At 44.0% G+C, this 242608-nt stretch overlaps 5 protein-coding genes and 2 pseudogenes across 17 annotated transcripts in view; 2 read left to right on the plus strand and 5 right to left on the minus strand.

Moving 5' to 3' along the window:
* IPO13 (importin 13) overlaps positions 1–1781 on the minus strand; it is a gene marked incomplete at its 3' end in the record, with an annotated part of 20043 nt that extends 18262 nt beyond the window's left edge. For 2 of the 3 annotated variants that reach the window (XR_013993901.1, XM_081057904.1), the window contains exon 1: positions 901–1623. Coding sequence is in view for 2 of the 3 variants with exons in the window: in XM_081057904.1 (XP_080914030.1) it covers positions 901–984 (84 nt within the window). Of the gene's footprint in view, positions 1–900 lie in introns of all 3 variants that reach the window. The other variant, XM_081057903.1, reaches the window with a different exon arrangement.
* A 6894-nt stretch (positions 1782–8675) lies between these two features.
* ARTN (artemin) lies at positions 8676–12175 on the minus strand. Its single transcript, XM_081055593.1, has 3 exons — positions 12081–12175; positions 11590–11728; positions 8676–11514 (listed from the first exon to the last, which is right to left on the minus strand). The coding sequence occupies exons 1-3, from the start codon at positions 12138–12140 to the stop codon at positions 11051–11053; spliced, it is 663 nt and encodes a 220-aa protein (XP_080911719.1). The 5' UTR covers positions 12141–12175; the 3' UTR covers positions 8676–11050.
* Positions 12176–16530: 4355 nt separating this feature from the next.
* Positions 16531–187279, minus strand: ST3GAL3 (ST3 beta-galactoside alpha-2,3-sialyltransferase 3). 6 transcript variants are annotated; one of them, XM_081055712.1, is made up of 12 exons: positions 187017–187279; positions 170753–170897; positions 129753–129800; positions 112579–112621; positions 89210–89302; positions 44646–44740; positions 41425–41488; positions 40467–40562; positions 39980–40166; positions 22082–22228; positions 21738–21884; positions 16531–17585 (listed from the first exon to the last, which is right to left on the minus strand). In XM_081055712.1, exons 2-12 carry the CDS (start codon positions 170865–170867, stop codon positions 17496–17498), a joined length of 1125 nt encoding a protein of 374 aa, XP_080911838.1. In that variant the 5' UTR covers positions 170868–170897; positions 187017–187279; the 3' UTR covers positions 16531–17495. The 6 variants fall into 6 exon arrangements, with proteins under 6 accessions (XP_080911838.1, XP_080911839.1, XP_080911841.1 ...); XM_081055713.1 differs by lacking the exon at positions 187017–187279 and adding an exon at positions 174302–174365; XM_081055714.1 differs by lacking the exon at positions 16531–17585 and adding an exon at positions 20943–21144.
* Positions 117466–117901, plus strand: LOC308500926 (small ribosomal subunit protein eS25-like; annotated as a pseudogene). Its single transcript has one exon. The product of its transcript is annotated as a small ribosomal subunit protein eS25-like (transcript).
* On the plus strand, positions 152944–153354 carry LOC308500570 (histone H3.3A-like; the record flags this gene model as incomplete). The annotated part of the gene is made up of 1 exon (XM_081055718.1): positions 152944–153354. The coding sequence occupies one exon, from the start codon at positions 152944–152946 to the stop codon at positions 153352–153354; it is 411 nt and encodes a 136-aa protein (XP_080911844.1).
* Positions 165456–166022, minus strand: LOC308500927 (large ribosomal subunit protein uL22-like; annotated as a pseudogene). Its single transcript has one exon. The product of its transcript is annotated as a large ribosomal subunit protein uL22-like (transcript).
* A 1721-nt stretch (positions 187280–189000) lies between the features above and the next one.
* On the minus strand, positions 189001–229674 carry KDM4A (lysine demethylase 4A). Of its 4 annotated transcripts, none has more exons than XM_081055708.1 (22): positions 229539–229674; positions 226951–227127; positions 226136–226311; positions 222598–222712; positions 221155–221348; positions 219059–219108; positions 218177–218280; positions 217630–217767; positions 216687–216931; positions 215759–215958; positions 214290–214666; positions 205194–205314; positions 200640–200821; positions 198927–199131; positions 198396–198472; positions 197630–197685; positions 195873–195981; positions 195370–195555; positions 193095–193265; positions 191070–191189; positions 190698–190790; positions 189001–190588 (listed from the first exon to the last, which is right to left on the minus strand). In XM_081055708.1, the coding sequence occupies exons 2-22, from the start codon at positions 227086–227088 to the stop codon at positions 190448–190450; spliced, it is 3198 nt and encodes a 1065-aa protein (XP_080911834.1). In that variant the 5' UTR covers positions 227089–227127; positions 229539–229674; the 3' UTR covers positions 189001–190447. The 4 variants fall into 4 exon arrangements, with proteins under 4 accessions (XP_080911834.1, XP_080911837.1, XP_080911835.1 ...); XM_081055711.1 differs by having other exon boundaries at positions 214290–214516; positions 229539–229655; XM_081055709.1 differs by lacking the exon at positions 229539–229674 and adding an exon at positions 229241–229342.
* Between the last annotated feature and the right edge of the window lie 12934 nt (positions 229675–242608).

Raw genomic sequence — 242608 nt, forward strand, 5'->3', positions numbered from 1 at the left:
GCCCCTCAGGGATGCAGAGGCAGGCAGAGAACAGAAGCAGAAGGGACGCATCCTCACCATTTGGTATGGCAAACAGGGCTCAAGAATAACAAATGAATATCTGCAACCATTGCCTATTTGGCAGCAAGGCAGCCCCATCTCCCCATTCATGAGTAGGGGGGTTGGTTGGGGGGGGGATGCATTTCTACATTCCAGGCCTCTGCAGGTAAAACGCAGAAGAGAACCACCAGAAAAGCAGTTTTCAAAAACGATGGCGGTGAAGGAGTCTGGGGGTTCCATGGCAGGAAGCCACGTGGGCAGGTGAGTAGGAAAGAACCCCGAGACTGCCAGCAGGACCAGGCCCCTTGGGCCCAGCACAAAACAAAGGGGGCCAGCCCTCCTCTTGCCTGCCCGGGGCTGGTCTGGCCTCCATCCAATAAAGGAAGGACCTTTCTCCAAGAAAGAGTGAAAACATAATCCAGATTGTTTGAGTCCCAGACTATTTTCTGAGACCCTTGGCTCTACAAAACACGTCCAGGATGGTTCAGCATCAGTCTGGTTCCTGGGGACTGAGCTGCAGGTCTCCCGGGCTCCTGGGTTCTTACTGCACTGCTCATGCAGTTCTCCCGGAGCTGGAGAACAGCCAGTCTGGCTGGAGGTCTAAGCCCTCAGCACTCTGGAGAGGCCATCCCAAGACCCTAGAGTATCTATCCACGGAGGACCCATGTCTCGGGAAAGCCATAAATAGCCCATTAGAAATTGTAACACCGCTTTCCTGCCTGCCCAGAGAGACAGCAAATGCCAGGTGTCCTGGGGGCACCAGCCCAGCGGGCACTCAGCCCAGGCCTGGGCCTTGGCATTAGTGTCGGTGCCCAGAACTTCTGCTCTGTCACAGGAGTGCCCACCCCAGGGCCCTCGTACCTTCTCCACGTTCTCCACAGTGAAGTCCAAGGCTGGCGCTTCTCCAGCCCCAGCAGCCCCCCGCGGCTCCTCCCGCCGCTCCATCTTTGCTTCTTCCCCAGCAGGGAGGTGGACCCCGACCTGTTTCCTGCCCCAGCCCCTTGGCTGCTGGCCGCCTGCTAGACCCCGGCTTGGGTGCCCAGGGAGAGGTGGGGTGACAGGGGACCCAGGGCGGGCATGGCTGCCGAGGTCTCCCCACCTCGGTCGGGACTGGGGGACTTGCCAGAAGGCAAAAGGGGTGCTCTTAGGAGGAGACCAACGAGGGGGACTCTGCGGAGGAAGCCGTCAGCGAGTTCCCAGGGGGGTCTCCTAGTGGTAGGTCACGGCTCCGTCCGCAGAATCTGTGAGGAGGCAGTCATAAGGGAGGGAGGCCTATGGGGGGAAACCGAGCCCCTGGCCCGTGAGGGGTCACAGGGTCGATGGCCTGCACCCACAACACCCTCGTCTGAGTGAGCTCCTGGGTCCTATGAGGAGGTCACGGGGGTGGGGGGTCACGGGGGAGAGAGCCCTTCGCGGGTTGCGGAGGCGTTCCAACGAAGCGCGGGGGCGCAGCTGCGACAGTCTGGGGCGAAGAGTCCGTAATGTTGAAGGGCTGTGGCAGGTCCCCTCCGCTCGGCCTGGCCCGCGCTCTTCTCACCGCCCGGCTCTGGCCCCGCTACAGCCTCTGCCTCCGCCCCAGTGACTGACAGGCGAGCCGGCCCGGCGGGGCTGGGGAGGGGACCTCAGCAAGGCGCGGGCTGCCCCGAGCGCCTGTCCCCGGCAAAGCCGACTCAGGCGCCGTCCCTCCCCTACGCCTACCCTGGCCCGGCCCGGCACAGCCCGGCACTGCCCAGCGGAACTGCGCGGAAACTCATTCCGGGTCTTCGGTCCTGTCCTCGCGCCAGCCGGCGCGACCCCGAGCAGGCGATGGAGCGGCGAGCCGCTCGAGGCCTTTGCCGAGCCAAGGTCCCGCCGCTGCGCACCCTGGGAAATGTAGTCCGTATTGCGCCTAGCGGGGGTGGGGGGCGGCGCCTTGCGACTAAGACCGGAGCACGTGGGCTGGTGACCCGCGGAGCCCCGCAAGTCCCAGGCTTACTGAGACATTCCCAGTCAAACCGTCGGGAGGAGCTGCAGAGCAGCTCCCTAAGAGTGTGTGACTCTCAAGGGGCGGGTGGATGGAGGTGGGAGTCCAGACTGGAAGATAAGGGGTGTGTGTGTTGGGGGAGTGAAGTAAGTGTGTGTGGGGAGGGGGGTATCACTCTAGTGCTCCGCTGCGGGTACATCCTGGGGGCCCTCTGGGGAGGAGGCGTCAGCACCAGTGAGAAGAAAGGGGGCTTGGCGCGCCTCCGGAATAAAAAAGGACGGCTCAGAATCACCCACTGAGCAACCAGGAAACCACATACCATGGACAGTGCTCGGAGAATTCCATAAGTTTCCTGGAAGCAACTTCTCTTTACGAGTAATTAGAATAAGAATAGTTCACACTTAAGTGCTAGGAACAATACTTTGCATATCTTAGGTTCAGTTCTCTCAACAATTCTCAGGTGGGTATTTTTCCACCATTTTCAGAGAGGAAACTGAGGTTGGGGAAAGCTGACCTTATCTTGTCCCTGGACACTCAACTAGGACCTCTGTACTTGTGCTCGGTGGAGGAAGCCGGCATTGGCGATAGCTGCTGAGGCCTGAGAAGGTGGATACAGGCTTCCCTGAGGAGGAGAAACTTGATCTGAGCTTGAAGAATGGAGAAACTGGGGCGGACGGGGACTCGATTAGCTTATAAGCAAAGTCCAGTGGGAATTCAGTCACCCAAGAAATCTTTATCAAGAAAGTGCATTACAGCTAGTAATTTGTGTTCGGGCTAAGGGGATAGAATATATGTGGGGTGAGGAAGGGGGAGGGGATGAGTAACAGGTGAGGTTGGAAAAACAAGTTGGGAGCAGTACACTCTTGAAGGAGTTCAGACTTTATCCTAAGTGCAATATGAGACCATGATGGGGATTCATGTGGGCACTGATGACTGGATCTGCACTTTAGAAAAGTCTACTTGTAGTACATAGGATAAATTGAAGGAGGAAAGAGTGGAAGCAGGGGAGATTTGGAAGGAGGAAACAAGAAGCCGAACAAAAGTAACTGATTCCAAGCCCGTGCTTACAGCTGTGAAATGACCTGGTCCTGATAATTACCAGGAGATTTTACTGTGGAAGGTGGGAGAAGAGGGGGAGGGTTAAGATTCTTAGGCCATGTTCAAACCTGTCTGTACTTCTTTCTGGCCATAATACCTTGACTTCTTCTGAAACTCACTTTAAAAATAAAATGACATGAAGCCCAACAACAAAAAGACAAACAACCCAATTGAAAAATGGGCAGAGGACCTGAAGAGACATTTCTCCAAAGAGGACATACAAATGGCAAATAGACATATGAAAAAATGCTCAACATCGCTAATCATCAAAGAAATGCAAATAAAAACCACAATGACATATCACCTCACCCCAGTTAGAATGGCTTTCATCAAGACAAATAGTAACAAGTGTTGGAGAGGCTGTGGAGAAAAAGGAACCCTCATACACTGTTGGTGGGAATGCAGACTGGTGCAGCCGCTATGGATGGCAGTGTGGAGGTTCCTCAAGAAATTATGAATAGAATTACCATATGACCCAGCAATCCCTCTCCTGGGTATCCCCCCCCAAAATCTGAAAACATTTATACATAAAGACACGTGTGCTCCAATGTTCATTGCAGCTTTGTTTACGGTGGCTAAGACATGGAAACAACCAAAATGTCCTTCGATAGATGAATGGATAAAGAAGTTGTGGTATATATACACAATGGAATACTATTCGGCGGTAAGAAAAGACGATATAGGAACATTTGTGACAACATGGATGGATCTTGAGAGTATAATGCTAAGCGAAATAAGTCAGACAGAAAAAGCAGAGAACCCTATGATTTCACTGATATATGAATCAAAAACAACAAAAGAACAAGACAAACAAATGAGAAACAAAAACTCATAGACACAGACAATAGTTGAGTGATTACCAGAGGGTAAGGGTGCTGGGGGCTAGGAGATGAAGGTAAGGGGGATCAAATATATGGTGATGGAAGGAGAACTGACTCTGGGTGGTGAACACACAATGGGATTTATAGATGTTGTAATACAGAATTGTACACCTGAAATCTATGTAATTTCACTATCAATTGTCACCCCAATAAAAATAAATAAATAAAAATAAATAAAAAAATAAATAAAATGAGAACAGTAATTTCTCCAATGAAGGACATGAAATGGTGTATGAATAGGGCTGGGCCCGGAGACCACCACTTGGTGAATGCATTTTCTTTCTGCTCCCAATCCAAGGCTTCTTCTTGCCCCTGGGGGTTCCCCTGGCAGAGAAAGAAGCCAAGTTTCACCAACAATGGCTCCTGAGCATGCTTCACAAACATCACCTAGGACAGATGGATTGAAATAGGCCTGGGGAGGGTTAGGGCATTTCTGGGTACCAGATCAAAGGGGACTTCAGGAGATGTGGATAGCAATCCACGATAACTTAGAGCCAAGTCGGGAATGAATCTTTGGGAGCTAGTTACAAATGGGTTTTTCCGTCCTCTGAGTGACAAGAGTAGGGTAGATAGGGGCCAGAACCTGTGACAACTCTAGGAGGGGGTTCCCCATTCAGGATAGAACATTCCAGAGCTCCGGAGAGGAGGAGAGGGAGATTCTGTTGGTCACCTGGAACCACTAGCAATCCATAACTATGACTAATTAACTTCTTTGAAGGTTTGAAGATTTGAAGATTTTCAGCCTTCCAAAATAGTGTGGATTTAGTTTGCAAAATCAAATAAGCGCTGCTTGTAGGTAAGTATTTTGGGGAGTTTTTCCCCACTTCCACTGTACCAACGTGAAATGTGAGCAATTTTCTCTGTAGTCCCCTGGTTTGAGGGAGAGAGGTTAGGATTATTTCTAGTTCATCCTTAAGTGTGATAGTAGCCTTTGGGGTCCTGGTCTTATGGAGAAGTTTCTGGGTAGGATTCCACCATAAACTCAGGAGCCCTCACAAACCAATGCTCGGGTTCATCAGGTAAGGCAAATGCCCTCAAGGTGAAAGCCAACTAGCTTCGCTTACCTTTGTAGCTTCCTGCTTTCACTTATTTTTTTGGCCTGAATATTTCTTATGTTTACCAGCTCATGGATGCATTTGATTTTTTAAAATATGTGTTTTGTCTAGTACTTCTAGTTGTTTTTAGCAAGAAGGTTAGCCTGAGTCCCTAGGTTACCATGGCTTGATTTACTGCTGCATTTGGCCCTGTTGACCACTCCTTCCCCCGTTCTGTTTTGGTTTTCTCTACTATTCTGACCACTCCCATTTGGGCCCCTTCACAGGCTTGCCCCTCTTCCTCTCTCTGTTCCTTAAATGTTGGTTCTCCAGGCCTTAGCCTCTGCTTCTCTTCTTATTCCTCAACATCTCACCACTTCTTTGGCTTGGAGCTGTGACTCCCAGATCTCTCTAGTCCAGACTGTTCTGAGTTACAGCTGCCGGAGAGTCCTTGTCCTCTGAAGGTGTCACAGGCACCTCAAGTTAAACATGTACAAAAACAAACTCATGACCTCCCCCAACCTTACCCCCATCACACACTAAAAATTTTACATCCTCTATGTTCCTTACCAGCCACCTAAGCCAGAGCCCTGGAAACCCTCCCTTTCATCAAGCGCTCACAACCAGTTCGTCCCCAAGTCCTGTTTATTGTGCCTCACGTCTGGTCTGTCCTTCCACGCTGCTTCTGCTCTAGATCAAGGCCAGCATTTATTGCCTGAATGGCTCTGGCTGCAGCAGCTGTAACTGGCGCCCGCGGCCTTGGCCCTTCTAGTCCATATTAGATACAACATCCAGTGATCCATCTGAAACGTCTCTTCAGCCAGTGTCACGTAAAACCCTTCAGTGGCTCCACTCAGGATAAAGTCCAAGCTCCTTGGTATAGCATTCAAGGATCTTTACGATCTCTCTAGCCTAGATGAGGGCCTCCCCGTAATTCTACATGACATTGCCGGGTATCCTGGGACACACCAGGCTGTTCCACACTTCCCTGCCTTTGTTCATGCTACTGCCTCTGCTTAGAAGGTTGTGTCAGGCTGGGGCCACTCAGGAGAAACCACAAGGTAAGCACACAGAGACAGTTTAATATAAGAATTTTGAACTGTAATGGGATTGAAGTGAAGAGTGATTGGCTAGTAAGAAGTGAAGAGAAACCTAAATAATTTAGGAGTAGCAGAGTTCTAGGGATGAGATAGAGAGCCCAGGAAGAGGCCCTCACCCCCAACCCCTGCCCAAGGCTGAGACCCAGACCTCGATGGACAGGGCATGGTGAGTGAAAAGGGTGAATTTCAAGCTGAGAGATAAGGAAGGCGATAAACGATAATTAATACAGGCCCAATGCCCCTCATTCACATTTGGCAAATATTTCACTTGTCAAGCCTCAGTTCAAGTGCTGCCTCCCCCATGAAGGCTTTTCTGGCTCTTATTCCCCTTCCATCCAGGTAGAACTGAGTCCTCTCTCTTTGTGAGTGTAGAAAGTCTTCTCCCTCTCTGACACACATAACTGTACCCTAGTCATACTTCTATTGGGGGACTTATGATGGTGGGTTGCATTTTTTGTTTACTTGTTTACTCCCATTTAGGGTTGCCAGAAAAAAATACAGGACACCAAGTTAAATTTGAATACCAGCCATTATTGCATGAGACATAAAAATAAAGTATTTATTGTTTATCTGAAATTCAAGTTGAACTGGATGCCCTGTATTTTTATTTGCTAAACCAGGCATCCTTCCCCCACCTCCACCTCCACCTCTGGTCTTCTTAACAGCAGAACATGTTTCTGGCTGACCTCTGAATTCCCATAACTAGCCCAGTGCATGACAGTTAGTGTTCAATTAATGATGAGAGAATATTGGTTTCTCTGGCTGTAGGGTTGAGAATGACTGGAGGCAGTTGAGACCTCAGAGACCAGTTAGGAGGATGACCAGTTTTGGGAATAAACCATTCCCCAAATCATGAAGGCTTCCACAGGATAACATTGGGAATAGAGAAAAGGGGATGCACTTGGAAGATTTAAAGATTTGAGGACCAACGGGTAAGGGAAGTGACTGAGCTTATGGAGACTAGAATGTTGCTCACGTGTCTGGCTTGTGTCACTGGATGGAGGTTGGTGCTGGAGAGCAGGCAAGCTCGTTGATGTGTAGCTTAGAGCAGGGTAGAGAAGCATGGAGAATGCATCTGAAGGAGCGAACAGTACATTTACAGGACAAATATGTTAAGTTTGAAGTTTCAGAGGATGTGCAGATAGAGGTATGGGAAATACGGACTTGGAGCTCAGAAGGAAGGGCCAGGCTGGAGGCACAATGTGTGTACCATCAGCATGGAAGTGACAACTGAAACCACGGGAGTAGATAATGCTGCTCAAGAAGAGTGGCAAGAGATGAAGGCCTATATCGGAGCCCTGAGGAACACTTAAGAGGCAGTGAGAGATAAAGGAGCCCCCAAAGAGTCTGAGAATGAGCAGCTGGACGGGTGGAAGAAAAAGCAGGAGAGTATGGGATCAAGAGAGTGGCGGGAAAATAGGGTTTCAAGGAGGGTTGATAAAGTTGAATGCTTCTGAGAGTTCAAAGGACTAAAGGCTAAGAAATGGCCTTTGGGTTTAGTAATCATGAGGCCACTGGTGACCTTAGCAAGAGCTCAGATTATATATATATATCACAGTGTATCACAGTGTCAGTTTTTTTTAACTCTGTGATATAGTCGAGCAAGTTTAAGTGCAGAAGGAAAGGAGAGATTCAATAGAAAAAGGTTGAAGAATGGGGAGTCTTGTAAATAACTGAGACCAAGAGCCCTGATATGGAATCCTGAGTGCAGATGGAGGAATAAATCTAGCTACAGGAGGACATTAATAATAGTATCTAGAACAGAGCATGATACCTCGAGGGCCATGGACTTCTAAGGAATCTCTGAATGAGCTTCATCGTCTGTGAACTCCCTAAAATTGTTTGCCGGGTTTACACATCAGTGTTTTTCCCCCCAGCATTTTTTTGGGGTGGGGGCAGGGGAGAATCATTGGCTTTTATGATTCTCTAAGGACTCCACAACTCCAAAACAGGTTAAGATGCACTCCTGTGAAGAAGAAAGGTAATCTCACATGGCGCACATTCCAGATCTTTGATTTCGCAGTTTTCTACCCATCCTCTCCTTTTCAAGATGAGACATCATCTAATCAGCCAGTCCACATGTACTCTGTCATAGGGATCTCTAGCCAGGGGAAATATGGCAATCCCTGGACAAGAGAGGAGGCAAGCCATTGGCAGGGGCAGGGGGAGCATATGGAACTCCCAACCTTGATTCCTGGATGAAAGAAATCTAGAGGGAAGTTTTGGGTGCTCCTTGAAGCTGGAAAAACCATCATTTCAAAGACACCTAAGTTTTCCATCTTACAGGAGGTGGTGACTTGATGCCCCTTGGAGACCATGCTATTATTCTGGGAAGACCACTCAAATGGGCCATGTAATTTTGCAAATGTGAAACAAAGACTACAGTAAAAAAAATGGAGATACGAGAGCCACCTGTGGCCCCTAGGTGTGAAGGTGCTCTGCCTGGTGAGGTCATGTGCCGGGTGACCTCAGCTAAGTTGTAGGCAGAGATGTGCAGCTCTGCAGCTCTTTTCCTTTGGGAAAAATAGCTTTATTATTACTTTTTTTTTTTTTTTAAGAGGGATTTGGGCTGTTGTGAGCTGCAAACTGATACGAGTTCTTGTGGGAATGTTCCTCCTGAAGTTGCTGTTTCATCTGGGGCTTTGTGAGATGTTGGGCACAATCTTTCCAGGGTCCAGAATACAGCCTTGAATTGGGGGGATCCTACTCCCTTGAGGACTAGCAGTTTTGGGGAGAGCCAGCCTCCTTGGCTTGGGTTCTGACCTGCCTCCCTTGCTGTGAGCATTGTCAGAAATGGCTTCTATTCATCTCCTTTAAATGGCTGAGAGTGAAGATGTCCACTGAGAGGGAGGGGCTGGAGAGTTTGGGGACTCCGCCAGGCTTCCAAGTCTTTCCAGCAGGAGCTCCCTAGCCCCAATCACCCGGGAACTGACAGGAGGTCCCTCTTCACTCTCAATCAAGGCCAGGGCCAGGCCTTTCTGAGGTGTGTGCAAATGGTATGGCAGTGGTACCATTTTCTTTGGGGGGAGGGTGTGCGGAGACTGAGGATCTTGAATCACTTTGGAGGCAGAGAGAGTGGGCAAGGGTGTGTTTGAGGGCGGCAAGAGAGCGCCAAAGTTTTGGGAGCACTTAGGACTCTTCTGAACACAGAAGAGTGGAAGCAGAGGTTTGTTTCTCCTTTTGACCCCGAATGCGCACAGCCCTGAGAACTCTTGCCAGCTCCTCACTCTAGCCTGGGTGAAAGGGGCACATGTGCCAAAGCAGGTAGGCACTTCTGCCATTTGGAAGAACTTTTGGTCAGCAGCGTCAAATGCCTGAGGTACCCCACCCTTACCCTGCCTCACTCATGCATCCTGGCTGCGGCCACTGCCTCTGCTCATAGCTGCCAAACGGACCGCTAGCCTAGACCTCCCTCCTCCACTCCAGACTAGCTTATCTCAAGGCCTCCCGACGGCCCCTCCGGATGTGCCCCCATTCCTCAGACTCTGCATGCTTTCCAAACACAAGTCCCCATCTTATTTCCAAAGAAGAAAATCATAGGGGACAGAGTCATAGGACCCAGGAAACAAGGTTTCACAGGACATGCAGAAGAGCTCGGAACGATGGCATTGACTTCTCGGAGATGACTCCGGGACAGTGTGGAAGGCCAGGGTCAACACTAGCCTCTTCCTCCTTCCAGATGAAGGTGTGTACCTCTTAGCTCCCTGTCCTTTTTCATACTACTTGCCAAATTGAATTTAAATAATTATTCATGTAATTATTTATTGTCTGTCTCTAGGTTAAGCTTAAGGGCAGAGATCATGTCCCTTTCACTCCTGTATCCCTCGTGTCTAGGAAGCATTTGACATATAAAATGTACTTAATAAATACTTCTTGAATGAATAAATGAATATCCTTGTTCATCACGCAAGATGTAGGGCCCTCTTGGGGCCCTCCGTCCTTTCTTGCATTCTTAACCCTTTGATGCTCTGTCCTTCATCCCCCTAAGCCAGCCTCCCAATGGCCTCTCCAGACGCTCTCTTGCCCTGGGCTGCTTCATGCAACGTGGGTAGTGAGCTCCCCATGCTGGACCATCTGCAAGTGGAGGCAGTGAATGCACCTGTTAGGGTGACCTGGAGGGTAAGGACACCGATCTGAGAGGGGAGTGGAGCAATGTGTGATTCTCTGTGCCTTTACCCATTAAGCAAGGTCCCCAGGATGCCTGAGGTTACAAGGGTAGGGCTTTCCTTACCGGTAACCCAAGTCCCAAGTGCTGGGGAAGGTGCAAGGGGCTGTGAGCTGGCCTGCCAGGCCTGGTGCACGCACCTTTGCCACCCACTCTGTGGTCCATGCCCCCTCGTGTCCCGGAGCTGCTGGCTGGAACAAGTAGTTGGAGATCTGGGTCAGGTCTGCTGTGATTGCTGAGTCAGCCTGCAGTTGGGATGGTCAGGGAGTGATCTCGACACCTGCTTCTACACATACAGCCCCCACTGCCCAGGAAAGGATCCGACAAACCACAGAAGTAAATAAATAACTTAGAAATAATAAATAGGGGTCCAGCTCCCAGGAGTGAGTACCAGGCCCCCTCCAGCACAGGCACTTCAGCAATGCGACTGCAATGTATCTCCTCCAATTCTGTCTCCCTGGGACCTGGGCTGAGGCTGCCACCTCAGACACTGCTGGGCTCTTCAGAGGAGGCGTCCTGGGTCTGTGGTCTGGTCAGTGCCAGAGTCTGTGAGAAGTGGGTCCTAAGGTCTCCATAGTTGAGGTCTCTGGTGTCTGTAGGGCTGGGACTTGCAGGGTGAGGACCGTGGGCTGCTTGCCTGGCAGTCGTCCCTCTGTCTGTCCAGGGCTGATGCCCATCACTTGCCCCCATTTCTGGCTGAGGCCCCTGGCCCCTTCCAGGTGGTAAATGCCCAGGTAAGGGTACCATCTGCAAATTCTTGGAGAGAGCCGTCAGCCCAGGCAGCCGCAGGCAGTAGCTGAGAGCCTGTCCACGGTCCTCCAGGTGCTGTTGACGTCCATGAAGGTGACGGGCTCATAGTGCGTGGGTCGGCAGCAGGGCTGGCTGACCAGCCGGGAGCCCGGAGGCTGCCGCAGGGCCCTAGCGCCCAGCAGGCTGGCCAGGCTGAGGTCGTGTGGGGAGCGAGCCCGGCGGCAGGAGCCGCTGCAGAAGCCGAAAGACACCAGTTCTTCCGAGCTGTGGCCCAGGCCAAGCAAGCGCACCGGCACCATCTGCGAGCTCAGGCGGCAGTCCCGCGTCCTCGGGACCCGCGCGCGTCCGCCCCGGCCCCCGGCACGCGCCGCGCGGCCCCCGCGGGAGGGCGAGGGCCAGGGCGACGGCGGTGGGGGCGCGGGCCGGGGCGGCTGGGGCGGCGGCCGCCGGGCTCTTCCGCCGCACCCACGGGCCGCGCGGCTCCCTGGAATGAGACCGAGTCAAGGGCGGGTCCCGGGACAGCCCCGCCCCCACCCAAACCCCTCACCCTCTCACCTACCCGGCAAGTGGCCGGCGGGGGACGCCGGGGCAGGCGCGGGGCCTTCGCGGGTGGCGGGGAGGCGGGGCAAAGGGCCCAGGGAGGCTTCGGAGACGCTGCTCAGCAACGCCAGAGCGGCTAGGGTTGGCCACAAGGCAGGCTGCACACAGAGACGAAGTGGAGCCTCAGGGAGGAAGACGGCACCCCGGTGGGCGCAAGGCACCCCGGTGGGCGCAAGGCGGAGGGGGCCCAGGGAGGGGCTGGGGCAGTGGAGATCAGAGAGGGTGATGGGCTCCTAGTTGGGTGTGGGGAGCTTAGGAAGGGCTTAGGTTGGAGGATGACGGGTCTGCTGCCTAAGGGAGCCCAGGGGAGAAATCAGCTCAGGGCAGTGGGCAGTCACCTTCCTCCATACTCCTGGTCCCTCCCTGACCGGTTCCCTTTCACTGCTCTCCCTCCCCAATCAAACCACCTTTCCTCAATACCAGGTGGGAGTCATTGGGAGAGCCACTCACCTGCCGCCTAGGCGGGGGCCAGCAGGGCAGCACAGAAGGGCCTCTATGTCCAGGCTCCATCTCTGTCAATACCAGGAGCTCCCATCAGCCTAGTTGACCTGTCCCCCACCCTCCTCTTGAGGCAGCTTGGAACATTGAGAAATGAGTTATCCTTTGATTAGGTCATCCCTCCACTTCAGTGTCTCTCCAGGTGAGGAACAAGGAGGGGCTTAGGTAGCTGGACTCAACCCAGGAGAAACAGCTGCATCAGGAACTGTTACCTCTCTCAGTTCTTACAACTCCACGAAGTAAATGGTAAATTTTCCAAATGAGCAAACAAGGCTCAGAGAATCTCAGCCATTGTCTAAGGTCACAAGGCTAGACCCACACAGCGGTGGGGGGAGGAGGGAGGAGTGTGTGAAAGGGATTTTTCCCCCCAGGACCTTCCTGGTCTCTGCTGCACGGATGGTGATGCCAGGACTAGCTGGAGAAAGGAGTAGCTGGACCTCGTTGGTCCCACAGAGAGCTTTCTCTCCATGGCATAGGAGAGGAAGCTGTGGCCTGAAGAATTAGAGTGCTGGCTGGTTGACCTGAGTCAGGGATGACAGGAGGCCCGGCCCCAGCCTGTGTTGCCTCTCCAGCGCTGCTGCACCTTGAGCCTCTGTGATCTTTGTCTGGACCCAGAGCCGCCTGAGTTCTCTCTTTTGACCATAGATTGTCGGTCAAGAGCGAGCGGATGGTGGGGGTTGATGGACCCTCTAAGAACATGTGGCCTGGGCTCCCTATGGCCAGCAGGGGGCAGTGTCTGCCAAGCTTGCAGACTCAAAGTGGGGTGGGCTTTTCCTTACCCTCAGCCAGACTGAGGCCTGAGCAACTTCCAGGATGGCCAGCCAGGCCTGCACACCAGCCTGGTCTCTAAGAGCTGAGCCACTCTGAGAACAGGTCCAGATCTGTCTCCCAGCTGCCTGTGAATCTGACGGCCTGGCCCTGCTCCTAGAAGTTTCCCCCATGAGCCTTCCTTCTTGAGCCCAGCCAGCCTTTCTGAGCCCCACCAGCTTTTGTGAGCCCACAATGTTTGGCACTCTCAAACACCCCTTGGGGCCCCAGAGCCCTCATGAATCCCCACTAGCTGGCCTGCTCTTGGATCCCAGCTGTCACCTGCACCTCTACCCCCTAGCACACAGAATATCTGCATACTTGTGGGTCAGACCTCCTCAGGTCTCTGCCAGCAGCAGGTCCATCCCACTGAGACAGTATGGTCCATTTCAGGTGTGCTCGTCTAACTGAATAGGGCCCCTGAGGGGCCAGGCCAGTGACTATTCTCACTGAGGGAAAGCGGGGCAAGGAGGATTTCTGGGCCCCCTGCGCTTAGAGGGAGCCCGGGAGCAGGTCTCTGGAGGGCAGCGAGGCCCTAGCTCTCTCTCCTGGTGGTCAGGGGCCACTTGGTCCTCCCCATCTGCCAGCCATATACTCACCACTGGGGTCCTGCGCCGTGTTCTTTTAGGCACCTTTCCTGGGACCAGAGCTGGACTTTCCCCCGCAGCTCACGAGGCTCATGCCCAGGGCTGTGCACCTGGCAGTGCCTCTTTTAGCCAAAAGCGTGGCCTTGGCTGCCAGTCTGTGCCCTGTAGCAGCAGCAGGAGTCTCCCATTACAGTGGGCCGGCAGGGCTAGAACGGTCTGACTAGCGACTAGAGGGATGAGGGGGCTGGGAGGGGCGGAGAGCTGCGCAGCGGGCCCAAGAGAGGGAGGATGTGAGAAAGGAGTAGTGGGGACTCTCCTGCCCGCTCCCGTGGAGCTGGGACGAGGGGTGGGCCAACAGCTTGGCTTACCGTGGGTCTGGGACGCAGCAAGGGCTGGGGACCGAGGGACCTGCTGCTGGCGGAGCCCGTGGGCTGTGTCTGGGGGCCGGGCCCAACTCCATCTCTCAGCAGCCTCATGCCCGCCGCCGTCCGGTGTCAAATTCCAGCCCCGGCGTCACCGGATCCTGGGGTGGGGCCCAGAGTGCCCCCACCCCGCCCCACCTTTCAGGGCTCACCTGGTCGCTCCACCCGCCAGGATCCGGTCCCCACCCCCCCGGCTCAGCTAAGTCCCCCAAGTTGAAGGGGAGGACGCTGGGAGTGGAGAACGCAGGACGGAGTGGAGATTTCAGGCGGCGGAGGCTCGGAAAGTGGGCGTTCAGAGTTTGTAGACAAGCGGAGTAGGGAGTTGGGAGGCTGGGCTGAGGGCGGGAGAGGGAGGGGACAGGCTGGTCCCTGCCTTGGGCTACTGGCCCTCTGGTTTGCGTCGTCGCTGGGGTTCTGGCTGGCTGCCCCGCAGTGACTGCTCTTGTCTCGCTTGTCCACCCCTGGTTTCTCTCAACAGACCCATCACAATCTTTGGGTGGGCCAGGCACTGCCCTGGGGGGTTCACATCTACCCCTGCTCTAGCCACCTCACCACTCCCCTCCTGCCCCGCCTGGGGCTTGGAGTAGAGACACTCCTGCAAACCCTGCTGCACACCCACACTGCAAGGACAGTGCTTATAGCAGTGGGTGCCCAGGGCTGGAGTAGCGGAGGGTCACAGAGGAGGAACATTTGCGTTCAGGCTTGACGTAGGAGCTGAAGGGTAGTGTTTCAGAAGCCTGATTATGGCAATATGGCAGGTGGGGTGGAGGTTGGGTAACATGGATAAAGGTAAGGAAAAGCCAGATGCTGTGTCAAACCAAGGACTCTGGACTTTATCCTAATGACACTGGGGACCACCAAAGGGTTTCAGGCAGGTGTGTGGTATATCAGACATGCATTTCAGGGACTGGCTGTAGGGGGGAGCATGGTTTGGAGATGAGAGGTGGAGATATGTCAGGAGGATGCTGGGAGAGTGGAGTCGGAAGCAGAATGGTGGAGAGAGTAAGAGGTTTCATGGGCTCTTTGAGAACTCAGGGGTGCCTGCCTGGGTGGGGTGAGGGCTGGGGCAGACAACAGAATGCCTCTGGCCTGGGTGACCAAGTGGAGGGGATGCATCCTGGCGTGGGAGCTCCCTGGAAGAGGGGCAGCAGCTCGTGCTCAGTGTTGGACATGTCAAATGGGAAGGACCTGTGGATTATCCTAGTGTGTTTGGGGTACAGCTGAATTTGTAGCATGGAGCAAAGTGGAGAGAGCTGGGCTGGAGATGGCAATTTGGAAATAGTTGACCAACTGATGATTGGAAACCGTGGGTGGGGATGAAAGTGCTCAGGGAACGTGTGCGGCCCAGCTAGATCTTGACTACGCATCAGAACCACCTGTGGACCTTTCAAAACTATCCACGTATGGGCCCCACCCCAGACCTGAATCAGAATTTTGGTGTGGGCATGTGCAACGTCTCACATCTGCACAGGTGATCCTGGTGCACAGCCATGGCTGAGAACCACAGCTTCTGTGAGATCACTTTCTGTGCACGGGAGGGGGCTACCAGCTAGACTGCAGAGGCCTGCTGGTGGTGGGGCTGTCTGCAGGCTTGCAGGACCGCGGGGGGACAGGGGGCTCAGAGGTGAGCAGCTCCACTCTGCCGCTGCCCTGGGGCTTTATCAGCGATGGCTATGGCTTGCAGTCTATGCCCCGTACAACTCAAGGGGGCGCCATTCACGCAGAATAGGACCAACACTGGAGTTGTGTATCATAGCGGCCCAGTTTAATCTGAAGGGTTTCTGGGTTTGCCTGTCCCACAGTCAAGGCCTTGCTTTCCCCTCAACTGAGGAGGCTTCTGTCTGAGGACAAACCACAGCAGTAAGGGGACACATGGGAAGTCGGTGGTCCTTGGTATGGCCAGGACTCTTGGATGGGGATGGCAGGTGAGGGGCGAGTTGCCCCTTACTGTCAAGGTGGCAAATATGGCTGGAAGCTCGTGCCACAACCTCAGGTGCAGGCCTGCATGGGGACGCTGAGGGAAGGGGGACCAGATCCCAGACCTCTAAGGGGTAAGATGAGAAGAGACATCCTTTCTAGTATTTGCCAGAGGGTGCCTAGAGCTGGGCTCTGCCTTCAAGTTGTGGTGGAAGAGGGAGGCTGAGGGGAGAGGGTGTGCATGTTCTTTTCAGGGCTCAACCAGGGCTGAGAGGAGTGGGTGAGGTGTGTGCACCTCTCTGTGTTGGGGGCTCAGCAGCCTATCTTTCCTGTGCTTACAGAAACCTCTGTCCCTGCAGTGCTGGGGCTGAGGTGACTCCGAGGTACTATCCTAGGACTGTGCGCTTCAATCCCCTGCTTCTGGCTCCTTTAGGAGGCACAGGGTAGACTCTGGGGCAGGCCTGGTACCCCTGGTCTACCTGTTGTAAGGCAAAGAGGGTGGAGGGCTGTGGGATGGGAGAGGCACCAGCAGGCCCTCAGGGGGCTACCCAGGTCCTGCAGTTGACATGAGAAGTGAAAGGGACCCAGGAACCTGTGGGTTGGAGAGATGGCCCTTGTGTTTAGCATAGTTGCTGAGGCTCCAGGAGTCAGAGAAAGCAAGAGGCCAGGTTCAGGGAAGAGCTTTATTGCTTCCATGATGGCTGCTCAGAATGGCTGCCACAGCCTGGGTAAGGTCCTTGAGCCTCAGTACCCTCTGGTCCAGGCTAAAGGCAGAACCCAAAGACCTGGCAGTCTCACTGCTGAAACGAAGAACAGCTGCCAAGTTGTTAAGTCCAGGCCTGGGGCACTGTCCTGTGGGTCAGCAGCAGCTGGGGAGGGGCCATTCCCATCAGGCTGGGCCAGGCCTTGCCTCCTGAGCTCTGAAGTTCTCTGCTCTAGCCCAGGGGCTGTCTTGTTGGCTTCAAGGATGGCTCCAGAGTTTCCCTGTGGGACAGCTAGGGCTGGTGTGTGGGAATACCCCATTTCTCCCCAAGAAAGGCCAAACAGTGTCATGAGCTGGAGGGGCCTGGCAGGAGATCCTGCCCACCTCTCTGTTGCCTTGGAACATCGTACAGTCTAGTCATGGCACTCCCACTCTACAGGGAGCCCACTGGTACCACTGCCTGATGGGCCCTCTAGTGGGCCTCTTTCTGCATGGCAAGTGGACCAAACTTGACATCTTCAACCTTATTTAAAAATAAATTATCCCTCCCCACCCCCCCATTCACAAAATAATACACGAAACACTGATTAGAGAAATAATTCCAGCAGCAGCCTTGCTGCCTGTGTCCACCTCCTGCATGCTGGGCCTGCTGGGTATGGCCAGTGGCCTCCTGGCCCTCTGGCTTCAAGGGCCCAGGCTGAGTGAGGCTAAGTGCTGGTCTTTGAGGCTGGCCACTGAGCAGACATAGCTCTGGCTGCCCTACCGAGGCCCTGCCACGCCTGGGGCCTCTTGGCACTGTCCTCTGGGTCTAAAGACTCCTGCGCCTCTCAGGCAGGGCCAGACCAAGGCCAGTGAAGTGTGCGGGTGGCGGGGGCGGCGGCTCGCTCCTGTGGTGCTGAGAGCTCCATGGCATGTGCCCTCTGGGCCCAGCTCAGATGCCACTGGTTAGGTCAGTGATGACACGTGCTTTCACTAGCTTCCGCAGAAACTCTTTCTCTCGTTGAATATTGTGTGTCCAGGACTGGAAGGAAAGAGATGGAGTAGAGGTCAATTGGGCAGCCCAGGTGACTGCTGGGACACAGCCACGCTAAAATGCACCATTCCAGGGCTTGGTGCCCTCTTCTGACCACTACCTTCCGATGCTGTGACTGTGGGACATCTGCTCCAGAAGTGCCACAGCTCACCCTTCCCAGGACTCAGAGAATGTAAGCTTCTAACCCCTTTTCCCATCCCGGAAGAACTATGCTTCTTAACTTCTTCCAAGTCTTAGGAGATATAGGCTTTTCATCCGTGTTCCCACAGACTTGAAGCCCTCCTTGTCAGGCAGCATGTCCGGGGCACCCAGGTCCTAGGCACCCTATGGTCAGGCAATGTGAGTCACTTAGGTCCGGCCCAGGCCTGGGGGTGGGCCCTGCTGGAAAGAGCTGCGTGGGGTGGCTTAGTCATTCTCTGGCTTGATGCAATCCACTCTCCAGGCCTGGGGGCGGTTGATGAAATCCTGCCTCTCAGATCGGAGACAGGGGGCAGAGGACAAGAGGCTCATCTTACTGTTAATATGGAAATTACAGGGAAGAAGTTGCCTTCTCCTAGGGAAAGGCTGCGCCCAGGCTCAGGTTCTTTCCCTTTCTCATCCCCAGTATTTTTACCAGGAAGCTTTGATGACTAAGTCTCTTAAAGAATGAAAAAGGATTGAATGATTAAATGAATGAACGAAAAAAATGCCAATAGCCAAAGGTCTTATCGTCGTGTGTACCCAGACTGCCCTGTTGTATCTGTCAGCAGTGACACTCACTGTAGTGATATTAAGAGCCATGACTTCCTGGTACCCAGAATTTAACTCTCTCCGGTCCTTAGTCTGATCCAGTTAACCCTGTCTAACCTTTCAAATCTTTTCAATTTGAGACTCAGGTAAAATTCCCTATATTCCTCTTCTCTGAACATACCCTTCAACTATTTGTACTAACCACAAAGCTGGCTGCCACTAAGGACAGCGTTCCCCGGACACATGCTCAGTGGTGACTCTTCCCACACGTCCACACTCCACAGTGCCTAGAGGTGGGCAGGTCTTCTTTATTCTTTATTGCTGTGTCTACACAGTTGTCCCTTGTCCCTCCATACTCCCTCAAACCTCTGGCCCCTTTGAGGCTCCTGTCATACTCTGCCAGCTCCGAGTTGGCCCTCCTTGGCACCGCTGGGTGGTTTGCCCTCACACCTTGAAAACTCAAGCATCTATCTCACTGTCTCTCTTTGGAGACAAGGATTATTTGGCACAGAGTAGGTGCTCAGTAAATATGTATTGAATGAAATTAGATTTTATAGGTAAGAAAATGGTGGCTTGGAGGAATGACAGGGCAAGAATCCAAGCAAACAGAGAAATTCATATAGGTCTCTACTTACCCCACCCCTCCCTCACTCCCCAAGAAGAAGTCTGATAGGTCAGCTTCAAGAGTGCCCCCTGGGGTCACTGAGGGGTGAAAGGGCAGCAGAGGACTGGATGTTTGATGATATTAAGGAATTATTGTTAATTTTTCTAGTATGATAATGGTATTATGATAATAAAAGTAGCCCTGATCTTTTTGAGAAACTTACTGAATTATTTATGTTTGGAATGATGTGATATCTGAGACCTGTTCCCAAGTAATAAGTGGGGAGGGGAAGGATGAGAGGAAGAACAGATGAAACAACAATGGCTGTGTACGGTAACTGTGGGAGGCAGGTGACAGCTACACAGGCGCTCATTATATTATTCTCTGCATTTGTGAATATGTTTGGCAATGTTCATAATAAAAGAGTATAAACAAAAAAGTCTGCCTGGAGTGTAGCTCTTAGCGCAGGCAGTGCCACCTCTTCGGCGCTCTCTTTTCCTGAGTCCTCCTTCCGTGCGGGCAGCTGGGAACGTTGCCCACATAGTCTATGGGCTGGGGCGAGATCCTGGTCATCCCAGGACCCCAGCCTCACTAGGACCCCTGGATGCAGCTGTCCGCCCCACTCAGCCCACACTCTGAGGAGGGCCTTCCTCTGATAGCTCTCTTCCTGTCTTCATCGCTGACCCCCCTTCCCTCACCCAGCCATTCAATATTGGTGCTCCTAGGGTGCTGCCCTAACTGTCTACACTTTTTACTCTATCATCTCCCTAAGAAATCTCATCCCTGTCTGCCTTGAACATGCAGTCTGCTCATAAGTCACAAACCTACATTTCTAGCCCGGATTTCTCTGCCGTGTTCCACTTTAGGGGTGTTCATCTCTTGCTTAGACTGCTGGGATAGCCTTCTAACGACTTGCTATTCCTGTCCTGCACACCCCTATATTTCATGCTGCAGCCACAGTGACCCAAAAGCTTCTGCTTTTATGGATTCCTCCAGCCTTCAGAGCAAAATCCAAACTCTTCACTGTGGCAGAGAAAGCACTTCATGATTTAGCCACTGCCTATGTCTACGGTTTCTCACCCTCTTTCACATCAAGTTTATGTAAAAGAAATTTGTAAGAGACCAAATATACAAGTAAACAGACGCCAGGAGGCAGGTAAAAGCTGTGACAACAGTTTGGAGTGGGTGCTGGCAGGGAACAAAGAAACAAGAAGATACATCAAGAAAGACAGATGGAAAGACTAACAGGGTCAGGTAATAAGGCAGGGTGGGAGCCACTACTGAGGGGATAAGACAGTTCTGGAGCTCCTGGGCCCAGGAGGGGCTTCCCACTCCCGAACCCCATTCCAGGCAACAGGAAGCCCAGCTGGAAGGCTGTTTCTGGTTCCCTGTGAGATTCCCAAATCTCTCTTATTCCCTTGAAACAACTTCCAATAACTTGAGGTAATCTGAATGAACCAGAAAGCCTAAAACAGTATAAATGGTAACTGAAGCCACGGCCGGGGACATCAACCTCCTGGAGCACATGTGGTGTGAGGAGAGAAGATCTTCCAGGAGGGAGCCCTGGCTAGTGCTGATTTTAGGGGCAGACTGAAATCAAGGACACTGAGAAAGAGAACGAGAGACTGGCAAGTGAAATCAGAGGAACACCAGAAATTACTGACTTGAAAGTCTAAGCAGGAGAGAGTTTCAAAGACGAAGGAGTGGTCAACATAAAAAAAGTGTTTGCGAGATCAGGAAAGATGAGACTTACATGTGTCCATTGGATTCGGCAGCCTTGAGAAAAGTCCCTGGTGACTCTGGTGGGAGTCATGCCAGGTAAGGGGGAAGCAGGGTGTGAGGGCCGAAGGGCCAACGGGGAGTGAGGCGGGCCAAGGAGGACGCAGCAGGAGCCGTCACTGGAGGAGGGTAGCGTGGGGGGAGCTTTTGGGGAGTGCACAGCTCTGGCACAGTGTAGTGGGGACCGGAGAAGGGAATGAAAGGCTGGTGAGCAGGAAGGAGGGCAAGCTGAGATGAGAATGCCTGCATTTCTAGAACTGTGATCTGCACAGATGGGAGATTTCCTCCAAAAACCCCCACCCAGATGCAGGAGTAGAGAAGCTGCTCAGGCGCTAGCCCAAGATGTCCAGGTTCCAGGCTGGGATCAGTGGAAGGTTAGTGGTAGAAGCGAAGGCGGTTGTTCAGTGGGGTCCAGATTTTCCACATGGGCTCTCGCTGTGAGGGGAGACATGCAGGAGAGGCTGACTGAAGGCTGGGAGAACTGTAATGCTTCTTGAACTTTAAGGTACTTGAATATACGGTTACCTGGGAAGCAATTCTGGGTGCTTGGCCATAGGGCAGGGTAGAGGGGGTACCAGGGGTGTCCTGAGACCGGAGGCAAAGTCTATGGGTTGTTTGAGGGGGCAAGGAAGTCGTCTGGGGAGAAGACAGGACTTGAGGTAGAGAGGATGGCTCCGAACTGGTGCCGAGATGAGCGTATGATGGCCGGGGAAGAGCAAGGAGGCAGGTGCGGGACCAGGGCGGGCAGAGGGCCAGGAGGGCCAGTTCAGGAAGGAGGCTGGGGAAAGGGGTTTGGGTTCAGGGGCAGGCTGGGCATTGGGGCACAGAGGATGCTTGGTGGTCAGAGGCCCGCAGGCAGGGATGGACCTCCAGTGTCTCGACTTAGCTGAGGGGGGGTGCCTTCCTGGGAGCTGCCGCCTCATCCCCTTACCATTTACTTGTATACATAGTCAGAGCCTGTCTTTTGTGCTGGAAGTGCCCCCGCCCTCAGCCCTGCCCAGGGGCTATGCCCCCACCCTGCCTCAAACCTCTTTGATGGCTGCCATGCGCACGGTTTCATAGTAGTGCAGGGGTGCATTGGGGGTGCTCATGTCGTAGCCAAAGCCTGCGACTGCCACCTCATCACAGCCGTGTAGTGCCATGGTCACTGCCACACTGCCAAGGGTCGGGATGTTCTAGAGGAGGGAAGGGAGGAGGCGCAGAGTTCAGATGGAGGGCTGAGTGAGGCTGAGACCCTCCGCGAAGCAACTCAGAGCTGAGCTCCATTCCCGAGGACTGAGCCCTCTGTCCCCACCCTGCTGCCTGTCGTTCCTTCCCAAGGCCACTCTGACCCAGTTCCCGTCCTTCCTCTCCTAGGGCCCAGCTATCTCACCCCGCGGCCCATGAGGCCGTTGTTGAAGGGCAGTCCAATGAGGGTGAAGGCAGCTTCCTGGATGAAATATGGGTTCAGGATGCGAATCTCAGGGGGCTCCTTGGGCACTCGAGTGGCCACAGATTTCCAGAAGCCGTCCGATGCACTCTGTGGACACAGCATAAGTGGCATGAGCTGGGCACATAGCTTGTGACGGGACTGTGTGAGTGGCAGGGACCCAAAGCGTGTACAGGCAAATGAGAAACAGGGTGGGGGGCATGAGGTCATACTGGGGAGGCTGGGACATGTGGGATAAACACAGCTGGTAGAGGGAGGACTTGGCGTGTGCTGGGGACACGGGATGTGTGACACAGATGAGGGTATATCGTGGGAACAGTGAGCATATGGTGGGGCCAGTGCGTAATGGAGGATCCAGTGTGAGCTGCATGGTGGGGGCACAGGGTGTGGCACACTGGGGCGTGCTGCTGTGGCCTGAAGACTTTCTTGGGTCAACTGGAAGACCCAATGGCCCAGCTGTCCCCCACCCCTTCACAGCTACCGAGGGGCCCAGGAGGAGCCTGCCCTTGCTCTCCTATCTGCTCTGCTGGGCTCGCCTCCTTTCCCTTCTGCTGACTCTCCTTGCTTTCTCAGTCAACTGTTCTAAAGTGAACCTGGAAAATAAAGACAGAATGTAAGCGCTGTGGAACAACCCTCAAATCCCAGTTCGGCCACTGACTAGAGTTGGGTGACTTTGGGCAAGTGACAAGCTCTCTGAGCTTCAGTTTAACTGCAAAATGGGGTCATTCTTCCCTTAGGGATCTTAGTACCAAACTGTGAAAGGCATGAGCTCTGCAACTTGACGTCCCAGTGTCCATTCCAGGGCTGCAACTTCCTTTCTAACTCTCTCCCTTCCTCTCGTCTCCAGCCCTGCCTTTCTGTTCAAGTCCCTGAAGCATATCACTTTGCTACTCTCTCTGAGCTTCCTCGGCTCCCCAGCCCTTGCCCTTCTATTGCCTCAGCCCAGGGAAACCCTGAACTTGGGATCAACCCATTCATTCACCCTCACCACCCCAAAAACTGGGGTCCTGAATGCTGCTGAAGAAAGTCACAAACCAACTCAGAAGACTGGAGGCATTACCAAGCCATGGACTCCAACTTGTTATTTTCAGGGAGTTTGTCATTTGCCTAGAAAACCTAAAACAATGAACTAAACTTAGAATGGATAAAATATTTAGTAATAGGACCTGTACTCCAATAGGAAAGTCACCACATGTAATACGAAAGAGATCCCCTTTGCAATCCTAACAAAAAATAATCAAATACTGATCAATAAACTTAAATATGTGGGACATAGAGTAAAAAAAAATAAAAGCTAAAACCCTTTATTGAGAGATCTAAAAAAAATGACTTGGGGGAAAAAATGGGACAAACCACATCTTGGATGAGAAGGCTGAGTATTAACATAATACCAATCTTCCATCCCACCCCCCTCCCAGATGAATGTAGGCTTAATATAATTCTAAGAAAAATTCCAATAGGATTTTTTTTTCAAACTTAACAAAAGGATTCCAAAAACCCATCCAAATATTTAACAGATAAAAATAGCCCCCAAAATTTAAAAACTAAATAGTATATTATGAATTTACAATTACATAAACATTGATAGGCATGTAAGAATCAACACAAAGATCACTGAAAGAAGAGATAGCCCAGAAGGAGATCAAACACACACTTAGGTTATGATAAAGGAAGCTTCACCATTAGTGAGAACAAGATGATCTTCTCAGCAAGTGACGTTTGAAAATTTACTATTTAGAAAAAAAAAAGTCCACCTACTGCCTGTCTTCACACTATACATAAAACAACTAGATGCTAAAAAAGTAAAACTGAAAAAAAATTTAGATGTATATTTTATCATTGAACTTCCTAAATGTTAATGCAATGTTAGAAATAAAGAAAAAAGTAAACAGATTTTGATTTTGTAAACATTTTTAGTGCTTTGGTACATCAAAATGTAAGCAAAATTAAGAGGGAAACAAAAAAGTGGGAAACATTTTGTCACAAATACTAGATATTTAAAAAATTCATTGAAAAATCAACGAGACTCCATAAAAATGGGAAAAGAATATAAAATAAGGTTAGTAAGCATGAAAAAGTCAACTCAATAGTGACAAAAAATGCAAATTAAAATAGCCAGAAACTATTTTTTACCCTCTGAAATGTGTCTATGTGTATCTATGTATTTATCTTAGTGCTTATGGTGGTCTTCTGAGGTGAAACTCCCCTACACTTTAGGAGTAAGTGTAAAGGGGCTGGCCCGGTGGCTCCTAACTCTGAAGGCTGCTGGTTCGATTCCCACATGGGCCAGTAGGCTCTCCACCACAAGGTTGCCAGTTCAATTCCTCGAGTCCCACAAGGGATGGTGGGCTCTGCCCCCTGCAACTAAGATTGAACACGGCACCTTGAGCTGAGCTCCCGGATGGCTCAGTTGGTTGGAGCATGTCCTCTCAACCACAAGGTTGCCCGTTCAACTCCTCGACTCCCGCAAGGGATGGTGGGCTGCAACCCCTGCAACTAACAAGGGCAACTGGACCTGGAGCTGAGCTGCGCCCTCCACAACTAAGACTGAAAGGACAACTTGACTTGGAAAACAGTCCTGGAAGTACACACTGTTCCCCAATAAAGTCCTGTTCCCCTTCCCCAATAAAATCTTTAAAAAAAAAAGTTTGGTGTAGCCTTTGAAGAAGCATTCTGAATACAAATCAATAGCCTCAAAGCTGTTTATACCTGATGACAGTAACATTTCTCTCCTAAAAGTAATCAGAATGGTGAAGACCTTTGTAAAAAGCTGCTTATTGCAATGTTATTTATAATGTGAAAGTGAAAAACCAGAAGGAAAAAAATCCAACTTTACAATCGAGATTTGGTTAAACGATACACCTCTAAAACCGAAGGTTACAGAAGTCGAAATTGTCCTCTATGAATTCTGTCATAGGGAGGTACATACGTATTTGATCAGTCGTCTGTTGTTGGACATCTAAATTGTTTCTAGTTTCCGCAGGTCTGCTCCTGCTCCTCTATTCCCTATTCTCTCATATCCTCCAAAAAACTGGAAACCTAGGAATCCACTTTAGATTCTTCTTCACTCTGCAGCCCATCCTGCCCGACTGGTCATTTAGTTCTTTGGATTCTATCTTCTTAGAACCCCACAGACCCACCCGTTCTTCCCCAACCCACTGCTACCACCAGAAGTCCAGGTCTCATCACCTTTCAAGCGGACTATCCTAGAGACTGGCCCTTTACAGCATCTGTCTTGTTGACTAATCAGAGCCCAGAGCCCAGGAGAGCGACTGGAACAATAAATGTTAAATTCCATCCATTTATTCAACATGTAATGAATGCTTAGGATGGGCTGCCTCTGCCTTCCAAATCACTACTCTCTACCAGAATGATCTTTCTATATACAAGCAGATCACATCACCATTGCCCATAGAAGATCCAAGTTTGTTTAGCCAGTAAGCCCGGTCTGCCCCTTCCGTTTCCATTTCAGGCCATCTGAAGTTCCCACCTGCTAATTCATGCCTCCATGCTTTCGCTGAGGCTGCTCCTTGCGTCTCTGACGGCCTTCCCACGTCTCTCCACCTGATCCATCCTGCTCATTTTTTCAGACTCAGCCTATTTTTCTTTCTTTTCCTCTTTCCTGACCCTCTTCCTCCCAAGGCAGAAATGACCTCTAACCTTTGGGAGGTGACAATATGAACACCTAATGCCCAATGTGATTTATTAGGATGTGGAGCCTTTGGGAACTGATTAATTCATGAGGGTGGAGCCCTCATGAGTGGGATTAATTAATTAATACCTTTAGAAAGAGGCCCCAGGGAGATCCCTTGCCCTTCTGCCAAGTGAGGACATAGCGAAAAGAAGGCCATCTGTGAAGCAGGAAGCCCTCCCCAAACACCAAGCCTGCTGGTGCCATGGTCCTGGACTCTCAGCCTCCAGAACGGTGACAAATAAAGTTCTGTCGTTTACGAGCCATCCAGTCTGTGCTATTTTGTTACAGCAACCTGAAGGGACTGGATTCAACTTCAGCTCTGGTCACTTACTGTGTGGAGAGCCTGGGCAAGGAACTCACCATTTCCTTATGGAGAAATCAGGATACTAACAGTTTTTATCTTATGAGCTGTTGTGAGAATGAGATAATTCAGGCCGAGTGCCCAGCTAGCTCACGGTTCCCTGGTCATCACTAAGGAGCACTGTGACCCTCCACCCCGCAGGGCATTTCTGTGGCCTAGCACAGCACCCGGCAGGCAGCATGTTAAAGGAGACATGAAGTCCACCCAAGGCTCCCCCACTGCCCTCAGCGGCAGCAAAGAGCTCCCCACTGGTCAGTACCTCCTCAGGCTCACCTGCTGCCTTCAATGGACTGTTTCTGCTCCAGCCATGCTCTCCTCACGTCGCCCCACCTCTGTGGCAACATCTTTTTCTGGCAAAGTCTATCTCTCCTGCAAGGGTCAGCTAAAAGGATAGGCCCTTGGGGCCAATTTCTCTGTGTCTCAGTACTAGTGAGACTGAGAGCAGACCCAGTCTGTCTTCCTCCTGTTGTCTCCCTCTCTGCATCCAGGAGAAGTGTAGGTGCAAGGGAGGTAAAGGTAGGGATAACAGGACCCAGCTGGAAAGGGAAGGGAGGAGAAATGGCCAAGATTTTATGCAGAACTGAGGAGAAGCCCCTCCTGGGAGGGCCAGATGTGGACTGAAAGGAATGGCAAGTGCCAGCAGGTGCCAGGAGAGGCACAGCCCGTCCCCCAATAGTTCCCCACCCGGGGTTCCTGCCCGTGCCTGCCCCACACATACCTAATGGGGGGGGGAGTGCAGGGGCTGCTTGGGAGGGGTAGGGAAAACCAGGAATGGGCACAGCTTGGGGGGGGTGCCAGGCTCCAGGCTAGTTTTCATAAACTTGACTTTATTTACATGTCTTCAACTTTCACCCACTTCACAGGTAGGGACCCAAGATGAAGCAACATGATCAAGGTCATGCAAGTAGCTGTGCCAAGATTCAAACCCAAGTGTTGTAACTCCAAGATGGGTGTTCTTTCTGCCTCACCATTTATCATCATCATTGTTGTTCCCACCTCCGGAAGTCTGGGGTCGAGGATGAGAGCTCCCTTCTGACCTCCAGGAGCTCTAACGTAAATTAGGGTCCCGCATCCCATTTCACAGAGAGACTGAGAATCAGAGAGGTGGTGGGACTTGTCCAAGGTGTACACACAGCTGGGAGAATCTGAGCTGGATCCAACTTCAGAACCTAGTTATTTCTGTGACATGAGATACCCTCTCTGAAACCACGTCTCTCAGTTTTTTCCATGTGCTAAAAGTCCCATATGTAACCACTATGTGAAACAGTAGGAAGTTAGCTTATTGTGTCAAATGCTCTTTGAGACTCTGACAAAAGCTTCAGTGGGGAGGGTAAAGCTTCTGCCTTTCTTTCCACCTTTACTCTTTCTTGGGAGGAGAAACGACTGATACAACTGATCTGACTGCTTAGATTTGAGGATTCTCTCTCTCTCTCTCTCTCTCTCTCTCTCACACACACACACACACACACACACACACACACACACACACACACACAGCTCCCTGCTCCTACACAGCAGCGCGTACGTGCAGGCAGAACGTGCCTCCTGCAGCAGCCTCCCAGGCTGTCTCAGCTTACTGGGTGCTGGGATCCCTGCAGCTCTTGCTGCCTTAGGGCTCGATGCCAGCAGCAGCGCAGAGCAATGGGACGACTGGAGGGAAAGGAGGCCTGAGCTTGGGTCTCAGGGCCCAGAGAGCCCTGTGTTTGAGCACTGAGAACCGGCACAGAGAACAATTCAGGGCTTCTATTTTATCCCTCCCCCCCATTGTCATTGTCTCGAGGCATAGCACCCTCAAGAAGTTCAGGAAAAGGAGGCACATTAAGACCAAGATATGATTTGGGCATTTCAGTGCTTCCCCTAGCCATAAAAATATCAAGGACCAATAAAACCATAGCCTGTTTCCTGAAATAAAAGCTACGACTTTTCTTCTCAGAAAAACGTACACAGGCACATACACATTACATTTTGCATACCACTGCCGAAGGACACAGAATCCCGTAAGTTAAGGGGATTTGTTGACTTCAGGTTAGGGATCTCTGGCATAGGGTGAGAAGAGACAGGAACCTGGAACAGAATCCTGTCAACAGCGATATTTAAGGGGTAGGTGGAAACAGAGGGGCCTGAGGACACTGAGAACAAACAGGAAGAGGGGTCAGAGGCACTAGGGAGAGTGTGGTACAGTGGGAGACCACGGGCCCTGGAATCTGGGAAGCCTGGGTCACATTTGGATCCCACATCTGTGTGACCTGGGCATGTCCTGTAATCTCTTTAAGCCTCAAGTTCCTCCATGCATAACAAGAATGACAAGACCTACTTCCCAGGTATTTGTGAGGATTACATACGATGTTTGGCATAGAGCAAAAGCTCCATAAATCTTATCTATTATGATTATGAGTGAGTGTCACAGGAGCCAAGAGAGGGAAGCAGAGGGTGTGGTTGGCGATGCCAGATGGCAGTGGGGGCCAGTACACAGACAGACATGTATTCAAATGAGGCGCCAGATTTTCCCTCCGGTTCCCTGCAGGAGGGCAGTGAGCACCGGAGGCCTTCCTGCTCGCCGGTGACACTGCCAAGCCTGCCACCAGAACACAGCCAGGTCCCAGAAGGCCTAATCAAATTTGGCCCAAGGCCTCTCACATCTCATTTTCCTGAGCCAGAGGATACAACACTTTATAGAGGCCTATAAAGCCAGCCAATGACGCTGGCCCTGAATGGTCAAACCTCTCTTCAAGGTCAGCTGAGGGCTGCATTCTTTGTTGAATCCCTCCTCCTCCAGGAATGTCCCTGCCTCAGTCAAGTCGAGACCCAGCTCATCTGTGTGGAGCTGCCAGTCTCCTGCTGATGCAACTTGTTCTGCTCGTGTCAGAACAGCCAAGAGCAATGGGGGAAAACATCTGGGGAGAAAGTACCTTCCCAACCAGGCCCTGAAGTGTGGCCTGCGCCCTGGCAGGGTTCTTCTGCAGCCTCTTCCTTCCTGTTAGGAGAGAACCAGTCTACGTGCCAAGATGAGAGGTCTGGGGGCACAGAGACTGACCGTGGCCTTGCTTTCTGCAGCCAGGAGTAGGGAAGATGTGTTCCCTCCTGCTCCCTCCTGAGGACAGATCACCAGCTCTCCGTGGGGTCACTCCAACAGCCCCCATCTTGCTTTCCTTCGGTTCCTTCACTTCCCGATACAGATCTGATCTGGACGCTCTCAGGGCTAAAATCTTCCATGGCTTTCCACTGCCCACTGAGACAGCTTGTCTGGTAATTCAGAGTGTAGGTCTGGTTTTTGTTTTTGTTTTCCTTACCCCAAAGGAGTTTGTAATACAGTGGAAAAGACAGGGTTGTGTACAAATGTCTCAGCACATGGTATGCTTATTATAATGTGAGAAAGAAACCAGAGAGGTTTAAAATATTAATATCTGCTATACTTATTTACTAAAATATGTACATATAAGACGTATCCAAAGAATGTTCACATGCACAGTACACGAAATGGCAGGAAGAGCCAGGTGACATACTAAGAGAACTACAAGTAAAAAGAAGAGCTCGAAAAGAAGGTACCTACAGATGCAAATATTTCAGAGCTAAGGATTAACCTGGATCAACCAATCAACAGATACAGGAGTGCCTGTTATATAGAAGCCATTTACTTTCTGTACAAATATATCCTATAATATTTCAGACAATGAACAACCCTCAAAACATGGATTACAATCACACAAAAAGACCTTTAAGAATATCTTGTCCAGTCTCCTCCTAAAGAAACCAAGGCCCAAGAGGTTTCTTATTCTATTTCCCCTGAGGGATCTAGCCATCGCCATTCTTTCCTCACAACTCAGACTGGAATCCTATCTCCCTTGCCTTTTCCCTCTCCCTTGTCCCCAGGAACCAAGCAACTACCCAACCTGTATTCTTCTCCTCATGCTCTCTGCGAGCCCACTGTTTGCAGATTGGGCTGCCTAGTCAATCTGTTTGTGAACCCTGACACCCTAACTACTAACTCCACGTCCCTAGGCAAGTCTTGACCCTTTCTAAGTCTCATTACCTTTATCTATAAAACCAGGGCACTCAGACTAGCTTGAACTGTGTAGTGTGCTTGTGCTATGACAATTGAAAGTGACGCACATAATACATTCGGCACCAAGTTAGCTCTTTAGCTGTTATTGTTAATCCTCAGGACGAAGCCCCAGCTCCTTGATATGCCTTTGGCTCATAAGACTCTTCACCATTTGTCCCCCGCCTGCCCAGCCTCATCTCTAACCCTGGCTCCCATATCCATGTGGGCTCATCCCTAACATTTCTGGGGCCGGGGACAAAATTACAAGTGGAAGTCCATGTACCATATGTTTAAATTTTAGAATCTATGTATTCGAAAGTTATAAATCAAACTGTTAAATAAACCATATTCTGTGCTCCCTTGAAAAGTGATCCGGTAGGCCAGCTTTGGATTTAGAATTCTGACTGCGAGAGACCTGTGCTGGATCATGGTGGTACTGGGAGACCGGACCAGCCTGCCTGCTGCTCTTCCACTCCTGGTCCCATCCCACACGAGCAGTATGGATTCCCCAGCCCGCACGTCCAAGTCTAAGTTCTGCTCCCAGCCTCTGCGAACCTCCCTCCCTGGGCTTAGGGGAATGCACAGCGAGGTGTGTTCTACCTTCAGGGGGATGGAAGTGGACTTGGCGCCGACTGCTGGGGCAAGACATTCTGAGGTCTCCAGTCAGTACCTGGCAACGGCCTAGCAAGAGAGGAGGGGCCTGGGGTGGGCATTTCCCTCTCGACCCTGCATGTTCCTTTACACTCCATGGCAAAGAATGTGGCTGGAGGAGAGCCAGGCACCCCTTTCCCAGGTCTAAGGGCAGTACTGCACCCATGCCACACACCAGGTATATTCAATTATTTTTACTTCACTAAATATACCACACTTGTTGCCAGTGCTGTTCTCTGTGCCTGAAACTTCATCATCATCTGGCCAACATCTACAAGAGGTCGGGGCAAGCAGCTCAGTCAGGGTCCAGGGCTTACGTAAGTGTCCTGGAGGCCAAGAAGTGGGGTGCAGACCATCTTGGCCAGGGTGGTGTTGTCCTGTGCCCAGGCCGTCGCTCGGACGCTCATTCCTGGGCCCTGTGGCAGGGCATCCTCCCCTGCAGGCAGGCAGTGCTCACCTCTCTGAATTTCACCTCTCAGCAGGTGACCACCACTCGCACGGCACGTGCCCTGCCTCACTCACTCCTTAGAGGTATAACAGGGAGCCACTCGGGGAAGCTTTTACTCTCCCCACTGTACAGAAGGAGAACGTGAAACTCCAAGAGGTGGGCTGAGGCAGAGGAAGAGACTGGTTTCCGTCGCCAATACCAAGTCCAGTAAGGTTTCACTGCCTTTACCGGCACCGAAGGAGCAAGGGTGAGAGTGGCTGTGATGGCTGGTCCAAGTGCCCGGACCCTCTGCAGGTTGCTGGACTTGCTGCTTTATGGTCTGTTAGGTAGTTGAACCATAATTTGCATAACAAACGCTTTAGGTTATGTATGGGTTGGGCCATTATAAGTTTAACATTATAATAAAAATCTTTGTGTAGTTTTTTTCCTTCCTGTGGGGGATGGCTACTGGTGCCAAGTGTCATCTCCTTTCCAAAAAGCTTGTCCCCATTTACACTGACCAGTAGTGGCCTTTGAGAGCATCTGCCACTGCATTCTTGCCAAAATCATGTATTACAATTTAAACACATTCTTTAAAGATGTGGTAGGTGATAAATGGCATCCTGTTGCCTTCACATGAATGTCTCTGTCTCTGGTTACTAGGAAAGTTAAACATATTTTTGTTGTTTACCAGTTAAATGTCCTTCTGTGTCATATGTTCAGTCTCCTGCCTGTTATCTGCTGGGGTCCTGATGGTTTTCTTGTCAACTTTCCTGATAATATCTATTTATTGTCCTATTTCCTAAACATACTTTTCCGAGTTTGGTAGCATTCAGTCTTTTGTTTTTGTTAATTTAAATTTTCATGTATTATCACATCTGATTTTTCTTAGCACTGCTGTCCTTTAAAAGTTCTTTTGCCTCCAGGGATTTGATTTCTATTCTACTTTCTTCAAAATTTCCTTTGGTTGTATTTTTATGTTTTACTTTTTAGTCCATTTGGAATTTATTTTGATGTATGCTACGAGGAGTGGGTCAAAAACCTTTTTGAAAGCTATATTTGGAAACCGCAATGAACAAAAAGAAAAGTCGGCTTGGGGCCGACTTTGTGATGCTGACAGACAAGTGAACGAGGCAGAGCGCCAGAGACTGTTTGGTTTTCATTTCTTTATCAAGGAGAATGATCTTGGAACTGCAGAAAGAAGATCAAACATGGCTAAGAGGAAAGAGGTGCCCGAAAGAGGCAAGCGGAGAGCAAAAGGACGCAAGGGTCTGAATCTAAAATAATGCTCTCCCAGGGCAATGAGAGAGAAAGAGCCCTGATGAGAGGCAGATTTGGGTTGGAATCCTGACTTTGCTGGAAATTACTGCCTTACTCTGGGCCTTATTTTCCACATTTATTTATTCATTGATATATGCCAGCTATGTTTTAAACACTGCTAGAGGTGATGGACTTACAGAGATAAACAGGACAGTTTCTGCCCTCTAGGGGCTTATAAAAGATGACAGATAAGTCAATTCTCAGCTATAATAGAGTGATGAGTATTACGGAGGCATTAAGCATACTTCCCAGGATTTTGGCCATGAGCTTGTAAGAATCAGGGACTATCCGTAGACCTTAGCACTGTGTGGGGTACACAGTAAATGCTCACTGAATACTTGCTGACAAGTTGTTCCTTTAAAGGGAGGAACAACTTGAATCCACTGGATTTAGAATCAGAAGGTCACTACCAGTAGAGAGAGGTTTGGAAGCTAGGCTGGAGAGGGTTGAAAAATAGAAAGAGAAAACACAGAGATACATGATGGACAGGTGATGACTCTCTCCAAAAACTTGAAAAAGAAGGAAAGGAGAGGGTGAACACAAGTTAAGGAGAGGGCTTTTATTTTTAAGGTGAGAGAAGCCTGAACAAATTTACAGATGTGAGAGGAGGATCCAGTAAAGAGGTGACAAAAGAGATCAACAAAAGCAGACAGTTCCTGAGAAGGTGGGAGGAGATGGCATCCAGAGCATAGGAGACAAATGACCTTGAACGGGAGAGGCACAGAAAGGATGGTGGAGAGGGACGTGGGGGTGGAGAGGGATGCAGGTAATTTTTATAAACTGGAGGCTGGGAAGTTGAGACTTCTTGACTGGTGATGACCTTGATTTTCTCTGCAGAGCTGGATATGGGATGCCTGCTTAGAATAGGGATGCAGGTATAGCAGAATTAAAGAAGATGGTGGCCTCCACCAGCTCCCCCGTTCAGGAGAAAGCCGCCTCTCCAGCCCCCCTTCCAAAGCTGGACAATCCAATTCCCCACCGTTTGTCCCTGCCACCTGTCCAGCTGCTGCCCCAGCACTGGAGCTCAGAGCGAGTGATTCTGTTGGTGGGTAAGTCTGAGCGCGGTCCCTTTAAGAGGAGCACCTGGGAGTGCCGCCGCACTCTCACTCAGTCACATCTCCACTGGTTTTCACAACCTGAAATTATGGGGACTTCTCTCCCCAGTACTGGAACCCTGGGCTGGGGTGGGGCTGAGATCTGTCACTCCTCTGGGGGATGAGGGGAATCCCCATAGGTGAAGTACCCCTCCTGATCTTTAATGGTCACATGTGGGTGTGGGACCAGCGTTTTCCACGTCCCTATCCCTCCTACCAGTCTGGAGGGGGCTTCTCCTGCATGTCCTTAATTGAAAGGCTTTAGTTCAGCTTGATTTTAGGCGATTCTCAAAAATGGCTGTTTGGTAGATTAGTTGTAATTTTGATGTGGTTGTGAGCGAAGGTAAGCACAGCGTTTACCTATTGCGCCATCTTGGTTGTCCCAGTAGGACTTATTTCTTGAGCACTTTCTTTTACCTTCTGGCTCTGGACTCAATAGGATGAGAAGTCAGAGTTGGACAGAGTGCAAGGGACACTTAGAGATGATGCAGGCTAAATGCCATCCTTTCAGATGAGCAAGCAGAGGCCTGCAGAGGGTGGAAATAACTTGCCCAGGGTCACACAACTGGTGTGTGCCATACACAGCTTGCCCTCCTGTCGTAAGGACCAACGAGGTACTCAGGCGAAGCACCTTAGCCAGGTGGCTATAGGTTGAGTGCAGTTTCCCCTATTATGTGGAATAAAAATGCCTCTTTTGTAATTAAAAAAAAAAAAGAAGATGGTGATGGTAGGTTCTGAGAAGAACAATGACCGGGGACAGGACACAAGAATGGCAAGTAGCAGCAAGATGCTAGAAGGTAACACCACCAAGTGTTGCCATCTCCGTTGTAGTTTCTCTCTCCACAGATGACTCCCGGGTACTGGACTGGCTGGACGGGGGAGTCACGGGGAGAGGAAGTTATCAAGTGAGAAAGACAGTATTTGAAGCATGGGCTCCACGTGATTTCGGTGATTGACTTGGATTTGCTGAATGACTGAACCAGTGAATAAATGAGAGGTGTGATAGTGCGATGAGATGAGTTTGGTCCAAAACGCTGCTCTACCATTTACTCAGAAGATCAGCCTCAGGGTTGTTGAAATGACTCGCTGAGAGAGACACTGTATATAAGCCAGGTAGCCCGGGGCCTGGCATGTGAAGAGCTCAGTAAATGGTGGTTCTTCTCATTCTCACAGGCCATGGCAGGTAGGAGACAATCAATGGAGGCTTCCAAGTAGGAGGGTGATGTGGTCAGATTTATTTCTTAGGAAGAACCCTGGGGCGGTCAGAGCTGCGTTGAATTCAGTTCTCCCACTTAACTAGTTGTGTGACCTTGAGCAAGTAACTCTTCCTCTCTGTGCCTCAGTGTCCAAATCCCACAAATGGGGTTAAAAGTTCCCATCTGACAGGATCATTATGAGAAGTGAATGAAGGAATACAGAGAAGGCTAGAAAACCGAAGAGCTTAATAAATGACAGCTGTGATGAGGATGATGGCAAGAGGAGGAGGAGGACAAGGAGGAGGAAGAGAGGCAGGAAGAGGAGCAGTAGGAGGGAGGACAGGAGACGACGATGGTAATGACTATGAGATGCATAACTAAGAGGTCACAGACGAGCGTGATGAAGAGGAGCAGAGGGTGGTGGTGTCGTGAGCCCCAGCTCCTGAGCACATTCTACCTGAGGGTGGAGGAGCAACAGATGGGGGTGGTTGGTAAAGGGGAATGAGCACGGAGTCTTCCCGGCCCTCACAGGGATAAGAGGTACGTGTGAAAGGGTGGTGTCCACTGGAGACAGCTGCAAAGGAAATGGCATCCCAGGAGAGCTTGTCTCAGGGTTGGAAAGGAGACGGTGGAGTGGGGACCCTGATGCTGGCTCAGCAGAACCCTCACCATGGTGTGTCCCCACCTAACCCCATTTGGATGCTCTGCACTGAGTCCCCCTGAGGTGAGGTGGTGTCCACACTGAGCTCCTTCTGGACAGAGCCTGTCCCAAGGCTCTGCATCCCTCTCAGGCCTGGAACAGAACATACATTTAGGTGCAGATGGACATTGTTGGGCCTGGCCCAGTGAGACCTCCTACAGGGACCTGGTGGCCGTAGATTTCCCAGACTGTGAGCTGCCTTTCCCAGGAGCCCTGAGTCTCTCCCTCCTCTAGTCTTGGCCTCTGACCTCGGTCACCTCCTAGGTCAGGCCCTATGGCCTAGACAGACAAATGCTTCACTCCCTAGTGCAACTGGGCTTTTCTAACGGCACTACCACCGACAATAAAATAATAAATAGCATTAATAATTGCCATTGACAGCACTTACTGTCAAGCACTATGCGAGGTGCTTCTATATTTCTTCTCGTTTAATTTTTAAAACAATCCAGAAAGATGAGTCGTACCACTTCAATTTCATAGATGAGACTAATCTAAGGGGCCTAGGTAACTAGCCTAAGGTAATCCAGCTAATAAGTGACAGCACCTAAATTTAAGTCGACATAACCTAAGTCGACATAACTCGAAGGCCTAAACTGCCTTCCCCTCTTAAACCATGTTGTCTTTCCCAAACTCAGGGGCCCAGTCCTCCTGTGCATGAATGTGGGGGCCTGGTGGGCCTCTTAGAGCCCTCCCTCCTTCCCCAAGGACTGAACTACAACTGGAAGGTCAAGCCTGTGTCAAGGCCGTCCAGGAGCCACTTCCCAGAACTTGTCCTCTCCCCTCCCCCCGTTGGGCTGGAACCAGGCCTCTGAGCCTGTTCACTGAACTGACCACCAATCAGAGGTCTCTCAGCAGTGAGGCCAGCTTTCCAGTTTCTGGAGTGAGGATGGCAGTTTGGAGGAGGAGGGGAGGCAGCCAAGGGGACTGGGAAGGCAACTCCCCGGGGCCTCTGAAGACCTGGGCTAGGCGTCTTAGGGAAGGAGGTGGGAAGGCTGGCAGAGGAATGGGAAGCTGTGCCTCTCACCTGTCCTGTCCTCTCCAGGCCCCAGGGCTCCTTCCTCAGGACAATGGATGGGGAGTCTCCAGCCTTCATCAAAGGCCGGAGGAGGGTGCTCAGGCCACAGCACCTCCCGTACTGGATTACAACTCTAATTTCACGACTGTCTCTCCAGACTGTGAGAGACTTTGGGTCAGAGATGGCACTGAACTCATCGTTGTACTCCCAGGGAGCAGCCCGGTGCCAGCACAGAGAACACCACAATGATGCCTGGCCATCAAGTGAGTACATGAAGGATGGAGCCCGGGGTGCCTCTGAGAAGAGTTGGAGGCTGCCCCCTCCCCCCATGACTTACATACCCCTCCTCCTCCATGTCCCAGGTTCCACCCTCCCTCCCAACCTCAGCTTTCCTACTGAACAGCTGCCCCGAGCACACATGGCCTGCAGAGAATCCTTCTACCTACTTGCTGGCTTGGTCAGGGCTCCTGGGATCTGGGAGCTATAAGGCCTTTTGGTAACTTATTTGGAGTTGTCTGTGCTACTGTCCAGTGAATGAGGGAGCCACAAATGGTGATGAGAGGTCCTGTGTGCATGAAGTACAGCCAGCCCTAGCAGTCTTCCTTTCCCATTATCTTTCCATATCCCGTGAGGACTCCTGGTACCAGAAAGTTACACACTGTGAACAACTGCTCACATAGCGATCGGCAGGCAGCAGCCATGACTGAGGCCTAATACCTGTTCCAGCCCTGCCCAGCCAGGCCTTGGCACCTGAACATAGAGCTGCCTCCTGCCAGAATTCTGCAGGTGAGGCTCCAGACAGGTGCACAGAGCTATCCAGTGTCCCAGAGGCTTCACAGTTAGAAATGTCACTGCAGGAGCAGGACAAGCCTATGGCTGGGCACCAGACGGGAGGGAAAGGGGCCTAGAGAAGCAGCTTCTCTCACATGTACCTGGGTCTTAGAGGCCAGAGAAATGCAGTAGAGCATGGAGAGGTCCTGTGAAGGCGTTAGCCTAGGCTTGGGGTGGAGAAGGGTACTAAGAAGAGGCTTCCTGGGTAGCCAGGAAGGCCTGGGCAGGCCTGCTCTGAGCGCTAGGAGAGATGGGCAGGCCTTCTCTCAGTGCTGGGATTGGTGAAGCCATGGGCATCACTGGCTTTCCTCTGGCAGCTCATTCTGAAGCCCTAAATTATCTTTGATGTTGGAGCCAGGGGAGGCTCACGGAACTTCAGAGCACTCCTCCCTGTCTCCTCTCTCTCCTTCCCACTCACCCCACCAACCCTGCGAAGGAGTTCTCACCAACACAAGGCTGGTCCTAGATCCCTGGGCGTGGCCTGGACAAGACAGGAACAGACATCAGTACAGGTGAGTGTGTGCCTGAGCACAGCCCACACTTCCTCATCCCAACTGCTCTAGTACCTTCGATCAGCCTGTCACCAAGGCCACGCTAGGCGGTGAGCTCCTCAGAGTCTTCCTAGGAAAAGTGAGGCCTTACTGTCTGCTCCCTGAGTGGCCAGAGTACAGTGAATCTCACATCTCTAGTTAGCTTCCTTCCTTTTCTTCTTTCTTTCCTTACTCCCTTGGAGGAATTGTAAGAGCCTTGAATTAACTGACGTTGGTGTTCTCGGAAGGCATATGTGATAACCCCCAGCTGGCTGGCCCTGACCCACCCCTTGGCCTCCTGATTTGGGCTGCCTGTCCTATCCCAGTCTGCCCAGCAGGACGCAGGACCTGGTGTTTGAGCCAATTCCAGATCATTTATGGAGGCTGGGCACTGAGGGGTTAAACAAAAAATGGGACCAGGGTCCTGCCGTCCAGGTGCTCCTTTGACAGGTGTCCATGGGCAGAGGAAAGGAGCGGGTGGACAGATGGTCAGGCCAGGGTGAGAAAGCAACCCCAAGGCTACCTGGGGTTCATCAAGGCAGACCCAATTTCCTCCCATTTCTCGCTTAAAAGTGCCTACCTGTGATCCTTATTCCACTGCCTTCAAGGCAAAGAGAAGGGCTCCCTCAGCTCTCTATTCTCTGCCTGGTTTGCGTGTTGGTGGGCCTGCCTGTAGCTGGGGCTGGCTGAAGCCAAACTCTTTCCTCCCCTTTGGGGAGCCCTGCTGGACCCAGTGGAGCCTGGCTGCCTCATTCAGCCTGGCTCTGACGCGGGGTCCCCTTCCCCACTGTCCCACCTACCTGAATCTCGGGACCTGACTTCTGTCTTCTCTCTCACTTGCTACCTACTTGACACTGCCTGCACTTGGCCTTGCTTGGGAAAGGGCTGTGGAGTTAAACCAAATTACACTGAGATCTCCACAGGCAGGGTAAGCTATTCCCGCCCCGCCCTTTTCCCCCAACACTCCTCTAAACCTCCAGAAAAGAACAACTAGCTTCTTACTGTAGGCGGAGAGTTGTCTGTCACCATTCTCTGGTAGGAGGCTTGGGTATTGGAAGATAAATGGCCTGACCTCTGCAGTGCCCCTCTCCTGGGGTGGCCGGTGACAGCTGGTTGAGGAGAGAGGGGGAACGGGCCTGGACAAGTTGGCAGGTGTCCCTGTACGCCCAGAGCTGAGAAATAGAGGACTCAGGAGGGGACTCAGTGGGTGGTCCACTAAGGAACAGTCTGACCCTACTTGGTCACATAAACCCCCTAAAGAAATGGGCCCTGACTCTTGCCTGCCTAGAACATCTGATCATTTGCAGAGTGGAACCAGACCAATGGCAGGTTGGGAGCCCAAACGCAGGTCAGTGGTAAAAGTACACAGTAGGGAAAGGCTGGGACTTATGTATGAGTTTGGGAACTGGTACCCTCAAGTTGAGGGGTCTGTGGTCCCCGCAGGATATCCCCAGGGTCCAAAACGACCTTCCTTCCTTGGCTGGAAATGACGGTGGACCCACACGATCAGAGTCAGAGAGCCTTCACAGCGGGTAAGAGGGATTTGAGGAGGCAACTAAGGTCAGGGCAGGAAAGGATGAAGATGAGCAGTAATGCTAGGGCTAGCCACATCAGAGCTTTCCTTACCAGGGCATCTAAGGCCAGGGCAGGGCCTGCAGCGGCTGTTGGGCAGGGACTTGGGGTCTGGGTTGGGGGGTGTCTAGAGAAGACTGAGAAAGGACCTGTAGTCCGGATCTCTGGAGGCAGGTAGCAGATATCAGGCATATCAGCTCCAGGAGTCGGGGCCAGTTACCCTTGGCATCCATAGGCCTCTATGTCCCTTGGTTGCAACTAATGCATTAGGTCTTTCAGCTTCGGGTCATTAATGCTTCTTTTGAAAGTTTCCTCCTTGTTCTTTGCTGGGTTCAGAGGAAGGGGCTGACCTGGAAGCTAGGCAAGGCGAGGGCAAGAGGGGAAGGAGCTGGTACACAGGGGGCTCACCACTCTCTCCTTGTAGACGATGTACTTCAGCCACTTGAAGTCCTGCCACTTGAAGCCAGCGAGGACAAAGAGAGAATCGCGCTCGTATTGCTCGGGCCGCTGCATGGCGCCCTCGGGGTAGGTGATGCGCAGTGTGGTCTTGCTGCCCACATCCTTCTCAAAGCCTTTCACTGGTGCTGAGTTCAGTCTACGGAGAGCAGGCCCAGTCAGAGCCTGCCTGGGGCTCCCTGCATGTGGTCTGTGGGTCTGTGTTTGGGGAAGCACTCTAGTTGACCCCAGAACACCCCAGGTGCGGAGAATGAAAGCTCAGGTCACCTGGTCACCATCTAGCTTTTAGTTCCCAAACCCTCCAACCCAGGGTTCTTCTTGAAGCTTCTGCTCACCTCGTACCCAATTGGCCAGATGGACAGACAGTTCTCACTGGGCTCAGAGACCAGGTTTGGGCTGGGACATGCAGGTGCCCCAGGCACTGCTTTGGGGAACTCACCTGACCACAATGTCATAGTCATCAATTCGTGACCCCAGGGACTTGTTGGCAAGGACCCCTCCATTGCCCACGATGATGCAGCGGCGGCAGCTGAGGCTGAGGGAAGAGAGGCAGAGCCCTCTGAGTGCGGTCCACCACGCCTCCTTCTCCCCGACCCCTTTGGCCCGGCCCCATGCCCTCGGCCATGTGCAGGCTGGGATAAGGAAGAAGACCGATGGGCTTCCGGCAGCCCATCTGAGAGGAGGCCAGAACCATACTGTGGGTAGCGGGGCCACTTGGAACTCTCAGACATCCCTCGTCCCTGCCACTTCTCCAGGAAAATGTGGGTGTGGAAAGGGCTCGGGCACTAGCTCTGGGGAAGTTAGAAGAGGCTCCGGTTAGACGGTTTTCTGGGTTAAAAATTCCCCAAGAGTTAGTGGGGTTTAGACAGCTTTCAGGAGAGGAAAAAGTGGGTTGAGCTTGAGGGCTATGCCAGAAAAGCAAGAACAGAGGAGTGGGACTGGAGGCTCTAGGACTCAGGGCTGGGCTTATATTTGACTCAGAAGCCTCTATGTTCCCAATAGCCACCCGGGATCCCTACTCATTTTGCTCTCCTGCCCCTGCCTATAGGACTTCCCCCATCTAGGCAGTGTTGGCTTCAGAGCTGCCACAGCGTCCTAGATATAAGCCATGGCCCCTTCGGCTGCTCCTACCACCTAGCTCCTCAGTTCCAATGCTCAGCATATCCCGGCCCAGTGTCTTTAGTTCTTACCCTCAGATTCTGCTGTCTGAGGACTGAGATGTCTTGCCAAGTGCTTATAGGGCACAGGGTGCAAGCCCAGCTGGGTGGCCCCACTTTTCTGCTCACCCACCCCAGCGTGAGTACTGTGTGTGCACGCGTGGATACGCTAAATCTGTCATGTCCAAGAAAGGCCAGCTGGCAGCTGAGGGGCGGGAGGCTGGGCAGCAAGTGGCTCACCTGTCCAAGGCAGGGGTCAGGCGGTATTCTTTGGTGACTGACAAGATGGCTTTGATCAGATTGTCTGTAGATAGAGGAGGGAGGTTACTGTTAGAGGGTCACTTAAATTCCCATGCAATGTTTTGCTAATGAACCAATTTGAAGGCACAGGCTGCTGGGGCTAGGGTGGAGGTGGAAGTGGGAGAGGGAGCTCTGGGCACAGATTGGTTGGGACACTGGATGAACTTTCTCCCTGAGAAAGTAGCTGGGGGCAGGAGACTCAGCTGTGGCATGCAGTTTCTTCCCCAGCCCTTCCTTGGCAGTGTATCTGGCTTTGGGAGGCTCTGCTCAGAGACAGAGAACACGTTGTGCTCATCTCTGTGCCCCACCGAGCAGACACGAGACAGCCGAGGAGGAGACAACCAATGATGAAGACTAGACTCGTCCCAGCCAGCTACCCCAGCCTGACCATTCTGCCTCATTTCTGCCCCATACTTCCCCCTCGAACACTGCCAGTGCCTCATCCTATTCTTGCCAGGCTATGTCTACCTCCTTCCCGCCTTACTTCTTCAAGCCCTGCGGCCTGGCATCTGCCCAGCTGCACCCCACTCAGGCGGCCCTCAGCAAGGGCCCCATGACCTCCGTGCTCTCAGATCCCGTGCCCACTAGTCAGACCTCATTCCTCTTGGTCTCTCTCTGGATTCTGCAATGATGATTGGGCTCTTTTCAAACTCTGGTATAATGAGAGCACTATAGTATACAGTGTATATAATATACTGTGTAATGGTATTGGCTTTGGAGTTAAATCTGGCTCTGCTACTTAAGACCTTAGATCAATCACTTTCTTTGCATTTTAGTTTCCTCATCTTTCAATTGATGATGGTAATTCCTATGCTGCATAATTGTTAGAAATATAAAAAAGATACATAAAGATCTAAAGATAAAGTAAGTAAATTGGTACAACCACAGTGGAGATCATCTTAATAATACCAAGTAAAGATGTAGGTGTGTATAGATTGAGATCTTGCAACTCCACTCTTAGGTGGATAGCATTAAAACATTCAGACATTTGTTCAAGGAGACTTCTACAAGAATGTTCATCGCAGAACTGTTTATAACAGCAAAACGTTGGAGGCAATGGAAATGCCCACCAAAGGAAAATAGATTAAATGTGGTACATAGAATACTACACAGCTGTCAAAAACAAAACAAAACAAAACAAAACAAAACAAAACAAAACAAAACAAAACCCAGTGACCTAGAGCTCTATGTACCAACACAGAAAAATCTGAAGAACATAAACAAAAAAAATCAATTTGAAAAGTACACAACGTGGGGGAAAAAAAAAGTATACAACTATATACACGGACACACACACCTTCACACAATACCATTTGTAAAGTTTAAAAACATGCAACAGCAATGCCATTTATTTAATGGATATATACATATATCATAGAAATATATAAACAGACATTGGAATAACATCAAAACCAGGATAATGGACTCCTGGGGAAAGAAGGCCATAGAGTGGGAAGGGCCACGCAGAGCTTTAATTGTATCTCATGCTGTATTTCTTCAGCTGGGTAGTACATGGGTGCTCATAATATTAGTCTTTACACTTTTTTATAAGTCTGAAATATTTCATGTAAAGAAAGGATGCCTCCAAAATTAAAAATAACAGCCTCATAATTTTTTAAAAGACGGGATGGACAACACTGTCAGATGCAGCTGAGAGGTCAAGTTAAGGACTGAAAAGTATCCTTTGGATCTCACGGCGGCACCGAGTGGTCTCACTGTAATGGGTGGGGGGAGGAGAAGATGTTCTTCAGGCGTAAATGGTGAGAAAGAGGAGACAGTAGACACAGTGAATCTTTCTAGAAGTTGAATGAGACCAGGGTAAGGACACAACCTTTAAGGAATGTTTTATACTAAGTGCCTTGCGGTATACTTTATGGTGGGCTGCGGGGAAGGCCACAGCTCCCCTCCTTTTTCCCACCTCCAATTTAACCTCTAAGGAAGAGCACATTGCCACGAATTGGCCAATTGGGTTTTTGTTTTCTAGAAGGGGAACCTTGGCAGAAAGGGCATAAACTTTCAGATGCTCTCTTGCTGGCCCATGGGCAGCTTAACAGAATCAGAGTGTCGAATGAGGATTCATAGAAAAAAGCAGGCTGTCTGGCGACCTGTACCCAGGAAAAAGGAGTTCTTTATATGGTTCAATCCAGCCTGTTATGTCTGTCCTTGAAGGCTTGAGGTCAAAGCTCCATTTACAGAGCATCCTTTTGCCAGCCACTGTCTTCTTTTCAGGGAGAGCTGGGCTGGTCGAGTAGAGGCTTCTTGGATCCCCAGGCCAACAGTTATCTTATTTAATTCTGACTACAACCTATTACAATGGCATTATTCTCTCCTTTTAAGCAATGAAGAAACTAAAGCACAGACAGGTTAAGTGACTTGTCCAAGGTCACGGCTAGGAAAGAGGCGGTACTGGGATCTGATCCTAAAGCCCAAACTCTACCATGCCATGAAATAGTACAGGAACTTGACAAGGAAACAGAACTGTTCAACTATTAGGGATGGGACACTCTTAAATTAGGATGGAACTGCATGGGTGAGGTCCGGAAGGCAATGGAAGAGGATAGTTCTGAGACCGTAGAGGGGAAAGGTTAGCTTTGGACAGGATAGGAAAGAACTGGGGGTGGGGGAGGAACTAGGTTAAGGTGAAAAACATAAGGAGGGGATGATGGAGGAGCCTGTAGTCATTCATCGGGGACGGACTCTACTTCCCCTGGGATTTCCCTCCTCATACCTAGTCATTCATCGGGGATAGGTTCTACTTCCCCTGGGATTTCCCTCCTCATACCCAGTTGTCTAGTGCTCGTGTCTCTGGCACGCGTGTTCTATGATCTCACAGCACCGTGTTCTTCCCTCACCAGAGCCCTTGCTGTCCTGTACTCTAAATCTGTATCTCCAAGAGACTGGAGCTTTCTGAGGAGAGGGGCCATGTCTGTCTACTCCACAGCTGTACACCTAGCCCGGACAAAGTGGTGTGCTCTGAGTGAATAAAGAAGAAAAAAGACAGGAAGGGAAAGAGGGAGAGAAAGTAAGGCATTGTTGAGAGTGGGGAAGAGGGGTAGGTCCCCAGCTTGGGGATTTCTGAGGGTGCAGCCCTGTCCTGAGTGTAGGGAGATACTCTGGGCGATGAGATGTTAACGTAGAATGGGTCAGGGTTTCCAACATACCTTGACCTTTGATCCCGAAAGGCGGCACAAATTCCCGGATCCTAGCCCACTTGCGGAAGGAGTCATCCAGGAACATGGGTGCTGGCTTGGAGAACCTGGAATACAACAGGGCTGTTGAGGATCCCCAAATACAATAGGCTAGAGTAGTGGCTGGCACTTCTGGACATCTGTCGCGACTATGGCTCTGCTGGAAGCCACCTTCCACATGCCAGCACACCCTTCCCACCCCAGCCTGTTCACTGGGTAGCTGCTGTGCACGGTGGGACAGGTCTCATTCAGTGGAGCCTGGGTTTAAAGGAGCAGGCCTGGCCAGTCCTTATATGGCCAGCTGCAGGAGTGGAGAGAAAAGACCTGCTCATCAGGGATCAATATTTCTCAGCTGGCAGCTCTCGGGCCAGTTATCCAGGCAGCATCCATCAAACAGTCACTGCTGCCCACACTGTTCTTGTAATCTGGGAACAGAGATGAGATACTGTCCAGTGGAACTGAAAACCCAAAATACAGCCAGTACAGGGAGATAATTTTGGAGAGAGTCCTGGGAAGTGGACCACCCAGGGTGAGGAGGAAGGAGAATTCATGATGAGAGGGCAAAGCAGGTGAACAGCCCTAGGGGACAGATGTCTGGAAGAGAAGAGTAAAACTGCAGTATCCAGTGGCTCGGAGGCAGGGCTGAGGGGAGGTGCAGACAAGCGGCAGCCTGAGTGCATTTGCTGGCAGAGAGGAGGACAGGGGGAACGCGAAGCTCCTTAGGAGGAGAAAAGCATACGGAGCTCAAGGAGAGGGGGTAATTTTGGCCTGGAGGAAAGATGGGAGGGAAAAGGGGAGAGAAAAAAGGGTGAAGTGATGCTGCATTGAGGAGAAGGGAAAAGGCAAGCTTCATTTTTGGGGGGAAAGCCGAGGAAGAGTGGGCAGGGCAGGGGAGGACAGGACAAAGTCATGGGATGCAGAAGGAAGTGAGGCCAGAGTGAAAAGGTACAGGAGGAACCAAGCTCATCAGAGATGCTTGGACAGCACGACTTCACATGGAACCCGGCACCCTGGTTCTGAGACCTTTCGAGGGCACCTGGCAGCCTGGTACCAGGTAAGTGGTACCTGGTCATCCACTGCGTGCTGAATCTTGCTGTGGGGCCTGCGTAGTGCCCAGGAGCTAGAACTCACTCCTGCCAACATACTCTAACTCAAACATACATTTCTCATTCCCACCATCATTGACATCGTTATAATCACTCTGCTCAGGAGGGATTCCATCAATAATCACTTGGACGTCTACCATTATTAGAGATTTTGAGGGGAACTCGAAAAGGCAGAAACCTTTCAATCCTGCTCCCTTCCCATTACTCAAGCTAGGAAGAAGTTGCCAACACTTGATCGCAGGGGAAGGCCATGCCCGCAGGGCAGCTTTCCTCTGGACTTCTGAGTCAGCCCACTTCCCTGCTGAGTATAAGGGTCACGCAGGTTTCTCATACCTGGTATGTAAAGCGCAAGTGAATGAGTATATGTGACATTACTGCAGAGGCACTGAGCATGCTGGCCGCAGTCCACACGTAACAGCACAGGAAACAAGGTCCCTAGAAAAACCTGCAGCAAGAACGTCTCCTTCTGTGTCAGGACTGAGCTTATAAAAGTTTTACAAAATTTCTCAGTCAGGCTTAGACAGGATTTTATCTGTTTCCCAGTATGTACTGGATGTCATATGCTAATAAAATATCCTAAGGTCTAGCCAAACAGTTTCAACATTTTTTCCTTTTCCTCTCCCTTCCCCCTTTTTTCAGCTGATTAGATAGTTCATTATATTAATTTTGACTTTAAAAAAAAACCCTCTTATTTTTGGTGTCACTTGTAATATGTTAATTTTGGGGGAAAATACAGATAGGCATGTACACACACAATCCATAAGAAATACCCATAATCCTACAACAAAGAGACAATTAACCTTTTGGTATATATATGTACTGATTTTCCTTTTCCCATATTCTTTTTTAGACTGCTCTGTAGACGATTTTTTTCCGCTTTATAAAATCATGAAAGCATTGCTATGCCAATGGACACAACAGAGAGCGGGTCAACTAACTAAAACCATAAACTGCTGCTACCCTGACACAAATCAATTCCCTACTATCAAATATACAAGGATACACAAGTGAAAATACACAAGTGACCAAAAAAGTAGGCGTTGCAGTAGCAGTGTTACAGTCTGGGCGTTTGTGTCCCAGCAAAATCCATCTGTAGACATTTAATCCCTGATGTGAAGGGATTTGGGGATGTGAGCCTCTGGGAAGTAATTGGGTCATGAGGTTGGAGCCTGCAAAAAGGGGACTGTGCCCTTGTAGAAGAGGCCAGAGAGCTAACGAGCTCTAGCTGCCACATGGGGCTCCAAGAAGCCACCATCTACATCCCAGAAGAGGGCACCTGACCACGCTGCCACCATGATCTCAGATTTTCAGGCCCCAGAATAGTGAGAAATAAATTGCTGTTGTTGATAAGCCACCCAATTTATGGTATTTTGTTTCAGTAGCCAAAGCTAAGGCAATAAGTACGTAATGGGGGAAAAAAATTCATGGAAGAGATCATGGCAGAAAGCATTAAATAGGCCTGAGGAGGGTTTCTTAAAAATCTTTGCCTCTAGTGTATAACTTATTTATTGTTTATTCTTCTCTCTCTTCAAACATTTTTCATTTCACCTCATTCCTTTATTGGGCTTTCATATTTTAGATGCTTAATTTGTAGACCCTCTTTATATTCTGTGCAAGTTTGAGCCAGCCCTGCTCTAACATTTCTTTTTGCTAGTTGGGTGTACCTTTGTGCAAAGGCTATTCTTTTCTCCTCCTGTGGATATATTTAAAAAATTTTTTCTTATGGGAAATTTCAAATGTGTACAAAAGTCAAAAACATCAAACAAACAAACAAACAAAACAGTACAGTGAACCCCCACAGACCCATTAGCCAGATCCAGCAATTAGCAACTATGGGCAATTTTGTTCCTTTTATACCCGATCTACTTACTTTCTGTATGGTTTTGGAAAATCCCAGAAATCATGCCCATAAAATATTTCAGCATTAATTTCTAACAGATAAGGATACTTTAAAAAACATAACAAGACCTAGACAACTCCTTTTCAAACCATGATTACACGTAAAACTCTAACTCCAATTTCTTAATAGCAATAAGCATCCAATCAGTTTTCTGATCTTTCCAACTGTCTCATTATTATTGGTATTATGATTTATTTTAATAGTCGGTTTTTATAGATCAAAATGAAAGCATGGCCTACACACTGAATTTGACTGATCTCTACCTATGTCACTTTCAAGTCCATAGGTTTCCTCCTCTTTTCCCCCCCTTTGGCTTTTTCATCTTGGCTCCTGAATCCTTTTGACACACCCCAGTAATTTTAGATAATGTCCTTGCTTTCTAGTATGTAAAGATGTTCCAGGCTCATCTCGTACATTTCTTGCCTCCACCTGGAATCAGTCATTTTCCCAAGGAGCCCTGGTTCCTTTTAATTGGAAATGGTATTTCGAGACCACCATCTGGATGGCTAGGGATACTCCCGTTACTATGGGTTAGACATTGTTTCCAGGACTTTTCGCGGGGACAAAGCCAGGAAATAATTTTTTGAAAAGAAAATACATCATGCATGTATAATGGTATTTCTAATTCCAATTCAGGATTACAAGATTTGTACTTATCTTCTTTTTCATTTTTAATAGCTTTATTGAGATATAATTCACATACCATAAAAGAAATTTACTCACCGTCTTTGATTTTATATTTGTATCTCTTATCTCTTAAGCTGACATCTTTGTCTATAGTGATAGTAACACAATTACTTATTTATTTATCCTTATACATACACATACATATATATAGAAAACATGTATATAATTTTGGAATAACTTTACTGTCATCACTAAGACCAATTTAGTTTCTCTGCAGTTCTTTTTGCCTTAGGGTATACCCCACTAGAGAAGTACAAATAACTTTGCTTTTGCCACTTGAAATAATTCTGCTGAGTTTAATTCATTAACAATACATGGGTTCATTTGTTTAATTTTGCTTTTTAGGGATTGCTTATCCCTCATTTAAACTTAATTTTGTTTTATGATGATATAAAACTTTACATAGTTCCAAATATAAATTCACAAAACAAGATATATTCAGAGGAGTCTTTCATCTCTGTGTGTGACTTCTGTTATTTCTGTTCCATATAGTATTCAATTTTAATAGCTTCTATTGTATCCTTCCCGTGTTTTTGTTTTGATGTAAACAAATACGTAATACAGGTATCCCCATTTCCCTTCTTTATTCAATAAAAAGGTAACATGCCATATACACTGTTTTACCTACTGATTTTTTTCACTCTATAATATACCGTAGTGACCATTCCATAGTAGTATAAAGTTATATACCTGATAATACTCCGTGAAATTATGTACTATATATTATTTAATCAGTCCCCTAGGTTGTTCCCAGTCTTTTGTAAAGTAGGTTCCATCAGAAGTGGTTACAATGAATAACTTCATGTATATGTCTTTTCTAGTTGCCAGCATATCTTTGGAATAGATTCCTAGAAGTGGGTTTGTTGGGTCAAAGGGAAAATGCATATATGTCATGTTCCATTCTGTCCAATTCCCCTCCACAGGGACTGTGCCATTTTACAATACCCACCAGCAACATAGAAAAGTGCCATTTCACTCCCAGCCTCACAGAGTACATTGCTGAACATCTCAATTTTGCCAGTCTGTTAGGAGAAAAATAGTGTCTTAGCATTGTTTTAATTTGCATTTTTAAAAATTGTTGCTGGTGGGAATTGTTTTACATATGGAAGGACCATTTGCAGTTCTTTTTCTGTGAACTTGGTTCATCTCCTGCCCAGTTTCCTAGTTTCCTACAGTTTATTGGTTTTTTCCCTTCTTTTCCTCCCCCTAACTTTATTTTTTGTGTGAGGTGAAGATGAACAATGTGTGATTTGATGCACTTCTGTACTGCAACATGATTACCAACAGAGTATTAGCTAATAATCATCTCTTTTGAAGCTCTTTACATATTAAATATATTAAATATGTAAACCCTTTGAGATACAACTACAAATATTTCTCCTACTTTATTTGTTTGTGGATTTACTTGGCTTATGATGTTTTCTTGCTTTCTTCCTTTCCCCCCCTTTTTTGCAATAGATTTTAAAAAGTATAGTCAAATTTATCAATCTTTTCCCTTATTGTGTCTGGATTTCGAGTCTTACATAGAAAGTTTTTCTTCGTTCCCAGGATCTAGCTCTTTTCTGGCTAGAATCAACCCTTCACTCTCTCTCTAGCCAGGACCCTGTACCCCCTTGTTCCATTGTCTTTTTGTCCCAGCCATTAGACAAAACCCAATCAGAGACTAATCTAAGTCTATACTCTTGTACTTTTTATATTTGAAGTGCTGCGAGCGCACGCACACACACAGACACACGCACACCCATGCACGCACAAGGACTGATGCCACTACGAATTCATGGACTTGGACGTTAGTCGCTCCCTCAGTTTTGCTCAGTCGCTATTCCAAACTTGCTCCACTCTCCATATACATTCTCTATCCTTTCCAACTTTCTCTAAGCAGATGTCTCTTCTAGTTTCACAGACAGACCGAGACCATCAGTCAGGAATGCCTTCAGCTCCTTGCTTCCTTACCCTGTCCCTACGCCCACCAAAGCGATCTCTCCATCACACTGTGGATCCTATTTCTGTTTTTTTCCCCTTAAGCATAATCACGCTCAGATCTCTCCAATTTGAAAACAAACAAACAAACAAACAAACAAAAACAAACTTTCCTGACCATGTACCTCCTTTAGTTACCAGTCTCTCTCTCTCTCCCTTCATGAATGGGAAAACTTCTAGAAAGAGCAATGGATATTTATTCTGTCTCAGCTTCCTCGTCTACTGTTCACACCTCAGTCTAATGCGATCTAACCTGCTCCTCGGAGCCTCCTGCTACGTTCCACCAGTCGTGCACATTTATAGCTCCTGAACATGCCAGTCTTAGTGCATTTATTTACACATGCAGTCTCTCTGCCTGAAATATACCCTGCCCTCTCTATTCCCCAGCTCCTTTCCCTCTCTATTGGCCTGGAAAATCTTTCTTATTCTTTAAGTTCAAATGCTACTGCCTCTGGACAGCCTTGCCCCACTGTCCCAGGTAGACTAGAACTCTTCCTCTAATGTTTCCACTATACTTTGTGGCTAAGTGCCTGCAGAGTCTTGGAAGCTGAGCCAGGGACCATAAACAACAGGAAATAGGGTGGGTGTTGTTGGTAGAGGGGTGTGTGTGTGTGTGTGTGTGTGTGTGTGTGTGTGTGAATTCTGCAGGCGGCCTGGGCAGAGGGACTCATGCTACACCTGGAACAGAATCCAAGGGCTTCTGTCCAGAGACTAGCGTGCCAGTTTGGGGGACTCGCCAGGGCAGAGGTGGCCCCTGAAGTGCAGAATACCTGGTCAGACTAGCGGGGGTTTGGGACGCCTGACCTGCTTGCCCTGGCCTGGGGGTAATAGGGCAGGGTGGGGCAGGCTCCAACAGACAGGCCTCAGCCCGCCAGCCCTGCCAAGGGCCCCAGCACGCCAGGCAGCCTGAGGATCAGGTTTCAGTAGGGTGTGTGTGAGTGCGTGAGAAGGAACAGAGGAAGGAGGGGACCAAGATGTACTGGGAACTGCCCTTCCTTTCCCCTTAGCTCCAGGAACATCGTAGTTTGGGGATCTGAGGCCCTAAGAGGGCACATGCTGAGGGTGGGTCTGATCCCTGTGCCTCCCACTGCAAGGCTGGGACCCCAGGACCCAAGAGTCTGACCTGCCCACAGACCTATAGACTCTGACCGGCCAAGAAGGGCAAACTGGGACCCTCTGAAGGGTCATCTAGCTCATTTAATGCCCAGTGGTATAGCTGAGGTGTGGTGTAGAAGGTGATCGTTCAACTCTGGCTCATCAACCTAAACCTCTCCTAAGGCCCAGGACATCAGCCCACGCCCAGAGACCAGGAAAGCTGACTGCGTCTTTTTAGAGGGTGAGGAGTAGTTGTATGTGGGTATCAGCTGACCCAGAGTAAGGCCTTCATCCTAGTTCTTAGCAACTCAACTGAAAAAGGTACCTCCAGATGTAGGGTTGCTGAATTAGTGCAACACACAGCTTCAGCTCTCCATCTGTGCCTGTTTGGTTGGGGGGCTAGCCCTCTAGCCATTTTTCCCAATAAGTGTGAGCAGTCTGGGCAGCCCAGGAGACAAAGGGAAGGCAGAACCCAGTAGTGGATCCTGACACCAGGGATTACAGCACTGGTGTTATATATTACAGCACTGTTATATTCAGCCACTGGTCTTGGCCCCCTCAAAAGTGAGGCTGTCATCCAGTGGGGTGAAAGCCAAACCCCACAGATCCACCTTCCTAGCACCTGCTCTGGGAAGTGGTAGGGTGGAGAAAGCAGAGGGACACAGATTTTTAGAATCGACCTGGTCTTGTTTGGGATCTTGCTGTGGCAAGCCCCACCATTAATGGCCCCACATTGTACAGGTCCAAGCAAGCACTTTCTAAAGGCCTTATCAAGCTTACATCGTGCTGCCACTTCCCCTGCTGTCCACCTGAATGGGATCCCACGGGAGAGCAGGAGTCTGAGCAGAAAGGATGGCAAATCTGAGGGGCAGGTGGGCATATGTCGAGTGGGAAGCAGCCCAGAGGTAGAAAAGACAAACCAACAAGTACTACTCACGCATGAGCAGGAAGGTCCTGTCCTGTCCAACCACTACTTGCCTACTCAGTGCCAGGTCCTGCGTTGTATGCGGTAGGGACCTAAAGGTAAATTAGCCCTGGTCCTTCCCTTAAGGAACTAATGATAGGCAAAGGTAAACAAATAATCATAAAAAAATACGTCTGCACATCCTGTGTTTTGGAATAGGCAGGGGTACAAAGGTCTTAGACTAACTTAGGGGTATAGGAAAATCTTGAAGGAGATGGCAACAAAACCGAGCTGAGCCTTGAAAGACAAGTGTGAGCCCGGTGGATAATGTTGGGAAGGGTATTCAAGGACAAGGGTAGTGTAGGCAAAGGAGAGAAGAGAACCTTCCCTTTAAGACAAGGAGAGAGACTGCTGAGGCTGGACGGAGTGAAGCTGCTGCCTGGTAACCCCCTCCCAGCGAATGTTCCCTCTAGTCCCACCCAGGCAGGTGGAGCAACGTGTGAGGGAGAAATGAGTGGGCAAGTGCTTTCTGATGAGGTGTAAACCAGGCAGCTGAGATGCAAACTCTGCACAGAGGGCAAAGGCCAGGCCAGGGCGAGCATCAGCAGTGTCAGGGTTGGCCTGCTGCCCTGCGGCTGTGTCGGACCAACTGCAAGCTGGATCATCACTGCTAACTTGGGCCACTCAGTTGAAACTCTTTCTTATTGACACATCGCAGTGGATATCTGCCTTCCTCCCCACCACTCCTGTAAGCGCATCCGCCTTTTAATTCCATGTGGTCCTAGCTGCGCTGACCCCACCACTACTACTGGGATGGGCACATGTCCCAGGCTGGCCAAGCAAGATACTTTACCCCTCGGAACCCCAGTAATTGGCTCGACCATGGTAACCTGACCCAAGTGAGACAAATCAAATTCTTCTCTGAGATTTAACGTTTGACAGTGTGTGTGGGTTGGTGGGGTCTCTCATTTCCTCTGACATAATCTGCTATAAGGACCATGGAAGCTGAGAACAGGGCTTGTGCAAACTATGGCCCAGAAACCTGCTGCCTGCTTCTATAAAGTTTTATGAAAACACAGCCACGCTCATTCATTTACCTAATGTCTATGGATGCTTTAATGCTACAACGACAGAATTGAGTTGTTGTGACATGGCCCACAAAGCCGAAAATATCTCCTGTTTGGCCCTTTAAGAAAAAAATTTGCCGGGGCCGGCTTGGTGGCTCAGGCGGTTAGAGCTCCATGCTCCTAACTCCGAAGGCTGCCGGTTGGATTCCCACATGGGCCAGTGGGCTCTGAACCACTAGGTTGCCGGTTCAACTCCTCGAGTCCCGCAAGGGATGGTGGGCTCCGTCCCCTGCAACTAAGATTGAACACGGCACCTTGAGCTGAGCTGCCGCTGAGCTCCCGGATGACTCTGTTGGTTGGAGCGCATCGTTTCAACCACAAGGTTGCCAGTTCGATTCCTCGACTCCAGCAAGGGATGGTGGGCTGCACCCCCTGCAACTAGCAACGGCAACTGGACCTGGAGCTGAGCTGCGCCCTCCACAACTAAGATTTAAAGGACAACAACTTGACTGGAGAAAAGTCCTGGAAGTATACACTCTTCCCCAATAAAATCCTGTTCCACTTCCTCAATAAAATCTTAAAAAAAAAAAAAAAAGAAGAAAAAATTTGCTGAGGCTGTGCCTAGAACTGCTGGAGCCATCTTCTGTGGCTACAAAGAGAAACTGTCTGCAGAATAGTCTACAAACTCAGAAAAAAGCAGAGCCAAAGTATGTGGAAAAAAACACTGTTTGAGTCCTAGATTCAGTGGGCATGAAGATAGTTCAGCCCTGAACTTAATAGTTTTATAAACTGAGACATTTCCTTTTTGCTTGAGTTAGTTTGATATGGGTTTCTACCAATTGCAACTGCTACTAGAGGATAATGTTTCAGCTCTTCGTCTAGTTCACAAAGCCCTGACACCTCTCCCGCCTCAGACACCTCTCTCTTCACTTCCCTTTCCCTAAGCTCTAGCCATATCCAACTCCTATAGCCTCCAGAATCTGCCAGGCTCTTTAACACCTCCATGCCTTTTACACTCACTGTTCCCTTTGCTTGGAACTCTCTTGCCCTTTTCATCCACATGCTGAATTTCTGCCTATTCTTCAGAGGACTTCAGCTTCTCTACCTCTACAGGTAGGCATCTTCCTGAGCCACACAGGGCTGCCCAAGCCCTCCTCAGGTCTCCACTCTTCCTCTTGCACTCCACCCTCATAGTACAGACCACACACTGAGACAACAGCCTGTTTCCACCCTAGCACACAGCTGCGCACCGCAGGTGTTCAGTAAATGTCTGTTGGCTGGAAGAGAGAGGAACAGCTCGGGGGACAGGCTCCACAGTGTGGCCAAATTTCTGCTCACCTGTGGAGTCCAGGGCCTTGTGGTGGCTGTCTTTTGTGGCTTCTCATGTCACTTTGATCTCCCTGTTCCTAAGAGCCAGACTTCCAAAGACGTCTCTGCTGTTTCACAGCTAACCCCTCCTAGGTCGGCAATACTGCCAGCTACTGCCCTGCTGCCTGCTTAGGGACCGTGCTACATGTGTGTCCAGACAGGCTGGAGCCACAAGCATGACATGGACGACAGGCAGGAAGGCCCGTGCTGATGGAGAAGCGGACAAGCTGAACGAGAGGCCCTCGAGGGGGCACTGCCTGGGCGCCTGCTGACAGGGTGGCCACTGATTTTGCTGACAGCCTGTACCTAGTGTGAATGAAGGAAGGAGGGAAGGGGGAGGGATGCGTGGGGAGGTGGAGGAGAGAACTATGAGCTATGAGAGGCAAGTGCTCCTTCCCCAGTGAGAGCCTGGATGACAGCTGGATTGTCTGCAGAGGCCACACAGCCCAGAGCCCAAGTACATGGTCCCAAACTGTCCCCATTGCTCACCATCCATCTCTCCAATTATGCTAGGCCCCAGCTGATCCCAGGCACTGTGCTAGTCATTGGAAATAGGACAGACAGCTCAGAGGTCCTGCTTTTGCAGATAATGGGTAAGGCAGCCAAATATAGACACAGGCAATTGTGAAATACACGATAAACACAATAATAACAACAGTAATAATAATAATTTACAGTTATTGAGGTCTTATTATGTTCTAGACACGGTTCTAAGTGCCCTATATATATTATCTTATGTCATCTTCCCAATATTCCCAGGCTCAGCACAATTTGCATGCATATTTTCATCGCATTGTCTTTGGAAATACATGACAGTCACTGGATGCTTCAGGAAGTGCACTATCGGGGTGCACAGAGAGGACAGAACCAGACTACAGGGGCTTGAGGAGACCCAGAAGTGAGAAAATGTTCAAGAGAGATCAGACAATTCCTAAAGAACCTTGGTAGTGAAGGAGAGGACAAACACGCAACGGTAGCTGGGGAGTGGAATGGGAGGGGGAGGAACTGAGCATGTCTGGATTGGGGTGGGAAGGAGACAAGCAGAGAAAAGGGAGGAGGTGCAAGAGACAGAGGTAACAGTGGGCTAAGGCCCCAGAGAGGAAGGTGACAGGAGCCAGACTATGAGGGGAGGGACACAGAAGGCAGGATACCATTTCCCTGGAGAAATGGGGAGGATGTGAAGATGGCTACACTAATAGGAGCGTTTAGAGGTAGGAGCAACCTGAGAGAATGCTCACCAGATTGACTCTTTTCTCTGGGAAATCTCTGGGGTTGGGGATTGTGGGTGTGAAAGTGTGAACTGGAGTAATTTGTGAATGGTAAAGGTTTGGAAGCGTCACCGTAAAAAGTCAATCAGGGACGAGGATTGCTGAGCAGCGCTGAGCATTCGGCAGAGGCTGGAGACCACGAAGCTATGGTGGGGTCCCTGCACATGTTTGTGAGTCTCCGTTAACAGTTCAGCAGCCCAGTAGCAGAAAAGAGGGCTGGAGAGATTTCATCATTTCGGTCTTGCTCTATGAGGTTAGCTGGAGGGACAGGAGTGTGATGGAAGCTCAAAGAAATGATGAGAATACCAGTGACGCACAGGACCCTGGTGCAGGGGTTGGGGTTTTGGCTTTGATGGCGAAGAAGGCAAGGCCAGGCTAATGTGACTGACTGACCACACCTACAGTCATGCTTTTCTTTAGTCCCATTTGCCCGGGATCATCACACTCAACAAAGAGGAACACCTACTTCACAAACACACCTCTATCTTGTCAGTTGGAGTCATTCTTGACTCATCTTTTTCTTGGCTGCCTCTCATCCAAGTCATCAGCAGATCCTGTCAATCTCTAAATGCATGCACGTATCGCTGTTTCTACTGCTACCACCCAGGTCCAAATCATCACTCTTGACTACTGAAATGGTCAGTGACCGGCTTCCCCTCTTACCCCTCAATGCGTTCTTTAGAAAGGCCAGAATGATACTCCTAAATCAACCATATCGCGCCATTCCTCTGCTTAAAACCTTCCCACTGCCCCCTGCATAGAACCAAACTCTAGGTTACTAGCCTAATCTTCACCTACCTCTCACCTCATTTCAGATCCTCCTCCTTTCTCACTCTGCTATAGTATACTGGCCTTCTGTCCAGTCCGTGAATACAACAAACATTTTTCTGCATCTAGACCTTTCCAGAACATCTCTGGATGGCTCTTTGTTTTCATTCAGCTGTTTGTTCAAATGTCACCTCTTCAGAAAGGTCTTCTCTGACTCCTCTGTGGAAAGTGGGTTTCCTCCTTTTGTCACTATCACCCATCTTGTTTTATTTTCTTTAAACATTTAACACTATTTGAAATTATCGTGTTCATTTGCTTATCGTTTCTCATGTATACTAGTTTATTATAATATAGGCAATGTAAGCTCTTTGTGAGTAGGGACCTGTCTATTTAGCTCACTGCCATATCTCCCAGCACCAGAATTGTGCTGAATAAATATTTGCTAATGAGATCAGAGATCTGCCTTCCACCACATCTACAAACCACCTGCATCTGTTCCACTTCTTCCTCTTTCCCTCTTGATAAAACCGAGGAAGTGCCCATTCATTCTTCTATACAAGGATCAGTCTTTACATGCAATGTTCTTCCTATCTCAATCAGAATACAGAGTGAACTCCTTACAATGACCATCATGATCCCTGACACCCCATCCCACCCCATTTCTTCTCTAATTTCATCTCCTACTACTCTCCCCCTGCTCACGGTACCACAGCCATCCTCCTTCCTGCCTTAGGGCCTTCACTTGAGCTGCTTCCTCTGCCTAGAACATTATTCCTTCAGATATTCAGTTGGCTTACTCCCTCACCTCCGGTCTCCATTCAAATCTCATCTTTCCCATGAGGTGAACTCTGATCACCCTATATAACATGGAAAGATGCTGCTATCACCTTGCCATATGCTTTCATTTTCCCCCACAGTATTTATCTTGCTCGAATTTACTAAATAATTTACTTACTAGCTGTTCATTGTCTGTGTTTCCCTGTTAAAATATAAGCTTCATAAAGGTAGGATTTTGAGATGAGATTATCCTGAACTATTCAGTTGGGCTCTAAATGCATTCACAGTGTCCTCAGAAGAGAGATGCAGATTGAGATACTACCATATACAGAAGAAAAGGCCATGTGACCACAGGGCAGAGACTGAAGTAATGTGGCCACAAGCCAAGAAATGCCAGCAGCCACCAGAAGCTGGAAGAGGCAGGAACAGATAATCTCCCAGAACATCTGGAGAGAGCATGGCCCTGCTGACCTTGATTTTGACTCGAAGATGCTGCTTCCGGACTTCAGGCTTTCAGAACTGTGAGAGAATAAGTTATTCCAGCAGCTATAGGAAACTAATACACATACATTATTTTCTGAGCCCCATAGATAAATAGAATTCCCAGAAGAAGGGGTCAGCCATTTTTTCCCCCCTGCTCAGGAATGGGACAGCATGACAGAGAATGAGCAGATGCTGTCCTGTGAGATAAAACCCTCCGTCTTCAGCAAAGGGGCTGAAGAAGGCAGCCCAGGTGAAGGGCACAAGGGCAGCTGACCACCATCTGCTCTGCATCCTACTACCGCGTACAGTGCCAGGAAGGACTAGAGAGAAAAAACTGAAAAGTGTGACTGTTTCAGGAGGGTTCAAGTTCCAGATGCCTATGTCCAACCTGTGGCTGCTAAAGCTCCACCTCAAACTCAGATCTATGCCCTGGGCTCGAGAATTAGGCACACAACTGCATCTGGACCATCTTGCCCCAAATGTCCTACTGGCACCTGGGTCAACATATTTTTAAAAAGGAGAGTTCAATATCTTCCCCTAAACCTATTCCTCCTCTCTTCTTCTCCTTCTCCTTCGCCTATCTGGTCGTTCACTGCCTCTGGGGCCTGAGTGTGGCCTAACTGCTTCTCTATAGGGAAGTGTGAAGGGTGTGCCACCTGTGCTGGCCAAGGAAGTCTAAACCCATGTGGCTGGATTACATCACACATCTCTTCACTGCCCCAGGGTGAGCAATGCATTCATGAAGATTGCTCTTGGAATTTCCCATGCAGGTCCCTCTTGGCGCTAGCTGGGGACTCTTTCTATAGGAAATAGTCTAGCTACCTTCTTTAGGGTAGGAGCTCCAGCATTTTTGACTTTCGAAATCTTGGGTGAGGCTGCAAGAGCAGAATTCTGTCTCTCCAAACACCAGATCAATTGCCAAATAGAGCAGGTCAAGCTAGTGATAGATGGGAATCCCACCTATCACAATCCTATTGCTAAGATGCACAGGGAGAATTGTCCTACAATAAGAATTCCAGCCCCGGTACAAACACAGATGCTGCTACTCCCACCACTTCTGCCATTTCTCACCTCTACAGATATCCTGGCCCCTGTAAACCCAAGAAGTCCTATATCTGAACTCAGGACAAGCTAAGAGGTGCTCTGAGAGACAAATCGTCTTATCACCATGTCTTATCTTTACTGTCACATCCCTAGTGCTTACAGCACATAGCATACTGCAGATAATCAATGAACAAATGAGCTTCTGTACATGGACAGGGACCTGCCACAGCCACAAAGCACTGAGCTTTGGCATTCAATTTCCTCTTTCACATGCATCCATTCTGAGCCCCCTACTCCCTGCCACACTCAGCATCCCAAGGCCATCCAGCCAATCATCAGGAAGAGGACCAGAGACCTGCTATAGGTCATTCTAGGTACCTACCCAAGACATGGCACTGCCAATGCCGGGTAGTAAAGGGTCTTGGAGACAAGCAAGGCCCAGCTCATCTTGTCCCTTCCTTGGAAGATCTTCAGAAGCTCCATGTTATTGATATTATTGACTTTGTCTCAAATCCCTAGCCTCTTCCCTCAAGCTCTGCTCTATGACCTTAACTGCCTTTCTGATCTCTGCCAGCCTTGACTGGGATATAGATTCCTGTGTTTGGCGAAGTTTAGCACCACCTTCCTCAGCACGTCCCTCTCCCCACAACTGCAGGCTCAGTCAAAACCAAAGTGAAGAAGAGAAACTCTGAAGCAATTATTATCAGTCTCAATACTTTTAGTGTATTCCTTCCTCAGAAAGCAGGAAATAGGAGAGATGAGCTTCCTTCTACGCCTAGAAACTGGTAAACTCCAAGGCAGACGTGCCTTGACCTCCCTGCTCCAGTGATCTCATTCTCTACCATACGTCAGCTATTTGTGCCTAAATTATACCCTAGACTGGCTCATTACTCATCCAAACTCTCCCAATCTCAATCTCAAGCTCCCTCTCTGACTGCCTCCACCTGTCTCCACATCTGTAGCTTACCTGCTCTGGTAGCTAAGCTCCAAAAGTCCTTCAACAGACTGGGATCTTCAAGCCATCGATTCGACCTTCTTTTTACTGTCCTTCACCTACCTATGGCCTTATTGCAATTCTCACCCACCTTAAATTTCAAATCGATCATTATAATCACTTCCTCGCATTCATCCTCAACTTCTTCGCTCCTCTCTCACTTGGTTAAAACACAACTCTGGTTAAATTCAACTTCCTACCTGCTCTGGGCACACACCTGCACAGAAGAACATAGCTGGCTAGACAGAAACACATGCTGCTTCCTCTCACTTAAATTTGAATAAAAGATATGGAAACAACCTAAGTGTAAAGTGTGAATGGATAGGGGCCGGCCCGGTGGCTCAGGCGGTTGGAGCTCCATGCTCCTAACTCCGAAGGCTGCAGGTTAGATTCCCACATGGCCCAGTGGGCTCTTAACCACAAGGTTGCTGGTTCAATTCCTCGAATCCCGCAAGGGATGGTGGGCAGCGCCCCCTGCAGCTAAGATTGAACAGGGCACCTTGAGCTGAGCTGCCGCTTAGCTCCCAGATGGCTCAGTTGGTTGGAGCGCGTTCTCTCAACCACAAGGTTGCCGGTTCGACTCCCGCAAGGAAAGGTGGGCTGCACCCCCTGCAACTAGAAAAGGCAACTGGACCTAAGACTGAAAGGACAACAACTTGACTAGAAAAAGAGTCCTGGAAGTGCACACTGTTCCCCAATGAAGTCCTGTTCCCCTTCCCCAATAAAAAAAAAAAGTAAAAAAAAAAAAAAAGAAGAGTGAATGGATAAAGAACATGTGATATATATATATATACATATATATATATATATATATATATATATATATATATATATATATATATATATATAATTCAGCCATAAAAAAAGGAATTAAATATTGCCATTTGTGACAACATGGATGGACTTTGAGGGCAATATGCTAAGTGAAAAAGTCAGACAGAAAGACAAATACCATATGATCTCACTTATATGTGGAATCTTAAAACAAACACACAAACCAACAAAAACCCAAGCTCATAGATACAGAGAACAGAATGGTGGTTACCAGAGGTGGGGGCAAAGGGGTGGCAGGTGGGCAAAATGGGTAAAATAGAGTCAAAAGGTAAAAACTTCCAGTCATAAATAATTCATGGGGATGTAATGTATGGCATGTTGACTACAGTTAATAAAACTGTATCGAATATTTCAAAGTTGTTATGAGTAAATCTTAAAAGTTCTCATAAAAAATAAAATCTGTAACTGTATGATGATGGATATTAACTAGACTTATTGTAGTGATCATTTCACAACGTACACAAATACTGAATTGTTACGTTGTACACCTGAAACGAATATAATCTTATATGTCAATTATACCTCAATTTTTAAAAATCTCAATAAAGCTGGAAAAAAATTCTTTAAAAAAAAATTCATGTAAGGCCCTGATGCCGCCTGGCAATTGTACCATATGCTACTCTCTCAGTTATTCTCCCATTCTCCTGGATAACTATTCATACTTCCTCCTTTTTCTACACATTTCCCTCTCCCTCACTCTTATCTTAACAGATGACTTTGCTTACCATCTCACTGACATATCTGAAATAACCACTAGCCTGCATTTGTGCTGCATTCTCTACTTTCCTTTCAATTTGAACTACCCATACTTATAAGTAAGGCCAACTTTTGTTCCTCGAACTCTCCCTTCCCATTAGTATACAAATGTGTCATTTTTCCCACATTAAACTCTCCCTCTCCTTTTTTTTTTAAGTTTTAACACATTTACTTTTCCAACTCTGTATTTTTGAAAAAAAAATTTCAAACATACAGAGGTGTTGAAAAAATAGTACAATGATCACCTATACACCTACCATCTCGATTCAGCGACCCCACATTTATTTCTTTCTCTTTACTGAAACACACCTTGAAAGAGTAACCTACAGTTGCCGTTTCTGATCTCTCTCTTCCCACTGCTCTTGAATCCATTCTAATGACTCCTAAACTAATCATTCAAAGTCACCAATGACTTTCATGTTGCTATATCCAAATGGTCAATTCTTACTGACCTATCAGTAGAGTGACCTTACGACATTGTGATTTGCCTGGGACGATCTTGGTTTACATGTCTTATGCTGGAGTAATTTAATGATGTCAACTTTTGCTCTCAAAAGTGTCCTAGTTTGGACAATAACTTACATGATCACCCTACCTACCAGCAACATATTACACAGTTAATTACTCCTTTCGAAACACTTTCTTAATTTGGTTTCCAGAATACCAAATTTTCCCGGTTTTCTTACTATCACACTGGGCATTCCTCCTTTTCATTCTCTAGTTTCTTCCACAGCTCCTGCACTGCTAATGTTGGTATGCCCTAGGGCTCAGTCCTCGCTTCTCCTCTCCACCTACATTCTCTCCACCTTCTCCTCTTCACCTTATTTGGCAATCCCTTCCATTTTCATAGCCTGGACCTCTCCCCTGAATGCCAGACTTCTATGTATATTTCCCTCCTTTCTCAATATCTCCATTTGGATGTCTAAGAGGCGTCTCAAACTTGCATGTTTAAACTTGAGTTCCTAATATCCCCCCTAAAACCTGATCTTCTTGCAGTCATTTCTCCCTCTTGGTAAATGGCACCTTCACTCTTCCAGTTGCTCGGGCTAAACACAAGTCAGCCTACATTCTTCTCTTTCTCTTACACCCACATCTGAGCTGTCAGCAAACCTGTCAGCTCTACCTTCAGAATATATCCTGGACACAGCAATTTCTTACCACCTCCTCTACCTCCACCGTGGACTGAGTTACCATCGTCTCTCTCATAGATAATTACAATAGCCTCCTATTGGACTCCCTGCCTCACAACAGTCTATTCTCATCAAGGCAGCCAGAGTGATCCTTCAAAACCGGTTACTCTGCTCAAAATCCTCCATCCTTATAATGACCTACAATCTCCCTATGCTTCAGACTTCATATCTTATTATTTCCCTCTCCAGTAACTTAGGCCTCTTTCCTGTTTTTGGATCCCACCTCGGAGCTTTTGCACTGGCTGTTTCTTCTGTCAGGAGGGTTCTTCCCTGCCCCACCCCCACATTAGCGCGGCCCCTCCCTGACTTCCTTCAGGTTTTCACTTAAAGGTCACCTTTCCCAGTCACCCTCCCTACCTTTCTATTCCCCATTCCCACTTTATTTTTTCTCTAGCACTCCCTATCATCTAATATACATTTTATTTATATATCTGGGTTTATTTTGGCCTGTTTCCCCTTTAGAATATGAGTGCCACAAAGGCAGGGATGTTTGTTTTGCTCACAGCTGTATCTCTAGCACATAGAGCAGCGCCTGACACTTAGCAAGCACTCAATAAATACTTGTTGAATGAATTAATACAAAAACAGGGCTAATAATACCTCTACCTCACAGATTATCATGAAGATGAAACGAGATAAGGCATGCAAAATTTGTGGTACACTGTGTTGCTCAATAACTGTCAGTTCCTTCACCTCCTTCCCTCCTCTCCCAGTTCTGATATCAGCCATGCCCTCCTTCTCCTGCAGGGAGTGTCATGTCAGAAGTAGGGTTGAATGCAGGAGCTGTCCTAGCAAGAGTCACCAACAGCCCCACCAGGACTACCTCCGCTCTGGACCAGGCTTGGCCTTGCTCCTAGACATTGATTTCTCTGGTTAGACATAAGCCAGCTTGCTTTAACTCAGGAAGCTGAAGGCTCCAAAATGACTGAGTGAGGAATTCAGAGGTCCTGTCCTCACACCAGATCTTTGTATCAAGGGCCCAGGGACTGTTCATACCCCAGGCTCTTGCACAAATCCCATCAACATAGCTCCGACAGCCGTCACCCAGGGGCTAATGTCTTAGTCTCACAGGTTTATGCAGTAGCACTGTTTAACTGCTCCCCTAGCCTCCTTCTCCCGAGTTCTCTACCAGGGTTCCTCTGGGCCTTTGACATTCAGTGTCCAACCTGCCAAGGACTTTGGTCACCTCATTTCAGGGAGGCCGGAGTACTCTGTCCCCCAGAGACTACTGCTGTCTCCACATGCAGGGAGGGTCCTGGGAACTCACCATCCTTGGCCAGGGGTTCGTCTGGCAGCAATCCATTCTGACCATACTGCTCCTTCCGGAGTGGCCTGAGTTCTGTCCCTACCCCAATTCCTGGCACCTTTCTCCTGACTTTAGGAATAGAAGCTGTTTCCTATCGATGAATCCCCTAGGAAGCACAGTCAATCTGGGACCCGATTTCTGGTCCAGAATCTTGCCCCTATACTTGGACAACTGAGCCTGCTGGAGAAAAACCCACATGAGCACACAAACTGGTGCCATAACAGACGGCTGGACTGCCCTAATAAGCAACTCTTTTCCATTCTCCATAGTGGTCTTACAAACATTCTCCACTCTTCTCAAACTTCTCTCCTAGCACCCTGTCCTTCATATGCAGCACATGGTCCCACTTCCTGCTTCCTAGAGAAAATAAAAGCCATCAGAGCGAATCCCTTCACCTTTGTACTGCACTCACTAGCCTATCTATATTTCCACCACTCTCCCGTGCTGTGGAATTGTGGAATGGAAGCAGTGTCCCTCTTGAGCTCAAAGGCCAATCCCTCCCCTCATTGTATCATTTCTGCCATCATTCTTTTCCCTGTTTCCATTTTTCCTCTTTGTGCACAGAACACTTTCCCATTGGTGGTCCAGACACCCACTGCACCTTCTTGGCCACACCCACCCCAGCTTCAAGCCTGTCTTTCTTCTCTCTTCACAGGCACGCTCTCCAGGGAACAGTCCACACACTGACCACAGAGCTCGCCTCATGATTCAGCGGGATATCAGCTGGCTTCCACCTCCTCTACTCCAGAGACACAGCTCTCACCGAGGACTTCTCCATCTCTAGTTCCAACCTGTGAGGTCTCATTCCTGCCTTGTCTTCTGCAGGTTTCAAGCCTCTTATTCTCAACACAGACCAGACTAGTGAAGGCTAACCGTCCTCAACCTGTTTGCAGACTCTTCTGGGAAACCCTTATTCTGCCCTGTCTCGGGTCCCTGGGCAATAACTCCCCTGCCCCCAGGTTCTACCTCCTTTGTTCCTGGCATGGCCTGTGACAGCGATGGGCTGTGGCACAACCAAACCTCCTGATGGATCAAAATTCAACAGGGTTTGTGTGATTTCTATTTGTGTCACTCATAGCACTTATATATTGGCATGTTTTCAATAAATGTTTATGAACATCACCTTACTCTTACCTACTGTTTTTTATTATACTGTAATCCTTTCAACTCTCACAATAAGCCATCTGAAGTAAGCAGGACGGGCATTTCCCCTAATTTACAGATGAAGAAACGGAGGTTTAAAGAGTTGAAGTGATTTGTCCCATGTGAGACGGGGCTGAGCCAGGTCTGAAACCTGAGATTTCTGATTTCAAAGTCAGTGCTCCTTCTATGACACCACAGTGCTTATTTAAAGGATGAGCCCTGTGCCTGGGGCTCTCAGACACTACACGTGAATTGTGACAAGGTCCCAGAAGGGCACGTGGAAAATATCCTCACAGGTGGATTTTACAAGGTCTAAGAGATGGATAGCAATGTGGCTGGATGACAAGATGATTTGAGAGTCCTGTAGCTGGTGAACACTTTAGCTCATGCCTACCAGGTCAGCGGCAAGGTTCTGCTCTAGGCTTATCTTGGTCACTGTTTTTATGTATACTGTTTGGACAAGGACAGAATAGCTTAATCATCAAATGTATGTAAAACAGAAAGAAGAGAAACAGTTTACGTTGAAGGTCCAAGGAGGATCCGAAAAGCTCCAGATAGGCAGCTACCTGGCCAGGCCTGGTTTGGGCCCATAAATTCTACCACAGTCCTGAGGAGGAAGGGGGTGGGGACTCGGCAGCAGCATGTCAAGAACAGGCTTATGGTTCACTGTGACATGACCACTAAAGTCGTGTTCCTTGGGTACCAGTCACAATGAGGTGCATCAAAAATGGGGTGGGGATAGCTTATCTTACTCTCCTTTCTCCCTGGCAGGCCACCTCTGAGCAAGCAGGAGCTCCACTCTGAGTGCCTCCTAAAGGAACAGTAATAAAGTAGAAGTGACTTGGAGAAGAGAACCACTATGATAGGGAGGGCCCTTAAGAGCAATGACGTCGGGCTAGAGAGGATTGAGGGCACCTGATCACCAGCTCAAATCTCTGAGCATGTGATGGAGTAGACTAGACAGGTTCTGTGTGGCTCAGACAGGCCCACAGGTGGAAGCTACAAAAGGCATATTTTGGCTTTTCTTAGTTAAAACTCTCCAGGTACTGAGTCTTGAAGTAGACGGGCTGCTTCTGGAGGTTAAGAGCCTCTGGCTATTGGGAATGGGGGATGGACTAGGTAATCTCCATGATTCTGAGAAACAGGGGTTCTAGACCCACCAAGCCCAACAAAGTTGTGGGAACCATCTCCCCTTTGACTCCCCCTGGGCTGAAGTAAGGCCCGAAGTGGCAGCAGGTCCAGCCTCCAGCCCAACCTCTGTGGCTGAGGCTGCGAGTTCAGTCTCTTTAGTGTTAGTGTCGAGGGAACTTCTTGGTAGGGCTGTCTACCGTTTAGATAACTTGCTTTCTCTCTTTAAAAGGAAAAACTGTAGAATGGGAGGAGGTTGTGGGAGACTATTTCTATCTTGGGTATCTATTCCAAAGCTCTGGTGTTTTGCCAGGATATAAGCATGGTATACACAACACTGTTAAAAATAACCACTTGATTGAATAGAAGGCGTGGGAGAGAGGAGATAGCCAGGCAATTTTGCTAAAGGGCTAAGGAGAGGAAACTTGTACCCAGAGACCCTGGGAAGGGTGGGAAGGGTTTTATTCCAAAAGAGTTATGGCGACAAAGGAACTAAGGATGGGGAATACTGTCCCTAGCTGCTCCTTTCCAGAGAACTGCCCAGTAAGTGTTCTGTTTTGGGTAGGCCTCGGATACAAACAAGCTGCCAGTTTTGAAGGGTTCTGCCAGGATGGAGCCTGCCATTTCCCAGTCCTGAATGCCTTTGTCCCCTAGGGGACAAAGGTCAGGGAAAGATGACAAGGAGCAGAAGCCAAGAAAGGTTAACAATGTCAAAAGCCACAGAAAGGTCAAAGACACAGATGCCAGAGAAAGTTCTAGTAGATTTACTTACTGGGAGGTTCTTGTGATTTGTGTGTGAAGACTTCCACACATTTCCTTCTATAACTAGACATTTAACATAAATGGAATTATCTTATATGTACTGTTCCATAATTTGCTCTTGAAAAATTGTGGGGTCATGTCAGTAAATATAGTCTGACATCATCATTTTTTATGACTACATATTATTTCATCATACGGACATGCTATATTTACTTAATCATTCTCAACTAAGGCATTTATGTTGTTTCCAATTTTTTGCTATTATAAACATGCTGCAACAAGCATGATATTACAATAACTTGCGTGCACAGATATGATTATTTCCTTATGTCAGATATTTAGAAGTGGAATTGTTGCATCAAATGGAATCCACATTTTATACTTCATTACATATTACCTACATTGCTCCTATAATTCGGAAGAGAACAAAATACTCTTCTCATGATTTTCTCCAGTCTCTCTGGCTAGTCTTTCCCATTCTCCTTCTTTATTTTTCTCCTATTCATTCCTTAGGAGTTGGTTCCCCAGAGTTATGTCCTTCTGTTTTCTTCTCCATTCAAAAATTATAACCTCAAATGCCTGCAAGAACCAAGAAGGTATTATGAATATCTTAACGGGCCAGATGTAAGACAACAAGAAGTGGCAGGGTAACAGCAAGCTAGAGTGGACACACTGCCTAAAAGTATTCACATTATTTGAAAACACTGTGCCAGCCACACAAAGCATGTCTGCAGGTGGATTTAGCTTGTAAGCTGTCAGTTTGGGACCCAATATACACAGCTGCCCTGCACTCTGCTCTTCACTACCTCATCCATGGGCCCGTGGCCAAAACTTTAGCTATATGCTGATAGCTCCCACTGCCTCATCTCTAGCTCTGACTTCTGCTCCTGGACTCCAGACTCACGTGCACATGACTACTCTACATGTCGCCATCAGTGACCCACAAACATCTCAAACTCATTATGTCCACAACCAAATTCATGATCTCTGCCCTTACCTTTCCTCCCGACCAAAGCCAGAAATCTAAAACCAGAAACAACCGCCCTTCTTTTTTGGTTCCCTATCTCAATGAATGGCACCCCTATTTTTCTTATCTTTGAAGCCAGAAACCTGGGAGTCATTCCATATTCTTCCTTCTCCCTAGCCTTCCATACTCAGTGATCAAAACAATTCACTGGGCATAATAGGCACTTACTGAGCACCTAATCAGTGTCAGGTACTATTAGCTGCTAGGGTTGGCCATAAAGAGGAATGATATGCTCTCTCCTGGAGGGGGAGACATAACAATGTCATGATCAGATGTGGTGGTGGGAGAAATGCCACACACGATGTTCTGGGAGGCGAGGAGGGACACTTAGATTCTATTTCCTAAGTGTTACTAAGTCTCTATTCTCTATCCCCATAGGATTGCCTTCAGCAGTTACTGCAGCAGCCTCCTAACTGACCTTCATGTTTCCAACTTCCCGCCTCCAATCTATCTTTCATATTGGGCTAGAGCAATCTCTCCAAATAGCAAATCCAGTCACATCATTCTCTAGTCTCTTGTCCAAAACATGTCAATAATTCCCCATTTCCTTCAGATTAGAACCAAAATCCTTTCAGAATGACTTGTAAGGTCTCCCGAGACCTGGCTGGCCCTGAATGACTTCTCCAGCCTGTCTTCCAGCACTCTAGGACACAGTACTATGCCCCAACATGTCAAACCACTTGCAGTTCTCTGAATATCCTTGTGCATCTCATACTCTTAGTTTATACATTCCCCTTGTCTAGAACACCTGCTCTATCATTTTTCAACAGCCTAATTCCTATGTAATCTTTAAGACTTGGAAAAAACATCACTTCCTTCAAAAATCCTTATCTAACCACTTTACCCAAAACAGATGGCTTCTTTAGGTGTTCTCTGTTACACACATTCCCAGTGCTGCTGGCTTATAGTAAGGGAGGGAAAGAAACATCCAAGGCATTTTGCCCAGGCTGCTGAAGGGGACCATGACAATGTCCTTAACTGGATGTGTTTGAGAACAGGCAGTGTTGAGAAAATATGGGCGTGTAGGGGCAGGCAGTGAGGGATTCCAGAGGAGGTCAGGAGACCAGGAAAAGGCACAGCTCTTTGGCTCAGGTTGGACATGGCCTTGAGAGGCCCATGAACATTTCAGGTCAACAGACCACGTATTTCGAGGAGCTACTGAGATGAGCTATCTCACCCATTGACATTTGTAGCACCTACCCCTGTCGTATACAAAACAGAAGCAAAAATGGAAAGAAGTTTTCAACTGAATGACAGTGAGACCCCATTCACCAATGAACCAATGAAAGGGTCATCTCTGGTTTTTAAATGCTAGAAGCAAATCACTATAATGAAGACAAGAGGTACTGTCAATATGATGGCAGAAGAGGAGTGAATCCAGAAATCCTACTTAGGAAAACAAAAGCCTTCTCTGACCCTCTCAGTTTAATTTTTTCTGTGTATTCCTGCCATCCTATACTTTCATCTACCACAGCATCAACACTCTGTATTATAATTTTATTTCATGTCTGACTCCCCCTCGAGACCGAATTTCTAGGGTAAAAATTATGTATTACTTTGCATCTTTAGTACCCAGCATATGGAAATGCTTATAAGATAAATAATGGGGGAAGGAGTGAGAAGGAAGTTTAGGCAAACAGATTTCAAGTTGAGAAGGCTGGTGATAAAGAGGGATAAAAACAACAAATCAGTGCAATATCAAGAAAACATTTCTTCCACTCTGTCAGAGACACGAGGAAATTGTCAAGGACTGCATAAAGACTTAGTTATAGGAATAGAAATAAATTGGGGGGAAAAACACTAAAAGAGTGCCAGTGCTCTACAACTGTACAGGATAATGCTCCAGAGGAACTTCAAGGTCAGCGTTTGCCCCAGTGAACTCAACAGCTGCCCCCAATCTTGCCTTTCCCACTGTGTTCTCTAGGTTGGGAAGAGGTGTTACCATCTCCCTAGTTGCCTGAGAAAGAATTTGGAAATTGGCTTTTACTGCTCCCTCCCACTCATCCAAATGCCAGCCATCGACTGGCATTTCTCCTCCCCTGGCATCTCACCAAGCCCTCCTTGCCTTATCACTGCCTCCCAGGGTCTCCCCTCCCCAGTCTCACCTCCTCTAATCCTTTCCCCTCCATTTCAGGTAGTGACCTTTCTAAAGCACAACTGACGCTGTCCCTCCGTCCCTGCCTTGAAACCTTCTCTGACCTCATACTAAAGCGCAAACTCCTGAGCATGGCCTTCAGAGCCTCTTCCCACCCCAGGACCTGTGCTCTGGACAGCCCAAATCGCTGGCCAGTGTGTCTCCGTCCCTCAGTATGACTGTCTCTCCTAGATTCTTTGCCTGGCTGGATTCTAACTGTCCTCCAACAGTCGGCACGGGTAGCATCTCCCCGAGGAGCCTTTCCTGCCAGCTCGGGCTCAGCGAGGCGCAGATGTGCGCACGCGCAGCTCCTGGGCCGCTGTTACTGCAGTCACCACACGGTTCTGCTCGTCTCGTCCACTCAGTTCCTGGGGGCAGGAACTATTTCTTGCTTATCACCATCCCCCCAAAGCTCTGCACAAGGCTTGGCAGAGAGGGGGTGCCCAGGGGCTGGGGAAAGGGCAGAATCTACCTTGGGTGCCTGGGGGTCTGGCGTGGGGCACGCAGTCACCACAGGCAAGGGATCTATGAGGCTTGGTCCTGGCCCCCACAGAAGTGGAGGATGTGGGAGGTTTTCTCCCATGACCCGAGGGCACTCTCTGCCACTCTGGAGCCTCCACAGGGGGCTGGGGATGAAGACCACATGCTGTGCAGACATGCTCAGTTCTAGGGGCTGGATGCCGGCTTAATGATGGAGCCATGATTTCCCCAAGCCATTCCTCATTCTTTATGGCCTCTGAATTGCAGAAGCAGAAATTGTTCACCCTTCATCTGAAGCTTTTCGTGACTTGTGCAGAAGAAATGTCATCAACAGCCTTTTGTTTGGGCTTGACTTGGGGGAACATGCCAAGAAGTCTTGCTCAGAGTCTTTTCAGATGTCATTTCTGTCTCTCTATAACCCTGCTCCATGAAAGCTATTCACAAGCCAGTGTTCTGTGGCTCCAAAGCTGTCATCCTCAGTCCTGCCACAGCCCACAGAGCTACTGTGTGACACTCAGCCATGAAGCGTGCTGTTGCCACACCAGGGCCAGGTGAGGGGGGTGGGGGTGGTACAGACATGAGGGGACTCTCAGCCGTCTCTCACTTTTCAACCTGGCCTGAATGTCATAGGAACCCTGAGGTACAACTTCAACTTACGTCCCCCAGATGGTGATTTGGCACTATGCCTGCATTCTTCAAAACCATCTCCCCAGTGGCCAACACAGGCATTCAAAAAAAGAAAAAAAAATGCATTAAATGAGCTTAACAGACAGATATACAATTCCCAATTATTTGAGCTAATTGAGGGGGCCCATCGAACTAAATGTTCTGAGGGGAGAATTATTTACGATTTAACATCTTCTTAGAATCATTTTAGATTCTTCCCACTGTTAATGCTGGCAGTGTGGCTGTTGGGAGGGAAGCCCGGGGTGCTGGGTCCAGCGAGACAGTCAGCAGAACGCCACACTTTCATTTCCCTTTTCAAGCCAAAGCCGGCTGCGACAATTTGTTGACAGGACAAAGGTAAGGGAAAAGGGAGCTGTCCCCAATTCATTCTCAATAAGTGACACATGGTAAATTAAAGGTGAAAATTAGACCAGGATTCGTGAAAAACCCAGGAAGGGAACTACAATGCAATGTGTGAAGTGTTGCAGATAGAAATGCACAAAGAGCTGTGGGAGCTCCAAGTCTGACTCTGCCTGGGGACCAAGGGAAAAACTTCACAGAGGAGGTGACATCTGCGTTGGATTTGAAAGGTGGAGGCTGTGAGGAGGGACATTCCAGATAGCACAAGCATGTGGCCAGCCCCCAAAGCTGAGTGCACGCCTTGGCCAGGCCCCTTCTGAGGGAGAAGCTGCCATAAGCAGCATTTTTTTTTTTTTTATTGGGGAAGGGGAACAAGACTTTATTGGGGAACAGTGTGTACTTCCAGGACTTTTTTCCAAGTCAAGTTGTTGTCCTTTCAATCTTAGTTGTGGAGGGTGCCGTTCAGCTTCAAGTTGTTGTCCTTTCAGTCTTAGTTGTGGAGGGCGCAGCTCAGCTCCAGGTCCAGTTGCCGTTGCTAGTTGCAGGGGCGCAGTCCACCATCCCTTGCGGGAGTCAAACCGGGAACCTTGTGGTTGAGAGCCCACGCTCCAACCAACTGAGTCATCCGGGAGGCAGCTCAGTTCAACGTGCTCTGTTCAATCTTAGTTGCAGGGGGCAGAACCCACCATCCCTTGCCAGACTCGAGGAATTGAACTGGCAACCTTGTGGTTGAGAGCCCACTGGCCCATGTGGGAATCGAACCGGCAGCCTTTGGAGTTTGGAGCGTGGAGCTCTAATCACCTGAGCCACCGGGGCTGGCCCCATAAGCAGCTCTTTGATCAGAGATCGCAGTGCTTTGTGCCAGGCGACATTCGAGCTGCTTGTTGAAGTAAAAGTAGTGGTTCTAAATGCAGAGAATCGGCATGTGCACAGCACAAAGGTGTAAGAGACTATGGTTTGCAGGGCAAGGCCACTCAGGGTTAGGGCACCAGGAGGCATCAGTCCCCTGGTGCTCTGACAGCTCTGTCAGGTGGTCAGGAGCCTTCTTTACTAAATGACAAGTTATCAGTTTCATCCTGTGTGGCTGGAGTTGCCAAAAGCCATACCTCCTGATATGCGGAGGCATTCCTGTATCAACAAATGCCAATCACTGGGGTTTGTACACACAGTCTATACAAGTCCTGACGGCTCCCAGCGAAACACATACCGGAAGGTCTCGATGGAAGGGGGTGAAGACAGAACAACAACAGTCACTGCCACTGACTGAGCCCTCACTGTGGGTCAATACCGGGCCCCAGGCCTCAGGGATCAGCTCACGGAACCCTCATAACTGCCCATGACGTGGAGACGGTTACTCCCCGATGAGGAAACTGAAGCTGAGCACGACTAAGGATCATGGCCAAGGTCACTCGGTCAGCTAAATGGCTAAGCTGGGATTCAAACTCAGGTTTGCTTGACTCTAAAACCGCAGCTCTTTTCATCTGCCCACCCGGGGGAAGGGGTGCCCCCGGTCCCATTCAGTCTTTGCTAAGATAGCCTGAATGTGAACCCAGCATGGGCACTGACAAGGCCTGACCTCAAGGGATTACTTACTCAGTGGTGAAGTCAGGTGCCAAAGGTGACTCCTCCCCAATCCTCCTGAGCAACTGCACGGCAGCACCAAGTGATGACAGTCTGAGTGGGGTCGGACTACTTCTGCCCCAGCTACAAAGCTCTCTGCTTCCTGAAATCCAGGTCAACCCTCAGCAAAGGGTTGAAACGTAGCCAGTAATTTGGCCTAGTCAAGGCCTGGGAAGAAAATGAGCAGCCTCCCGCTAGAGGGAACGTGGTAGCTGTAGCCTTATACTCTGGGTCGCTGCCCTCCCCTCTGCATCCAACTCCCAAGCCCTGCCTGAAAGGGGCTCATGACTGGACAAGGATGAGACCTGCTGCTCACAGAGGTCGGCCCTGGGGATCTGGATGCAGGGCAGAGCAAGGCTGGTCCTTTCCTTGTCCCTTCAGCAAATACTGCTCCGTGCAGTCCCTGAGTGAGTACTAGAGCAGCGACAGATAGAGGTAGGCTCCATCCTGAACCTGCTCCCTATATGCTGACAGCTCTCCTTGGCCAGACTGCGGCCCCCGAACCCTGTGTTTCCTCCCAATAATTTGAGTGGCAGCAAAGGAATGCATGTCGGTGAGGGTGACTTTGTGGGAGCCCGCTGGAGACAGGGCTGGGTAAGCAGTCTTTCCCCACAGCTGCCGGCACCGAGGCCTGGTGGCTGTGCACCGCCCAGCTGCCTCGTGCACTGCTCTTCATGCGGCCTCAGGAAGACGAGGCTACCAGCAGAACTGCCTACACCAGAGGCAGCTGCTGACCATATTAAAAAAACGTCATTGCCTCTGAGGAAGGATTCTTTCCATCAGGGGAACCACATGGGCTCACAGGCCTAATCAAACCAGTGGTCATTCTCATGGCATGCTCCCTCGGGGGGAGGGGAGAAGGGGAGACAAGCCCATTATGGGGGAAGGAACGTGGATATCAGGGGCACCTGTGCATGCAACGTCCTCTGAGCAGGAGAGAGAAGCACAGAGCTGACAAAGTCCTGCCCTTCGTCCCTCTGGCTGGTCCTGGGAGTGAGCAGGAGTGTGGATGAAGCAGATGGGGAGTGAGGTGCAGACAGCCCTTTACCTGGCCAGAACCACGCTGATCACAGCCACCCGTGCACACGTGGGAGCAAGGCCAGTGGGGACAGCAGGCACAGAACCATCCCTAATTAGGCTCCACAGAACTGGTTTCTGAGCCCAGGCCCCATGTATTAGGTTGGTGCAAAAGTAATTGCGGTTTAAAAGGTTGAAAATAATTGCAAAAACCGCAATTACTTTTGCACCAACCGAATACATGCCTTGCTCTATTTGGGGGTCTTGCTCCACTGGGGGACATACTTCTTGGGGCAAGCTCTGCAGCTGGTCTCTGGCCCAGACAGACACTCTTGAGGGGTTGAGCAACAGAGTGCAAGGTGTCCTTTTGTTTTTTTCCAACCATCTATTTTTACTCTGTGTTCTCAGGTTGTCCTGGTACAGGAAACTTACCCATATTAAGCTCTTGGAACATACGGAGGGAAGATGAGTTAGTCCCAACACAAGAAGCACAGAGATGTCATGGGTCAGCTGTCAACAGGCCTGCCTTTGTAATTCTGCCAGCAGTCAGGCTTATGTTTTCCTCATCAGGGTCTCCAAAGAGCAGGGGCCATGTTGCCCATTACTCTTCGCATACCCTGGACAATCTCATCCACACCTGAGATTTCTGTATCGATCATCTGCAGTTTTTTTCTTCTAGCCCAGACATGTCTCCCTGAGAGATTCACTGAACTCAGGCTCCTTGGGCAGGCCTGTGGCTTCCCTCTGGTTCCTTTGTTTGCCTGGGGGTCATGCATAATCCCATGCATGGCATGGGGGCAGAGAGTAGAAAGCTCGCCTGACAGGAGGCGGCACAGATTGGTGTCCTTCCTACACCTGGGAGAGGGGAGGCGTCAGCCCTACTTCTCCCCTCTAGCTCTGGCTACTTATGTAGGGCGGCCAGTCACTCAGTGGTCCTCTCCACCCCACTCCCTGGGTGCATACAGAATAGGGAGAGCAAGACCAAGTCCCGAAAATGCCAGCATCCTCCTCTTTGCAGAGCTTCTGCCTCACCCTGGGACTGTGTGGGTGGAGCTCTAACTTGGGCCCTCTATCACTGAGGAACCCGTGCCGGGCGGTTCCTGGCCCGGAGCCTTATGCAGCTTGGGAGAAGGGCCAGGATTGCATTCTGTGCTTTCCTTAGCTCTTGCTCTTCCCTAGCTCCCCACGTGGGGATCTTGTACCTGAACCAAGAAAAGCAAAGCTGCTAATCTACGAGATCAATCTTTAAATACTACAGGAATGTAGCTGGCCTGCCTGCTCTCATCAGAGACTGCGCTTCTGGCTAAGCATATCGAAGGTTCCTGCTCCCCACCAGTGTGACTAACCTTGCTACTGAAGTCCCATCCTTCCTGGCATAACTCAGGCATCACCTGCACCGGGAAGGATCCCATCAAGCTCTCATCACTCCTTCCTGCGTAAGGGCCTCCTCTGTCCTTACCTCTCCCAGAGTACAGAAGCCTGGATATATGTTTGTGTCCATGTGCTTTCTCCCTTAACCCGGAGGTCAGTAGGTGCAGATGAGGAAACAGAGGTTCAGAGAGGTTAAGCCAACCCCAGCCCTATTCACTTCCAAAGCCTGTGCTTTTATCACTGTAGTCCCGTGCTTCTCAAACCATCTGTGAAGAAGGACCAGTTTGTTTTGCTTTTTCCATTTCAATTCTGTCACAGAGTGATACGTTTATAAAGTATAATAAAAATGAATCACTAGAAAAATTAAAACATATATGAACTATAAGCTCCATTTTTTAATTATTAGGTTCAACTGATATAAACTTACTCTAATTGTTAGATGTGTTTACTTCTAAAACTTTATTCACAATTTCTGAAAAATCTTGTTGTAAACCAGATCACATCACTTTTGATTCCACAGCACATGACAGGCTTCCAACTGACAGACAGCCTACTGGGGCATTTTACCAAAGACTGCCTGGCACCGACCATGAGGAGAAGTTAGAGAGAGGATGAGACACAGCTCCTTAGGTCCTGAACTGGGGCAGAAGAAAAAGCACACTCTGATGCCATCAGGAGCAGTCAGCAGACTGAGGCCTAGCACTTCATCTGCAGCAGATGAATTTATAACCAGGGAAAACCCAACAGGTGGGTCTGCAATATGCACCTATGCAAAGAAGTGTGGGTCCCTAGTCATCCAGGGAAGATTTTTTTCAAAGAAAACACAACTTCTGGCCATCTACTGCAGACCCACCTATGAGGGCTGGAACACAGAGGAAAGAAGAAGCAGATGAGGTGTACAACCATATGGTACTGGGGGGCTGAGTTCCTTGGATGGTGGGAGAGGCAGAAGGGGTAGGCTGAGACAAGAAGTAAAATTCATTGAAAAGCAGAACATGGATCAGTTCCTGAAGGAGGTCGGAACAACTAACACTGAGGAACATATGAAAAAAAAATTGATGGCAGAGAAATCAAGAGGAGACAGATTGCAATTCCTCCAGCTTTCGGCTGGAGTCCAGGTCAAAGACAGGCATTTCAACTGTCTAGTCCATGCAGGGCTGCCAACCCTTGGACACTCTGCTGAGAGGAACACTCTGCTCTTCCTGGAAGCGTCCATCACCCAAAGATTTCACTGCAAGGGGTACCTACTGAAAATATTTAAAACATTCTCTAATCAAAAGAAACCTGCATTCCCTTCTAGGCTCATGGTTCAGAGCCATGACTCAGGACATAAGGTGGGGTGGGTGGGATCGATTCCTGGCTCTGTGCTACTGTGACCTTGGGTAAGTTACAGCTTTTTCATCTGTGAAATGGGCATAACACTCCACAGGGTTGTTGTAAAGACTAAATGAGGTAATAAATATACGGTGTTTAGCACAGTGGCTGGCACATAGTTAGTGCTCTATAAAAACTGTGTGACATTTTATACACACTGTCTGTGTCTGCCAATGGAATATAAGCTCTTGGAGGGGAGAGATTTTATGTACCTTATATTTGGTTGGTGGAAAAGCAATTGCGGTTTAAAAGGTTAAAAATAATTGCAAAAACCACAATTACTTTTGCCCCAACCTAATACAATACTGAAGCACCTAGCACCTAGAAAATGTCTGGTACATGGTAGGTGCTCAATAAAGATTTGATGAATAAATGACATGGTAGCTATTTATCATTAGGTTTATAGGAGAGTAGTCAATGTGGCAACTTTCTATGATATGGGAGAAACGTGAGCATGATTAAATAGTGCTATGCAGGAGTCAGTAAAGAGAATAAAGATCTAGGTTCCTAGATCTTCAGGTCCAAGATCCAGGAGAGTTTGGGGAATCAGGGCACAGTGGAAGGGACTCACCTCAGAGAAGAGGTATTATAGAGGGTAACAGTAACAGGACTCAATGACTAATCGGATATTTGGTTAAGAAAGGAAGGAGAAAGAATAACTCCCAGATTTCTGGCTTAGGTGACAGAGTGGATAGTGGTGTCAGTCATTGAAATTGGCAATGTGGACTGATTAGATTGATTAGAAATTAGGTGAGTTAGATACACTGAGTTTTAGATGCTTGAGAGTCATCCAAGTGGAGCTGTCCAGCAGGAAGTTGGGTATTTGGGTCCAGAGATCAGGAGAGATCTGGACTCCAAACAGATTTGAGAGTCATCAGCACATTGTGTGTTAGCTGAAGCAGGGGAGTGAGAAGAGGGCCATAACTGAACCCTGGCAGACATCAACAGTTTTTAAATTTTTTTTTTGACATCAATATTTAAGGGAGGGAACAGGAAAAGTAGATTGTTTTCAAAAGAGACTGAGAAGGAACAATCAGAGAAGGAGGAGAACTCAAAGGGAGTTTGAACAAAGAATGAGTGAGAAGAGAGTTTCAAATGTTCAAAATGGAGGAAGAGATCAATACTGCCAACTGCTTCCGAGAAATCCCCTCCCCTTACAAAAGAGGTCTACCCAGTGCGTTTGTCAATTGGTCCTTTTGGGTGATCTGAATGAGAGCATTTCAGGAAGGAGGGGTGGGAGAGGAAACTAGACTACAGATTAAGAGGTAGAGGGATGTGAGGAAGTGGAGAAAGCAGCTGTAACAAACTTGACATTCATGGGGTGGGGTGGGAGACTCAATTTGCTCCCAGTCTGGAAGGACAATGGTTCTGTTAAGTGGGTGGTGTCTATTCTGCCCCTGTAATTTATGGTATGTAACAAAGCTTAGCAAGGATGTCTCTCAATCTTACGAGCCCTCCCTGGTGCAATAATGATAAAAGTCCCAGGATCCTTCTCTGGAAGGGCAGAGAGGCAGAGGCTTTGGAATATGGGGATACCCGACACCCAGCTACCCTGGCCAGGAGCCCACAAGCTCTCAAAACCCCCAGGGCAATGCAACAGGCCTCCTGTAACTTCTCACGCAACGGTCCTAAAACAGACAGCTGGGATTCCCTCAATACTCCAGACTTGCTGCTTCAGAGAGCTCAGCAAGGTTTCAAAGGCCATCCTTGCACTCTGCGGAACCCATCCGACTTGGACCATAGCAATGATTCCTTAGCAATATGAGAATCACAGACACACACAATCACAGACGCACACCGTGCACCTTGGCTTTCCTAGAGCAAAGTGCGTCTCAGGAGAAGTGAGATTTTCCTCTGTAGAGCTGGACAAGAAGGCAGTTTCTGCACTAATACCTCACTAGCCACCACCAGGCATCTGGTAGACCTCTGCACTCTGGCCACTAGCCAGCCTGTCCGTGAGACAGCAGCTGTCAGAGGAAGTAGAAGGCGGCAGTTAAGCATGTGGGCTCTGCGGTCAGGGTGCTTGGGTTCAAAACTTCCTATCTGTACGACCTCAGGCAAATCACTTGACTTCTCTACACCTTCATTTCCTCATATTTAAAACTATTTTAATAGCAATACCTATCTCATATGATTGTAGGGAGGACTGAAACAGAAAATCAAGGACCTGATACATCAGCAGTGACACATCGGTTGGTGTTAGCTATCATGGTCGCTGCTGCTGCTGCTGGTATTGCTCTGCAGCCTGGGCCACGGCCTGGGCTTGGGTTCTGTTTTCTGCTGAAGCTGTTTGCCATGGGCTTATTAGCCTGTGGCTGCCACACCTGCTCCCGATGCTGAGTGGCTTCACTGGCCACCATCTAAAAGACACAATACTCAATCGTTCACCAAAACACACAAAGCCACTCAAACGTATATAGCAAAGCATTGCTAGGAAAATGGGGTGTCAATTAGGTTTTATAAGTTATATTTTTTCTTTAAACCTACATTTTAAATGTTTATCATGACCTATTCTGGGACCTTTATTTCTTCCTGAAAATTTACATGACTAAAATGAAAGTCATTAAGAATAACAAGGAGGGGCGGCTGGATGGCTCAGTCGGTTAGAGTGCGAGCTCTGAACATCAGGGTTGATGGTTCAATTCCCAAATGGGCCAGTGAGCTGCGCCCTCCACAACTAGATTGAAGACAACGAGCTGCCGTTGAGCTTCCAGAGAGGTGGCCAGAGGGCTCAATTGGTTAGAGCGTGAGCTCTTAATAGCAAGGTTGCTGGTTCATGGAGCTGAGCTGCACCCTCCACACCTAGACTGAAGACAATGAGCCACCATTGAGCTTCCAGAGGGGCAGCCAGATGGCTCAGCTGGTTAGACTGTGAACTCTTAACAGCAAGGGTGCCGGTTCAAGTCCCGCATGGATGGTGGACTGTGCCCCCTGCAACTAAGATTGAAAAGGGCAACTGGACATGGAGCTGAGCCACGCCCTCCTCAACTAGATTGAAGGACAACGACTTGGCGCTGATGGGCCCTGGAGAAACACACTGTTCCCCAATATTCCCCAATAAAATTTTAAAAAAAGAGAAAGAAAAGAAAACCAAGAATTCACTTAGTAAGTGTCTAACATTAAAATTTTGCTAGAATGATCTAACATTTATAGCCCCAATATATAGCATCTCACTTCATTCTCTTGCCTAATAAGCTAAGTAATGCTCAGACTTTCCTAACACCACACAGCCTGTTAAATGAGAAAGCTGTGAGACCTTTCTGTCTCCAAATCTCATGTCTTTCCAATCTATCATGTACTGGTATATGTCAAGATAATTATTTTTCTTCAGTAACTCTCTCCACTGAAAGAGTGTTTACCAACATTCCTCACACATTAGGATTTTCCATCATCTGAAGGCAGATATTAATATCCATTCATAAAACATAGCCTACTGGGGCAGGCGGTTGGAACTCCGTGCTCCTAACTCCGAAGGCTGCCGGTTCAATTCCCACATGGGCCAGTGGGCTCTCAACCACAAGGTTGCCGGTTCAACTCCTCGAGTCCCGCAAGGGATGGTGGGCTCCACCCTCAGCAACTACCAACGGCAACTGGACCTGGAGCTGAGCTGAGCCTTCCACAACTAAGACTGAAAGGACAACAACTAGAAGCTGAACGGCACCCTCCACAACTAAGATTGAAAGGACAACAACTTGACTTGGAAAAAAGTCCTGGAAGTACACACTGTTCCCCAATAAAGTCCTGTTCCCCTTCTCCAATAAAAATCTTAAAAAAAAAGACCTTTTGTGTCAAAATATTGTTGCTATAAAAATCAAAATTCTGAATTTATTTAGAACTTTTTGGTCAAAATATCAAGAAACACTAGCTACACACACACACACACACACACACACACACACACACACAGATCTCAACACCAGAGATCACTCCTAACACCACAAAACAAAACAAAAACCCAGAAGGATTAACAATTCAAATATAAATAATAAAGCTTAAAAATACTGGAAGAAAACATAGAGGAAGGTACCTTTGTAAACTACCTTGTATAGATATGAATTCAAAAACTGCTGTCGTAGGTAATTTGCCAATAACTTTCAAAATTACTTTCGATTCACAAGTATCACTTTATTCTAGGTAATCTCACACGTGTGGGAAACGTTAACACAAAAAAGGTTATTCACGGAAGTAATATTTTAGTTGCAAAGACTGGTAATTACCTAAATATCCATCAATAAGGAACTGATGAACTAAACTATAATACATTTTTATGATGGAATGCTATGTAAAATAAAATAAGAAATTCTGCTTCCAGCCATGATGGAATAACAGAGATACAACAGGACTTACCCTCCTACATTAAACAACTAGAATACAGGTCAAAATATATGAAACAACAATTTTCAGACCATGGCAGGGTTGGGGAACCCAGAGAGAGCCCAGTGGTCTTTGTGAATTGAGAAAATAGATCAATTTAAGGAGGCCAAGGAGGCCAAAATTTGTGGAGAAGACTGCCACAGAGGACAGAGCTACATAGAAAGCTCCAGAGATCTGCAAAGGGGTCCCCTCAGATCTGTGGCTCAGTACTGATCTGTGCAGACCTGAGAGGAAGCTCTGAGGCTGAGGAAACACCACCAGAAAGCAGTAGACCCCACAATTCCTGGTGTTCATAAGGGCTGGGAATTGCTTGTATTCACACAAACCAGCGTGGGAATAAATCAGTCAGAGTTGAAATATGTCATAATGCATGAGGCATTGGGTTGAGTCTTCAGGAGGGTACTGCATCAGTATTGGAGATAAATTAGCCAAAAACCAGGCTGCTCAAGACTTATACTAACAATGTTAAAAGTAAGCCTCAAAAGGATACAACTGATTCCAAATAACTTAACTACATGCCCAAGGAAAACTAGCACAATTTAAAGGAATACAACAAAATCTAGCAAAGAAAAATGTAAAATTTGCATTGTCTGGAATCCGATAAAATATTACCTGGAAAGCATACAAACATTCAGAAAAATATAGACCAAAAACCAGGAGAAAAATCAATCAGCAGAAACCATCCCAGAAATGACAGATGATAGAATGAATTAGCAGACAAGGATGTTAAAACAACTATTATAAATATGTTCCATATGTTCAAGAAGGCAGAAAAACACATGAGTGTAAGGAATGAAATGGAAGATATAAAAAGACCTACGTGGAACTATGGAGATCAAAAGCACAATATCTGAAATGAAAATACACCATGGGATAAACAGCTGGTTAGAAATTACAAAAGAAAAATCAGTGAATATGAAAACGTAGCAATATCAACTATCCAAAATGAAGCACAGGGAGAAATAAGATTGGAAACAAAAACAAAAACCCAGTAACGTGTGGGACTAATGGTAAACACATGTAACTGGAATCCTGGGAAGGGAAGTGGGACAAAGAAAATATTTGAAAAAGGACAAAACAAAATCCAAATTTGACTAAAAAAAGTAAACTATGAACCCATAGAATTCAAGGAGTTAAATAAACCCACGCCAAGTAAATATAAAGAAAACCACAATAAGGTACATCATACTCAAATTGTGAAAAACCAGTGATAATCAGAAAATCTCAAAAAGCAGCCAGAGGAAAATAGAAACATTACATACGAAGTAAAAATGATAAGAATGGCAGAAGACTTTCATCAGAAACCAGGCAAGCCCCCCAAAAATGAAGTTATAGTCATGTGCTGCATAAAGACATTCTGGTCAATGAAGGGCTGTATAAACAATGGTTATCCCATAAGATTATAATGGAGCTGAAAATTCCTATTGCCTACTGATGTCATAGCACAACACATTACTCACCTATTTGTGGTGATGCTGGTGGAAATAAACCTACTGCGCTGCCAGTCATATGAAAGTATAGCAATACAATTATGTACAGTACATAATAGTTGATAATAAATGACTGTTACTGGTTTATGTATTTACTATACTATACATTTTATTGTTATTTTAGAGTGTAGTCTTTGTGCTTATATAAAAAAACAGTTTGCTATAAAACCGTATGCCATGTTACGCCAGCAGCAGCTTCATGCATCTCAAGTTTGCCACGTCTCCTGAATGTATCATTAGTTTAATCTCATGTTGTTTTGTACAGTAACATGCCTTACGGGCTTATAAACTAGGAGCAATAGGCATACTCTATGGTCTGGGTGTGTGGAAGGCTATACCACCTAGGTGTGTGTACGCATGCTCTATGATGTTCACACAATGAGGAAACTGTGTAATGAAATATTTCTCAGAAAGGATTCCCACCGTGAAGTAGTGCATGGCAGTGTGTGTGTGTGTGTGTGTGTGTGTGCCTGTAAATCTAGAATTGTATACCCTCCTTGCCCCCAAAAAACCCCTTTCAAAGCTGAAGGAAAATAAAGACTTTGTCAGACAAACCAAAGCTGAAAGACATCATTGCCATCAGATCTTTCTCATAAGAAATGTTAAAATAAGTTCTTGAGGCAGAAGAAAAAGGATAACATATAGACATATGTATCTATACAAAGGGAGAAAGACAAACAGTAAAACTAAGTTTGTGGGTAACTACAAAAGACTTTTATCCCGAATTAAAATTCTTTTAAATGTTCTTTTGTGGAAAAAGATACATAAAACTTCATACCTTAAACATTTTTAAGTGTATAATTCAGTAGTGTTAAGTACATTAATATTATTAAGCAACCAATCTCCAGAACTCTTTTCATCTTGCAAAACTCAAATTCTATATCCATTAAACAGCAACTCCCCATTTCTCCCTGCCCCCATCCCTTGGAAACCACCATTCAATTTTCAATATCTATGAATTTGACTACTCTAAGTAACCTCATATAAGTGAAATCAAACAATATTTGTCTTTCTATGACTGGCTTATTTTACTTAGCATAAATGTCCTCAAAGTTCATCCATGTTGTAGAATATGTCAGAATTTCTTTCCTGACATAAATACTGTTTGTCAGTAACAGGAAATAAATACTGTTCTGTTGTATGTATATACCACATTTTGTGCCACACTGTTTTCTGTAGTGTCTGCACCATTTTTCATTCCCCCCGATAGTGCATAAGGGTTCCAAATTTTCCACATCCTCACCAACACCTGTTATTTTCTGCTTTTTTGTGTTTTGATAGCAGCCATCCTATCAAATGCGAGGTGGTATCTCATCCTGGTTTTGATTCGCATTTCCTTAATGAATAATGATGTTGAACATCTTTACATTTACTTGTTGGCCATTTATGTATCTTCTTTGGTGAAATGTGTATTCAAGTTGTTGTTGTTGAGTTGTAGTTCTTTATATATTCTGGACATTACCATTGCCAACCACCTGAGAGCCAACTCGCTGAGGCTCATGGGTAAATACAAACATACTCCTTCCTCACCAAAAAATGTAAAAGGATAAAATTATATATATATATATATATATATATATATATATATATATATATATATCATGATGAAGCTAACTTTTAAAAGGCTGGAATGGTTATATATTAATATCAAACAAAGAAGGTTTCAGAACAAGGATTACTACCAGGGAAAAAGAGACATTTCAGAATAATGAAAGAATCTATTCTGTATTGGTAAAGAAATCCTAAATGTATATGCACTAAATGGCAGAGTTTCAGTATATATGAAGCAAAAGTTGATAAAGGGAGATTTCAACATCTCTCTGTCAGTAACTGACAGAAAATCAGTAAGGATATAGGAGAGGAGATTTGAAAAACTCTATTAACTAAGCTCATCTAGCTGTCATTACAGAATGCCCAATAACAGCAGAAATATTGTCTTTTCAAGTGAACACAGAATATTCACCAAGATATACCATATTTTATCCCATAATTCAGGTCCCTGTCAATTTAAAAACATTAAAATCATATAAAGTATTCTCTGATCATAATAAAAATAAACTGAAATCTATAACATAAAACTATCTGGAACACCTCAAATATTTGTAAATTAAGCAAAACGGTTCATAAGAACTCAGAGGGAAATTTATAGCATTAAATGCTTATTTAGAAATAAATCAAATCAATGGTCTAAACTTTTACCTTAAGAAAAAAATACAACACAAAAGAACAAATTAAACCCCAAATAAGTAGAAGATAGGAAATACTAAAGAGCAGAAATCAACAATATAGTGAAAAAAATACCAAAAGAAAAAAAAAAATAAATGAAACCAAAAGCCAGTTCTTTGAGATCAATAAAAACAATAAACCTCTAACCAGGCAGTTTATGAAAAAAAAAGAAAAAGAGGAAAAGTAAGAAGAAGAAAAATACAAATTACCCATATCAGGCATGAAAGAGGGACCTCTCTAGAGATACCAAGCAAAAACGAATAATAAAAGAATATTATGGGGAAAAAAAGAATATCGTGAACAATTTTATGCCAATAAATTCAACAACTTAAATGAAAGGCACAAATTACTTGAAAGATACAAACTACCAAAAATAGAAAAACCTGAATATAGGAAAGGCCTGGATCTATTAAAAAAATTAATTATTAATAAAAAACAGGTCCACAAAGAAAACTATAGGCCTGGATGTCTTTGGTGGTGAACTCTATCAAACACTTAACGAAAAATATTATCAATTCTCCAGAAAACTTTCAGAAAACTGAAGATAAAGGAATACTTTTATACTTATTTCTATGAGGTCAGCTTTACCCTGATACTAAAACTAACAATATTACAAAAAAATTATAGACCAATATTTTTCATGAAGAGAAAAACAAAAATCCTCAACAGAACATTAGCAAATTAAATCCAGCAATATATAATAATAATAATAATAATAATAATAATAATAATCAGGATCACATGAAATGTATCCTAGAAATGAAAGGTTGATTTACCATTCGAAAATCAATCAATGAAAAGTCAATCAATGTGATTCACCATATTAATAGACTAAAAAAGAAAAGCCATATATATCCTGATAACAATTCTCAATAATCTAGGAATAGAAGAGAGCTTTCTCTACCTGAAAAAAAGGGTATCTATGAAAAACCTACAGCTAACACCATAATGGTGAAAGACTAAAAGCTTTCCTGCTAAGACTGGGAACAGGCAAATATGTTCTCTCTCCTCTCATCTATTCAAAACTTACTGAAGAGTCTAGCCAGTGCAGTGAGAAAGAAAAAGGAGTAAGAGGCATCCAGATTGGAAAGGAAGAAATAAAACTGTCTTTATTAAAGAAGACATGACTGTCTATGTATGTATGATACTGGTGCAAGGATAGATATAGAGGTTAATGGAATAGAATACGGAATCCAGAAATATATATATATATATATAAAACAGATTTTCAACAAATATGCCAAGGTAATTCAATAGAGAAAGGACAGTCTTCAACAAATGGGACAATGAACAGCCACGTGCAAAAAATGAACCTCAACCTGTACCTTTTACGATATACAAAAATTAGCTTGAAATGGATCACAGATCTAAATGAAAGAGCTAAACCTATAAAAATTCTAGAAGAAAACAGGAAAAAAACCTTCTGACCTTGGGTTAGGGAAAGACTTCTTAGATAAAACACCAAAAGCAAAATCCATAAAAAAAAACATTGGTAAACTGGACTTCATCAAGATTAAACATTTCTGCTCTATGAAAGACATTGTTAAAGAGAATGAAAAGACAAGCTATGGACTGGAAGAAAATATTTGCAAATCACCTATCTGACAGAGCGTCTATCTAGAATGTGTAAAGTCTGCTTACAATTCTGTAAGATAAACAACTGATTAAAAAATAGCAACAGATTTGGATGGTTCCCCAAAGATAAAAGAATGGCAAAAAAGCACATGAAAATGATACTTAACATCATTAGTCATTAGTAATATGCAAATTAAAAGCACAGTGAGCTATCACTCTAAATCTATTAGAATAGCTAAAACTGAAAAGACTGAGGGCATGGATGTAGAACAACTGAAACTCACATACATTGCTGGTGGGAAAGCAAAATAGTATAGTTACTTTGGAAAACAGTTTGGCAATTTCTTATAAAGTGAAGCATACATGCTATACACAAATATTTATAGTGGCTTCATTTTTAATAGCTAAAAACTGGAATTAACCCAAATGTCTATTGACTGTTGAACAGATACACAGACTGTGTTATATCCATACAACGGAATACTATTTAGCAATAAAAAGGAACAAACTGACATACAACATGTGGATGAATCTAAAATGCACTTTACTAAATGAAACAGGCAGACTCAAAAGGCTACATACTGTATGATTCCATTTATATCATGTTCTGGAGGTGATAGAGACAGAACACTGATCAGTAGTTGTCATGGATTGGGGGTCTGGGGAGGGGTTAACTGGGGTTAACTGCAAAGGAATACGAGGAAACTTTTGGGGGTGATGATGGAAATCTTCTATTGATTGTTCTGGTTACACAAAGGTATGCATTTGTCAAAATTCATACAACTACACTATAAAGTAAATTTACTGTATACAAACTAAACTTCAATAAACCTTATTTTTAATAAATTATGATACATCCATATATAATTATATATTATGCAATCAGTTTAAAAATAAGATGGGCCCATATATGCTTGTAATAGGATAATCTCTGATACAGAACAATAAATACAGTATGTTCCCATTTACAGTATTATTGACTATCTCTGGGGAAGGGGTCTGGAGTGGGTGTATATACATTTTGTGCTATTGGAGTTATTTATTTTTTTAAACAACATGCTTGTATTACTTTCAATTATAAAAAGTAAAAGAAACCTATATATAGGTCAAGGAAAACTCACAGGTGTCTGGCCCAGGGCACGGAGTCATCTAGGTTTGAGAAAACACATGTAATATGGAACATAGTGCCAGACACTTAAGAGGCACTCAATAAATAGCGGGGGGAATCAAAATATTTGGAATCGATCCAGAGGCAAACCCTGGACAAAGAGAGCCCTATATGAACACCAGATATTCAGCCAGCAGAGCCCATGTTTTATACAAGGAGCTAAGCTTGCATTGGTCATGTTAGAAAAAGAGCATAAAACCCAAATATCCTGGATTTACATTTGGGCAAGCTGCTTTTCAGCATTCCTGTTCAAGCACATTGTGTGCTCTAACCTCAGGCTTCTAAGGGATCGGGTGAAAGCCCCTCCCCCAGTGAGCAGAGTCCCTCTCTCCCCCCAGAGTTCCTCTGGGGGTCCAAGTGCTGCACCCCGACCCCCTGAGGGTCCTGAGCAGCCCTTCCTCCAGGCCCTCCAGGTTAGATACTCCCATAACTTTCTGAAGGAACAAATAACCCCAACAGCTTCACTGCACTCGGGACTGTAGAGAAGACAGTCTCAGCACGTCAGGCCCTTATCCACACTAAGGCTCCAGGAGAAGAAAACCTGAAAGGAAAGGCAGATAAGCAAGCGAGGGTCCTCAGCAGAATCTGGCAAAAGCAACTCCCAGGGTTTTGCACAGCTTCTTTCAGCAAGTCTGATGTCAAAGAAATAGGAATCCAGAATGTACAACGGACAAAGAGGGAAGGTGCCAAACTCGTCTTTGGTGCCTGCTTTATTTGGACATGTCTCCCTGAAGCCAGGTGGTTGGTCCTAGCTTCCAAAATAGTTTGGCCACTGATATTAATGACAAGGCCACTGTGCTGGGTGACCTTGTCTGGATGCTCTGGATACCTGGCTTCCATGTGACAAGCACGGAGTTTCCATCTCCACCTTCTCCACAGAGACGAGCTACACTAGCAGGTTAATAGGGGGTGAGGTATGGCAAGGGCCGAGTGGGCCAGGGGGTACCCAATAAATGCAAAGTCCTTTCCAAGCACCCACAGACTTGAGGGTACAGGAGGGAAGTTACCACAGACACGTTTGCCCCGGAGCACATCACCTGCCATGAGGGCAGGGTTTCTGACTCCTGTGCTGGGTGAAGAAAGAGGAGCACTTACCGGGGGAAGATGGCGGTCATTAAGGCTGAAGCATAGCCAGGCTTGCAAGTTCCCTCTGAAAAGTTTGCGTACTTGGTGGCCAACTCCGCAGGCCTATGGGAAGAGAAGGAAAGTCATAGTTTGCCAGGCCCTGAGCAGTCAGTGGGTTATTAGCTTATGAAGAGCTGGAGGTGTTTAAACCTTGAATGAAGCTTCATTCCCCACAATCAGCACTTAAGCCCCTCTCCCACACCAAGGCTTCAGGGGGGAAAAGCTCTCCAAACCAAAAAAACCAAAAGGAATGGGTAGATAAATAAGCAAGGCCCTCAGATGGAATTTAGTAAAAGGAACTCACTGGGTTTACATAGCTTCTTTGCAGTAAGGCTTATCCCAAGGAAATTAGGAACTCCATCCAGGCTCCCAGACTGGGAGGGTGGGGCCTGGAGATCTAAGGAGAAAGCCACCCAGGCTTTGATAAAGACAGAGGCACTGCCCTCTCAACCTTCCTTCTACGTTCCTACACGTCCAGCCTCACCTGCCTTGATTCTCTCCACACATAGATCCAGCCAGTGGGAACCACTCACAGTACCTGGATATAGACGATATGTGTGTTGGAGCCATTACTCATTATTAGATGTTCAGTGGAAGATGCAGTCCTGCTCGTCTATGCTCTCTGCCTGGAACGTTCGTCCTTGTCCTTCTCCACTTGGTTATGCCTACTGGCCTTTCACAACTAAGCTTAGATGTCAACTTCACTGGGAGTAATTCCCTGACCCCCAGGCTGGTCTAAGTGCCTCCTCTGTGCTCCTATGGTCCACCCGCTGCCACCCACATGCTTACCCCCATCAGCACTTGCTGTGCTGTGCTATAATTGTTGGTAGTATGTATTCCTCATTATACAGTACATTCCGGAGCTCAGAGTCTTCTTACATAAGACCCCTATAATTTTCTGAAGGAACAAAATGATCCTGTCTCGCTGCACTTGGACTGCAACCAAGACAACCTCAGGAAGCCACAAGTCAGAGATTGCTTAATACTTTTCATGAGACTTGTGTGTTCTAGCCCTGGCTTTGTTGCTGTGTGACTGTAGTCAAGTCACCTCACATCTTTGGGCTTCAATGCCTTTATGTGTTCAAGGTGGGGCTGCAGTCACTGCCCTGCCAGAAACTGCCCCATGCAGTCTAGAGAAAACCACAATGGAAGAACAGGACACAGTCAGTGACGGCAGGGCTGGAGGCCCTGCATGCTGGGTACCTGACGACGTCCCGGCTGGTTGCCAGTCCCCAGGCCCAACCTCTCTGCCTCCACCCTTGGGCCAGCTGCCCAAACTCTGACCACTGATGCCCAGCTGCTCTGACGTGCTGGGGCCCGGTGACAAATCTTTCCTCGGGGCTGCCTTATGAGGTGGTTGTTGGGGGGTAGGGGGAAGGAAAGCTAGCACCTGTACTGGACAGCCAGAAACGATGCTGCCACTGCCCACCGTGTGTCACATGTCATTCACTCACGTGCCCCTGAGGGCCTAGCCCAGGGCCTTACCCAGAGTATTGCTCAGTGAATTTAGGTAAACTCATCTGTATCCATGTGCAGTTTCTTCTAGAAATCTACATGTTTTAGCCGTCCCTACTAATGAAATGTAAAGATGCAAATGCTGAGTGACAAGCCAGAACTGACTTTATTTGGTAGGCAAAAGAAAGTCAAAAGTTTAACAAGATAATTTACCTAACAATATTTCCTTATGTAAACAACTGCATTTCAGAAATGAAATATAAACTTCAGTTCAATTGCTAAACTTACTGGAAGGTTTTGGACTAGGCACAGTGATTAAAACATAGATTTTTGTTTTTCAGTTACTCCTCTCAATAGCATGTGAGTAGGTGCCATTAATTATTAGTTTACACACGAGCTCAGAAAGATGAAGAGACTTAAGCCAAGATCATATAGCTAGTAAGTGGCAGATACTGGATTTGAACCTGTTTCTAACACCAGTGCAGGAGCTCTTAACATGGCACTGCCACCAGTGTAGGTCACAGTAAGAGCCAGCACACAGGGACAGCGCATGAGCTGGCAGTGCAGTTGTAAGCGGTAGACAGGAGGGGCAAGAAGACCTCGCACAGCTCCTGGATCGTGTGCACATGGCAGTGAGGCACCACGAGTCCCTCACACCCGGTCCCCAATCCCCCGCCATCTGCTTGGCTGCCTTGTACAGTGGGTTCCTGTGGTCTTCCTGAATTCCAGAAAGTTTCACAAAGAAGATGAAAGATGGATAGCAGCTGCCTCTTTAACACAGTGCATTGCAGAAATACATGTACAAGAGACCACCTCTTTCCTCTCTGGTGTACACCATCAACTTCTGGCAAGGTACTTCAAGAATAAGGGCTATGGGGGCTGGGCCGGTGGCTCAAGAGGTTAGAGCTCCATCATGCTCCTAACTCCGAAGGTTGCCGGTCCGATTCCCACATGGGCCAGTGGGCTCTCAACCACAAGGTTGCCAGTTCAATTCCTCGAGTCTGGCAAGGGATGCTGGGCAGCGCACCCTGCAACTAAGACTGCACATGGCACCTTGAGCTGAGCTGCTGCTGAGCTCCCGGATGGCTCAGTTGGTTGGAGCGCGTCCTCTCAACCACAAGGTTACCGGTTCGACTCCTGCAAGGGACGGTGGGCTGCGCCCCCTGCAACTAGCAATGGCAACTGGACCTGGAGCTGGGCTGCGCCCTCCACAACTAAGACTGAAAGGACAACAACTTGAAGCTGAACGGCACCCTCCACAACTAAGAATGAAAGGACAACTTGGGAAAAAAAAAAGTCCTGGAAATACACACTATTCCCCAATAAAAAAAAAGTCCTGGAAGTACACACTATTCCCCAATAAAAAAAAAGTCCTGTTCCCCTTCCCTCAAAAAAATCTTAAAAAAAAGAATAAGGGCTATGGACAGCCCAGGGTCCAAGGACTCAGGTGCTCTATAAGAGAAGAGGGAGCACTACCACTGGAGCACAGCGGCGCCAGAACCCGGCAGGGAAGGCTCTTCCATAGAAGTACGAAGTAGTCACATAGCAACGATGAGTAGCTCTAAATCAACCTTGCCATTCCGAAAGCACCAGTAACTTCACAAACACACAGTGCCGGGTGCAGTGGGCCAGTCAAGTTATTACCAAATTAAAATGCCTTAGAAATGGCCTCCCGACTATCCCAGTGAGAGAATAAAAGGGGGAGTGTTGGGGATTCTGAGTCATACGGCAGGCTGGGACCTCTGGGGCAGTTAGCGGTCAAAACCACCAAGATTAACAGTCGTCAACTCCCTCAGGCTAGAATAGTTAGTTTCTCTAAGGCACTCACACTCCAAATGCCAGGAGGCCCCCACAGATGTCTGATCAAATCATTCAGCCCTTGTTCTTCTCATACTCTGCAGCTGGCCTTTCATTTTGAGAGATTTAGCATTTCAACCAGTAAGAGCATCCATTGTCCTGCAAACGTGACTTCCAAGCCCCTGGGGTGAAGAGTGTAAACCACTGCACTCTCAAGAGGAAATCCAGATGGACAAACTGGAACCCAAAGGAAGGAACCAGACGTCCACTCTCCTGCTTCACTCAGAAGCACCTAATTTAAGGCCAAACAATGGGCTGTAAAATGGGAAGAGTGTAGGATCTGGAATCAGAAACTTTCACAGAGGACACTGGCAAGCGGTGCGACCTCGGGCAAGTGATGAGAAATCTGACTCTGTTTCCTCATCTGCAAATGGGAACCACTCAATTCCCAGGGATCTTGGGAGGATGAGGTAAGGCAGCACATTTGGCTGGCTGCCCTCTAGAGCACCACACGAATGTTATGTGAAAGAGGAGGTGGCAGAGGCAGGCAGCCAGGTCAGGGAGGCTTTGAACACTTGCCTCAAGTTTGGATTCCGGCACAGGGGACAGTCACTGAATGATTTACAGTGGGATAGTGCCTTGATGGACGTGTGCATTTTAAGGATCAATATTCGGGAGGTAAAGAGTAGCACTGCAAGAGGCTGAAAGGAACAGTAAAGAAAAATAATCAGAGAGAGTGTGATGTCTCATTTGCCAAGGGAAGGAAAGTATCTTAAGGACAGAGGGACCAATTGTGTCAAACACTGCGGTAGGCCTGATAAGGTGTCGCCATAGGATTGACAGCTGAATTTGACAACATGAAGATTATTCCTGACCTGGAAGGTTGCTCCTGACCAGGGCTGTTCCACTGGAGTGGGGGAGGGAGAGAGAAATGGGGCAATAGCTGGAGGAAAGAAGCAAGGAAAGATATTATTTGAGGTCAGGAACTATTTTGGCATGTTTATAAGATGCTAGAATAAGAGAAAAAACCCACGATGCAGTAGAGATGGGACAGTTGTAGGAGAAATGTCCTTGAGTAGGTGAGAGGGGGAAAGGATCTAATACAGAAGTAGAAGGGTTGCCCTTAGCTCTGCGTCCCCTGCCCTGCCCTGGCCAGTGACTACCTATTCGTCCTGCAATATTCAGTTGAACACCACTTCCTTTATGAAGCTTTTCACGATTGCTTCCCTTCCCAAATAGAACCAACCTATCCTGCTTGTGGACCCCATCTCACCTAGAGCTGATTTTCACTGTAGCTTGCTCACTTGTTCCCACACATGCTCTCTCTCCTATCTCCTTCCCTTAGTTCACCTCATTCATTCACTCAACAAATATTTAGAGGCAACACAGTCACTCTGCTTGGATTTGTGTCCTGGCTCTATCCCATACCAGCTGTGTGACTTTGGCCATGTTATTTAATTGCTGTGCCTTGATTTCTACATCTTTAAAACTGTGATTATACTGGTACTTACCTCATAAAATTGTTGTGAGGATTATGCTGAGAATAAAGTGCTGAATACAATGCCTGGTATATAGTTATCTCTCAATACATGCTGTTAACAGTCTCGTTGTCATGTGCCAGACATAGGCCTGGTATTAGGGATGCAATGATGTCTAGGACACAAGCATGGCCCAGCATTTGTTCCACCGAAAAGCAATTGTCCATTTAAACACCATTCTCTCCTAGACCATGAAAGTTGAGCACAGTGTGTAGCACAGCGTACCAAGCATGGCAGAGTACATAAGTACCAAACAAAATGTTTGTTGAACTGAACCCAATTAGTTACCTTGACTTGGAAGGTTAAATGACAGGAAGTGTGGGGGAGAGGTGCTGATAACTGGAAAATGGAGAAGGAAGGGACTTTAAAAGTTATTCTTAGGGAGGCCAGATGGCTCAGTTGGTTAGCGAGTGAGCTCTTAATGACAGGGTTGCCGGTTCAATTCCCACATGGGCCAGTGAGCTGTGCCTGCCATAATTAGATTGAAAAAAATGGCTTGAGCTTGGACCTGAGCCGCCAGTGGGCGGCCGGTTAGCTCAGTGGTTGGAGCACATTGCTCATAACACCAAGATGGCTGGTTTGACTCCCACATGGGCCAGTCAGAAGCAATGGCTTGAGCTTGGAGCTGAGCTGCTGGTTGGCTCAGTGGTTACCGTGAAGTGCTCATACCACCAAAGTCGCTGGTTCGAGACCCACATGGGTGTGTCCTCCACAAGTAGATTAAAAACAAAAAACAAAAATGACTTGACTTGGAGCTCAGCTGTGCCCCCCCACAACTAGATTGAAAAACAACGACTTGACATTCCTGGAAAAACACAGTTCCCCAACATTCCCCAATTAAAAAAAAATCATTAAGATGGTAAATTTAAAAAAAGAAAAGTTATTCTTGAGGACTCTATAGATCAATGATGGACATCTTGTGACCAATGGTCTAATTTCTAGAACCCCCTGAAAGAAGATTAAACTCAGATCAGCCCCCTACTATGCCTCCTCCCTCATTCCACGTGCTAGTTTACTGATACAGAGGTCAAAGAACTGGTTGTGAGAATGAAATAAAACCATGTATACATGTAATAAAACTAACACACTGCCTGGAAAATAACAGTTAATAAATATCAGCTTCCTTTCAAGCAAATATAGCGACTTGAAGCTAGCCAATATTATTGTGCTGTGAGGACGGGCATGAACACACAGGTAAGAAGCCTCACCAGAGCTCCCCCCACCGCTGCTTCTTCAATCCTGTCCTCTCTCACCTTCCTGACGAAGATGTTTTTCTCTAATATTACTAAAGGGGTAATACTACTAAAGGGTTGTTTCTGGAACTATGACTTGACTTGGGAAGTGGCAGAAGCAGCTTAGGTTTGATTTAGTAATTCTATTCTGTCATTAAACATTTTTATTTTAGCTTTTTTCCTGAAATAGTCCTTATGTAAGAAAGGTTACTTAATATTGCCATAGATCCTTTCAAGCTCCAAGATGGAAACTTTTCTCCTTAAAGACAATTTTCTCTCTCCTGACTGCCCTGTCTCCTCCAACCCCATTATTACAGGTCTGCTGGCTCTTCTTGCATTATCTCTTCATTCACTCACATTTGGGGTGTTGCTAATCTATCCTGCCTTGGGTATCACTGGCCCTTTGCTCTTTGTGAACTCCAAAGCAGACTCGGGCTTCTATAACTTTTGCCTCACCTAATAGCAATCTGTGATAAACTGGGCAGCACTCTCTCATGTCTCTCCCACCACTTTAAGAGAAGAGGGACTGCTTGATCTGAGCCATCTGGAATTTGTGGTATTTCTCAGCTCTGGAGGCCCTGCCTTTCAGCTCTTGGTACTGGGCACAGTAATAAGTTTTCAATAAACAAGGCCTCTCTGCTGTTTAATCAGTGATTCTGGAGCCGACATCACTGCAGTTTATCTTTGTTTCCAGGGCTTCGTGATTCATTTGGACTGAAAGGATGCTCTCCAGTGAGCTCTTGCAAATGCTTTAACCTGAGCTGTACTGGCCACTCTCACAGCCTCTCCACCAGGGATCTGTGGGGACTGCTCAATTTCTGGGTGGTAGTGACAAGAACAAGGGAACTAACATTTATTGAGCATAAACCATGTGCCAGACAGTTGATCTAATTATCTAATTCAGCTTTACAATAATCTTGTAAGGCAATATAACCCTTAGACCCAGACATGGGGGGCTGAAACAATCTAAGAGAAGACACAGCTGGAAGAGGTGCTGTTCTGCTTATATTATGAAATTTCAAATGATACATTGTGATAGGTATTGCATTGAATCTGTAGCTTGCTTTAAGTAGTATGGACATTTTAACAATATTAATTCTTTTAATCCATGAGCATGGAATATCTTTCCATTTATTTGTGTCTTTTTCAATTTCTTTAATCAGTGTCTTATAGTTTTTAGTGTAGTGGTTTTTTGCCTCCTAAGTTAATATTCCCAGGTCTTTTATTCTTTTTGATGCCATTGTAGATGGGATTGTTAAGATTCTTAATTTCTCTTTCTGATAGTTCATTATTAATGTATAGAAACATAACTGATTTTTGTATATTGATTTTGTATCCTACAACTTTACTAAATTTAATAGTTCTAACAGTCTTTTGGTGGAGTCTTTAGGGTTTTCTATATATAATACCATGTCATCTACAAGTACAGACAGTTTTACTACTTTTTTTTCAACTTGGATGCCTTTTACTTTTTTCTTGCCCAACTGCTTTTGCCCAACTATAATGAATGAAAATGGCTAGAAAGGGCATCCTTGTCTTATTCCTGATCCTAGAGGAAAACCTTCCAGCTTTTCACCATTGAGTATGATGGTGGCTGTGGGCTTGTCACATACGGCCTTTGTTACGCTGAGGTATGTTCCCTCTATACTCACTTTGTTGGGTTTTTATTACGAATGGATATTGAATTTTGTCAAATGCTTTTTTTCCATTGATTGAAATAATCATGATTTTTATCCTTCATTTTGTTAATGGGGTTTATCATACTGATTGATTTGCAGATTTTGAACCATGCTTGCATTCCTGGAATAAATCCCAATTGATCATGGTGTATAATCCTGTTAATGTATTGTTGAACTCAGTTTGCTAAAATTTTGTTGAAATTTTGCATGTGTGTTCATCAGGGACCTTGGCCTGTAATTTTCTTGTAGTGTCTTTGTCTGGTTTTGGTATCAGGATAATGCTGGCCTTGTAAAATGAATCTGAAAGTGTTGCATCCTCTTCTGTTTTGTGGAAAAGTTTGAGAAGTATTGGTATTAATTCTTCTTTAAATGTTTGGTAGAATTCACCAATGAAGCCATCTGGTCCTGGACTTTTGTTTTGATAGGTTTTTGATTACTGATTCAATTTCCTTACTAGCAATTGATCTGTTCAGATTTTCTATTTTTTCATGAATTCAGTTTTGGTAGGTTCAAATGATAAATTTAACACAACCAGAAAACTAATTACAATTCACATTTTCCCTGCGTACTCTGGGGAAGACTTACATTTGCGGTCATCGTCGACAAAGCACAGTCACGACCTTTGAGAGTCAGTATTTATGGGCAGCATGAAAGATACGTCATGAGTAATGCTGTAATCAGCATGAAATAAAGGTACTGGAGAAATGCAGACACAGTACGATCTATGTTGTTTCTATAAAACAGGTCCCTAAGAGCCATGGCACTGTAACAGCACTATTACTACCTTTTTCTTGTGGTGGGAGATGTGAAATTAGCCAGGAATGATGCAGTTGAGAATAAAAATCATGAAGAGATGGTTTTTGAACGTAAACAGAAAGAGATGGTATCTAGATACTATGAAGAACCTTCATGTGCACTGATTGGATAATAAACTACATAGCATTTTTTCTTTGCCTACTGTTTGTTCTAAGTCCTCGTCAATAAATCATTATATCTCACTTGGACCCATCAACTTGTTTAGACCCAGAGGCTTTACAAAAAATATTTAGCCTGTGCTCTGTACACCCTTAGTGCAGCCCTACACTATGGTAAATTTTATTCTCATTTTTGACCAGAGAAACTGACACTAAAACCTATCTTCTGTGCTCATTAAAGCCCTTGCTTTCTTTGGTAGGAAGAACAATGGGCTTAAAGGTAAAAAGATTGGAGTTTAAGTAACTCTTCCACTTACTAATTGTGTACTAATTGTGTAATCTCAAGGAAGTGATTATCGGTTTCCTTAACTCTTAAATAGCCATAGTAATACACATTTTATAGGACGAATGGAAGATCAAATGATTTTCTGCAATAATGTAGGTCAGAGCATTCTTTGAAAGGTACACAAATGTCAGTTACTGTTCCTATTGTTTTAATATTTGACTTTTGCTATTAGTACTTCTAGATATCTGATTTATCATCATTTCACTAATTTAATGAGGAAAAAAACTTCCTTTTATTTTTCCTACTTGGATTATTCTCTACAACTCACTTGGCTGCCTCCAAACTTCTGCCTGATGGGTAGGGAGGGCAGGAGACTACTGAGAACAGAGGGAGAAGGCTGCTGAAAGGCGGCCAACATCTCAAATGCAGGGACTTGTCTTCAACTGGTTTGCCAGTGGCTACCTGAGCCCAATGGAAGGGCTAAATCTCATAAGATTTGTAGTGAAAATCACAGTCAAAACTGTGTCTAATTTTCTATCGACCCTCAGTGCAAGACAAAGGTCATTTTCCTGATTTCCAGATAACATTCTCCCTAAACCCCGTAAGTGCAAGCTTCTTGGCCCCATTGCCCAGGATTATATTAACAATAAAGGGCAGGGGTACTCAAAGCCACAGCACAAAGTGCATCTTCTTGGAGCATCAAATTTACTTGAAAATATGGGGAATAACATATTAAAACAACACACATGTATTATGGAGTAGAACGAAAAGTACTTTTTAAAAATAGAATTTTTTAAAAGAATGTGTATCCTTGCAGTGGGTTGCTTTGTAATATGTTCATTCTCTGCTATTTAGGGTATCAAGGGGGAAAATTGCAGAAGAGGATCTGAGTTTTCCATTTTGGTTCCTGTAGTAATTGAAGCGAGAGAGTTAATAAAAGATTACCTTCAAGTATCAGTACAACCACAGAGTTATGCACAGGGCATGGAAGTAGAGACATGAGACGATTAAAGTGGCTTAGGGGATTAAGAGGGCATCTTGAGGAGGTGATGTCAAGAAAACAGGGTGGAAGGGCATTCTCAGCACAAGATACAACACATGCAAAGGCCCAAAGAGGGCCAGACATATTTGGGGAACTGTAAATACTTGAGCACTGAGGGAACAAAGCCCGGGAAACAAGGTCATGGTCTTGCCGCTAGGACAAGGAGTATGGACTTTGTGCTGGAGGCAGTGGGGAATCATTTAAGGACTTTTATGCAGAGGAAATGACATGCACTAGCCCTGGGAGCAATGAAGAGGCCTGGCTTGAGAGGTGACAGAGGAAAGAGACTTATAAGAGATTTAGGAAGCAAAATAATAGAAAGGGGAAGAAATGTAACCAGCCATTATTGAGCAATACCAGAGTTTTTGTTTTTATTTTACTTTTGTACACTTTTGTTAATCCTCAGACAATTTAGTATGATGGGTCTTATTATCCTCATTTTATGAACAAGAAAAAAAGACTCAGCTAATACGCAGCAGAAAGAATATTTGAATACAGAGCTTTCTTTTTTCAAAGCCCTTGGTTATTGGTTGTTTTTTGCTGATGGTTAACTAATAAGACTATTTTTTAGAAGTTTTAGATTTATAGAAACACTGAGCAGATAGTATAGAGTTCCCATATACTCCTTGCCACTCCCCAGTCTCCCTATTATCAAAAGTCTGCATTAGTGTGGTGCATTTGTGACAATTAATGAACCAACATTAATACATTATTATAACTAAAGTTCATAGTTGACATTAAGATTCACTCTGTTTCACCTAAGTCCACATATACTTTTATAACAGCATGACTTTTAATAAAGGTTAATGAAAAAAAAAAAGATTCACTCTTTGTGATACAGGTACTATGGATTTTGATAAATGCACAGTGCATCTATTCATCCCTTTTCCCCTTCCTCCTTTCACCTGGCAACCACGGACTTCTTTACTGTCTCCATAGCTTTTCCTTTTCCAGAATATCACAGGCTTAAAAGCATATACCATGTAGCCTTTTCAGACTGGCGTCTTTCACTTAGCAATATATACTGAAGTTTCTTCCACATCATTTCATGGCTCGACAGCTCATTTCTTTTTTTCTTTTTTTTTTTTTAAACTTTTATTTATTTTAAGTGTGTTTTTCCAGGACCCATCAGCTCCAAGTCACGTAGTTGTTTCAATCTAGTTGTGGAGAGCGCCCTTCACAGTGACCCACGTGGGGATCGAACCAGCAACCTTTGTGTTATGAGCATCGCGCTCTAACCAACTGAGCTAACTGGCCACCCCAGCTCATTTCTTTTTAATGCTAAATATTCTACTGTCTCGATGTATCACAGTTTGTTTATCCATTCATCTAATGGACATCTTGATTACTTTCAGTTGTTGGCAATTATGAATTTTTTAAAGGTAACTAAACAAGACTGAGCAATGTGTAACATTTGTGTAATATTGCAATACTTGTGTGTAGTTTTTGTACAGACATAACTTTTCCACTCAATTGGGTAAATATCTAGAAGAGCAGTGATTGCTAAATCATAGTTAGCTTTATAAGATGCTGTCAAACTGTCTTCCAATGTGGCTGAACCATTCTGCATTCCCATCAGCAATGAGTGAGAGTTCCTGTTGCTCCACACCCTCATCAGCATTTGGTGCTGTTAGTGCTATGGATTTTAGCCATCAGAATAGATGTGTGGTGGTGTTTCACGTTTTAATTTGAATTTTCCTAATGACATATGATATGAGTATGTTTTCAAATGCTTATTTGCCATCTGTACATCTTCTTTGGTGAGGTGTCTGTTAAGGTCTTTAGCTCATTTTTAAATTGGGTTGACTGTTTTCTTATTGTTAAGTTTTAAGAGTTCTTTGTATACAAGTCCTTTATCAAACATGTGTTTTGCAAGTATTTTTTCCCCAGTTTGTTTTTTCATTCTCTTAACAGAGTCTTTCACAGGACAAAAGTTTTAAATTTTAATAAAGTCAAAGCATTGATTTTTTTCTTTCATGGACTGTACTTTTAGTTTTGTATCTAAAACCTCATTGCCAAAACCAAGGTCACATAGATTTTCTCCTATGTTACCTTCTAAAATTTTATAGTTTTGTGTTTTATACTTAGGTCTATTTAGGTTCCATGTTGAGTTAATTTTTGTGAAAAGTACAAGGTGAATGATTAAATTTCTGCACACAGATGTCCAATTGTTGCAGCACCATTTGTTGACAAGACTATTCTTCTTTCCGTTGAATTGCCTTTGCTCTTTTATCAAAGATCAGTTGGCTACAGACAGTCCCTGACTTACGATGGTTTGACTTGGGACTTTCTGAGTTTGCAATGGTGCAAAAACGATACAACTGCAGTAGAAATTGTACTTCAGATTTTGAATTTTGATCTTTCCCAGGCTACCAATATGCCTTAAGATACTCCTTCATGATGATGGGCAGAGGCAATGAGCCAAAACTCCCAGTTAGCCAGGGGATCATGAGGGTAAACAATACAGCGTACTGTGTTGCCAGCATTTTTTGGATACTGTGTTCTGAGCACGTTTAAAGTAGGCTAGGTTAAGCTATGTTTGGTAGGTTAGGTGTATTAAATGCATTTCTGACTTACACAATATTTTCAACTTAACAATGGGTTTATGGAGACATAACTCCATCGTAAGTCGAGGAGCGTCTGTATATTTGTGTTTATTTCTGTGCTCTCTATTCTGCTCCACTGGTCTGTTTGTCTATTCTTTTACCAATACTATGGTGTTCTGATTATTGTAGCACTATTGTAAGTCTGAAGTCATGTAGTGTCAGTCCTTCAACTTTGTTCCTTTTCACCAGTGTTACATAGGCTATTCTGGGTCTTTTGTCTTTCCGTATAAACTTTAAGTTTGTTGATATCCACAAAATAACATGCCGGGATTTTCACAGACATTATGTTGAATCTACAGATCAAAATTGGGAAGAACTGACATTTAAACAACACTGCATCTTCCAATCCATGAAAATGGAATATCTCTCTACTTATCTAGATTTCTTTGATTTCTTTCATAGTTTTGTAGTTTTCCGTGTGTGTGTGTGTGTGTGTGTGTGTGTTTTATTAGATTTATACCTAAGTATTTATTTTTGTGTGTGTGCTAATGTAAGTAACATTGTTTTTAACTTCAAATTCCAATTTTTCACTCGCTGGTATATAGGAAAGCAACTGACTTTTGTATAATAACCTTGTATCTTGCAACCTTGCTATAATTGCTAATTAGTTCCAGGAGATTTTGCCAATTCTCTGGGATTTTCCACATAGACAATCATGTCATTTGAGAACAAAGACAGTTTTATTTCTTCCTTCCCAATCACTATGCCTTTTCTTTTCTTTTTCTTATTGAATTGGTTAGAGCTTTCAGTATAATGTTGAATAGGAGTGGTAAAAGGGGACATTCTTGTCTAGTTTCTCATCATTAAGCATGAGGTTAACTGTAGGGTTTTTTTGTAGGTGTTCTTAATCAAATTGAGGAAATTTCTATTCCTAGTTTGCTGAGTTTTCTAAAATCATGATTGGATGTGGACTGCATCAAATGCTTTTTCTGCAACTTACAGATATTATCATATGATTTTTCTTCTTTAGCCTACTGATGTGATGTGATAGAATATAGCAGTTCATTCTCTAGTGTTGAACCAACCTTGAATACCTGGAATAAATCCCACTTGGTTGTGAGGTATGAATCTTTTTGTACGTTGTTGGATTTAATATGCTAATAATATTCTGTTGAGGATTTTTGCACTATGTATGTTCATAAGAGATAACTGGTGTATAGCTTTCCTTTCTTATAATGTCTTTATCTGGTTTTTGGTTTTAAGGTAAATGCTGGCTTCACAGAACAAGTTAGGAAGTGTTCCTTCTGCTTCTATTTTCTGGAAGACACTGCAGAGAATTGGTATCACCTTTTCCTTAAATGTTTATTAGAATTCACCAGTGAAACCATCTGAGTCTGATGTTTTCTGTTTTGGAAGGTTCTTAATTATTGATTCAATTTCTCTAGTGGATATAGGCCTATTCAGATGATCTACTTATTCTTGTGAGTTTTGGTAGTTTGTGTCTTCCGAGGAATTGGTTCATTGCATCTAAGTTATCAAATTTGTAGGCATAAAGTTGTTCATAATATTCCTGTGCTATCCTTTTAATATATCCAGGGGATCAGCAGTGATGATCCCGCTTTCATTTCTGATATTAGTAATTTGTGTCTTCTCTCTTTTTTCTTGGTTAGCTTAGCTACAAGTTTTTAATTTTATTAATATTTTCAAATTATCAGCTTTTGCTTTTGTTGATCTTCTCTTCTGATTTCTGCTTTTATTTTTATAATGGCTTCCTACGTACTATCTCCCTTCCCACTTATGCTCCTCTCCAACCTATCTACCTTCCCACAGCCAGTCATGTTCCTTGTCATTCATCTAAACTGATTGTTTTTCACCTACTTAAAACACTTCAATGGCATCTTCTGTCCTCAAGATGAAGCTCAAACTTCTTATGTATCTCTAAAACCCTGCTTAATTTGGTCTGCCCATTCCTCCAGACATATTATGTTTCATCCTCAGAACCCTTGGAGCTTTGACAACATAGAAAAGACAGATATTAAGTCTTTACACAAATATTTATTTCAATTGTAGATAAGGAAAGATATTGAAATAGGCCAATAGAATGTACAGGAAACTCTTCAATTGATTCAGATTTTAAAAGACCATGAAGAAAAAAACTAGAGAAAGGACGAGTAGCCAAAAATTAATATAAAATGGATTTTTAAAAATAGTGTTTAGAGACCTAGAGATAATAATGAGTTTGAAAAAAATTACAGGAAAGTCACATCCAAATATATTTTTTCATTATAAAGGTATATAAGTACAATACAGAAAATGCAAACTCAAAAGGAAAAAAAAGTACCCACAATCCCACTATCCTAACATAACGAATGCTACATTCTGTAGTAGTTATTGTGCAACGTTCAAATATGACTAAAGTGACAGGCTTGAAGGCTAGACCCCCATGGTTCTCAACCCTGGCATGACAGAATTACATGGGAGAACGTTTAAACATTAAGGTACCTGAGTCCTGAGTCCTGATCAACTAAATCAGAATCTCTGGGTGGTGAGGTCCTGGGTTGAGAAATATAGACATACTCCTATGTATAGGGGTCATATACATAGGAGTCATGGGGTCATACCTCAAGGTGAGTTTATTCTTGGCATCAATCGTGTGGGAAAGTGGCGAGTTCCTTAAACAGGAAACAGAATCTTTTAGAGCAGTTGTTCTTAACTTAGCTGCAAATTAGACTTACCTGGGGAGCTTTAAAAGTCCCAACGCCTGGTTACACCTCAAGCCAATAACTTCAGAATCTCTAGGGGGTGGATGCTGGCATCAGTACATTTTTAAGCTCCCTAGATGATTCCAATGTGCAGTCAAGGTTAAGAACCACTTAAGAGAGCTGAGAGCTCCAGGTGAGGTACAAAGTGGGGATTTCGCTTTTTGAGTCTTGATCACACAGGTATCAAGATGCTTAGGAGGAAATCTTTAACAGTGGGCTGTGAAGCAGGCTAGAAGTCATGAAGCAAAGAACCCAGTCAAATCCTACAATGTTGTGCTCTCCTGTTGTGAACTAAGTATGCTCCTGGCTTGAGCTACCTACAAAACAGACAGCACTCTATATTTTGCAAACCAGACTACTTCTTTGGGTTTCTTATACTCTCAGGGTTTATTTCTCTGTTGTTCTCTTTTAATCACTAGTGAAGTATTTTTAGGAACCAAGAGAAAAGATGGGTTTTTGTTGTTGTTGTTGTTTCTTGGTTTGGGTCTGTTGCTATTGTTGTTTTCTCTCTCTTTGTTAAAGCATTTAAGAGAACCTGTGCTCTCTGGAGTGAATGTGGTGGTGGCAGCAGTTCTTGAAATGAGAGCTCCTCCAGGTGATGGTGAAAGACAGGGGTCACTTGGCAGTACTCATCACTGCACTTCCTATGCCCCCAAAATCTTCCAATACTGATTCTCAGAGGATCTGGGTTTTGTTGCTAAAGATGGAGCTGTTCTTTCTTATATCCTCTTCCGCTGTCCTGAATTAGTTTAACAAGCATTTACTGAACATTCACTATGTACCACAGACACTGCACTAGGTACTGGGAACACATCTGTAAGCAGGACATCCATCGTTCCTGCCTTTACAAAGCCTACAATGTAGTTGTCCAAACTTAGGGTCAAAGTGACAGCATGAATTTGGAAAAAACAGAAAACTATGTTGAATTGTGGGATGAGTAGAAAGTTTGAAGGCAGGCAGAGAGGATTCGGATGCTGGCTTTACTACATCCTGTGAACACAGGCAAATTGCTTCTATGGTTACTTTCTCATTTATTAAAATGCACTTAAATGCATCTACTTCATAATGCATCTACTTTATGAAGCTTTCCATCAACTCATTCATTCATTCAACAAATCTTTATTGGCAATTACTAAGTCCCAGCCACTGTTTTAGATGCTAGGAAATAGTAGTGAATAAAATAGCCAACCCTCCCTGCCCTCCCTCTAGTGGGAGGAGACAATCAACAAGTAAGTAAAACATGGATATCAGTGATAAACACCCAGGAGAAAAACGACACGAGTAGTAAGGATAACAAGGAATGCCAGTGAGGGATGAGGTTATCATTTTAAATGGGAGGGGCAGGGAAGACTTCACTAAGAAGGTGACATTTGAGCTACAATCTCAAAAGGTGAGGGAGTGACACAAGCTCTGCAGGTATTCGGGGAAGAGCATCCCAAACAAAGGAATGAGCAAACACCAAGAGTCTGAAGCAGGAACAGGCCTGGAGGATTTGAGGCACACCAAGGAGCCCAGTATGGAATAAACAAGGAGAGTAGTAAGAAAACGGGTCTAGACCCTGGAGGGCCTTGGTTGGACATGGTAAAAAAGTCTGGCTCTTATTCTAAGAGAAATGGGGAGCCACTGGAACGTTCTGATCCTAGGCGTGATCAGATCCATCTCAGGTTTTAACAGGATCACGTCAGCTTCAGAATGGAAGGAGGCCGCAGGGAAGCCTGCCCTGACAGCAGGGCAAGCGGCTAGGAGGGCAGTAATGAGGTCGGAGATGACGGGTCGTCTGGACAGAGTGACAGAGGTGGAAGCAGTGAGAAGTGGCTGGATCTGGAGATAGTTAAGGTAAAGTCAATATGGTTTGCTGAGGATTAGTTTGGTGTCAAAGACATGATACTAAGTTTTTGTTGTTCTTTTGTTTCTTTTTGATACTAAGATTTTTGACTCAAGCAATTGGAAGGATGAAGTTGCCATTTACTGGCATAAGGAAGATTCTGGGAGGCAGGGGATATGAATCAGGAGTTTGGTTCTAGAGAGGTTAAGTCTGAGATACCTATTACACATCCAACTAAAGGAGGCAACTGGATAAATGAGTCTAAAATGCGGGGAAAGAGGGCTGGGCTTAAATTTGGGTGTTATCAGCATATAGATGGTATTTAAAGCCATGAGACTGGATGAGATAACTTAAACAGTTGTTGTGTGGACTAGGTAGCATAGACAGTACCTATGGCATTAGGCATACAGTAGGTGCTCAATAAACATTTTACCCTTGCAGCCATAGGGAACTTCTCAGGCAGTTCTAGAAACAGAAAAATATACCCTACGGTATAGTTTAGGTACAGTAAACTATACAGTAAACTATACAGTAAACTATACCTTAGGGTATATTTTAGACTGCCCCACGTATATAGCCCTTTCACAACTGGCTTGCTTTTCATAAGCCTTTTGGGGTTAAAAGTTGTTGGCTTGGCTTTCATATCTTAGTCTCTTCACATGGAATTCCGTATGAAATTAGAGCATGCAAGTCCCCATGCTCTTGCCCACACGGCGACTATAAAACACCACATTGTGGCAGCAAACAGGAGCTTACCTGGAACACAGCACCCAGCTGAAACAGATGAAATCACCATGGAGTTAAATCAGCTGCCAAAAGACTGACACTCAGGAAACACACCCCTGGCCATCAGGGTCTGGCTCCTTCAAGGTTCCAGATGGCTGTTCTCTCCACTCCTGGCTCATGGTGTCATATTCTTCCTCATAACTAAGACTGAGATTTCCTCAGGGTTCTGTCCAGAATGCTCTGCCTCCAGATAATGGCAGGGCTAACCCCTTCTCTTTGAGCCTTTGCTCAAATGTCACTTTCTCAATGAGGCTTACCCTGACTACCCCATTTCAACTTGCAATCCCTTCTTCAGCATTTACTTCCTTCCATAGCACTTATCACCTTCCAAGACACTGAAAATAGTAGGTTGGTGCAAAAGCAATTGCAGTTTTTGCAATTATTTTTAACCTTTTAAACTGCAATTACTTTTGTACCAACCTAATATTTCTTATTGACTACACTTTTTTGTTTATTGACCGTTTTGTTCACTGGCATATCTCAGAGCATGGAATACTGCCTGACACATAGTAGTTGCTCAAGAAATCTGTTGAATAAACAAGGAAGTGCTTATCTTAATGTTGGAGCAGCAGCCTGTAGCCCTGAGCCCCAGGTCCCCAACTTTGAACAACAGACTCCTTTCAGAGAACCCAGAGCCTCCCCAAGGACCAGCTTGAACCTCCTGGAAGTATCATTCAACCAGGCTGGAGCTGAGTGCACTGAGCAGCCTGAGTGCCCATCCCCAGGGGGAACACAAGATTAATTCTTAGGCAACCTATGGCCAGCAAGACCCAACTCACAAGCCTACATCCTGGTTATTCTCACTGCTTAGAGAATAACCTGGTTAGTCCCTCATTCAGTTATATCCTTGCCAGTTTTCTCATCCTCAAATCACTGCTCTCTGCTTCGTCTTGGCCCACTCTCCCACTTCTTTGTCCCTGCGCCACACTCTAACTTTCCACTGGGTTCTGGGAAGCCTGTTCCTTCACATCCTGAGCTTCTTCAGTGAATGTTCCTTCTACCTTCTGCTTTCACAGAAACCTGGGTCTCGCTGAAAACACCCTTTCCTCTACAGCCCTGTATCTCGGCGGCTGCTCCGTCTTCTATATCCCATGCATCTGCGGAGCCCTCATATCCTCTTTGCACTCCATTTACACTTCAGAGCCACCAGTATATCACACTGATTTAAAAACAAACAAACAAAAACCTGTTCATTGCTCATGCTATCCAGAAGTACTACCTCCTATGCTCCCGTGCTATTCTCATTTACTCCCTCCCCATTCACTAAGACCTTAGCTCACAAGACATCCTTTCCAACGAAGTTTAGAAGGCTGTTCATACGGCTTAGAATTTTTGCAGTTTTATCCCAGTTACAAAATACACAGTTGGTACTCAAGAAATAGTTGCTGAATGAGGGAAGAAATGAAATCTGGGGCACGGAACAAGGGGCAAGCTGAGATTCAAGTCTCATTTGGGGCTATACCCTTCCCAGTTTACCAGACACTGATAAGGGGATAGGACAGGTTGAATCTCATCCTTGGGTGATAACTATCATTCCCACTATAGAGTGGGAAACTGAGTCTTCGCAGTTAAATAACTCACTCGAGGTTATAGACAGTAAGATGTAGAACCAGACTTTAAAAATTCATGTCTGACTCCACAACCCACGGTTTTAACCGGCAAAAACCACTGCCCCCCTGAACAACAGTCTGCAGTTAAAAGGCAAGGTTTTGTACAGCTCACTGCATATAAGTAGTCTGAATAATTTCCATAATGCCGACAAGTGATTTTGTCATGTATATATAAGCAGCAGGGAATTCAAAGGAAACAAAACTATTTATGCTACAAAGACATAATATAGGGAAGACAAAAAATTCAAAACAACTATTTCCAGATTTTTGGAGTATCACTGGAATATAATAGAGACATTTTAAGAGCTTTTATATATAATAGATCTCAAGAATAGAAAACACCTGAGGTGGAGAAACAATTCTCATGCAGCTATATGTGTATTGCATTCTCAGTTAAGGATCAGCCAACTATGATTTGGGACCAAATCCAACTGGTTTTTTTTCATATGGCCCTTGAGTTAAAAATACCTTTTACATTTTTAATGGTTGGGAAAAAATCAGAAGAGTACTATTTCATGACACATAAAAATTATATGAAACTAAAAAAAAAAATTATATGAAACTAAAATTTCAGTGTCCATAAATAAAGTTTTATTGGAATACAGCCATACTCATTTGTCTGTATGATGTCTATGGCTGCTTTCATGTTATAGCAGCAGAGTTTAACAGTTGCGATTTAGACAATAAGGCCCCTCCAAACTCTAAAATATTGACTACCTGGCCCTTTACAGATAAAGTTGGCCAGCCCACGTTATGGATCATTTCTTCTGACTTAGTTTTGAGTTCACTAACTCTGTCTTCAGTTGTATCTAATCTGCTTCTAAATCCTCCTATTGGTTTTTAAATTTTAGTCATTGCATTTTTTTAATTCTAAAAGTTGTTTTTCAAATCTAATATTTTACCTTTTATAGTTCCCTATTCCATGTTTTAGCTTAATCTTCTGTTTTATTTCCTTAACTATAGTGTATGTGATTGCTTTATAAACTGTGTCTGGTAATTCCAATTTCAGAAGTCTTTGTAAGTCCTGCTCTGTTGTCTGTTTTCTTTCATGGTTCTCACTAATGGAGCCTTGTTGCCTTAGTTTTTTGTTTACCGTGTGCTGCTCATTTCGTTGAAAAGTTATTTGTGAGGAATTCATATGTCTTTCTCCAGGAAGGGTTTGCATTTGCTTCTGCTAGGAGCTTGGAGGCACTGCCAGTCTGGAATAACTTAAACTGAGTTCGTGGATCACCGGAGTGATGAGAACTCTGGCTGTGACTATCAAGTGTTTCTGTTTTATTAACTTATCGCCCGGATGCACTCAGCTCTGGCAACCTTTCCTACAGGCCTGGTTTGGGTGTGCGGGTTTAGTTCTAGTTTAGCCTTATGTTGAGTCCTTTGGGGTTCCAGTCTAATGTGGAAAGGATCAAAGACGGAAATGTAAAAGAGGTTAACAGACCTGGAGGCTAGCATGAGAAGGTCTAACATTTCATCAGAGTTTCAGAAGAGAAGTAGAGAGAGTGGAGCAGAGGCAAATTTAAAGAGATAATGGTTGAAAAATTTCCAGAACACACGAATTCTTATATCTAAGAAGCTAAATGAATCCAATCAAAATAAAAAATTCTTACATTTGTATACTTATTCATACTTTACAGACCCTTTATTTTATTCTTCATAAAACTTAAAAAGTGGCTATTATTATCTCCATTTTTCATAAGGGAACTCTTGAATTCAGAGATCTAAAATGCATTATTTAAGGTCCTGTCATTTGAAGCAGCAGAGGCAGAATTCAAATCCAGTTCTTCGGATCCAAGTTCAAGTCCTTTATACATATAGAACAGAACACAACGCAGCAGAGAAAGACTTTGTAAGGGGAGATCTAAACATTACGAAGGAATTACCCCAAAAAACAGAATCCTTCACTTGAAAACTTCTCCCTGGAAGCATGTAAAAACTCTCCCACATATCTGTGCTTTCTTCTGAAGACAGCATTGGATTGGAAAAACCTCTGCAGTAAGAAGCAGGAAAGTTCTATCTTGTACTTTAAATTGTGAGTTAAATCAAATGAGGCCAAGCCAGATTTCTGGGCTAGAGACCAGGATGATTCAGATGGTTCGTGGAACCAGCCTGCCACCCCAGAGAAAGCCACACTGCAGCCTACTGTGTACCACCCAACTGTCAGGACAGCAAGGCAGGAGTGTCCTCCTAGTTCTCCTTACACTCTTGAAGACAGTTTAAATACTGTAGTTAACATGTCCTATAGAACACGTCTTTTGTTCATCAATGTGATTCAACTTGGTAATTACTATATATCCCAGTCTGGTGGCATTTCACTTGCTCTTAGCTTATACTTATTTATTTATTTTTTGACCAGAGCACTAAATTAAGAATTTTCTAAAAGTGAACCCTGTGGCTTTCTAGCATAAACAATCCCCATTCTCTAAACATTAACGTGTAGCTGACATCTCTCTACTAGCTTCGTATGAAAAGCAGACCATTTTTCCCTCATGGCTACTTCCCGGATGTATACAAGCTGGGAGAATTACAACTCCTGAACTCACAATATGAGACACCAGAGCCAAGAAGCCAGATGCCAGGAAAAGGGGCTAGATGCCAGACAATTCAGTGGGGAAGCCAAAGAGCCCTGGTTTAATGGCTTATATGTAGGTGCAGCCATCACCATCAGAAGCAGCTGTGGTCAACTCCTCATGCAAGAGAGGAAAAAAGGGACACAATTCTGACTTTTTATGTCTGTCTGTCTGGTACAAGACAGAGGAGACAGGTATACAAAGGTGACTAACAACAGAAAGCAGCCACAGGCAGTTTGGCAGCCATTTATTGCACGTCAGCCACGTGAGAGGGCCTGTGCATAAACACACAGAGTGGGCAGAGGCTGAGCTCAAGGCATCCTGGTCTAGTCCTCTACCTACCATCCATCCATCCTTGTAGCCATGTGCTCAGTGTTTACTGAGCACCAAACAAACGTATGCCAGAACTGTCTAGGTGCTAGGGAGACCAAGAAGGTGAGAACAGGGATGGATTCTGGAAGAATTAGATACTATTTACTGGAAAGCCATTATGAATTAGTCATTTCAATTAAATCCTTACAACGACAGTGTGAGGCAGGTATATTATCCTCATCTTATAGAAGAAACTGAGATTCAGAGTCATGAAGTAGCATACCCCAAATCACAAGGAGAGTAAATGGCAATTTGGAATCTGAACCAAGTTTTGCCTAGCTCTGAGCCTATGCTCTTAAATTAATAATTATTACACAGTTAATTACAGTACAATGAGATAACTGGTGACAGAGGTAGAAAATTCAGAGGAAGCGATAATTAATTTTGTGTAGGAAAGAGGTAGCCTTTGAGTTTTCCCAGTGGACAAGCAAGGAAAAGAAATTCAAGGCACAGGTAACAAACATATGCAAAGGTAGCGGGAAACGGTGGTTTTACCTGTAGGACAGGAGAAAGAGGCCTGATTGCGGAAGGCTTTGCATGCCAGGCTGCAGAGCACTTTTGAGAGGCTACCACCTCCTGTGGCAACTCAACCATCCTCCACTCTGGAGCAGAAGCCTTTCCAGGGGCCTCCCTGTTCCTCACACTCCTTGCAGTGTTTCCTTCTGTAATAACCTGCCCATGCCAGCTAGCCAAATCTAACATTATGTGTGTACCCGCAATCCCACGCTCTCCAGGCACCTATAGAAGGTAACCTACTCTAGGATTCTGCTGACAGACTGAGGACAGAGGCCCCCGGGAAACCCACCCCCAACAACCACAGGGGTGATGAGAGCTGACCCTTCGAAGCTGGAGCCCAGATGTCATAGACCCCCCCCACACACACACACACCACCACCATAGAATCAAGGCACTGTCTCATTCTACTCACAGTTTAGAGTCCAGCTTCAGGAGGAATCCTAACCGATCATACTCTGAAAAAGAAAAGAAAAGCAGAAAATGTCACTGAAGGCTAGCCACTGCTGACACTAGCAGATTGTATTTCCCAGACCTGGACCATGGGGGTAGACAGCTGCTTCAAAGAACAGACCCGAACACATAAGCCACCACTTAAGTCATCAAACTCTTGCTGAACACCTGTTTTGTGAAAGACCAGGTTCAAGCCAGGTACTTCCCACACTGTCTAGGCCAAGCAGTCCTACGCTGATTTATTAATTGCCTTCCTCTTTAAATGTGGTGCTTGAAACTGAAATTTAGTAAGCCACAAAACTGGACCCCTGGAGAAGTAAGACGATCAGAAGAAATCTCTGCTTCCTCTAAGCTCGAAGCACAATTTTTGCTCAGTCAGCCATGTTAACTATGGGGTAAAGATGTGGCAGCCAACGGGTCCTCAGATCCACGGCAATGACCCTTTTCATGACAATCACAAAGAACGGATAGATCTAATTACATAAGGAATAAGAAATTTAAAACAGAATCTAAAAACAAATTGATGTTTGTAACAAATGATAAATACTAATGTTGTATTTAAGTTCTTTATATCTTGCCTCATTCTAAAATGAAGTTGAAGCAGTTTTTAAAAATTGTATGAAGTACAAGATTTTAAAAAGAAAAAATCTGGGGGCCAAAAGGGAAATAAGCATAGAAAAAAATAATAAAATGCGGTCAGGATAAGAAACCCAAAGTGGATATCCTTAAGACCTCTGTGTTTGCTGGGGAATTACAGATCTACCCCCAAGATTTCTCACAGTTAAAACTAAGTGCAAAGCACTGATATAAATGGTTGACAGTGTCCATAAAATAAACTAGGAGAATCACAGCTATTCCTGATACTAAGACTTGAGGGACATTTCCTTTGTGTCCCCAAAAATATTTGTAAAAAGAAATTATAGGAAGTATCATAGGATTGTTTCTTATAGCTGTGTTCAATGATTGTACAGTGCGTGTGTGTGTGTGTGTGTGTGTGTGTGTGTGTGTGTCTGTCTGTCTGTCTGTCTGTAGAATGGCTTCAGTAAAATAAGGTGGTCTGTGAATGCAGTCCTCAGTTGGCCTGGCTTAATCTGAGGGTAAACAGAATACTAAGACCAAACAATTGGATGGAAAAGGCCAGGCGGCAGGGCTTTCGAGGAACTCAGTCTTCAGTAAGCAACGAATGGCCAAGAGAGGGAATTACACATGCTGACAAGTACCTCAAAGGAGTCATTCTGCAGGGCCAATTAAGGCGAGATTTGCATGCTTTCATAAACCGCTGAGCTGCAGTGAGACAATAATTCCTCTTCCTAAAACTGATGTTACCAACTAGGACACATAACTCAACAGAAGGCTCGCTTCCCAAGAGAACACGCTTGGGCAAGTGAAAGCCTTTCCTCAAAATAATTCTGGTTTGGCTCTAACTCAGCTACATCGATGACAATTTGCTGAATATCAGGAACTTACAAAAACCAGTAAGAAAAACAAAAAATAAACTAAATTTCAATGTAAAAAATAAACTAAAAACAAAAATTGTAAAAAGTTAGTTTCAAAGTTTCATAGTCTTTCAACAATCCTATTTTATGGGTCCCTGAAAAAAGAAAATCCCATTAACTTGCTAAACACCTGTTGCTTCCCCCCCCCCCCCCCCCCCCCCCCCCCCCGTGAGCATAACCTTGGGGCAACTATCCTGCTATTGTTCCTCTGACCTGAGTTACGACCCCCTTGGATGTGGATGATCTCCACTTGGGCTGATGGCTTCCAGAGGCCAGAGAATGTTTATTCCCTGCTGTAGACTCCAACGTAACCCAAATGAGGGATGTGGGAGAATGGGATACCTCTCACAGCAGCTCATACCACTTACTTTAGTGGCATTAAAACCAAATTCTGTTGAAAAGTCTTTTTTTTTTAACCACATATTTTCTGTATAGGAACCATAATTATATCTGTGGTTTATTTTCCAATGGCATCTTAAGTTTTGTTTTATACACATACACACACACATACACAGCATATGAAACATGTGAGAACACTGCATTTCTAAAATTATGTCCTTTCCATGCCTCTCTTGGACTATCTGTTGTTTTCTCTCTTTGGTTAAGAGACGTGAGGACCAGAAATATGTCACTTTCTTCTTTAAGAAAAGGTAACTGTGTGGCTCAGGGATAATAAGTGGCAGCAGACACTGGCTTTAGATCACAGAACCGGGCGGGAATGGCGTCCATCTGGAGACTGCATGCCCTGTCATGGGCAGCCTGCACCAGCTCCAGCGCTCTGCCAAGCTGTGATGTGGGTCCAGCATCGCCGCATCTTCCGATGTTTTCAAAGCCAAGAATCTGGATCTTTTAAGGTAAAATTTCTCAATTTGTAAATATTGGCAATAGATGCAAGAAAAATTTAAAGCTCATGAGAGGCTCAAACGAAACATGTCCATGGGCAGGTTTCAGCCATTTGTAAAACTCTGCCCTAGACTGGCAGCTCATCAGGGCTCGAAGCATTTCTCTTTTGTGGCTGCACACAGATGTTCAGTAAATATTTGTTGACTGTTATTGTCAGGATTATCTGGTCACAAGGTTCATAAAACCAAATTAAATTAGCCTAACTGGATGCTAAAAGGAAAGTTCCAGCCAAGTCTCTAGCATGATAAATTTCCGGGACTAATTTGAGGTGCAAATTTTCAAACACTTGTTACATAATTCCAAAGGCCCTCCCTACATCAAATATAAAAGTAACTGGTTGTGAGAGGTTAAGGGAAAGAGGATTTGAAGAATTTCTTTGGAGACAGCAGTGCTATGAACTCCATCTCCCTTAAGGGTGGTACATACTTGTCTCTCACCCAATCCTGGTGAGGGAATCTTAACACCTGACCATTAAAGAATAGGGACACAATGGACTGCCAGGTGCCTGACTTTGACCTGACAAGTGTAAAGGACACAGAAGGGCTGGCTGCGAAGGAGTGAATGCACTGCAACTGGCCTGCACTCCCAGAATTTTTGCAGAGAATGCATGAATGAGAGTGTGGGGTTGTTTTAGGTCTTTTGCAAAATACCTGCCCAGCGGGTTGACAGGACCTCAGCAGATAACAGCAGGGGCAGACTTTGGGAGTCCTACGAGCTGCAGAAGGAGTGACAAGGTTTTGGCGAGTGCGTTACCCACACCAGGTGAACTGCAAGGAGAGGTCCCCAGTTGGCGGGGATCTCCAAAGTGCCTACGCGAGCACCCACAAGAGTGCCAGTGGAGAGTACCAACCCTATCTTAAGTCTTTTTTGCTCACGTTCTCTCTCTCCCTACCCCACCAATTCCAGGGAGATCAGAAACAACAAGCAGCAAGTAGGGGAGGACAGGAAGGAGAGAGACAAGCAGGGCACATCTCCTTCCCTGGGTCATGCACCTGCTGGTACTAAGCCCTGATGCGGGAAATCACTGCAGCTTTGAAAGAACTGAAAGCTATGACTAGTAAGTACATAAGGCTGGACCCTACATTTCGAATTGGTGACTCAATGTGGCCACAGGGTTTTTATAACCTCGGCGGTATTAAAATTTTTCTAGACTTCCTACACTGAAAACATTTTAAGGGGACAGAAGGAGACAAAATGAAGGTGTCTGTCCTTATCTCCCAATGTTTCCTGCATGTTCAATACACTGGTTGCACTAACTTAGGCAAATAGGACAATTTAATGGTTCACACAACCACAGTGTGAGAAAGGCCAGGGTGCAAAGGGCTTCAGGGATGACGGAAAGTGACTGGAATGCCATCACCTCTCTTTCCATTAGCTTTACTCACCCCTGCCTAGATTTCTTCCTAAGTGAGGAAACAGTTACCAGCCACTTTCAGGCCCACGTCTTTTGCTGTGCCCCTGGAAAGGGAATGAGACTGATCTCTGTGCCCCTAATGGCGCGACTCCTGGGGAAAGGCTAGGAGTGGTCTGGCTGGCATCAACTGCTTACGCCTGTCCATCACAGTGATCAAGGAGACTGGGTTTGTAAAAAGCTGATTCCCATGTGACACACATGGTTAGGAGCAGCATTTACCAGAAGATATGTGCTGTCCTGAACAAATAACGGCCTCTCAGGAACAAGAGAAAGTCTCAGGAAAATTTAGCTCAATCTCCCAGGTCTGATAGGAATAACCACTGTTAAATTGGGCCATGGACTTTTTTTTCTCTCGTCCTTATTCCACTATGGGTTTTTTCTGCCCTGACCCATGTCCTTTTAAAATCTTTCTCTTAGTGCCTTCTGGACTCTATTGTAACCAGATGGCTTACCTCCCTCTAGCACCCAGCAGACCTGGAGCCTGGCTCTGCCCTGCGAGGCCTCCCTCTTCCTGTGGCTTGTAAGGGGAGACCGACCGTTTCTTCTCTCAAATGCCAAGAACCTGTGGGTAGTGAGGAGGGCAGTGCTTATGATGTGTTGGGGTACAGTTTTCATTGTCTTTCCTGTGTTTGGGGTTCGCTGAGCTTCTTGGATCTGTCGGTTTATAGTCTTAACCAAATTTGAAAAAATTTTGGCCATTATTTCTTCAAAAAATTTTCTGCCCTCCCCTCTTTGGGGGGTCTCCTATCATATGTGTATTAGGCTGTCTGAAGTCCCACCGCTTACTGATGCTTTGTTCGTTTTGTTTTACCCCCCCCCCAGGAATTTCACTCTGTATTTAATTTTGGGTAGTTTTTAGTGATATACTGTCCAGTTCACTACTCTTTTCCTGCAGTGTCTAATTTTCTGTTTATTCATTCAGTATATTTTTCATCTCAAACACTTATTTTTTTCATCTCTAGAATTCTTTTTTTTTTTTTTTTGTCCGACATCTTAGGGAGGCTGCCGTTGTAATCGCTGCTCTTCCAGCTTCACCATGCCGCCCAAGGATGACAAGGAGAAAGATGCTGGAAAGTCGGCCGAGAAAGACAAAGACCCAGTGAACAAATCTGGAGACAAGGCCAAAAAGAAGTGATCCAAAGGCAAAGTTTGGGACAAGCTCAATAACATAGTCTTGTTTGACAAAGCAACATATGACAAACTCTGTAAGGAAGTTCCCAACTATAAGCTTATAACCCCAGCTGTTGTCTCTGAAAGACTGAAGATCGTGGTTCCTGGCCAGGGTAGCCCTTCAGGAGCTCCTTAGCAAAGGACTTATTAAAGTAGTTTCAAAGCACAGAACTCAAGTCATTTATACCAGAAACACGAAGGGTGGGGCTGCCCCAGCTGCTGGTAGAATTCTTTTTTATATCTTACATGTCTTTCCTGAATACTCCCATGCTTTCTACTACCTTCTTGAAGATATGTTTTAATGTCTTTGCCTACTAATTCTATCATTTGTGTTATCTTTAGGTCTGTTTCTATTGATTGTTTTTTTCTCCTCATTATGGGTTGTATTTTTATACGTTTCTGAATTGCCCGGTCATTCTTGATGGGATACCAGCCATGTGAATTTTACTTTGTTGTGTGCAGGATATTTGAGCATTCCTTAAGTATGAGGTGCAATTAAATTACTTGGAAATAGTTTGATTCTTTCAAGGCTTGCTTTTTAAGCTTTGTAAGGTTAGGATTAGAGGCAAAAGTGGACTTTAGGGCTAATTGTGCACTATTACTAATTTTGTCCACTACTAAGGCAATACCTTTCTGAGTACACTGTGATGCCTCATGTATTATGTATGACATTTTCCCACTATGCCCAGCCCTCTGTGAGCTGTTGCAGGGACGGTTCTGCTGTTCTTTCCAGTGGTTCTTTCCCTGGCTTCCAGTCATTTCCTCACAAACATGCACTAAACAGCTGAAGGGTCCACAGGGACCCTCAACAGATCTTTGGAGCTCTCTCTGTGTGCAGCTCTCCCCTCTCTGGTACGCTGCCTGTGACTTCTGGCTGCCTTGGTCTCTTCATATTCTCAACTGTTTCCTTTTAGAAAGACTCTTGGATTCTGTCTGGGTTGTCCTTCCATGCGATGTGGTGTGGAAACGCTGCCTAGTCCGTTAGTTTAGGGCTAACCTCATTTGTTTCCCTTCTTTCAGAGATCAGTGTCCTGTGCTACCTATTATTCAATGTCTGAAAGAATTCCTTTCATATATTTTGTCTGTTTTTTAGTTGTTTTTCCTTCTTTCTTCACCTTTTTCCTTATCCATGCTAGACATCACCTTGTTCAACTACTTTTAGCCTGCCTAGTGATATTTCAAATCTCTCATTTCCGCCCAACCCTCTCTCCTGAGCGCCAGACTTCTATATCCTGCAGTCTCTTGGATATGTCCATGTCCTACAGATGCCTAAAATTCAGGCTGCCCCACACAGAGTTCATTTTTACCACCCTCACACACACAGAACCTGGTTCTCCTCCTGGATTCCCTACCTTATGAATGGTACCACTATTCACCCAGCTGGCAAAGCTTGAAACCTGAGAAAATTCCTTGATTCCTGCTTCTCTTATTTTATTTAATTACCATGTCCTTTTATTTTCATCTTCTCAATGGATCTCAAATCCACTTACTGTTCTCCATTTCTACTATCCTTGACTAAGAAGCCAGTTTCCCCCATCACCTGGACGACTGTAACAGCCTCCCACCACGTCTCCCTGCCTCCTGTCTGTCCCTCTCTAACAGATTCTCCATGATATAACCAGAGCTAGCTTTCCACAGGCTAAAGATGCTTATGCCATAACTCTGCGTAAAACTTCTACTGTTTTAGAATGAATCCCCGTCTCTTGGTTTACAAGGTCCTTCATGTCCTGGCCTCCAGCGACCATTCCAAGTCAATTATTTGAGTCCCTGCATTGCTCCTCACCTGCCCCTGCAATGCTCTAGCCAAACAAAACTATTTTCTTTTCCTCCAAAGTATCTTTACTACCTTCACACCTTTGTACATGCTTTTCCCTTCACTTAAAACATTGTTCCCAACCCCTTTTCACATTGGTTATTTCCTAGACATTGCTCCTAAATGACTCACAGTCACCTCAAACTGAAAATCAGATTTCTTTCACCCTGTTCCCCACCTATTTTTGGTTTTGTTTTGTTTGGTAATAGCGTTACTATTCAGTTCTCCAAGAAAGAAAGTTTTTGGTGTACCATATCTCTCTCACATCTAAGTACAGATCACCCTCCCTGTACCACGTCACTGCTTTTGCTGGAGTCTTCACTATTGCTCAGATAATGCAACAACCTGCTAACCTGTCTTCCCAGCCTCCCCTCTACCACTCCTCTAGGCAGCCTTTATGTCTCACAGCGACCGCCATCTTTAATGCCCTCTCTCACCTTGCAGACTTGGAACACACTTTCTCAGCCTTCAAGATACAGCTTGAAGGCTAAATCTAATAGATATTAGATACCAAGGCTAAATCTAATAGATATTTCTGTAGTGCCACAAGGACCTTCATAGTTTGAGCTTTGCCTACCTTTCCATCTCTATTTTCTTCCCCTATGCTCTCTGCTCGAGTCATTTGGCTTTCTTTCAGTTCCATGAATAAGCTATGAGCTCTCTCAACAAGGACTTTTTCTTAGAAGCAGATTGTTTTCTGCCTGAAATGTGTCCTCATTTCTTTAGTTGGTTAATTCTTTCTTATCCTACAGACCCTCGTTCAAACATACTCTTTTAAAAGAGGACTCTCACACGTTCCTTTAACAGTATACTTGTCCTCATAGCCCTTAAATTTCAGTTTGGAATTACACATTTATCAGGCTATTTGACTACTGTCTCTCCTCCACTGGACTATAAGTTCTACTAAGGCATGATCACTAATACCGGGCTTGGCATGTTAAAAGAATGATGAATGAACACCTTCTCTGATCTAAAGCATGTCTAAGTGTCCATTTATATGTGCTCATCACCAAACGTATGGAACTGAATACATTCCTGCCATTAGTTGCTCCTGAGTCTGTAGTGCACAGCTGTTGTTGTTGTCCTTTTCTACAAATAAGCCCCTTGAATTTCTTTCCGGGAACTACTCTTCTCTCATTGCTGGCGAGTCATGAGGCTGTCTATGGGCGATGCCTATCTACAACGTAGGTTACTTGGCAAAAGCTAGGCTGGTTGGACTCCTTCTCTCTTAAGCTGAGTGACACCAGGGAGAAAAACAGTCTGATGAAGAGATGGACCATTTGTTGCAATCTAGATTCCTGGCACTGCCCTGCATGTCCTTTCTGGGGACCAGCTGTTTGGCTTTTAATTTGATTCTGTGTGTACCCATATCCTTCTGGTAAATTCCATTTTCTTTTGAGTTAGCCAGGGTCAGTTTCTGTGTCTTACAATTAAACAATCCTAACTATACGTATCTGTATCTTTAGCACCTAATATAGGGTCTGCTACAGAGTTGGTGTTCTATAAATGTGCTGAATAAATGGAGTGACCAAATAACCAAGGAAGCCTAACAAGTAGCCCTAAGCCCTGGATTCTGTTTTCCTCCATCCCTTGCTGCAAGGCGGCAGTGTTAATGATGGCAGCAATGGCAGCGGTAGTAGCTGCGTCTGAGTCACTGACCACCTCGTACATTAGTGCTTCCCTTGCTCTGGCCATTCATGGCTCCCAGCTTATACAGCTATTACCTCGCAGTCACCTGCCTATGGAGAGCCTGACCTGCCTCCCTCATTTCAGTTTCTGCCTTTTACTCTGGGGTTCCCTTTTGATGACTCCCAATTTGCCAAGGTAATCCCCTCCTGTCATTTATAAAAGCCTAAAATTTAACCTTCTCCCCAAAGACTTCCTGAGGCTCCTGAGTAACCAATGACTGTCCCATCTCCAACCGAGCTAGGGATCTTACCTGAGAAGCTCCCAACTCTCATAGGTGTGAGCTGTTACTGAATATGCCACATAGTTATAATCTGGTACTGATGGTCTAATCTGTGCACAGTTCCTCAAAGTCCCCAACTAGCAGGAAAGCTTAAACATAATCTTTAGGGAATGTAAACTAGAATAGAAAGAGATCAGGAAGGCATGAGCATAATAATTGTGAGGGCAGGAGCAGAGCTTCTTACTGTTGGGTTTGGGCAAGGTTGTAGATCCCATTGCATCTCACTGTATACAAATGTGTTCTTGAAGTTGCATGTGAATTCGGCCTATACAATGGAAATGTTATATTGAGTGTACCAACTCTTCAGGGACAATTCACCTCTGGGGAAGCTAGTGGTCAATCCTGGTTCTCCCTGGCAGTCCACTGATGCCAAGTCTATAATAGGAACAGAAAGTCTCTGGGATTCCCAAGTGAGCACAATGTATGCTGATATGCAGATACAGGTCTCCCAGCACCTGAGGGTACTCTCATCCCAGGCGTCCAAGCAGCAAGCCTGCAGCTGCGCAGTGAAGGAGAGATGTTTAGCCTGGTGGTGTAGGCTTCCTGCCTCAGCCAGGTTGGAAGGCCCAGCATTGCAAAACACCCCTGACCGAGCAGCACATGTGTGTCCTTTGCCTGGCTCCAGGGGGGAAGTGGCAAGGGTGATGCAAATCTCTGCTCTTCTGCTTCCGCACCTGCACCAAGTCAGATCTATGAATGCACAGAGTGCTTTGACACACGCCGAAAGTCTTTGAAATTAACAATTATCTCTTCCACTGCCATTTCAAAGGGATAAATTGGTATTCTAACTCATATAAACTCCTAGCAGGTTCAGAAACTGGACATAAACAAAAGGAGGGCGGGCACTAAAATGTGTATGTGCCTAGTAATGAAACTTTTTTCTATGTAAGTCAAAATTAACAGAATTACAAGGAAAAATATACAATGGGTTTCCTATCATCATAATGAAAACACACCACTGAAAAATCAGGCTCACAAAATCGGGGAGAATTGAGAAGATTTGAACAGACCAATTAATAAATGAGAATTGCTATAGAGAGTACCTTACACCCAACAAGCAAAGCAATGCATATTCTTTTCAAGCAGATACAGAGCATTTATGAAAACTGACCACCTGTGAGGCAAAATCCTGATATAAAAATTTGTGAACATTGAAACAAGCTCAATTTTTTTATTCAACACTGAACATACTCCATACTACTTTGGATTTCATTTTGCTCATCATAATTCTATAATGTAAAGAAAATTATAAATGTTTTCACAATGCCCTACTTAGATGACCTAAGTTCCCTCCCGCTTCTCTTAGCATGGTGTACAAATATTATCACTTTCTACCTACACCCTCATGTGTAAACAGCTGGGAGCACCACACTACAGTAAGACCCTACTCTAAGAGGAGGGGAGACCTCCCTGAAAGTTCACCAAACCCAATGTCCTACTCTAGGCTCACCGTCAGGACACTAGGCCCCAAAGTGGAATTTCAGGGAGTAAAGGTGCACCTCCTGAGCCAAGTGTCCTCCTGGTATTATTGCTTCCCCAGTGATCCACTTCCTTTTCTCATTCTAAAGAACCATCACAAATTCCCATCAGCTGTCACTGTGCTTTGCGTAAAACTGATGCTTGTTAAATAACTACTCCTGGTGACTACAATGAGTATTTCCCAGGAAGACCAGTTTGAGAAACATTACTGGGGTACATAAAGTTTAGGTTATGGGATAAAAATACGGACTTCATTCTATCAGAAAACTGCAGTGCTTTATATTAGCATGCATAAAAGCCGGAAAGGCAGGATAGGCTATTAGGAAAGAAAGTCCAACCACAGAAGAAACTCTGCAGCCAGATCTTCGTGAAAGGGGTCTTTGGCTCCAATCTCCGAGCTATAATTAATTTCTAAGTGCAAAGGGCAGAACGGGAAATGGAATGAGGACTTATCCTAACCAAAATTGGTCCCTCGTTTCTGAAGAAATGACACTGCACAGTCTCCAATAAAAGTCATGAGCTATATTAAACATAAGTGATATATGCCACCATTTAGGCAGAGGAGGAAGTTGGCAACAGTTCCAAATGGACGGTTAGACATGCCAGACGAAGGGACAAACTGAGGGGAGCTACTGCGTATGGAGCACCTACCGTATATTCATGCTGCTCTCGGTACTTTCACCTACACTCTCAATTTAATCCTTACAATGTTATTAAAAAATCTCCTTTTTATAGACGAGGAAACAGAAGCTTAGAGAGGGGAAACAACATGTTCAATATTCCCAACCAATAAGTGGACCACCTGGGATGTTGTTGCTACAACCCAGGTCTGACTCTGAAGCTTCTTTTCTTTCCTTTACTTTATGCCGCACTGATTCTCCGAGGAAAGGAAAAAGGAGACCTTCACATTAGGAGAGCGGCTGCCATGAGAGCAATTATCTGCTATTAACTCCCATGGTGGTCTCAAAAGGCCCTCGCCATGCCCACCCGTGAATTGCAGGAGTCCACAGAGGCCCGAGGGGGGCTGGCCAAAGTGCAAACAGCTCCCACATTATCTCAAGCCAGGGAAATAAATCATAACATAGGATCAATTAATCAAAGACAAACTAAAATAGGAAAAGCAGTTTTATAAAATAAACACAGAAAAATTCACTGACCTAGACTAAATTAACTGACCCAGCAAAATAACTTAGAAGTTCACAAACTGAAATCCAGTCTCAAACGTGCATATTGGCATGGGGGAGGAAAAAGGCCTGGCAAGAAGCTCCTGATAAGACGGGGTCTCTTGTGACTATGAACCCTCCATCTCAGCACAGCACGGCTCTTCTCCATCGTGACACTGCTGGGGACCAGTGGAGCGTGGACCCTTCCGTAGGAGGTGGAAGCCCCATCCCAGCAAAGGCAAAGAGGTTATACACCCATATCCCTTCTGCCCTGGGAAAATAGCAGATGTCTAGAGCTGGGCATGCAGTGAATTCAATTTGATTCATGATATCGAGTGTGTCCAGACCATGCCAGGGCATCCTGCAGGAGGATTATAAGGAACAGCATGTCAAAAGAGCAGCTGGAACATGAAATAGGAAAAAATGGCTCACTCTGCAGTTTGTATCTTAAACTTCATGGAGTTTACCACCTAGTAGGTAGATAAGTATAAATAATCACCAAGCAATTATTACATAAAATAAGACAGTGTCCCTCTCTCCAAATATAATTTTATTTTTCCCAGTTGTAGGAATAACACATGCTTACTGTAAAAATCCAAATGTAAAAACCTTATAAAGAATAAAGTAAGAACCGCCGGAAACTTCTACTATCTAAATAAAGTTAACTGCTATAAACATTTTGGTAAATATATTCCCAGAAATCTCTTTCCATAAATACATGTGTGAATGTGCATATATAATTTTACTTACACATGGCCTTGATATATATGCTGTTTGTTCCTGTTTTGTTCACTCAACAATATCTCTACATCTTCTGTGTTAATAAAAACAAAATTGCATCAGTATCCAGTGGATGGATGTTATCATTTATGTAATCCTTAAGTATTCATTAAGTGATGGACATTATTGTTTATATTTTTTCTCCTCTTCATTCAGCGAATATTTACTGAGTACCTATTATGTGCCAGATACTGTCCTAAGTACCAGGGACACAGTGAGGAACAAGATAAGCAGGTCCCTGGCCAGATGAAGCCTACATTCTAGTGGGGGAGACTCATAGTCTGCAAGTAGATAATTTGAAGGAAGGATGAGTGCTAAGAAGGAATAAAGACATACCTTCTTAGAGAAGGATTGGGTGTCAAGAGTAGATGACTTTAAACAAAGTGGTCTGGGAAGGCCTTCCTGTAGAAGTGTCATTTGAACAGAATCCTGAGACAGTCATGCAAAGGAGGAGGTACAAGCATTCGAGGTAGAGGAAACAGTGCGTACAAAGGCCCTGAGGCCGGAGGGACCTGTCATATTCATGGAATAGCAGGAATGCCAATGTGGTTTGCGATCAGTGAGGGATAAATAGACTAAAATGAAAGTACTGAGATAAGTAGAGAGAAATTGGAGTAGGAGCCAGCAAGTAGGGCCCTGTAGGTCACGGAGTTTGGATTTTACTTTAAGTGCACCATGAAGTCACTGGAGAGATTGCAGTGGGAAAGACATGATCTGATTTCCATTTTTCAAAGATCATTCTGGCTGCAGTGTGGAGAATGGACTGCTGGGAGGCAACAATGAGCATGGAGAGACCGGTGAGGAGATGTTTACTTGTCTAGGGAAGAGACTACGACGATACCGTGGACAGTGGTGCTAGAAAGAAGTGGCTGGACAAGCACACACTGAGAAGACAGAAAAAGTGGAAAAGGTGAGGAAGAACAATCAGGAGGTTCCCAGGTTGTGGCTTGATCAGTGGAATAAATGGGAAAGAAAACATGGGAGAGGAACAAGGAACGACATACAGATCCTACACGTTTCAAAATTTGTGTTTTACACACAAGTATTTTGGTTTGGGGGGATACTGTAAATGTTTTCTTAAATTTTCAATTGTGCATTGCTAATATACAGACTAGACTACAATACATTTTGTGTGTGTTTTGATCATATATCCTGTCATCTTGCGAAACTCAATTATTAGTTGTTGGAGTTTTCTTGTAGATTCTTTGGGATTGTCTATGTAGGCAATCATGTCATCTAATGAGGAGGGTTAGTTTTTCTTCTTCCTTTCCAATCTGTATTCTTTTTTTCTTTTCTTACTGCACTGGCTAGGCGTTTCAGCAGCAGTTCCTGATCTTAGAAGGAGAGTAGTCTTTTACCATTAAGTACGATGTTTGCTATTTCTGCAAGTTTTCTGCAGACGCCCTATAGTATCAGGTAGAAGAAGTCCCCTTCTAAGTTTGCCTAGAGGTTTTATCAGGAGTACATGTTGAATTTTGTCAGATGCTTTTTCTTCATCAATTGACATGACCATTATTTTTTCTTCTGTAGACAGTTAATATGGTAGATTACACTGATTGATTTTTTTTTTTTTAATGTTGAAGCTTCCGTTCCCAGGATAAGCCACCATTGGGCACCAAATTTTGGAGGTTTTAGTCATTATTTCATTGAATATTTCTTCTGTACTGTACTTTTTCTCTTCTTCTGGAAGTCCAATAACACAGATGATAAACCTTCTGGTATTGTCCCACAAGTCACTGAGGCTCCGTTCAACTTTTCAAATCTTTTTTCTTCTGTTGTTCAGATTGGATAGTTTCTATTGCTTTATTTTCAAGTTCACTGATTCTTTCCTCTAACATCTCCATTTGTTACTGAGCCCATTCAGTTGAGTTTTTAAAATTTTAGTTACTGTATTTTTTTCTTATACCTCCATTTCGTTCTTCTTTATATCTTTTTTTTTTTTTTTTTTTTTGCTAACACTTTCTTCCTTTCCATTCATTTCAACAGTGTTTGCCCTTACCTTTGGGAGCAGTTTTATAATAGCTATTTTAAAGTCTTTGTCAGATTATTCTAACGTCTGTGTCATCTCAGCATTGATATCTATTGATCATCATGCAAGTTGAGATTTCCCTGGTTTTTCATATGATTAATTTTGAATTGTACTACACTGGATAGTTTGAATATTATGTTAAGAAAACTTAGGTCTTATTTAAATCGAGTGGAGAATGTTGATATTTTTATTTTATCAATTAACCAGGTTGGAGTTAGGTGGCAAGTTCTGAGCAGCCTACTGTAGGTTTTGGTTTCAATGACAGTTCCATTTACAAAACCTACTCAGGTGTGTCCTCTGGCGCGTCACCCAGTGCCCAGTCTGGGACTTGGGCTGTGGTCTGGTCCTTAGTTCAGTTCTCAGAGTCTGCTGGTTAGAATCACATGCACACATGCACAGCTCAGAGGTTAGCCCGGAAGTTCATAAACAAATTTATGGAGTCATTTTCCTGAGCTCCTCCTCCTGCTTTTCCTGTACTTTCCAGCTCATTGGGCCTTCCCTTCTCAGTCCTCTGAAAACCAGGGTTTTAGTACCACAGTCTGCCACTTGTTTCCTGAACTGTACCCAAATCTGGGGCCACACAGCATGAAGGCAGAGAGAGAAAAAAGCAACCAGATTTTACATCACCCTCTTGGGATTCCAGCTCCTTTGATCCGAGAGGAAGGTTTCCCTTCCTCAGTTTTCGGTACCTGAAGGCCCCACTGTGGCCACTGGCACTGGCACCACCACTGCCGTGGGACTGCCTGGGAACTGGAGCACGAGAAAACAGAGGGGGAAGAAACAACCCTTGGGATTTCCCCATCTGTTTGTCTGAGCCTTAGAGCCTCTTTCCCACCCCACGGCCATAACGAGACGTCTTCTGGAAATCTCTGTGCCCTGGTGTCCACTGCCAGGTTTGGGGCTGCCTCGAGTCCAGGACATGGGATACCAGAAGAAAAATGAGAAATTCACTGCCAGTGTGGTAGGGCTTTAAATTCTAGTCTTTTCCCCTAATTTATCTGCTTCTATTTATATTTCAAAGTCCTCAAATAGCTGCTAAATGCATTATGTCCAGACCTTTGACTGCATTTAATGACAGATAGATTCATATATCTGTATGTTGTCCACATATCCTGGTAAGTATAAAGCATCCCTTTATGCATGGAATATACCTAGGGAAGGAAATGCCGTCATGGGGTATGTGTATATTCAAATTTAGCTGGATACTTAGTCTTTTCCAAAGTGGTCATAATCAACCTGTCCTCAGACCAGTAGAAACTCAGTTTTTACCATACCACACCCTCATGAACACTGGAATATTAAGCTTTTCAAGTTTTGCTATTTTGGTGGCTATGTACTGGTATCTCACTGTAATTCTAATTTGCCTTCCCCTAGGTACTAATGCAATCGAACACCTTTTTATAGGTTTACTGGCCATTTGGATTTCTTTTTTCATAAAGTACCTATTCGGGTCTTTTGCTTGTTTCTATACTGCGTTGTTTCTTTATTGCTCTTAATTTTTGTAGTTCTTTATTCTGGAAACAAGCCCTTCGTTGGTTATTTGTGTTATAAATATTTTTTCCCACTCTAGATTGCCTTTTCACTCTTTTAATGGTGTCTTTTGATGAACAGATGTTCTTATCTTTAATGTAACAAAACTGATCAATATTTTCCTATATGAATAGAAACTCTTTCTGTCCCCGGTATCTTCAAGTGACCTCTCCTGTCTCAGCATTTCAGTGCGGGACACCTCAACCATACAAGGTATGAAGTAGCAAGATGGAAAAAGAGACAGTATAGGCTCCAGAGCTGGACAGAGGTCAGTGGCCCTGGACAGATGACTTCACCTCTTTTAGCATTGGTTTCTTTATCCATAATTAAAGATATACTGTCCTCTCTGGAGATGTGTGTAAAGTGTTTAGCACAGTGCTGGCACATGGTAGGTCCTCAATAAGCAGTGGTGGCTGTGATCGTATGCTCTGCACTCATTCCCTTGTCCACACTGCCTGAATCTCATGGCTGCTCTGGGAAACATCAATCTATTGCATTCAAGGAATAACTGTCCTAAGTAGGCCAGCGAAGTTTCCCTGTTATTCAAAGGCAGCATTCACAGTACGAGGACCACCATATTCAACTGGAAACGCAGGCTTAATACACAAAGACGCTCTCCTCAAAAGTAAAGTCATTCTGGGGCTGTCACAGGAATGCAATGGCAGCAAGCTGAAGAATCAAAGTGACCTTACTTTCTGTGTATTGCCAGCAGCACAGTCGTGTGGAGCAGATAGACTTCCTCAGATATGTGAGCCAAGCCCCACTGAGTCTGGGTGATTTTGTGTAAAAAGGGCAGGAGTGTCGATCTGTGTGTCCTGCACTGCAGATACAGGGAAGATGGGAGTGCGTGGGCCTGCCTGAGGTTTGACACAAGCGCACAATAAAGTGCTCCTCCTGGAGGAGATGTGTACTTGAGTGTATGGGTTGTGCGTGTCAATGTGCAATGAGGAGCATGTCCTCAGGAAACTGTGATGCCATCACCAGCCTGGCATTCTGCTGGACAGCCCTGATAGTTATCTACTCCAGGGTACCCAGATCTTGGGGTCTCTCAATGTCCTCTGCCCCACCCTCTGTGACAGAAAACATATGCTGTTATAGAAACCTGGACCACTCCAAGTGAAGGAGGACCATCTACTGCAAACTCCTTAGTACACACTTTTAAAGCAACTGACAAAGTCTCCTGGGTGTTGTATCCCACCGCTACTTCCTAAACCATGAGTCCCTAAAAAGCTTCTTGATTGAGACTTTCCCACTTCTTGATTGAGACTTTCCCACAATTCTGAGAGATTCCATTGCCCATCCCGACAGACACCCCCATCTCCTTAGGCTCTATTTCAGATGTGGCCACTGTTGAGTGTTGAAAGGATGATAGAAGGGGAGGGAATGGTACCTGAGCCTAGCGTCTGTCCAGCGGAGTCAAAGGATAGAACCACTGAATCTGCAATACAAGAGGACAAGTTCATTTCTCCTTCTTACAGTAAAAAGACCAGCCCCCACTGGCTCTGCCCAAACCCTCCCCAAGGGAAAGACAACTGGAATGGAACTCAGTTGTATAGACAGCCTCCACAGGTCCATGCCCACCCGTCCACTGGGCCAGACGACCCTGCCAAACCCAGCCCCTGCCATTGGGAGGAACATCTCAGGGCAGAGACAAGTTCTTCAGAAGCATTTCCTGCCAGGTGGGGGACAAATTTACTTCTGCTTCCTTGTCATAGTGAAAATAAAATTAAAACAAAGAAAAAGAAAACTTCTCTCTTGCATCTAGTTAAAGACACTAACATTTCCCTTTGACTTCTCTTTTTTTCCTACCTATCAATATATACCCAATTGTTTATTGTTTCTTCCCCCACAAAAGGCTTAAAGTGGCCTTTAGGAATTCACACTACACATTGAAATAGAAAAATGAAGTCAAAGAAGGGAAAAATATTATGTAGTCAGGGAAAATGTTAGTACACAAAATGCATGCCATGAGGACATACACAAATGCTATAGGTAGAATCAAGGAGGCCTGAGCTCCCAAACAGCCAAAGGAAAAGAAAAAAAATGAACAGTTACAAAATTCAGTGCCCACAATGCATGCATTCATTCATTCATCTGTTCAGAAAATATTTATTGGGCTCCTACCATGTGCAAGATACTATACTTTGCAATGCAGCAGAAAACAAAAAATGCATGGTCTCTACCCTCTATCTGCCATCAATCTAGGAGAGAAGAAAAGTTACCAACAACAAATTATTCAACTAAAAACTGATTTAAGTAAAAAAGAAAACAGTTTTGTGAACGTTTCTATTAGGAACCAGACCTAGTTTGGAAAGGGAGTGGGTGTTGGTTAGGGATGGCTTCCCTAAAGAAGTGACACTTGAATTCACAGCGAAAGGAGAAGTAAGGGTTAAACCTATAAGAATGGAATGGGGCATTCCAAGCAGAGAGAACGCCACCTGTGGAGAACTGAAGCAAGAAGGAACGTGGGGCTTCAGAGCAACTAAAAGACCCAAATATAAAAGCAAATACTCTACAGTGATCAGAAGGAAATCTCCCCTGTGGGTCTTCATAAAGGGATGCTGCATGATTTGAAGATTACCTTCTACAATATTTCTATAATAAGTAATTGTGAATCTTGGATGGCTGCTTCTTACAACATGAGCCAATACAAATAATGGCATGAAGCTGGTGTATAGTTCAGTAAAAGCAATTATAAGGGACACCAAGATAATTTAAGACCCAAGGTAACCTCCGAGACCCCAGACTCAAAAGGGATCACATTCAAAGGCTCAGTTACTACAAAAGAATGCCAGTTGGATGGATATAGGACCAGTGTCTACAGCCTCACCTGCATCCCAACATTATTCTTCAGATCTCAGTTTGTACATCATTTTCTCTTATTGCACATGGAAATCCAACACAATAGTTATCATAACTGTAAATAACATGTTTCCACACAGCTAGACTTATAAGCGCCATAAAGGCAGACACTATATAATGCTTTTTCCATTGCTGTTAATAAATTACCAGCATAAGATCTGGCACTCAATAACTGTTTGCTGTGTAACAGTCCTAGAGAAATGAATGGACCACAATTCCTTCAGGCAATCTTTCACATATTTTTTTCTTTCTTTCTCATAACCAAGTGTTTACGAAGAACTAGGTGGCAGAGAACTAGAGGATACGTTTTTTTTATAAGAATCCAAAGGCAGGCATGCTGTATTGCTAGTTGAGGGCAAATCCATTTGCTTTGAAACCTACCAAGTGAAAGGTGGGGTTGACCTCTTTTTACAAAAATGTAGCAGCACAATTAGGACACTTGGCTGAACAGGTAGGTGACCATAGTGTGAGATACAATCAATGTCTAATTCTTACAAATTCTACTTCTTTATCAATGTTTCTCACATGGGTCTCCTCTCAATACTATTGTCCTCTCAGAAGAGAAGCCCTGGTTTCTGTTTCTCTTTCTAAGAGCTTAACTGAAGTATAATTTACCGACTATAAAATTCACTCATTTTAACTGTACAATTCAATGATTTTTAGAAAATTTACAGAGCTGTGCAACCATCACCACATGCAGTTTCAATGCATTTCCATTACACTAAAAAGGTCCCTCGTGCCCATTTACTCTCACGCCTTGTTTCCACCTCCAGCTTTGGGCAACCATTAATTTACTTTCCGTTTCTACAGATTTGCCTTTTCTGGACATCTGCCTATCCTTCTTTGCTGAGACTGTTCTAATAGCCACAGAACCACACCCCTACCTCCAACTTAGCCAACTTCCATCATCCTGTATTAAACTGCTGCACGATTTTTCTAAAAAGTATGCCTGACTGTGTCTATGCTCTTGATGAGAATGCTTCCGTGGCTTCCCATAACATGTAAGATACAGTCCAAGTTTTGAAATTCAAGGTCTTCACCATTTTGCTTCATTTGCTACCTCTAATATACCTCATGTTCCAGATATGCTAAACTGCTTCTGTTTCCCCAAATAGACAAGCACCTTCATGCCATCAGACATCAGACATACTGTTCTCGCTGCCTGTTTGCATGATAAAAACTCCCATTTTTCCATTCAGACCCAACTCAATCATCCCCTTTTCTTGAAACCTTCTCGATCAATTCTGTACATTCTCTTCCTTACGCCATTGCTGCACTGCTATTATGGCATTATTATACCACATTATAACCCTTGTTTACTTTTTTTTCTCTCATTGAACTGCAAGTTCCCTGAGGACAAAGATTGTCTATTCATTTTGAGGCTTTGATGCCTAGCTCAGTAACTAACACACACAGACAGTGGTCAATATGTTTATTAAACAAAGGAATAAACTAGTAAATGTTCTTGCTTTCTTTCAAAGATCTCAGTGATATTTCACAAGTTGGGGGACATCTATTATGCATATAGATTCTCATTCAATTCAAGTCAACCTTGAACTGTCCTTGTACCAGGAAGTTTCAGAGGTTCAAGCCTGGCCTCTTCCTAGGAAGATAAAAGCATTCCCACAAATCAGTGCAGGGGGGATATGAAAATGCCCACGGAGCCTTCTAGGTGAGAGAGCACATTCACTTGGAGAAGATTAGGAAAGGTTTTCTGAGGAGCTGGCTGCCCAGATGCACAACAATAAAAACAGCACCTCAAATTTTTATTGCAGTTGACAAGTATTTTTCCAATTGCAATTTACCCTCTTTGTATTCACAAGCTGCCCTAAAATAATCTCTTAAACTTTTCAATCTAAACATAAAAATAAATGTTAAACGTTAACTAAAAGACTAAAACTTAACTAAGACTAAAAGAAAAAAAACAAAATGTTAACAGTGGTTGGCTCTGGGAGAAAGAATTATAGGTGCTGTTTATTCTCTTTATTTTTGCAAAATTTCTACAGTAAACATGTATTACTTATATCATCAAGAAAAAAAGTTAAAAAAAAGAACTCTCTATTCAGCTCCAGGATTTTAACCTAACTCACTGGCATCAATGCAGAAGGGTGAAAGGTTCTTGACCACCTTCATTACTCACTGTACATGCTGCAAAACAGTTCAGCTTTTCCTCTTAGTTATTGAGATATCCTTATGTTTCATGCCACTTAAATATACCTCAGCTACAGCAATTCCTAAAAAGTCCGAGCTTTTTAAAAAATCTCTCCTTCCCACAAATATTATCAATTGCCTATTCTGTGCAAGATATGGGCATACCTCATTTTATTGTGCTTTGCTTTATTGCGCTTCACAGATGTTGCATTTTTTACAAGCTGAAGGCAAGACCCTCAACCAACAAAAAGATTACAATGTGCTTTATTGTGATACTCGCTCTACTGTGGTGGTCTGGAACTGAACTCCCAGTATCTCTGAGATCTGCCTGTACTTGAGATAGGGAACTGAGTAAGAGAAGACAGACAAATTAATAGCCACTTGAAATAAAAATAGTTTGATAAGGGTATGCAAGGGGTAAGTACCAAACAGATGTAGCCTTATTAGAAATAAAAGTCAAGAGTTTTCGCAAACATTATTTCCCATAGTAATGGCATGCTCCCAAGAGCATGTGTCTTTAAATTGCATAAGATGCAAATGAGAGGGTACAAATTTCAGGAGGAATTTAGTGACATATTCATGTTTTGTATAAATTTTGATAGCTATTGCTTTGAGCATTAAAGCCACAGACCTGAGAATCAGTTTGACTAATCATTGTTTTTGTTTATTCTGAAGGATGTAAGATCATTTTAGTTACAAACCATTTTAACAGCTAAAGGGAAAATTCAGTATTCAACAAGTTACTAAGTCTGTTTTGCAAGAAACAGCAAGAATATCCAGACTTATCCTTCTCAAGATAACACATTTGTCATTTTTATTTCAAGCAGCCCAGGCTCCAGCTGTTTCTGGCTCCTAAGCCAGGGGCAGGCATCTGGTATACTCTACAAGGGACCGAACAGAATTCCAGACCGAAGTACAACAGAGCATTGCTGCACATGTCTTTGTTCAATGAGGAAACCTAGTATTTACTGGAAATCTTTCATTATGGTCAGATGTTTCCTGTGTCTGGTTTCTGAAGTGGATAAAAGGAATATAAATGGAGTATGAAGAACGGGGCTCAGTCTTTCCAGCCATTGCAGAGGTTTCCAAAGCTCAAATTATGCAGTGAACAGTTATATTTTCAGGTACTACCTGTAATGATACACACTCAAAACATATATTCTGCTAGCCACCATGTGTAAGTACTAGAGATGTAAGAATTTTTAAAAATTGCTCCCTCAAGTAGCTAACAAGTAAAATAAAAACACATATAAAGCTAAGAATTCTGTAGTTGACAGTACTGTATTGTATACTTGAAATTTGCTAAGAAAGTAGATCTTAAATGTTCTCACTTCCTCTCACAAAAAGGTAACTGGGAGGTGATGGATGTGCCAAGTCACCTTATTGTGGTCATCATTTGACAATTTATATGTATATCAAATCATCGCATTGCTCTTTGTCAATTATATCACAGTAAAGCTGGGGGGAAAGTATAATATATAGGGATGGAAATAAGAGTAATGAGGGAGATATTTCACTGTTCATTAATTTAAGATATTTATTAAGCAACTACTACATACCAGACTTATGGAAACAACGGTAAGCAAGAGCAAGAATGTTCCTACTCTCAAGGAATTTATATTTTGGTCAGGGAGAGTCAAAAAAACAAGTAAACAAACAAAAGAACAAAATAATTTCTGACAGTGACAAACGGTATGAAGAATATTCAACAATGTACTAGTGACCAAGGGTGGAAGTGCAGGCAATACTAGATAGGGTGTTTCAGGAAGGTTTCTTCTCTGAGGAGGTGACATATGGGCTGAGACCTGAAAACAGAAGCCAGCCAAGAAAAGATCCAGGGTAAAAGAATTCCAGGCAGAAGGAAAATCAAGTCTTGGTACATTAAAGGAACAGAGAGAATGCCAGTGTTGCTGGAATACAGACCAGGGAAAAGACGAGGAGGGTGGGATATAAGGTCAGAGAGGAAGACAGGAACCAGCTCCATCGGAGACCTTATGGAGGAGACCATAAAGAGACCTGCATTGTATTTCAATAGCAGTGAAAAGCCCCTGCTTAGAACCAAGTCAGTAACATGATCTAATTTATATTTTTAAATATAAACTTTGCTATGTGGGAACTAAATTGACTATTCTGGCAACAGAGCAAAAGGTGGATTAGGGGAGGGAGACTGAAGGCAAGGAGGCTAATAAGGAGGAGAACACAACATTCTAGATGAGAAGTGGTGGTAGTCTGAGCCAAGGTACTGGTAACAGGAATAGAGGAAAAGCATAAATGCTAAAACTGTTTAAAAGGGGAAATGGACAGAACTAGTGATTGCTGAGATGTGAGAGAGAGATAATGAAGGAGCATTATATCTACATTTTGGGCTTGGGCCAACAGATGTCGACTGTTGCTTGACTGGGAGCGGCCTTCATCTAGACAGCATGACCCTGCCCCTCCTCTGGCCACTGACAAGTGGACCATGGATGAGTACCTGACCCAGTGGATGGCACTCCATACACTGATGATCCATCTATGAGGCAGATAGCTTCCACCTTTTAGAGACTTGAACTGGGAAGTACCGAGAGTTGGGGCCATTGAGAGGAGACACAAGAAGACAAAGAAAGAAGAGTAGAAACCAGGAGGCTATGGGACGGACTTGATGGTGGACCCTGAAGCCCACCTTACTGGCAGAGCGTCAGATTGAAGAGCAACAACCCTGCTGTTGAGGGCAACAAGACACCTTAGGGAGCTGCCTTAGATCCAGAACGTTCTTCCAGTGCCAGTCTCTGTGGCAGCCAGCTATATCATGGATCATCTTTCCACAAGACCTTAGGGTTTAGCTTTTCCACAGTTCCCTTGAGGCTTGACCTATAATTGCGATTCTCCTTTATGTCTCTTGCTATCTTGGAGTTGTCTGTGGTCTGAGTGGGCTCACCTCCACCACCTTCCAGTCCTCATGCTTTAATGCCCTGGAGCACTCTCTGCTTTCCTGATGACTGGGTGGTAAGGGGGACCGGACAGCAGGTTGGGCCTGCTCCAGGCAGAACTCACCCCACAGAGCCTGAATCGCAGAAGAAATATTAATAGAAGGCCCTACTTGGACCTTGGCTCTCATCTGTGTTCTCCAATCTGGCTTTATAAACGAGCTCTCATCTTTGGGGGTTTATTAGTGCCCATAGGCTACCCGTGTCTTGTTCTACTTCTTCCATTGCTTAGATCCTAGGGAGTGAGGGGTAGGGAATCTAACCTCTAGTCTTAGTTCCTCAATTTCTTCTCTCCTCACCCCAATCCCACACAAATAAAACCTGAATAATGAGATTTCTGAAGACACACAGACAAAAGTCTGAGGACACAAAAGAAAACAACACCATTAATTTAGGGGAATGTGGTATACAGAAGAAAATCAGTGAAATAATCAGAGAGGAGTAGCAGGATGGAAGAAGCCAAATGAGGTGAAAACTGGTGACAAAAAGAAACATTCAAATGTGGCAACGGGGTGGAAGAAGCCGATGGATGAAAAGACACGACAGAATTATTCACTAGGAGGGCATGTGTAACTTTAGTGTGAACAATTTTTGTACAATGATCAGATTGTGGGGACTCAGCTGTGAAAGAGTTAAGTGGATGCTATTGATATAGAAGACTTAGTTCAAGAAGTTTTTCCTTAGATTTTTTTTTTAAAGATTTTATTGGGGAAGGGATACAGGACTTTATTGGGGAACAGTGTGTACTTCCAGGCCTTTTTTCCAAGTTGTTGTCCTTTCAGTCTTAGTTGTGGAGGGCGCAGCTCAGCTACAGGTCCAGCTGCTGTTAACTAGTTGCAGGGGGCTCAGCCCACTATCCCTTGTGGGACTCAAGGAACTGAACTGGCAACCTTGTGGTTGAGAGCCCACTGGCCCATGTGGGAATCGAACCGGCAGCCTTCGGAGTTAGGAGCATGGAGCTCCAACCGCCTGAGCCACTGGGCTGGCCTCTTTTCTTACATTTATCTCATTAATTTGACTTACCAAACATATACATAGTTTTTACTAAGCTCAAGAGACTGTATGAAAAGATTAGGCATGGTCCCTGACATGAAAGAGTTCATGAACTGTTAGGAGAATAGAGAGATACGAGTAACTATATTACAAGCCTCTAGAGAAGTTGTTCTAGTTCAGATGCAAGAGGCAGACTTTTCGCTGGGAGAACTTGGGAAGACATGGAGGAGAGAGTGTATGAACTGGCATGAGATCACCTTATAGGACAGGGTGTGCTGGTAGGATGGGAACAGCTAAAGGGAGGCAATGAAGCATGTAAAGTGAGGGATGTGGGATTTCAGGAAGGTAAAATCATACGCAATTAATAGGATTTTTTTCAGAAGGTAAAAAATGTATGTGATTAAAAGGGAACTAGTCAATACAATCTGTTTAGACCTTCAAAAAAAAAGGCTTTGACACATCAAAGATTATTTTTAAAAAGTGAGTCACCATGAAATTGAGGAAGAAACTGCTATGTCATCCAGGAGACAAAAGGCACTTGGCTGAGGATCAGGGACAGGACAGCCTCTGGGGCATCAGCACCCACAGGAAGATCAGGAAGTCTGGGAGGAGCTAGAATTCTACTAGCTGCTGCCCTCTAGGAGGTGGGGGAATGGAGGACGGGAGGCACTGCTTACAAATACCTGTGTGTGCAACAGAAGCAGCTGGAAGGAAAACAGAAATAGGCATGTCAGGTGAAACTAAAAGTGAAATGGTAGGATGAGGTTTCGAACTTCAGGGGTATGAGAAAGTTTTAGTACTGGTACCCTAGAAATAGGAAAGGGCTGAATTTGATGCAGGAACCATAGTTGACTGAACACTGATTTAGGTTACACACATACTTCTGATCCTTTCCAAATCCCTTAAATGACAGAAAAGATTGTCTGTTTGTTGTAAAGCTGAAATACATTAGAACAAAGAAAACAGGAGAGGAAACATCACAACAAAAGTCTAGAAGCTAGAAAGCAAACAAGTGGAACTGCCTCAGCAAACCCAAGAAAGCTGAATCGGATACTAGTAACGGGAAAAGCTGAAATGTAACCTGAAATAGACTATAGAACTCCCTAAAGACTCAATTGCTGGCAGCACCAGCAATTGGTAGTAGGAGAGAAGACGGTACTGTAATAAAAACAAGACACCCCGCTCTTAGATATGAGCTGACAGCCAAGATCACAAGGCATTACAGGAAAGTATCTAAAGTAAAGACAGAGACCAAAACAAATAAAAAAATACATGTAATGTGGAAAAACAGAAAACATATATATGGTGGTGAAAACTTAGAAAAAAGTCATTTAAAATCCTCGGAAATAAGATATTTTATTCATGAAACAGGTAAATGATGCCATCTTTTTTAAAAAGTATATTTAATGAATAAAAATAACTCAGAAATTAAAAACGTGATAGCAGAAATAAAAAGGAATGGAAAATAAGTAGAGGAAATCTCAGAATGTAGAGCAAAAGACAAAGATGAAAATGGGAGAGAAAAATTTTTTAAATATTAGGAGTATTAGGACCATTCTAGGAGACATGATATCTAAATACAGGAGTTCTAGGAAGAGAAAATAAGAAAAAAATATTTAAAGAAATAATTCAATACAATTTCTCCATAACTAAAGGACTTGAGTTTTTTAGATTGAAATGGCCTTCCGCGTGTACCACTCAATACAAAAATAGTCCTCCACTAAGATACATCGTCATGAAATTTCAGAACGTCCAAATTTCCAGAGAGAACAATAACAGGTTTTATACAAATAGTAAAATATCAATATGGCATAAGATCCCTCAACAGGAACACTGAAAGCCTAGAATACAAGGAGGCAATATCTTCAAAATACTGAGGGAAAATAATTTCCAATCAAGAATTCTATATCTAGCCAGACTATCAATTAAGTATGAGATTATAATAAAGACATTTCATACAGGCAAGATCTCAAAAATTTACCTCTATGCATCCTTTATCAGGAAATTAGTAGAGGATGTGTTCAACTAAATGAAGAAGAGGATGAAAATATCACGGAATCCAAGAAATGAGATATAGCACAAAAGGAGGATGGTGAAGGGAGACTTCAAGATCATAGCTGGGCAACAAGGGATCGAGAACAAAAAGTCCAGAGTAGTTCATGTCAGAAGGCTCCTCGAGTGATTTATTCAAGAAAATGAAACGACAGACTACCTAATGTGTTTGAACATGGAGAAAAGATTTATACAACTGAAGATGAGACTAGGGTGGTATAGCGGTAAGTACACAGAAAACCAAGCAAAACAGAAGCAAGACTATATGGACTTCAGAAAAAGAAAATGTGCAGTGAAAAAACAGTAATCATGGTATCTATAAGTAGCATTTTCATGGTCATAATATACAGACTGACTGTTGTTCTAATTATTAGGAGAACGGAAGGATGGACTTCATATCTGCGGTGAAGGAGTCATGAGTGGGATAGAGTACTAAATCTTCATCTTCCACTGTATAAAGTCAATAGATAATACTCAAAGTAGAAATATCAAGAACTGGAAATATATGTTATTTAGAGATTTGTAGGTAAATACCAAACAAATAAGTTCAGAGATTTGAAAATGGATGCCTATTGCAGGTAGAAAATTGAGTCATGGTGATAATGGGAGAGTGCTTTTTTGTTGTTCATTTTTGTTGATAACAAGCCTTGTAGAATTGTCTCTTTGAACTATGCACATGTATAATTTAAGAAGAACAAACACAAAATTATCTTGTATAAGACTACACAGCCTACAGTGGTAGGGTCAGGGCTTCAAATCTAGTTCACCTGGTTCCCTAACCCACATATCATATATCTACCAATAGGGCCAACAAAGAGTCTATTAGAAACCTCCTAGATGTCTCACATTTGATCATATCCTACTTAATGTCTTATTAATACTGCCTTACATTATTTTGTGATTATTTTACTTATCTAAGTATGAGCTATCAAAAATAATTAGTCTAGAATAAAAGATAAATTAAAAGACTAAACAACCAAATGTGTAGACTTTATTTGGATCCAAAGTAAAAAAAAAACAACCAACTACAGAAAGGCCTATTTAAGATAATTAGGTACATTTGAATATGGAATAGGTATTAGAAAATATTAAGGTGAGACATTAAAATATTAACATTAAAATATTAATGTTAATGTGAGAAAATAACACAATGGCCACATTTTTAAAAGTTCTTATCTGTTAGAGATGCATACTGAAGTTTACAGTTAAAACGACATGTCTGGGATTTGCTTTAAATTCCAATATAATTTTTTAAATCCAAATAATAAAAAAGATATGAATCTCTATGAAAGCAAGGCCTGCATTATTCACATGTGCCTTGGACAGGATGAGACTCTTAAGTCATTTGCCATATGACATTCTTTCCTTCATCTGGGAAAAAGATGTACTTGATAGGCTATAATTAAAAGAGCATGCTATCATTCCATTCTCAAGAGATAACTTTGTTAAAACAAAGGGAGGGAACAAAATTAAAAGCTGCTCAACAAAATTTTAATATTTTGTTATGAGAAATATTACTTTGTAATATTTCTATTTTTTAAAAAAGAGGATAAACACCTCTCATTACCCACAGTGGAAAGGAAAAGTTGTAAGTGGTTGTCATCACTGTCATTCATCTTAAGAAGAAAGAGTGGAAGGCATGGGGAGAAACGGAATACATTCCTGGTAGAAATGTAAAATAGTGAAGCAGCTGGAAAACAGCCTGAAAGTTCCTCAATAGGTTAAATATAGACTTAACCATATGACTCAGCAATTCTACTGCTAGGTATATGAACTCAAGTGACATGAAAATTTTATGTCCACACAAAACATGAATGTTTATAGCGGTTTATCCTAATAGCCAAAAAATGGAAGTAACCTAAATGTCCATTAACTGATGAATGGATAAATAAAATGTGGTATATTATTTCATCACAAAAGGAATAAAGTATTGATACATGCTTCAACATGGATGAATCTTGAAACATTATGCAAAAAGAAAGAAGCCAGTCACAAAAGGCCATATATTATTAGGTTGGTGCAAAAGTAACTGTGGTTTTTTCCAATTTTTTTTTTTTATTGGGGAATGTTGGGTAACAGTGTGTTTTTCCAGGATGTCAAGTCATTTTTCAATCTAATTGAGGGGGGTGCAGCTCAGCTTCAAGTCAAGTCGCTTTTTTAAATCTAGTTGTGGAGGGTGCAGCTCACCGGACCATGTGGGAATCGAATTGGCAACCTTGTTGTTAAGAGCTTGCACTCTAACCAACTAATCCATCAGGCCACCCCAAGTTTTTGCAATTATTTCTAATATTTTAAAGCACAATTACTTTTGCACCAATCTAATATATGATTCCCTTTATATAAAATGTCCACAATAGCAAATCTATCGTGATAGAAAGATTAGTAGCTGCCTAGGGTTAGGGGAGGTTGGTGGAAAACAGAGCATGACTAAAAATGGGTACAGAGTTTCTTTTTCTTTCTTGGGTAATGAAAAGATTCTAAAATTAATCGTGGTGATGTCTACACACTGTGAATATACTAGAAATCAATGAATTGTATACTTTCAATGGGTCAATTGTACAGTATGCAAATTACATTTTAAGAAAGCTGTTACCTTCACAGAAATAGAATAATTATAAATTTGTATGGAACCACAAAAGACCCCAAATAGCCAAAGCAATCTTAAAAAAGAAGAACAAAGCTGGAGGCATCATGCTCCCTAATTTCAAACTATATTACAAAGCTTAGTAATCAAAACAGTATGGTATTAAAACACTAATTTGAAAAGATATATGCACCCCTATGTTCACTGCAGCATTATTTACAATAGCCAAGATATGGAAGCAAAAGAAGTGTCCATCAATAGACAAATGGATAAAGAAGATGTAGTACATATATACAATGGAATATTACTCAACTATAAAAAAGAATGAAATCTTATCATTTGCGACAACATGGATGGACCTGGAAGGTATTATGCTAAGTGAAATAAGTCAGATAGAGAAAGACAAACACCATATGATCTCATTTATATGTGGAATCAAAACAACAAAATAAATGAACAAACAAAAACAGACTCATAGATGCTGGGGTAACATCACTAATCATCAGGGGAATGCAAATCAAAATCACAACGAGGTATCAATTAACAACCGTTGGAATGGCTATCATCAAAAAGACAAGAAATAACAAGTGTTGGTGAGGATGTGGAAAAAAGGGACTGTGCACCGTTGATGGGAATGTAAATTGGTGCAGCCACTATGGAAAATAGTAGGCATTTTCCTCAAAAAATTTAAACTAGAACTACCAAATGATCCAGCAATTCCACTTCTGGATATTTTCCCAAAGAAAATGAAAACACTAACTTGAAAAGATATATGCAACCCCATGTTCACTGCTGCATTAGTTACAATAGCCAAGATATGAAAACAACCTAAGTGCCCATTGATGAATGAATGGATAAAAATGTGATATACATAGTGGAATATTATTCAGCCATAAAAAAAAATTAAACCTTTCCATTTGTGACAACATGGATGGACCTTGAGGGCATTATGTTATGTGACAATCCAATTTTAAAAATGGGCCAAAGACCTTAACAGACTCACCAAACAAGATATACAGATGGCAAATAGCATATAAAAAGATGCTGCATATCATAGGTCAACAGGGATAGCAAATTAAAACAACAATGCAATACTACTATACACTTATTAAAATGGCCAAAATCTGTAACACTGACAACACTAACTGCTGACAAGGATGTGGAGCAACAAGAACTCTCATTCTTTGATGGTGGGAATGCAGAATGGTTCAGCCACATTGGAAGACAGTTTGGCAGCTTCTTACAAAACTAAATATACTCTTACCACACAATCCAGCAATTGCATTCCTTGGTTGTTTACCCAAAGAAGCTGAAAATGTATGTCCACACCAAAACCCACATATGGATGTTTATAGCAGCTTTATTCATAACTGCCAAAATTTGGAAGCAACCAAGATAAGATGTCCTTTAGTAAGTGAATGAATAAATAAACTGTGGTACCTCCAGACAATGAAATATTACTCAGTGCTAAAAAAAAAAAGCTATCAAATCAGGAAAAGACATGAGGAAACTTGTATATTGCTAAGTGAAAGAAGCCAATCTGAAAATGCTACGTACTATATGATTCCAATATATGACATTCTGGAAAAGACAAAACTATGGAGATAGTAAAAAGATCAGTGGTTCCAGGGGCTAAGGGGGAAGGAACTGATGAACAGGTGGAGAACAGAAGATTTTTAGGGCAGTGAAACTATTCTGTATGATCCTATAATGGTAGATACATGTCATTACACATTTATCCAAAGCCATAGAATGTAGAATACCAAGAGTAAACCCTAATGTAATTATGGACTTTGGTTGATAATGATGGGTCAGTGCAGGCTGCTCAACTATAACAAATGTACAACTCTGGATGCTGATAATGGGGGACACTATGCATGCGTGGGGGCAGAGGGTTTATGGGACATCTCTGTACTTTCCCCTCAGTTTTGCTGTGAACCTAAAACTTCTCTAAAAAAAATAAAGTCTTAAAAATAAAAACTCGACAACTTACTTTCAAATACTACAGAAACATGTGTGTCTTTCTATCTGCTTGCCTAGATAGATGGATGGATGGATGGATGGATGGATGGATGGATGGATGGATGGATGGATGGATGGATAGATGGATGGATGGATGGATGGAAATAGATAGAATAAATGTGGCAAAATATTACAATGTTACTGGGAAATCTAGTTGAAAGAACCCTGACAGTCATTGTACCACTCTTTCAACTTTTCCACTGGTTTGTAATTTTTCCAAAGCAAAAAATTAAAGTGAAACAAATAAATAAAAAGGATTAATGGGTCAGAACTGAAGCCCTGAGACCAGAGCATGTAGCAAACCTCAGAACAACACTGAGATGCTAAGGCTTGAGTCAAAATCTCTCCATTCTTTGGGGGAAAAAGAATTAAAAAAAAAAAAAAATCACAGGTAGGATGTCAACCAGGATCCAAAAATATAGCCATTAGAGTTGGATTAGATGTGGCTCTATAAACTGAGGTAACTGAGAAGGCATTAGCCTATTGTTAGGACACTCAGACCCCTTCAATCTTCTTTTCTCACTTCCATTTTTCTACTTATGAAAGCATTCAGAACCTAATGAAAAAATTCATTAATATAGTGATTTTCAAAAAAGTTTAAAAAGCAAAGGCAGTATCAGCCAAAAGAGAAAAATTATTTCCCCATTTTTTCGATTTATTGAACAAATTGTACTAAATGAAAATAACCTTGTTTTAAAAAACCATATGGAAAAAAACACCCATGTAGGGTAGGAAAGAGCACAGAGAATGTAGAAGAAAAGAATAAGATGTGAGCAATCAGTTCATAAAGGAAAGTCAGTTCTGCCACAAGAGCGCTGGATTTCAGGAAATCTGTATAGCATTAGAAAAAGCACATGCATACAAGAGGATAAAAAAACTGGGCTGCTTCTGCGAGACCTGTTCAGTTTCAAGTCAGCAGACTTCTAATAATCCCTCTTTTCTTATTTTTCCTTTTAACTTCCATGTTACTGGAGGAGAGAAAAATGATGTCCAAATCCAGGAGCACACATCTTTGAAACTGACAATATTCTGTAAAACAAGTGTTCATTTGTTAAAGAAATTTATTTTCCTGAATTAATCGTACAATCATCAAAACTATAAGCAACATAACCTTGATGGTAAAATACTACACACATACACAAAACACACATCCATGAAAAATGGCCTGGAAAGCTACACACCAAACCTTAAGAATGAGATTATGTGACAGATAACTTTGTTATTCTGTATCCTTGTTTGTTGAAATTATTTAAATGAGCATACACTCATGTTTAAAATGTATGGCTAAAGCCCCATGTCTCATAATTTCAGACTATTAATGTTATAATATAAGTTACACAATTAAAAACTTTAAAAAATATATGATACCTATACATCAATGTGATTAATTATATACAACAAGGAAAAAGCTAGACATAGGAAAAAGTTCAGGGGAAAACAAAATGAAAATTACCTCGGATTACCTATGAACTGTAGGTGTTTATTCTAAAATGAGCTTTATCTTATAATGGCTCAAAGTTTTATTAAAAACTATAATTTCTGAGTTCTGGTCTAATTTTTAGGTCATCAAGTCAAAAGTGGTTTCCAAAAACACCACCCAACAGTCTCACTTATTTAAATATAAATCATGATTTCCAAGAATCTGTTTTGTAGAACATGGAAAAGAGGTCTCTAATTCTTGTGTCCTAAGCCAGTCAATCTATTTATTGCATACATATTCAATCACTCATTTTGGATATAAAATAAATACAGAATTTCTATGTACATGTAAATAAGTGAGCATGTTTACTGCCCAAAGGGAAAGAACAAGGAAAAAGTGGAGGATAGAAACGTCAGGGAGAGGAAGATAACTGATGGTGAGAGACAACTGATAAAGGACAAAAGAATTCCACTGAACTTGACAACTAGACATAACTGGAACAGTAAAGATCTGATTGCAGATAAGGACGTAGAGCACTGCAATGTGATGATAGCTGTCTTTGTTACTGTGGCAGATGTGGCATGAAGGGCTGTGTTACCATGAGAGGACATTTTGGACACTTCCTGCTAGAGAGCAGAGCTCAGAGCTTCCTTTTGGCTCAGATATTGAACTTCGTTTGATTTAATATCCCAGGCACTTGGCAAAGTATCTGGTATGCAGAAATAGTTGCTAAACTGAATTTCTTCACCCTTCTAAGCAATGAGAAGCAAGGCAAGATTTTGTCAGATGTTTTGTTTTTAGTATTAACAGTCAGTCAGTAACTGTCCAAGTAACTTCCATCCCTATTCCCATTTCCAGGATAGCTTTCTTTTCTCCAATAAATGTTATCTTTGAACGGGACATTGCCCTTCAGTATGTTTTTGTCATCAGTAGAAGTCATAATGCAGTTACACCTCCCTCCTTGTGTCAGTATTTTTAAATAAATCTGTTGTTTGTGTTAATCTTTGCATATAGCTAAGGACTCCACCTGTCTCTACGGAGAAAGAGGTCTCCTATCTCTCTCCTTCCCTCCCACTCCCTCCCTCTCCCTCTTTCCTTTCCTCCCCCCCCCTTATAGTCTTTTTTTTTTTTAATTTTTATTTATTTTTTAAGTGTGTTTTTCCAGGACCCATCTGCTCCAAGTCAAGTAGTTATTTCAATCTAGTGGAGGGCGCAGCTCACAGTGGCCCATGCGGGGATCCAACTGGCAACCTTGGTGTTACGAGCACCGCCACTAGAGTCTTACTCAGACTCTAACCATAGAATGAATATTCTGTGTTACCCAAACCACACTTCTAGGACCCCAACATATTTCCATTTCAAAAATCATTTGATTATGTGCTTTCAAGTCACAGTTTATGTGAAAAAGTCTTGGTCCCATATTGACACTGAGCAGCTAATCAGAGTAATCTTATATTTGCTTCTTCATCTATAAAATTAGAAAAGACCATTTGCTGGACTTTATTCTACCTCAAAGACCTGCTACATGGATAAAAATGAGTTAAAAAATATATTAGGTACAACATATTCTTAATACCTAAATACAGCCTGAACTAGTATTTAACAATGAGAATGAATTTATGCAAATGTTTCATTTTTCTCATGCATATATATATGAATCAAGTAAAATATGTGAAAGCACCTAGTCCAGAGCTTTCAGAGTAGGAACTGAATAAATGTCAGACTCTTTTTGTTTGCTTCATCTCCTTCCTACTTTCCCATTGTACATTAATCAACAAAAGAAATGAATACATGAACCCAAGTCATAGCAAGGCTTCCTAAATTTCTCAAACCCATGCATTCACCTTCATCCTATTACTTCCTCAGGTTAGATTTTCTTCATTTTTTTTCTTGCCTCACTGCATTAGGCTAGGGATCAAGCTTAATATTGAAAAAGAGTCATGTTTGGTCCTTGTCTTGTTTCTGACCTTGAAAGGCAAATTTTGAAAATTTCACTATTAAACGATGTTTTATGAATTAAAACTAATCAGATTAAAGTTCTCTACTAATCCTAGTTTGCTAAGCAGTCCTAGCATGAGTGGATGCTAAATTTTAATAAATGTTTTTTCTGTATCTACTGACATGATTTTCCTTTTTAATCTGTTAAAATATATTTAACTTAGTAATGTGAATAATTACATTGATGCATTTCTCTAATGTTAAATCAACAATGTATGTACATTCTCAGGATAAGCCCATCTAATCGTGATATATTATCTTTTTTATATATTGTGGGATTTGTTCAGAATTTTTACATCTATATTTTTAAGTAGCTTGGCCTATAATTTTCTTTCCTTGAGTTGTCTTTGTTGGGTATTGGTAATAAGGAGGCACTGGTCTCAAAAAATGAGTAAGGGGAAGAGTTTATATGAAGTTGGAATTATTTCTTTTGAACCTTTTGAAGAAATCTCCAGTAAAGCCATCTGCACTTGAAGTATTCTTTGTGGAAAGATTTTTGATTATGGATTTCACTGGTTTAATTTTTATAGGATTTTAAGGTTTTTTCATTAATTTTTGAGTCAGTTTTGGTGAGTTATGTTATTCTAGAAATTGATTCAGTTTCACAAAATTCTCAAAACTTTTGGTATGAAATTTCTCATAATATCCTTTTTTCATCTTTTTTATGTCGGTAGCTTCTCTAATTTTGTCCCTTTTTATTCCTGGCATTGCTCATTTGGCACTGGTGCTCCCACACTCTCTCCCCCAACTCCTCAATGACCAGTCTTGCCAAAAGTTTGTAAATCTTATTAGTCTTTGAAAGAACAAACCGTTGGCTTTGTTAATACTCTATATTGTAAGGGTTTTTTTCCCCCAAAACTCTGCTCTTTATTATTTTATGTGTTCCTTCTTTTTAATTTGCTGAGCATTTTCTAACTTCTTAAAACAGATATTTAGATTATGGATTTTCAGCCTTTCGTTTTTTCTTATTGTTTCTCTAATATACATGCATTTAAGTCTATAAATTTCCCTCTAAGCTTGGTTGTTAGTAGTGTTTTTTACAAGTTCTGACATGTAGTATGTTCAATATCACTTAGTGCAAAATATTTTCCAACTTCCATTATAATTTTTTTCTTTGACCCAATGATTGTTTACAAATCTGTTTCTTAATTTCTAAGTGTACAGGGATTTTCTAGTTATCTTTCTCTTATTGAGTTCTAGCTTAACTCCACTATCCTCAGAGAATTTATCCTGTATGCTACCAATCCTTAGAAACTTGTTGAGACTTCCGTTATGTATGGTCTGTGGCTTCCTCTTCATTTACTTGATAAAGTCTACAAACTCTGTAATGTGACCTGAGACATTACCTACCCACCAAGTGAGCATCATCCCCCCACTTATACCCTATCTGCCAGCCATGCTAGACTTCTCATAGTTTTCCAAACATGCCATGCTCTTGCACACTTTGTGGCCTTGTCCATTATCTTCCCTCAATAATCTGACTCTGCTCCCCCTCTCAAATCTTCTCTCTTACTACTCCTCCCTCGACCATGCATGTCACCCTCAGCAAGAACTGTTGCTTCAGAAATACAGCTAATATTCCTACTTATCTGGAGCACTTTGCCCCGGTCCCCAAATGTCCTACCTCACCTGTCAGGGTTGGTGCTGCAGGGCCATCACTTTCTCAATGGCTTCCTGAATCTCACTTTTTCCTTCCTCTCATCTCTGAAACAGTTCATCTGGCCCTGTCTTACCCTTGGTCCCCTCCGCATTCAGTTTGCAAACTTCTCAGGTCCAGGGCTTCCTTTCCCATCTGCCCCACACTGCCTACAACAAAGCCGAGTACCTAACTGTCACTCAGCAGTAATACTCGTTGACTGACAGAAAGTCACTGACATCTTTAGCTTGGCTTCTCTCCCTCCAACTCAAAGACTGCTTGGGTAGTATTCACAGGAATCAGTGCTATTTACATGAATATTTGTTTGTAATCTTATATCTCACTACTGTCTCCATGTTACCATGAGGAAGACATTCCTATTATAGCTGAGGGAACGAGAACTTGTTTTCATAGCTATATGACAGGATCAGAGGCTTTGGCTACTTTCTTCTGTGCCACTAAAAATTCTCCCTCGCCCTCTCTCTCTCCCTCTCCCTCTCCCTCTCTCTCCTGAAGTTATTTTGCCTTTTTTCCTTTCCTGAACAAGGAATCCTTAAATTTTCAACTCTTATTACTTTGTTCTATCCCTTCTTTCTGGTAAAATTTTGCTTTCCTACGCCTTTTAAAATACTCCCAGGTTAAAACAAACAAACAAAAACCAAAAACATAATATCATGATGGTGGTAATTTAAATATGTAACTCTGGGAAATTAAAAGCATACAGTTTTGAAGTGTCTGTGATTTACCAAAATGAAGAAGTCCAGCCACCACAAGGATATGAGCAATATAATACTGTAGCAGTGAGGCTTGCATGTCCTTCCTTCTCCTCCTGGGCACACGACTACTCTAGTCGGTCCTCTCGGTAGAAGGGACCGTGTGACTGGGGCCTAGTCAGTGGAATGTGGGCAGCAGAAGGCCTGGCCCACAGAGACCTTCTGTCCATTATCCAAGTTCTCACCAGTTTCTCCATCAAGAGCTGGATCAGAGGACCCAGTGGAGCGCTCCAAGGTCCTAGGAGATGGGGGTTACTAGGTGGAAGGAGTCTGTGTCCCTGAATATAGTAGGTGTCACAGAACTCCTTCCCCAGCCCCGACAGACCTGCACTAGATTGAGACAGGAGAGAAATAAACCTTCCCTGTGTTAAGCCATTGGAATTTTGAGGTAGTTTGTAACAGAGAGTCCATGCTGACTGAAATGATATTATTCTGAATTCTTAAAGTTATAAATAACAATTATTCCTATGCATTACTTACAAGCAACTCTGTCTAAAGCTATTGTTTGTTACATCATATTAGCCATATTACTATTTTTCTCTTTCAGGCGACTTGGTGGAAGCTGTGGTTTACCTCTCAGATCCCACTTCAAGGAATGAAGGACCAGTGTCCAGCTGCAGGGAAGTAGCCAGGTAGAAAGCCCCCTCTGCAGGCCCTCTTCAGGAAATGCCTTGGCTGAAGGGAGCTCTCTTGCCCAGGGTCATGCCCTTTCGGGGCAGCCTCCTCTGATGACTAGTGGCAGCCAAAGACTAGTCAAGGAGGAACTATAATGGCACAGCTCCCTCCCCCAACTCAGAAGGGCCATCCCAACTTCACAGTCCCTGTAGGGTTGGCTGAGGCCTTTCTTGGGACTGAATCACAGCCCAACTTCTCCTCTGTACAATCATGCTTCCTTCTCCTCCCTTTCCATTCTTTTCCTTCTGGGACTGTTGATCCCAAAACCACTCCCTAACAAGCTTTCCACACACGAATCTTGACCTCAGAGTCACTTCCCAGTGATCTAACCTGACACAGGCACTGTATCCTTGAGGCACCATCATGTTGCCCAACTCGGAGTTGGTATGTGGCAAATACCCAATTTTCCAATCAAAAATAAAAACACACAAAATCCCAATGGGATGGAAGCTTTAAAAGTGAGACTCTCCACAAAAACTAAGAACGTATTATACTATTAAAAGACTAATTCTTTGCAAGAAAAGAAATAAAAGAAACCACACATTTTAAGAGTCCCTCTGTGAAAAGGAGCTTTGAGATTGTCCCAAAGAAAATATTACCACCTTGCTTGTAATCAAATACTGTAATTCAGAATGTAACAAAGAGCCATATAACAAACCAATTATTGAGGATCTATCATCCATCCGTGCTGGTATCTGGTATTATTATAATTAGAGCAGTTACTTCTTGAATGCTCACTACAACACAGTGCTAAGAGCTTTACATGCATTAGCTCACTGAATCCTTAACTCTGTAGCTCTGTAGGTGATAAAAGTCAATTACCCAGTAACAGAGCTAGTACTCCAAGTCAGGTCAGGCTTACAGCAAAGCCTCAACTCTCTAGGATGCCTTGCACTGTCTTGCATATTGCACACATGTCTTGCATACTCAAGCTCTGAGACAGTTTAAGTACTATAACTAGTTCACTAAGTAATTTGCAAAGAGGGAAGGAGAGCAAAAGGCAGGTAGGTATATGAGATTCCAAAGTCTATGTTCTCTTCTCTCACCCCTGTGTTGCCTCCACTGATGACAGACATAGTCCCTGCCTTCTAAGTGCACAAAGTCTAGTGAATGAGTTAGTTAAAGAACAATTCCATGAAGGATTTTGCCAGAAGGGAGATACCCAACACAAGATTGTCCAGTGGCAATGAAAAGCTTCTTCTGCCCTCTGGTGGCTCAAGGAGACTGCTACATAGCAAAGTTCCATTAAAAAGCTAAAATACCATCATATAAAGACACTTGGCAGTCAGACACAAAACAACAGGAGGCAATTGTGATTGGCTCAAAATGGAGCAGATTTAATAACTTAAAAATCTGATTTTCCCACTCGTCCATGCCAACTATTACTTGTAATAAGAAAGCTCATAATAACAGAATATTAGAGCTCAGAAAAAAAAATCAGTATTTTGCAATGGTAACAAGGAATATGATAACTAGCTACATCCATTCAACAACGATAAAAGTTTAAAACATTCTAAGCCTGAAACAAAACTCCTGATCCTTACTTTTCGCACATCACAATATATTTTACAAATCTTTGCATATTAGCACATAGAAAGCCTCCTTGTTCTTCAGGTGTAGGGCACCCCACTGGAGGGGTGGACTTGGCCTCTCCTGGTGAACACTGAAGTTGCTTCCAAGCTTTGTTATTAAAAACAGTGATGCACACAAATAAACAAAAAAATGATGCAGTGGGGGCCGGCCCAGTGGCTCAGGCGGTTGGAGCTCTATGCTCCTAACTCCGAAGGCTGCCGGTTCCATTCCCACATGGGCCAGTGGGCTCTCAACCACAAGATTGCCTGTTTGATTCCTTGAGTCCCGCAAGGGATGGTGGGCAGCGTCCCCTGCAACTAAGATTGAACACGGCACCTTGAGCTGAGCTGCCGCTGAGCTCCCAGATGGCTCAGTTGGTTGGAGCGCATCCTCTCAACCACAAGGTTGCCAGTTCAACTCCCGCAAGGGATGGTGGGCTGCGCCCCCTGCAACTAGAAAAGGCAACTGGACCTGGAGCTGAGCTGCGCCCTCCACAGCTAAGACTGAAAAGGACAACAACTTCAAGCTGAACGGCACCCTCCACAACTAGGATTGAAAGGACAACAACTTGACTTGGAAAAAAAAAAAGAAGTCCTAAAAGTACACACTGTCCCCCAATAAAGTCCTGTTCCCCTTCCTCAATAAAATCTTTAAAAAAAATGATGCAGTAGATAATCTCGCACATACATCATTTCGCAAGTGTTCAAAAACACCTATAGATGAATTCCTAGAAGTGGAAACGCTGGGTTAAAGGGCACACACAAATTGTGTTCGCAGCCGCCGCGGCGCCGCCGTTGCTCTCTAACGCCAGCGCCGCCTCTAGCTCGCCAAGCTCCAGCTGAAGGAGAAGGGGGGTAAGTAAGGAGGTCTCTGTACCATGGCTCGTACAAAGCAGACTGCCCGCAAATCTACCGGTGGTAAAGCACCCAGGAAGCAACTGGCTACAAAAGCCGCTCGCAAGAGTGCGCCCTCTGCTGGAGGGGTGAAGAAACCTCATCGTTACAGGCTTGGTACCGTGGCACTCCGTGAAATTAGACGTTATCAGAAGTCCACTGAACTTCTGATTCGCAAACTTCCCTTCCAGCGTCTGGTGCGAGAAATTGCTCAGGACTTCAAAACAGATCTGCGCTTTCAGAGTGCAGCTATTGGTGCTTTGCAGGAGGCAAGTGAGGCCTATCTGGTTGGCCTTTTTGAAGATCCCAACCTGTGTGCTCTACATGCCAAACGTGTAACAATTATGCCAAAAGACATCCAGCTAGCACGCCGAATACGTGGAGAACGTGCTTAAGAATCCACTATGATGGGAAACATTTCATTCTTTAAAAAAAAAAAAAATTTCTCTTCTTCCTGTTATTGGTAGTTCTGATTGTTAGTTTTTTTTTTTTCCATGGGGTCAAAAGGTATCTAAGTATATGATTGCAAGTGGAAAAATAGGGGACAGAAACCAGGTATTGGCAGTTTTTCCATTTTCATTTGTGTGTGAATTTTTAATATAAATGCAGGGACAAAGCATTAACGCAAGTCAAAAGTTTCAGTGAACAAGTTTCAGCAGTTCAACTTTATAACAGTTATAAATAAACCTGTTAAAATTTTCTGGACAATGCCAGCATTTGGATTTTTTTAAAACAAGTAAATTTTTTATTGATGGCAACTAAATGGTGTTTGTAGCATTTTTATCATACAGTAGATTCCATCCATTCGCTATACTTTTCTAACTGAGTTGTCCTACATGCAAGTACATGTTTTTAATGTTGTCTGTCTTCTGTGCTGTTCCTGTAAGTTTGCTATTAAAATACATTAAACTTAAAAAAAAAAAAAGGGCACACACAGGCCTTGCACTCCTTCTTTCTATTTTTTTCATGTACCCCTTCCTTTTTGAAACTGTTCCTCTGATTTTCCTTCTTGCTCTCAATGCTGAGTCTTCTCCCCATGCTTTCTTAAAAGCTTAAGAACCACTGTTATTCAGGGTGACTTTAAAAGGGGTTGCTCACCCCTTAGTTGGTAGTTCCCTGAGGATTTGGCCATTCGTCCTTTTATCCTATATTCTCTCATCCAGCTATCAATTTTCTTCCCTAAAGACAACCACAATTATTTGGGGTTTTTTGGTTCCAGTTATGTTACGCATATATATGCAAATCTATATGTAATATATATATATATATATATATATACACACACTTGTGTACACATATGTATAAATCTGAACATACACGTACAAGACTTTTCCCCCCTTTCTACATAAATGGTATCATTTCTATCACGAGTTGAAGTGGTTTTAAAGGAACACCTCCAAGCAGCAACCATGACAGGAGATAAAACTGTACCCCAAAACATTTTTCAACCTACAGTTACCTGCCTGACAATGGGAGTGAACCCACAGGAGAAGATCAGATTAAAAGTATTGTCTTCTACTCTAAAAGCCTACTGTCTCAAAAGGTTTCACAAAGGAGCCACAAATTAATTCAAGGGCTAGAGGGAAAGAAAGAGCACTGACGTCAATGAGTAAAAAAATCAGAGTCTAATAAGATCTTTGGCAGCTGTGGTTAGTTACCTACAAAAAAATTTGTTTAATTTGTTTTTTTAATGAACGTTTTCTAACTACACAAACAGAAGAATGTAATGAACCCATCCTATATATTAAACAATTAAAACATTTTGCTACTGGCTTCCTAGTTTTGTTCCTTTCCTCATTCTTCCCTTTCTTTTTTCGTTCTATCCCTTTCCCCACCCCTTTTTTTCTCCTCTGTTTTTTGGCTGCATAATTTTAAAACAAGTTCCTGAGATTATCCTGTTTCATCGCTAAATACTTCCTCTGGACATAATTATAAAACACAAAGACACTTCTTTACATGACCACAATACCATTATCACATCTGACAAAGTTAATGACTTCTTAATATCATCAAATGCTCAATCCACATTCATATTTCACAATTATCAATAAAAAATATTTTTACAGTGGGCCTCTTAAGATTTTGATGGAACTATTTAGCCAAAGAAATTCCAAGCCCACACTGAAATAGCCTGTGACTATTAAATCTTAGAATTCCCAGTCCCAAACCCCTACCAACAGGAAATTAACTGCTAAATCTGCACAAGTCCCAGGGAAGGGCATTCCTGCCCACCCTGCTGTGGCTTTGGCAGATAATGGTTAAGGAAGACCCACTCTATACTCTTTAGCTGTCTTCCCCTATCCCACCAGTCTTAAACAACCACATAATCTATTTTTTGTCTCTACGGATTTGCCTATTTTAGATATTACATACAATATGTGGTCCTTTGCGACTGGCTCCTTTCATTTAGCATGAAGTTTTTAAGGTTCGTTCATGTTGTAGGATTTATCAGGACCTTATTCCTTTATATTGTTGAGTAATATCCCGTTGTATAGACATACCACATTTTATGTATCCATTCATCAGTTAATGGACATTTGGGTTATTTCCAAATTTTGGCTATTATGAATAATGCTGCTATGAAAGTTCACAAATGAGTTTTAATGTAAACATATGTTTTTGTTTCTCTTGAGTTTATACCCAGGAGTGGAACTGTTAGGTAAAATGGTAGCTCTATGTTTAACTTTTTAAGGAACTGACAAATTGTTTTCCAAAGTGACTACATCATTTTACATTCCCAGAAGCAGTGCATGACGGCTCCAATTTCTCCACATCCTCCCCAACACTTGTTATTATCTGTCATTTTGAATATAACCTCCCTAGTATCTCACTGTGATTTTGATTTGCATTTCCCCAGTGACTAATGACGTTGGACACCTTTTCATGAGTTTGTTGACAAGTTTTATATTTTCTTTGGAGAAATAGCTATCCAGACCCTTTGCCCATTTTAAAAATTAGATTATCTTTTTAATTATTGAGTTGTAAGAGTTGTGCCTTCTATTTTTTCCCATCTTTTCCATTGAGAATAAAAGGTTCCTAACTATCTAGGAGAGTATTGATTGTTCTTTTTCTATAATAAGCAGTAACCACCAGAACTAGTTTTAAACCCAACCAAGTCAATCAATGACAGCTTCACACCATTATACAAGCTTCTGAAAACCAGACAATTAACAACAGCTTCACTTCAATGACCATGCTTCTCATTGTCATCCAATTCAACAACCTTAGTCACGTAACTGTGAATCCATAGCTAAAGGTCAACCAATCCCTAAATTCTCTTACTTCTGAAAGTCCACCAATCCCTGAATTCCACTCTTTTGAAGACTCTAGAATAAACAGTGGTTCTTAAACTTTTGGTATCAAGATGCTTTTACACTCTTAAAACTTACTGAGGATGCCAGAGTGTTTGTGTATATGGATTAATAATTATATTAATATTTACTATACTGAAAATAAAACTAATACATTTTAAAAATATGAATTCACTTAACATTAATAATAAACCTACTAGATATTACCATAAATAATACACTTTTAAGAAAAAAATAACTATTTTCAAAAAAAATTAGTAGGGAAAGAAGGGCATTGTTTTACATTTCTGCAAATCTCTTTAATTCACAACTTAAAGAAATCTGCAACTTCATCAGTTTCTAAGTCAATCTGTTGTGAAATGTTTTGACTATGCACCCAATGTAGGGACACCTAAATATATAAAGCAAACATTGACAGACATAAAGGGAGAGATCAACAGTAATACAATAATAGCAGAGGATTTTAACACCCTATTGACATCAATGGATAGATCATCCAGACAAAAAAAATCAAAGAAACAGTGGCCTTAAATGACACATTAGACTAAGTGGACTTAATACATAGTTTTAGAACATTTCACCCAAAAGCAGCAGAGTATGCATTGTTTTCAAGTGTACATGGAACATTTTCCAGGACAGACCACATGTTAGGCCACAAAACAAGTCACAATAAATTTAAGAAGACTGAAATCATATCAATCATCTTCTCTGATAACAACAGTATGAAACTAGAAGTCAAGGACAAGAAGAAAACTGAAAAACACACAAACATGTGGAGGCTAAATAACATGCTACTAAACAATGAATGGGTTAACAATGAGATCAAGGAGGAAATCAAAACACACCTTTAGACAAATGAAACTAAAAACATCACCCAAAAGTCTATGGGACACAGCCAGAGCAGTTCTAAGAGGGAAATTCATAGCAATACAGGCTTACCTCAAGAAACAAGAGAAATCTCAAATAACGTAACCTTACATCTAAAGGAACTAGAAAAAGAAGAATAAACAAAGCCCAAAGTCGGTACAAGGAAGGAAATGAAAAGGACCAGAGAAGAAATAAATGAAACAGAGACCAAAAAATAGAAAAAAAGAAGAAAAAAAAAGATCAATGAAACCAAGAACTGGTTTTTTGAAAAGATAAACAAAATTGATAAACCTCTGGCCAGACTCATCAAGAAAAAAAAGGGAGAGGGCCCAGAAATGAACGAGGAGATGTGCCAACTGACAACACAGAAATACAAAGGAATATAGGAAAATACTACGAACAATTATATGCCAACAAATTGGACAATGTGGAAGAAATGGATATATTTCTAGAAGACATACAATCTTTTAAGACTGAATCAACAAGAAACAGAAAAATTATTTTTTCCTGTTTTTAAAAAATTAGTTTCAGGTGTACAAAACAATGTAATAGTTAAACATTTATCATTTATATCCCTCACAAAGTGATATAACCTCTTCCCCCAATCTACTACCCCTCTGATATCGCATACAATCGAAGTAACAGAAAATTTGAACAGACCAATAACTACTAACAAAATCGAATCAGTAATCAAAAACTTGCAACCCACAGAAGTCCTGAACTGGATGGCTTTACAAGTGAATTTTACCAAACATTCAAAGAAGAATTAATATCTATCCTTTTCAAACTATTCCAAAAAATTGAAGAGGAGAGAAAGCTCCCAAACTCACTTTATGAAGCCAGCATTACCCTGATAACAAAACCAGACAAAGACACTACAAAAAGAAAGAAAATTATAGGCCAATATCCCTGATGAACATAGATGCAAAAACCCTTAACAAAATATTAGCACACTCAATTCAGCAATACATTAAAAAGATCACACACCATGATCAAGTGGGAATTATTTATTCCTGGGATGCAAGATTGGTTCAATATCTACAAATCACTTGTGATACATCACATAAACAAAATGAAGGATAAAAATCATTATCAATAAATGCAGAAAAAGCTTTTGAAAAAATCTAACATCCACTTATGATTAAACTCTCAGAAAAGTGGAAATAGAGGGAACATACCTCAACATAACAGAGGCCATATATGACAAACCTATAGCTAACATCATACTCAGTTATGAAAAGCTGAAAGCATTCTCCTTAAAATTAGGAACAGGACATGGATGTCCACTTTCACCACTTTTATTCAACATAGTACTGGAAGTCCTAGCCACAGCAATAAGACAAGAAAAAGAAATAAAAGCATCCAAATTGGAAAGGAGGAAGTAAAACTGTCATTATTTGTAGATGACATGATACAATTTAAGAGAATCCTAAAAATTCCAGCAAAAACTATTAGAACTAATAAATGAATTCGGTAAAGTAGCAGGATGCAAAATTAATATTCAAAAATTGGTTGCATTTTTATACACCAATAACAAACTATCAGAAAGATAAATTAAAAAAAGAATTCCACTTACAATGCATCAAAAAGAATAAAATACACAGGAATGAACTTAACCCAGGAAGTAAAACACCTGTACTTGGAAAATTGTGAGACACTGAAGAAAGAAACTGAAGATACAAACAAATGGAAGGCGATACTGTGCTCATAGACAGGAAGAATTAACATTGTTAAAATGTTAAAATTCCTAAAGCAATCTACAGATTTAATGCAATCCCTACCAATTTACTAATGGCATTTTTCATAGAACTAGAACAAGTAACCCTAAAATTTATATAGAACCACAAAAGACCCAGAACAGCCAAAAGCAATATTGAGAAAGAAGAGCAAAGTTGAAGACATCAAATTATAGTACAAGCCTATAATAATCAAAACAGCATGGTACTGGCATAAAAACAGACACTTAGATCAATGGAACACAATAGAGAGCCCAGAAATAAACCCACATCTATCTGGTCATTAATCTATGACAAAGGAGGCAAGAATATACAATGGGGTAAAGACAGTCTCTTCAACAAATAATGTTGGGAAAACTGGACAGATATATGCAAAAAATGAAACTAGGACACTTTCTTACAACATATACAAGAATAAATTTAAAATGGATTAACGATCTTAAACCATAAAACTCCTAGAAGAAAACATAGGCAGTAAATTCTTTGACATTGCTCTTAGCAATATTATTTTTGGATATGCCTCCTTGGGCAAGGGAAACAAAAGAAAAAAATAAACAAATGGGAATACATCAAACTAAAAAGTTTTTGCACAGTGAAGGAAACCATCAACGAAACAAAAACACAGCCTAATGAATGGGAGAAGATATCCAATAATGATACATCTGATAAAGGGTTAATGTCCAAAAACATATAAGGAACTCAAACCACTTAACACCAAAAAACCTCAAACAATCTGATTTAAGAATGGGCAGAGGACCTAAAAAGACATTCTCCAAAGAGGACATATAGATGGCCAACAGACATATGAAAAGATGCTCAACATCACTAATCATTAGGGAGATACAAATCAAAACCACAATGAGGTATTACCTCACACCTGTCAGAATGGCTACCACAAATAAATCAACAAGTTCTGATTATCAAGGATGTGGAGGAAAGGTAACCCTCATGCATTGTTGGTGGAACTGTAAATTGGTGCAGCCATTGTGGAAATCAGTATATAGGTTCCTCAAAAAAAATGTAAATAGAACTACCATATGACCCAGCAATTCCACTTCTAGGTATTTATCCCCCAAAAATCAAAAATACTAATTCAAAAAGATATATGCACCCCTGTGTTCACTGAAGCATTATTTACAATAGCCAAGATATGGAAACAACCTAGGTGTCTATCAATAGACAAATGGATAGAAAAGATGTGGTACATAGCTCCTATATATAATGGAATATTACTCAGCCGTAAAAAGGAATGAAATCTTGCCATTTGCAACAATATGGATGGACCTAGAGGGCATTATGCTAAGTGAAATAAGTCGGAGAAAGAAAGACAAATACCATACGATTTTATTTATATTTGGAAAGTAAAAAATAAATGAACAAACAAAACAGAAAAAAAGCACAGACACAGAGAACAAACTGATGGTTGCCAGATGGGGGGTGAGGTTGGGAGAATGGGTGAAAAGGTGAAAGGGATGAAGAAGAACAAATTGCCAATTATAAAAATAGTCACAAGATTAAAGTACAGCATAGGGAATATAGTCAATAATATTGTAATAACTATGATTTGAGAAGGGTATTCGATTTATTGCAAGGTCTTTGCAAGGTCTAATCAGTATGTTGTACATCTGAAACTAATAGTAGTGTATGTCAATTGTAACAAAAAAAAATTTGTTTTGAATGAATAATATGAAAAAAATTTTGGCTTCTCACAGATAGCTTGAAGAGGAAGGAGTATTATAATAACATTTCAGGTGATTATGCATATTCCTCTTTGATACTACATCAAAATTCGAAAAGCAGTAGTTCCTTAAAGGTTAGTGGCAATATTGAGCCTGAAATCATATCAATGAACATTTTAATAATTACATTAAAATCCACTGGTCTTATACTTTGAAAAAATCTTTTATCCAAGCATGATTTGGTAACATAACAGTGGTCATTTGGACATTGGTGGTTAAATGAGTTATGTAGTTTCCAATGTTTTCACATTCATTATATCAAAAAATCACACTTGTTAATATGAATATCAATCTCATCAGAAAAGCATTTAAATATTGAGAAGGTGCCAGTTTCACAGCGGCAAATATAAAGGTTTACGGAATTCTAATTTTTACTCAAAAGCTCAAGTTTTATCACAGCAAAAAAAAAAAAAGTTGTTTCCCTTCAAGCAACATCTTTACTTCATTCACTTTTTTTTTTTTAAGTTTTTTTTATTGGGGGAGGGAAACAGGACTTTATTGGGGAACAGTGTGTACTTCCAGGACTTTTTTTTCTTTCCAAGTCAAGTTGTCCTTTCAATCTTAGTTGTGCAGGGTGCCGTTCAGCTTCAAGTTGTTGTCTTTTCAGTCTTAGTTGTGGAGGGCGCAGCTCAACTCCAGGTCCAATTGCCGTTGCTAGTTGCAGGGACCTGGCAACCTTGTGGTTGAGGATACGCTCCAACAGATTGAGCCATCAGGGAGCACAGCGGCAGCTCAGCTCAAGATGCCATGTTCAATCTTAGTTGCAGGGGGCACTGCCCAGCATCTTTTGCGGGAGTCGAGGAATTGAACTGGCAACCTTGTGGTTGAGAGCCCACTGGCCCATGTGGGAATCGAACCTGCAGCCTTTGGAGTTAGGAGCATAGAGCTCTAACCGCCTGAGCCACCGGGCCGGCCCCTACTTCATTCATTTTTGAGAAAAGGTCTGCCAAATACCCAAGTCTAAATAACCACAGTTTGCCTGTCAGTCATTTTTTTCAAGTAAAAATGGTGTTCCACCAAAGGAGCAGCTACTTTGGTTTGCAGTTCAATTATACAGTGCTTTTCCTTGAGACAATAATAAAATTTCACTGTGCAATAGTGGTGCTTTCATGCATACTTATGCATATTTCTCATTTCACCTTCAAGTTTGCTTTTAGTAAAATAATACATACTCAAAAGTCAAGACTTAGTGAAATTAAATGTTTCATCAAGAACATTCTTAAGCGAAACTGTTTTTTTTCTGTGTGTGGTAGTGAAAAATACAGTAACTACTAGTACAGTGTGGTGCTACTACTTTGATTTGTGCTAAGCTGTGAACTGTCTTACCTATTCATCTATTCATTTCTTTCTGTGCTGGTATGACAGCTTTAATTACTGTAGCTTTACTATAGATTTTGATACCTGGTCAAATGTGTTTTTTTTCTGCAACTATTAAGATATGTTTTTTCTTCTTTAGTCTATTAATGTTCACAGTCTATTAATGATCACATTCATTAATTTTTAAATGGTGAATCAACCTTAAAGTCCTTAGAAATATTGTATTATCCTTAATTATGTATGTTCTAAACCCCGCTTTACAGGGTTATTGCTTTTGCTTTAAGCAACTGTCTTTTAAGAAAGTTATAAGAAAGGAAAAAAGAGTATTTTATATTTGCCCATTATTTACCATTTCCAGTAATCTTCATTTTTTCCTATACATCCAAGTTTCCATCTGGTATCACTTCCCGTTGGCCTGAGGGATATGCTTTAGCATTTTTCGGTAATGCAGTTCTGCTAGCAACAAATTATCTTAACTTTTGCTTATTGGAAAATGTCTTCATTTCATCCTTATTTGTAAAAGATATTTTCATTAGATAAAGTGTTCTGGGATGACAGGTTTTGGGTATTTTTTTTTTAAAGATTTTATTGGGGAAGGGGAACAGGACTTTATTGGGGAACAGTGTGTACTTCCAGGCCTTTTTTCCAAGTCAAGTTGTCCTTTCAATCTTAGTTGTAGAGGGTGCCGTTCAGCTTCAAGTTGTTGTCTTTTCAGTCTTAGTTGTGGAGGGAGCAGCTCAGCTCCAGGTCCCGTTGCCATTTTCTAGTTGCAGGGGGCACAGCCCACCATCCCTTGCCAGAGTCAAACTGGCAACCTTGTGGTTGAGCGGATGCGCTCCAACCAGCTGAGCCATCCAGGAGCTCAGTGGCAGCTCAGCTCAAGGTGCCGCGTTCAATTTTAGGTGCAGGGGGTGGAGCCCACCATCCCTTGCGGGACTCGAGGAATTGAACTGGCAACCTTGTGGTTGAGAGCCCACTGGCCCATGTGGGAATCAAACCGGCAGCCTTCAGAGTTAGGAGCATAGAGCTCTAACCACCTAAGCCACCAGGCCGGCCCCGATTTTGGGTATTTTTCTGTCAACACTTTGAAGATCTTTCAATGTGTTCTGATCTCTATTGTTTATGGCAAAATGTCAGTGGAATTTCTTATCCCCACATGTAACGTTTCCTTTTCTCTATCTGCTTTCAAAATTTTTGCTTTTTTTAATTTCAGAAGTTTTACTATGATGTCCTAGATCCCCCACCCCTACCCCCCAATATTTATCCTTCTTTGAGTTTGCGGAGCTTCTTAGATCCCTAAGTCAATGTTTTTCACCAAATTTAGGAATTTTTTGGCCATTATTTCTTCGTGTCTTTTCTGCCCAATTCTCACATATAGTGGACAATTTTGTATTTTCCCTGAGACTCTGTTCATTTTTCTTCAATATACTTTCTTTCTGTCGTTCAGATTGGATAACTTCGAACGCACTCTCTTGAAATTCATTGACACCCAGTCTATTGTTAGGTGAGATCTTCATTTCTGTTACTATACTTTTCAGTTCTAGAATTTGCATTTGGTTCTTTTATAATTTCAATTTCTCGGCTGAGACTACATTTGTTCACTGTATTTTCCTGTAATTCTTTGTATTATTCACAACAGCTACTTCATCTGTTGAATCCAATATCTGGGCCATCTCATTTGATGAAATCATGTCTTAGTTTTTTTCCTTGCATATGGATAGTTTCCTGTTTGTTTGTATGTCTAGTAACTTCTTATTGAACACTGGACCCTGTGGATATTACATGTAGAAACTATGATACTGTTATCTTCCTCTGGAGAATGTTGATTTGTATTTTAACAGGCAGTTCAATTACTGCCTGACCACTTTAAACCTGTGTAACCAACATTTTATGTTATGTTTAGTATGTAACTGAGGAAAGTCCATGGTATTTTTTACTTCTCTAACTTGATGGGACCCAACCTTCCAAATCTGCCTTGCTGGGGCTTGGTTTTAGGCCTTGTTAGGGTGAGTCTTGAATAGGTCTTACTCTAGACTGAAATGTTTATTCCTAAGGCACAGCCTTTCTGGTATCTCAGCTGGATGCCAGGAGTGTTAAAGTGTTACTGAAATCTCTTCACTCTTGCAGGGCTGTAACTTCAAAGTTCCTGGCACTTCCTTACCCCCAACACTGCTGGACCTCCACTTTCATCCTGTAGCAACTGCTACGGTGTTTCCCCAAAAATAAGACCTAGCCAGACAATCAGCTCTAAAGTGTCTTTTGGAGCAAAAATTAATATAAGACCCAGTCTTATTTTACTATAAGACTGGATATAAAATATAATATAATATAATATAATATAATATAATACTGGGTCTTATATTAATTTTTGCTCCAAAAGAAGCATTAGAGCTGACTGTCCAGCTAGGTCTTGTTTTCGGGGAAACAGGGTATCTATATGATTAAGCCTCAGGTGGTTTTGCCCTGTGCATATATAGCCCAGTCCTCAGCTACAGACTCACAGGAATTCCCCTCCAGACTTCGGAAACGCTCTCTCAAGAATTCTCTACTCAGTGATTGCCCATTCCACAGATTCCAACCACTTCAGCTGCCCTGAACTCTGATCTCTGCCTCTTCTGCTTAGTGAAAGCACCGAAGTCTGTTTAGATCCCAGCTCTCTGAACAAGGTTGGGAAATTCTTCCCCAAAAGAGAACTGAGCAACTGTGGAGCTTACCTCATGAGTTTTCCTTCTCTTGGTGACTGAAATTTTACACTAGTTATTATCCACTGCTTGACAAGAGTTGCTTCATTTACTTTATCCAGTTTTATAGCTGTTTATAGAAGGAGGGCAAGCCTGATACCACTTACGCCATTATCATCAGAAACAGAGTGCCACCCTAAGCCACAGGCAGGAAATGCCAGCCTCCATTTAATTTTTAAGATGAAAAAGTAGGAATTAATATAATTTCCTGTGTTTATTAAGCTAAGTTAAATCTATCCTTTTCCTAATATCAGACCCAAACTCCAGCTAACTTGCCAGATAGTATTCTCCATAGCAATGAAATCTATAATGCATACTTTATAATCTCTCTGGTGACGATCGTTTGTAAATATAAGCAAGAACACAAAAGGAATAGCTATATCGATAAACGTGGTAGTGTGAATTTTTCAAGGTCCCATAATACAGGATTAATCCTACAAAATATCTACTTTAATGTATTAAATAAAATAAATAAAAATTAAAATACGTAAAGCTTCCATGACATGGACCATTGGAATCAGTTTTATTGATAAAAGGCAACTACCCAACCCTTATATAAAACACTGCCCTGAATAAAGCATCAGAGCCAAGAGAAATGTAAGTATTTTATCTCCATTTTGGAGATGAACTGAAGCACATCCAACCTTTCTAACTCCAAGACTCTGTTGATTCGTTAACTTATTTAAATACGTGTACATATATTTTTATATACTATAAATGCACATGTCTGCATATACATGCACATATACAGAGTATGATAATTCTAAATACTTTTTTAACTTTTATTAGCATATATCTGATGCTGCACTTACTCCCAGGCCGTAAGTTTGTGGGAGTACACTTATGGGGATCTTTTTCTCCTGAGCAGCCTCCTCTTCTGGCTTAGGAACACGCTGCTCTTTCTCAGTTAGGACCATCTCAGTGTGGCAGGGGGAGGTCATGTGTGGGTTACCCCGCCCGTGAGCCTTGTTAAGCTCTGAGCCGCACCCTGGGAGCTTTGTTCACCTGGCTCTGCTCAGTGACCAGAGACTCCACATCTACACCCTGAAGTTTAGCATCACTCTCTGCATTTTTAAGCATGTACAGTAAAAATTCTGCACTTTTTTTCGGCCCCTGACCCTGCGTCCAACACCAGTGTCCAGCCTGGGCCCACCTCCCAACTCCACCATTGTACCGATGGAATGGCACACGTTGCTTCTGTAAAGTGACATCCTTTAGATACTTGGTGGCTTTTCGGATAGCATGAGGGCCTGGGCAGTTTCACAAGTGTTCTGAAGATGAACACGTAGATTTGAACCTCTCGATTTACATGACTTTGTGGGGTTCTCTGGGTCAAGCAAATAACAAAGCATGTTCAGAGATCACCTCAGGCTACTTATGGGAATAACTCTAAATACTTTATTAAGACTTTTTTAGAGCAGTTTTAGGTTCACAGCAAATGGAGGAGAAAGTACAAAGTACCCATCCACCCCCTGCCCCCACACATGCATACCCTCCCCCATTAATGGTATCCCCCACCAGTACAGGTGTAAAACTGATGTACCTACATTGATACATTATTACCCAAAGTCTACAATTTACATTACATTCAGTACAGTCTGTGCTATACAGTCTGTGTTTAAACAGAAGTATAATGATATATATTCATCATTATAAAATCATACAGATTTACTGCCCTAAATTCTTTGTGCCCTGCCTATTAATCCCTCCCTCCACCCCTAACGCTAGACGACTAATCTTTTTACTGTCTCCACAGTTTTGCCTTTTCCAGAACGTCATATAATTGGAATCATACAGTACATAGCATTTTCAGATTGGCTTCTTTCACTTACCAACACGCATTAAGGTTCCTCCATGTCTTTTCAAGACTTGATAGCTCATTTCCTTTTAGCACTGAATAATATTCCACTGTCTGGATATACCACTGTTTATTCATCTATTCAACTACTGAAGGACATCCTGGTTGCTTCCAATTTTTGGCAATTGTGAATAAAGCTGCTATAAACATCCACGTGCAGGTTTTTGGTTAAACATAAGTTTTCAACTCCTTTGGGTAAATACCAAGGAATGCAATTGCTGGAATTTGAGTAAGCGTATGTTTAGTTTTGTAGGAAACTATTTTCTAAAGTAGCTGTATCATTTTGCCTTCTCACCATCAATGATTGAGAGTTCCTGATGTTCCAGATCCTCGTCAGCATTAGGTGCTGCCAGTGTTGTAGATTTTGGCCATTCTAATAGGTGTGTAATGGTATCTCACTATTGTTTTAATTTGCATTTCCCTGATGACAAACAATATCAAGCATCTTTTCATATGTTTATTTTCCACCTGTATACCTTCTTTGGTGAGGTCTTTGGCTCGGTTTTTAATTGGGTTGTCTGTGTTCTTATTGTTGAGTTTTAAGAGTTCTTTATATATTTTGGATCATAGACCTGTATCAGATATGTCTTTTACAAACGTTTTCTCCCAATATATGCCTTCTCTTTTCCTTCTCTTCACAGAACAAAAGATTTTAATTTTAATGAAGTCCAGTTTATCAGTTATTTCTTCCATGGATTGTGCCTGTGTTGTATCTAAAAAGTCATTACCAAACCCAAGGTCATCTGGGTTTTTCTCCTTTATCTTCTAAAAATATTATGTAGTTTTGTGTTTTCCATTTAATTGGTACATTTAGGTCTGCAATACATTTTGTACTAATTTTCATGAAAAGTGTCTAGAATCGGGGCCAGCCCAGTGGCTCAGGCGGTTGGAGCTCCATGTTCCTAACTCCAAAGGCTGCCGGTTTGATTCCCACATGGGCCAGTGGGCTCTCACTGTGGGCTCTCAACCACAAGATTACCAGTTCGATTCCTTGACCAAATGTGGGCTCTCAACCACAAGGTTACCAGTTCGATTCCTCGACTCCCACAAGGGATGGTGGGATGTGCCCCCTGCAACTAACAACGGCAATTGGACCTGGAGCTGAGCTGCGCCCTCCACAACTAAAATTGAACAACTAAGATTGAAAGAACAACTTGACTTGGAAAAACTCCTGGAAGTACACGCTGTTCCCCAATAAAGTCTTGTTCCCCTTCCCCAATAAAATCTTTAAAAAAAAATTTTAAAAGTGTCTGTAATCTGTTTTCCCCCCTACATTTTGGTATTCAGTTGTTCCAGCACCACTTGTTGAAAAGACTATCTTTTCCTCCATTGTATTGCCTTTGCTCCTTTGACAAAGATCAGTTGACTGTATTCACATAAGTCTATTTCTGGGCCCTTTATTCTGTTCCACTGATCTATTTTTCTATTCTTTTCCCAATACCACACTATCTAGATTACTGTAGCTTTAGAGTAAGTCTTGAAGTCAGGTAATGCTAGTCCTCCAACTTTGTTATTCTTCTACAATGTTGTGTTGGCTATTCTGGGTCTTTTGCCTCTCCATATAAACATTAGATTCAGTTTCTTGGTATCCATAAAATAACTTGCTAGGATTTTTATTGGGATTGCCTTGAATCTATAGATCAAGTTGGGAAGAACTTGACATCTTGACAATATTGAGTGTCCCTAGCCATGAACATGGAATATCTCTCCATTTCTTTAGTTCTTTGATTTTGTTATTACAGTTTTGTAGTTTTCCTCATGTGATCTTGTACATATTTTGTTAGATTTATACCTAAGTATTTCATTTTTAAGGGTGTTACATTTAGACCACTGATGTTCAAAGTGATTATTGATATAGTTGGAGTAATACTAACTATATTCATTACTGTTTCTATTTGTTGCCCTGTTCTTTTTTCCTATCTTTGTCTTCCACTTTTCATATCTTTTTGTTTTTTTAATTGAGCGTTTTATGATGCCGTGTTCTTCCTTTTCTTAGCATATTGGTTATACTTCTGCTTTTACTTTTAATAGTAGCCCTACAGTTTACAATATATATTTACAACTAATTCAAATCCACTTCCAAAGAACACTATACTACTACACAGGTAGTGTGAGTACCTTATAGTAACAAAATAATCCTAATTCTTACCTTCTATCCTTTGTATCATTGCTATCATTCATTTCACGTATATATAAGTAGGCACGCATGCACACACACACCTATATGATCTCTATATAAGCATACATAATCAAATATGTTGCTGGAATTATTATTTTGAATAAACTGTTATCTGTTAGATGAATTAAAAATAAGAAAAATAAAAGTTCCTATTTTACCTCTACTTATTCTTTCTCCAATGCTCTTCCTTTCTTTATGTAGATCTGAGTTTCTGACCAATATTATTTCCTTCTCTCTAAAGAACTTTTATTTTTTTAAAGATTTTATTGGGGAAGGGGAACAGGACTTTATTGGGGAACAGTGTGTATTTCCAAGACTTTTTTTCAAGTCAAGTTGTCCTTTCAATCTTAGTTGTGGAGGGTGCCATTCAGCTTCAAGTTGTTGTTCTTTCAGTCTTAGTTGTGGAGGGCGTAGCTCAGCTCCAGGTCCAGTTGCCGTTGTTAGTTGCAGGGGGCACAGCCCACCATCCCTTGCAGGACTCGAGGAGTTGAACTGGCAACTTTGTGGTTGTGAGCCCACTGGCCCACGCGGGAATCAAACCGACAGCCTTTGGAGTTAGGAGCACGGAGCTCCAACCACCTGAGCCACAGGGCCAGCCCTCTAAAGAACTTTTAAAAAACATTTCTTGAAAGGCAGTCCATTAGAAACAAATTCCCTCAATTTTTGTTTAAGCGTCTTTATTTCTCATTCACTTTTAAAGAATAATTTCACAGGTTATAGAATTCTAGGCTGGTGTGGATTTTCTTTTAACACTTTAAATATTTCACTCTAGTCTCTTCTTGCTTGCATGATTTCTGAGGTGAAGTAGATGTGATTCTTATTTGTGTACCTGTACGGGTAAGGTGTTTTTTTTTTCTTCTGGTGTCTTTCAGGATTTTTTTTCTTTATCTTTGATTTTCTGTAGTTTTAAAAATTATATGCCTAGGTGTAGTTTTTTTAGGCATTTTCCTAAAAATTGGCTTGAAACTGCTTCAGTTTGGGGCATGTGAGAAATAAATGAACTACTTCATAGGAATAGTTCCCATGTGAAGGTCTCAATACAAGGCCAATTGGCAGTTGCCTCTTCCAACTCATCTGAACTCATCTTAACCTCATACCTAGAGACTATTCTCAAGTGACTTCTACATTTGTTAACTGGTAGATGTTTGTAATAATAAAACTACTTTAGAGAAAACACATTCACTAGGAATCAGAACAAACTAAGCAATATTTCCTACACCAAGCTCAAGCAGCCTTCAGACAAAAGAACCAAAAAGGAAAACTACTTATGGTCACGATGTGATCCTTCAAGCTATAGCCAAGAAAAGGATGTGTAGAGCTTGGTGCCACTCAATACAAGCCCTTCACCTGCAAGCCTAAAACCACAACGCAGGCAACACTGGGTAAATCAAAACCCTGTCAGAGGGTTCAGGCAGCCATGCTGGGTTACACGAGAGCTAAGTACAAGTGGAAGAAAGGGATTAGGAGTTACTGGTTAGGGGGGGAAAGCCGTTACTCTATCCAGGTACAAGTTCAGTACCAGCAAAGGCTAAAAAGATTAAGTAAACAAAATTTTTTCAGGGAAAATAAAACAAAGGCAATATTAAATTGAAAATTGAAAAAAAATGAAAAATGAATATTTTTAGAGCAAAAGAAAACCAACTTTAAGCCTAAGGCAAGCCCTAAGCCCTAAGGCAATAAAGTGCACGTGGGAGCCCAAGCCCTAAGGCAATAAAGTGCACGTGGGAGCAGCAATACACTAGAGTAATTAGAAAAAACAACATTCAAGAACTAGAAGTACGGATAGAGTTTGAGTTTTTTATTGAATAGCACATTCTCACTGAGTTCATAAAAGGATTTGCTATGGCATGCAGTTTAAAAAATAAAGTTCTTAACCTACAGCAACAAAAGTGGTAGTCAATTTCTAAGCCTAAATTCCAGAAATGGTCAGTTTACGAACACTGCCCATCTCTGAAGAACATGAGAGCATTGCAGCCACACGAAAACCCAGTTAACTGATCTGCAACAGGCATTTCCTGGGGGTAGGCTAGAGTGACCATACTTACTGGAGTCCTCCCACTGGAGTAAATGTAGCTTCCATGCAGAATAATACAAAAATCCCAGTACCAGAAAAAGGCAGAGGGCTAGCAGCAGATTGCGCACAAATACCAAGAGTCCCATCTTCACATGATTTACGATTTCCTACATGACCTAAAAAAATAAAAAACACACACAAAAAAACCAATTTAGGTCTTAAAAGATAAAGCAATCATGTTATTGATATACTCTATCTTAAATAAGCATTTATAGGAGAATTCCAAATGAAGAACAACCTGGAACTACCAGTGAGTTCATGGCACTGCGTCCTCCCACGTGCTCATCCCCACGTCAAGAAACAGCTTTGCCAGTCACTCAGCATCCAAGCCAGAACTCAGCGGTCCTCCTGTGTCCCACCTCACCCTCATTGCCAATATCCAATCAATAATCAAATTCTGGCAATTCCAACCTCCCAAATAAGTACCAAATCATATCCCTTCCCCACCATCACTATTCTCCATCCATGCCACCATCTTCTATTCCCACAGACAAGTTTCCCTGCCTCCGAATTTGCATTCTCCCAAACCCACTTCCCACACAGCACAGGAGTAACCTGTAAATCTGACGTTGCTTCCCTGTCTAAACCCTAGTATTGGTATTCTACAGCTGCTGTAACCAAGTACCACAAACTCAGCAGCTTAAAACATCAATTTATTTTCTCAGAATTCTGTAGGCCAAAAATCCGGGTATAGTGGCTCAGCTGTGACTGCTGCACAGGGTCTCACAAGGCCAAAACCAAAGTGGTCAGTAGGGCTTTCTGGAGATGCTGGAGATGAATCCGCTTTCAGGTTCATTCAGGCTGTTGTCCGAAGTCAGCTCCTAGCAGCTGTAGGGTTGAGGTCCCCCATTTCTTGGCTGGTGTCAGTCATTGCTCCTGTATTTCCTTCTCATGTTTTACATGTTGTCCTCTTCATCCATGGTGTGCAAAATCTGTCTCACTCTGAATATCACCAACTTCCTCTTTTACCACATCCTGCTTCTTCTTCTAGCCAAAGAAACTTACTTGCTTTTCAGGTTCATGTGATTAGATTGGGCCCACGTGAATAATCCAGGACAATAGCCCCCCTATGTTAAGGTCCATAGCCTATTTCCATCTGCAAAGTCCCTTCTGCCCTGTAAAGTAACGTATTTACTGATTCCAGAGATTAGAGTATAAACGTCTTTGGGGGCCATTCAGCCTAACACACCTTTTATTACATTCTCAATTCCTTTAGAATAAAGTAATCGCTCTTAGAGTCTAGCGGCTTCTGACTAGGCTCCTATTTACTCTCCAACTCATCTCTTCCTTTCCCTAACCTCATTTGTGTCCCGTGCTCTAGCCATTCTTCTTTGTATTCACTGAACATTGCCTTATTGTTTCTCTCCTCAAGGCCTGTTTGGAATACATTCTCCCCCACCTTATTTCACCTGCTGCACATTCTTTGACACTTCCCGTAAATGTAACATCAGCCAAGAAGACTTCCCAGGATCACCTCTTCCTATCCCCACTCAAATATCTTAACCACGAAATAACATATGAAGAAATTATGTACAAATACCATAAATAAAATGATAAAAACTTATCATTTGCAGATTATGTAACTGTCCACTTAAGGAAGCCAAGAGAATCAACTGTAAAAACATTAGAACTAATAGGAAGTTCAAATAAAGTAGATGATTATAAGATGAAATCAAAAGCTTGTTAAAAACTATACACACAATAACCAATTAGAAAATGTAAGGGGTCTGAGTGGTGAACACACTATGTGATATACAGACGATGTATTACAGAATTGTATACTTGAAACCTCTGTAATTTACTGATGATTGTCACCCCAATAAATTTTAATTAAAAAATTATAAATAAATAAATACATACATACATAAAGAAAATGTCAGGGGAAAAAATTCCATTCATGATAGCAACAAAATCTATAAAATATTTATAAATAAACTTAGGAGGAAATGGGCAAGATTTTCACCAAAGGACATAAAAGATCCAAATAAATAGAGAGATATAAGTTTCTTAAGTGAGAGGATTCAATAATGAAAATGTCAGTTCTCCTGAAATGTCAGTTCTCTATAAACTCAGTCTAACTCCAGTCAAAATCCGTAATTTGTTAGTACTTAAATTTAAAGTCAATCAAAAGACTTCATGCCCAAGAGAAGCCAAGAAATCTTTTAAAATGAAAAATAATAAGATGAGGATTTGCCTTACCAGATATCAAAACCATATGCTGTGCCTGAAAATACAACAATGCTCAGAGTGAGGACCTATCAAAAGGAAAAAGCCAGCTTGAGGAGCTCCAAATGTCCAGATCTGAAGCAATTTGTAACCAATAAAGTAAAAATCTAATAAATGAGAAAAGGAGAAAACTCTCCTTCAGAGTTGAATGTCAACTGATGACTGCAGAAGGAATAATGTAATTAGAAAATCACCATTTAGCAACCATTTTAGCAATAATTCAGCTAAAAAAAAATCAAAGAATGCTAAAATTAATGAGTAAAATTTTAAGAAATGATGTATTATATAGTCTTCAAGCATCTTCCCACAATATACTTATTAATTACAGAGGCGGAAAAGAGTAACTTTACAATGGAGAGCTCTGGTACACCACCATAAACTAGCTGAAGAATATGGAAGTGCTTTGTAATATATTTGCAACGTTTTTGTAAGTCTGAAATTATTTCAAAATTAAAGGTTAAAAAAGAATTTCAAACTAAATGCTCAAATAAGTGTTCAAATAAACATCCAAAAAAAGATACCGTGTTTCCCCAAAAATAAGACTTAGCTGGACCATCAGCTCTAATGCGTCTTTTGGAGCAAAAATTAATATAAGACCCGGTTATTTTAATATAAGACCGGATCTTATCTAAGACCAGATAAAATATAATATAATATCATCTTATATTAATTTTTGCTCCAAAAGACACATTAGAGTTGATGGTCTAGCTAGGTCTTATTTTTGGGGAAACACAGTATGTAGCCATTTAAGATGCTGTTTATGAAAATATTAACATGGGAAATGCTTATGATATATATAATATTGAAAGAAATGTTAAGATACAAGTATCAAGTATCCTATACTTAATATAAAAAAAGACTAGACTAGGGCCGGCCCGGTGGCTCAGGTGGTTATAGCTCCATGCTCCTAACACCGAAGGCTGCCGGTTCGATTCCCACATGGGCCAGTGGGCTCTCAACCACAAGGTTGCCAGTTCAATTCCTCGAGTCCTGCAAGGGATGGTGGGCTGTGCCCCCTGCAACTAGCAAGGGCAACTGGACCTGGAGCTGAGCTGCGCCCTCCACAACTGAGACAGAAAGGACAACAATTTGACTTGGAAAAAAGTCCTGGAAGTGCACACTGTTCCCCAATAAAGTCCTGTTCCCCTTCCCCAATAAAATCTTAAAAAAAAAAAAAAAAAGCCTAGACTAAAAAATAAAAACGCTAACAGATTAATGCTGAAAATTTTTCTGGCTGGGGGAGGGGATAGCACTTCGTCCCTGCACAGCCACAGAAAAACATGCAGGTACAGACCTGCAGCTGCTCACAGCAAGATCTCCTCAGCATGGAGGGAATGCAGGAATCTGGACCCAATCCCTCCTCACGTACTCATCTTATCTCAGAGAAGGAGGTTTCTCTTCTGTCCAAAACTAATGCAACAAACACTTAGTGCCAGGGAGTATGTTAGGCACAGAGGACACTAAAATCAAACTTAGGCCTTGCCCTAAAGGAGTTGTTTGACTTCTCATTTCCTGTTTTTTCTCCAACCCACCATGATCTGTTCCGGCTTTCTAGCCTACCCACAACTTGACCTTCCTAGGGCATCTGAAAGTACAGCATGGTGATAAGAGCCCTTTCTCTGCCTAGCAATGCCAATTCACCTTTTAGGACTCTGTTCTAGTCTCACCTCCTTCAGGAAGCTTTCCTTAACCATAGCCCTACACTATGCCTGTCTGTACTCCCATAACATCCCATGCTTACCTCTATTATAGCATTTATAAAACATCTTGTTTATCTTTCACTCTACAAAGAATTAGCATAAATTTGAAAGCAGAATACATAATTTAGGTCTGTGACTCACCTACATTTAATAGCATAACATCTGACACATAGCAACACGCAAGAAATGTTTGTTTAAAATTAAAAAAATATATTTCTAATTATATGCCCTACTATAGACATAATTAATATAATGTGTACACATTCCAAAAAGTAACATATACTAAAGGTATAATGTGTGTGTTTGTGTGTATGAGTATATATGGCAATTTTAAATATAGAGAGATACTTGGAGTACTGTCTCAGGCTTTTTAAAATTCTCATTCTCATTCAGATATCCCCAAGGCAATCTTACTCCACTTCTGTGACTTCATGTACCATCATTATCCCAAACTTTGTGCAGTCCATCTAGGTATCATCATCTAGATGTTTCACAGATGCCTCAGATTTCCCCTGTAAGTCTCCTCTTTCTCCAGTGTTCACTGTCTCAATAAAGGGTAACACCTGCACAGGTGCTTCCGTCAGAAACCTGGAAATTATCCTCGACAGTACCCTCCTTCTCACTCTCATCTCACCCTCCAAATATAATCAATCACCAAATCCTCTGTATTTTACCTCTTAAATACTTCTTGAATCCACCCATCGGTCCATCTTCACAGCCACCATCCTATTTCGAGTCACTACAATCTTTTGCTTGGACTACCACTTTAGTCTCCTAATAAGACTCCCGCATCCATTCTTATCCTCTCCAATTCATTCTCCATATAGCAGCCAATATGAATTTATTTCACTTCGTAAATTTCCTACTATCCTTAGGGTAAAGTCCCAAAACCTTTAATAAGGCCTATAAGACTCTGCGTGATCTGAACACTGCCCACCTCTTCTCCCACATTTCTTGCCATCTCTTATCACTAACCTGAGTCTGCAACACTGAGTGTTTTGAACATCTCTTTTAACATCTGGCTAAAGCCTTCTTGACCCCACCATTTCATCTAGCCAACTCCCAGTCATCCTTTAAATCTCAGCTTAAAGGTTAATTCCCCATAGAAGTCTACCTACTTTAGGTTAGGGCTCCCTATAAATCTTCTTGCAGTACCTGTATATCCCCATCCCATTATATAACGCACTTATGATCTTATAAGGATTTGTTAAACATTTACGTTCTGGCTAATGCAGGCAGGGAATACATCTATTTTGTTTGCCACTGTATCCCTAGGTACTCAAAAACTATCTGTTTACTGACCAAATATTCAGTCAGTTATAATATGCTCCAAAAAAGGTACAAAAGGCACATAAGGTACATAAAGCTAGGTTATTTTAATTAGCCATAAAAAAATTAATTAAAATTTGAATTCACCAAAACAAACTGCACCAAACTACTGTCATTTCTAAAACATCCTATAATATAGTTATTTTCAGAATGATACCAGGCACAATTTTTTTTGTCTGAAATGTCAGAATTTTGCGAAGCTTCAAATATCAGCTATAATGGATAGGCACTCAATTATGATGAAATTACACAGAGCAAAAACCACACAGTATTTCCTGAGCATGTCTCTTGTGAATATTTTTGACGCAAGCTAATTAAAAGTTATTACGTACTATTTATTATCCAGCTCCCAAACAAGTTACTGAAAAGCTCATCAATTTTTTATAACACTTTTGCTGAATGTACATCTCCTATTCAGACTTTATGCATGACTAAGCAGATTTAAGTAGTTAATTAATATGCAATTTATTAAATTATTCTATGCAAAAGAACTGTGCATTTTCAACGGCAAATCAATGTGAGGCATAAAATAATTAATATTGATAATATTCACATATCATTTACTGTGAACCAATTACAACTCTAAGAGTTTTGTATGATTTAATTCATTGAATCTTCTCAAAAATCCTGTGGGGTTATCATTCCCATTATATAGAGAAGAAACTAAGGCACAGAAAGGTTAAATTATCTTGTCTAAGGTCATAGTGCTAGTAAGTGGCAGAGCCAGGATTCGGGGAAAAGTATATCAGGACAATAATAAAAAGGAATCGGTACAGGATCTAAACAAAAATACTGCAATGAAAGTGGAAGAAAGGAATGGGAAGGCCAAGGGGGAAACATAGTAGATGAAGACAACTCAACAGAAAAAAATTTTATCCCAGAACAGATAAAGATCATTAACAAAGATTCTCCCAGTCCTGACCCAAATGCTCTATAAAACACAAGCTAAGAGCAGAGATTAAGGGAGAGCTCAGGGAAAAAGCAGTAAAACAACATTTTTTGAAATAAAATTAAATTACCACTCAGGAAAAGTGAACAAAGAAAAATGACACCATCACCAAAACAAAAGCCTCAATGTTAGAGAACAAAGTGGACATTGCTGAATATACAAAAAGAGTCATAAAAGCTATGATGGATAAAAAACAAGAAAAATGAAAATTAAAACGTTTAAAAGGATTACCAAAACAAACCCTAAATACGAAACAAAAACATAACAGCAGTCATAGGAGACCCAGCATACGCAAAATGGGATCTGAAAAAGGGAACCAAGCAAAAATGAAACAAAAAAGATATGCAAAAATTGAGAATTAGAGCTGGGCTAAGGGCAAGAATCGCACTGTGGTTTTGCTTCGCATCGCCCTGACAGCTAAGGAGGCTGAGTATCTTTCCATGTGCTTCAGTCTTTACTTCTTACTAGCTTATCTATGTTACTCCTGTTCTCTGAAATAGTTAATGTTGCTTGCATTAAACTTTACCTGCTCAAAGGACTATGTGGTTTCTCTCTCCTGAGTGCACCCAGACTCCTGTAATATGGGCAGTGAGTGACTTTCTAAGTAGAAATTAGATATCTATTAAGGTTTCAAAAATAGAAGACATAAGAGAAAAGTTGAAAAATATTTTGTCACTGGTCAGATGCTCCCTTTAGAAGTAGCTGAGAAAAAGCCTAGGGGAGGGGGATAAATATACAAGGGAAAAAACCTTCAGTTTTTCATGTTTTAGTTTATCTTTGGTTTACCAATAAGAAAATAAAACAAAACCTTTCTGAATAGGAGCTGTTAAGGTTTGGTCTTATTGGGATTTTGCTTATTTTTTTAATGGTGTTTAGAGCACAAGGTTTTATATATATGTATGTGTGTGTGTGTGTGTATGTGTGTGTGGTTTTTTTTGAAAAGGTGACGTCTAGCTTTGCGCAGTGGCAGTATCGTAGTCAATGAGGTTTATCCGAGGAGCGATTATTGCTAATTGGAAGGGGCTAATATCCAAAATATACAAGGAACTCATGAAACTCAACAACAAAACAACAAACAACCCAATTGAAAAATGGGCAGACGACCTGAAGAGACATTTCTCCAAAGAGGACATAAAAATGGCAAATAGACATATGAAAAAATGCTCAACATCACTAATCATAAGAGAAATGCAAATAAAAACCACAATAAGATATCACCTCACCCCAGTCAGAATGGCTATCATCAACAAGACAAATAGTAACAAGTATTAGAGAGGCTGTGGAGAAAAAGGAACCCTCATACACTGTTGGTGGGAATGCAGACTGGTGCAGCCGTTATGAAAGGCAGCGTGGAGGTTCCTCAAGAAACTACGAATAGAATGATCCAGAATATGATCCAGCAATCCCTCTCCTGGGTATCCCCCCCAAAAAATCTGAAAACATTTATCCATAAAGACACGTGTGCTCCAATGTTCATTGCAGCTTTGTTTACGGTGGCCAAGACATGGAAACAACCAAAATGTCCTTCGATAGATGAATGGATAAAGAAGTTGTGGTATATATATGCACAATGGAATACTATTCGGGGGTAAAAAAAGATGATATAGGACCATTTGTGACGACATAGATGGATCTTGAGAGTATGATGCTAAGCGAAATAAGTCAGACAGAAAAAGCAGAGAACCCTATGATTTCACTGATATGTGGTATATAAACCAAAAACAACAAAAGAACAAGACAAACAAATGAGAAACAAAAACTCATAGACAAAGACAATAGTTTAGTGGTTACCAGAGGGGAAGGGGTGTGGGGGGTGGGAGATGAGGGTAAGGGGGATCAAATATATGGTGATGGAAGGAGAACTGACTCTGGGTGGTGAACACACAATGGGATTTATAGATGTTGTAATACAAAATTGTACACCTGAAATCGATGTAATTTTACTAACTGTCACCCCAATAAATTAAAAAAATAAAAAGAACCACGTAAGGGATTAAGATCACTCAAGTAGCAATATGGAAGACAGCTGGGAGAAGGCTAAGGCAAGGGCAAAAGATGCTATTTTAACAGCCCAGCCCATTCACCTTCAGAGGGGATGTACAGTCCTCCCTCAGTGTCCGTGGGGGATTCATTCTAGGACCCCTGAGGATACTCAAGTCTGGGGATGCTCAATTCCCTAACCTAAAACGGCACAGTATTTGCCTTATATAAAATGGCTTCATGTTTGCGTATAACCTATGCACACCCCCCATATACTTTAAATCATCACTAGATTACTTCTAATACCTAATACAATGTAAATGCTGTACAAATAGTTGGTATACTATGTTATTTAGGGAATAGTGACAAGAAAAAGCCTGTCCATGTTCAGTGCAGACGCAGCCATCTAGGCCGTAACTATATAATGCACACCAGCCACAACATAACACTCCACGCGCCACACCCCACCACACACATGCCGAATATTCTCGATCCTCAGTTGGTTGAATCCACAGATGCAGAACCCGCATGAGGGCCAACTGTACATCTCAAAGGGGAGTAGGCAAAATGATTCGCCAAGGTAGCAAAAGAAAATACCAGAACACTTACTTATAAACTTTTCTGGTATTTCATTTCAATTGACACTAGCCTCCTCACACAATCCCTGCGTCAGATGTCGTGTGGTACATGAGGTTCCGGAAGAATCCTCAAGAAGTATGCAAGTTCCACTGCATGGTGGGGGCAGTGGTGTCATCGCTTACTCGTTCGCTTTGTGGTGCAGTGCAGTTTATGTGACAAAATAACATCAATGTGGTCAATTTCAGAAAATATTGGATTTTTTAAATAGGATCATAAGTAAACTTGACAATGAGGTGGGGAGTAACCATGAAACTCTTTATCTCAAATTTCTCTAATTATCATCTGGCCAAGTATGTATAAGATTTCTAGAACTCAAAGAGCAGTTGTATATTTTTCTTTTACAAAAATACTGGTGCTCCAAGTTTGCTGACTTTTTCCAGGATGGCAAATATAAGAGGGTGTACCTAGTAGATATTCCAAAAATACACACATCCTTTCAAGGTAAAGAAGATGCCATAACAAAAGCTAGAAACTAGTTTTTCTTTTAAGAAACAATGTTGAGTGCATTTTGAAAACAGATATTTGGTAATGTTTCTATCCTTATGTTATTTTTCCACCAAAAAAAATGTATGTCACTTATAAAAAACTGTTACATCAGTATGCCAGCAATTCTCAAACTGTAGTCCAAGGATCCTTGAGTGTCCCCAAGACCCTTTCAGTGGATCCACAAATTTAAAATAATTTTCATAATAATGTTCAGACAATTATTTGCCTATTCACTCACATTCTCTCACAAGGGTCCGACAGAGTTTTCCAGAAGCTATATATGACATGTGACATCACTATCCTCATGGCTAGTGGAATATCTACCCATGTATTCTTGTGATATAAAACCTTCCCAGTAATTTTTAATACATTAAATATCAATAGACCAAATACACAAAAATAAAAAGTCCTTTGGGGTCTTCAATAATTTTTAAACTTATAAAGGGGTCCTGAGACCAAAAAGTATGGGAATCACTGCCATACACTTTAAAAACTTAGTAACAGAATTTTCTAACATGTTTAACATATTTCAGACAAAAGGTTGGTTTCAGTGAGTTTTCAAGTCATGTTAAAAATATATAACATGCCAGGGCGGCCGGATGGCTCAGTTGGTTAGAGTGCGAGCTTTGAACAACTGGGTTGCTCATCCGATTCCCACATGGGCCAGTGAGCTGCGCCCTCCACAACTAGATTGAAGACAATGAGCTGCCGCTGAGCTTCCGGAGGGGAGTCTGGATGGCTCAGCTGGTTAGAACGAGAGCTCTGAACAACAGAGTTGCCAGTTCAATTCCCACATGGTATGGTGGGTTGCGCCCCCTGTAACTAAAGATTGAAAACGGTGACTGGACTTGGAGCTGAGCTGTGCCCTCCACAACTAGACTAAAGGACAACTTGGAGCTGACGGGCCCTGGAGAAACACACTATTCCCCAATATTCCCCAATGAAATAAAAAAAAAAATACATAACATGCCATCTTTCCATTATTTTGTAAGAAAAAGTGACATCAAGGAAAAGGGAAATTTACTGACAAATAAACCAATAATGATAAGGCAGTAGATGACATTCAATCAGAATAACATAAATGAGGTTGTACAGGAGTTCCGAGGGGAAGAACTGTTAGCCAGGATGACCAAGGAGGAAGCTAATGGAGAATAAACCTGAACTAAAAGCACATTAAACTCTTTAAAAACATGTTCAGAAGAAGACTGAGAAGGCACAAAATTTCAGGGAGAGGCAGTCAATGACAATGACAGGCTGAGGGAGAAGTGCATACAGTTTAGCAGCCCATACAGTGAGCACAGTATGGTATCAATGGCGAGAGTATACGCACACGTGCATGTGTGGCTTCTGAGAGAGGGCTGGGAACAGCTGAATAGCCATATATAACCTGCTGGAATTTAAAGAATGTTTATGTTGGTATGATATTCATATCAATTCTTCCCTTTGTGATCTCAGAATAATTCCCTCATGCTTAACACCCACAGTGCAGCATCATCAATCATTTAAGACATATAAATAAAACCACAATGTTAGCAGTGGTTATCTCTGAGTGTGGTGGGACTGAAGGCTAATGATAACCGACCATGAACCAGGTAATATACTAAACATTAGGAATCCTAAAACTAGAACTTTTATTATAAGACGTCCCTGTGTCTAATAGCACAGAACCAGGCGTTTTACATGTTTGCTTAATCCTCAAGCAATCTTACAAGGTAGTGATTTTTAACCCCACTTTAAAAAGTTGAAAACGCGGAGGACACAAGAGGCTCTGAAGCCTGCCCCAGGTTATACTGTAGAAACTGGTGAAGCCATGACTGAAATTCTAGTCTACTGACTCTGACAGACAGTACTTTCTCCTATGCTCAGAAAGGACACGGACGGAGCCCTCATGTTACTGCTGCAGCCTAACTGTATCCTCCCCTCCAGCCTCCCATCATTCTAATCTCTCCTTATTCATATCACACATAAATAATTTATGACTCTTGTGTAGTAGGCACTGTACTATGGTTGCAAACCTCAAAACTTCCGTGTCAGAGAAACAGGATATTCACTACTCTGCTTCCTCCACAGTGATCTTCCTAAAAGACAAAGCTGATGAAGTTATTTTCTACCTTTGAATCCTTCAAATGGCTCCTACTCATATGCAAGATGAAGCTGTAACTCTTGGACTCACAAGGTCTTCACAATCTGACTTTTGCAGCCTCCACACACTCCCCAAACATACCCTGCTCTCTTGTCATTCAAGAGTCTTCAGGATGTAGACACTCTCTTGTGATTCTAAGCCACTGCACAATTGTTTCCAGTCTAAAAAGCCTTTTAAACTCACATCTACCCAGCTAATAACTAGTGATTCTTCAAGACTTAGGTTAGGTGTGAGCTTCTCCGGAAAACCATTATTTATATTCCCAGTGTGAATATAGGAGATCCCACAGGACCCATAAACAAAGCCCTTGTTACAATGTATTTTAACTGCTGGTTTACTGGCTTCTGGTCCTACCACACTGCAGGCTCTGTGAGGCCAGGGATATACCTTTCATATTAATAATGCCTAATGCCCTGACCCAGCATAGAGCCTATCACAGAGTTTGTGTTCAATAAATATTTGTGGGATGACAAGAGCACCTAGTCAAGTGGGAGACACAAACATGCACACGATTAAGTAAAATATGATAGATATGAAAATAGTAACTGTGGCGGGAATACTATCTAAGGAAGGGGAAAAAGGTCGGAGAATCTGAGGAACCCTTCTACCTGAATTCCTGGGGTTACCTTACCTGATTTCTCAAAGTTTCTTCAAATCCTGCTGCTGCTGCTGCTGCTGATGATGATGGTGATGATGATAGTGAATACTTACTCTGAACTACGTACTGTGCTAAGCGCATGACATAAACAAACTAATTTAATCCTCACAACCACCGATAAGGAAACTGCATTTCACCAATAAGGAAATTCAGGCTCAATAATAAGACACTTGCTCAGTGTCAGACAATTAATGGCAGAGCCACGATTTCAACCCAGATCCTATCTCCTGAATCAGGGCTCCAAACAGTACTCTATCCTTCTATTCTTTGTCAAAAGTGAAATCTCCTTCCCAAATACCAAAGCTTGATAGCCTCAATTAAAACCAATTACACCAAAAAGTTGAACTAAGATTCCTTTTTATTTTAACCATTCAAGTAAAAATGTACCTCAAGTTACTACATACTTCCTGGCTTCTTGAATTGAATATCTTGAATGTAATTTAATTTTTGGATGCCCTAGGACCACTCCTGTGTTCATTACTGAGGGTGCTATAAAATAGTGTATCCTTAGGAATGGATACATTCCTGGGATATAATAGTTTACCTTTATATCAACCTTGGTCTGTGAGCATTTACAGTGCTTATAACAGGGTTCTGAGATCCCAATCCACCCTCGTTCCATGCCTAGTTTGAGCTGTTATTTCTTGCTACTGTCAATGTTTGTCTCTCGTAGCGCATCTGATTTTGCTACTTTTAATTTTCTATATGCCGTGATACTCAGAGATGTAGTAGTCATTTGTGCTGTCCACAAACTATTTGATTTCTTTGCTTTCCAGGCACATGGTAAGACTGCAACCCCATTTCTCTAAGCGTGGCTATGTCACTTGCCTTAGCCAACGAAATGTGAATGAAAGTGACACATTCCACTTTGGGACAGAAACTTCCCTTGACCACTGTCTTTCACTTGATCAAAATGATCATGGAAACACCATGTTAAGATGGAGTTTCGGGCTGGCCCGGTGGCTCAGGTGGTTAGAGCTCCGTGCTCCTAACTCCGAAGGCTGCCGGTTCGATTCCCACATGGGCCAGCGGGCTCTCAACCACAAGGTTGCCAGTGCAACTCCTCGAGTCCCACAAGGGATGGTGGGCTGCGACCCCTGCAACTAAGATTGAACATGGCACCTTGAGCTGAGCTGCAGCTGAGCTGCAGCTGAGCTCCCAGGTGGCTCAGTTGGTTGGAGTGCGTCCTCTCAACCACAAGGTTGCCAGTTCGATTCCTTGACTCTGGCAAGGGATGGTGGCTGTGCCCCCGGCAACTAGAAAAACGGCAACTGGACCTGGAGCTGAGCTGCGCCCTCCACAACTAAGATTGAAAGGACAACAACTTAACTTGGAAAAAAGCCCTGGAAGTACACACTGTTCCCCAATAAAGTCCTGTTCCCCTTCCCCAATAAAATCTTAAAAAAAAAAAAAAAAGATGGAGTTTCCATCAGCCTGGGTCGCTGAGTGACAGTGAGGAGCAGAGTTCCCTGTTCACTCACGTTTGACATATGGAATGAATAAGAAGTCAACTTTTATACTGGTAAGTCACTGAAATCTCGATGGTGTTTGTTAATGCAGCCTAACCTAGGCTATCCAAACCAATACATCACATCTCTCAGTAAGGAATTCTCGCACATAAGTAATTTTATTTACAGATTTTGTGATGAAGATTTTGTTTGCACAAAGAATTTTCATTGCTGCCATCCTGGTTCAAAGCTCTGTTTAATACAAAATATATGTGCCAAGCATATACTATGTACAAAACACTGTACTAAATGATAAGAAGACAGTCCATGGTCTTGAAAAAGCTTTAGCTTTATTTTGGCAATTGTGGCCAAAAGGCAGACTCTGGTGTTATAATGGTTTCAACGAACTCTGGTGTTATAATGGTTTCAACGAGAGACAAGTCCCATTTAGATGGGGAGAAAAGTTTCACAAAGGAAATTCCTTATGAAATGGCCCTAACACAGTGGATAAAAACCAGCAATTAGAGATTGACAGGGGTCAAGATAAGAAAAAGCAACATGAGCAAAGATACACAGCACAAAGAGCAAACAGTTCCACTGACCTGAAAAATATAATAAAAACTAAGAAAATGGCAAGAAGAGCTCACCCATAGTGCCCATACCAAGCGGGTCTGTGCTTAACTCAACAACCAGTGGGGAGGCCATTAAGTTTTAGCTGAGGAAGTGAGATATCTGAAAGTGATGGTAGTAGACAAGATATATCGGAGGAGAGGAGGAAAAAAACGTTACGAGGTTTCTGCAATAATTCAAAGGAATGGGCTATCAAAGACCCCAAATCAGTGTAATGACAGTAAGAACGGAAAGAAACAGATGCCAGAAATAATGCAGAGGGAGTATCAACAAGACCTGGCAACCCAGGGGGACAACAGAAGAAAGGCACGAATGGATCTTGAGGTATGAAGCCTGGGTGGCTGAGAGGTCTGTAATTCTAAATAGCTGCGGTTAATCACAAAAGTAACGAAGCAAGTAGCGTTGCTGTACATCTTTTCTAACATGCTGGCTCCAGCTTCATCTGAAGTAAATACTACTACTTGTTTATCCTTTGCTCAACCCAGAGCCAAGGTTACTACTTCTTGATTTGATACCATCAACCTACTTTTTTTGTACAACCTTATCTCCTGCTTTTTCCAGTAAGAAACTCCCTGGAACCACCATGAGCATTTGTTTCTCTCCTGCCACCTCCACCATCCTCACTTTCTCATTTCCTCACTTCTCCCTCCCCATCAGACCTACCCATTCATGGCTCAAATCAACCCCTTTTCCTGCATTCTTATAGTACCCACCGTCTCAGAATTCTAGGAACCATACCATTAGTTACCATTTTCCTGTTCCCTTTATTCCCACAACTAACTTGTAGGCCCATTAGAATAAGTCCCACACCTCACCAGTCTTGAGTTCCCCCCACAGTCATACTGCCCAGCACACAATACGTACTCAATAGACACTACAGATGATCCAAAGTCAATTAGTCTCTAAGAATGTACACATCTTATTTACTCATGCGACATGTGAAGTGGAGAGAATCATTACTTAATACCTCAAAATGTCCTCGAGTTAAGAATCTTTAATCTTAGGAGTTGCTACTGCCTTAAGAGATGATTTGAAAACACCATCTGGTCATAAATTCTTGAGCCAGCTTCCTTTTAATCCTTTTAACTTGAAAGTATACCAGACAGTTCAGTGTTCATCACTCCAGGGTAATTCTGGTGTAGAAATAACCTAATTTTCCATGACGACTATTTTACTTTCAGGAACCTAGTAAGTGCTTTTCTTCTACTTTCATGTTCAACTAGCTATAGTATAGCTAATTCAAAGTATATCTACCAAAAGTTTTTTATTTGTTTGTGTTTTTTTTTTTTTTTTTTTACAAAACAACAACTGTCTTCTTTGGTCCCTCTCTCAACTAATTACAATGATTCAGTTCACAGTTTCACTCCTAACTCATCTGTGAGCGAAACACAAATAGAAATGAGGTTTATTAAGGGCACTGTTGTAAAAAGGAATCCAAAACACGCGTGGGGCACTATCCTAACCAAACCTGCTCTGGTCACTAAGATATTTCTCCTTGTAAGCAAGATCACCACCGAGTAAACAATAAAGAAAAGTGCCAGAACGAAAGGAAGCAAGAGGGCGTAACTTTGCCAAACTGACCCCGGTCTCCTAAACATCTGACTGCCAGTGAAGCAGTAAGCAGTGACAGCCGCCACCCGTCCAATGCGGATTCCCGCTCAGGCCGTCTCCCCATGGCGGAGGCCAGCCTGACCGTGTGCTCCTCTGCGCCAAGGCGCGCAGCGCTGCGGGGGCGCGCAGGCAGGTGACCTCAGGCCGTTCGGCCCGGGTCCACCTGTCCGCCCCGCTCAGGCCTGGCCGCCACTACCCAGCAGAGGTCGTCCAGTGGCCGGGCCCCGGCGCGAGCCCCCAGACCCAGCCGGATGTTATTATCTGAAGAGGACCAGGCCGTGCCCCAACCCTTCCTTCCCCATTAGAGAGTAAGCGAGTTCCGCACCCGGCCTAAACCCGGCGACTGCGCGCGGGCGGCGGGGGAGGGGAAGGGCGGCGCGGTGACCGTTAGCTGCGGTGGCTGCCGCGCCCCAACACGCGCAGGACCGGCCCTTACCGCAGCGGTGAGGGAGGCAGCGGGGAGGCGGCGCCTAGCCCGACGCGGGCGGGAAGACGCAGGCGACGGCGCAGGCGGCGGCGGCAGCCGCGGGGGACCCCGGCGGGCGCCCACGACGCGGTGGGCGGCATGGGCGCCGCCATAGTGGGGACGCAGCGGCGGGCGGAGCGCTCGGCCACGACCCGGGACGGCGGGACCACCAATCCCGCTCTCCGCCTTAGCGTTTTCGCGCGGGGGATCGGGCATCCGCGGCCAATCGGCGCGCGGAAGCCAGACTGACCAATGCAGAGCTGCGCTGCAGGCAGTAGGCGGGCACAAGCCCAGAGGAGCCCAATAGCACAGGAGCCTGGAGTTTCCCTACTGGGCTGTGGGAGGTGTGGGGCTGCGGGTGGTATCCGGCTGCTCGCTGGTCTAGCGGGCCCGGCCTTGCCTTTTCACCGCGCCGTCGCCTCGGCTCTCCGGAGCATGTCCAAAGCCTTGCGGAATCCTCCTCCCCCGGCTTCATGCCCCAGAGGGCGCGCGTTCGGGATGCGCGCGTTCTGATGATCATAGGGCTCGCGGTCAGCCGGGATGACCCAGCCCCTCCAGAGCCTGTTTCCTCGTCCGTGCGGGGGACGGGTAGCCTCCCAAGCGCAATGTGCAGGACGGCCACGGTCGCTCCACGGCGAGGAACGCCACCAGTTCGTTCCGAGGCCCCGGGCTTTGGATGTCTGGGCTGGGCGACCCGGCCTAATGCTGTGGGTAAGAGGGGACGGGAGTCCCAGGCTGCTCGTCTGAATTACCAATTTCAGAGCCTCGCGGAAAACTTCGTTGGGACACAGGACCACTCCTCCCCGTCCCATCCCGTCTAGCCTCAGCAGCTCGGGAGGTCCCAGCTCTCACCCACCCTCATTCCAGCAGTTTAGCCCTGGCATTCATTCACCTGGGGCACAATTGAAAACAACTCTGATGGAAGGACGAACTGTCAGGTTGCGATCCTTGGTTGCTAACCGGAAGATCCTACCTTACGAAGGGAGGGCAGTTAGCCCTAGTAAAAAGGCCTCTAGGGGGTGGCTGCCTAAGACTGGTGGGCTTTTCCCTGGAATGGATCCTCTTGAGGCCTAGGCCTGACAGTGAGGGAGAAAGGCCTGTTCTGTGCAAGAAAATCTCACTACCTCTTTAAACCTCGTTTTCCCAGGGTTATTAGGCTGACCCAAGTAAAAAGTGCAGCTTCTAGAAAAATTGTCAGTTGTTAAGAACTCTGCTGGGATCAGACCAAGCATCCCAGCTCTGCAGGTCCTCCAGGGAAGGTGGGGTCAGTGGAAGTAGGGAGTTCTGGGACCCTGCCAAGTCTGGAAGTGTACCTTCCCTCCAAAGGTATGTGTGCTCCCAGGGCTCTCCAATCCATTAAGGCATGCCCCCGCCCATCTTCCCAACTGTATCCCTTGAAAGTCATTGGGTGCTGCACAAAAAAGCCAACCTCCCTTTTCTTGGCCCCAGGAGGGAGCTGGCATAGAAAAGTATCTTTGAAACCTGCTGCTCCTCCTTTCCCCTGTGAGATACTAGGAAGCAGCCACCTCCCAAGCCCCAGGATGCAAAGAAGCACTGAGAGGTGCTGAGCCTGTGGTACACCTGGACAAGGCCATGAAACGGAGTGCCTTAGCCATCCAAGGGCCAGCTGGAGCATCTTTGTTGTGCCCAAGTCCTGCCCCAACTCACTGGCCTCTCCCTGGCTTACAGCTGCTCTATCCCTGTCCCCCTGGACCTTTGGAACACACCAAAGGGGCTGGGTCTTCTTCCAGGGAAGTTTCTCACCAATTACAGGCAGCTCATAGCTTCAGGATCCCACTGGGATACCTCTGGGGTTGAGTCCCTTGCTCTTCAAGCACCTAAAATGTACTCCCTCCCTTTCAAGTTGGTCCTACAACCTGTATGGAACAGACTCTGGCATGAACTTGACCAGCTCAATGAAGTGGGGCAGAAGTGAGAGATCAAATTCAGGTTTACAGGCTGAGTGGTGGTCTGGTCTTCCCTTTATTACCTCCTCCTTCCCATCTCTAAGGCAGGGAGAAGAAAAAGAGCCAGAGGTGCCTCTGCTCCCCATGTCCCACCATGCTTGGCCTAACAGCCACAGGACCAGAACTTGACGAGGAACCCATCTCTTTAGGATGGCTTCCTAGTGCTTTCTAGACTGACTGTTAAACTATATGGCCCTGCTCCAGAGCCTATGACTGGTGATACAACCCTGGCCTGACCCTGGGCCACTTGGGCTCCTGGGGGCTGACACAGCCAATCCTCTGCTCAACATACTTTATTGCTAAGGACAAGGTGATGCACCAGTTTTCAAAATAATTTGGTTTATAGCGTTCATATGTAACAAAAAACAGGGAAGTATTATAAATCCGACTCTTGTATACACAGGGTACAGGTGTGAAGCCCACCAATCCTGGGCCTAGGCAAACAAATTCATGAGGAGCAAAAACCTGTTTAACCCCTTCAGTGTTGCCCTCCAGTCCCGCCCCACTCCCTCCCAAATACGCTCCCTCCCACCCCTAGACCAGGGGCAAACCTGCCCCGGGGAACAAGTGGCCCCAGTTCATCTTAACCCTCCCAGCCCCTGCATGATTGCAATTTTCTGTTCACAGAATCACCAACCAGGCTCTGCCTGCTTCCATCATTAAGATCCCCCTTCAGAGTATTCCCCACCCACACCCTCTAATACTGCACCGTGGGCTCTGTGCCTTGAGATGTGGGCACACACCTATGTTACCCCTATACTTCAAGAGATGACAGAGGTGGCATTAACTCCTTACCATTTCAATACTACAGCCTTGCCAGCACTCCCTTGAGGCAGTTGCAGGGACAGATGCCACATCCATCTCCAGCCAACCCCAGGGGCCCGTACTCAGCTCAGCTGAAGGCAGAATTTCACATTTTGTTTGCCCTGGATAGGCAAGGAAGAAAGTAAAGGCCAGGGCTGGCAGAAGCTGGTCCAGACCACACACACACACACACACACACACACACACACACACACACACACATAAATACAAAAGGGGAAAGGGGACAGGGGGCAAGCACCAGCACCTCTTCCTAGTTGGTGCAGGTGATCATTAGGAAGCTATTTCCTAGGCCAGGAACAGGGCAACCAGCCCAGCCAGTATAGTCGACCCTATTAGAGACTGGAGACAATGCAGCCATAGCATTCCAGTGCCCAGCCCCTCAGCTGGGAGCTCAGCGGCTGCTGTCACATGTCCAAGAACGGCTTGTCCTTTCCCTAGAGCAGAATGCGATGAGGGTGGAGTGAGAAGATGATGGGATTGGTTATTTCATTCCTTTTCATTTTACAACTTCATTTCAGAGACGTCAGAGGTCCAGGTGTCTGCTGTGCTGTGGAACCCCCAGAGTGCTCTTGCCTTGACGGCTGGGAACCTTTTGGCCCCTGGAAGCACCTACTCCATGATGGCCCGGTATAGTGCAGGCTCGATGTAATCTTCCCGGTATCTTGAGTTGATAACTCGTTGTCGTTTCTTTTCCTGTTTCACCTCTTTCTCCGTGAAAATCTCGTTGAAACGCATGTCTGAGGCTACTGACTGCAGAATAGGCAAGCAAGATGAGCACTTAGTGGCTAGCCACCAAATAGAGAAACAAAGGAACATACCCTTGCCTGTCCCCTCCCTCCCGGACAGGAAACACACTCACCAGTCTAGACTTGACTCTCTTGGGAAGCTCTTCCTCCAACGTGTACACATCATCTCTCTTAACCACAAGCTGTGAGCCATCTTCAAACTCCACCTGCCGAGAAAAGGCCCGTGGCTAAGATATCCCTGCCTCCCTCCCTGCGCTGCCATGCACAGGGGCCATTTGCTGTGGTCAGAGGAAGGATTCAGAACACCGAAGGAGTGCTATGTTTGAAGCCACGCCTGGCAGATTGGACACAGGGCAGCCCCTCACTCTGAAAGGGTTGCTACTGACCTCTTAGCTCTCCTAAGAGCAAAGACTCGCCTCTGGTCCAAGAGGAAACACTGAAGTAATCAAGTAACCCCCAAACCCCAGCAAAAATCCTTTGGCTACCTGGTACATCTGGATGGGGTGGGAGGCCACGAACTTGGCTCCATAGATTTGGCCATCTGTCCATCGCACCTGGACCACTTCCCCTTCAGCAGGAGGACCCAACTGGAGACAGTCCTGACTCTGAGGGAACAGTAAGGGAGAAGAAGGAAAGGAAGGTCCACCTGAGCACAGTGATAACCACCATCTACCTCAGGGAAGACTGAACGAGGACAAATTCTGGTTCAGGACAAATTCTGTGTGGAAGTACTCAAAAGACACCTGTACTTGCTAAGGCATGGTGGTGGTCTTGAAGAAAAACACTGTGTGTAACGGTTTGAGTTGTGCGTTGAAGTAGCTGTTCCTTTCATGGAACGCAGCTTTATTTGAAAAAATGACTGCGTGACAAACTATGGTTATTCATACTTGGGTATTGGCCGATATCTTTCTGAAAATGAAGTGAGCCTGTCACTTCAAGGAAAACAACCGACAGTATCACCAATGATAAAAATCTAAGCTTTCAGGCAAAAATGAAAATTTCAGGAAAGTTATATCACTAATATGAGATTGAAGCTTCCCAAAATTTAAAGATTTTTCACAAATGAATGTGATTTTTGACATTATATAAGAATTTAACATCATCTGGAAAATCTGTATAGCCCACTGCACCAATACATAAAATGTTATAAAATAATACATGAGTGAAAGATCCATTCTCAGTGCAGACAGACCAATGGATTTTAATGTAACAGAGTATGCAAAGTTCAATGACCTGCTTTCAGATTCCACACTGTAGCTAACTTTGAAGAAACTACCACTTGTTGAGTTTTGGTGTAATAGCAAAGAATAACCAAAATTATCTGAAAGGCTATTTATAAAATACTCCTCCCCTGTCCAATTAGGTATCTGTGTGAGACTGAATTTTCTTCATATACTTTAACCAAACAGAATTTCACAACAGATTGAAGATGTGACATTAAAGAGATCTGTAAAATTACAGAAAAACGGCATTCTTCCTAATATTTTTTGTTTTAAAATGAAGTTACTTTTTTATTTAAAAAAATGGATTATTCCAAATCAATGTTTTAATTTCTAATAAATATTGACAGACATAATCCACAAAAACACAAGCTCTTTGGGGTCCTCAGTAACTTTTAGAAGAGAGTTCTGAGATTACTGTTCTGTAAATTAGAGATAATACCACCTACTTCTCAGAGTTTGTATGAGATGACAGAAATACTTGACATAAAGCACTTAGCACAGTGCCTGGCATACTGGAAGAGCTTAATAAGTCATAGCTACTCTACTGCCACAAATACTGTCATCATCATCTTTACTACTGTGTGAGTCTACCTTATAACTAATGAATGTGCTTTTAGCAAATGCGTTGCTAATGTGGCATAAATGTGGGGAATACCTGATTTGTTAAAGAAAGAAGTGGCTCTATCCCACCACCTTGGTGGGGGCAGGGGAAACCTGAACTAACTCCTGAGTACTGAGCCAGGAAACCTAGGATTGGGTCCAGACAGGGCCATGTGTCTCAGGTGTTGGTAAGATAAGCAGGCCAGGTGTCTCCAAGCAGTTTCTACTCAGCCCCAAAGACTTCAACTGTAAAGAATCAAAAGCCAATTCCATGTATCTCTAAGGGGGCATGGTAGAAAAGAGAGTTAGGTAATTTTCCCAAATTCACACAGCTAATAAGCAATGAAGCTCATATTGGCACATGGGCCTGACACCAAAGTCTGGACTCTGCCACTGCAGTAGAATGCTTTCAAGGGTAGTTTAGACTGAAATACAAGGACGTTTCAAAGAACTGCAAAAAATGCTGACTTCTACGAGCTTCTGGAGGAAGCAAGGTATCCTAGCAGCACGCAATTCCTTTGCATGGAAAGAACAGTACAAAGGCTTCTTTCTGTCTGGGGACTGAATGATGGGACTTGTGGCCTGGCTGAAAAAAGGCAGACAGGCCCCCAGCCAGTCTAATCTGCCCTTCAGACCTAGATACACCCCCAGTCCTAAACGGCCCAAAAAGCTCCTTGCAGACATTACCACTATGTCCTCAGGATAGAGATTGTCGCTGAAGGAGCCATCGTCAAAGTTGACTTCATAGAAGGTCTCGGTGGTGAGCCTGACCACCTCACACTGGTAGAAGCGTCCATTTTTGTGCTTGCTGATGACCTTCTGGCCCGCAGTGATGCTCTGCAAGGCCCCCTTGGCACGCTGGAAAAACAGAGGCATGGGTTACTCCCACGTTAACTCGCTAGGCCTGGCCAATGAGGCCCAGGACCAACTGGTTCCTCTTTACCAGGAAAAGCTAAACATAGGGATGAATAAAAAGGAGTAAGAGATGGGAGTTAAAACAGGTCTTTCCAGATATCCACACCCCAGCCAGGACACTGGAAGAAATTAGTTATCGTATTTTCCTGCATAAATGTAGCTTCTCCCTAACTCACAGTCCACAACTGTCCTCACACCGTACTGTCTTACCTGAACTCCCAGAACAGACTCGTGACTTTCCCGTTGTTGCCGGGAATTAACCAAATAGTACCTACTAACACAACTTAGGCTCACATCAAAGTAGACACTCAACAGGTGATCTGAAGCCCAGGGCCCCCAGACAATGCTTCACCCAGATCTTAGCACTAGCTCTACCCTCAGGGCTAAGGCACAAAGACCAAGGTTCCCTGGATGTCCTCAGCTGCACACAACAAATGGCTCCCCATTACAAGGGCACTGTCATTTCTGGGACCCTCACATCACCATTCTTCTCATTCTGAACTTCCCTTTTGATACAAATGGGATCACAGAGCATCTGTGGCCTTTTGTCCAACCACTTCTCCCCAAGCTGCTCAAACACTGCATTCCAGCCATGCTGGCCTCCCTGCTATTCTGAGCATGCGTGCCAAGCGTGTTTCCACCTCAGGGTTTCTGCACTGCTGTTCCCTCTACTGGAAATGCTATTCCCCAGTTACCTTACACGCTGGCTCCCTCACATCCAAATGTCAACACTGTTCCTCACTGCCTCCTCTTTCTTTCCCCTTGTCGTGCCTTATCTTTATCCATCGCACTTGGCCCCTATCTGATATTCTGTAACTTTCCTTGTTTCCTGACATGTAGTAGATGCCCAATAAATATGTGAAGAATGAATTAATGAAAGAAATACTCAACAGTACCCCCCATTTCCTCACAGCATCAGCGTTCTATGGCCACCAATTTAAGGATGTGGAGTGCAAATGATAATCACAAAATCACTGTCCTATTCCATAACAGAATTCCTATTTCCCTACGAAAGCCGGAACTCAATGCTACCTTAAGTTTTTACTCCCCCAGTCTCATTCTTAAATTGATTTTTTTTCCATCTTCTTAAGCCCCTAACCGATCTCTTGTACTCAGTGAAACACCTCTATGAAAGCGGTGAATCCAGTCAGCCAACAAGAACTCATCCATGACCTCAAGTAGTAGAGTGAAAAGGGTTTGATGTGACGTCAAAGCTCTGCCTATGTGTTCCCATTTCAGTCCTCACATCTCTCCTAGGCTAACTGGTCTCCCTACTCAAATTCTTATTCCTCCAATCTTTGAATTCAACAGAGACTGATAAAAACAAACAAACAAACAAAAAACGTGGCTCAAAATCATAATGTTGGAACAGTTCTCCTTATCTGATGGAAGCACAACAGTCCAGGGCCTTCACCTGTTGGAGCTACTTGCCCTTCAAGCACCATTCCCGCCATGGCCCCAGAACTAGTCTTACATGTTCATTCTTCTGAGACTTATCTGTGCTGTTCCTAAAGCCCTGAATGCCCCCCCCCAATTCCTAATTACTGTTTCAGACCTACTTCAAATGCTCCCTTCTACCCAATCCCTTCCATAACTCCTCTAGCTAAAAGTACACGTAGCTTTCTCTCAGCTTCAACATTTAGAGAAATACAAAATCTCTACTACATGGCGGTTAATGGTTCACTGTTGTTGGAGCTCTCCCCATCAGTTCACAACATTTACACAGCTGCTTCTTTGTCCCTGACATCGCATTAAGTAACAGGAACACTCAGATTAATGAAATGGACCCTCAAAGAGAATGTCTTAGAGGAGAGGCAAACAAGTAAACAGATAATCAAAAGGAATCAACCACATGCAGTTTGATGCCACTGGATTAGGAAGCACCAGGCAGGGAGTAGCGATGGACTGGGGCCATCGCTTACTCATGAGCACTCTCCATAAAGCATAATGCTTGAGGAAATCTTGGCTGACACAATAAATGAACAGCCTGCAGAGAAAACGATCCTGGAGACTGTCAAAAGGATTCTAGAATGGCACCCTCCCTCACCTCCAAATTAGGAATCTTGTGCCGAAAGCAAGTAATGAAGACGACGAAAGGCCAGTCATCTGGCTGCATCATCACTCCTGCAGCCTGGGCACAGCTCACGTGGAAGGCAGTTGGGCAACGGCCATGAGAACATTGCACACAGCAGCCAGCAGTTCTTTTCCTCCGCTTCTTACAGAAGACACATTTCTACAACATAGGGGAAGCAAGCCAATGATTCCAGGAACTAACAGTACAGTTTCCCCTATCATTCCCCAGCCCAAATGTAGAACAAAACCAGCAGGAGGCAACTTCCTTCCCAAACACGAGGGCACATACACCCTCTTTGAATCTTGTGTCTGATTATAGGTGAGAATCACAAACCCTGACCAAAACCAAGGGGTAAAGGCTGACTACGGGGTCAAAGGAGACAGCCCTTATTAGTCCATACTATGTTCTCCACCCACAGACTTGTAAACAGGGTGGCAGTGTAAACAGAGTCTGCAAGCCCATCTCATCTTCCTTACCAGCTTGAAGCGGGGCAGGGGGATTTTGCTCACATCCACTGGACTTCTTTCTGCAATGTTGACAAACCTTGCTTCCAGAATTGCAACAGCACATGAGACGTGGACCCACCTGCAAAAAGCAAAGGCTACCTCAGTCAACTCTGGCTCAAGGCCCTATGGCCTTCTCACCTCGTGGGCGCGCTGGTGGTGTTTCCTCCCTTACCCAACATGACCACTGACTCCCACCAACAAGTTCCTCGGACCCAATGAGGTAAGAACCACAATGTCTCCACACTGTGGAAACAGATCCCTACCACACTGCCCTGGGTTAGCACAGGGATGCTCTTCTTACAACACTAACTCACAATCTGTCGCAAAATAAGCAGTTGAGTGTGGCAGATTTCGGGGAGTCACAATAAATTAGAGAGCTCTGTATACAGACCTCTTTTACCACAGGACCTGGGTGCTTCCTCAAAATATCTCCAACTGGGCCCCAAACTGCCAGTAATCACACCTCTCCCCTGCAGGCCTTTGCTCAAATCTTTCCCCTGGGCTGAAATGACCTCTACCTCTGCACCCTTCACCCAGAGCAGACTCACTCTTTAAGGTCTGGCCCAAGCACTCACTTACTCTCACAGGTCTTTTCAATGGACATCCTTAAAGCATTAATGTAAGTTCTGGACATTTTGGGAAATTGTCATGCCCTAAGATGAGAACACCTGAGATGGTGAAAGCACTTGAAAACAGGCCAGGTGAAAACCCACGATGTACAGTGTTAGGGCCACACGGAAGCTATCTGCAGTATTCACAGGACTGTTATGGGAACAGATTGGTTTCGCATGGGGCCTACAGGGCAGAACAAGGATTACAAAGTAAAGGTGGGATGTTCAAGCAGAGCCATTTCCCGATTGCAACATTGCTATGTTGCAATTGTGAGGAGCAGGATGACCTCAAGTCAAGTCAGCAAGCACCTTAAAGGAGCGAGAGCAACAAACAGAACACCCATCTATCTGGAACAGCATGAAGGGATCTCTGTGAGGCAGGGCGCAGGATGGAATGTTGCTCCAACTTCCCCCAGGATTTTAGCTGGAAGCAGGATACTGACCAGTGATCTGGGGTGTGTGTACCGTACTCCAGACAGCTAGCCCTTCCAGGGCAAAAACCTTGGTCACCTTACGTTTCTACCTCAGAACAAGTAAGCCAAGACCAGGCACAAAAGACTCTCAGCTCAGTGAAAATGAGCTGTCTGACTGCTAAGAAGCCCACCTCTGGGCTAAGATGCCCAGAAACTTCTGTAGATTTGATTCAATAGTGGGTTGGCTTGGCTGAGCTCTCCTCAATGCCCACTCTCTTCCTTGAGGACACTCATCCTCATTCCAAACAGTATGTCTGAGCCAAGGACAACTTCCTGTGGAAAAGTGCATAGTAGCCCATGGCCTCGGGCACCTCTGCACCAGGCCCAACTGTAACAAGGTAACTGTCCTCACTTCCAGCCCACAAAGCCCCTGCATCATCTCCACAGGATCCTCACACCCTCGTATGAGTCCATCGTGGCTCCTCCAAAAGGAAGACGTTACTTATCTCTGCCTCAAAGGGGAAAGGTCTGGGACTTCTGGGCTCCCCCTGGCATCTCAATTTAAAGACCAGCCTTGGAGATGCTTTTCCAGCTCCAAACAATGTGCTTCCCAAATCCTCTTCAGTCATTGTGATAACAGCCACTGCCCTCTGAGTACCTGTGCATGCTGCTTCAGAAGTACGCATTCTGAGACACTGCTCACCTGTCATCATTTGCTCTCTGCAGGGCTCCTCCTCGTAATGAGCATAAACAGCAGTCCTGCCAAGAAAAGAGGGGAGGAAAGTGGTTACCACCAAGTCTTCACCCAATCTGTTCTCCCCTTGACTTCCTTTGGGCAACTGTAGCCTCCCCATAAGAAATCAGCCAAAAGGCATGTGGGTGTCACCTACGCAGCCCCCGTGAGCAAGACTCCCCTGGAGGAAGATGGCGACGCCACTCAGGGCTAACAGGCAACCAGTTTCGCTTGACTTAACATAATCGTCTTCACTGTTACTGTTAATAATAACAACTGAGAGCAAAGTCACGAAGGACACTCTGCTGAAACTGGAGGCATTGCAGGGCTCTGACTGTCTGCCCTGCGGGGTACTGCCAGGTTTGGGGGGGAGGGGCAGCGGGAGGGTGATGAAGAGAAAGCTACAAAATGAGCCATCTGAGCCCCATTCTGGTGCTCCAACCCCCATGGCTAGTTCTTTAAAGGGGGTTATGTCCTTGTAGGATTGTCTACGGGAAGACCTCCACTTGGTCCTGATACAATGGAGCAAACACAGCTTCTAAACTCCATTCATGCCCAGGTGGGCAGCAACCAGTCTCACTGTCATGCCATTTATCCTGACAATACTCACTTTCTGACATCACTGTGTACCAGGCCCTATGCAGACTGCTGGGGATAGAAAGTCCATAGGAAACAGTCTGGCCCTGAGCGAACTCAAGTCTCATAGGGAAGAGAGCAACAGTGTGGACGCACTCACCTCCTCCAGGGCATTGGCGGAACACCGAGAACACATCCAGTCTTCAGAAGCCTTCGCAGGGGGGACCCCATAGCAACCTAACAGGCACACCAAGATAAGCAAATTAAACCCAGAGGTCAGAGTCAGAATGAAGATTTGCAACTCTTTACCATATACGATGTCCCAAAGCTACAACCAATTCTTACAAAAACTCCTGAATTCTAGAGTCAGGGCCCCACAGCCTCAAAAAAACAAATCAGAAACTGCAGATTCACAGGGTACAAACACCTAGTGAACGGTGGGAACTAATGCCCTCCTGCTATATCTGCAAACAAGAAGACAGCAGAGTTGACTGTGCAAGCAGAGACCCAGAGTCGCACGAAACTCAGACTCAGTCATTACAAACTTCCTGAGAACACAGAGGCGTTCTTTGCATCGGGGGACTGGGACAGCCACGGGGAGGTTGGGGGAGGCCAGTGGGCGCAAGGACTTCCAATGAGAAGGCCCATGCCCCATGGGACAGGATGCAGAGGAAAGGCGAGAGGCACTCACTGGCATGGACCCGGACACTGCACTTCTTGCAGGAAACTAGAATGCTGGTGCCATCCTCCTCCAGGTAAGGGGTGGAAAGGTTGATGTCCGTGCTGCAGCCAGTTGAGGTGAAGCACATTTCTGGAATCAATGGCTTAGTCCTCTGCTTCTGCGGAGCTAAATCTGGAGCATTTCCACAGTTCTGACCAAGGCCTCCAAATTCAACCTAAGGAGAGAGGGCAAGGGCACACCTCAGTGAACATGCGCCTATGCCCTCGGCTTTCCACCTGCTCCGTCAGCAGGAGCTGCTGTCTTACCGACATGACGGTGGCTCCGGCTCCCGGATGCACAGCCATTATCCCCGAGCTGCTAATTGAAGTTACCTCTAATGACTCAAATTCAATTTCTCATAGCAGCATCAAGCAAATGCCCTTGGGGATGACTGAGAAAAGGGAGCGAGGTAAGAGGCAACTGGGATTTCAATCTTCCCAAACCAAGTGGTAATAAAATGCACTGAGATGTTCTCAGGCTGCTATGTGGGCTCCCTTGCATAGCACCGCATGGTGGCCCCCACCCAGGGGTGCACCCCGAGCAGGTGCTCCTATGGCCCAGCGCTGATTTCCTCTTGTGGGCCATGCCAGCAGGTCACCTGAGCTACAGCCCCCCGTGAGGCCCAGTTCAGGGCCCCTTCAGGAAGATCCTTGTGTCCACGTACGTCCCTTGGCAAACATCCTGACTACAAATATTTGCTGGCTCTGTGGCTGGATGGCATCATCACCCCCATTCCAAGAATAGCATCCAGAAACACATCAACCCTAAGCCTGTGCCATTCGTGAAACCCTGAGCACCTCTCAGTTTATCTGCTGACAGTACAGCCAGGTCTTTCACTTCCCTCACAGGCCAGGGCACACAGAGTTCTTCAGTTTTGCTTTTTGTCAATGGAAAGAAGTAGTGAGTTCAATCCAAAGTGTCTTGGTCACAGGGTCCATTCTTTGATAAGCATGAACCTGGCACGCTGCCAGGCTCAGTGGCAGCCAGGTCCCTTTTTAACTTCCACTGTGGGGACTGGTTATCTACATGCAACTCTGTGAAGGTCAAAGCTGAGACTGAGCTGGTCCCGTGGCACATGCTGCTGTGGATGCCTTCCTGGCCTCCTAGAGCTACAGCCAGTGAGACCCATGATGGTGGAGCCATCAAACGCCTTGGGAGCAGGAGGGGCAAAACTGAGCCCAGCCACAGCGCCTTCCCACCCTCTCCCTGCCATAAGCCCTCTGCTCCTATCCCTCCCAAATTCCTTTTGACGACTGCCAATACCCACTGTGGCAACAGGAAAGGAAAGAAGAAAACACTGAAGGATGTGGCTTTTCATCTGAAATTCAAACTACAGTAAAGAAACACACAGTCCTCCAGAATGACTGGCCAGGACTACAAACCACCTGGAAGGAATAATCACTGACTAGAATGATAACAAAAGAGCAGATTTCTCTGTGAACAGTGTGAGTGCCAAGGGGCACAGGGCATAGACCCTGAGCCTAAGCCGCACACTCTGCTCTTCTCCAAAGCATTCTGGGTTATCTGCCTGGAGAAGCATGACCAGCACACAGATGAAGCGAAGAACTTTAGAAAAACATGCCTTTCCCAAGACAACCAGTGATAAGCTCTGTACCCACGATTAAACTTAGCTCCCCTCTGACTGCTGGTCCTGTGCAAACAGAGAGGATGGAGTAGGCTCACCTGATAATAAGTCTGAAAGATCATACAGACGGAGCAGTGAGGGGCCTGCTGGGCCATGGTCTCATTGAATTCCTTTTCAGCCTCAAAGTTCGGGGGTCGGTTCTGCCACAGTTGGCTCAGGGGCTTGGCCCAGGCTTCTGTCTCCTCAGCCTCCTCTTCAGGGGTCAGCTGTTCAGATGTCTCTAGACGAACAAGCAGAGTGTTAGTCAGCACCAGCCCTGCACACCTGTGGCTCTGTGTGGTGAGCAGGTGAGCTCAGCCAGTACTCCTGGGTCCTAGGTCTGGACTAAACCCCAAAATCCTACAGGTGATAAAAGCAAAGGGCAGAGAGATTTTCAATAAACTGGCAATACTTGGGTGATGTGGTGGGGAGTCCTGCCTGCAGCCTCTTCTCTGGCCAGAAGACTCATGGTCTCTACTCTCTGTACCCCAGGAATTCAGCCACTCTCCTAGTTCCTAATAGCTGCCAGCATTCAACCCCTCTGCCCAAGGGCAACAGAGTGAAACACTGTCTTACTTGCTGCCTCCAATATGTCAGTATGTTGAGTCCTTACCTCTTAAGAATTTTCTCTTGAGTTGCACCAAAGAGAACCAAGGATGGGGAAAACCAAAACAAAACGGGGAAAATCAAAACAAAACAGGGAAATGGCAAGGCTTAAAAAGGTTTTACATCATTGTCCTTAATCAGAACTTCCAGCTGCCTCTGGAAATGTCAACGGGATATCTGCCTTTTCTGGACAGGGCTCACCAATCTTCTTGGCTCTGCCTCAGAGGAAGGCAGAGTGTGTCCAAGATGAAGCCTCTTTCCAACCACAGGATGTAACACCTTGAGTCTAGCCCAGGGGCTCATACAGGGACAAAATCCAGCCTGTTTAGGGGGCTAAGAATTGTTCTTGCATTTTTAAAGGGTTGGGGATTGAGGCCTGTAAAGCCTGAAATGTTTACCATCTGGTCCTCCACAGACCCCGGGTCTAGATGACCCATTTGCATCTCTTCACTGCTCTAGACAGCAGAGCATATACTTTCCGGGCCTTAGCACTGCCAGGAAAAGGAAATCCCCTCTGGGTGTTATCTTACCAAAACAAAGGGACACACTGCTGAATGGAAAACAAAAAACTGTGCTCACAAAACAAGATGGAAGCATAAAGGCACACACTTTCTAGTTCCCCCAAATCAGTGAAAAAGGAGCACAGCCCACTATCTCCCAGTAGAAACAAGGTCAGGGAGGTAAGGGAAACCCCGTAACTCTAACGTTATGATGAAGGGGGGAAATCTTTGGTAGAAGAGGCAGCAAATACCAAAATAAACTGATGTCCAGAGTGTTTCTCCAGATGTTCCCCCAAATGAGGCAAGTATAGAGCACCTGACAGAAGGCCGGCTCTATGCCAGCCTCACCACAGGAGGCACCTCATGGGATCAGTACACCTCGCCACGTGTGGGCGTCAGCAATCCCCAGCTTCAACCCCTCCAATGATCTGGGTTCTTCCCTCTCCAAGAGACCCTGGAGACCCACGCAGAGCGGCCCAAGGAACATTCCAGTCAGTATACACCTGCTGTAGGTGCCCATCTATGTGTTCACTTCTGGAAGTTCCAACTCAGGGCTCAGTGCAGAGAGTTACCTAGTCTGCCTTTATAGTCACGTTTAATCTAAAGGCATCTGGCAGCTTCCGTGTGTGACCTCAGTGGAGGGTACCCTAGAGCAACGAGACCAATGCAGACAATGAAAACCAACCCCTACAAGCCCCATCATCAGGCTCAGCCAGGAACCGGGGTGCCAAAACCAAAGCACAGATATTGTCTGCACCCTGGCCAAAACAAGAGTGACCAAAATATGACATTAGAAACAGAAACAGACAGCCTCACAATCACAAGAGAAAAATTCACACACTGACATCTGTTCTGTTTTAGAAAACCATAAATGGCCAAAGCATTCCACAGGTGAATACTGAATGATTAGAAATGTTTACTATGTTATGTAAAAATTGCAGGAATCAAGAGTCTACAGTTTACATATATAAAACTTCATTGAGATGTTATGCCTCACCTGAAAAATAAATTTAATGGGGAGAGGAACATATTACACTAAAAGAGACTAAAGGAACTTCCAAATGTGTGAGACCCTTATTTGATTTGTACTGGTTTAGAGGAAAAACCTATAAAACACATTTTTAAGCAGGGAAAAATGAATATGGATTGAAGATTGGAGGATATCATTCCTTATTTTCCTAGGTGTAATAACAGCAGTGTTTCCGCAGGAGATAATCCTTCTTAGGAGATGCCTATTGGTGTACTCTAAGTGAAGTGACTTGACTACAACTTACTTTCAACAGACACAGCGAATATGTATGTAGCATGTATATAAACAGTGCAGATGGAGACAGAAAGCAAGTAAGGCAAAATGGTAACAGCTGTTGAATGCAAAGAGCACACACTGTTTTTGTTCTTTCAACTTTCCCACATTTGAAACTTTTTCTCATAAAAAGTTGGGGGACTCTATTATGATCTCAACTATATTACCCTGTTTCTCCAAAAAGAAGACCTAGCCAGACAATCAGCTCTAATGCGTCTTTTGGAGCAAAAATTAAGACCCGGTCTTATATTATGCTATATATTATATTATATAAGATCCGGTCTTATAGTAAAATAAGACTGGGCCTTATATTAATTTTTGCTCCAAAAGACGCATTACAGATGACTGTCCGGCTAGGTCTTATTTTCGGGGAAACATGGTATTATAAAAACACATACCTGGATATAATTTAGTATCTGAGCAGAAAAGTCAGGAAGGTTAACACATTAAAATGTTCGTAGAGGTCACTTTTGCAGGGTAATTTTGTTGTCCTTTTTATAACTTTTCCTGCTTTTCCAATTTTCTACAACCTTCATTGCTCTAGAGCAGGGGTGTCCAAACTGCGGCCCGCGGGCCAACTGCAGCCCATGATCCATTGTTAATTGGCCCGCAGCAAATTCCAAAAATATATTTAGTTTACTTAAATAAACCAGGTGAGGCAATACATACTTCACCTCGAGTGAGTGGCCCGGCTGTTTGTGTATTTTACCGCATATGGCCCTTGGTGAAAAATGTTGAAAAAAGTTTGGACACCCCAGCTTTAGAGCATTGCGGGTGGGGGTAGAATATCATGAACCTAAGCTGGAGGAAGACCAGAGGACTTCCTAAGACTGGCTCAAGGTCTGACCTACTTCTGACTATAGGCTCTCAAGAGACTTTCCCCACCCAGCCTATCATGACCTTTCTACCAAGGAAAACAGTATAGATGAGTATTGACATCAGATCAGGAAAGACATGTGGGGCTTGTGGAGCAGAAGAAAGGCTGATGACACTCTGGACCTTCCCACCCAGCCAATGACCAGGAAGGATAGAACAGAGCGGGGAAGGGCCTGGCATCAGTTAGAGTAACAAGGGATGAGTGCTCATCAGCACTCATCTGACGGGCTCTCTGGGCTCCAGGCAGCACAAGAGACCAAGCTGTGCTGATGGCAACGACTCTCTGAGCTGCAGCGACACACTTCCAGGTTCCGTCCCCTTCCAGGCTCCTTTTCTTCCTCTGTCCTCCTAACCCCAGCCTCTGTTCACCCCTCTGTGCCTCTCCCCAAGTGGTCTCATTTACTCTTAATAAAGGTACCAAACCACCTCTGTGCAACCCCAAGTCTACATCCTCCATAGACACTGAAATGTAGGTTTCCAAAACTCAACCACAGCTAGAAACCAGGGAGGCACTCGACTCATGCCTCTCCATTCCCTACCACGCTCACAGCCCCACATCCAACTGCCAAATCCTGCTGACTTTATCTTCACTCCGTTCCCTTCCCCCACCTCTACCATCTTAGTTCAGATTCTCCTATCTCACAGAGACCAGGACAAAAGCCCATTTGCTCCTCTCAAAGCCATTCTCAAGACGCAATCACTATGAGCAGTGTACATTTGACTGTGTCACTCTTCTGCTTAAAACATGTCAAAGGCTCCTGAACACCGATGAAAAAAAGTTCTCACTCATTCGTCTCACAACCACCTTGTTCCTCCAACCACACCAATCACTCCCTGGCCTGGCCTCCTAACTCCAGTCACACTGAGCTGTTGCCAGTGAATATATACCTCCCTGTTTCTCTTCTTCGTGGTTACTCAGCCTGGATTACCATCTCCTTTCTTTAGATCTGTTTACCAGTCGCTACCCTGCAAGCTTCTAGAGGGCGCGGACCTATCTTAGTTGTCTTTGTAACAACACATTCGGCACAGAGTTTGGCATCAGTGACAGTTTGCTATGCCAAAAAAAATCAGCCTTGTACCTTGAAGGAGAAAAAAGGGAAGAACCAGCATGTAATGATCCCCTATTAGATACAGTCCACGATACTCAAACATATCATGAAATCTGGTAACAAATCAAATGAAATCCTGCCCTTTATTGAGTCCCTGGAGGAAACGCTAGGCCACAGGCCCACCCTTGGCCCTCAGCGTGGCCTCCCACTGACCTGTCAGAGCAAGTGCTAAAGTGGTGAGCTGCTTTCCTCCTGGTGAAGAGAGAAGTCAACACTTACCGTCATCGCTGATGCAATCCTGCAACACGAGCGGGTGGTGGCGGGGGAGCTTGCTCAAGGGCTGCCGCCGGCCCTTGGACTTCTTATTCTCCTCCAGGGAAAACACGTATTCATCCGCAACCTGGACAAACCGAAGAAGGAAATCTCATTGGTCTTGCTTCCACTTGGGGACACAGCAAAAGTTAGTCTGCCAATGAAAACCAAGGGAAACAGCAGGCACAGAGAAACACAAAGAAACAGAAAACCAAACACAAAAAACACCTGTCTGAGAAAAAGCCAAAACAATAGCGCCATGCAAATTAGTCTAACCTAGGACTAAGTAAACACTTTAGGGCAAAATTTGTGCCTAGTGTGGGTCCCCACCTTCTCAGAAGCAGCCTAAAACAAATGTACCCCAAATAAACCTACAGCTCTAAAGGAGAGTCACGCCCCCACCACTAAGCTCACTGTCATGAGACTGCGTCTGAGAGCCTCAGAGAAACACAGGTGACCCTCTCCTTGAACCAGAAGGCCAGCAGCACCTGTTACAAAGTGCCAGGCAGCTGGGTCGCAAAGACTAGATGACATTCAAAGGGGTGAGCAGCAGCTGACCCATTAAAGATAAAATAGGCCAATTTCTCCTTATGCACTGTTGAGCCCTCAGCTCTAGCTGATACCATTCATTCCTCTTCTCCAGGGGAGAACACGAGCCAGGACAGACAGTACGTCTAAAACCCTGGCCTAGCTGCAAAGGGAAAGGTTGACTTAACGCTGCATTTACAGGATGTCAGAGCAAATGCAATGAGGATGAAGATCTGTGGGACTGAATCGGCAACACTACAGAAGAGTTTCTTTCTAATCAACCCATTTAAACTTGGTTATACTGATATTAAGAGACACGGGCTTAAGCAAAACCCATTCAGCAAGAAAATGAGGCCTAGAAGAGGGTCGCTTTGCACCTGTGACAAAACCAATGCCTTCGAATGCTGTAGAAAAGTGACAGCACTGCAGCGTCACTTCGGAGAAGTTAACACTGAGCCTACAGACTCCACGAGCAACTTCACAGAACCCCAGAATTTAAGGACCACACTTGGAATGTAACCAAATACTAGGCAGGCCACGTCCAAATAGAACAGAACCTGCTCTTCCAAACACAGATTTAACCAACAAGTTTCAGTAACCATTCACTCATTCATTCAACTAGTACTTACTGAGACCCCACTGGCTGCACAGGCCTGCCTAGGACAGGAAGAGGGTGTGGCTAAATGTGGAAGAGGATGTGCTCCCTGCTACCTGAAGAGAGTGATGCAGACTCCGTGTGCAGGAATGCGGTGGAAAAGTGAGGACGTTAGGGACCTTTTACTACTGATATTCATGAGGACTCAGAGGAGCACAGACTTTTAATCAGAGCTGAACCATATCGATTAGTACCAGTGATTTCCAAATGTAGATCAAAAGGCCCCCTAGAGCCTCCATTAGAGTGAACAGGCAGGGCTTGAGGCTGCACCTCCATTTCAACCAGAACAGCCCTGCTTTTCATCTACATTTTCCCCCCTTTCTCCCCCGCATTCCACTGTTTCTCAGTCTAGTTGTGTAGGACACAGCTCTCGGGCCCACGCTGGTATCATGAGCCCTGTGCTCTTCCAGCTGAGGCTGTGGATCACCGGTCATCAGTGGGCGGCTCACAGCAGCTCACGGCAGCTCTCGCCAGTGGCTGGCCGCTCACGATGGCTACTGGCCACTCACACTGGCCGCCGGCCGTTCCTGGAAGCACTAAGCAGCCTATGGCAGCCCACGCAGCCCACAGCAGCTCACGCCGACCTCCGGCTGCTCACCGCAGCCCAACTCCAAGGAGAGCCATTGTTCACAATCTTAGCTGTAGAGGGTGCAGCTCACTGGCCCATGTGGGAATCGAACCGGCGACCTCAGTGTTAGGAGCACGGCACTCCAACCACCTGGGCCACCGGGCCGGCCCTCATGTACATTTTTTTAAATTCATATTTCACTTAAATAAAGAGTTATTTAGCTACAACAAACTAGAAAATCTATACTGACCAAATTTATTTGATAGTGCTGTCATGGCAATAATTTAGGGACATGCACCCCAACGTATGCATAGTTATTAATGAACTACACATACGAATGTACTTATGCACATTTTAAAACAAAAATCGACTGCAAAAGGATTAAGATTTTAAGTTTCATTATTTTATTCCTGTGCCCCAATAATCTTCTTGCATTCCCCACTCTGAACACCACCTGGATAACAGGCCTAAACCTGGGAAGTGGCAGAGACTAGGAAGTAAAGGAATGAGAATAAAGGAACCAGAGGTGGTGGGGATTTCTAGCCCAAGTCACCAAAGGAGAGACTTAAGAGAACTCTCGTGGATAAAGGAGGAGTAATAAGCTAAGTTAAACATGCTTCATGTGGTCACGCGGCCCCTATCTGTGGGTCCTTCATTTGCCCGAGGCCTAATATGAAATCCAGCCGGGGTTGCAGAGAAGAGGTCTGAGTAAGAACTTAGATGTGGGAATCCTCAGCATCAGGTTCAGAATTAAAATCATGGGAGTGGATGAGATTATTGGTGGAAGATAAGCTGACTGGAGACCAAGGCTTGCAAGACAGGGGGAAGAAGGAAGAAAGGAGATTTGGAAGCGGATAGGTAAGAGGAATACAGAAAGCAAGGAGGGGAGAGCTTTCAAGAGGGAAAAGCCACAGGGCCAAAGAGTACAGAATAGCTGAGCAGGAAGTGGCCAGAGGACTTGGCAAGTGGGAGGTGTCAGGACTTTGAGAGGTAGGTGCCAGCAGACAGACAGTAAGGAACTAAGGAGTAAATACATCATAGAGGCTATTTTTGAGAAGATCAAGGGAAGGAATGAGATCATAGCTTGAGAAGATTTCCTGCAATTGTATTGTAGGATAGGGGCTACTGTGAGTATGGTTTTACAGAGAGAAAAGAAGCTTGTGAAAGGAGAGCTATTAGGTAGGATAGATATGTGGCAGACAGAATAATGGTCCCCCGAAGATGGTCAGTCCTAAACCCTGTGAATATGTTAACAGGACAAAGAAATATTAACGTTGCTAATTAGATGACCTGAAAATAATGAGATTATCCTGGATTATCGGCTGAGCTCAATGTAATCAAATAGTGCTTAATAATGGAACAGGACAGAGTCAGTGTCAAAGTGACATGACGCAATAAAGACTTGGCCAGATATTGCTGCCTTTGAAGACGGAAGAGGGCCACAGGCCAGGGGACATGGGTTCCTATGGAAGCTGGAAAAGGCAAGGAAATGGACTCTCCAGGAAGGTCCACAGACCTGCAGACAACTTGACTTCAGCGCAGTGAGGTCCACTTCAGACTTCTAATCTTGAATTAGAAGATAATAAATCTGTGTTAAGATTCTAAGTTGGCGGTAACTTGTTAAAGCAGTAAGAGAAAATGAATATGGGGTAGGAGGTGGAGACAGATTATCTTATAGGTCCAAGTACTGGAGGAAGTAGAGGGGTCAAGACCAAGAATCCCAGAATGCAGCTTTGGAAAAGGAGGATGCCTTTATTCACATCTGTTTAGAGTGCCTCCTATATGCCCAGCATCCGTACCCAGTATAGACATGCTTGGTGCTATGACAATGCAGACAGGTAAGACATCATCTCTAATCTCAAGAGCTATGACCCAGCCAGAGGGAGACTTAGCATCGGAGTCTAAAGACTGTACCCTTTTTACTACCATCATGCTGCCTCTGACCAAAGTAGTCAGATCTGTTCAAATATTTGAAGATATTCCCACATTTTCTATCTGCTGGCTAAATAGTCTTCTTATTACAAGACATTAACACCCTCCTTCAGAGCTGCCTCTCCCTGCAATGTGCTCCAATCTCTAAATTCCCTCAATATATAACAGAAACCCTAGTTCAAGCAACTAGCTGTGTGAGCCCAGGCAAGAAGCAACCCACTAGTAAAATGGGTATAACAAGCGTTGCCCCACAGGGCTCTATGCGAGGACGGAGTGGGACAGCAGGTAGGGTCTCCCCAGCCCCCGCCTGCAAGAGAGCTGGAGCTCAAGGTTCCTGAGTTCTCTGTGCCTCCTTCTAACACCGGGCCCCCAGGATCAAAGCCAATGTTCCTGATGGGGCTTGTTCTGTAGAGAAAAGAACCAGTTGTTCTCTCCTTGTTTTGGGAACTCACTTTTTCAAAGCAGCCTAAACTAAGGACTTTTACAACCAACACATCTCTGTGGCTCAGTCTGCAGTTAAATGAAAACTCTTAAGGTTCTGGTGCTTCAGTAGCCTGTCAACCAAGGCGCTTTTACCAGGGCCCTTAAGACAGTGGCACATAAACTGAATACCAAGAGGCCCAAATGACACCATGGGGAATGGTTAAGTGGGGGTGGGGGATGGGGGGGACGCACAAGGGTGCTCTTAGAAACCCAGCTGTTTCCAAATACAGATACAATGCTATTAGAGCTCTCTAGGGACAGGCAAAGGGATTCAGCTTCTGCCCCAAGCCTTCACTGTTGGTCCCCATTCTACCCTACCAATCAATCCTGATGTGGGCTTCTTACTAAAACTAAATTTCTAGTCATTCCTTCCACACATACAGAAGGCTCATGGGTGAAGGCCTGGGGACCACACTGGGGCCTCAAGAAGCAAGGCTGCATGTGGCACAGGCCTGGCTCCTAAGGCTTACCTTCCTCACCAGCCTATGACAACTGCACTGAGACCAAGATGGAGGGGTCATACAAAAAAGAGCCAAGTATTACTGCAGGGATTCAAAGGAGAAAGGGGCATAGATGGGAAGCAATAAAAGGTTTCTAGGAGCAGTGGGTTTTGCGAAGGGCTGGGCTCCAATAAGCGAGGTAGATATCTGACTATTCCTGGGGGGGCTCCTTGTCTTCTCCCAACTTGACACCATCTGCAGCCTGGTGACAGCTGCACAACAAAGTGAATGCAGTTAAGGCCACTGAACTGTACACTAAAATTGGTTAAAATGACAGATTTTTATGTCATGTATCATTACCACAATTAAAAAAACAAATGAACCCATTGTAGCCACCCCCCTCCTGCCTCCAGCTGCGCTGCAGACCGCACTCCCTCCCTCCTGCTCAGACCTCCAGGATCCAGTCCCTTCCCTGGCTCCAACCTCCGGCACGGCTCTGGCTCCTCCCCTTCACCAGAGGCAAGCTTGGCCACAGCTCCCATGGTCTTCAGTCTTTCCCTTCCCCTGGCTCTGGACACACTCCTAGCTCTCTCTCCTAGTTCCCCCAAGCCCCTAGCTGCTCTCCTCATTCTTCTTCTCCTTCCTGGGCCCTCTACCTCCACCCACACTGTGAAAATTATTCCTCACGCTCCACACATGAGCTCTTCCATGCCCATCGACACCCCCCAGTGACGCCCAAACCTAAGGACCCCTCCTGAGAGAGTTTCAGGTCTGTGTATAAACATCTCCACAGCCTACCTCACAAGCAGGTCACCCTCAACATGCCCAGGCTAAACTTCCCTCCTGAGCCACACTCATACACACCTTCACTTTTCTCACAACCTCTATCTTCCTCTCATGTACCCCTATCGGTCCCACAACACAAGTGAGTCAACCCTGCACTGCCCCGGAGCCCACAGCCGCCTCCCATCCTACGCACCTGCCTTCTAAGCAGCTCTCAAGCCCCCCCTGCTCCCCATCCCTATCTCCACTATCGGTCAGGGCCTCACAACCCTCTTTCAGACTAAGGAACAGGTTCCAAATTGGTTTCCCTGTTCAAATCTTTTTTTCCCTCCTTTCCGGAAGTAGTATTTGATCATAAAAATAACATTAATCGTGAAAAACACTCAAAAACTTTATAAATGTAAGAAGCGAAAATCATCCCTAATTCCACCTTCAAGAGAACCTCTGCCGTTTCTAATTTCGCCTCCTTCTTCCCATCCAAAAACCTTTATACTTGCTTCCAAAATCATCTTCCGAAACTCAGTGCAGAGCTTTAAAAAACCCTTCACTGGACAATCTAATGAACAACTGACATGGTTTCTTAAGTCAATGGTGGGGTAAAAAAGAGGGGGACGCTGCCTCGGGTTAAGGCAGACTTAGGAGACATAACAAACAAATGTCAAGTGTGAGACTAGATTAAACCCTGACTCAAACAAACCTACCATAAAACCAATTTTATTTAGACAACTAGGGAAATGTGATTATGGACCAAGTTATTAGATGATCCTAAAGAATTTTTGTAATTCTGTTATGTATAATAATGGCAGTGATTAAGAAAATACCTGTATTTTTAAAAGATACACAACTGAAGTAGGGGGAGAAATGACACAGTATCTGTGATTTGCTTTAAAATACTTCAGCAAATTAAAAACAGATAGATGAAGCAAATGTGTGGCAAGATACTGACAACTGTTAGATCTAGGTGATGAGAATTGGTGTGTTCATTGTATTATTCTGCATGCATCTTTGTGCATTTAAAAAATGCATTATGAAGAAACAATGCATCATGGAAATCTTCAATCTCTAAAAACACATGGCGGGGAACCTCTCAGCGCTCCTCAAACCACCACTCTACAGTCAAACTGCTTCACAAGGCATGAGGCAGACCCTCGAGATCTGGGTCCTGACTCAACCTCCACCAGTACCTCCCAGAGCCCTCTCCAATCCCATATGCCTGAGGCAAATAAACCACTGTAGACCCCCCCACGTGCTTGGACCTTGCCAGGAGCTACCACCACCATGTAGATAGAACTCTCTCCTCTCCCAAACTCCCTTTCCAATCTCACTCTACCCCCCTGGCATACTCCTCCTGCCAACCTCAGGCCGAGCTAAAATGCTTCCTTCTCTGCAGTCTTCCTAAACACCTCACCCCAACCTCAGGCTGCACTGCTAACTCTTCCACTTGTGCCACAACATGGGTCACTAAGAACTAGAATTATCTGCTCACGTTCTGTCTACTCGTCTAGTCTGTGAGCTCCTTGAAGGCACACAGTTCTAGGCCAGGGTAGGCATGCCATGAACGATTAGAATCAAGTGAACAGGCAGGCCGCCAAGCCATTTTTAGATAATTTGAAGTAGGGGGGAGGGGGAAGAGATGGCTGGAGTGCAGTGGAGAAGGGTTATCACCATCACGTGACAGCTAGGAAGCCCACACAGAAATAAAAGGGAGCCAGGAAGGCACTCAATGGCTTTCGAGCGGGGGTGGAATGAGAGAAGCGTGTCAGCTGGAGAGCAGCCTCCTTCCCCCAGCCTATTTCCACGTGGAGGGATTGCTGGCTTTTCTCCCCAGCCCTTGGACATTAGTGAGCTTCACTTAGCTGGGATCTGCCTTCGGCAGAGGAGTAGTTCTGGTCTGCGTCCACAACACATGGGAGATGAGTGGAAAACACTCTGCCTCAGTGAAGGGAGCCTATGTCCTCCAGGACTGCCTGCAACTATGTAGATAACCTGTCTCATTGAGGGTAAGTGAGCAGCAAGGCCAACTGGCCATAGGTTAAAAGCCACTTTCTTCAATCATTTTAACTGATAATAAAGGGCCACTCTGAGCTCCCTGTGCCTGACTCCTGTATCTATTACTTAACTGTTTCCTAATTTGGGAGGAGAAAAGATAGATGTTACTTACTGGCTCCCCACCCAAAAAACAAAAATCCACAAAAATCTTGATTCTGCGGTTCCAGTAATTAAGCAAATACAGTCTGAACAATGCATATCAAATATGTAATACATATTAAGTCCTTGCTATCGTTAGCTGTTTTTGTGGTTGTGATTGCAAGTGCAGGCAATAAAGTCAGGAAGACACTGCAAGAGAAAGCCAGCATGACAGCAGGATGAACGAGAGAGCACGAGAGCTTTGTGAAGGAAGAATGGCTCGGATGCGGCAAAAGGGAGTATAAGGGATTCTGGTTTCCAAGCTGGAAAAAAGCCCTCCCCTGTGGGAGTTGCCATGAGAAGACAGAGAGCAGCAATCAGAGGCCATGGTGGACATCACCAGCTCATGAGCCTGCACCCATGGGGAGATGGAGGAACATTCACATGGAAAAAAGAAGTCTACAGACACTGAGCCCTGACATTCTCTCTGTCCAAAGGAGGCGGAAAGAATATTACATGGATATTATGAAATTATTTGGATATTAAAGACAAGGGGACAAACCAACCACAAAAAGTTATGAGTGGGAAGACTAGAGGAATTTTATTATGGACTATTAGTACTTCAGCCCAAGAAAAGATAGAGCCAATATGCCACGTGTTAATACAGAGAGGTGAGTATATACATGGGGTTTGACAGTACCCTAGTTGTATATAGTACTTTAGAAATGTTTCACACTAACTTCTTAAGATAAAAATGTCAAAGGTAAGGCAAGGGGCTGGGGAATAAAGGAGAGCTTCTGCACTGACTCCTACTATCCACCAGTGACCCCACGCACCCCACTCAAGGCTGCAACTTGACCCAAGTAAGCTGTAAGGCTGGGGAGTGAGAACAGGTCACGTGGGTAGGTGTGAGGCCAGATGCACCCATCACAGGTCTGTTATATCCCACTCAGACCCCCCCAAGATCCTTTTTACAAGAAACAAAATACATAGCTTTTGGTGAGTGTTCCAGAGGGAGCCGGAACAAACATTCACATTTACGGCTTTGGGAATTCATCCTGGTCTCCAAAACAATTCTGTCAACAATGTTATTCTGGGAGATGAAGAATGTATGGGGGTGGGGAGGGGGAGGGAGAATTCTCATGGGCGTCTGCAGCGCAGTCAAGGTTTGTAAGGGAAAAGACTTGAGTTTTAGGGTAAGGAAGGCCATGTCATTCCCAACACTCACACATGTGGGCGGCAAGCACTGCCGCTCTAACCTCTGTGCCTCTAAGACGAGAAGGGCCAGAGGGGCCAGAGGATGCACCAACCTGGCCTCCACTGCCGGGGCGGCCATTCTTTGGAACATCACAGTCAAGAGAAAGGGACTCCCAGCAAAGAACAAGCTGGAAGTGAGCCCATGCCCCCTGGTTTTCTGCATGACACAGCAGTGGCAGACTGGAGCCCCTCCTGAGGGTCTCTCCTGCCATCTTGGACACCCGCAGGCCCCCGTTCTCCACAGGATCCCTTCCAGGCAGCTCCCCCTCAACCACAACCCGGAGCCGTACCTCCGCCAGCTCCCGCTCGCTGATACTTCTGGTGGCGCTCCCTTTCTTCCTCGTGCATGGCTCTCCCCCGCTGACCCTGCCGTCGCCTTTGGCATAGCTGTGCACAGTGAGAACTCCTGTTTGCCCCTGGGCTTGGCAGGACAGAGGCTCACTGGTTTCTGAGTCGGAAGAGATAGAATCCTGTGACAAACTGGAGCCCAGGCTAGATGATGACTTCTTTTTGGAACCTGAGAAGACAAGGCGTCCCCCTATAGAGGCAGGATTCACAGAGAGATCCAAGGCAGCCGCTTCTTGTTCCTCCTCCTCCTCCTCCTCCTCTTCTTCTAGTTTGACGTTTTTAAGCTCTTCAAATTTGACTTCAGTGGAGTCAGAATAATCTGAAACACACACACACATTGGACAGAGCCAATATCCCCGCCGTAAGTCTGAACCTCATAAAAGGGAGTGGCAAAGCACAAAGAACATGGGCGGTGAGGGCCTGGTTTGGAATTCTGGCTCCGTCACCTAGGGTCACTGTGTGATGTGGGCCTAACTGCTTAGCCTCAGGGCCTCCAGTTTCGTCCTCTGTAATGTGAAGGTACCACCAGGGTTCTCTGTATAAGATGGAGCATAGCCCAGCACACAGCAGACACTCAGTAAGTGGCAGCTGTCATTTCCTCAGATGTCTCCTGCAGGAAATGAAGGCCTGAGCTCACGAAGGATCTATCACTCCAGGCTAGAAAACCTGAACAGAAGGCAGCTCAGCCCGAGTCCAAGTCCATCGTGCTGTCTGGCTCTCAGCAGACACACCAAGATATCGTCAACACAGAGATTCTCCAAGCCTGAGTGGAGACTGATACAGGCCTCTCCCCCAAAAATCCAGCCTCAACAGCCATCTGAGTGACTGAGTGCTCTGGCACTCCGTGACCACACCACTCCCTTCCCACAGTACAAAGGGCTTCTCAAGCTTCCAAGTGGCCAAACCTACGACGGCAGGCAGTCCCTACATCACCTCATTCTTCTTTCTCTACCCTCATCTCCTGGTAACACACTTCTTTCTCTACCCTCATCTCCTTTCCACTCCCATATTCACATTATAGGAAATCACCACCAGTTCCCCAAATAGCTCGTGTCCTTTCCCATCTCCATGCCTTCACCTGCTACTTACTCCTCTCAGAGATGCGCTTTCTACGTCCCCCACTCACTGTCTGCGTGGAAAATTACTAATGAGAATTAGTTCATCGTCACTTTAGCAAAACTTTCAGTGTTTGCGTGACCCCTCACCAGGCAAAGGGAGGGGGCCATTCCCCTCGTTCCTCGTCCCCCGTGTGTCCCTAATCAAAGTGCTTCTCCCACCGCTTCTCATACTCCAACGACACTATCTGCTCACAGACCTCTCTCCTTTTTTATATGTGACCCTGTGACTCAACATGGCATCTGACACAGACCAGAACAGTTAGGGTGGTGGGGGAAAAATACAACCAACTGACCTGGGAAGGTAAGACCATCCTCGACTTGCCGCACAGAGCTATGGGTGGGCCTCACGGGAGCAAGGGCAGCCTGGCACTCCGTCATATCATACTGGCCGGAATTCAGCTCCTCCTTGGGGAAGAGCTCACTCTGACTCACCTCCTGCGGTATTTCAAGACAAACTCGATGCCTCTTTGTCCCTATACGGTGCTTGGCTAGGCTGTAAGGAGGAGGGCAAACTTTTTTTAAGAGCCCACGTATACATCCCCTTACACAAATACATTCACATACAACCCCAAAACGAGTGGCCAGAGCCTGTCAGCCTGCTTCACACTTGAGTGCCACCTCTTATTTGCGGGCCTGAAACAAGGGACTTCACCTCTGAGCCTGTTTGTTCCATCAAACAGGAAATAGGGATATCACCACCTACCTCACAGACTTGATGCGAGGCTGAAGGAAAGGTGTACAGAGTACCTGGAAGAGTACCTGGCATAGAGCAGGTACCCCATAAATGTCTTTTCTTCCCTACATAGAGCAGGACGAGTGCTCCTCACAGGAGATTCTCTGGCTCAGACACCAAAGACACCAGCCAACTTCAAGACACCACTCCCTTGCTCGTGTCAGTCTCATTCCCACCATCACCCTCTTGTTTTTAAAAAAGCTCTCATATGATGAGCAAAAGTGACTTTTCTGGCTCAGAGGGAGCTGTGCCCTGGCATGTGTGTGACTCAGCAGAGTGCAGGCCCATGACATGTGCTATCATTCTTGGGTAAGAGCCACAAGGAGGACCTGAACCTCTCACTCTCAGGATTCTGGAGCGTTTACCAAGAAGAAAACTCCCTCAGCTGTGGCTCAAACACCCCACTTAGAAACAGCCTCTCAGCAGGTTACAGGGGGCTGCCCAGACATCCCTCCCTCCAACAGCTGGGCCCAACGGCTGCTGGGTACCTTCTCTTCAGGTCACCCTCCTCTCCATCCTCAGCCCCTTCCATGTCCTCCTCTGGGCACTCCTCGTTCGTGGCTCTTGGGGGCAGTTCACTCTCCTTAAGAAACTCGGCGGCTTCTGGCGTGGGCAGAGTATGGTCGATAACTGTGCTGTCCTTCCCAGCTTTCCAAAGTTTGTACCTTTCTGGCTGGAACTTCCTCACAAACACATCCATGGAGATCTTCACCATGTCTTTTCTACAGGAACACTGTCACAAGGAACCGGAAGAGCTCCAGCTGAGCACATTTTAACTGCTTCCACCTAACCCCCCTATCCCCTCTCCTCCCTTCAGGTGGAAAAATGCACAAGACAGTTTAAAACCAAACTGTTTGGGTTCACAGGCTGAAGGCATACTGTCTTTGCAGAGACTTCAAACATGGCAGAAAGCAGGGAAGAAAGGGCGGAAAAGGCATGGTTCTGGGCACGCCTCCCACCCCCCAGGACACTAACAAGGACATGTAGGGAACCGTTAGAGAAGCAGCTCTGGCCTTAGACCCGGGTGGTCGTTACCCACCTTCGCTTTGATACCTATCCAAGCCAGGACCAAACAAGGGAATCTACTCCTGGTCAAAGGTCCAGCCCTGCTGTTTCCCGCAAGTAAAATTAAACCCCTAAGAATTTCTCAACAGAGAAATCCCAAAGTGGCTAATGCAAGAAATATAATGTGTGGGGGTGTGGTTTCAATGCTCAATGGACTTCAGCCTGGAAACCTCACTTTACAAATCCCAAATCTGAACAAGTTTTTAACCAAACACAAGGTGTTGGGCACTTTTGCACATTCCCAGCCACGCTGTTTCTGAATTTCAGAAGTTCAAGGAAAAGTTCTAATCACCAGCCAGTATACCTAACAGGAACCAGACGTTTTCAGTCAAGGTGCGATAGAGAGAAGCAGCCAAGCAGACTCACCAGCACCGCCTGTTTACCATACTCAATCCACCGCCGGGTAGCAAAGTTGGTAGACTCCGCACAGTTGAAGCCGTGGTTAAAGCCGGCATGGTAACCATAAGGGAAAGTGATCATGAATTCTCCAGCTTCCTGAGTCACCTGAACAAGAGCAGATTTAAAGCAGCTGCACCAACGGCAGAAGTCCACAGGACTGGAACTCTGAGCTCCAGCTCTGCTTCAACTTAACCGAATAACCAAGGATAAGTCACAAAACCACTGGGGTCTTGGTGCCTTATGTAAAATGCAAAGCCCTAACATCTCAGATGCCATGACTAGGAACCATTCCTCCAAATGAACACTGTTCACAGGGATTTCACTCTCCTCTGGGACTGGGAAGGTATAGTAGCCCCATCTCTAATACCCTGAGATCAAAGTGTTATTATACAGGTTAGCTTTGGCCCACGCCTGGCAGAGTGATGAACTAGAATAAAGCTCCTCTGTGAAACACAGACAAGAAAGGGTGGTTTCCGTGTGAGCCTAAGAACTCTTGTATGTAAAATTAGCTCACCTTGTCAAAAGGAATTCCGTATTTCTTCAGCATTAAAGGGGAAATCAAAGTCATCTTATGGCGAAGAAAAGCCTCACAGCTTTGAGCACTTCCTGGGAAAAAGCCTGTTTAATTGAAAATGGGCACAGGTTAACACACTGCTCCACACTAGCTCTGTAACCCTAGCATCAATTGTCACTTTACATCTGGGTGTCTAGTCTGGACAATAAGGAGGATGAATCACCAGTGTGATCTCCATGGATCCTTCTAGCTTCAGGCCAATTCTAAGATTCTCCAGTGAGCCTCTGAGCTCCTTTCCTTGAATGCCATTACATGCGTAATCAAATTCTGCTTGGGGAATTGGGATGACTCAAGCGGCCTCTGTTCTTATAAAGATCTTTGAAGCTATTTAGGACCTTTTTCCATTCACCAGTATCACAAGTCTTTTGTTAGTAACACATCTACTACAGAATAGACTACACAAGCTCTCTCGAAATGGGCTGTCTAGAGGTATAAATCTATCAAGATCCACTTAAAGAATCAAACCATAAAATAATTCAATTTTGACTTTAACATTTGGGTTTCTGGCAGAAGAATCAGACCCAGTATGACTGGTATACTATCACTGGTCAACTACACCCATGCTTGATAAAAATGAGGCAAAAACAGTCTGAGAAGGATTTACTAAGTCCCTTTCCAGGACAAAGTAGAGAAAGGCTCTGATTTCAGTTGCTCCGCTAAGATCACCAGTCTGGCAGCCTGGCTCACCGTCCCCCACCCCCCACCCCACAACCTGCAAGCCTGATAAAGGCCAGGTGAGAATCTGACCACAGAGAATGGACACTTCAGAGCAGCGAGCACAGCTCGTAAGAGGGTCTGACTCAGCTATGGAGGAAACAGTACCTTTGGCGAGGCGCTCCAACCGCTTTCCATGCTCAGGGGGGACAGAGTACCTGCAACCACATAGAAGTATTGGATGAACAGAGGACAGTACTGGACCTAGCGGGCTCATTCCCACTCTCAACACAGCTCCAAGTATCCGATTTTTCAATTTCCCAACTACAAAACCTAGACAGGAATCTGGAGAAATGAAATACTAGACTGTTTGGGCAGAAGAGTGGGGAGTCCACACAGAGCGTGTGCGTGAATTTCTTTACATTCATTCATTAACAAGACATGTATTGAATATTTACCAAGAGCCAGGATTTAAGGTATGCACTCAGTGTTGCTCTCCTTTATAATGTTGTTAATGAAATGAAATGAAATGAAATGAAAATGGAAGGATGGCACTGAAGTGCTCCTGGCAGAGCCTGACAGGCCTAACTGCGACAGGATAAAGGAAGAATGAAAAACAAGGTAAAAATGAATTAGATACTTAGACGCCTAGCCCCATACCTGCTGCTGAACCTATTTTCCCTTCATCTCCATAAGTTATTAATTACGTAACTGATTACCCAATAATGACTCCTCCAGCTAGTAGGTTACCTACACACCACAGAAAATGCTCTTCAAAAAGAGAAAGACCAAAAAACCATATGCTAAACTTCATATTCTGAAATTCACAGTTAAGTCTATTTTAACCTTTATAATCGACTCTAAAGACTATTCCACAACCAAAAACTTCCCATCCCAAACAAAACAGACAAGGAGCTGAGGAAAATGTCACCTAAAGGACTTAAGGATCCATTAGGCACCCTGCACAGAAGTTGGAGTTCTTACTTCAGGTGACCTAAACAGTGTATGTAATAACCAGACAACCTGCTCTTCACATGAGAACGGAAATACAATTTCAGGGAACTTTGAAGTAAACATGGTGAAGATACAAAAGCTACATTTACAGATTCTAGCACTCTAGTCATCTAAGGAAGAAAATGGGACAGGAGTTAGTGGGTAATCACAGGCTGAAAAAACTCCTCCCCCGCCCCCTAGATTAGAAACTGGAAAGTATCTGAAAGAAGGGAAACTCCTGGGAAAAGGATGTGGCTGAAGATGCTGGAAAAGGAAATGAAGATGGATAGTTTTCATGACTCCCCATAACACACCCCATGCTGTTCCCTCTTGTACACAACACCCAAACCACTATGAACTTCCTCAGTTCTCTGAAGACATCATGCTCTCTCTCAGCTTAGGATCTCTGCTTGACTTGTTCCAACCACCTAGATGCACTTCCTTCACTCTCCCCTCTCCTGAACCCTCCATCATCATCCCACCCAGTTACATCTTCCTCATTTACCAGGTCTCAGCTTAACTGTCACCTCTTCCAGGAAGCCCTCTCTAATCCCCACCTCACCCCCTTATGCACCATTCCCAAGTGAACCTACAGCACCGTTTCCCATCAGAGCTTTTCTCACACCATGTTATTGTTTTTTCACACTTTCTATCCCGTCTGTGTGAGGGTAGATACCTCATTTGTCTTATTCACTGCTGTTGAATGTAGCACCTTCACTAATCACTAAATGCTGAGACTGAGCACAGGGAGGGACTTTTTCTCCCCAACTAAAGCAAGAACATCCTGGAGAGCATATCCTGAGTAGCCTTGCGTCCTCTTGTGTTAAGCACACACTGCTGCTCACCACATAATTTTTTCATGAGGAAAAGAAAGCTTTCTATCATCTGAAGGAGTGACTCCAGTCTTGGAAATCTGTCTCTAAGAAAGGCCTCAGGCCTATACAGAAAAAGAAATTTAGAAAGCCGTGGGATAGCCTAGAGTCGCCTCTGGGGCTCTCAGTCCCTCAGACAACGTATGCTTTCCTACAATGGAGTTAATTGTATTAATTGCCCTTTCAAGCCTTACTACTCAAAAGGCGGCCTGAGCACCAGAGCTCCAACAGAATCTCATCACTTGAAAGTCTGTTTAAAATGTAAAATGCCAGTCCCATCCCAAGCCTACTGAACCAAAGTCTGAATGTGAACATGATCCAGAGGCATTTCCTAGGCACATGAAAGCTGAGAAGCCCTGCTCCTGAGGGGCCCCGATGCCAACTGCAGGCTGACTTTACCAGGACTTTGGTTCTCCAAAGTGCAGGTAATTAATGCTGTATAGGTCCATGTCTTCAGTATGCCAGGCAAAGGATGTCTTCCACATGCCAAAGTACAGGTACGGGGTATTCACACCCTCAATGGTGATCCCACTCTCCTTTTCCACCAAGTCCAGGATTGTTTTCAGCCGACCGATATTCCACTCATCAACATGCTGCAAAGGGAATGACAGTGCAGAGCAAGTTATATGGAATATAAACTGGAGGCTCTGAACCTACAAATCATAGAGTAGGTCACAGATGAGCTGTCACCTCTAACAAAGATATGGAATAATGTCAAACAGCATGGAAGTGAAGACCACTGACTCACTCACAGCCACCACTGGGACTGACGCCATTATACCTCTGAAGGGAAAATGCCATTCAGCGAACAACACTAGTATGTAAAAAGTGAATAAGGAGGTGACAGCAATCTGTTCTAAACCCTAAGAGGAAGAGTTTGAACTGAAGCTAAAGAAACTTAGGTCAAAATAGGAAAAAACTCTTAAACCATAAAAAGATACAAAACACAGGAATTAACTACACCAACTTGTGACTTTTCTAGCCCCAATTTCCACCGGGCAGGGTCTTCAGTAAAAAGTCGACAATGTCACCCAAATCCTTTACCTGAGTGGTAATGGTCAGCTAGGAGCCCACTTCCTACAGGATGTTCTGGCTGGTTATGCCTTGCTTTTGTAGCTCCCCGTCCCAGATCCTGACTGTATCTTCCTGCCGTTTGTCTCTAAGCTTCACTTATTACTACCCAAAAAACTGTGATCAACAAACTTGGAATACACTTTTTAAACTACTTCCTTCCAATAATTTACAAAAACATTGAAATTATTCTGAGTGATAATCCCTGAAAACACCCTAAAGATTTTTTACTCATCCAAAACTGGTTCCAAACATTCCTTCCTTACACTGTCTCTCAGGCTGTTCTGTATGCTTTTCAAAAAGTACGACATCCCAAGCCAGTGCAATTTGTTAAAACAACTTTTGCTATGGAATCTGGTTTCAGGGTTCTGAAAATCTAATTAAGTTTCTCTTCTTAAATATATGCCCCTTTCATCAGATTAGTCAGTGATCTTTCTACTGCAGAAAGCACACTGCCTCCCCCAAAAATTCATTTACTGAGATCCCACCCTTTTAAGAACTCATCAGCTACCACCCACAGACTATTCCAACAGCCCTTGCAAAGAATACATCATCATTCAATTCACATGTAAAGTGGGAGAAGTAAAATTCAGTCACATGCAAAAATGCCCACAATTAAGTGATCACAGCACACCAGCTGGTGGTAGATCATTCCTTTGTTCATCCACCCTGATTCAGCAAATAGCTTTTAGGGGCCTACTATGTGCTGGGCACATAAAAATGGCATGGCATTACAAAATTACAAAAATGCTGCACTCCTGTGAGTCTCACCTTTTCATAGAGAGTGCCGTTCACATCTGCACCATAGATTGGGGGATTGAATGTGAGATTTTTCCAGTATTTCCGTTCAAGCTCTTCAAATTCACTATAACGTGGGGTACAGTACCTTTCAAAAGTAAAAGAAGTGTTAACCACTTACGAGGGCTAAATTCATTAGGCATTATGAACACAAGATACATTTCCATTCCAGGAACAGCAAGACATTTCTAATGAATATAACGTAACCTTGGCTTTCAAGGTTCCAATACAAAGTTAAGTCCCTCTATATCCCCTCTGCGAGCTCTGGGCTCACGGAAGGTAGCATACATTAAGATGTAAGCCCATCCTCCTTAAGAAATATATTATCTTCAACTCTTTAAAGAGATTCTACTAAAACCACACCTTGCTAGAGTCAGGAATGGCCTGGCCACCCAGGAAGAAACCAGGCTTACACACTTATGACTCAAGAACCACAGATCACTATACAGCCACGGGTTTGAACTGTGCAGGTCCACTTATGCATGAATTTTTTAATACTGTAAATGTATTTTATCTTCATTATGGTTTTCTTAGTAATTTCTTAGAAATTATTTTATTGTAAGAATACAGAACATAGTATGTATAACATACAAAATATGTGTTAATCGACTGTTTATGTTATCAGTAAGGCTTCCAGTCAACAACAGGCTATTAGTAGTTAGTTAAATTTGGGGGGAGTCAAAAGTCATACGCACATTTTCAACTTTATGAGGTGAGAGGGATCAGCGCCCCCTACTCCTGCATTGTTCAAGGGTCAACTGTATACCCACAGACAACCAAAACCCACCAGCCCATGAAGAGCTAAGCCCTGACCAAGTATTCACTTCCCTGCACTCGTGTAAAGGAAGTGGCTCCAAGAAGGCTCATTAGTATTGTCACTGCTACATTCCCAATACCCAATTGCAGTGGCTAACATTCAACAAATAATTCTGCCCCAAAACAAAATATTTTAATAAAAATATAAAAACAGATTTTTGCATACCAAATGTTCTATTTAGGGAAAATACATATGTACATGTATACCACATTTTGCCATGCACAATGTGCTCCCGTGTGTAATGCGCACCCATGTTTCTGGACCACACACACTATCAGGGTTAAAAATAGTTCGTTTTAATTTTTTAATTCAAATTTTTATTTGTTTATATTTAGGTACTTGTTTTTTGTACTATAAAGGAGTTTTAGCATTTATGTATTTATTTACTTATTGTTACACTTTTAACTCATAATCATAAATAAAAGAATTAAAAACATTTATACAGATACGGAATTAGTACTACCCATGTACAATGCGCATCCTTATTTTTCCCTCACAAATTTGGGCAAAAAAGTGTGCATTATAAACAGCAAAATATGGTGTGTGTGTGTGTGTGTGTGTGCAAAAAGCCATAAAAAATATCTATACTCTTTAGCTTAATAACCACACACTGATAATTTACTCCAAAAAAAAAATCTTTTAAAAAACTAAAAACCTCTCATGCATGAGATCTCTGACTCTCTCATGTATGCTGCGTTCCCATATATATGTATGTGTTAAATTTGGTTACTTTCTGTTGCTAATCTGTCTTATGTCTATTTGATTATTGGACGAGCCAAAAGGGTAGAGAAAAGTTTCTTCCTCCCCCCACCACACACACCCTGCCCAACAACAAAAAAAAGTTTTTTAAATTAAAACCACTTAAAAATCATTAACAGCAATGTTGAAAGAGTAATGTATAAACCTAATAGGTATTTGAAAATGCACACGATAACTAAAACAGCAAAAAAAATACCATGAATGGATAAAGTGCGGAAGCAAAGACCAAAGTGAATTGTGTAGGGATAATGGGATGAGTAAAAAACCAATCTTCCTTTAAATACTGCCTTGCATTTTAATGTCAATGTAATGAATAATAAAGTTTAGCATTCTAAAGTTCCTTTTGAAACATAAATAACTCTTCTACCTCCAACTGATCTGCTTTATAAATTTAGATTTTTACCTACTGGGTTTTCTTAAGCTGACGGACCATGCAGATAGCAATCAAAGATAAGAATTTGTTGTATTTCAGATGAAAGGAAAAGACATAGAACTGGTTAGTTTAAAAAGAAAAGAGGTGCTGTGAAAGAAGAAAAGGCCTCCCCTAGGTTCACAAGACAGGCCTGGCACAGGAGGCTAAGGCCTCTGGTGGAGACCCGTGTGAAATACAGGGCAGGTGTGCTTGGCCCCATGCACAGCTAGAAATCACACAAAGGATGACACAGTCTCTCAGATGCAGAGCATATCACACTTAACATGCTATTACATAAATTCTCTCATTAGATAGCAGGTTGGCCAGCAATATAGATGTTGTAAGAGTTAAGCTGTCAATAAAACTGGAAGACCATATTTAGAACTGTGATAAGCCAAAGGAAAACGCAGAAGTAGAAAGAGAGAGATCTGATGTGATAAGGTGCATAAAGTCATGCTCCAAAAGTGTGAAAACTGGCAATCTACAGATCTCGCCCTGGGCTCTCACACAGCGAAGGCACATGTCTGAATGACTGAAATCAAGACGTGTGTAGATCAAAAAGGCCCAGGAAAAAAAGGCAAGGAAAAGGGAAGAATCCCTTGTGGAAACTCAAAAATAAGGAAGAGTACGGGAAGGGAGAAAATCCCAAGGAAGAGTATTAAGAAGGAGCACTGAGAGCTGATGAATGAAAGACAAAATTCACTCACTATACACCTGAAGACAAATGAGAGCTAAATGTTAAAAAAAAAAAAAAAAAAAAAAAAAAAAAAAAAAAAAACAGCAGAGAAAACAACAACTGAAAACAGCAGGCCTACACAAAGAAAGACATTTCTAACAGAGACCAGAATGGACAGATGATGAACAATAGAGTGAGAGAAAACAGCAATCAGCTTGGTAGTTTCTTCACATTGTGATAATATCAAAATGGAACAGAGATAGCAGCTTGATGGGTAGTGAACATTTTGAGCATGATTAAACACAGAAGGACCCAGAAGGAAGAGATGAAACTACTAACGCCACTTTTGGATAAGCAGGTGGTATCCATACATCTGACAAACGCTCCTTTTGAACCAACTCCAACTTTCTCCTTTGCAAATCTGCAACTTACCAGAGTCAGAAAATGATTCTGCAACTATATGGTGATGGAAGGAGAACTGACTCTGGGTGGTGAACACACAATGGGATTTATAGATGATGTAATACAGAATTGTACACCTGAAATCTGTGTAACTTTACTAACAATTGTCACCCCAATAAACTTTAATTTAAAAAAGAAAGAAAATGATTCTGCTTCTGATGGCAAAACAACGGAATTACTTTATGTAAGAATATGGACAAGTTTACACTGTGACACAGAACTGAGAAGAGGAAATGTTTCCATAAAAAGGTCAGAGACAGAAGTCAGAGCTCAGGAAAATGGTCTTCAGTAAGACGGTAGCAACCTTGAAGACACCTACTATGAAGATGAGATGTTAGGTACTAGATACTATGACAGGTAAAGGAAGAAACGTGTTTTCACTCACTTATCACTATTGGCTATCTTGCGGAACTCTCGAACAGTCATGGCTTTCTTCTGTATGTTGTACTGAGTAAAGAGGCCAGACTGCCCAGTCACCAGCTGCTGGATGGGGGCAGGAATCACCAAATCATCAATGTCATCATAGGATGCTCGAGGTCTCCACTCCTTTGGAGGAACAACCTGTGGTGAATACAAGAAACAAAGAGACAGATCAGAAACCTGGCAAGCTAGTCAGCGTCCAGGAAGTGTGTAGGCGGCTATGCAACCTAACAGTTTTACTAGAAAGTTACTTTGATTTAACCATGCTCAACCAAACACAGCAAGTCACTGTCATGCTAACCCTGATTTAATTGTGCTACCAACTAGCTGCCTAATTGCCATGCCCTAAGGTAAGTAATACTTATTCTCAACCTCAGTATCATATCTGGGAACCGAGAGGAGGTTGAAGAGTTGATTCTCTCTAAATCTAACAGAAAGTCCACATGGGAAGACAAATTACTATCAGAGTCCTCGCTGAGAGTGAAATAAGAACAAGAGAAGGTGAATGGCACAAGCACTCAATGACAGATAAAAAAATACTCAAGCAATATCTCCACAGCAGCTGGCCCTGAGACACTGGCTCTTTCCTTCCCTTTTAAAGATTCCAAGCTCTCCTCTTACCGAGAAAGAGATGCTTCTGATGTTAATGAAAGGAATTAACTTGCAAATAGGACAGCAGACACTCAATTCAATCACCCTGCCTGGCTTGCAGTAACTCAGTTCTTCCACCTTTGCGTAGGAAGTCTTACAATAGCCATGCAGAACAAGCCCACCCCTTACCTTGGCCAGCCCAGCCCGATGAGCTCCTTGGGATTCAATGTAGGCAATGTATCGACTGAAGTTCCGGAACTCCTCCATAGTTGGATAAAAAGTCATTATCCGAGCACTGGGATTCAGGATTTCAGATTCAGAAGCCATTTTCCCTCCTTTCTGAAGTCACTTTGGTCAAACAGGAATCTGAAGAAATACAAGAGCACAAAATTATATAAAATGTAATTAAAGTTAAATGCTGGGAATATCAGTGCTGAAAACAGTAAAAGATGGGGTGGCCGGTTAGCTCAGTTGGTTAGAGAGCAGAGCTCTTAACAAGGTTTCCGGTTCAATCCACACATGGGCCACTGTGAGTTGCGCCCTCCACAATTAGACTGAAACAACTACTTGACTTGGAGCTGATGGGTCCTGGAAAAGCATACTAAATAAAAGTTAAAAAAAAAAAATGATGTAGGAATTCTCAAGAAGCATTAAGACCTCAAACATGGAATCTGCCTCTAGATAAAATTATTTAAATGAGCTGGAAATACTGAGAGAAAAGGCTCCTTAAAAGAACCTGATGTATCAAAATTACACGTATGTAAATCTCATTTAAATGGAGATACTGTTTCAAGCTAAAAAAAAGGTAAACTAATTATTTGGTTGTTGGTCCTTATCTAACAATACAGCTGCTCTGCCCATATTTTACCCTTATCTTTTCAAGCTGCTCCCTTATTCACACCTTGCTAACTGCTTCTAAGAGTATTAAACATAATATACTACAACCAGATTTTAAAAGCAACCTCCAGGCTCCCTTCTCCAGCAGCTTTAAAACGGGATTCTAGATTCCTAAGCAAATTTATTTAGATTACAAAATTTAAGGGTTAATAAGTACTCTGATATTAGTAGCATGAGCTATGATTTTTTAAAACCCTAAAGTGAAACTGTTTTCACATCTAAACCAAAATGCAGTTTCAGCAGTACTTAATAAAGTCAAGCTAGAGACTAGTTCAATTGCACTACACTCAGAACTCAAAGGACAAAATTTAAGCAATACAGGGCAAACTTCACAACTGACTGGAGAAGGGGAAATACTTTGTTTTTAGATGAGGCCTCCAGCTAAGTGGGTACATTCCCATTACCAAGCACCACAATAGACTATTTTAAATGATTAAGAACCAATCATACTGACTAAAAGGAGTCAGTTTAGAAGCAATAATGTCTCTTCCTCTAGGAAACTCTAGAACTCCCCCAATCTGGGTCCCAAAGCCGTAGTTCAGCTCCAAGAGTACCCTTGAAAGCTGGAGAGTTCAGAAGGGAGGAAGCAGCCTCCACCCTACCAGCTATCCAGTGACAGATTGGGAAGATAGCAAGGAGCAGACCTAAGGTAAGAGAGAAGAACAGAACCCCACCACCACCCGCATCTCACAGGCTTCCATTCACCAAAAATGTGTTCCTGCCCAAGCACTTTTCATGCACCTTGCCAAACCTTTGCATAGCAGGTATATTGTTATCCCTGTTTTACATATCAGAACATTTGCCCACAGTCCTGTAAAGCACCCCTGGTGCTCCTTCCATTACTCTATGTGGCCTACATCATAACCGCCCCTTAGACTAAGCCCTTCGCAAGGGCAGATTCAAGTGTGGAGGAACCTTAAGTTTATTCAATTTTGAAGACGCTCTTTTTAAAAAAGAATGCAAAATATCTTACTTTTGCAAATTTTACCGAAAGATTCAATCATGTGCAAACAGTGTTAGTGCCGGTGCCCGGTATGAGGGCCCATCGCCTCTGGCCTTACCGCATCCTTGGATGCATAGAACAATGCAAGGCACAACGCAGACACTCATTAACTGTTGAATTACTGATTCCCTCCCCCTCACCTCAGTTGCTCATTCCCTTTCTTCAACTCTAGAATTCCCTTCCCCAATCTGTTCTCTGGGGAAAGCTCCTGTTCCCTGCCACCTTCCTTCTCCCATCCAGCAACAAAGCCTAGTGGTTTAAGAGCACCGGCTCCGGAGTCAAAACAACTCTGAATACAGACCTGACATTTATTAGCCGTGTGACCTTGGCTGTATGAGTTGCCAGAGCCTCAGTTTCTCCACCTGTAAGATGGGGATCCCAATCTCCTTGCCGGCAGGATTGCTATGATTAACTCAGATGATGCAAGCGAAACGCTAAGCACTAGGCCCGGTACTTCACCACTCAATAAAGGTAGCTATTGTTAACCACTTCAAACTCTCTTCCCCTCCCCTCGCAAGCCGCTCCCGCGGTATCGCTCCCAAGGTAGCTCCCCCAGCTCCCAAAGTCCCCGAACCTCACCGCACAGAAGTACGACCCCTCCCGGCCCCGCCGCCGAGGCTAGTGGGGCCCCGCCGCAGGAAGAAAATAAGGCCCAGTAGACCTGCCCCGCTTCCCGACGTCCATTGGCCATAAGTAATTGGAAAGGACCAATCTCAGGACCCATTTTAGAAGCTCCTGGTTCCATTGGCTGAGAGCCGTGCCCATCACTCACTGGTGGCACCCCCCCCCAACACACACACCCCTCCCCCACCGGAGCTCCCCGACGAGGCCACAGCAACAACAAACTTAAAGGATTCCAAAACCCTATGGTTCTCACCTAAAGCCCACCGTCCTGGCAGGGCTGAGCCCAGCTTCTGCTGTTGCCACTAGCCGATCTCACTGCTTTTCCATCTGGCGAAGAACGAAGCTCCACCTCCTCTAAAGTCGGCCTCTGCGCAGCCGCACAGTGCCCCACAGAGTCAACCAATCCGAGGGCCGCTATAAACCTTTAAACAACCAATGAGCACGCGCTGCAGCCGCCCACTGTCTGGGCATATAAGTAGGCTCAGCCTATGAGCGCCGGCTCGGGCTGTTGCCAGGAGGAAATGCTGTACCACTGGGGACCGCGGCCACTGAGCATCTCGGCTGCATCGCGGAACTGGCCAATCATAGGCGGGCTTCTGGCCGCCCATAGCTAATCAGGATAAAAAGAGGCGAGTGCCTAGAAATGAGATGGTCCGGAAGGGTAAGGCCGATGAGGTTATTATTGTAGGATGATTCTAATGAAAGGGTGGGCAGAACCTTTTGGGGGTGAGTGGGACATTTGCCTAAGATAGAAGTGCGCTGGGGACGCTTAGGGGCAGCTTCCGAGGTCACGGAGTTCCTAATAAGGTGACCAACTTGTCTCGGTTTACCTGGGACTGTCTCGGTTTTTAAAACTGAAAGTCCCGTGTCCTGGGAACACCCTTACTCGCCGGCAAACCGGACATTCCTTGAAGGGGGCAGTTCTTGAATGGGAAGGAGCTCTGCGGGTCATTAGGACAGGTCCTAAGGGGAGATGTCCTTAGAGCCATTAAAAAGCTGTTCCTCAGTGAGCGAGGATTTGGGGGTCATTAGGAGCAGCTCTTGGGGAGGAGATCCTGGGAGTCATTAGACGCACTTCGGGGGCTGGGGGAGGGGGGACTCCTAGAAGTCATTAGCGGGTCATTAGTGAGTCGCCATAATTAAGAAGCTCCCAGGTTGTCAAGGGTGATGGGAAAAGAGAAGTACAGGACACTCTGATAGGCCAAATAGAAAAACAGGATAATCACAAGCAGAGCATAAAAAATGTACAAAATTAAAAAAAAAAAAAACATAAAAAATGTACAAAATTACCCATAGGTGAGTAATGCTGTAGTGCACTGGAAAGAAATGTGGAGTCAGATTTGTGTTCCAAACCAGTGCTCCTCTGAACCTGGATTTCCCATCAGTAAAATGGAAAAGACAATAGTAGCCTTGCAAATTGTTATATAGATGAGAGTTAATATATGTTGGAAAAATGGATGGTATTACACACAATGGTATTGCCATGGACCAATCACCATATGTCTCCTGGGGCTGGGCACATGCTTCCTCCTCCTCCCCCCAAAAAAGCAGAGTTCTGTTTCAAAAAAAAAAAAAAAAAAAGACATGGGAATGACCCTTGGTTAGGCAACCAATAGTCTTTCACAATTATAAAGTTTTTCTCCTTGACCACGTAATAGATTATGTTTGGTAGCTCACAAAATTGTTGAGTCTGAAGAATCCAACTTGGAGGATACATAATGAGGAAAGTCACCCCAAATCATGCCACAGAATTCATCCACCACTGTCCTTGCTGCGGGGACCAAGCACAAGATATTGCAGCTCCCCTCACCAATTCCACTGTCCTGGGTATGGATACAGTTAGTACCGCTGTCACTACCAACTACTCCCTGAATTTGATCTTGTTACATCTTATATTGTAACAATTATAAGTTATATTATATTATATTATATATATATATTATATTATAATTATAATTATAAGTTATATTGGTTAGTACCAATTCCACTGTCCTGGGTATGTCCTGGGTATGGACATATATATTATATTATAATTATAATTATATTATAAGTTATATTGGTTAGTACCAATTCCACTGTCCTGGGTATGGACATTATGGGTATGGGTTAGTACCGCCGTCACTACCAACTACTCCCTGAATTTGATCTTGTTACATCTCCTAGTGCTGCCAAAGAGGATTTCCCAAGACTGCTGCTACTTTGTATTACTGGCTCTCAATTGGTGTGTGCACATGATAGGTGGAACCTCTCTCTGACCAGTTTCTCAGTCACCTTTTTAAACTCATCTTTTCTTTCCCACTCCTTAAATGTTGGTATTCAAAGCAAAACTAATCTCTGGTGAAAAGTCAAAGTTGTAGTTACCTTTGGGTGGGGCATAGGGAAGGATGGGGGGCCACGGTGGCATCAATTATTCTTCTGGGGTGTTGGTAATGTCCTATGTCTTAATCTGGGTGGTGGTTATTACACTGGTGTGTTCACATTATAAAAATTATTTGAGCATATAAGTTGTGTATAACATTTGATGTGTTTAATACTTTAATTTTTAAAATTAAATTACAAAATTAATATTTTTAATTTTAATTTTTTTTAAAGAAATTCATGCTAATGTCCTCATTACTGTGTGTTCTTTGTCCTCTTCTCTCATTCTACAAACTCGCCTTAAGTATTTCTGGTTTCACAACTCACTAGCAGTATGACCTAGGGCAAGTTACTTAATTTCTCCAATCATCAGTTATCTAATAACTAAAGCGGGACTAGTACTTGCCTTTCTGCTTGTGAGAATTGAATGAGATGATGCATGTAAAGCACTCTGAAGTTGAATTGGCGTGTAGTAGGTGCTTAGTAAATGCCAGATGCACAGACAGACGATGATAATGATGGTAATGATACAAAGCACTTAGCATAAACCCTGAAACAAGAGTTCAGTACACTTTCACTCTGAGGCTTCCCTCATAGGTGCACACTGATGACACCCATTATATACTCCAGCACAATCTCCTCCCCCGAGTTCAGATCCATATATCCTCCTAAGTCTGGATCCCTCCCCTTTGGGTGTCCTACAAGTCCTAAAACCCACATGCCCAATAAAGAACTAATCTCTGCCCCACAAATGAACTCCACCTCCTAGGTTTCCTATCTCAGTGGAGCAGCCATCCATCCAACCGCCTAAGACAGAAACCAGTATGCAACCAGGGACTCCCTCATAGATCCATTACCTCACCCTGTACAAAGTTCCACAAAGACAGTGTCTTACAAGTGCATGTTTGTTTACATGTCCATCTTCCTCCACTAGACAAAAATCTCTCAAGAGTATCATATCAGTCTTACTGGTAGTCTCATTTATAATAGAAAGGTGTTCCATTACCAGAAATAGGACCCTAGCAATAGTGGCTTAAACAAACATAAAATTATTTTTCTCATATAATAACTCTGAAGGGAAGCCTTTATGGACATTGGCTCAGTGTTCAACAAAGGCACCAAAGACGGGCTCCTTCCGTCTTTCTCCATCATACTTCACAACCTGGGTTTGGCCCTCACATGTACACCTCATGGTTGTAGGGTGATTGCTGCAGCTCGAGACATCCTGTCCACATTCATGGAGATGAGGAAAAAAGGGACCGTGTCAGCAGCACCTGTTCCTCCTACCAGACCCAGCAAGAAGTCTCCCAGAACCTGTCACCTGTCAGTAGTGAATGGAACAGTCCTTTCCCTGCCCTCATGGTGTTTACCATCTAGTGAGAGAGATAGACATGAAACAAATGCTCGAGCAAATAAATAAAATCACAAAAGTTGTGCTTGCTATGAAGGACAGAAAACAGGAGAGAAGAACTTTTAGAGTGACTCACTAGCAATAGTAGTAGGAGTTGGAGGTAAAAGGTTGTCATCGCATAAAGTGCATGCCACGCCCCTAGCTCAAGGATTCTTTCCTGGCGCTTCACTTTATTCAGCACCCAGCACAATGCCTAGCACATAGTAAGCACTACATCAGTAATAAGAGTGGCAATATTGTTAGCTTTAAAAGTTAACTACATTGACTGAGCTCTTATTATGTTCCAAACACTATGCTGAATGCTTTATATACACAAAAGTTGTTTGCGTTGTCATTAACATTTTTCTTTCTATAAAAACAATTTTATTGAGGCATAATTTACATACCATAAAATCTGCCCATCTGAAGGGTAGAATGTAATGATTTGTAATAAGTTTACAAAGTTGTGCAACCATCACCCAATCCAGTTTTAGAACATTTCCATCACCTCAATAAAATCTGCCATGATCTCAATAAGATCCCTCGTACCCAGTTACAATCACTCTCCGTTCTCATTCCCAGCCCCTGGCAACCATTCATCTAAAATACTTTAAAGATATGCCTTTTCTGGACATTTCATATAAATAGAGCTATACAGTAAGTACTCTTGGGAGGCCAGTTTGCCCAGTGGTTAGAGTGCAGTGCTTATAACACCAAGGTCGCCGATTCGATTCCCACATGGAATCGTGAGCTGCACCCTCCACAACTAGATTGAAAACAACGACTTGATCCTTTTGTAGTTCATAAGTGTGATGGTGGGGTGTTCACGCTTTTGTGTGAGATGTGCCTCCCATAAACCTTGTTAGACATCGGCACATTACCTAACGTAAAAAAAAAAAAAAAGAAAAAGAAAACGACTTGACATGGAGCTGATGGGTCCTGGAAAAATACACTGTTTCCCAATATTCCCCAATAAAAAATTTTTTTTTAAAAGTACTCTTTCGTGCTTTTTTCACTTAGCATAATTTTTTTCAGATTCATCCATGTTGTAGCATACATTGGTATTTCATTTCTTTTTAATGTTGGATAGTATCCCATTGTAGTAATTGATTGACATTAGGGTTGTTTCCACTTCTCGCCTGTTATGAATGGGGCTTCTATCAACATTTATGTGCAAGTCTTTGTGTTAACATGTTTTCATTTCTCTTGGGTAGATAATTAAAAGTGGAATTTGTATTGTATAGTAATTTATGTTTATCTTTTTAAGAAACTGCCAAACTGGTTTTCAAAGTGGCTGTACCATTTTACTTCCCACCAGCAATGTATTCAAGTTCCCTTTTCTCCATATCTTTGCCAACATTTGTTATTGTCTGTCTTTCTGATTATAGCCATTCTAGTAGGTGTGAAGTATCTCACTGGGGTTTTAATTTGCATTTTCCCTAATGATTAGTGATGTCAAACATCTTTTTATATGCTTATTGGCCATTCATATATCTTCTTTGGTGAAATATCTATTCAAATCTTTTGTGAACTTTTTAATTTGGTTGTTTGTCTTAATATTGAATTGTAAGAGTCCTTTATATATTCTGGATACAAGTCCTTTATCAGATGCAGGCTTTGTAAATATTTTCTTTCATTCTGTGGCTTGTCTTTTCATTTTAATAGTATCTTTTGAAGTGCAAGAGTTTTTAATTTTGTTGAAGTCCAACTTATCAGTTTCTCTCTTTTATGAATTGTGTCTTGGGTGCATTGGTGTTAACATTTCCATAGTTCTGCTGTGCCTCCAACATATATCCAGAATCCAGCAATTCTCTCCACCTCCACCCACACCACCCTGGTCCAAGCCTGGATAATTTCTTTGGTATCTTTTTCATCTGTAGCCTGATCAGGGTAATTCTCCCTGCTTTTGCCCTTGGCCCCTGCAATCTCCTCAACACAGCAGAGTGATTCTTTAATACCAGAAGCCAGATCATGTTACTCCTCTTAAAACCATCAAATGACTTCCATCTCATTCTGGATAGAAGCCGAGTCCTTATAATGGCCTATTATCTTCCCCCACCCCCATCCCCATAGAACCGCCCTCCCCTAGCCCTCCAGTTCCCTATTCCCCCATGTCTGAATGGCTTGCTCCCCCACCTCCTTCAGGGCCTTGCTGACATGTCACCTCCTCAGTGAAGCCTCCCCTGATCACCACTAGATACCTTATTTCTCTATTGTTTAACTCTCCCCATTAGAATGCCTTCACCATGAAGCCAGGGCGCTGTGTTTTGTTCACTACTATCCTCATCACTTAGCAACCCTAGCTCTTTGTATGAGCTCATTAAATATTTGTTGCGTGAACGAATGATATTCCTTAACTTCATCCTCACAATAAAGTTTTGAAGAAGGCATCGTTACTGTCTCTATTTTATAGCTGAGAAAACTGGGATGTAAGGAGGTTAAGTAAGTTGAAATGAACACTGAACCTGAGGATATTTGTTGAATAAATTAATGATGAGCTGAATGAGTAAAGGAACAGGAAGGATTGTGTTTGTACAATAATGATGCCTTTGGCCTTCACCTCTGGGTCACACTCCAACCCTTGCCTGGGGGCACGAGCTGCAGACACAGTTTTTTCTCTGGAGCTTTGGGAGGCTCTGGACCAAGGTCCTGACACGAGCTGCCCAGAAAAGAACCCCCGATCTCTCAGCACCAGGAACATATTGACAGCCTGACCTGCTCAGCCTGGTTCCCTGGGGAGGCTTCTGCAGCCAGGTCAGTCCATGTAAATAGAAAGAGAAGGCAGCCTTAATTCAGTCTTGCAGACAAGGTCAGCTGGAAAGACCAGGGCCTTCTAGCCTACGAAATACAAAAATACAATTATAAAAATGCTTAGAGGCAGACACACACGTACCCACAAATGCACCTTAGATTCCTCTGTTTAACACAAACATTGTGTTTCTTTCTAGCTCTGATTTCTTCTCCCACTCTGGGGAGGATGGTTCAGTGTAACAAAGGCACAAAAAGCCTTGGTCAGCAGCGACCGGTGCTCCATGGGCCACTTTTACATTATATTCAGTCCTTTCTCCTTAGCTTCCTATTGGGTTTGTTGTTTTGTTGGGTTTTTGTTTTGCTTTGATCTCAGCCACCAAAATATCTTCATCTCAAGGTGAAATCCCATCCATTCTTCCAGACTTGACTCAAGCTCTGCATTCTTTTAAGGATTTTAAAATTAGCACCTATTTTGTGCCTACTCTGGGCCTACACAGATGAAGACAACTCTGTCTCTCCATTTGGACAATTACACGCACCTCAAACTCAACAAAAGCAAACTCTTGGTTCTCCCCTAGGTCAGCTCCTCCCTCAGTGTTCCCCATCTCAGTAAACACACCAGTATTCATGCAGGAGGCCAATCATTCTTGATTCTTCTCTCTTGCAGCCCACCTCCAAGCCTATTGGTCTTTCAAAACTATGTCCTGAATTATATTCTTCTTATTCCCCAGGCACGACCAGCCCCCTCCAAGCCACAGCACCTTTTCCCTAGACTGCTGTAACCATTGTGCCTCCAATCTGGTCTCCAAACAGCAGCCAGAATGAGCTTTCTGAAAAGCAAATCAGAATTCACTGCTCTGTTGAAAACACTTCAAAAGCTTCCTGTGCCCTCACTGTGTGTCCTAAGTCCTTGAGCTGGCCTACCAGGCCCCTGCCCACTCCCCACCCCATCCTGCCCTTCTTCCTTTGCTCTCTGGGCTCCAGCCATGCTGGCCTTCATTCTGTTTTTCTAAAAAGAGCTATGTTCTCTCCGGCCTCTGAGGGTTTACTCAAGACCACCTCCTTGCAGAAGCCTAACTTCCAAGCTAGTGAAGGTCGTGCTGTCTTATGCTTCCCTCACTGCATTAGGCACTTTTCCTGCAGAGCATTTGAGTTTCCGATCACATATATATGTGTAGGATTTCTGTGACTAATGTGTTTCCCACAGACTAAGCCTGTAAGGGAAGGGACTTTGGTTTTCCACTACTGAATCCCATTGCCCTGTACAATGTCTGGTTCATAGCAAGTACTCAATAAACATTCCTGGAATATTGTTTGTGGAAAGAATGGATAAATTAAGCCATATGGATTGCAGTTTGTATAGTAGTTAAGCATTCAGACTCGAGTCATATAGATCCAGGTTGAAATCTAGGTTCTGCTCCTTTACTAGCTGTGTGACTTCAGGTGAGTTGTTTGACCTCTCTGAATCTTAGTCTTCAGCTACAAATGCAAGGTACTATTCAGGACTGTTGGGGGAATTAAATTTTAACAATGCAAGAATGAATGTCACATTTAAGTGCTTAGTAATGCTAGCAGGTATTATTATAGCATATAATAGGCGTATAACATGTTTATTGGATTTAAATTTATAGGAACTCAGATGGGAGTAACTGCAGAGAATGCCCTGAAAATGTGCCAGAGAGGAGGCTGGAAAGGGTCATCCCTGGAAAGCAATCTGAGACACAAGGTTTTTTTTTTTGTTGTTGTTGTTTTTTTTGGGGGGGGAGATTGAGGAGCACCTGTTTTGGGTTGAAAACCTGCCCCCTCACCCCCCCAGTTCAAAGTCCAGTCTAGGTCCTGGGTGACCCTTATTTTAAAAATATTGTTGCTTGGTAAGTCTCCATTTGAACCATTCCTACCACTGGTGTGGGGAACGGGGAGGAAAAGCAGCTTATGAGGAAGACAGTGGTTTGGTGTGGTGGACACAGGTCCCTTTTTAGTTGAGGTGGTTGGAGGACAGGAAGTCCCTCTGAGCTGAGGGGTGTGTGCTCAGGTTGGAAGCAAAAGGCGGGGCCTCCTTAGAGGAGATGGGAGTAGGGTATCTGAGGACTGAGTGTTCTGGCAGCCCTAGCCATAAGTCCTCCTGACAGATTTACTTCTTGGGCCAGGTCAAAGACCTCCTCTTTGATCCACTTGGCAAACATTTATTGAGTACCTACTTTGGACCAGACTAGGCTGGGAGGTAAGTAAGCCATGGCCCGTCTTCAAGAAATTCAGTACAGTGGAGGAGACAGAAGAATCAGACCAGAATGACAATTTGCATTTCATTTCTGAACTGCAGCCTGGATAATTTCTTTGGTATTCCCCGCCCCCCCCCCTTTTAGTATATGAACAGCCGAAGAAGCAAGAATAGTAATTTCAGCACAGTGCTATAGTTACTGGCCCCACAACACAGCTGGAAGGGAGGCTGTCTGGGTGAGCGTGGGGGAGGAAGGACTTGGTTTTGAATGAGGTGCGTCAGGAAGGTGCCCAGGCATGTGCAGCTATGGCATGGCTGCTGTTCTACCACTGGCACGTTCGCAAGAACCAAGTGCATGTCAGAGGCAGCAAACTAGAAAATGCACTTATGGGCCGGCCCGGTGGCTCAAGCAGTTAGAGCTCCACGTTCCTAACTCCGAAGGCCGCCGGTTCGAGTCCCAAAAAAAACAAACAAAAAATTCTTTAGAAAATGCATTTAAAACAGGGAGCATCACCACCTAGAAAATCATTGTGGACATCTTGGTGTATATCCTTGCCAGCGCTTCTCTAGTTTTAATGCTCACACAAATGCCCTAAAGAACTGACAAAATACAAATTCTGATCCAGTAGGCCTGGGGTACTGCTATTCTGTTTCCAAAATGCTTCCAGTTGATAATAGTGATGGTTTCCAGATTAACTTGAGCAAGGTTGTAGACGATATATGTGTGTGTGTATATTTTGGGTTGTTTCCAACTTTTCAGTATTATGAATGATGCTGCAGTGAATCTTTGCCCATAGATTTTAAAAACATGTCTGATCATTATCTGTATATAAATTCCTAAAGGTGTATCACTGGGTCAAGGGTAAAACATATATATTAATAGATATTGCACTTTTTCCTCCAAAAAGGTAGAACCAGCAGAGATTTCTAGCAGTACGAGTGCCCAATTCCCCACACCAATATCAACACATAACTTTTGCCCATTTGATAAATAGTACCTGATCACTTTTTTCAATGTACATTTCTTTGACTAGTGAGGCTGAGTATCTTCCATATTTTCATGGAATTTGTCTATCTTCTTTTGTAAATTGCCTATTTGTGTCCATGCCCATTTTTCTATTAGGGTGTTTACTTTTGTGCTTACTGACTCAGGGAGTTAACCCTTTGCTAGCTACAAATGTTGTGTGGTGATGCTTCAGGCACATATTGAGATAAGTCTGGGTTCTAAAGGAGAAAGGGATCAAGGAGAGATGAGCCAAGTGCTGAAGAAGAGCATGATGGGTTTAAAGTTCCAGGCTGTCATCACTGCAGGTGCTGAGTGGCTGTGCTTGCTTAGCATCCTCGTTGCATTACAGCCCTCATTCTAGAAACTCGGGTGGCTGCACATGTCAGGTTGTGTGTCCTCCCTTCCACTGGGCTGGATGAGCACAGCTTACTTTGATCCCAAGACTTCCTTTAGATTCCAACCACCTTTTCTTTATGTTAACAGACATTGTTATGTTATTGTCAATTTCATCGAGGTCTAACAACATCTGTAATCAAAACTGAAGGAGGAGAATTTTCCAAAAATAATCTAATGTCCATGTGGAAGAAAAACAGGGGACTAGCACTAATTAATTGTGAAAAACGAAAAACATAATGACGTGCGGACTAGCTGTGTCAGGTAACAAAACAAAGCCACAAAAATTGAGTAGTTCTGGCTTAGATAAGACAGGCAGATGAATGAAACAGACTGGAGGCCCGGAAGTATGTTCTGTATTTATAATAACTACTTCTGTGGTAAAGAGGCATTACAAATCAATACAAGGAGGAGGGTGATCTACTAAATAATTTGGAGGAAAAAAACCAATTTAGACACTCACATTAACCATACAGTAAAATATTTTTAAAAATAAGAATCCCAAAAGACAGTAAGACAGGAACCAGATTGATGGAGAAATCAGAGCTGAGAAAACCACAGCCCAAGATGCCTGAGTCAAGGGTTGTTTTTCTCAAGAGAAGCCTGGACAGGTTTTAAGCTCTGAGTCTACAAATAAAAAAATCAAAGTGGCAACAGGGCAAACATCACGGTAATTAGATAAAAAAATCCATTAGCAAAGCCTCCTCCTTCAACAATGGGTTAATACAGAATCAGATACGGTATCTTTAAGTTTCTGGGGAAACTTTTTTTTTTTATAGTCACCATACCAGGCAAAATTAAAACTGAGAGTAAGTGTAAGAGAAATATTTTCAGACTTAAAAGAATCAGCAAGTTTGAAATCCTAAGTGAAAAAATTTCACAAGGGAGAACTCCACCAAAGTAAAGGACTAACATGCGGCACGAGTAACAGCGGCAGTTGAGTGCAATCCAGAAATGAAAGCAATGAAGAAAAAATTACTTATTTGAAACTGATGCTTGAAAGATTTTTCATAAACATGTAATTAAAATGCTGTTTACTGGTTTTCAATTTTTAGAATGAAAATTTATAGTAATAGAACAGAAAGTATTAGAAACCTTGACAACGTGAAATAACAACAAAATGGTAGTTGGAAGGATCAAGGAAAGTGAGCTAATTTTCTCATTCTTTATGGACAGTAATCAATAGATACTGCCTAGGGTGATAAATCAAGAAATAGATGTTTAAATATATTGCTTAAAGTCATGCGGGAGCTCCAGAAGAATTAAAACATCTAACAAAACCAAGAGGTACAGTAGGAGATCATATAAATTGACTAAATCCCACACCTTTTATTGTGAGGAATCACCAGGTACCAAGCACCTACTAAAGGTGCAACGTACTGTTTGAAGATGACTCTCACTGCCTGAAGAACTAAAATCAGAAGCTCCTGGGAATGAAACTGGAGTCGGGGAGAGGAGATAGGAAAGCTCACCCTTTATTTTGTATCCTTCAAGACTGTTTGAATTATTTTTATTATCACACGCATCCATTTGTTTTAAATAAAAAACTATATTGATAACCATTTAAGAAATTATGGCACATCTATGACAGAAGAGTATGTAGCAGCCTAAAGAATGAGGTACTGGAAATTCACAATATACTTAAACGAAAAGGGCAATTTGCAAAGATTTGAGCTAACATGATTGTAGTTATATAAAAAACCAAGTGTATATACGTGTTTGTATATTGATAGGAAATGCCCAGAAGGATGTAGACTGAATTATTATGACTCTCTCCATGGAGTTGGCGGGCAGGGACTTCTATTTGAAAGATTTTTGTTGTTTTTGAAAACGTAAAATTATTAAATGTGTAATTTTAAAAGTTTGTCTTTATAAAAATTAAAGCACTATTAATTCTTCACAGAAAATTCGGAGAATTACAAAGAAAGCAATCACGCAGCTTTACAACTCTTGGTGTGTTTCCTTCCAAATATTTTTTTCTCAATACATCCAGCTAAAGGCAGGTAGTGGTGTGAGAAAATCCCTGAAGTCAGGCAGACCTAGGAGTGCCAGGCATTCCACCACATTCCAATTGGGAGCCTCAGCCCTCACGATCAGCCTTTCCCATCTCAATAAATGACAACTTCATCCTTACAGTTGCTCAGGCCAAAACTGTGGGGTCAACCTTGACTTTCTCTCATCCAGTACATAAGCAAATCCTCAGTTTGACTCCCAAACTGGCCACTTCTCTCTACCTCTGGATTTCTGCCCAAGTCCTCCCAAAGGCCTGGGAGTGGACCCCAACTTCCCCTCTGACCTCACCCCCGACCACTCTCTTACCCCTTGCTCCTGGTATTATGGCCACACCAGCCTCAACACATCAGGCACATTCCCGCCCAGGGCCTTTGCTCCACCTGCTCCCTCTGCCTGGGTGCTCTCACCTCAAAGACAGTCAGGTAAAATCCCTCATTAGCTTCAAGTCTTTCCACAAATCTCATCTTTTCAGTGATGCTTCCTATGACCACCCTAATAATCAAGCCTTCCCTATGTACCTGATGCCTATTCTAATGACCCCCAATCATGGCACTTACACTTTCTAAAAACTACATTTATTTTTCATATGCATCATGTTTCATCCTACTGAAGTATAAATACCCAAGGTCAGAAGTCTTTGTTCAGTTCATTGATGTGACTCGTACATAGCAAATGCCCATTAAGTATGTGATGAGTGAGCGGATGAGGCCAAGTTTTCTTATCTACAAAATGGGCGTAATAGGACCCACCTTGTACAGTTGCGAGGATTACCTGGAAAAAATATGTTTCAAATTAGTTGCATAGCAGGGTCACCTAAACTCATGTAGGATGGTTAAGGATGGCTTCTGAAGGAAATATTTCAGTGGAGACCTAATGAGGAGTTAGCCAGCTGGAGAGGTGGGAAAGAATGTTCCAGAATAGCTTGTGGTAAGGTATGGAGCTGAGGATATGGTGAGGCATGCACAAAACTTAAAGAGGATACTGTGTCATGGCTGGAGGTATGGGGTGAGGGGTGAAGATGAAAGATGAAGCAGGGACCTGCAGCCTCAGAAACCGGTGGAATTTGGTCCAACTGTGACAGGGTCATGTCTGCCAACAGGAAAAATCACTTTGGCTGTTATGCTGAGAATAGGTTGGCTGGGGCAGGGCTGGGGCAGGCGGACTAGGCAGAAGGCATGGCAGCAGTCCAGATAA

This window comes from Rhinolophus hipposideros, assembly GCF_964194185.1.
Source record: "Rhinolophus hipposideros genome assembly, chromosome: 8".
In the NCBI taxonomy this organism is placed as follows: domain Eukaryota; kingdom Metazoa; phylum Chordata; class Mammalia; order Chiroptera; family Rhinolophidae; genus Rhinolophus; species Rhinolophus hipposideros.

Excerpts from the sequence above, each read along its gene's own strand:
- ST3GAL3 (XM_081055712.1), bottom strand. The coding sequence starts at position 170,867 with ATGGGACTCTTGGTATTTGTGCGCAATCTGCTGCTAGCCCTCTGCCTT. Across the intron at positions 129,801-170,752 it reads ACTCCAGTGGGAGGACTCCA|ATTCAGTGGTTCTATCCTTT; the intron begins GTAAGTATGGTC and ends CTTGTATTGCAG. Across the intron at positions 89,303-112,578 it reads CTGAAGCTGGACTCTAAACT|GCCTGCGGAGTTGGCCACCA; the intron begins GTGAGTAGAATG and ends CTCTTCCCATAG.
- KDM4A (XM_081055708.1), bottom strand. The coding sequence starts at position 227,088 with ATGGCTTCTGAATCTGAAATCCTGAATCCCAGTGCTCGGATAATGACT. Across the intron at positions 222,713-226,135 it reads AAGATAGCCAATAGTGATAA|GTACTGTACCCCACGTTATA; the intron begins GTGAGTGAAAAC and ends TACTTTTGAAAG. Across the intron at positions 217,768-218,176 it reads ACGGAATTCCTTTTGACAAG|GTGACTCAGGAAGCTGGAGA; the intron begins GTGAGCTAATTT and ends GCTCTTGTTCAG.
- ARTN (XM_081055593.1), bottom strand. The coding sequence starts at position 12,140 with ATGGAGCCTGGACATAGAGGCCCTTCTGTGCTGCCCTGCTGGCCCCCG. Across the intron at positions 11,729-12,080 it reads GGCCCCCGCCTAGGCGGCAG|CCTGCCTTGTGGCCAACCCT; the intron begins GTGAGTGGCTCT and ends CTCTGTGTGCAG. Across the intron at positions 11,515-11,589 it reads CCCCGCCGGCCACTTGCCGG|GGAGCCGCGCGGCCCGTGGG; the intron begins GTAGGTGAGAGG and ends GTCTCATTCCAG.